Source organism: Musca domestica, unplaced genomic scaffold (assembly GCF_030504385.1).
Source record: "Musca domestica strain aabys unplaced genomic scaffold, Musca_domestica.polishedcontigs.V.1.1 13, whole genome shotgun sequence".
In the NCBI taxonomy this organism is placed as follows: Eukaryota; Metazoa; Arthropoda; class Insecta; order Diptera; family Muscidae; genus Musca; species Musca domestica.
This window is the reverse complement of record NW_026712172.1, coordinates 8,220,509-8,471,335: the sequence shown is the minus strand read 5'-3', so window position 1 is coordinate 8,471,335 and position 250,827 is coordinate 8,220,509. Positions and strand designations below refer to the sequence as shown.

Below are 250,827 nucleotides of genomic sequence, written 5' to 3'. Positions count from 1 at the left end.
ATCTTCTATTTTCCAAGAAAACTTACAAAAAAAAAAAAAAAATAAATGAAAGCAATTTCACGTACATTTACTAAATGGAGGTCAAGTTCTTGACTCCATGAACGCCAGACAAATAAAAATTTATTAGAATATTATTATTTGGCGTTAAATTCCTCACGTTTATTTTCTCAAATATGTACACGTTCATTAAGGGAGGGATGTTCAGAAGAGTTCGTAGCTGTCATTTGTGTTATCGTAGGGATGTTTGTCAAAACATGTTTTTTTTTTAGAAGAAAACCAACAATTTAACACGTACCGAAAATCAAAACAATCTTTAAAACGGGAGAAGAGATACGAGAAAACTTCAAACAAAGATGTTTGAAAATGCGTATACTTAGCACTGTTTTTAAAGTGGGTCTATGTGACGTCTCAGTAGCCGACGTCGACAGTTTTTCTTGAGTGCAAAGTAGAGCAATGTGTACAGTGAGGGGAGTATCGTAATCACCGTACATTGTATTGTCCTCCGCTGCTGCGAATCATTGCTGATAATTTATGTACATTTCATGACTTTGCGTGTGCGTGTGTGTGTTAAAACTTCAAGAAACACAAGGATTTCCATTGTACACATACAATTTAGATGTATTAGTAAGATGTATATTCAAAGAATTAAATAACAGTAGTTAGTGAAAAACTAAAAGGATTTTTTTTTTGACATAAGGCTGACGATCGACTTTTTCGAAAAATTAAAACTTCCAAAATCAGATTTAAAGTAAACGTTTATTTATATTTTTTTTAGCCACTCATTACTTTTTTGTTCTGTGATTTCAATTCCAATAATGCATTTTGACATTGAAATTGCCATTGGCTATCTTTGAAGGGGGGGTCTTATAATTTAGCCTTGGTAAATCCACTAAGTATATATATACAAATCATAGATGGCGGCCTATTGAAAACTAAAAAATCTGACCGGGTAATTTTGCCGTCCGAACCTTTAATACCCTTCACCATTTGGATGGAACGTGCAAAATCTAAAGAGTCCGTTGAGAACACCACTAACATTTTTAAAATTGCGAATAACATGTGTTACAGTTCTATTGGGCTTTAAGATAACATGCACCTCAATTTGCCAGCGGGGGCGGTGCCTATTACAAACTCCAAATACCAAGTTTGAGAAAATTATGTTGAACATGTAAAAAAGAAACATTAAGTTCGGTCGGGCCGATTTTTTAATACCATTCACCTTAGGGTTAGAGTATCATTAGAACCCATAATGATCCACAAATACCAATTTTTGGAAAAAAAAAATCGTGGGAAAATGTGGCAAAAATCATAAAAATACCGAATATCGGGAGGTACCGTTATTTAGGAGCTAAACCAAATCCTGGACCTATACATACAATGTTTCGCCACCGGAGTCATTATGACCAACAAATACAATTTTTTAGGCAATTCCGTGAAAAAATGTGTCAAAATCATCAAAATACCGAATAGCGGTAGGTACCGTTAATGGGAGCTATACCAAAATGTGGACCAATATATCTCATTTTCAAAACCAACCATACTAGGCACAATACAAATTGTTCTGCTAAGTTTTTATGCTCTACGTCAAATAATGTGGGCTGCATCGTGATTTCAATAGACAAAGAGACGGACATACAGACGGACATCTTTATATCGACTTAGAATTTTATGCTGATTATTAATATATATACTTTATGGGGTCTACGACAAATATTTAGGGATGTTACAAACAGAATGACACTTTTCCAAGTTGGAGGGCAAAAGTAACCAGACCAAAGTTAAATGATTTTTGTACCCTCAGCCTTATGGCTATAGAGGGTATATATCATTTGATACGGCCAAAACGTGCCTAGTCGAAATAACGGTTTTAGACCAAATCCGTTTCAGGACATTTGGTATCTATCTAGCGATGTCCGTTCGTCTGTCTGTCTGGCTGGTGCGCACGATAACTTTCGAAGGGAGTATCTGATTTGGTCCAAGTTTGGTACATCGTAGTATTTTTTTCCGAACTCGATCTAAGTTCGGAGATGGGCAACATCGGTCGAAATTTCCAAAAAATATATTTTCTGCACAGAAAGAGAAATGATAATCCGATTATGCTCCAACTTTGCAAATCCTAATATTTGCGTCAGTCAGGTGCGAAATTGGGCAATATAGGTTCACTCCATCAAGTACCTCCCCCACAAAGGGTCGAAATGTTGAATAAATACAACTCTTATAAAATGTGATGTAAGTGTCCGATTGTCTTTAAATTTCACACATCAAAATATTTTTATTGCCCCCAGGCTGGTGTAAAGATGAAATATATTTGTCCACTCCTTCTGGTACCTCCCCCACAAAAGGTCAAAATTTCCAAAAATATATTTTCTGCTCAGAAAGAGAAACAATAATTCGAATTTGCTTCAAGTTTGCAAATCCTAATATTTGCGCCAGTGCTAGGTCAGATGCGAAAATGGACAATATCGGTCCACTCCATCAAGTACCTCTCCCACAAAGGGTCAACATTTTGAGTAATTACAACTCTTATAAAAAGTGATGTAAGAGTCCGATTGCCTTCGAATTTCACACAACCCATTATTTCAATTAACACAAGATCTCTTGTGAAGATGGGGTATATTGATACCTCCCCCACAGAGGCTCAAAATTTTGAATATCCATGAAACTTATAAAACGCGAAATTATCGTTTGATTCCATTTCAGTTTTAGTACATTTCAATATTTCCATCAACACAAGATCTGTTATAAAGATGGGAGAGATCGGACCATTTCTTTTGCTACTTGTCCCACATAGGGTTCAATATTTTGAAAAACAAAACGCTTAAAGAAGGCGTAATAAGCATCCACCTCTCTTCAAATTTCTTACACAAACATTTTTGTGTAAGATCTGTTGTGAAGATGATATACATCTGCGAACGCCTTCTGGTAGTTCACCCAAAAAGGGTCAACATTTTCAATTCCTTTATCTACCAAAACTTGCGAAACAAGACAGCGATTTCTTATAACTTGCCGTATATAAATATTTCTCTCAACCAGAAACCTGAGATGGATATGGAATTTATGATTTCGCATAAAATTGGATATAAATGTTCGAATATTTTTATCTGTATTAGATGAAGTATGCAAATGGATACTTCAGTCGACTCTATCTTCTAACTCACACACATTTTAACTTTTTTAGAAATGTTCATATACCTCATATAAGGTGAAGGAAGTAACCAATATAGTCCAAAACTGGCACGTCGCAATATTTATATCAAATTTATTTAGATCCGATACGAAATGGTCAATATTGGGCTATTCCTTTGGAACCTACGCCATAGAGGGTCAACAATTTGAATGATCAAAATAGAAGTCAAAATATATTTAAATAATCGAACATTGGACTGAGGGTATACATCGGTCGACAAAATCGACTGTCACTATTTAACTTGTTTTACTTCGTCTTTTTCCCATAAAACTTACTGAATATAAGCCACTGTACTGAAAACACACACACACACATAAAATATATTCTGGTTTGTCAGCATGTTTTGTATTGACGACTGTGTAGAAGTTTATGACAACAACAGCAACAATGCCGCGGCAACAGCTAAAGATGAAATCCTTTGTGAAAGCAACAGTTGGCCTTAACAGGTCATAAAAAATCAATTGAAAAGGGAAATGACTTTCTTATTTGATTGTGGAAATGTATAAACAAAAAAAAAACTGCGGCAGAGGAGAGGGATAGAAATAAAATATGTGTATATGAAGTCAATCAAGAAAAGGGAAAATGTAAAGAACTGTAAAGAACTTAAAATTAAGTATTTAATTTATAAAATGAAAATTCTAGGACATCGCGGAAGAATTCATCCATTTTTTTCAAACATAAATGAATTGAACAAAAGATTCCTTTCATGGTAGAAATATCAGGTAGCAACATAGGCGAAAATTACAACAAAGCAACTTTTTTGGAAACTTGATATGTCAAAGTTGTAGTCAGGGCGAATTGATTTGAAGTACAAAATTTGGGGCAAATTGTTTTTCCAATCAAAATATTGAATTACATATGTTCAAAATTGATGTTTTTTCTACTACAAAAGCCAATAATCAAAAATATTCAAAACTTCCAACATCGATTGAAAGTATTGCTGAAGCAGCTGCATCTTGGTTTGATTATAGCACGTTCAATACAACATTTTTTAAAATCACAGACTGGAAATGGAGTGATCGCCCATAATGCGTAGTCTCCAGCGCGCCAACGAAAGACATTTGCGATAATAGATGTCCAATCGTTATTATCTCTTCATCATCCTTACACAGCATGCAGTCTTGGTAACGTTGGCAACGTTGATTTCATATTCAACAGCGATAATGTTCATTACAAGAAAATATCCGGACAATTAGTTTTGATGCTTTAAAATTTGGTTTTGTGTACCTAAAAGGTACTTTAGGATATATTTACTCCTCAGGCTTACTTAAGATTTGGATCAATGATTGAAGAAGATACAGCTTTCAATAAAAATCTGACAATAAATTCAAAATTATAAAAACTCATAAAAAAGTTTTGAATTGAAAATTATAAAAATTGTTTCCCCTTCTAATTACTTTAGGGAAAAATCTATATTTCTCATCTCAACTGTGGACATCCATGGTCCCCTTTATATCGCTTTAACTTAATTTGATTTTTCATCATTTAACCCCAACACCTCGCCTCCCTTCCGCTGATGGGTGATGTTTTGTTGACTTCTTTACAATAGTAATATCCTTCGTAGTACTACAAACCAATACTAAGACAACAATTGCCACACAATTCTATAACACAAAAACCAACACTTCAACATATCACGAACACATGTGTATAGCCGTGCACACTTTTGCCCCACCCCCCCTCCAACACAAATATTCGTCTGCTATCCGCAGTGACTGACATTCAGTCATCAATTTAGCCTCTTAGGAATTTTCTTACTCACAAATCTAACCCAGTTATAGATAACCGCATAAATTTCCTTCGGCCAAATAATGGGCATGCCCACAAAGGCTATAAAATTTGTGCGGTATTGCCAGATCTTTGGTGATATTGTGGGGGAAAAGGAGTATATATATTTATCTACTAGCTTTGTAATTATTTTTATCGATATTATACATTGCATTACAGATATTTCCCTTATCTGTTATAATAGTAAAAAGTTGTACATTCTTCCAGTTTTGGAACAAAGCACCATCTTCTCGGTTCAGATCGAAGAATAAAAAGACGTTACCAAATACAGTGCAACATTTTCTTCTCCTTCAGCATTAAGATGTAAGAACGACTTAAAGTAAAAAAATTTTTTAAAGCAGTCAGTCTGACCATAGCTAATTTGGTCTTATATACAAATGTGGAGGTACCATTATATGGAGACTACACCATAACAATTTTCAATATCAATTGATGGTGGGGGGGGGGGGGTATAAGGGGGCATAAGAATACCATACAAATCACATGTTAATATTTATACCCTCAACTTTGGAAAGGAGTGTATATTAATATTCGTCGTAGACTCTATATTTTTAGATTCTATATTTTCATGATCAGCATAAAATTCTAAGCCGCTTTAACGATATCCGTCTGTTTATCCGTCTGTCTGTATGTCGAAATCACGATACAGCCCACATTATCTGACGTAGACTTTCAACATTTGGCAGAACAATTTGTAATGTGCCTAGGATGGTTGGTATGAGAATGAGATATATCGGTCCACGTTTTGGTATAGCCGCCATATAACAGTATCTCCTGATATTCGGTATTTTCATGATTTTCGCCACATATTTCCACGGATTTGTTTAAAAATTGATATTTGTAGGTCATAATGGGTTCTAGTTTCGGTGGCGAAACATTGTATGTATAGGTCCACGTTTTTGTATAGCCCCACTTTTTTGTATAGCCCCATATAACGGTATCTCCCAATATTCGGTATTTTAATGATTTTTGCCATATTTATACCCTACAACACTATGTGTTGGGGGTATTAAAAGTTTGATTGGGTCAGAATTTATGTAACACCTCGAAATATTGGTTTCCCATATAGGAAAGTATATATGGATCTTCCTAGCTCGCCGAGCTGAGTCGATCTAGCTATGTATGTCCGTCCGTCCGTCTGTCCGTCTGTCCATGTTAATTTGTAATTACTCTACAGGTTGGTCCGATCTTCACGAAATTTAGAATGGAGGTGGGGATAGGGTCAGAATAGAACCCTATTTCTTTTAGAGATGATCGCCAAATGTTTAGGGGTTGAAATGGACCAAATACTGAAAAAATGTCGGATTTTGCAGTAGCTATACAGGTCGCAATTATAGATCAATCGACGCGGAATTTCGCATGTAGCTGGCGGGGAAGAAGCCTAGCAATTTGGGTGGTCATCGGATAATATTTAGCGGGTAAAATAGACCATATCTTTTGTGTTGAAAAAATTCAACATTTTTCATTAAACCGCGAATAGTTTAAATCCTGGCGAAATCACGAAGCCATGTCAAGGTTACTTCTGATCTTTACATTGATGTTAACATCCAACAAATCGGATATATAGCAAAATATGTGCGATATATATGTCTATCAAAGAAGATATGCTTGAAAGATCTCTTATATGTCGAGAACGGCTGAACTGATTTCGACAGTTCTCATTAATTCAGAGTGGCCTCTTGGCAGGAAAGAAAAAAACGTCTAAAAAATCGCATAAAAATATCTCTCTAAAGATGAAAATATTGATTTTGTATAATTTTCTCATATTTTTTCAATTTTGTCATATTTTAGGCATATTTACATTTTGAATTAAACATTTTGTAATATTTCTACAGCTAACAAAACTAAGTAGTTAGGATATCAGGATATCATATACAGATCGCATTTATGGCCCGATCCTTACGAAATTTTGCATGGGGATAAGATGAGGATCAGAATAGAAGCCTACTCTTTTTGGAGATGATCGCCATATATTTAGGGTTTGAAATGGACCAAAAAACTGCAAAATTGTCAGCAGGTCGTAATTATCGCCCGATGTCCATTCCAGTGACTTTTTGGAGAATTCACAAATACAGGAAAGATGCACTTCTGACTACTTCGTTAACGCTGATTTCGTTGAAGAATATAGTCAAATGTCTGTATCTCATATAGATGCGTTTCAGTCAAAAACCAATAATAAATGTTAATCTTTTGCCACTTCTGAGAGATTATAGGTCTTTGGGAAATATTGGTTCCAGATCTAGGAAGACCATTTACGTGCAACATCTACCAATAAATTGGAAATGAGCAAATTAGTTTAAGTTGCTATTATTCGAAAATTAGAGAACGAAACCTGGTGGTTTTCTTTTATTATTTGTCACAATATCTTGTGGAATTCTTTCGAGTATCTTGCCTATATAAACTGTATCGTTTATTATAGTGTTGTAGGGTATTCAACGGTCGGCCCCGCTCGACTGTAGCCTTTGCTTACTTGTTTTTTTTGAAATTGCCAAATTTGTGCCAAATGATGGAGGGTGTTCGGCCGGGCCGAACTTACAGCTTTTTTACTTGTTTTACGTGAATTTGTCTAAAAATTAATATTTGTAGTTCGTAATGGGTTTTAGACTCCGGTGGCGAAAAATAGTATACAGGTTGAGATGAAAAAACTGCAACCAATTTCAGACAGAAGCATTTTGTCGAGAATTTTCCAGAAAAAAGTTTTTTTGTGATGGAATTCACGTGTAATAGTGTGATTTCTTTATATTTAGCTGGAAAACCACAAGTGGCTATCGTTAGGGCACTCCAGCATTTAAATGTGAATAAATATTTTGTGTCTCGTATCATCGCTCGTTACCGTGATACTGGTAGCGTAGCCCGACGTCAAGGAAGTGGACCGCAGAAATGGTACGAAAAGTAAAGAAGCGACAGACAAGCAACAGAAAGAAAATAGACTCAAAAGAGCTAAAGAGTTGCTTCGCTTGGCCGAAAGTGGTTAACTGCCGAATTTGGTTTTCTCCGATGAGAAAACATTCATTGTCTAGCAGTTTGTAAACATACAAAATGATCGAGTTTTCTTGCTAAAGAGGTCAGCTGAAAATGTGCACCTTCGGTTGGCCATCGGAACTCAAGCGCCGGCCATGGTGATGGTGTGGGTCGCCATAACAGCCGATGGTTGCTCTCCGCTCGTATTCATCGACCGTGGCATCAGAATAAATGCCGAATATTATCGCGAAAATATTTTGGAGGGTGTATTAAAGCCTTGGGCACGCAAACATTTTGGCCGCAGACCTTGGACATTCCAACAGGACAGGACAGCACCATCGCTCTCAGCATGCGCCACCCAAGAATGGATACAAAATGAGGTTCTCGCTTCATTCCCAGCTCACAATGGCCACCAACATCTCCGGATACCAATCCATTGGACTATTGTGTCTGGAGTATTTTGGAAAGCAAGTTTGGCACTAAAAAATACAAAAGTGTGGATCACCTCAAGCAAGCGCTTCGCCGGGTACCTGCCCCACAAAAAAAAAATATTTGCATAAACTTGTAAGTAAATGTTCTGTAAGTTTTTCTTATCCCAATATTTTTATCCGTATGTACGAACATTTCTACATCTTCCAAAAATTATTACATATGTCATGTAAATTTGAATGAAGTCTTCGATATAGTTCAAATCTGGCAAATTAAAATCGGACTTAGGTCTAATATTAATGGACAACATTGAGCCACACCTTTGGGACCTCCACCATAAAGGATCAACAGTTTGAATAATCATAACACAAACCAAAATATATTTAAATAGACGAACAGTGGTTGAGGGTACACATTAGTCGAAAACCCCAACTGATACATTTTAACTTGTTTTATTAGTCACAGGACACAAGTTTTGCATACATTTCGAAGGAAGAAATTTTTCTTTTTAACTTTTGAAAGTTGGACGTTTTTGGTAAACAAATCTGTTAGCATGAATTACCTTGCATAATTTTGGCAAATGTTTTAGGCTAAAAAATACATTTTTATATATACTCTGCCATGCTAGACAATCTATGGTCCACGTGGAAAAAACAACATCTGGCACCTATCTTCGTTGTAAATATGAGCCCCAGGAACATGTGTGCGTGTGAATGTGCTTGAGAATCAGTGATGATAAACTTTCATTTTCAATATCCCTTTTCTGTTGTATGGTGATAAAAGCACGGGTATATTCAATCACCACAACCACTCGATATAGTGGCGTATACTTTTTAAATAAATGATAATTATGTATACGCCCATCTATGCACCGATTACATTTGATGAAATTGTATGCTTTTGTGGGATCAATTAAAGGGAGGGTATAATAAATTTGTTGTCCCGTATGTAATATCTTGAAATACTCATAAGGGACTCCATAATATGCGTATATTAATGATCAGCGTTAAATTTTATGTCGATTTAGCCATATCCGACGGTCCGTTCGAGTATTGAAATCAGGCATACATGTTTGTTGAAGGATTTGTTTCAATTTCTCAACAAAATCAGCTGTAATTTAGTTCCCAATGGGTAGTAACTCATTGCAAAAAAATATTCAATGTATGTCCACTTCGTGCCATTTGTTCTGCACTAAAGGGTATCTGCAGATTTTCTCTATTTTGAAAATTTGGCCCAAAAATCGAAATATAGTTGACAATATTTCGTTAAAAGTATCGAAAAATATGCAGCTTATGTCAATATGTGGCCCGATAGAGAAAGACTTTCTTATGGCTAAGGACTTAAAATGCCAAACTAAAAACAATTAAATTGGCTGTTGGTCATTTGTTTTAAGAAACTTTTCGACGAATATTAATGTAATAATGTCCAGGAAAAATGGAAGTTTCGTAATTCAGAGCAGTGATTTCTTGGCATTCTTTATGCACTCACCAAATTATTACGTAATCGAGTAGACGATCGTTTGAGTAATCGACTGAGAACATGCGGACAAAAACATGAAGGATTAATAAAAGAGCGTCATTAAATATTAAAAAATAAAATTAATGTTGTAATATTTTTTAGGAAAAAAATGAACAAACAAGAAAAAAGCAGTAAGTTCGGCCGGGCGGAACTTTGAATACCCTCCTCCATTTGGAAAGAGTTAGGCAATTAAAAGAAATTCTGTTAAAATCTTCAAAATACCGAATGTAGCTGTTATAATAGGATCTATACGACGACATGGACCTGCATACGTAACTTTTCTTCTAAGCCATTACAATATTCAAATGCGAAATTTAAAAAAAAATCCGGTAAATAATGTAGTTAAAATCATCAAAATACCGAATATCGGGAGGAACAGTTATATGGAGTCTATATGAAAACTTGGGCTTATAAACGGAATGACAACGTTAATATACCCTCTATAGTATGGTGGAGGGTATAAAAACTGCAACCAACTTCAGACTGCTGTCATTTCTAAGCCAATCGTCCGACAGCTGTTAAAATTATTCCAGTGACAGCTCATTATATTTTTTACAAGCGTACAAAAGCATTTTTGGTGAGAATTTTCCAGAAAAAAAAGTTATTGGTGATGGAATTCAAGCGCGATAGTGTGATTTCTTTATAATTGGGTGGAAAACCACAAATAGCTTTCGTTGGAACACTCCAGTATTTAAATGTGAATAAATCTATTTTGTCTCGTACCGTTAAATGGTTCGTGAGCTGAATATATCGCAACATTCCATTCGGCAAATATTGAAAAATGAGCTCAGGGTAAAGCCAATGTAATTCCAAAAAGTGCAAGTACTTACACCGCAAGGGAAAGAAAATAGACTCAAATAGCTTCGCTTGACCGAAAATGGTGAAATGCCGAATTTGGTTTTCTCCCATGAGAAAACATTCGTTGTCCATCAGTTTGTAAACAAACAAAATGATCGTTTTTATTTGCCAAAGAGGTCAGCTGAAAATGTGCCCCTTCGGTTTGCCACTAGAACTTAAGCGCCGGCCATGGTGATGGTGTGGGCCGCCATAACAGCCGTATTAATGGACCGTGGCATCAGAAAAAATGCCGAATATTATCGCGAAAATATTTTGGAGGGCGTATTAATGCCTTGGGCACGCAAACATTTTGGCCGCAGAACTTGGACATTCCAACAGGACTCAGCCCCATCGCAATCAGCACACAAGAATGGTTACAAAATGAGGTTCCTCGCTTCATTTCCAGCGCACAATGCCCATCAAAATCTCCGGATACCAATCCGTTGGACTATTGTGTCTGGAGTATTTTGGAAAGCAAGGTTGGCACTAAAAAATAATAAAGTGTCGATCACATCAAGCAAGCGCTTCGCCGGGAATGGGCCAAAATACCGCAGAGCAACATTCGGGCAGCGTGTGACGGTTTCATTACCTGTTTGAAGGCCATACATCGAGGCAAAGGTGACCAATTGGAACAAATTTTTTGCGTTTATTCAATAAAATTAAAAAAAAACTGTAAAATTGTGGTGTTTGACTTTGTTGCAGTTTCTTTTATCTCACCCTTTATATTTGATGAAATGTACTTTTGCTCATAATCACGCTTTTCTCTCAGCAAATAACAACCAGGCGCGAAGAAATATGAACTGCGGAATATATATCCAGCATTTTTATTTTTAAATTATTTTACGTGCTGACACATTTGTTTTTGTTTTTAGATGCTTCTGTTAATTTTGTTATTTAATAACAACAAAATATTGTGACACTTTTTCGATCAACGTTTTTGTTGGCTTATTTCCAATTGCTTTCAAGAGCCATTTCTAGAGGGGATTTTTAAAATATATTTTGATATATGTACATACATAAACATGACGGGACTTTACGTAGATAAATTATTATTATAATCAACAATGAAAATAGTTTATTAACAACCAACATCAAATAAATATCATAGGAGATTAATAAAATTACTTACGTCTGAAGGAAAGTATTTTTGAGCGCTGAGATAAGAACATTTAACCCAAAATTCTGGAGCAAAGTGGACAATAAAATTCGTTCCCCTCTTGTAACTTCACCCCAAAGGCTTAATATTTTAATTTATAAGAGCTTTGCTTTTCAAAATACGCTATTATTTCAAGGCTGTCGGCAAAACGTTTACACAGCAAAAATTTCCATTACGAAATAATGGGTTTGCTAACCGAATTTAGGCAATCGTAAGTACTTAAAAATCAACGTACTCACCCATCTAAATTTGAAGTCGAATTGAAATTCCAAATCGAATTGATTTTTTTAACTCAAATCGAACTCCTCAAAATCAAAAACACCTCTCGCCTTAGAACATTTTCCTCGCAATAGTACTTTTCATCTCTGATGAAAATATTACAGGCATAGTTTGGGTACATCTATGTGTGTGTGTGTGTGTGTACAACGAGCACACCCCCAAATACCAACACAGACACATCTGTTCAGTCCTCTTCGCAATTACAGCATCACTTTTACCCGACATCAGCTATTGGTGTTGATGGGGAGAATTTTCTCTAGGTTTTGTGACATTTGCTGTTTTAACTTTTAGTGTCGTAGCAAAAATCGCACAGAACGGTTCGTTGCACAAAGATAGCGGAATAAAATAAATAATTTTTAGAAAAAGTATTCTCACACAAAATTTAAACATAATTTGTGAAAATAAAATGTAAGAAATTTTTAAATTTAAATAAAAGATTATACAAATAAAAATATATTTCAATTTCTGTTGAGAAATAAGCTGATGCGTTTCTTATATCACGCTATTAACACTTGTTGTTTAGTGAACAAAAAAGACATGAGAGTATCTGAATTGTGTGCGTGTATGCGTTTATGCTAATTCATATGCAAAACGTATGGACATTTTTTATGTACCTATTTCGCGGTTGATGACATTTTCTAATTGTCCTTTGAAGTTTTTGTTGTCGCTGTTGTCGTTTTGCAGTAATTTATTTGAGTGCAATTGAATATGCTCTGGACCATAAACTTTAAAAGTCATTTTAGTTAATGGTTTTATATTTTGAAGTGGTCATTATAATGACATTTCATAAAGAAGAGTACAACTAAAATTGGAGCAGAAGAAAGCAGAAGCACCATCACAACTAAATATTATCACTTAAGACATCCTTTGGATAACGAGAGTAGTAAGACAGTTGTTGCAACAACAATACACTTGTTGAAGAGCAAAACTGTATTATTTATAGTATTGCTCATACCCATACACACACACACACACCTATAAAAGTCATCACGTATTAAATATTTGTATGAGTATGTATTGGTATGCAATAACCCTAAGAAATGAATGCCGACGATGCCAAGACATGGCGACAGGTGGTTGTTTTATCTTTTATGTGTCTTATTCTTGTTTGAGTGTGAGTGTTCGAGTTGTATGTCGTCGTCGTTCACCAGCTCTTTGAAGGATCCCAAAGAGGCTGTTGATTGCTAATTGTTTTGAGAAGTGTGCTTAAGAACTTGTAATTGAACGATTACGGCAATGTAATATACATATATATGTTCATAAATTAATGTATTTTGAATGGGTTGGTATGTGTATATGTACATAGATAAGGAAATTATAATTTGATAAGACCTTTTTAACTGCTATTGCATATTTCAAAATTAACTTTTGAGGGATTTTCATTTTATGAACAAAAATTATAATATAAATTCAATAATAGGTTTTTATATATATAGAGGGGTACATCATTTGATACGCCAAAATTCGACTTATCGAAATAGCGGTTATTGACCTTAGGATACTTATAGTCAATCTAGCTATGTCCATCTGTTTATATAGTCGGCCTGGTATTTACTATTTTGTCGAAGGGAGTATACTTGATTAATCGTAATACTTTTACCAAACTTAGGTCAAGTTTGCAGATGGACAGCAACAGACCACTCCTTCTGGTACTTCCTTTCTACAAAAAATATGTTCACACTGTGAACACTTATGGTCAATTATTTTCGGTGAATAATGTAGCTTGAATCACCAATATACCGTAAATAGGCAGGTACCATTATATGGGGGCTATACCAAAACGTGGGTCTACATGACCCATTTTCAATACCAAAAGTCCTGCAGATATAATAGATATTTGAGTAAAATTTTATCAACATACTTTACTTCTACGGCCAATGAAACCGTCACCCGCTGCCCGAATGTTGGTCTGCGACATTTTGGCCCATTCCCGGCGAAGCGCTTGCTTGAGGTGACACTTTGGTATTTTTTAGTGCCAACCTTGCTTTCCAAAATACTCCAGGCACAATAGTTCAACGGATTGGTATCCGGAGATTTTGGTGGTCATTGTGCGCTGGAAATGAAGCGAGGAACCTCTTTTTGTAACCATTCTTGGGTGGCGCCTGCTGAGTGCGATGGTGCTGAGTCCAGTTGTAATGTCCAAGGTCTGCGGCCAAAATGTTTGCGTGCCCAAGACTTTAATACACCCTCCAGAATAATATGCGGCATTTATTCTGATGCCACGGTCGATTAATTCGAGCGGAGAGTGACCATATGGCGACCCACGCCATCACCATGGCCGGCGCTTGAGTTCTGGTGGCCAACCGAAGGTGCACATCTTCAGCTAACCTCTTTGGCAAGTAAACACGATCATTTTGTTTGTTTATAAACTGCTGGACAACGAATGTTTTCTCGTCGGAGAAAACCAAATTCGGCAGTTCACCACTTACGGCCAAACGAAGCAACTCTTTAGATCTTTTGAGTCTATTTTCTCTCTGCTGCGGTGTAAGTTCTTGTACTTTTTTGAAATTTCAATGGCTTTACCCCGAGCTTATTATTCAATATTTGCAGAATGGAATATTGCGATATGTTCAGCTCACGAGTCATTTTTCGGCCACTGCGACGCGGGCTTTGATCAAGTCGCTCCTTTACATTTCGAACTATTTCTGCTGATGTTGCTGTCTTCTTGTGTCCACTTCCTTGACGTCGAGCTATGCTACCAGTATCACGGTAAGGAGCGATGGTACGAGACACAAAATATTTATTCACATTTAAATGCTGGAGTGCTCTCACGATTGTGGGTTTCCAGCCAAATATAAGGAAATCACACTATCACGCTTGAATTTCTTCACGAATAAGTTTTTTTCTGGGAAATTCTCACTAAAATGCTTTTGTTAACAATATAATGAGCTGTCACTGGAACATGACAGCAGTCTGAAGTTGCTTGCAGTTTTTTCATCTTACGCTCAACTTTCCTAATGATGAAGGGTATTTAAAATTCAGCTCGGTCGAATAAAACATTTTTTTATTTTTTTTTTTATAATCATCTCTGTATAAAATATAGAAAAATTAATATTTTAACTTAATTGTTAGTTCAACAAAAATATACAAAATTAACAAAAACGATGTATTGATGCTATTATTAATTTAATCAATATAATGTCAACAACGACTGAAAAAGCATAACCGCGCGCCATTTTCAAATCACGTGCGAGTGCCATAAACCTGTCTTTTTTCGTTCACATTTAGATGATCGTTGCAATATCACATTGTTTTTTAAGCCATACCAAGTTTAATTAGAACTTTAACAATATCTCTTGCCTCAATTGATTTCTTATAAATCTTTTCTAAGCCTGAGGAATGTCTGTGACAAATGAAAAGATTTCCTAAAAAGACGAATTTTTAAGACGGCCCTCGGAAATTAATTGTATATCATCGCCAGTTTTATCGGACATCTCTAATTGTATACTTTAAGTTAAAATTGACAACGATGAGAAAAATCTCCCCAAACAACAAAAGAAACAGCCGAATATGTAAATCAGATTAATTTCAAAAAAGTATGTAATTCTGGCCATGTTCATAACTATGTTTATGGAGTCATTGTCTGTCTGGAAAATTGATTTAATTGCCAAATCCCTCTACACTATGCCATACTTCTAAAGAGCTTTTGCCAAATGCTCAAACGTCGACGGCAACAACAACAGCAACACTGTATCATCATTATTATTATCATTATTATTGTTATTAATTGACTAATTTATTAGGCAATTCTATTTCATTTTCTGTGTTGTTTGCTTTCCAAATCGCTTGTTTACAAACACAAACCATTATTAATTGGTTTCTAACATTCGGGCAATAATTCTTATACAATTTACAATAAATGTCGGACATTATGGAGGATAGAGTGAGATATGGATGTATGGCCTGCAATGTGGAATAAGAGGCATATGATGCTGTGCCGTCTTCGGCTGCTGACCAACGGCCTAAAATGTAACGATAATTGATTTAAACGACATTTTTCTATTTGTCCACATGTCGGCCACCATCCTTTCATATGTTAATTGAGGTGAGGTGGAAGTGATGCGGTGGCCGAGTGTTAATTGTATTTTTATTACATGACATAAATTAAATTCGTCGCATGGGAAATTGTTTTTTTTTTTTCAAGAAATGGAACAGTTTATATATTTGTGGAAAGTGGAAAAGCATTTCAATAAGCGGAGGTGAAAATTCACTTGATTTAGATTAAAATTGTCATATCCATTACTTATACTTCAAATAAATCCTCTTAAAGTAAGTTAACCCTACAATAAGCTCTAACATAAACATGACATTAGATATAAGGGTGTAGGATTAGACATTGTTTGCTTTTATACCGACCAACAAGTAAAAAGCATTGAGTTCGCCGGGCCGAACTTCAAATACCCTCCACCATGTGGTAAAGAAAACATTTTTATACAAAAGTATCTGGATTTAAATGTTGTCCACTTTAAACTAAAAACTCCAGTAAGATCGGTAGGAAAATGGTTGGAGCCGTTATATGGGGCTATTCTAGAACGGGAGTCTATATATATAATTTTATACTACAACGATTGTAATCTATTGCGAGTCTTAAATACCAAATTTTACATAATTTCGTGGATAAATGTGACCAGTACCAATATGGACGTTTGGACGCCGTTTGTAGAACCCATTACGAAATACCAAATTACACACAAATCTATTAGAAAATATGGCTTAAATCGTCAAAATGCCGAATATTCAATGGAACCGTTATATGTGCGCTATAGGAAAACGTAGACCTAGATATTCAATTTTCTGCCACCGGATCTAGAACCCAAATCCAAACCCAATCCGTAGAAAAATGTGGCTAAAACCATCAAAATACCGAATATTGGGAGGTATCGTTAAACGGGGGCTGTACGAAAACGTGCACCTATATGTACAATGTTCCTCCATGGGAGCTAGAACCCATTACGAACTACAAATAGCAAAATTGAAACAATTCCGGTGAATAATGTCGCTAAAAACATCAAAATACCGAATATCGGGAGGTGCCGTTATATGGGGGTTATAACATGGCCCGTTTTCAATACCAAAAGTCCTGCAGATATAATATAGATTTGAGTAAAATTGTATCAACCTACATCATTTCGTTCGGAAGCTAGAGTGATTCCCATAGACGGACAGACCGACGGACATCGCTAAATCGACATAGAATGGGTGATATTAGCCATTTGGTGCACAATAAACCTTATATCGGATAAAGATATTGTGGGAGCTGTATCCTAATCTGAACCTGTCTCCATAAAATTAGGTTGAGGTATTTCCAAGTAGTATCTGATGTCCGGTACCAAATATCATTCTTGCGGAGTGCATGTTACGCATATGAGGGACTTAAACCCCCAAATCGGATGAAACATATATATGGGAGCTATAGCATAAATGAACCGATTTTCTCCAAATTTAATGGACTTGCTTCCAGACTTAATTCGGTGGCCATTTGGACTTATATTGATCATTTGATGCACAACTAACCCGATATCGATTTAAGATATATGAAAGCTATATCTAAATCTGATCCGATTTTCACTGATTTTATTAGGGTTCATCCTTGGGCCAAATTTTGTTTGGAAAATTTCATCTCAATCGCATAATAAATGCGACGTGCATTTTCTTCACAATAATTTACCACTAGGTGGTGTAGGGTATAAAAAGTGAGTGGAGAATAGAATCCTTTTGTAAGGTTTTTTTTTTTCCAAAACTTAAAAATGTATTCCATACAAAAGAATTTGAAAATTTTTCAAAATTATGCTTCGTAAAACTACAGAAGTTGAGAATACATAAAATGTAGGGAGAGCGTATTACCAAAATCTAACTAAGTCAACCTAAAACTCCTTTGTTCATCTACGAAGAAGCCAGCTGATGACTTAAGCCAGTCAAAAAGGCGTTTTATATATTCTCACCTTGAGGATATATACGCTTTCTGAAGCTGAGAATACATAAAAGGCATTTTTAGTTGGTTAAAGTCATCGACTGGCTTTTCCGCAAAGGAACAAAGGAGTTTTAGGTTTACTTAGCTCAATTTCGACCCAATGTTTATTCTTGTGCTACCTTCGCTCCTTTGTTCTTTTACGAAGAAGCTAGCCGATGACTTAAGCCAGTCAAAAAAGCGCTTTAGGGTGGGAATACATATAGCGCTTATTTGGCTGGCTTTAATCATCGGCTGGCTTATAAGTAGAGGAACAAAGGTCTTTTAAGTTGGCTTAGTTCGATTTTGGCCCTAGGCTCTTTTGTTCATTTCCAAAAAAAGCCCGCTGATGACTTAAGCCAGCCAAATAAGCGCTTTATGTATTCCCAACTTTATATATTCTAACCTTGAGAATTATTCAAAATTATGTACAACAAGTTGTTTTCATTTATTTGATATTTCTTTTTATTTAAAAATAAATGAAATATCTGGATTTTGTTTCAAAAATATGATCAAATCCAAATGATTTATTTTTTGCGCTTTTTATTCAAATTGTTGCATCTGATTTTGAATAATTTTGATAGAAAACGGGCATAGCATTAGGGAGGTATTTTGATAGATTTACGAAGCTATTCTACCTTCTTATTGAAACATGATTGAGACATGAACTTAAAGCCATACAAAAAGTTAAACCAAATCATTTTCATAAAATAGTTTTGTTCACTTGACAACACTGCTGCTATACAATGCAATCACAATTTCCCTACCGATTCCCGCTCTATCGTATACGTAATAGGTTATTGTGCACACATATTACGTATACGTGAACAATAAGCGCTAAATCTGGACACGCCAAAATGTCGTAAAACTAAATACAAATTTAAACACCTATTTACAAATATTAGAAATAATTAAAAATTTGTTGTGGCTGTTTGCTTCTCGGTGACAATGAACTTCAGAACTTTTTATGGTCTGAGTATTTGTAGTTTAACAAAAATTAAAAATTTGTTTAGGAAAACAACGGGGAAATCCTTACCACTAAAATGCATCCAAGTAGGAATGTTGGAAAGTTCTCATTTTTTAAAAGTTGTTTTTATTGTTAACTGTAGGCCTCTTCTGTAACTATTAATTAAATTTACTCATTGTTTATTTTACAAAAAAATCATTTGCTTTGTTGTTTTTTACATAATATAAGGAATTATAAGAACTTTTTAATTGATAAAAGTTAGAGAATAGGCCTACTGTTAAATTATATTAATTCTTAATAACTTAATTTCAGATTAAGGTCAATTAAAAAATCAGTGCTTTAATTTATAATTTATTTGTTTTTACTTTCAAAATTTTCGAATGTCAGAATTTTATAAAGGAATACAGGTAGATACATCAAAGCTTTTGAAACTTCCAACAACCGTAGACTTCCAACAACTCAAAAACATTTTGCTTTTCTCAGTATCCGACATCTGTATGCACCCATTCGCTTTGAAAACAAATAAAAAATCTATAAGTTTGGGCCGAACTTTGAATACCCTCCACCATGTGGAATCTTAAAACTACCGAATATACCCGTTATATTAAAGTCTATACGATGACGTGGACCTGCATAGGCAACTTTTGTCATAAGCCATTACAATATTGTTGTTATAGCTATACAAAAACAGGGACCTGCACAGACAATTTTCTGTCATAGGCTGTACGAACTTTAATTACCAAATTGGAAACAATTCCGGTGAATAATATCGCTAAAATCATCAAAATACCGAATATCAGGAGGTACCGTTATATGGGGGTTATACCAAAACGGACCTACATGTCCATTTTCAATACCAAAAATCCTGCAGACATAATATACATTTGAGTAAAATTCTATCAACCTACTTGATTTCGTTCGGAAGAGATTTCCACAGACGGATAGACGGACACACGGACGGACATCGCTAAATCGACATAGAATTTTATGCTGATCAAGAATATAAATACTTTGTTGGGTCTAAAATGTATATTTCCAAGGGTTACAAACGGAAACTTAATATACCCTCCATACTATGGTGGAGGGTATAAAAAGTAGGAGTTTATAGAGAATCAAGGTTTATTTTCATAAAATTGAGAGAATAAGAGGGATTTATATCAGGGAGACAGAGAGAGAAAGTGATTAAGTAAGAAAGATATTTACAATAAAATTAAGAAAAAAAATGTATACATGTAAGTGTGAATGCCATAAAAAGAGGCCACGCTACCCTCCGTTTATTGCAGTGAAAAACGTCGCTGTCTAGACAAACCAGGGTATTTTTAGTCAAATTACCTCCAGAGTATTTTTAGGTCAATTGACTAATTACGTACATATTGGGCTCGAGTTACCGATGCTCTGTCAAACCTACCCAATTAACTCCAGAAAATCTTTGTCCACAACCTATCAAATTTGATGAATTTTCAAACCTGCAGATAAAAGCAGAAGACGATTAGAAGATCATTGAATTTCAAATATATATAGATGCCACAACAAACAAATATAAATCATATTTAAGCCTTGCCGAAGCCGTAATATGTACTCTATAAAAATTATATTCGTTAGTAGTAGCAAGCAAAAGTATATCAGTAGCAAGCATATGATATACTTTTCACAAAGTCCCAACACAAACTTGCTGGAATCCTTGCACCTTATTATACCCTACAACACTATGTGTTGGGGTATTATAAGTTTGATTGGGCCAAAAATTATGTAACACCTCGAAATATTTGTTTCCCACATAGGAAAGTATATATTGATCTTCCTATTTCGCCGAGCTGAGTCGATCTAACTATGTATGTCCGTCCGTCCGTCTGTCCGTCTGACATGTTAATTTGTAATCACTCTACAGGTCGCAATTATTGTCCGATCTTCACGAAATTCAGAATGAAGGTGGGAATAGAGTCAGAATATAACCCCATTTCTTTTGGAGATGATCGCATAATATTTAAAGGGTTGAAATGGACCAAAAACTGAAAAAATTCCTGATTTTGCAGTTGCTCTACAGGTCGCAATTATAGACCAATAGACGCGGAAGTTAGCATGGGGCTAGAGCTTAGGTCTGGGCAGAAGTCTTCCAATTTTGATCGTCATCGTGTAATATTTAGTGGATGAAAAAGCCTGCGACATTTGAGTTAAATAAAATCAAATTTTCCATTAAACCGCGAATATTTTTAATCCCGGTGAAATCACAAATAGACAAACAGGTCAATCCTGACTGTTATGTAGATGCCAATAGTAAATATTTCGGGTACATATAGCGAAATATACACAATGTGTGTATACAAAGGAAGGGGATGTTAGTTAGAATGTTTATATCTCAAGAATGGCTGGACAGTTTTTTACAAATTTTGTCAATCCAGAATGCCCTCATGGCATAAAAGGATAAAATCTAAAAAAACGCATAAAAAGACTCCTGTAATGTAGTTAATATAGATTTTTTAGTATTTTGTGACATATTTTTATTTTTTCATATTTTTTATCGCATGCGATTTTCAATTTGACTTATAATATTAAAGTGTATATCTTGTAATATTTTTTCACCTTACAACACAGGTTGGGGATATTGTATATATATATTGTAATTATCAGATCCTCACGAAAAGGGTAGGGTTAGGCTCAGAATGGCTAGGCCTATTGTTTTCAAAGATGTCCGCAGAATATTTTTAGGAGTTGAAATTGACCAACAAAACATGTTCCTGATTTTGCAGCCGTTATAATACAAATAGTAACCAAACGATACAAAATCTCGCATGAAGTTAAAGTTAAGGACTCTGGGTAGAATGGACCACTACTTTGTGTAAATAATACCAGCATTACTTACAGGCGATATCTGACGATAGCCAAATATCGTAGACAAGAAAATCATATAGATGAGTCCAAATTTGGAGATCCAGAGGGGCCTCTTGCTTTTGGAGATGGTTCAAATGACCCAAAAACAGAAAAAAATCCTGATACACAATTGAAGCCATTCGACATGCCTGGGAAGAGCGATAAGGACAACTAACAACACGACATAATTCGTAAATATTGGGCAAACGTCCTGTTCAAAATGATAAGGGTAATATCTGCGTGACATAGTTTCAAAACCGAAATCTTCCAAAATGGATTAGGACATAAGAGGGCTTCTAACATGTTGTAGTGTTGTAGGGTATCACATGGTCGGCCTCGCACGACTATAGCCTTTGCTTACTTGTTTTTATTATTTTTGATACTTTTTCAAATTCATGGTAGAATCAAGGGGGTAAAGTCATGAAAACATATGTTTACAACATATTATTTGACGTAGAGCGTCAAAATGTAGCAAAACAATTTGTATTGTGTCTAGGATGGTTGGTATTGCAAATGAGATATATTGGTTTACGTTTTGGTATAGTACCCATATAACGGTACCTTCCGTTATTCGGTATTTTTATGACTTTTGCCACATTTCTTCGCGGATTTGTCTAAAAATTGGTATTTGTTGGTCAAAATGGGTTCTAGCTCCGGTGGCGAAACATTGCATGTATAGGTCCACACTTTGGTATAGCTCCCATATAACGGTACCCCCCAATATTCGGTATTTTGATGGCACATTTCCCACAAATATGTCTAAAAATTGGTATTTGTGGGTCATAATGGGCTCTAATGTTTCCTTTATCCTAAGGTGGAAGATATTAAAAGTTTGACTCGGCCGAAATTAATGTTTTTTACTTGTTTATGTAGAGAATTGTGACAAGGTAAATTACAGACCAGTAAAGAAAGTCTTAAAGTCGAACGGGGCCGACTTTATGATACCCTACACCACTTTGCTAATTTAGTAGAACTGCGCATAACAATTAAAAGTTTTTATGGGAGAATTTAATCATATACGCTATGATTATAATTATAATTTAAAGTTGAGAGGACTAAATATGCCGAAGCATTTGTATCTTTTAAATTCGGACTTGTATTGCCCATTTGGTGCACAATTAATTGGAAATCGGATAAAAATATATATGGGAGCTATATCCGAATCGGAACCGATCTCGATAAAATTTGGCAAAGATATTTCTGAGCTGTATTTGATATATTTCCCTGCATATCGTTTTTACGGAGCGCATATTACGGCTGTGGGTAACAAATATGACAAATCGGATGAAGAGTATATATGAGAGCTATAGCTATATCTGAACCGATCTTCAACAAATTTGACATACTAGCTTCTATACTCAATTCGGTCGAAAGTGCCAAATTTCATCCAATTTGGGCAAATATTAGACGTTTGGTGCACAATCAAAGTTAAATCGGACGAAGTTATATATAGGAACTATATCCAAATCTGAACTGATTTCGATAAACTTAAGCAAATGTATTTCTGAGCTGTATTTGATATATTTCCCCAAATATTGTTGTTACAGAGTGCATATTACGGCTGCGGAGGACAAAAATAACAAATCGGATGAACTATATATATGGGAGCTATAGCTATATCTGAACCGATTTCGATCAAATTTAGCATACATATTTTCAGATCCAATCTGATCGTACGTGCAAAATTCCATACTATTCGAACTGATATTACACATTTGGTGCACAATAAAAGGCAAATCGGACGAAGATATATATGGGAGCTATATCTAAATTTTGACCGATTATCTTCAATTTCAATAGGATTCGTCCTTGAGCCAAACAAATGATTTGTGCAAAATATCATCTGGTTAGGGCAATAAATGCGAACTGTACTTTGTTTACAAAAATACATGGACAGACGGACAGACGGACGGACGGACGGACGGACGGACGGACATGCATAAATCGACTCAGAATGTGATTCTATGTAGATCATCAAAAGGAACTATTGGTCTATCTCGTTTCCTTTTGCCTGTTATAAACAAATGCACAAAGACATAATACCCTGACCACCTTGTGGTGTAGAGTATAAAAATGCAGAGATGCTTTTTTGAAATAACCTTACCTCCTTAATTTTACCATGTTTAACTTTCCAAAACAATTTATTTGTTTTTGAGCCATAATTCCCATCCATTTTTTATACTCTCCACCCATGGTACAATAAAAAGGTAAGGTAGAGCTACCAGCTGATTACCATTTTTTTCTAAGTGTGCCCGACTTCTGCCTATTTTGTGTATGTATATATTGTTTTGAAAAATAGAAATAGAATATTTTCAAAATCAATGATTAGAAGACGCGTAAATTGCGAGACGCGCACTAGCTATTCGCTAGTGTTGCTTTGGAATTGAAGATAGAACTGTTTAGATCATGTTTTTCATAGAAAATCCAGGCATTTCATTCACTTTTCCTGCTCTTTAACTGATTTTAAAAATGAAGAAAAATATTTAATAAATGGAAATAACTTGCTGCATGCAAATTTGACAGAAAGCGGGCATAGCCTCAGGGCTGTATTTCTGTTATTTTACGAAGCTGTTCTACCTCCTTATTGTACCATGCTCTCCACCATTCTATGGAGGGTATATTAACTTTGTCATTCCGTTTGTAACTCCTCGAAATACTCATAAGTATATATACTGGATCAGCGTAAAAATTCTAAGACGATCTAGCGATGTCCGTCTGTCTGTTGCAATCACGCTCTCTTTCGAACGAATTGAGATAGAAGGCTAAAATTTAGCATACATGCATAGTTTACCAGTAGACAGGTTAAGTTCGTAAATGGGCCATGTCGGTCCACGATTTCGTATAGCCCCATATAACGTAACGACATTAGCGACATTATTTACCGGAATTATTTCAAAATTCGTATTGGAAGATCTTAATGTGTAATACAAGCTATGGCAATTGCGTATGCAGGTTCACGATACTACAGCCTATGACAAAAACTTTCGTAATCAGATCCACGTCTTCGTATAGTTTCCTTATAAAGGTTTTCATTTAAGTGGAAGTTTTCGAAATTTTTTAAAATTTTTCAAGATCCTTTCAAATGGTGGAGGGTATTTAAATTTTGGCCTGGCCGAACTTAGCTCTTTTCTTTAGCTTGTTAATCATTGTCCTGCGTTTACAAAAGACTAGTCAATAGAGATGATATATTAATAGTCAAAATACAATTGGAAATCGTGAATGAAAAGTATTTTTTTTTTTTTATTTTGCATCTTTCTGCTTCTTTCATTTTTGCGCTCCAAAATGCAATTATTGAAATGCTCAATTGTGTTATTCTTTCTCTTTTAGAAACATAAATAACGTTTTAAACTATCCATTCGTAATTTGGGAACAACGTTTAAAATGGAATACAAACTAATAACGGAAGACCGTTATGATGACGTAATACGACATTTGAGGGATAACTTTTTTGCCGATGAGCCATTGAACAAAGCAGCTGGCCTTTGTCGACGTGGTTATGGTCATCGCGACTTGGAACATCACAGTTTGGAAACGCTGGAAGATAATTTAAGTCTGATGGCTGTTACAGAAAGCAATGAGGTAATAACTATCTCAGCTTTGATTTAAACTATTACCACTTTGACTTACAAAGTAGTTTTTATAGATTGCAGGTGTCATTTTGAATGGTATTTTACATCCTGGTGATATAGAGACTTCCCAAAAGAAATTGGAACTTAACGATGATGAGAAATTTAAGAAAATATTTCGACTTTTATACACAATAAACTTAAAGGATGACATTTTTCAAAAATTCCATGTGGACAAGGCATTTGATGTACGTATACTATCAGTGGATAGCCAGTATCGGGGCCAGGGTATAGCCAAACATTTGGTAAGGCACAGTCAAGATATAGCCAAGGAATGTGGATTTAAAGTAAGCTGTTTTTTGTTTGCAATTCTTCAAGAGTATAATTATATTTGTTTAATTTTTTTTCCAAATAGGTCATGAAAGCAGATGCCACCGGAATATTTTCTCAGAAAATTCTTAAATCAAATGGATTTGAAGTTCTACTGGAACAGTATTACAATAAATATGTTGATGAGTTTGGTCAACCGATATTGAATGTGGAGTCGCCTCACATCAAACTGCAGTTACTTTATAAAGTGTTGGAGTAAACGATGTTTTTTTGAATTTGAACCAAATAAAACGCATTTTAGTTTGTATGTATGTTTCCTATGTGAAGACAAATCCCAAATGGCCAAAAAACGCTACTATTTTATACTTTAAAGAAAATTCGAGCAAAAAAAATATATATTTATATACACAAATCGTATATAATAAGACCAATATTAAAACTTAAAAAATAACCAACGTCCATAACCACAACAAAAAAAACGTGTTTTTTAGTTTTAAGACAATAATTCGTATAGAAACAAGAATAACAATCAAATATTAACAAAATACAATAAATGTGTACTTATTTAAGAAAACAAAAACGAAAAGTTTAAGATCAAAAATAAAATTATACCAAAGAAATATTATAACTATTATACATTTAATATATAAATTATATGAAATACACATAAACAAAGTAAAAGTAAAAAAGGAATTTACTTAAATATAAATGTGAGTTAATACGTTATTGAACTATGCTATAAGAATATTTTGTATGTATGTACGTGTTTTAGAAAAAATATATATTCAAATGATGAAATTTATTCAAATAAAATTTAATCGAAAATAAAACATGTAAAGTAGTATCAGTCGGGTTTGCCGGCCGTTCAAACTGTTGACCCTTTTTGGTGGAAGGTTCCGAAGCAGTTGGCCAATACAGACCAATTCGTATCTGACTTAAGACTGATATAAATATTACATCGTGGCAGATTTGGACTATATCGAGTACTTCCTATACTTCATATGAGATATATGCAAATTATTGGAAAATGTGGATATATGCGTGAGGTAACAGATATAGCGGACCAAAGTACTCCATTTTTATACTTCATCTAATACAGACAAAAATAATGGTATGTAAAAAATTTGAAGTAAATCGAACATCGAATAATCGGGTGAAATAAAAAAATGCAACAAAGTCAAACGCCTAATTTTTACATTTTTTAAAATTTATTAAATGAAAGCAAACAAGTAAAAAAACTATAAGTTTAGGAACGAATTTGGCAATTCTCAAAAAAAAAAAATTAAAAATACCAAATGTAGCTGTTATAGTACGGTCTATACGACCACATGGACCTGCATAGGTGACTTTTGTCAAAAGCCATCACAATATTCAAATGCAAAACTTTAAAAAAATCGGTGATTAATGTAGCTAAAATCATCAAAAACCCGAATATACGAAGACGTGGACCTGCACAGACAATTTTCTGTCTTAGGCTTAGTATCCATTACGAACTTCAAATACCAAATTTGAAACAATTCCGGTGAATAATGTCACTAAAATCATCAAAATACCGAATATCTGGAAGTACCGTTATATGGGCACTATACGAAGATGTGGACCTGCACAAACAATCTTCTGTCATAGGCTGTAGCATCCATTTCGAACATCAAATACCAAATTTGAAACAATTCCGATCAATAGTGTCACTAAAATCATCAAAATACCGAATATCGGGAGGTACCGTTATATGGGAGCTATACAAAAACGTGGACATACATGGCCCATTTTCAATACCAAAAGTCCTACAGACATATTATACATTTGAGTAAAATTTTATCAATCTACTTCAATTCGTTCGGAAGCTAGAGTGATTTCCTCAGACGGATAGACGGACGGATGCTGATCAAGAATATATATACTTTGTGGGGCTTAAATTGTATATTTCGAGGAATGACAAACTTAGTATACCCTTAATATACTATGGTGGAGGGTATAAAAATGGCGGAAATAGCAACAAATTTTAGAATAAATTTAGATTTGTTCGAATTGATCGGAAATAGCACTAAATTGTAGAATAACTTTAGATTTGTTCGAATTGGTCACCTTTGGCACGAATTATGGCCTTCAAACGGCCAATGAACCATCACACGCTGCCCGAGTGTTGTTCTGAGGTATTTTGGCCTATTCCTGGCGAAGCGCTTGCTTGAGGTGATCGATACTTTGGTATTTTTTTAATGCCAACCTAGCTTTCCAAAATACTCCGGACACAATAGTCCAACGGATTGGTATCCGGAGATTTTTGTTGAAATTGTGCGCTGGAAATGAAGCGATGAACCTGTTAGAATGTTCAAGGTCTGCGGCCAAAAATTTTTAATACACCCTCCAGAACATTTTCGCGATAATATTCGGCAATTATTCTGATGCCACGTTTGATTAATACGAGCGGAGAGCGACCTTCGGTTGTTATGGCGGCCCACACAATCACCATGGCCGGCGCTTGAGTTCTGCTGGCCAATCGAAGGTGCACATTTTTAGCTGACCTCTTTGGCAAGTAAACACGATCATTTTGTTTATTTACAAACTGCTGGACAACGAATGTTTTCTCGTCGGAGAAAACCAAATTTGGCAGTTAACCACTTTCGGCCAAGCGAAGCAACTCTTTAGCTCTTTTGGGTCTATTTTCTTTCTGTTGCGGTGTAAGTTCTTGCACTTTTTTGAATTTCAATATCTTTACCCCGAGCTCATTTTTCAATATTTGCCGAATGGAATATTGCGATATGTTCAGCGCACAAGCCATTTTTCGGCCACTGCGACGCGGGTTTCGATCAAGTCGCTTCTTTACTTTTCGAGCCATTTCTGCAGATGTTGCTGTTTTCTTCCGTCCACTTCCTTGACGTCCGTCCACGCTACCATTATCACGGTAATGAGCGATGGTACGAGACACAAAAGATTTATTCACATTTAAATGTTGAAGTGCTCTAACGACAGCCACTTGTGATTTTCCAGCAAAAAATAAAGAAATCACACTATCACGCTTGAATTCCATTACGAATAATTTTAACAGCTATCGGACGAGTGGCTTAGAGAAGACAGCAGTCTGAAGTTGGTTGCAGTTTTTTTCTCACCCTCTATATATCATATGTTTCCAATCGTATATAACTAAATGGGAGTTTGCTTAACATAAATAATAATTTAATAATAACCTTAAAATTTTATGTGCACATTGTATACACATTTCAATATAATTTTCTACACATACACTCCGTTTACAAATTGCACAGGCAGCTTTTGTTAGTCTATAATTTTAATGGGACAAAAATTACAAATGCTTTCGTTACTATTTGAACTACTCATAGTCGTTGATATCGGAAGTACGTCACATTTAAGTTTACCTAGAATGGTTGTATTGCATGATTCTGATAGCATTGGATGTAATATGGTGATTAATTCTCTTGATGTTGTGGGTCCTACGTTATGCTTGTTAAGCCACTTCAGTATGTTGTTCATCATCAGGATCATTATCGTCAATATCTAACGAGATTTCTTGATCAGAAATTAAGTCTTTGGAATATAAACTTTGATCATTTAACTCGCAATGCTGATTTTCCTCTATTTCAGAATTCTCTTGATCAATGAATATTTCCTCATTCACATAAGACAAAGCGATGTCCTCCACAGAAATCCACGGCAGCGGGTTCTACGATACCGGATTGACCCGAAACAACAAGATCCCAGTTTCGGCCAGCGGCTGCCAACCCAGTATGTACATGTTTGTGTTTGTTTATTTTTCTGCATTGGGAGCAGCATATCCCGGAATGCTTGCTCCGGATTTTATTGGTCCGTGCCGGGATTGAGGAAAACCCCGGACCTTGGTTCTGCTCGGTTTGTCAGAACGTCATCCACCACAGATCTGTTTCGGTGCGATGTAATGGATGCAGAGAATGGGTGCACTTCAAGAACTGTTCCGGACTAAGGCGTTTGCGAGACTACAGCGAAAGGGATTATGTTGCGACTTGCTGCAGTAACGTAGTCCCCAGCGAGTCCACTTCTTCGTCGTCCTCATCTGAGACGTCGTCGGAGTATGGCACTCCACCGCAGTCTCCAGACAGCAACCAACTCCGCAGCACCTAACGCCACATGTCGCTGTTCCAACTCCGGATTGTGCAGCATTCTTGCAATTCAATTGCAACGGACTTCGAGGCAAAATAGATGAGATAGTGGAATTTATGAGTCGGAGGAATATTAAGATCGCAGCGGTGCAGGAAACCAAGCTGAATGAAAATTGCAGCCTACAACGTTGTTATGGTTACAACGTACTAAGGAAGGATCGCACCAGAAGTGGAGGTGGGGGATTAGCGTTCCTGTTACACCATTCTGTTCAGTACAGACCTATCTTGCTTGAGCTAGTCTCTAGTGACCCATACATGGAATGTATGGGGGTAGCAGTCAAGTGTGAAACTGCCGAGGTAGAGGTGCTTAATGTGTATATCCCGCCGATTAATAGCTGTGAACCGCGTTATTTGCCTGATATTAGCCCATTATTGGTAGGCAATAACCGCCTGGTACTAGGGGATTTTAATGCCCACCATGAGTTGTGGCATTCCGTCCTAGGTAATGACCAGAGGGGATCAGCGCTGGCAGAGCAGATTGACTGCTCCACATTCTGCACGGTTAACGAGGATGCCCCCACCCGAATAAGAGGAGAGTGTCACAGTTCGCCAGACTTAACCATAGTGTCACCCGGTCTGATAAATGACGTGACTTGGCAACCCGTCATTTCTCATGGCTCAGACCATCTCCCGATAATCGTCTCCATAAGCAGGTCGCCCGATTTCATAACCTCTGAACGCCGCACTTTCCTTAACCATGGGAAAGCTCACTGGCCAGAGTTCTGAGAATTCACCAACCGCCGCTTCAGAGAACTGCCCAACCCTTCTGATGTTCGGGTAGCAGAAAGGATTTTCCGAAACATCATCAGAGCTGCAGCCGCTCGCTATATACCTGCTGGTCGAATACCCGAGATAAGACCAAACTTCCCAGCAGAGGCAGCGGGATTAGCAAACGAGCGTGATGATCTCCGTCGTACCAACCCTACTGATCCTAGAATCAGTGATTTGACAGTGGAAGTCAACCGGTTGGTACAGGAGCATAAGAGGAAAAAGTGGCTAGACCATCTGAAGTGCTGCAACATTGGAACCGATATGAGTAAGCTGTGGGTAACGGTTAAGTCGCTCTCGAACCCTGGAAAAAGGATGATAGGACCTCAGTCACTTTTAACGACGTAACGGTGACTGATCCGAAGAGGTGCGCGGAATATTTTAATCGACAATTTGTTGAGCACCCCGAGACCAATAGGGCGAAGCGAAGAGTACTACGTCGTATCAGATCTCTTCCCGCCGAGGAGGAACCACCACAGTTTACGATGGGTGATGTTGCAAATGTCATCCGAAACGCTAAGTCATCCAAAGCGTTGGGCCCAGACGGAATCTCAATGGTAATGTTGAAGCAGCTGGATACGCCGGGAGTTGAGTACTTAACTAAAGTTCTTAATTTGTCGCTAGCCAACCACATAGTGCCCGAAACCTGGAAAATGGGCCGGGTGGTCCCGCTACTGAAGCCAGGCAAGGATGCCAGTAAAGGCGAATCGTACAGGCCGATTTCGCTTTTGTCGCCAGTAGCAAAGACTCTTGAGGCTTTACTCCTCTCCAGCATTAGAGAAAGCTATACAGTTGCCAACCACCAGCACGGATTCCGTCCACAACATAGTACCACAACAGCATTACACGCCATTTCCACACATATTAGTAGAGGACTGAACCAGAACAGGCCGTGTGACAGAACAGTGTTGGTAGCCCTTGACCTATCAAAGGCATTTGATACGGTCAATCATGCCACACTGTTCGAGGACGTGCAGAGAACTACCCTCCGGCCAAGTTTGATACGTTGGATAATTAACTATATGTGTGGACGCCAGTCGTACATGGAATTCCGGAACAAGAAGTCCAAAGCCCGTAGAGTGAAACAGGGAGTTCCCCAAGGTGGGGTGATATCTCCGGAACTGTTTAACCTCTACCTTTCCGGAATTCCTCGCCCTCCAGACGGCATTGAGATCGTAACGTATGCGGATGATTGTACGATCATGGCGTCGGGTCCAGTGGTCTATGACATATGCGAAAGGTTGAACCCTTATCTCACGGAGCTTGCCGCACACTTCCACGCGAGGAATATGAAGATATCCGCCACGAAATCAACGGCCACACTCTTCACCACATGGTCTGCGGAGATGAGAACACAGCTGAATGCTCACCACATGGTCTGCGGAGATGAGAACACAGCTGAATGTTCAGGTCGAGGGGAATCTAATACCGACCACGAACTACCCCAAGATTCTTGGGGTCACGTTCGACAGCATGTTCAAGTCGACAGCATGCGCAAGCCACAGCTATCTGCGACAAGATGAAAAGTAGGAACAAGGTCCTCAAGGCGCTAGCCGGCAGCTCTTGGGGTGCGGACAAAGAAACCTTGTTGACCTCTTATAACGCGGTAGGTCGGTCTGTGGTCAGCTATGCGGCTCCAGTGTGGTCTGCGAATACTAGTGCTACGCAGTGGAAGCATATCCAGACCTGCCAGAACACTGCCCTGAGAACTGCGACAGGGTGCCTCCTCATGACACCAGTGGACCATCTACATGAGGAGGCGAAAGTCCTTCCCTTACGTCAGCATAATCATATGCTTTCGTTGCAGTACCTGCTTGGGTGTTACCGTGAGAGTCATCCCAACCATCATATGGTGGATAAATCTCCCCCACCCAGGCGTGTCAGGAAGGACATACATGATCTAGAGAGGGAGGTCCAGCGCTATAAGAGAGAACCTCAAGATCAAGAAGCCTATCAGGCAGGTCTGAGTGGCATTCACACCGATGCAGTCGCGGATGCTATTAGCAGTTTTAAAGTGAATGCCATCCTCGGAGTACACCCCCCATCCATTGCAGCTGAAGAACGTCAGCTGCCTAGACAAACCAGGGTAGTTTTGGCGCAATTACGTTCAGGATGGTGTAGTCGTCTCAATTCGTATTGGGCACGAATTGATGAAGATGTGCTTGACGCCTACCCGGCGTGCGATACAGGACGCACAATACGCTACACCTCTTTAATTGCACAGCCAAACCTACCCAACTCACTCCAGAAGATCTCTGGCTACAGCCCGTTAAAGTAGCCGAATTTCTAAACCTGGAGCTGGAACCAGATTAGCAGAACGCAAACGCATATATGTACTACTGCTACAACAACAACAACAACTGAAATGTTAGTACATTGGCTCAGTTTGGAAATTGACAATAAATTTGCACACTACGTACATGTTTCAATTTGATGTCCACCACATATATGTCGAATACAATTAATTCGTCGTTTTGAACTTGGACAAAGTTTGCAATGACTTATTTCAGCAAGTGCAATGTATTTTTCAAATGCCTTGGACGATCGTATATTTTTCATCATTATGCCAACTTCTGGAATTCGAGAATGCAGTATTGACATTAATTCTAGGCATGCCTCAGTACGAATTTTACATATTTTTCGTTTCTATGTTAATTTTATTCTTGTTTTGTTAAAAGTCTTCCACGTCCTCCGTTTCTATTTCGGATATTTCAAAATTTCGATCACCAATAGAGAAGGTGTACTGTCTGTTACGAAGCTGTCAAATTTATCTTTTTGTTCTTCGTCATCAACACAATAGTATATATTTATTTTATAATCCATATTTTCATAGCTATTAATTATGTCTTCATTATCACTACCACTGCCTACTCTGCTATCACCGACATTATTTGGCACTGTGTCGAACTTTGTGATTTTGATCACACCCCAGGTTCACACCCGGATTGTACACCTCCCCAACCATCCTCTAGAAGCCTTAAATTTGATCTTAAGCTTATTGGCTATCTTTTTAGCTTTATTTGTGACTTGAGTACAATTTAATGTCTCTCTAATGCATAGATGCCCAATGTAATAGTATTGGTGAGAGCGACAAAATAACACTGGAAGAAAAGATTTTTCTATTCATTTTATTTAGTCGTCAACGAGATAGCGACGAAAGCATATGTGTGGCGGGTGTCGTCATTTTTTTTATTTTTCTATGAAATGTAAAATTAATGAATATACATGTTTTAGTAATACTCTTGATAAATGCATTTATTTAAGTAGTTTCAAAATGTTTTTTTAAATTATATTTCTTATTTTTTTTAATGTCTTATAACATATAAAACATTGCATATCATCAAAAGCATTTTGTATCATAAAATGCTTTTCAAATGACATCATTGACATATCGCAATAATTTTCAGTTTATGTGTTCGCTAACAGCAGTCTCGATTACGATTAAATGTAAATATTACACAGAACTTCTGCCTGTGTAGCTTGTCTCTCCCACTCATATTTCTGCTTTCCTATTGGTTGATTGGCGATCAAACAAAAGAGCGTAAGAATACGTGTGAGTTGAAATTGCTGAAATCAGCCACTACTGGGCATCTATGCTCTAATGTCTCTCCCTTGTCTATTTTTTGCATAACCAATGCATTTAGTTCTGCTTCTCCTTTTTTAAAAGCACCATATTTTACGCGCTTTTTGTTCAGATTGTCATCAACTGAATATAGTTTAATTATCCTTTTTTCATCAACTATGATTTGAGACATTGCGGCCTGAGATAAATAATATTCTGTAACAAAAGGCTTTCCTGCTCTCTATGCTCTTAAAGCGCTGTAATATTTCTAGCTTTTGCTGTATGGTAAAGGCCTTTAAAACTTAGCGAGACTTTGGTTTTGTTAGGAGTTGGTTCGTCATTATTAAAAAACAAAACGTCTGTTCCAATTGAGTACAAGTCATTAGAATGTCCTATCGCCAATGGATCGTTTTCGTCTTCATTTGTCACCCATTTGCAGTAGCTTTGAAATCAAGACCCAAAATCTCCAAACTCTAAGTTGAAGTCATTTCAAATAAGCATATCCATCTTTGCACTTTCTGTTATTTACCTTGTCAAATTTCACTGCATAGCAAATAAGTTCCCATCTATGATTTCTGTATATACAATGGATACGTACGAAAAAATTAATTAATTCTATCGCGTTAGAAAGGTTTCATTTCAGCTATAAAAGAATTCATTTAATTTGGAAAGCTACAAGTGTTTGTCTACAATATGTTATGTATTTCAAAAAATTAAATCCTTAAAAAATTCTGTTAAAATTTTAAAAATACCGAATATAGCCGTTATATTGGGGTCTATACGACGTGAACCTACATAGGCATTGTTTGTCATAAGCCATTACCATATTCAAATTCAAAAAATTGAAATAAACGGTGAATAATGTAGCTAAAATCATCAAAATATCGTATATAGGGAGGTACCCTTATATCGGTGCTGTGCGAAGACCTGGACCAGCATAGACAATTTTCTATTGTAGCATCCATTACGAACTTCAAATACAAAATCTCAAACTATTTTGTGGGGTATTGTACCTAAACTCTTCAAAATACCGAATATAGAAAGGTACTGATTTATGGGGTCTATACGAAGACCTGCACCTGCATAGACCATTTTCTGTCACAAACTGTAGTTCCCATTACGAATTCTAATTACGTAATTTAATAATGTTGCTAAAATCATCAAAATACCGAATATTGGGAGGTACCGTTAAATGGGGACAATACTAAGACGTGGACATAAACAGACAATTTTCTGTCACAGGCTGTAGCATGGTGTAATGATATCAAGGATACCATATGATTTTAATTTTTTTTTATTTTTTTGGCTTAATATGTCATCTTTATTTGTTTATGTATGTGTTTTCTTTTCAATAACAAAAAAAAATTGTCAGAAAATATTCAAATTCGCGTGTTTTCAAAATGTTTATTTCAACGTATGCATCGACAAAATCTAGAGTTTTTGTAGCGAAATAATCCTTTAGAGATATATAGTACATGATTTTGAAAAGAAGTGCTGACCTTTCATTCAGTTATCGCGGTTTTCAATTACTTATTCAAAATAAATGCAACAAGTTTTTTGATTTTTTATTGTTTTGATACTAATTCTGACATTACAAGCCAAACAGCAATTTTTTCAAAGTTGGCCTACCTTCTCTTCATTGTACAATGGGCTGTAGTATCCATTACGAACTTCAAATGCCAAATTTGAAACTATTCCGTTTAATAATGTTGCTAAAATCATTAAAATACCGAATATTGGGAGGTACCATTATATGGGGGCTATACGAAAACGTGAACCTACATGGCCCATTTACAAACTTAACCTGTCTACTGGAAAAATAAACATGTGTGCAAAATTTTAGCTTTCTATCTCAATTCGTTCGAAAGATAGCGTGATTACAACAGACAGACGAACATCGCTAAATGACTTAGATTTTTATGCTGGTCAAGAATATATATACTTTGTTGGGTCTGATATGAGTATTTCGAGGAGTTAGAAATGGTGAAGGGTATAAATAGTCACTACCTATACAATGTCTTTTTACTTTCAATGATGGCCCCATTGTATAAGGTAACAGTAAGTGCTGCCGTACAGGCGTCACCTGAAAAATAAACTAGGAATTTAAACAAATTTCTATAACTTGCTACCGTTACTTCCAGTTACTACAATATTTGTTTCTTTTATGAATAAAATGAATTCAGAAAAAGGATTCGTTGTTCTTAATTTGCATGAATTTTATTATAAATTCAATATTGTTCATAATAAAATTTACACCTCTATTACCTTCAACATTACTTCATCACCCAGTAATTTGTTTTTATTTTCCAGTTTCAAATTATTTGCAGTTACTTTTAATTTCAGATAACAATACGAAATGACATGCGCTAACCAAAGGCAACCGATTATAGTTTTCTATAGAAATGATATGCATTGTAATTGTAAAATATGTCTGTGCAGAGAAAAAGACACATTCGTATAGAGAAATGATTCATTCCCCTACCTGTTATGTGACATCTTAATTAAAAACGTATGGCAAGCGATTTGCAAAATATATTCCATTTTCTAACTATTTACCGGTTTTTTAGTACACAATTTCGTGATGTTTTCATTTTAATTAGTCTCGAGCTGTATAAAAATCATCATTTTTTTTTATTAAAATTCACATTTTGTACCTTTCATAATTTACGCCAATACGAGTGATTACATTCGATGCAACCATGCCATGAGTTATCAATTCGAAGTGAATTGCTTTTCATTAGAAAAGACCTTCATTCATTCATTTTGTTTACAGAATAATTTTCGCTTATATAGAAAAATAGTATATTTTCCAGTATTTTATTTTCATAGGATGAAAAGACGACAAAATACAGGTTGGGCGTCTTTTGGACTAAAAATATATTCGCTATAATACTATATTTCAATTACAGCCACTATTGGAAGCAATAAGCAAAACGTCCAGTGAAAGCAGCCTACTCATTCCAGGAATTATTTGGTACATAAAGTGATTTAAAATAAACCGTGAATTTTCGTGCAGTGAACTTAAAATTCGGATTGTTTATTTTATAAATATAGAGCAATATCACACAAATATGGAACCGGTGAACTACAAACAAATTGACGAAGCCATGAGTAAATGGGCCCAGGAAATGAGACAAAGTAATGTTATTATAACAGCTACAATGGCGCAGGAGAAAGCTCAGGAAATTGCAAGGGCATTAGGACAAGACTTCACTCCCTCAGCTGATTGGCTGTTCAAGTGGAAGGAACGAGAAAATCCTCAATTTGGGAGGCGACCGATGGCTTCGGAACAAATGGAAACTTCGTATGGGAATGATGATATTTTAAAAGGGTTGCTTGTAAGAACTGATATGCAACAGGAAAACAGTCAAATGCCAACAAATAAGTCCGATTCCGAATTACAAAATCCAATTGATTTACCAAGATACAATACTGAAGGCCACGGACACTACTCAATGGACTATAGCAGCAGAGACCTTAGTAAATGTGAAATGCAACAATCAACGACATTCCCCGACGCTTCACCTCCTTCTTCGGCTAAAAAAGTTCCATATAGCTATGAACCAGTGTATGTCCTTACCAGAACTGGAAGATATCGTAAGGAAAAGACATTTCTTACATTACTGCAGAAGCTGGAAATCCTACAGCGCATAAAAAATGGTGAAAAGAGGAACGACTTAATTAACGAATACCGGCTTTCACAATCAGCGATGTCACAAATTGTAGCTGATGAGAAGAAGATACTCAAATTGGCTGCTATTGGCCAAAACCTGCAAATGAAACGTATACGGGGCGGCATTTTCAAGGGTGGGGAAGCTGAACTCAACACTTGGGTTTTAAAAAAAATTGATGATGGCGAAACCCTTACCCGTTCCCAAATAAAAAATAAGGCTAGAGAGATTGCAGAGCGTTTGAACATCGATTTTAAAGCATCTACCGGTTGGTTGGAAAAGTGGAAAGTTCGCATGAACATGGACTTTAATGAAAATCATGTATTGCAACGCAAGGTACCATTGTATATACCAAACCAAGAGGAGGAGGAACCATATATGACAAATGAGGCTCACATTCCAGAGACATGTTATGGCACTGATGACGATGAACAAATGGATGACGAGTACGATCAAAGCAAACAAGACAGCAATCTTTCATATGATCAAAATGATCACTCTTTGGACATAAAACCTTTGATTAGTGGTCAAGGTCACATGTTGGATGCAACCGAAGTAGAACCTGAAGATATAAAACCTATTATAAATTCTACACTGCATCATAAGACAGTTCCTGAACGACAACCACAGAGTTCTACGCCACCACCCGCCGCCCCAACACAAACACTGCACCAGAAAGTACTAAATTGGCTCAGCAAGCATAACATTGGTCCAACAGCATCAATAGAACTACTGACTATTTTGCATCCCATTATCACAGAGGCATGCAACTCCGGCAAATAAGATTAGTCCGAAAATTTGTTCTCAAAATACATGTAGAATCATCGACGACCACTTAATTTAGTTAATTTTACTGTACTTTATATTAAAGTAATCATAAATTATATTATTGTTTATAGATTAAGAAACAACCAAAAAATAAATTATCTTTAATATTTCAACTCCTTTGCTGTATCCTGTTGATCACTCCGAGTTGATGCTCCCTCTTCCAGTAGTTGCTTTTGTCTCTCTGGCCGGACAACGGTATAGTATCGCCAGCCTCTCATGCCAAGTAAAAAGGTCCCGTATAGTGTAACACCGATACATGCATAGACGGCACCACGGTGGAGTTTGTCGAGCAAACCACGTCCACCAATACGTTTCTTTTGCATCTTGGAAATGTACTTTTGGGGTAAATCCTTATTTCTTCTGCAAGAATGATTTCAACAGTTCCTACTGTTTTGTAACCTACAATTTGCGCACGACAATCGGAACATATGATTCAAAACTTATCGATAAGTAGCTGTTTGAGCACAATAATAAGGTAGCGTTTATAAGCCGAAACGGGGAAAAGGTAATATTCTGGAAATTAATTGAATTTTTAACGCTCTCATATCCTTCCTCTCAATGGCTCTGTTGAGTACCAGCAAGAATCTACTAGTTTTGCAATTTTCTTCGATATCACAAAGGGAAAATATAAAAAAAAATATTACAAATAAAGATTACTACTTACTAAACCTGCAAAATTTATTTTAATTTTGAAAACAAAGCTACCAATTCGTTAAAAGTTAATGTTCATTTTTATATACAAATAGCACACTCATGGTAGATTACTAGGTAACCCTTTCAGGCCAGCTTGTATCAATTTGATATGTCAAAAAATTGTTGTAATTTGAATTCGCCTTCATTTACACATAAGAAAATTGTTGCATGATTTCAAACTTTAACAATGCTATTGATAGAAAATCGAGATTTTACGTTTTTATAGAGTATGAGGGAAAAAGTGTATATTCAACATATGGTAGGCATAGGTAATATGGAGATCTAAAATTCGTGGATATTTGAAATAAGTGAAACAGGGAATCAATTTCATATAGGAGATAAACCGATACATGGAATTTCATCATCTTATTTGTACGGATTTTAAACAATGTTATACAATATAGGGCTTCAACAGTGAAAGGTGAATGATTCCAAAGCATATTGGATTGGTTTGGGGAACAAAACATTGGCAATTTTTGGGGTGTGATTAAATATTGAGATAATTTTTTTATTTCAAATTGTTCGAATGTATTAAAGTTATCTATACATAAAAGACTTCCTGTCTGCTATACATTTCATAGCTGAGCAAATAATACGCGTGGACTCCATTTCCAGTCTCTGTGATTTTCAAAAATGTTGTATTGAACGTGCTATAATCAAACCAAGATGCAGCGGCTTCAGCATTACTTTCAGTCGATGTTGGAAGTTTTGAATATTTGCTTTTGTAATAGAAAAAACAACAATTTTGAAAATTTTTAATTCAATATTTTGATTGGAAAAACAATTTGCCCCAAATTTTGTACTTCAAATCAATTCGCCCTGACTACAACTTTGACACATCAAGTTTCCAAAAAAGTAGCTTTGTTGTAATTTTCGCCTATGTTGTTATGTACTGATAGCCGAAAATTAACGAGTTTAAAAACTAGAAGTTCTGTCTAAGTAATCTTATTTATTAAAATGGATAATCAAAGCATTCCTCGACTGCCAGGACCAGCTATAAATCCCATAGTAGAAAATTCAGATGAGCCACAGCCAAGTCTATCGGATTTACATGATTTTGAACCCAAATTAGAATTTGATGATTCGGAATTATTGGCTGTACCATTTACACACACAACACATGATGTGATGGACGAAGATTTTGTTATTGCAGAAGATCCGAATGATGAATCAACTGAAATTGTGAATCCACTAGAAGATGATTTTGAAGATCAACTGAGAGAGGAAAATGAAAATTTCAGTATTTCACCAAAACGAAAAAACTGTGATTTTTTGGGTACCGACAAACAAGGACGCCACATATTTGGTATATACGCCTCCAGATTCCCGGAAAAATCACAAATGGAAAGTTTTATTCGGGACATTATTAAAGAAATCGAACCCTATGTTGAAAATGACTATATCCTGGTATATTTTCATCAAGGTCTAAAAGAGGATAACAAACCATCAGCCCAATTTCTATGGAACTCGTATAAGGAACTGGATCGCAATTTCCGCAAGAATCTGAAAAATCTTTATGTTGTCCATCCTACCTGGTTTATACGTGTCATATGGAATTTCTTTAGTCCATTCATTAGTGAAAAATTTCGTAAAAAGCTTGTCTACATCTCAAATTTAGATGAACTTCGGCAGGCATTGGGTCTATCGAAATTAAAATTACCCGATAATATATATAATTTTGATGATAGCCTAAATCATTCACGTCGGCATGTTTCTATAAACTCGAACATTGACGATAGGTCAACGCACAAACAAATGGCTAAAACTGCACAATTTGGTGTAACGTTGAAATTCATCGTTACAAATAGTCCTTGCTTAAATTCAATACCGCCCATCGTACGTAAATGTGTCGACTCATTGTCGATAACTGGCATGATTGATACCGAAGGCATATTCCGTCGTTCGGGAAATCATTCAGAGATTATAGCTTTGAAGGAGCGTGTTAATCGTGGTGAAGATGTCGATTTAAAAGATGTTATAGCCGGTCTATTGAAAAGCTTCCTTAGAGATCTACCCGAACCACTATTAACATTTGAATTGTACGAAGAAATAACAAGTTTTCTTGAATGGCCTAAAGAAGATAGATCCCGCAATGTAACGCAATTGATACGCGAGAGACTGCCTGAAGAAAACTATGAATTATTTAAATATTTAGTGGAATTTTTAGTAAGGGTTATGGAGTGTGAAGATCTAAACAAAATGACATCTTCGAATTTAGCCATTGTCTTCGGTCCCAACTTTCTGTGGTCGGATAGAAAAACAACATCCCTAGATGAAATAGCTCCCATAAATGCATTCGTTGACTTTGTATTGCAAAATCAAAAGGACATTTATTTAGTTGACATCAATCAAGGACCTACGCCTATTGGCTGAAAAATCAACTAAAATATTCTTTGGATATAATTATGGCGGCAATATTTATGTAATGTGTATCGTTAAATAATAATTCTGAAAACAAGAAAAGGGATCCCAAACTAATTCTTAAAAAAAATATAATTAAAACTAATTAAGCTAACCAGAATTAACACAATGGCAATTATCAGAAAAAGAACAGCGGAAGAAATTATGGTGTTGAAACATCACATATATACAACTAGATTTTAATGTTAAGTGTATATTATAAAATAAAAAAATATTAATTAAGGTGCAAGCATGGAATAACTACTGTTTTGGTATTTTAATATAACTATTTCTTTATTTGTGAGAGTTCGGGAACCAGCACAAATTGGACATAAAGAAACATTCCTGCTACCACATGATGCATATTCATATGCTTGCAAAGAACAGGTTATTTAAATGCGGCGTATGATAGTTTAAAAAATAAACAAAATTCATTTGGTTCAAACATAATCTGTAATCATATAAAAATAACATTTTTTAAATTTTAACCCAACAATATATTTATTTTTGTTATAATTCTAACTATATACTCTATTTACCAAAGAATGTGTTTTATTGGAAATCTTAAAGAATGTCGTGTGTTTTTTTTTACAAATTTCTTCTATTTTCTATTACTAATGTCACAATTCCAATAACGGTGCGGTATTGAATACCACCCATAAAATTGATGAATTTACACTTTTACAATTAGTATATTTTGTTTTTTCCCCCAAAAGTCGTATGCTTTCAATAAAATTATTTGGAAAAAAAAATTGGTTATCGTAGTAAAAACTTTTACATTCTTTCCGTTATGGAACTGTTTAGTTCTAGAATCTTGCACCCATGGTACAATAAAAAGGTAAGGTAGAGCTTACAGCTGATTACAATTTTTTCTAAGTGTGTCCGACTTCTGCCAATTTGTGTATGTATTTATTGTTCAGAAAAACAAACTATTTTCAAAATTAATGATGGGGGGACGCACATTAAAGCTATTCGCAAGTTTTGCCATGGAATTGAAATATCGAACAGTTTAGATCACATTTACCTAAATTTAATCATTAGGAAATATATGTAATAAATGGAAACAGCTTGTTGAATGTAAATTCGACAGGAAGCGGACATAGCCTTAGGGGTGTATTTCTATAGTTTTACGAAGCTGTCCTAGCTTCTTATTGTACCATACTTGCACCACTACAACAATCCCTCGGAATTCGTGGAAAAAGCAACATGCCTTTCAAATTTAGAAAACATAAAATATACGACTATTACTATGTTCCAGAACTGCAAGAATCATAGTAGAAGCATATAGGTAGACGCATCAAGGCTTGAAAACATTGTCAAAATTTTTAAAATGTTTTATGAAAAATAAGTGGATTTTTAAATGTTTATTTTATACGACGCAAATCAGAGGTTGTTATAATATGAATTTTTCAACAATATTTACAAACTTTAATCATTTTTCATTCAACATTTTCAATTCCAAAATCGGTTTTACAGTTCATTGTCCACGCAGCTGTGTCGATGTGACTACCTGTATTCTTCTACCATGGCAAGAATGCAAAAATTTTTACTACGATAACCGATTTTTCCTTTATGATATGGTAAACAAGCATGCGTTTTCCCTTTTTCTTTTCTTTCGCTAAAAAGACTCCGCTCCGTTTGTGCAGTAAAATAACTTTTTTATATATTATCAGGGAAAAATCGCCACATTGCACAGATTTGAAATTTTATTTTAAAAAAGTGGATGCCTGTAAAAAGAAGTTAAGGTTGACAACATTGGTAGGAGTTATTTTTAAAAGAACAAAAAACAAGGGAACGGTTGAGGATTGGTGACTCTTCCCTGCCTTCCCCCCTGGTAAACATTACCAACGTTCTCCATTAATAAACAAAAATTGCTTTTATAAAAACAACAATAATAGGATTAAGCCCGACCCCTTTTCAATAACAAAATTGGCCTATTCCAGAACAGCAAGAATGTAAAATTTCTTAATACTGTTCTGTTATGCTAAGTTTACATGACACGCGATTCGCTCCCTATTCCTTGTTCGACCATTAATTAAGATATATCTACTTAATTTCCCACTCAAAATTTGCTGAGCGAACAATGATTTTTGTTCCTTTGTTCCATTCAAATCACTCTCAAAATTAAGATGAAATGAGTGCCATCGCTAAAAAATGAGAGCACTTGTCAAAAAAATAAATTATGACGTTTAAAAATTCAAAATAGTAAAATTTAATGAAATTTTGTAAAATTTTGGGAAGACTGAAAATTATCAATGAAAACTACAATGTTGAATGGCGAATGTACATTCAAACGAAAGTAAATTTTGTTTTCTCTCTCATCCGAAGTGGCCATTTTGTCCACGAGTTGAAATTTCCACAGAACGCTGAAAATAAAAGGGGCAATATTTTCAAAATGTTTATATCGTCAGAAAAAATGATTGACAATTGTCTCTCCAGCAGAATTTAAAATAGAAAAATACAAAAATATGTTCAAAATGTGAACATTTACACAAAAATGTGAACATTTACAAAAAATTTAAAAAAAAGGACTTATTTTACTATGAATTACGAGAGCGAACAACATGATTGAAAGTGCAATGAGAGCATAGCATTACTGAACTTTAATTTTTGTTGCTTTTGGTACTGGAAAAAAGTCTATACATTTTTTTTAAATAATCGATTACATTTCGATTAATCGATTTGGAGAAAGTATGTTTATAAATCCCTACATTCTGCTTCTTCTTCCTCTTTCTTTGCAATTTGATCAATACTAGATTTGCAACGCCACGCAATGTCGGGACTTAATTTAACTGTAAAAGTGCATCCTGTGGTGCTGTTCCAGGTTGTAGATGCCTACGAAAGGCGTAATGCAGATTCCCATCGTGTCATCGGTACCTTATTGGGTAAGTTAAACTGGAAGAGTGCCAATCAAAGTTGGGTGTAAACACGCTGTCATTCTTTGCAGGCTCTGTTGATAAAGGCGTTGTTGAAGTGACAAATTGCTTCTGTGTTCCCCACAAGGAACACGATGATCAAGTTGAAGCTGAATTGAGTTATGCTTTAGATTTATATGACTTAAATCGTAAAGTAAATCCCAATGAAAATGTTGTGGGTAAGTAAACATAACCTCAATTTTGTTGTATACGGACGAACATTAACGTCATTACCATTTTCGTTTTTAGGCTGGTGGGCAACTGGTAACGAAGTAACCAATCACAGTTCTGTAATCCATGAATACTACGCCCGTGAATGCAACAACCCAGTCCATTTGACTGTTGATACCTCTTTGCAAGGTGGTCGTATGGGTCTGTGTGCCTACGTCTGCATTCCATTGGGCGTTCCTGGTGGTAAAACCGGTTGCATGTTCACTCCCATCCCCGTGGAAATGACCTGCTATGAACCTGAAACTGTGGGTATAAAGTTGTTGCAAAAGACCATTGGAAATTCAGCTCCACACCGCACTAAGACGGTATCGCCCATGTTGGACTTGGCACAAATATCAGAAGCCGCTACCAAGTTGCAAAGCTTGTTGGAGCTTATTTTGAAGTATGTTGAAGATGTTATTGCTCACAAACAACCCCCAGACAATGCGGTAGGACGTCAGCTTTTGGATCTTATCCACTCGGTGCCACACATGTCCCATGAACAATTCACCCAAATGTTCAATGCCAATGTTCGTGATTTATTGATGGTCATCACTCTATCCAATCTTATTAAGACACAACTACAACTGAATGAAAAATTGACTTATTTGCCAACAAATTAAACGGGTGGCGTTTGGAGAACACATTAAAAATAGTTGTACTTTTTTAACCAAAACACAGTAAAGGACGTTTCGGAGGGAGGAAGTTGACATAAGTGTTTTATACGTTTTAAGTGGAATTTTGTGTAAAAAGAGAGAGATAAGGGAATGTATTATCTTATGTATAAACGAAATAAATTTTTATGCACTTTTGTCTACTTCACAATTACGGTTGTCACAACTTTTTTAAATTCTAATCTTCGAGTTTTATAAAAAATGTATATTTCTAAAGGAAATCTGTGGTGGTAAACTTATGGTAATTGTTAGTTATTGTAATTTTTTAATCCGGATTGGAGCCTTCAAAAAAAAACAAAAACTGAAGAAATGTTGGGAAAACCGTAAATTGGCCATAGTGACTAGAAAAGTATGGTGGGGGACTGGACCCCTTGATAACAGTCAACGTTTACACAATTTTTTTTTCAATTTTCATGGAATTTTATTTTTCGGTCGTATTAAAAATTCACTAAAGATCTTATTTCGCTCCTCAAGAAATTGATATTTTAGACAATGAAATGTTTCTTGTGAAAAATAAACAATATATATTTTCATATTTTCAATCTCCTCTTACTTATTGACCATTGAAAAAATTTCAAAGTTTGTTTTTTTTTCTATTTATTTTGTTTTGCGTCTACTGATATAATACTTAATAATAGAAAAGTACCTCTAAAAGAACACCGTAGATTTTTACTTATTGGTTATGTTACCGATAACAGCTTTCGCTGTAGCCTCTAAGGCTTGATTTACAGGTTGCTTGATAGTTTCCACGGTGGAATGTACGGCAGCTGCTGTGTTAGCAGGAACATGGAAGAAATACAACATAAACCCGGCAGCCAACAGAAAGTGGGCGCCAAGTATACCAATAATTAGGAAAAGGGAATATTTGGAATTTCTCAATGCAGGCGTGAGAACAGCAATTAAAACTGAACCGGACAATAGTGCAGCAGTTATTACCAAAAGCCACTGCAGTATGGAAAGCTATAAGGAATAAGATAATATTGGTATAAAGAAAAGATTTCATTTAAATACTGATACATACCTGTATGACCCAAAGAATGGAAACAGGAATGTAGATGGCCAAAGAGTACCCGTAAACGCACATAAGACTTAGCAGGGAAGGTGTATAATCAGCCTGAAAAATATTGTGAAGCGAATAATTAGAGGGGTTATTATTTCGCAAAATGATTATCGCTTACATTTTCTGTTTCAAGTCCTTCCTGTAGTGGTTTTAGGCTATACTTAAACAAAGCCCACAGGGCACCAGGCAAGAAATTAACATATATAAATATACAAGTGGCTGCATATGAGACCAAATGAAAATTATAACGCCACTGATAGTTGTCGCTTTGGTGTTGAAGATAGTTGGCTATATTACCACTGATGGCAATACAGAAAATCTAAAAATGGGTTTAGTTAAATTCGCTGACAGTTTGCTGTGGCAGTTAACTCACCAGGGTTGTGGTAATCCAAAATGGTCCATACAAGTCTGGGTTAAGTCCAATGTGTGATTTAAGATAATTGCTTGGTGCTCTTTTCGGTATCATGGAATTAGCTATGCGTTCCAACACCATATAAGTATCAACATCAAAAAACTTTTGATAGTATTCAATTGTTAGGAAAGATGTTTTGCTTGGTGTTGCTGTAGCAGGTTCAGGCAGGCCGGTGTCTTTTCCACCACCCCCTCCACCACCAGATGACATTCCCCCGGAAAGAATATTAGCCGAATTACTCATGTCGTAAATCAAATCAGACATGGGATCTCCACGTTGACGTCCACTCTGCCCAGAGCCCGTTGAATGCGATGGAGAATTGACATTTATTTGTGCTGGTGGACTACTAGTGCTGGGTGTATTACTGTAGTCCTTAAATTGTAATAAGTCATCAGACATTTTGGTGTTTTACCTGTGCAATAGAAAAGTTAAAGGTTTATTACTGATGATACGAATAAGTCTCTTGTAATATGACTTATGAATAGATTTGATGCCAGGCATCTGCCGGTAACTTCAAGAACAATTCTTTTGGTTAAAGTATAGTATGTATATATAAATTATTATTCTAATGTGTCTTTTTATCGCCCAAATATTAACCAAAAGGTGGGAATTCCAATATTTTTTTCTCGTTAAGGACATGTTTCATCCGCCCAAAAAAGTACAACGCCACCCCACTGCTATGGGCTTTGTTGTCAAGCTTATCGCTAGCAATTGCCCACGATGATTCATTTTCATCAAAATATTTGTAAAATCCCCACATTATTACCTCCCTTTGGAGACGTAAATCTGTATTCTTAAGCACGAAAATGAAGAAATTTAACAATAATACACTTTTTTCCTCCTGAACACGTCAAAACGTCAGTTATTGTTGACATTTGGGTTTGTCATGCATTTTGTTGTTGCATGTCGTAACGGTAGTACTTTTAGGGAAGCGTATGCCATGCGTCTTACTCTTTGACACATCAGCTGATAATAAAGATGTGTTGCACAGGGTTCACACAAGGCAGATAAGGTTATTATAAATTATATTATTATTATAAAATTAAATTATCTTTGAAACGCAACACTACATTGACATTTTAGTACTTTACCTTTATAAAGGGTTCCAATATAAACAAGTATGTAAAATATGGGTTTGCCAATACATGTTATTTGATACTCGCCAATACATGTAATTTGATACTCGTTCTCATTTACTGACATTTTGAGTTATCGAACAACATTTTGTACAAAACAATACAAAATATTGGGTTATTGAAGTCTTCGCAGGACATACTTTATGATATATCAGAAAGGGATGTTAGAGCCGCACTCGAATCTTGCCGTCGTTTTTCCTTATAATTTGACATTAATATGCCTAGCGATGATGGGACGCTAATTAAGTACCCTCACTTTAAGTCATGATTGCATACATAATGTTGTGTATGATATTAAAAAAATACAAAATATTAAAATGTGTTGTTCGATAACCCAAAATTCCAGTAAATGAGTACGGCCTTGGCAGTTGAGTTAAAAGAAATAACTGTTTTGTGGCCAATATAAAAGTGTTATAAATTATAGGCAATAATTTACTTATTTGGATTATTAGTCCGATAATTTGTGTTCAACCATGTTACAATGAAATCAAGGTAACTTCATTCACAGTTCTGCATTTCAGTAAATTATCTTGTCAAATTAAATTCCATAGAAAATAAGTTCCCATCTCTGACTTGTGAATTTACAATGGACATGTAAATAAACATTTGTGGAATGTTAAAGACCTGCAAGAATTTAAAAGTTTTTAAAACGATAACCGATTTTCCCTTCATGATATCAGAAAAAAATGGCAAAACTAGTAGTATCTTGCAGAACCTGCAATAGAGCATTAGTCTTTTCCAGAACTGCAAGAATTTAAAAAGAAAAAATTTGATTACATGACTTTACCTTCTTATTATCACCCTGCGTTCAACGTTGTATTATACCATTTAATAACAAATTTTCACCATAAAAATTGCACTGATTTCTTCTTCTCAACAAGTTAAAAGTGAAATGAATTCATTGTTCAAAATTGCTGACTTTTCAAATTCGATATGACGTTTTGTGATTTCATTTTTCATTTATTTATATAAAAATTTACTGCAGGGCAATCATGGTATAATTATTAGAAGGCAAACTAATTCGACTGTTATGTAATATTGGTATCAATTTACATATGTGTTGTAGTATCATATTTTGATATAATGTGGAGAATTCCCCCTGATAACAGAAATAAAAAGTCATTTTACTTCACAAAACGCCGAAGATGAAAAAAATTTTTAGCAGTAAAGAAAAAATGAAACCGTATTTGTTAATATATTCGTATTTTTTCTGTTTTCTAAATCTGCAAAATGTAGTTTACCTTATAAATATATATATTTAGATGCATCAAAGCTTGGGAACATTGATATGTCAAAAATTTAAAATGTTTTTTTTTTTTCAAATATAAGTAGATTTTTATATGTTTCCTTATACGACGTCATTCGGAGGTTTTTATAATACGCGTTTTTCAAAAATTTTTACAAATTTAAATAATTTTTCATTCAAAAATTTAAATTTCAAAATTGGTTTGACAGTTTATTGTCCCAGTAGCTGTATCGATGCGTCTACCTGTATTCTTCTACCATGACATATTGCTTTTCACGATTTCTCGAATTGTTTCCATATAGTTGTAGATAAAGCCAACAATGAAAATCAAGCATTTTCATAATCCAAATTCCAAAAATGAAATTTTTGAGATTAAAATAATTTACATGGTAAAATTAAGAAGGTAAAGTCATTTCAAATATGCATTCCCATCTTTGCATTATCTCAAAATTACCTTGTCAAATTTCACTGCATAGAAAGCAGGTTCCCATCTTTGATTTGTGTGTCTACAATGGATTTAAAAATATATATTTTGACAATGAGTTGCTGCCAAATCAATAATATTGAAAAAATTGCAAATATATGATTGCATGACTATAATAAAGTTTTGTTTATATTTTTGAACTTATAACTCTGAGATAACCAATAAAAAATTTCTATGTTCTTGTTGTTGACTTGTATTTTTTTGTAATTTTGCTTCTACCTTCTAATAATTATACCATGAATTGAATAATGGAGGTTTACCTGGAAAATTGCTCTAATGTAATCTTTGATGAAATACGTTTGGAAAATATGGGAAGAGTTCGGTCAAGCTAAAAGTACGTTTACATACAAAGTATCTCCCGGATCTACCCTTATATTTGATCAATAACAATAAATCTGACTGTAAAACTTATCCTAAACGTATTGCGATTTGACATTTATCAGGGTTTATCATGGTAGAGATTTTGTATGTAAACGTACTTTAAACTAATCATAAATGTCTAAAGTATAAACCATGGCAGAAAAATACGCTTGCGAGCATTGATATATCAAAAACTTTTAAATTTCTTTTCAAATATAAGTAGATTTTTATATGTTTTCTTATACGACACAAATCGTGGGTTGTTCAGATATGCATTTTTTTAACAATTTTTAAAAATTTAAATAATTTTTCATTCAACATTTTCAATTCTAAAATTGATTTGACAGTTCATTGTCCCAGCAGTTGCATCAATGAAAATGTTGAATAAAAAAATATTAAAATTATTAAAAATTATTGAAAACGCGAAATATAATAACCTCCGAATGACGTCGTAAAAGAAAACATATAAAAAACTACTTATATTTGAAAAAAAAAAAAAAAAACATTTAAATTTTTTTGACATATCAGTTGTCCCAAGCGTTGATGCATCTACCTGTATTTAATATCTTTAATACCATGGCCAAACAATAGAGGTTAACTCATTTTCTAACTCAAATATGGCAACGCTTTTCTCGACCTTGTCATTTTTATACCCTCCACCTTGGAACGGAGGGTATATAAACTTTGTTATTCCGTTTGTAACATCCCTAAATATTCATCGTAGAACCCATGGTACAATGATATCAAGGTAGGGCTATGATACCATATGATTTCAATTTTTTATTTTCTAGGCTTAATATGTCATCTTTATTTGTTTATGTATGTGTTTTCTTTTCAATAACAAAAAAATGTTCAGAAAACACTAATTTTGACATTACAAGCCAAACAGGTAGACCCCTATACTTGAAATTTTTTCAAAGTTGACCTACCTTCTCTTCATTGTACCATGGTAGAACCCATAAAATATATACATATATTTATAATCAGCATAAAATTCTAAGTCGATTTGACGATGTCCGTCTGTTGAAATCACGATACAGTCCACATTATTTGACGAAGGCCTTCAAAATTTGGCAGAACAATTTGAATTGTGTCTAGGATGGTTGGTATTGAAAATGATATATCGGTCCACATTTTGATATAGCCGCCATATAACGGTACCTCCCGATATTTGGTATTTTCATGATTTTCCCCACATTTTTTCACGGATTTGTCTAAAAATTGGTATTTGTAGGGTTTAATGGGTTCTAGCCCGTGTGGCGAAACACTGTATGTATAGGTCTACGTTTTGGTATAGACCCCATAAAAGGATACCTACATTCGGTATTTTGATGATTTTTGCACATTTTTTCGCGGATTTGTCTAAAAATTGCTATTTGTGGTGGCGAAACATTGTATGTATCCACGTTGTTGTATAGCCCCATATAACGGTACCTCCCAATATTCGGTATTTTGATGATTGCCACATTTTCCACGAATTCTTTTCAAATAATGTGGACTGTATCGTGATTTCAACAGACGGACATCGTCAAATCGACTTAGAATTTTATGCTGATTATAAATATATGTATATATTTTATGGGTTCTACCATGGTACAATGAAGAGAAGGTAGGTCAACTTTGAAAAAATTTCAAGTATAGGGGTCTACCTGTTTGGCTTGTAATGTCAAAATTAGTGTTTTCTGAACATTTTTTTGTTATTGAAAAGAAAACACATACATAAACAAATAAAGATGACATATTAAGCCAAGAAAATAAAAAAATTGAAATCATATGGTATCATAGCCCTACCTTGATATCATTGTACCATGGGCAGTTCCATGGCACAATGATATCAAGGTAGGGCAGAACTACCATATGATTTCAATTTTTTTATTTTCTTGGCCTAATACGTCATCATTTTTTGTTTATGTATGTGTTTTCTTTTCAATAACAAAAAAATTGTTCATAAAACATTCAAATTCGGGTGTTTTCAAAATGTTCATTTCAACGCATGCATCGACAAAATCTAGAGTTTTTGTAGCGAAATAATCCTTTAGAGACATATAGTACATGATTTTGAAAAGAAGTGTTGACCTTTCATTCAGTTATCGCGGTTTTCAATTATTTATTCAAAATAAATGCAACAAGTTGTTTGATTTTTTATTGTTTTGATACTAATTCTGACATTACAAGCCAAACAGGTAGACCTCTATACTTGCAATTTTTTCAAAGTTGACCTACCTTCTCTTCATTGTACCATGGGCAGTTCTATCTTTTAATACCATGGTAAAACTGGCGAATAGCTTTAATGTGCGTCTCGCAATTTACGCGTCTTCCAATCATTGATTTTGAAAATATTTTGTTTTTATTTTTTAAAACAATTAATACATACACAAAATTGGTAGAAGTCAGGCACACTTAGAAAAAAATTGTAATCAGCTGGTAGCTCTACCTTACCTTTTTATTGTACCATGGTTTTGGTATGGCCCATGGTAGATGAAAATAGGTAGACGCATCGACGCAGCTGCTGGGACAATGAACTGTCAAACCAATTTTGGAATTAAAAATGTTAAATGAAAAAATATTTAAATTTGTAAAAATTGTTAGAAATCGCGTATTATAATAACCTCCGAACGACGTCGTATAAGAAAACAAATAAAAATCTACTTATATTTGAAAAGAATTTAAAAATTTTTGACATATAAATGTTCCCAATCGTTGATGCATCTAACTGTAATTTTCCACCATGGTATGGCCCCATATAACGGCCACACTCACTTTATGGGGTTTTGATAAGTTTAACTTAACTGCATTATGCAAACGGTTTTACTGTCAAAGTGAATTAACTTGTCAAATTGTTGTCAAAAGTAGTCTTCTTGGCCGACCTTGGACATACTATTGTTAACATCTTTGTTTTTGAAATTCCCCGCTACCTGAAAGAAAGGTTAAGTGTGCAACGCAAAAAAAAAACATTAAAATAACACAAGAGAATAGCCATAAGATTTACAGAAAACATATGTTTCCAGTTAGCTGACATTTGCTTTTAAATTTTAATTTTTTTTACCAAAGTTATGAAAGATTTGGTTCGATTGAATTTAACTTTGATTTTCCAGACTACTATTTTACCTGCATACATTAGTCATTTTTTTTTTTTTTTTTGTAAAATTCTTATTTTTTAAGTACAAACTTCGATGTATACACATATCTTCATCACCTTGCCTTAAATATGATGTTAATACCAGTCTTTGATTTCAAAGTCATCTGAGACATTAGTATCAGCTTTTCATTGGGATGTGTTAGCGTCAACTCAAAAGTTTCCAATATTCGAACACACATAATTTTCATTATCATCAAAGCGTACTTTCGACCAATGCAAACATGTGGACCACCGGAAAATGGTATGTACGCAAATTTAGGTAAACGTTGATATTCCAAACGGTTAAAACGTGTGGGTTTAAATTTGAATGGTTCCTCATACAGCTGACTATCGTGACACAGGCCATACATGTTAATCCACAATGTTACGCCAGGTGGATAGGTCCTTCCACCAATTTTTGTGGTTTTTGTAGTTTGACGTCCGGTCATGGGAACTATTGTGTATAGCCGCAAACATTCTCTAATAAACATATCCAGATATTCCAATTTGTTGAGATCCGAGGTGTTGGGAAAACTGTCTGAGGATTCTCTTCGTATGCTATAAATTTCGTCGAGGACTTTTTGTTGTTCTTGGGGATATTTTCCAAGGCAATAGAGAACAAAACACATGGCCGCTGTGGTGGTATCTACTCCCTAAAATAAAGTTCGATTTCAGAAGCTATTGGTTTCAAAGCGACCTAAACTTACAGCAAAAACAAAGGTATTGACTTCATCACGAATCTCCTTGAGACTTAGGGGTTTTTGTTCAATGGTAGCTGTTAGTAATGTGTCCAAGAGACATCTTTGCTTTCTTACTGCCAACTCGGTGTGCTTTCCCTCTTGCTCCAGAAATTCTTGACGTTCCTTTATGACAGAGTCCATAAGATCGTGAATTATATTTATATATTTGGCTAAGTCTTTAGATCTTTGTGTGTTGTTGTAAACTAAATCAGGAAAGAGTAATGGGTTTACCATACGCTCAAATAGTAATTCCCTTGTTCTGGAAAACGAGAATTTGTGTGGAAAATAGTTAGTCATTTTGTGATTATTAAAGTCATTACAGTTGAGTATTTGGACAGTAATGCTGAAGCAAACCCCTTCTGATCACAATAAGTTTAAAAACTACTAAGTTTATTGTCAAACTGTTCTCAAAAGTAGTCTTATTCGCAGACCTTGTATAGGCCTTGATTTATAGCACAAAAAGCTTTGCATCAATTTGTCCCTACTCTAATAATTACCTATGAAACGCATGGGTGTAGGAATGATTTAAGTTATTTTGAGTCTCCAAGTTTTTCCCCATTGATGTATCTGAAAAGAAAAAAACGAAAAAATTTAAAAGTCTACATTTATTTCCATACAAATGTCCATTGTCGACTTACCAATAATGGTATCCATTAGACAAGGAAACAAATATTCCGATACTTCTATTGACTTTGAGTCTAAATCTCTTAATCTATCTACAAGTATGTTGACATGTTGAATTATGGTGTGAGTAAATCCATTTAAAATATTTGGATGAAATGCAGGTCCCAGTGCCTTTCTGTGTAGTTCCCAATCTTTGCCTTCACTAATCAGCAATCCATTTCCTATGAACACGTTTAACATTTGAAATGAATCTGCCCGTTTTAGGGTGGCGTCATTCAGTGCATCTCGTGTCTCCTGTGGACTATGTAGAAATACCCATAGTTGTGGCCCTAGCCATAATCGAAACGATTGACCATATTTCTCGTGACAACTGTGTATTGCATATAAAAGTTCTGAAATTTACAATTAAAGAGATTAGGTTAGGTTAGGTTAAAGGATGTGTGGCTGGGTAAAAACAACAACCACTCCACTCGGAGACCTACTGGCCCATTGTGATCATCCTAGTCTAGAAAAAAGGGGAAGTGAGGTAAGAAAGATAGTTAGTGTAGAATATAAGATTTAGAAGAATTAGAAGAGCTAGTGGGTTTGCGTCCACGGTGTAATCAGCGTAAAGAGATCAAATAATGTATTCGATTTTTTCATTAACACTTTATTGGTACAATGATTAAAGCGCCCTTGGTAAAATTTAGTTTTTACAATCATGTGACATTATCTCTAAATCTATATTCAACTCTTATATATACAAAAATTGATTTGGGTACTTAATCCTCCCAATTTTACGATGATTTCCCATACAAATTTAAATCAACTTAAGACTAAACAAGTTGGATTTGCAAATCGATTTAATTTAATAAATTGGTGAAAAGTTAAATTTGAAAAGATAAGTTATATCGGGCTTATGCCATGTTTACGTAAGAACTTTTTGTAGGGTTAACCTACTTTGAGAGGATTTATTTGAAGTAAAAGTAATGGATATGACAATTTAAATCCAAATCCAGTGGGTTAACCCTCATATATATAAACGTACTGTTAGATACCAAATTTTATCAGAATTTATTGATTAATCTGGATTTATTCAATCAGATTTACCATACAAAATAGATATTTTCCCGGCCGGTTTCAATTTAAAACCGAGGCGAGGTTTTACACTTGTGGTGTCATTTTTATAACTCATGTTTATATTCGTGTGTATGTCATTGTATGTCATATAACATAATTCTTTCTATCACACACTTGCATATGTTTTTTTATTTACTTGGTTACATTGAGACAAAATTGGGGTTTCTAAAAACTTAAAATACTTTTGATTAAATTATTTGATACTTTTGATTAAATTATATTTTGCCAATGAATATTCGCTGTGATCGAAAAGGAAGATATGTATTTTACTCGTGCATTTCACAACTGAAATGTCCTCCATGTATCACAGGATGGGTGCTTCATATGAAAATTTGCCACTACATATTTAAAAACATATCGTCTAATAGAGCCTCAAACAAACATCAGCTGAGCGTAATTTATATTCTCTTAAGGGTGTATCTAAACACACAAGATTAACCCACTGGGTTTATAAGATCCATAATATTGGTAGTATAAATGCGCAATTACAGGAAAAGCAGAGCTGGATGTTATTATATGAAATAACATCCATTGTATTATTGATTTTATTGTATCATGAAAGCGAAGTTCAAAAACAAGAATAATTTGTGAAGTTTGCAAGTTTTTTATTTATAAAAATGAAAAAAAAATGTTAATCGATATCGGAAATAACCGAATACATCACCGAAAAACTATTGCCTTTATAAAATTTTTCATTTTGTAATTTTTTGCTTTATAAGTTTTTATTTCGCAATTGAGATCATGGTAAAATTAGAAAGGTAAGGTCAATTGCATGGTAGAAGAATATAGGTAGACGCATCGACACAGCTACTGAGACAATGAACTGTCAAACCAATTTTGGAATTGAAAATGTTGAATGAAAAATTATTTAAATTTGTAAAAATTGTTGAAAAATGCGTATCTTTACAACCCACGATTTTTGTCGTATAAGAAAACATATAAAAATCTACTTATATTTGAAAAGAAATTTAAAAATTGTTGACATATCAATGCTCCCAAGCGTTGATGCATCTACCTGTATTTTTCTACCATGGTCAGTTGACAATATCTTATTGTCAATGTGTCTATTTAAATTCTTAGAGAAGGTAGAACAAATCTTCTTCCTAGATAATTTTTTTCTCCTGGCGACCCTATTATGTCAAGAATATACGCAGTTTGTACGTGTGTGTTTATACAATTAAGAGGTAGAACAGCTTCGTAAAAGTGCAGAAATACACCACCAAAGCTATGTCCGACCAACAGGTGGTTCTAATTAATTTAATATTTTTCAGCAATCTTTCAACTCCATGAAAAAATGCTTATTACCTTTAATGTGCACCCCGCAATGTACGTTTTTTTTACAATTATTAATTTTGAAAATATTTGATTGTTGTTCTTCAAAACCTGGAAAAATTTGCAATCAGCTGCTAGCTTTACCTTACCATTTTATTGTACCATGGTTGTCTCTCTATCTCGTATTCAATTTCTTTGAAAAAAAAAACTAATATTCCATTCATGTTTTGTGGATTTTCCTCAATATAAAATAAACCTGTTCAAAAGTCTATTTGACACAATAAGGCTCCAGTACAAAGTTGCATTTTGTCAGTTTCTATGAAGTTGAACAATCTTCCTTTTTGAGCCATGTGTATATCGTTGGGGATCACGTTGTTTCCTGAATTATGGATTTTCGTCAATGCAATGTCATGACGAATATGTCATCTCTTTACCCAACAAAATCGATTTTGAAAATTTTCAAATAATAATTGCTCTGTTCCAGAACTTCATGAATTCCAAACTTTTTACTACGATAACCGATTTTCCCTTTATGATATCGAAGAAAATTGCAATAGTAGTAGATTGTTGCAGGTAAAGTAATTTCAAAAGAGCACATCCATCTCTGCAAATTTCACTTCAAAGGAAACATGTTCCCATATCTGATGTGTGTGTATACAATGGATTTGTAAATAAAAATTTTGACAATTAGATGTTACCAAATTAATAATTTTGAAAAAAAAAATGTAAACATATGATTGTATGACTATACATTCTTAATTTTACCATGGTTATACAGTTACATGCTCCATTTCTTAGAGATATGATTTTTTTCTTGGGCATAAATATAAAAAATTGAGATAATATATCCTTTGAGATAATATATATTTTATCTCATAGTAAATTAATCTCAGTGTTGCAAGTTGCTGGCTAGTCCTCAAATGGTGTTTACTCAGCTGAAAAAATTTGGCAAAATCTTCACAATTCTTTCTATACCGGTTTCCGAAGTTCTCGACCTTTTCATTTTTAAAATGAAACTATTTTTTATCTAAATATTTACTTATGACTGCTGGCATATTTAAAAAAAATAATAAACAATCTTTTATTTTCAACATTCCTAGGCACGTAAAAACAGTTATATGTTCCATATCATAAAAAGACGAATTGTATTTATCATGTCTTAAGCTTAAACATGTGATTTTAAATTATTCATCTTAAGGAAACATTATCGGGGCGGGTAGTTCTTGTGTAGTCCTCGAATAACGTATTATTTTAAACCAGTTTGATCCCCAGAATAACCGGCAAAATCTTCACAATACCTGCTATATGAATTCAAGCAATGAAATTAAGGCCCATTCGACTTAAAATTCGGGAAGACAATATAATAGCAAAACAAGCCGCGATATTGTTGTTCTTCTTCACACTTGGCCTAGCTGCCGCAAAAAAAAATATTTGGTTGGAAATAAATCTAAATTTATTGTCAGATTTACGCTAATATGTAAGGAAGTAATACAGAAGTTAAATTTGAAAATTTATGGAAATAAAAAAATTGTGATCGAAGGATTGAATGAGATTACCCATGGTATAATTTTTACAGGTAGCAGCAAACCCCAGCTGATTTGACTCAATAGTAATACTAGTGTCAAATTCGATATGACGTTTTGTGATTAAAATCAACTTCTGGATATATAATAGGAACATATTTTTTTTGGCTAATAATGGAAAAATTCGCTTTAATACCTAACAAAACGTCAACGGCGATATCCGTTACATACAGTAGACTACACAAAAAAAAAAAAAAAAAAAAAAAAAAAACAAAATAATTAAAAATAAGTAAAAAAGTAGTAAGTTCGGCCGGGCCGAACTTTGAATACCCTCCACCATTTAGAACGAATTTTAAAATTTTCGAAAAAGATAACATTCGCTAAAAATTCTGTTAACATTTTAAAAATACCGAATATAGCCGTTATATTAGGGCCTGTACTACGTGCATCTACATAGGCATTGTTTGTCACAAGCCATTACCATATTCAAATTCGAAACATGAAATAAACGGTGAATAATGTAGCTAAAATCATCAAAATATCGTACTTAGGGAGGTACCGTTATATAGGAGCCAAGCGAAGACCTGGGCCTGCATAGACAATTTTCTGTCACAGGCTGTAGCTTCCATTACGAACTTCAATTACGAAATCTTATACAATTTCGGTGAGTATTGTACCTAAATTCGTCAAAATACCGAATATAAGGAGGACCTGCATAGACAATTTTCTGTCACAGACTGTAGTTCCCATTACGAACTCTTAATACGTAATTTGAAACTACGGTGAATAATGACGCTAAAATCATCAAAATACCTTTATATGGGGGCTATACGAAGACGTGGACTTGCACAGACAATTTTCTGTCTCAGGTTGTAGTTTCCATTTCGAACTTCAAATGCCAAATTTGAGGTACCGTTATATGGGGGCTATATGAGAACGTGGACCTACATGACCCATATACGAACTTAACCTGCCTACTGGCAAAATAAACATGTGTGCAAAATTTTAGCCTTCTATCTCGATTCGTTCGAAAGAACAGACAGATAGACAGACGGACAGACACACAAACAGACAGACGGACATAGCCTTCTATCTCGATTCGTTCGAAAGATAGAGTGATTACAACAGACAGACACACAAACAGACAGACGGACATGGCTAAATCGTCTTAGAATTTTACGCTGACCAAGAATATGTATACGTTGTTGGGTCTAAGGTCATTATTTCGATGGGTTACAAATGGAATGACAAAATGAATATACCCACCATAGTATGGTGGAGGGTATAAAAACCAGCGTTCGAAAATAAACAGTACACAAACATAGTGTACTGTACCGGTACAGTATCACTAAAAAAAATTTAGCGGTAGTGTACCGGTACACTATTTTTTATTCTTTCTACCTATTCTCATATTTTTCGATTATCTTCAAAAAGTAAAAAAGTCATCTTTCATTTTTATAATATTGAATTGTATTTGTAATTGTTTGCATTATCAAAAACATCAAGCATCTAATCTCACAAACCGTAAACAACAGACATGTGGTACACTACCTGTACATTATTTTTTTAATGTTCCGCCGACATACACTACGATTTTGTAGTGCTCCGGCTGCGGAACACTAAGATTTAGTAGTACAGTACGATTCTCGTTCTGCTCCGGTACAGTATCACTAAAATATTTTTAAGGGTAGTGATCCGGTACGGTTCATTATCTTAGTGTGTCACTCCACCTAGGAACGGTACAGAACACTACGGTACAGTACAATACTGTTTATTTTCGAACGCTTATAAAAACCCATAACATTGGGCGCCAAAATATTACGGAATATCTCATTACATAGTAATATACTGATCTGGTTGGTTATTGTTGTTGTAATAGTTTACATAGTTTAATTATATAACAAGAAAAGTAAACAAACCACTGTATAACTACATATTAGGAAAATACGTTACATTTTTGGCGCCCAATATAAAGAGATATGATATTTTTAACAAATAAGACTCAGTCCGCCATTTCGCTTGCAGTTTCCCCGTTATTCAACAAAAATGTCAAAACTCGTATATTGTTTGCAGATTCTGGAAGAGAGTAATATTCTAAACGACTACTGCAGACATGGATGAGCAATCAATATTAATTATGTAGCTAAAAATATATTTTATTTTCATGGTTATATTAAAAATTAACCAAATTGACTCCTTGTTTTGCAACCGAATTTGAATATTCCAATTTAGTAAATTGCCCACAGGGGTTTGAGACGTTTATGAGTTTCCAGCTGAGTAAATTTGTTTCAAATTTAAAATAATTAACAAAAAGCTTGGCGTTTCTTAAGTTTTTAAATAAAGGTACATAACGGTTGCACATCTATCGTTTTCTTGAACGTTTGAAATAACAAAACCCGTTTATTTGCACAATATTAATTTGTAGAACATATTTAGAAGAATTCAGTATTTTTAGTTTGTTTTCAAGTTCAATTTAGTACATGTATTATCTCTATTTGTATTTGTGACTCACTCACTTTCTGGTTTTAATTTTGCTATAAATTGCACATTGCCCAGACATGGTACAGACCAGGGACCAGGTAATCTAATTCCGCACAAAAATATTTTGTACCAATGTATAAGAAAATATGCCGCAGCAGAAACAATAAAAAATACCAAAACTACCGACATAATCGAAGAGATTTTTTAATGATTTTAAATCCGATTAAAAATAATCAATTCCAATTTTTATTGTTGTTAGCCAGTTAACGCGGCATTTGATAAATTGTTAATTTGCCGAATAATGAAACAATTCATTTGAACGTAGTCCGATGGGTTGGCGAGTTTGTTTGCAACTGATGTTGACGCCTGCATATAACGTTTGCATGTGAGGTCTAATGCCGCTCTCTTTCTCTCTGTCTTACTCTCTTCTCTTCTTTTCAGTTTGACCACTAATGCTATTTACTGTTGTTGATTATCACAACAATTTCGTGTCGCTGAACTTTGTGTTGGAGGGGTATACTTCATGTATATTTGTACGTCGCTATGTAAAATGTCAATTTTCTTAGGTTTATTTTAGTTGTTGTTGGTGGATTATGATTATATCAAATTTCGTGTGTATTTCCATTCATGCTTGATAAGCAAGTTCACGTAGAATTGAATGAACCTCACATATAGAAACTTTTATTGGAAAGTGTTTGTTAAGAATTTGCAATATTATTTTTCTCGAATGGAAAACCATCCATTAATTTGCAGGTATATCGAAGGTTTTTTTACTAGCTTAAGTCATCGGACTTGACTGTGAAATGGATTCGAAAATTCAAAGTGTGTCGACTGTTTAAAACACAGTCGAATGGAGATGGTTGCCATTTCGTTGGAATTTTATACAATATCTTGGATTGGGATTAGCGAAACTTCCATGTATAGATGAGAAGCTAAAAATATGAGTGTATAGGAAGTTAATCAGTTAAATATTGAAATGCGACTTGTAAACGTCAGTTAGTGAAGAGGTAAAGTGAAATTTTTTGTTAAATAATAGAGCTATCTTCTGAGTAAAGAGTGAAATGTGTAAAGTAAAGCTCTTTGGATCAAATTTACTCCAGTATTCGATCTGGCGATGTCCTTCCGCCTGTCTGTCTGCCTAACTGGTACGCATGAAAACTCTCAAAGGGAGTATACGATTTGGTCCAAACTTGGTACATGGTAATATTATTATCAAACTTAGATCGAGTTCGAAGATGGGCAGTATTGGTCCACTCTTTCTGCTACAGTCCACTCAAAAGGTCAAAAATTAAAAAAAAAAAAAACAAAATATTTTACTGCACCTAAAGGACGTTTTGCTTTAACTTTGTAAATCCTAATATTTGTATCAGGGCTAGGTCAGGTGGTCAATTAACAATATCGGCCCAATTCATCAAGTACCTTCCGCACAAAGGGACAAAATTTTGAATAAATACAGGCTGAGATGAAAAAACTGCAACCAACTTCAGACAGCTGTAATTTCTAAGCCACTCGTCCGACAGCTGTTAAAATTATTCCAGTGACAGCTTATTATATTGTTTACAAGCTTACAAAAGCATTTTGGTGAGAATTTTCCAGAAAAAATGTTATTCGTGATGGAATTCAAGCGTGATAGTGTGATTTCTTTATATTTGGCTGGAAAACCACTAGTGGCTATCGTTAGATCACACCAGCATTTAAATGTGAATAAATCTTTTGTGTCTTGTACCATCGCTCGTTACCGCGATACTGGTAGCGTAACCCGACGTCAGCAACATCAGCGTCGCAGTGGCCGAAAAATGGCTCGTGAGCTGAACTTATCCAAATATACCATTCGGCAAAGATTGACAAATGAGCTCTGGGTAAAGCCATTGAAATTCCAAAAAGTGGTAGAACTTACACCGCAACAGAAAGAAAATAAACTCAAAAGACCTAAAGAGATGATTCGCTTGGTCGAAAGTGGTGAACTGCCGAATTTGGTTTTCTCCAATGAGGAAACGTACGTTGTCCAGCAGTTTGTAAATAAACAAAACAAACAAAATGATCGTGACCGCTCCGCTCGTATTAATGGACCGTGGCATCAGAATAAATACCGAATATTATCGCGAAAGGTGTAGGTGGAGGGTGTATTAAAGCCTTGGATACGCAAACATTTTGGCCGCAGACCTTGGACAATCCAACAGGACTCAGCACCATCGCACTAAGCACGCGCCACCCATGGTACAAAAAGAGGTCAGGTAGAGCTACCAGCTGATTTTTTTCCAAGTTTGCCCGACTTCTGCCAATTTTGTGTATGTATTTATTAGTTTGGAAAATGAAAACAAAATATTTTCAAAACCAATGATTGGAGGACACGTACATTGCGGCTGGCGCTTTAAATCTATTAACCAGTTTAGCCATGAAATTTAAAGATCGAACAGTTTGGATCGTATAAAAGAAATGAAAACAACTGTTGTATATAATTTTAAATGAGTCTGACAGGAAGCGGGCATAGTCTCAGGGCTGTATTTCTGTAGTTTTACATTCTAGATGTTCTATCTCATTATTGTACTATGGCGCCATCCAAGAATGGTTACAAAGTGAGGTTCCTCGCTTCATTTCCAGCACACAATGGCCACCAAAATCTCCGGATGCCAATCCGTTGGACGATTGTGTCTGGAGTAATTTGGAAAGCAAGGTTGGCCTAAAAAATACCAAAGAGTCGATCACCTCAAACAAGCGCTTCGCCGGGAATTGGCTAAAATACCGCAGAGCAACATTCGGGCACGTGCGACGCTTTCATTGGCCGTTTGAAGGCCATAATTCGTGCCAAATGTGACCAATTCGAACAAATCTACACGTATTCTAAAATTTTTCACGTATTTTAAAATTAAAAAAAAAAGTATAAAAACTATGGCGTTTGACTTTGTTGCCGTGTTTTATATCACCCTTTAGTATAATAATATAAATAAGATTATTTAATATTATAAATTCTGAAAAGCGTTCAAAAGTATGCTGTAAAAATGGTAAAGACAACTGTGGAAAAGATCACTTTGCATATGATTCTAACATCAAGTGTAATCTACTCTTTATAAAGCTTAAGAAAAATCAACGTTTGTCCCGTTTTTCAATGTTTTGCGTTGACACCGAAATTTAAAATTAATTGGAAGGTCAAGATTTAATTATGTAAGAAGTAAATACGACCTCTTTCCTACAAAAAATAGACAGACATTCATCAATCCACAAAGAAACGGATTATATGACGAGTATTTGAAGCGACTTTGGCTCTACTTCGTTTCCTTCTTTATGTAACAACAAATGTACAAAAACATAATACCTGTATGTAAGTTACATATATTCATTCAGAATGAATTTTGGTTCGAAAATGTTACTTACCATTGACATCTGCACATATGGTGTTCCAAGCTTTTAAAAAAATTCAATATAGCTTCTTAGTCTTTCCATAGGCATTTTCCAACTTTACTTCCTTTCTAAATTCTTGCATTTTAGGTTTAGTAAAATAATCTTCCCGTTTTACCCTCACTAACTTCTCCTTACTTGGTAACTTAAGTTGCTTTGCTAATAGGCTTAGCGACCTCTCCAATCCATATGTAGTTGAAGGGCATCTATTTCAGTCTCTTTTCCACTAGTTCCTCTTTGACTGTCGTTACAAAAACAACAACAATTAATACAAACATGACTGTATTACATCAAGTAATTTAAAATGTATGACGAAGACTTTAAAGTATTCAATTGGCTTAATGAATGACTGCAAGTGAGCGATTTTTTATCTGGTCTAATTCTAGTAGTTTTATTGATGTTATGTAAAACGGTATTCTCTATGGCTGATCACTTTTTAATTTATTGGAGATTCTCGTGACTATCTTATTTGATGGAACGCACGATTTGAAATAGATATCTAGTTTTGATGTTTTTTAAAATTTTGAAGTCAATATTGAATTAAGGACATGCGATAGATTAGATTATATTCCTGACAAGAACTACATTAATTAGGATCAAATTCGCAATTAAGAGCAGCAAGCAGTTTTGTAAAGGAACTGACAATAAATATTGGAAAATTTTTGTTTTTGTTCATGTTTGCTAGCAAAACTTTCCTTTATATCAAAAACAAAACTTGTTGCCGCATTTGGCAGGAAAAAAAACCTGTCAATGTATTTGACATTTGATTGACAAGGCTAATTAGGTAGAAAACAAGTAAAAAAGCAGTAAGTTCTGCCGGGCCGAACTTTTAATACCCTCCACCATTTGGTACAAATTTGGCAATTTTCAAAAAAAAAAAAAAAAAAAAAAATAAATAAATAAATAAATAAAATCCGTTAAAAATTCTGTTAAAATCTTAAAAATACCGAATGTTTATGCGACGACGTGGACCTGCATAGGCAACTTTTAAATAAGTTATTACAATATTTAAATGCGAAACTTGAAGAAAAATCTGTTTATAATGTTGCTAAAATCATCAAAATACCGAATGTGGGGGGTACCGTTATATGGGGGCTATACGAAGACGTGGACCTGCACAGACAATTTCCTGGCATGGGCTGAAGTATCCATTACGAACTTCACATGCGAAATTTGAAACAATCGCGGTAAATAATGTCGCTAAAATCATCAAAATACCGAATATCGGGGGATACCATTATATGGGGGCTATATGAAGACGTGGACCTACATGGCCCATTTTCTGTTTTATACTGCAGTATCTATTACGAACTTAAAAAACCAAATTTGGAACGATTCCGTTAAATAATGTCGCTAAAATCATCAAAATACCGAATATCGGGGGGTACCGTTATATGGGGGCTATATAAAGACGTGTACCTACATGGCTCATTTTTTGACTTAGGATGTAGTATCCATTACGAACTTCAAATACCAAATTTGAAACGATTCCGGTAAACAATGTCGCTAAAATCATCAAAATACCGAATATCGGGGGGTACCGTTATATGGGGGATACACGAAGACGTCAACCTGCACAGATAATTTTCTGTCTTAGGCTGTAGTATCCACCACGAACTTCAAATGCCAAATTGGAAACAATTCCGGTGAATAATGTCGCTAAAATCATCAAAATACCGAATATCGGGAGGTACCGTTATATGGGGGCTATATGATAACTTGGACCTACATGGCCCATTTACGAACTTCACCTGCCTACTGACAAAATATACATGTGTGCAAAATTTTAGCCTTCTATCTCAATTTGTTCGAAAGATAGCGTGATTACAACAGACAGACAGACACACAGACAGACAGACAGACAGACAGACATGGCTAAATCGTCTTAGAATTTTACGCTGATCAAGAATATATATACTTTGTTGGGTCTGACATGAGTATTTCGAGGAGTTACAAACGGAATGACAAAATTAATATACCCTCCATAGTATGGTGGAGGGTATAAAAAGTGCCGACTACTGGGACATGCCGAACTTAGGCACACTTACCCTATCTAGTTTCGATGTTTTTTTTTAAATTATTAGATTATATTCCTGACAGAGTTAAAAGAACTACATTAAGTAGGATCAAATTCGCAATTAAGAGCAACAAGCAGATTTGTAAAAGAACTGACAATAAATATTGGAATATTTTTGTTTTTGTACATGTTTGTATCAAAAACAAAACTTGTTGCCACATTTGGCAGGAAAAAAAACCTGTCAATGACAAGGCTAATTAGGTAGAAAACAAGTAAAATAGTATCAGTCGGTTTTATCGATATATGAATACTCCCGGTCTTGAGTTATGAATATTCGCATGGTTGACCCTATATGGGGGAGGTTCCGAATTAGTTTGCCAATATTGACCAATTCGTATTTGACCTGAGACTAATGTAAATATTATAACATGTCAGATTTGGACTATGTCGACTACTTCCTATACTTTGCATTACATATATGCAAATTTTTCCGAAAATGTGGAAATCTGCGTGATGTAGCCGATAAAGCGGACCCAAGCATTCCATTTTCATACTTCATCTAATACAGACAAAAATATTGGTATGTGCCAAATTTGAAGGAAATTGAACATTTATATCCAATTTTATACGAAATCATAAATTCCGACAAATTACATATTAATATCAGATTTCTGGTTAAGAGAAATATTTAGATATACTAAGTTATAAAGTATCGTTGACATGTTTCGCAAATTATAACAGATATGAGTATTGGAAATTGTGACCCTTTGTGGGTGAGGTACCAGAAGGGGTTGGCGAATGTATATCATCTTGACTACAAGCTTGCGATATCAAAAATATTTGGATGTTTGAAGAGAGTTTGATGCTTACTTCGCTTTCTTTGAGCGTTTTGTTATTCAAAATCTTGAACCCTATGTGGGGAATCGGACGTTTTTTTCGCGTTTTATGAGCTCCATGGATACTCAAAATTTTAACCCTTTGTGGGGGAGGTGCCAGAAGGAATGAATCGATATACCCATATTCACACCAGACTTTGAGTTAATAAAAACATTGTGATGTGTGTAATTTGAAGAGAACAGGATGCTTATCCGGATTTTATGATCGTTTTGGTTATTCAAAATGTTGACCCCTTGTGGGGGTGGTACCTGAAGGAATAGTCCGATCTCTACTATCTTTATAACAGCTTTTGTGTTTATGCAAATATTGAGATGTACTAGGTCTGAATTGAATCGGAAGTTATTTTTGCTTTTTATGACCTTCTTGAATATTCAAAATGTTGACCCTTTGTGGGGGAGGTACCAGAAGCTGTGGTGTGATATATTCCATCTTCACACCAAATCTTGGATTAACAAAAATATTGTAATGTGTGTATTTTGAAGACAATCGAAGACTCATATATCACATTATATTAGCGTTATAATTATTGAAAATTTTTCCAAGGTGGGGGGGAGGGGGGGTACTTGAAGGAGTGAACCGATATTCTCCATTTTCACACCTGACCTAGCACTAATGGCTATATATAGACACCAAAATTTTAGCTTCGTATCATTACTTGTTTTGACTCTAGCGTGATTACAACAGACGAACGGAGTTACAAACGGAATGACGAACTTAATATACCCTCCATACTATGTATGGATATAAATGTTCGATTTCCTTAAAGTTGGAACAAAATTGGATTATCGTTTCTCTTTCTGTGCAGTAAATTATTTTCTTGAAAATGTTGGCACTTTGTGGGGGAGGTACCAGAAGGAGTGGACCGATATTGCCCATCTTTGAACTCGATCTAAATTTGACAATAATATTACGATGAACCAAATCGGATGCTCCCTTCAAGAGAGACCTAGGGTCTAACGCCGTTATTTTGATGAGGCACGTTTTGGCCGTATCAACTGATATATACCCTACGGTGATAGTGATATCCTATCGTAGATTTAAGTAAAACTTGACACTTTTATGGATGTTTTACATATGTCCCTGAAGATGCAATGTAATCCATTGCTAAAAATCGGATATTAATAAAGAAAAACTTATTTATTTAAATTAGAATGGACAAGGTCGACAAAAAACAAACAAAAATAAAAAATATTATCCAAATATGCAAGATCCATATCTGAAAGGCAACATAAACAAGTTAAAAAGCAGTAAGTTCGGCAGGGCCGAACTTTGAATAACCTCCACCATTTGGAACGAATTTGGAAATAAAATCCTTAGAAACCGAATATAGCCGTTATATTGGTGTCTATACGACGTGGACCTACATAGGCATTGTTTGTCATAAGTCATTGACATATTCAAATTCGAAACTTGAAATAAACAGTGAATAATGCAGCTGAAATCATCATAGTACCGTAGGCATTGTTTCTCATAATAAACCGTGAATAATGTTGCGAAAATCATCAAAATATCATATATAGGGAGGTACCGTTATATCGGAGCTGTGCGAAGACCTGGACCAGCATAGACAATTTTCTGTCATAGGCTGTAGTATCCATTACGAACTTCAAATACGACATCCCAAACAATTTCGCTGGGTATTGTACCTCAACTCGTCAAAATACCGAATATAGAGAGGTACTGATATATGGGGCCTATACGAAGACCTGGACCTGCATAGACAATTTTCTGTCGCAGACTGTAGATCCCATTACGAATTCTAAATACGTAATTTGAAACAATTCCGGTGAATAATGTCGCTAAAATCATCAAAATACCGAATATCGGGAGGTACCGTTATATGGGGCTTTATATGAAGACGTGGACCTGCACGGACAATTTTCTGTCTTAGGCTGTAGTATCTCTTTCGAACTTCAAATACCAAATTTGAAACAATTGGAGATCTGGAGATTTTGGTGGCCATTGTGCGCTGGAAATGAAGCGAGGAACCTCATTTTGTAACCATTCTTGGGTGGCGCGTGCTGAGTGCGATGGGGCTGAGTCCTGTTGGAATGTTGAAGGTTTGCGGCCAAAATGTTTGTGTGCCCAAACAGAATATTTTCGCGATAATATTCGGTATTTATTCCCATGCCACGGATGATTTATACGAGCGGAGAGCGACCGAGCCGATGTTATGGCGGCCAACACCATCACCATGGCATCTGGTGGCCAATCGAAGTTGCTCTCTTTGGCAAGGAAACACGATCATTTTGTTTGTTTACAAACTGCTGGAGAACGAATGTTTTCTCATCAGAGAAAACCAAATTCGGCAGTTCATCACTTTCGGCCAAGCGAAGCAACTCTTTACCTCTTTTGGGTCTATTTTCTTTCCGTTGCGGTGTAAGTTCTTGCAATTTTTGCAATTTCAATGGCTTTACCCCGAGCTCATTTTTTAATATTTGCCGAATGGAATATTGCGATATGTTCAGCATACGAGCCAATTTTCGGTCACAGCGACGCGGGTTTCGATCAAATCGCTTCTTTATTTTTCGAACCATTTCTGCTGATATTGCTGTTATCTTCCGTACACTTCCTTGACTTCACACATTCAAATTTAAATGCTGAAGTGCTCTAAACAATATAATGAGCTGCCACTGGAATAATTTTACCAGCTGTCGAATGAGTGGTGTAGAAATGACTGCAATCTGAAGTTGGTTGCAGTATTTTTTTCTCACCCTGTATATCCCCATAGGTTTATATATTTTGTCGTTTTTGACGTTGCAATATGCATTTTGAAAACGCCCGCATTTTAATATTTTCTGAACAATTTTTTATTATTGAAAAGAATACACAAACATATAAAAAGTTTTCAAAAAAAAAAAAAAAAAAAAAATAATAATAAATAAAAAATAAAAAAAATAAAATCTTATGTTATCAAAGCCCTACATTGATTTTATTTTACCATGGGTGTAAATATGTCGCCAACAGCGTTTGAAATTTTACCCTACATTTTTTAACAAACCTGGTACTTACATTTACAGGATGACCGGTTGTCTAAGAAAGCAAATTTAATCAAACATTTTAATTTATATTTAACTTTATATATTTCGTTCATTCAGTTAACAATTTCCATACATAGTTTCCCATATTTTGTTGAAATAAATTTATTGTTGATTTTTTTTCCCAATTTTAATGTTAATAACTGATGGTGTTCATTTTCACATTATTTTTGTTTTTCGAAATCGTGTATTTAGTTTCAAAGAAATATGAAAAGTTATTAAAAATACCAATCATGTCATCAATCACCATCATATCATAATTGGTGTATACGTGTTAAAATAATAGGATAAGTTGGAATTTAAACACAAATACGGCTCTAAAGGCTGTTTTAACACATCACGTTGGAGTTATGTGTAAAGTACCTTTTAAACATTAATGTTTTGCATTTTTGTATTATACTTTTAGGCACTCTCCACAATTTTAAAGTAATAAGAAAAGTTTGGCGAAAATTAATTAATTAAATTAATTTATCTATAGTAGAACTATATTTTATACATAATTGTTCCATATTATATGTGGTTTTTATAGCATAGAGTTTTCTTTTAATTTAAAAAATATTGGAAGTGATTTAAAGCATACTATACAAATGCTAAATATAAATGTGAAAAAGGCCCCCTAAGTTGAGAATACCTAAAACGCTTTTCTGACAGGCTTAAGTCATCGGCTGGCTTCTTCGGAAAAGAACAAAGGAAACTAGGTCCGAAATATGAAGAAGCCAGCCGATGGCTTAAGTCAGTGTCAAAAAAAGCTTATTATGTACTTTCACCTTTAGTATGCCTCTAACATGACTTGGAAACAGATACATTGACATCGTTTCACAATATTATAAAATTATGAAATCAACAAGAAATTTAGTTAAATATTGTTGCAAATTAAAATTTTTGATAGGAAATAAACCTTGTATAACTGTACCATGGTTACATATATATTCATTTACATATTTTAAATCGAAATTTATAAATTAATTTTTTATTTTTAAATTGTACATCTTGTCGATAATTTAAATATGAGAATTCAGCTGTTAATAACTAAGAGATCCTATTGGGGTGATGATACATAAGCGGCTTGATATCGAAGCATGGCATATTAATTTCACATTACAAAGGGAAACGACGGCAGGATTTGACATTCCTTTATAAAACAAACAACTAAAAAAACCATTAGTTAGAACCCATTAGGACCCACAGATACCAATTTTTAGACAAATCTGCGAAGAAATGTGGCAAAAATCATCAAAATACCGAATAACGCGAGGTACCGATATATAGGGGCTATATCGAAGCGTGGACCTATACTTTCAATGTTTCGCCACACGAACAAAAACCAATTTTCAGACAAATCCGTAAAAAAATGTGGCATAAATTATCAAAATAACGAATTTCGGGAGGTACCGGTATATAGGGGCTATACCAAAGCGTGGATATATACATACAATGTTTCGCCACATGGCATATTAATATCACATTACAAAGGGGAACGACGGCAGGATTTGAGTCCGGCTTTGACATTCCTTTATAAAAATCAAGTAAAAAACATTAGCTAGAACTCATTAGGACCAACAGATACCAATTTTAAACAAATCTGCGAAGAAATGTGGCAAAAATCATCAAAATGTCGAACGAGGTACCGATATATAGCGGATATAGCAAAGCGTGGACTTATACATACAATGTTTCGCCACACGAACAAATACCAATTGTCAGACGAATCCGTGAAAAAATGTGGCAAAAATCATCAAAATACCAAAAAATCGGAGGTACCGTTATATGGGGACTATACCAAAACGTGGACAGATATATCTCATTTTCAATACCAACCATCGTAGACACAATACAAATTGTTTTGCTAAATGTTGACGCTCTACGTCAAATAATGTGAGCTGTATCGTAATTTCAACAGACAGACGGACACTTTATGCTGATTAAGAATATATGTACTTTATGGGGTCTACGACGAATATTTAGGTATGTTACAAACGGAATGTCAAAGTTTATATACCATCCTTTCCAAGGTGGCTGTGTCATGCCATGATGCCAAGCTGGTTATGTATCATTAACTTTAGACGGTTATGAGTTTAAAAATGCAATCAACACTAAACTTGAGCGTAGATGGTTTCCATTGGGTCGTCTCCATTCTCGGTGTTTGACATGTTGTTTTGAAATACGGGCTGCTATCGACTGCTGGGTACATACTGGACATGTATAACGGCTATAACGGTTTTTTCCATTATCTATGGATATCTTATTTTTATTGTATATGTGAGTAAAATATGTATATTTATGTAATATATAATTTTTACATTTTTCAATATTAACAATTAAAGCATTAACTTTTGTGGCTCCGTAATTGAGATATATATTTTTTTTAAACCAACTTTTACGTTTTTAGCTTTTAACACATACTTTATTCTATTGTGATTTCTTATTCGTCGTTTTGGTTTTGATTTGTATTTATTTTATATGTTTCATATTTTGATTAATGAACGTGGAATAAAAAGATGTGTTAAGATTAACTTTAAAATAAGAAAGAAAAACAACATAAACTATAATTGTAAAAAACAATTGAATATTGAAATTCATTTCATTGTAGATTGGTTGCAGTTATTTTAATGGGACAATTAATAATACACAAATGACGTACATAAAAAATGTTTTAATTTACGTACATAAAAATGTTTTATAAACTGGTCAAATTAAAAAAAATATTACAACACTATTTAATAAATTCAAGAACATTCAAAATTATTCCAAAATTGGTTATGTTTCACTGAACTTTCAAGAGGCCACATCCAGCAAAATTGTTGAAAAAAACACCGAGTTTACAGACACCAGTATTATTGCAATTTATTATACATACCTTTTGGTTCACCCTTACTGCAAAGATCGTCAATGGACTGGGATGAGGTGTTTAAGAAGAAGGATTACAATGTAATGTTCATGCAACCTGCTTAAAACAACACATTTACTACGGCTGGACCGAATGTTAATACCTTTCCCACCATATGTGGCTGATATACAGGGTGAGATGAAAAAAAACTGCAACCAAATTCAGACTGCTGTCATTTCTAAGCCACTAGTCCGACAGGTGTTAAAATTATTCCAGTGGCAGCTCATTATATTGTTTACAAGTGTACAAAACAATTTTTATTAAATTTTTATAAAAGTTATTCGTAATGGAATTCAAGCGTAATAGTGTGATTTCCTTATATTTGGCTGTAAAACCACAAGTGCCTATCGTTTGCGCACTTCAGCATTTAAATGTGAAAAAATCTTTTATGTCCCGTACCATCGCTCGTTATCGTGATACTGGTAGCGCAGTTCGTTTTCAGGGAAGTGGACGGAAGAAAACAGCAAAAATAGTTCAGCAGAAATGGTTCGAAAAGTAAAGAAGCGACTTGATCGAAACCCGCGTCGCAGTGGCCGAAAAATGGCTCGTGAGCTGAATATATCGCAATATTCCATTCGGCAAATATAGAAAAATGAGCTCGGGGTAAAGCCATTGAAATAAATAAGTGCAAGAACTAACATCGCAAACAGAAAGAAAATGGTCACAAAAGATCTATAGATGTTTCGCTTGGCCGAAAGTGGTGAACTGCCGAATTTGGTTTTCTCCGATGAGAAAACATTGGTTGTCCAACAGCTTATAAACAAACAAAGTGATCGTGGTTACTTGCCAAGGTAAACAAGGTCAGCTGAAAATGTGCACCTTAGGTTGGCCACCAGAACTGAAGCGCCGGCCATGGTGATGGTGTGGACCGTCATAACAGCCAATGGACGCTCTCCGCTCGTATTAATCGGCCGTGGCATCAGAATAAGTGCCGAATATTGTCCCGAAAATATTCTGGAGGGTGTATTAAAGCCTTGGGCACACAAACCTTTTGGCCGCAGACCTCGGACATTCCAACAGGACTCAGCACCATCGCACTCAGCATCCCCACCCAAGAATGGTAACAAAATGAAGTTCCTCGCATTATTTCCAGCACACAATGGCCCCCAAAATCCACGGATACCAATTGTGTCTGGAGTATTTTGGAAAGCAAGGTTGGCACTAAAAAATACCAAAGTGTCAATCACCTCAAGCAAGCGCTTCGCCGGAAATGGGCCAAAATACCGCAGAGCGACATTCGGGCAGCGTGTGACGGTTTCATTGGCCGTTTGAAGGCCATAATTTGTGCCAAATGTGACTAATTCGAACAAATCTAAACTTATTCTAAAATTTGATGCGCACTATCCTTATTAAATATGCATTTTCTTGAACACAAGCCGAATATATATTTATGAGAAAGACATTTTAAGCCCATTGGACTTTTAAGTTGTTTTAATTGGTCTACGTTTTTAACTTGTCATCTGCATGACCTTAGCCTCATTTATATTTGCAAGCGGTAAGTATTATGTTGAGAAAATAGCATGGCCTTGGATGTTAGATACCAATGTCCTATTTTCACACATTGTAATCAACCCATTTTGTTGTTACTTTTAAACTGTTGCAACTGTGTGTTCCCTCCTGTCGCAGGACACACCACAAAACTGTGTAGGAAAAAATCAAAAAAGAACTGTTTATTTTGTAATATTATGCGTTTTTTTTTTTTCACTTTATTAATATTTAATTTTAATAATTATTTTTATATTATAAATTAAAGCAAATTTGTTAAAATTAAGAAAAAATTACAATATTTTCCAAGAAATTATTGTCTAACTCGCATAAAAAATGTTAAATGTACTTATTGTTGTTGGTGTTGTTTAAATTAAATACAAATACGTAATACAATGTAAAAGTTGCAAAATAACAAAAAAATATATACGTGTGTAATTATCCTTATTTAACATTAAAACAAAAAGACAAAAAATATGGGATGCTATTAAAATTATAGCAACAACATCTTGATCTCACATTACAAGAAATATCTATAGAAATTTCATAAATTTCTTAACAACATTTATAAATTAAGAAGAAATAAAATATGAGAGCATATTCCGAGAAAGGGAAATTAGAAATGCATTTATGAAATAAAATAAAATACAACAAGAAATTGTGAAAGCTCTGTTTCAGTTTCGTTTTCTAAGTTATACAAAATTTTCGTTTCAATATCACAATGAAGCAATGCAGAAAAACAACATTAATACAATGCACAAATGAAAACTTAAACAACAATTTTAAATTTCCGTTACTTTTCGAAAATATACTACAAGACATGTTTGTTTAAAGAAAAGGCAAAGTTACGAGGAAACATAATCAAAATACACTACTACTGTTTTACTCTACAACAGCAACTGAGAAAGTAGCCAAATAATTAAACAATAACACATAACAATGAATTATGAAAAAGGGATTTATTTTTTTTTCCAAAACAATTTTATGTCTATGAGGTGTTTTCGGAAGAGGTCGTGGTATCTATATTGCGGGATAGTTAGTAGTAATGGTACTTTTGTGGAAGCGGGTTGGATGGGGAACAAAAATTACAAACGAAAATCAATGAATGATTCAAAACTTTAATTGTCATGTTTTACGTGGCGGTGTTGGAGGAGGCGCCGCATAATGATGCCTCATCATGTCTTTGGGAATGTTTTCGTAGGCTGAAAAATGACGGGAGTAAACAATTTGAACAAACCGGGCCGTGACGAGACCTGCTTACCTGTTCCCGCCGCATGTCCACTTGATGAGGTGGTGGTGGAGGATGATGAGGACGTTTGATGATGTTGTAACTGTTGTTGTGGTGCATGAGGATGATGGGTTGAATGATGATGAGATTGTTGTTGTTGTTGTTGTTCGTTGTGTTTTGGTGTTGTTGCTTGAAATACATCGTTGCTGTAGATTTGCTGTGGTTGTTGTTGTTGTGTGGCTGCTGTGGCCTGTGTTGTAAATTTATGACGGCTGCTTGGTGTTGTTGGCGATGCCAATGGCATTTTATTAAAAGCTGATTTCGATGCTTGTATATTGTCAGCATTAGAGCTACTGTTGCTGGACGCGCTAATCTGTTGTTGTTTACTTGCTAAATTTAAATTAGGTGGTAAGGGAGATCTTTGTGTGTCGTTACCAATTTCGCCGGTGTATCTGCAAAGAAAAAAAATATATATTATTACAAAATTAAATAGATTTTGAAGATTGTTCAACTCACTTTATATTCGTGTATTCACGACCAACTTGTATGCTTTGCTCTTCGGCCCGTTTGCGCTGTATTAATGTTTGTATGTAATGCTGTACAGCATAATAGACGAACTTGTATTGTGCCTCGGTTTGTACTAGACCAGAACGTTGGGATCGTACCATTTGTATTGTGCGTTGTATATCAATTTCGGTATCTAAACCTAAAAGTGACAAAGAAAAAAATATATGTTAGATAAAATGGTTTCATATAAAGGATTAGTTAAAAATTTGAATGCAATCAGTTTTCCAGAGAGCTTTTAAAGAAAAAAATTCAAATTACAATCAATATCATCACATCACATATTCAAATGCGAAACTTAAAAAAAAATCGGTGAATAATGTAGGGAGGTAATATTAAATGGGGGCTATACCAAAATGTGGACCAGCACAGAAAATTTTCTGCCTTAGTTTACAATATCCATTACGAACTTCAAATACCAAATTTCAAACAATTCCGATGAATAAAGTCGCTAAAATCATCAAAATACTAAATATAGGGAGGTACCGTTATATGGGGGCTATAATAAGACGTAGACCTGCACAGACAATTTTCCGTCATACGCTGTAGTATTCATTGCGAACTTCAAATACCAAATTTGAAACAATTCCGGTGAATAATGTCGCTAAAATCATCAAAATACCGAACATAGGGAGGTACCGTTTTATGGGGGCTATACCAAAACATGGACCCACATGGCCCATTTTCAATACCAAAAGTCCTGCAGACGTAATATATATTTGAGTAAAACTTTATCAATCTACTTCATTTCGTTCGGAAGTTAGAATGATTTCCACAGACGGAGGACATCGCTAAATCGACATAGAATTGTGTGCTAATTAAGAATATATATATACTTTGTGGGTGACAAACTTAGTATACCCTCCACACTATGGTATAAAATACAAATATTTACTAACAACATATCTCTTGTCTGCATGATTTTAAATTAATATCGTCCTAAGATAGATAATGCTGTAAAGAGAAGGCTTTTACTTTCAGGTCTCCAAGCGAAATCATAGATCTTATGAGCATATACATACCTTCTAAAGAACACAGATACAAAGAAATTTTTTACTTGTTATACAAGGAAGTATCCTGTTAATTTATACATATAATACCTTTCGCATTATCTGCATGGAACTCTTTAAAGTTTAAGAAGTAGGTATATAGGCCTACTTCTTAAACTTCTAAAGAGTTCCATACAGATAATGCGAAAGGTATTATATGTATAAATTCACAGAATACTTCCTTGTATAATAACTATTCAAAATAACTTTTATAGAATTTATACGATTTATACGAGTTTTTTTAAAAACATAAACGGGATACGAAGTCTATTATAAAACAAACATTGCGGCAAATCAACCATAATTAAGTTTTAATACCACCGCGCCTAGAAGTATGCCTACTAAAAAGTCTGTGGAAAGTTGTTAGTTTCCTATCGATAAAACTTTAGTTGGAATTTTTACAAGTATTGACTTGTTTACTTACCATTTCTATCGATCTGATCCAAAATCATGTCTATCACTATAAATGTACCCGTGCGACCAATACCTGCCGAACAATGCACACAAATTGGGCCCTGGAGAAGACAACAATGAGTTAGGTGAGTAATTAAAAAATATATGACATTTTTCAACTTACCGGCTTATCACCAGCCTGGGTCAATTGTCCCTGTTTTGAGTTGACATCTTGCAAGAAATTCAACACACAACCAGGATCAGCAGGTACACCGTGATCGGGCCATACCTGAAAGTGATAATGGAATATACGCCTCTCTGGCTGATCACGCCATGAAAATAAGAACTCCCTCAACGTGTAGTCATTGGTCGAGTTCTCTGAGATGCATTGAATTTTGGCGGGTCCAAATTGTTTGGTTTGCCCCTCATCTGGCCAATATTTGGCACATTTATTTTTGCCACGTTCAAATTCTTTGGTTGTCATCACTATGACACGTGTATTCTCCTGCCAAATCATGTTCCAGAAATCGGTAATGGTATTGGCCAAACAGCCCTGGGTAGCAATGTAGGTTTTGAACATTTCACGTTCGGTCAAATCATTGCTATTCTTTTTATTGAGGGGTCGTGCAATACCACTGCCATTGGAACCGGAAGCCCCTGACCGTTGCTGCTGCTGGGGTTGACTCAAACCATTACAGTTGCCCATCAATGCATTATTGGTAAGCGATTCACTGCGCTTGTGCTTATTCAAATTATCCGTTTTCTTGTTGCATGTAACACAGTTGCTGTAGGGCAGTGTAGCCGTTTTCACAGCACACTGAACGCAGGTTTTATTTAACAACTGGCAGTTGGGGCAATTCTTCTGAATTTGTGCAGCCGTACAGGCTGGACACGAGGAGACCATGGCATTTAAACTTTCCTGCGAAGCATTCATGTTATTCTGTTCACCATCGGTGGGTAAGCGTATGTAGTTGGCATTGATATACTCAGCGCCGGATATGCTATGATCGACATCGTTTAGCTTGACACGGGTGTGATCATCTGCCAAAATGAGAGAGGTGAAGGGAGGGGATTATTAAAAATGTGCAAAAGAATTATATTAATATATATGACCAAACAAGGCATGGAACCGTTATTATTCCAGTGTTGTTCAGCCATAACTTTATCTGGCTGTTTTCATATGCATTTGTTTACTTACATGGTAAAATATTTCTGTAACGATTTTTGTTGCGATTCTCCAGTTTATAGCCTTCATTACGTGAGAAAATGTCACGACTATCCTGCTGTAAAGCTTCAAATTCCTCCCAGAAGCCTCCCTAGAAATGAAAAAAGTAACAAATTAAAATTATTATTCATGTGAATACAAAACGAGTTTAAAGGTTTTTGTGCGGCAATAAGATATAAGTAAGTCTGTTTTAATTTCGAATGTTAATCGACTGAATATATTTTCGTTTCAGGTAAATATTTTCGGCGTAGGTGAGTTCATTTGTTTTTTTTTTGCTTTACTAACATTTGATGAATATAGGTGCCTATAATTATAGAAAACAAACGGAACTTGTAATGTCATTTACCGAGAGACACCTGTGCTCATTGAGGCTAGTTCACATATCCTTACTATAGTGCAGGGTGAGATAAAAAACTTCAACAAAGTCAAACGCCATAATTTTCCCATTTTTTTGAATGAAAGCAAAAATGTCGGAAATAGCATCAAATTTTAGAATATGTTTAGATTTGTTCGAATTGGTCACCTTTGGCACGAAACGGTGCCAATGAAACCGACACACGCTGCCCGCTTTGCTCTGTGGTACTTTAGCCCATTACCGGCGAAGCGCTTGCTTGAGGTGATCGACACTTTGGTATTTTTTAGTGCCAACCTTGCTTTACAAAATACTCCAGCGAGGAGTATCAGTCTTGGGTGGCGCCCAAGGCTTTATTATATTTTCACGATAATATTCGGCATTTATTCTGATGCCACCACGGTTGATTAATACGAGCGGAGATCGACCATCGGCTGTTATGGCGACCACACCATCACCATGGCCGGAACTTGAGTTCTGCTGGCCAAGCGAAGTTGCACATTTTCAGCTGACCTCTTTGGCAAGTAAACACGATTATTTTGTTTGTTTACAAACTGCTGGACAACGAATTTTTGGCTTTTCACCACTTTTGGCCAAGTGAAGCAACTCTTTAGCTCTGTTACGGTGTAAGTCCTTGCACTTTTTGGAATTTCAATGTCTTTACCCTGAGTTCATTTACAACAATTGCCGAATGGGACATTGCGATATGTTCAGCTCACGAGCCATTTTTCGGCCCCTGCGACGCGGGTTTCGATAAAGTCGATTTTTTACCTTTCGAACCATTTCTGCTGATGTTGCTGTGCTGTTTTCTTTTGTCCAGTATCACGATAACGAGCGGTTATACGAGACGAAAATGTATTCACATTTAAATGCTGAAGTGCTCTAACGATAGCCACTTGTGCTTTGCCAGCCAAATATAAAGAAACCACTATCACGCTTGAATTCCATCACAAATAACTTTTATTCTGGAAAATTCTTCACAAAATTCTTTTTTTACGCTTGTAAACAATATAACGAGCAGTCACTGGAATAATTTTAACAGCCTTCGGACGAGTGGCTTAGAAATGATAGCAGTCTGAAGTTGGTTGCAGTTTTTTCATCTCTCTCCGTATATAGTATATATGTAGTATGCGAAAAAAAAACATAAAATAAATTATGCCTCATTAATACTTCTACTTCTATAACTATATTCATCTGCTAAGTTTAAAAATTGTGCGCGCCTAAAAGTATGCTCTAAAATCTAAAGAGACATTTCTATCATGACTTGCATTATGCCTGAACTTCACATTCATCAAAATCTCATGGAGTCTCAAAGAATTTGTGAAGCAAATAATGAATGGCCATTTCGCTACTTTAAGGCAAGGGAGGATACCCGCAAATCAATTTGCTGGGTCACTAAGAAAAATTAGGAAAATTCATAGAAAACAATTCTACGCCATGCCCTCTGTATTTTCCAATGATACTCTATGTTTACAAAAATTAAATTATCAAATGTTCAAAGTTTCTATCACAGATTTGGCCCCTTTTTGTTTTAATGGCGACTTTTGTCAATATAATATTTCTGTTAATTATATACTTGAATTATGTGCCTAAAAGGTGCACACAATGCAATTCAGGTAATTGCAAAATTAATGTGTCGTTTTTGTTTTTGTTTTCAAGACTACAAAACCATAAACAATCAACTTGACGACATACAAAACATGTCGATATGTATGACAGACTGAGGCTGTTGCCGTAAAAGGTTAAGACTACTCTACAACAATCAAGCTGGGTTAGCGTTGCCATAATATGACACTAACAGCAATTGAAAATGTTACAAAAAACAAACGACGTAGCAGAACAAAAAAGTGGACTCAAATGGACGACAAAGCCAACGATCTGTCAAAGTAAGCAAAATGTTTTTTTTTTTTTTAAATAATAAAAAAGCAAACAATCAAACATTATTAATAGATTAAATCAACAATGCACATCTGATATGTATCTTGCTCCTCTCAATTCAACTTTTTCTCATCGAGTGAGAGCAAGAGCCGTAACCTTACAAATTAATACAATAATGTCATTGCTTTTATTTCTCTTCCTCTCTCATTTATATCTACTTCTACATTTACAAATTGAAAAAATCATTAAAAGCCCATGGGAACTGTCACTTTTGCGGAACTGTTTTTGTTTGAGTGACCACGTTATTTTTTTTTATCCGTTCTCCTCATATTATCATGTTTTGACAGTCAGTGTTGTGACAACTTCACTGCACTCCACTTACCTTAACCAATTGTTCGACACGAGCATTGATGCCAGCTGCAGTGATGCGTGTAGCATTAAATGGCTGCCGCAAATGGACAACCGTACCGCACGTCTCCACCATTGGATTGCGTTTGTAGTGTTCAATTAATTCCGATAATGTATTGAATGGTTCACCACCGCCAACATCGTATTTGTTGTCCTGGAAAAAAAGGTCAAAGAAAACAAATGAAAACGACAGTCAATGTGAAAAAGTGTTCTTATTAATTAATTAATTGAAATCATGAATGTGAGATATGTAATAAAATTGAATGATGAATTGATAAATATCCGTTTAGGGACATTTGAGAAATGGATAATCAAAATGGAAACACAAGATTGAAAATTTTCATTTAAAATGTGAAAAAAATGACTATTTTGATCATTGATATCTTGAATATGTCAATGATTTAAGAGCTTGAACTACGCACTGGTTGTAATTCCTTTGCGGAATTAGTACTAAAGAACTTTCAAAAATATGTTAATTTGACAGTTTTGAAAATTGAGGTACGTATGAGTATTACTCAGGTTTTCACACTCATACGCCACTTTTTTTTTTTTCAAAATATTCATCGTGGAAATTATTACAATGACAATCCCTAAATAACATACGTAAATTCAGTTCTATTACTTTTGGGTAAATAAATTAAATAGTTTTGGGTATCTCAAAACGTATGCTTGTTGTTTGACAATTATACGCCACCATGCAACACGTTCATAATAGTCCATTTGAAGTTGAATTGATTTTTTCGGAATTTTCTTAAAAACGTTCGGCTGTATATGTAAACGTCTGACGTCATTTTTTTTGATTGCTTTATCCCTATTGAATTTCTAAAAAAATCCCACTTAGCTTATTGTGATAAACATTAATACTGTCACAGATCTCAGAATCAAATTAGTATGAATCGAGAGCATAAGGATTTTTCAAAAATTGTTCAACCATAAGCTTTAATAATCTTTGGCAATTATACGCACAATAGTACATTTGAACAAATAATGGGAATGAAATTCGAATTCAAGATTTTATTTTCCGTCTGTACAGGGTGAGATGAACAACTGCAACCAATTTCAAACTGCTGTCATTTCTAAGCCACACGTCTGATAGCTGTTAAAATTACTTTAGTGACAGCTCATTCTATTGTTTACAGGCGTACAAAAGCATTTTGATGAGAATTTTCCAGAAAAAAAATTTCGTGATGGAATTCAAGCGTTTATTTGGCTGGAAAACCACAAGTGGCTATCGTTAGAGCACTCCTGCATTTAAATGTGAATAAATCTTTTGTGTCTCGTACCATCACTCGTTACCGTGATACTGGTGCCGACGTCAAGGAAGTGGACGGAAGAAAACAGCAACATCAGCAGAAATGGTTTGAAAAGTAAAGGAGCGACTTGATCGAAACCCGCGTCGCAGTGGCCGAAAAATGGCTTGTGAGCTGAATATATCACAATATTCCATTCGGCAAATATTAAAAAATGAGCTCGGAGTAAAGCAATTGAAATTTCAAAAAGTGCAAAAACTTACACCGCAACAGATAGAAAATAGACTAAGAGGAGATAAAGAGTTGCTATGCTTGGCCGAAAGTGGTGAACTGCCGAATTTGGCTTTCTCCGATGAGAAAACATTCGTTGTCCAGCAGTTTGTAAACAAACAAAATGATCGTGTTTACTTGCCAAAGAGGTCAGCTGAAAATGTGCACCTTCGGTTCGCCAACAGAACTCAAACGCCGGCCATGGTGATGGTGTGGGCCGCCATTACAACCGATGATCGCTCTCCGCTCGTATTAATCGACCGTGGCATCAGAATGGTTACAAAATGAGGTTTCTCGCTTCATTTCCAGCGCACAATGGCCACCAAAATCTCCGGATACCAATCCGTTGGACTATTGTGTCTGGAGTATTTTGAAAAGCGAGGTTGGCACTAAAAAATACCAAAGTGTCGATCACCGATCAAGCAAGCGCTTCGCCGGGAATGGGCCAAAATATCGCAGAGCAACATTCGGGCAGCGTGTGACGGTTTCATTGGCCGTTTGAAGGCCATAGTTCGCTCCAAAGGTGACCAATTCGAACAAATCTAAACTTATTCTAAAATTTGAGGCTATTTCCGAAATTTTTTGTTTTTATTCAATAAAATTAAAAAAAAAATGTAAAAATTATGGCGTTTGACTTTGTTGCAGGTTTTTTGTCTCACCCTGTATATCATCTTCACAACAGATCTTTTATTAGCAAAAATGTTTGTACGTGTGAAATTTGAGGAGAGTTGGATGCTTATTTAGCTTTCTTTGAGCGTTTTGTTTTTCATAATCTTGAACCCTGTGTGGGAGATTTACCAGAAGAAATGGTCCGATCTCTACCATCTTTATAACAGATTTTGTGTTGATGGAAATATTGAGATTTACCAAGTCTGAATGGAACCCGATGTTAATTTCGCGTTTTATGAGCTTCATGGATCTCAAAAATTTGACTCTTTGTCGGGGAGGTACCACAAGGAGTGGACTGATATATCCCATCTTCACAACAGATCTTGTGTTAGTAGACATAATGGTATGTGTGAAATATAAAGAGAACCTGATGCTTAAATCGCATTTTATTCGTTTTGGTTATTCAAAACTTTAACCCTTTGTGTAGAAGGTACCAGAAGAAATGGTCCGATCTCTACCATCTTTATAACAGATCTTGTGTTGATGGAAATATTGAGAAGTCTGAATGGATCAGGATGTTAATTTCCTGTCTTATGAGCTTCATGAGTATTCAAAATTTTGACCCTTTGTGGGGGAGGTACGTGACCGATATTGTCCATTTTCGCACCTAACCTAGCACTGATACACATATTAGGATTTGCAAAGTTGGATCACCATCGGATTATCCTTATTCGTTCTGTGCAGTAAATTATTTTCTTTGAAAATGTTGACATTTTGTAAGGGGAAGGTATCAGAAGGAGTAGACCGATATTGTCCATCTCCGAACTCGATCTAAGTTTGACAATAATATTACGATGTACCAAGTTTAGATCGAATCGGATACTCCATTCGAGAGTTATCGTGCGGCGCACAAGCCAGTCAGACAGACAGACGGATGGACGGACATTGCTAGATCAACTCTGGCTGAGGGTATAAAAAAATGAGACCTCATGTCGTACTAATTGGTGTTAAAAAATCATTTTGCGCCACAGACAATTCATTTTACCACTCTTTTCTATTGATTTATATATTGAAAATAATATATTATTTGCGGATACATTTCCAAAAAATTCAAAAACACTTTTTCTCCAATATTATAATTAAAAAAATGGTCGTAATTGTTGAATCGAATCCCGGAATATGTGTTTTATCTATTATTACATTTTCCCATTTTCAGTTTCTGTTCCTCTCCTTAAATTAGCTTCCTATTTATAAGGCGTTGCGGTTCAAAAGAAAATTGCGTGCCCATCCTTCAAGAAAATTGTTGAAATGAAATCATTATTATACTATAAACCTTCTATCCACTGACCTTAATTTCGTCGAAATTGATTTTTCTTAGAACATTTTCTTTCTATTATACATCATTGTCAGGTTAAAATATTTAATAACATTCCCAAGAGCCTTGCCAGAAAAAAAAACTTTTCTAATTTATGGACATCTTTTATGGATTTGTTTTCAGCAAAAATTTACACACAATCAGCAGAAATACAAAAAAATTAGACATTAAAGCTCAGTTCTAGCTTAAACAGAATTAATAAATTTCTTTTTTGTCTGTGTCTGTGTTTGTCCCATTCCAATAGCAATAACAACAAAAAAATTAATTACTCTCACCCAAACTAAGCTGTTGTCATTTTAAGTATGGCTGGCTGGCGGGCTAGCTGGAAAAAAAATTGGAATTGAAATTGAACTCGAAAATTGTTTGTGTCTACAAAAAGGTAGATAGCTTGGTAGGTGTGTGTGGCGCAAATTGAAAATTAGCTGGATGCAATCATGTACATACATACATACACCCCATATCGATATAGTTTTTGCCCGTCTGTGTGTATTTGTAGTTTTGCCTGTTGTTGGATTTGTGTTGTTGTTGCTGTTTTTTTTTTCGTTCAAGGTCATAAATAATAAGGAAAAACTTTACAATGTTTAGTTGAACTTGAAATTTTGCTAGGTTGAAATTGCTGTTGTTATGGAGGTATTTTTACACAACAACTTCCATGAAAAAATCTATAAAATCGCGATTTTTGTTTAAAACATTTTTTTACTTTGTTGTTAAATGCCAATTAGTTTATTTTTTCGTTTGACGATTAAGCCATTTTGTGAGGAATGGAAAAAAATATTTCAAAAACATACCTGCCAACGTATCATGACATGTGTAACTTTATCGTCTGTCCTTACAGATAAGACAAAATCGCCTGGTTTCGATTGCGATTCACGGACCAGAAATGAACCATTCTTTCCACGCTCCAATAACAATTTTTCACCTTCTTTACCAGAAAGATTGCCATGAAACCATCTGAAAATATATGAAAAAAAGGGCAAAATATTAAAAATCAATCAATACCAAAATTTTAAATATTTATAGGAATACACAAAGGAACACAACCTTCTAGCAACACTTCTTCAGCAGTCCTGCTCTTTACACTTTTATTCAAAACTTTACTTAATTTTGGATATTGTAATTCCCACTCAAGTCCTTTGCTTTGGCTTAACAATTGCGTACTAATTGTTTGTTTTCAAAACACTGACATTCCCCCGTAAATATGACACAATTTGCAAAAGCTCTTTTCTTTGAAATTTGTTTTAGGCTATGGCTTTCAAACTGTAGCCATCGGATTGTTTGTTCTCATGTCGACTACTCTCAACTAACTCTTAGTGTTATTCTCAGAGCCAACAGCCGTTAAGTTAAGAACATCTGTTGAAATTGAACGAAAGCTCTGCTTTGGTTTATATGCATGAGATGTATGGGATGAGAGTTGTTTTGTTCCCTCTCTCATCGCTCTCTGCTGTGTTTTCCAATATTCACAATATGGATTTTTGTATCACCTGTTGCTCAGCAAGCACGTGTATTTGAAACTTTGGCCATTTGTTCTCTACGACGATAAACAGTTGACTGTATCGTTGTGTTGGTAAACAAAATATGCAAATATAAGTAATAGGTTATTTCACGTTTAGACGATAGGATTTTCCATAACAAGTTATGGCCAGAGATGGGGAAATGATATTGAAAAAGGTGTATTTATTTTGAAATCCAATTATAATCCAGCCATGCCATTCTATGGAAAGTTAACTAAACGAAAGGAGTAATTAAAATTAAATTTGTAATCTATAAACGGTTTAAAATGCAATAATAAAGAGTTTTCCAATAAGAGGTGTTATTTTGGCATTTTAACGAAAAATTTCAATTTTTTGAGATAAATTATCGGAAGTTTATTTCACAATAAGGAGGAAGGTATGCCGTTAACAATGAAAAATAATATAAGCCGAATTCCCACAAAGAAAACGTTTACAAGACCATATATATTTGTGTGTCCAATTTTCTTGGACATTTTTGACAGAAACATTAAAAATATCTAAAACGCAGGAGGTACCTTTCTAAAGATAAATCAAAATGTGGATCAATATATACTAACAAAAAAAAAAAAAAAAAGCCCTATAGCGATATAAGATTTCAGGATATGACGGTTTCTTATGGAGGCTATATTGAGTTTGTCATTCCGTTTCTAACGCCTTGAAATGTGCCTTTTAGATCCAAGAAAGTATATATATTCTTGATCAGCGAAAAATTCTATGTCGATTTAGCCAAGCCCTTCTGTTCGTCTGTTCTAATCACGCTAATTGCATAGCGTGATCTATTAACTGCAGCTAGGTCAAATTCGAAAATGAGCTATATCGGTCAACGTTTTCATATAGCCTCATATAATTGTACCTCCACATGTTCGGTTGGATTATATTTTACTTCAATTTCTAGAGAAACGGCTTAAAGTTCGGTATTTGAAGTTTATATTGGGTTTTACCTCCTATAGTCCCTATATAATTGTACCTTCCCATAATAGGTATTTTCATGATTTTAGCCTCAGAATAGCTTAAATCTAGGTATTTGGAGTACTTTATGAGTTATATATACTGTGGTAGAATATTATACATATAAGTCCAAGTTTTCGTTTAGCCAACCCTTATAATTGTAACTCCCGTTATTTGATATTTTGACGATTTTAGACACAGTTTCTGGTGTAATAGCCTAAAACTTGGTATTTGTAGTTCATAATAGAATAACGGCCCATTCCCATATTCGGTATTTTGATCATTTTAGCCTCAGTTTCTAACGTAATGGTATTAAATTATGAGATCTACCTACTGCGGCAGAACTTGTCCATATATGTTTATGTTATCCTATACCTCCCATATAACGTTAATTCTCGATATTCGGTATTCCCAGACTATTTTTACATGATTTACTTTCCAAATGGTGAAGAGTATTAAAAGGTTCGGCCCGGTCGAAACTTAACTACTATTTTACTTTTATTTGTATTTGTATATTTATTCCTATTCCTTGTTTAATATTTTGAGAATTTTGGAATAAAATATTTTCAATTTTTTTTGCCCACATTTATACACCTCCTGTTTTAAAAAAGGATTGAAAAAATCTCAAATTTCATCCCATTCCCCAGACAATTATTTAAAATTCCCCTTATAAAAGTAATTCTCTAAAATATTATATTTGCACATTTCTCTCAGGTGTAAATGTGTTTGTGTGTATGTGTGTGCCTGAGTGCTTATCATGATTTTAATGGAATTTTTTGTTATTATTAAACGAGAATTCTTGACGATCATTTAAATGAAATGTGTATTTAACAAATATTTCTTGTATCTATCTCCACCAGAGATCAAATATTTAATAACATCATAAAAATAAAGATAAAATAACCTCTGTTCGTACAATCCCCCTATATTTACCAGGATGGAATAATTTTAGAACAAGGCTTTTCAGGGGTGAGAGATTGAGTAAAATTAAAAGAAAAATGTTTCATATTATCATTGAAAAAAAAAAAAAAAAAATAAAATAAATAAATAAAAAATGCAACATAAAAGCAAAAATATAAGGCCAAGTACGGCTGGGCCGAACTTTTATTTCCCTCCACAAATTTTTTAATGAAATTGCGAAATGTAAAAAATTTGGATAAAAATCATCACAATAAGAAGTGGACCTTCATAGGTATTTTTCTGTCATTACGAACCCCAAATACCAAATTTGAAACAATTAAATGATATAAATCATCAAAATACCAAACATCGTTAGGCACATTTGTATGAAGGCTATACGAAAATCTGGAACCTATTCCTAATACCAAATATGAACTTTAAAAAAATTTCGTTGAGCAATGTGGCTGAAATAATCTAAATACCGAATATAGGGGCTACCATTATATGGGGGGTATTACAAAGACCTTGTTCAGTACAGGCAATTTTCTGTGATAGGAAATTGTACTCACGCCACAATTTTTTATTTATTTTTTTTTTTTTCAAATTTTATTGAATGAAAGCAAAAAGCGATGGTTGCTCTCCGCTCGTATTAATCGACCATGGCATCAGAATAAATGCCGAACATCATCTCGAAAATTTTCTGGCCGCAGACCTTGGACATTCCAACAGGACTCAGCCTTATCGCACGCAGCACGCGCCACACAAGAATGGGTACAAAATGATGTTCCTCGCTTCATTTCCAGCGCACAATGGCCACTAAAATCTCCGGATACCAATCCGTTGGACTATTGTGTCTGGAGTATTTTGGAGAGCAAGGTTGGCACTAAAAAAATACCAAAGTGTCGATCACCTCAAGCAACATTCGGGTAGCGTGTCAAGGTTTCATTGGCCGTTTGAAGGCCACAATTCGTGCCAAATGTGACAAATTCGAACAAATCTAAACTTATTCTAAAATGTGATGCTATTTCCCACATTTGTTGCTTTCATTCAAAAATATTTTAAGAGAAATGTAACAAATTATGGCGTTTGACTTTGTTGCAGTTTTTAAAATTTAAATTGACTTTTCCACAATAACCTGTATCTTTTTACATCCTACGTTGAGGCACTCCCAGGAAATTTTTATCAAAAAAGAAACGTTTCATAGTTTAGTATAAATCAATATAGTTATACTACAAGTAAAAACTACATAAAATACAACTAGGTATTTCTAGTAAAATGTAGTATATAGTCTATATGGTGTATCGTTACATTTAAGTTTTCAAAATTTTTGGGAGCTCCTTAAAGTATGCCATAGAAATTTTAAATATAAAATACGAAATAATCACTTTACATATCACTTTGACATTAAGTGTAATTCAGCCTTTACGTAGAGTGCGAACTGAAGAATGTATCACAGCTATATCGACCAGTCTTATTGAAGACCCTCAATTATTGAAAATTTATTTCGCTTTCACGACTGGATTGGGGTAAGTTGGCCGCCTAGATCGAGCGATTTTTTCACTTTAGTACTATTATTTGTGGGGCTATTTTAAGACTCCTGTCTACACCGAGACGACCCCTTTTCAATTGACACATTGGTAGAGAACACTGAAACATTTATTATGCGATGTCGACCGAAATGTTGGAAAGAGTATGCCAAAGTTGGATTAAGTGGAGGGCCATTTGAGGCATTATTTAAATTATATGGACTCTACATCAAATCCAATAAAAATTTCATTAATTTTTCTGATTTTTTTGGAATTTTTAAGAAATATTTTTTTTAAATTCTCTCATATTTTACATACATTTGTTTTTCCCGCAGTGAAATAATTAGAACTACCACTTCCTTGCATAAGCTCATGTTTTTCATGTTGTAAGACAGAACAAGTTCCCTTTTTAGTTCCGCATCTCACAAAAACAAAAGCAACAACAATAAAATTGCTTCGATCAATTGTTTCCCCCCCCCGCAAAGTTTTTTATTACAATTTAATTTGGCTTTCTATTTTAAACCAGTTACATTTGATTAAATTCAAAAGGGGGATTTACTACAACTGTTGTTGTTGCTGCTGTTTTAATATCTCAAAGTTTGTATTAAAAATTTCCGGCAAAAGGGCAAATAAATCAACAAACACCATCGCCAGCCAGCCACTGCCAGCAAACAACGGTATTGACCAACAGCTAGAATCGTTGTTATTTATAGATTTCGATTGTAAACAAATTTAAAAACAGGTATTGGTTTTTTTTTTGAATTATCTAGATTAATTCCTTTAAATTAAAATCAAAAGTAGTTTAAATTATTTCCACATCAAAAAAAAAAAAAAAAAAAAAAACAATGTTATAAAAAATGTTTTAAAATACCAAGAAAGTTGTAAAACTTGTTTGTTTCGTAGATGTGGTGTGCGATAGTTGTAAGCTTCTTAGTGAAGATTAAATGTGCAAACAGGCAGGCATCCGATTCATTATTTAAAGTTGCAAAGTGTAATAATTGTTTTTTATGGATTATTTATGCACACACACACACCTCTAGGCATTTTATGTGGCATTTCAAAATATGATTTAATTCCGTTCTGAATAAATTCAAGATAAATTTGAAAAAAGAAATCAATTCGAGAGAGGAAATATTGGGAGAAATTCGTAAATATTTATTTATTATCATATAATAATATAAGAGTTGTGAAATAATTGACTGACTGATCTACAATCAACGTCAAGACGAAACGGCTGATCCTAGAATCTTGAAATGTTGCATGAGGGCCAGTCTTGGTGCGCAGGCCTATATAAGGGCTGGTTTTTTAGAAATTCGTACCAAGGACGCGGAAAGTATAAAGATCTACCTAAAATTTGGAATTAGAGTCACTGTTGGAAATTCCAACTTTAAGTTTAAAGTTCTTTAAGTTCTAAAATGGTACTAAATTTCTAAAATGGTACAATTAGGTATTATGTGAACGGAGAGAAAAATAAAATGTGGTATTATAATCAAGGTTGGAAAGCAAGCTTGAAATACATTGGTTATTTTGAAAACATGTACTAAGTGTGCAAACTGTACTAAATGGAACAAAATTTGAAACATTTTGGTTTAGGGTGAATGGATGATGCTGGAATTCGGAAATTTGGTTTTGGCGTCCCGGTTGGTGGTTGGTTTGCGATAAAGAGGTGGTTTTGGAAATTGGACCTACAAGTGCATGAAAGGTACTAAATAGTACTATATTTGGTACAATTCAGTATTGCGTGAGGGTCGCTAGGTTCGCCTGGACATATGGAGGACGATTCGGAAATGAGTACCATAATTTTACGAAAAGAATTAAATAGTACTAAATTTAGTATTGGTTGAAGGGATGGGGCTGGAATCTTTAAATTTGATATTATAGCATCTGCTGGTATCTGGAATTGCGATACTATAGTTGGTATTGGGTGAAAGGATAGAGATAAATTTTCCGATATTGAGATTACTGATGGTATCTGTTTTGAGTTATAACGGTTTGGAAATGCGTCAGATATTTCTACGAAAAGAATTGAATGGTACTAAATTTAATATTGGGTGAAGGGGATGAGATTTAGAGGTGGGTTTGGAAATGCGCCCTATATTTGTACGAAAAGTATAAAGGGATAGGCCTAGAATCCACAAATTTAATATTGAGGTCTAGGTGGTGTCTGTGGTTAAGATAACCTCATATCTATCATATCTCGGGAAATGTGTACTATAACTGTATTAGATTTGGTATTTGTTGAAGGAATGGAGATAAAATTCTGAAATGGTTTGGGTGAAGGGCTAAAGCCGAAATCCTAAAATTTGACATAGTTTAAATTTGGTTATGGATGAAATTACAGAGTTGATATCCTGAAATTGTATATGGATGTCACTGTTGGTATCTGAGGCTGAGATTGTTTTGCACTTTAACTGTACGAAAAGTACTAAGTGCTACTAAATTTGATACTGCATTTAGGGATAAAAAAATCCTTGGTAACACAGTGCAACACAAAAAATAATTACAGGGAAAATCCAGCGGATTAGTTTGAGTCGGATGCTGTAAATATCTTCTGCGAAATCAATGGCGCCTCTTTATAGAAACCTTGCACATATTTTTAACAGAAAATCAATGGATTTCCTTATATTAGATGCGCAAACATTATTTATAGAGGACCAATAGGTCTTCTTTATATAGGACAATCAGGTCCTATTTCGAGGTTACCTAGAGGCCTTCTTTAGAGAAAAATATTACATTACATTACAGAGAGTAACAGACATTTCTAATAGGTAACCAAAAGATTTTTTAATAGAAGAAATATTTATCCTAAAAACGAAGATCAATGTGTTTTGGGACATAAGACTCTTAACAGATGATCAATAGGCTCTCGATACAGGACAACGATATTTTTTATTATATTTATTTTTTTTTTTTTTTTGATGGAGACCAAAATAGCAATTCTTGATGAGCAAATAATATAATCAATTTTCACAAACAATCCAAGTCACTCCATTCTATATAAACGCATTCCACACCAAACATCCATATTCTCAGGTTTTTTAACCTTTCTACAAAAAAGGTAAACTAACCTTGCACATTTTTTTTTTTATCAAAAACAGAAATTTCTACAAAATACAATTTTTTGATAAAAATAAACAGGTTCACTGCCAACAAAAATAATAACAAAAATATTCTTCTCTTTTTCAAATATGGGTTACTGCCTAAATATAATCAAACAAGTTGTTATACGGCGCGACAAGGTCGATGTCATTGTTTTTGATATTCTCAGGTGGAGGAAAAGAAAAAAATTCGAATAATTAACGCAAATACAATAAATATTTGTAATTTGAAATACAAAATCGTGCAGCAAAGCGTATTTGATTTCGGCTCCTACTACCCTCTCTCTAACCCAACTCAATAATGACATGAATAATTAATTTTTTGCAATTTTTTTCTATTATTTTAATAATTTCAATAGAGGTTTGTTTAACCAATGAGTTGAGAATTCTTGAGTTAAATATAGTTTATAGGAAGAATGATAAAGCATGTTTGTGTAATGATATGCAAAAATTGTCACTTTTAATAAAATTGCAAGGAGATTTTAGTTTATTTGCTAAGAGCCAAGTATTACAATACAGATACTAGAAAACGCCATCTACCAGTGAAAACAATAATTGTAAAGTAGAAGCCCATGTTGCAGAAAAGTTAATGGGAAATTTCTCGAATGCTGGCTAACCAAAGCGAAACCTGCTGAAGAAATGACATGGAAATGGAAACGAATTTTAGTTAATCTAAGGAACATAATATTTATGTCAGATAGCGCCATCTACCTGAGAAAATTATAACCATATCAAACCTTAAACCCATTGGAAATATGTAACTCAACGACACGTACCAGTTTCGATTTCCGAATACTCATTCCGGAGGGGTGAAAGACTTTGAAAAAATATTGAATCATCATATATATTTTATTATGATGTGCGCCATCTAACCTTTCGATTCCAGAAGACTTATTCTGTAAGGAGCGCCATCTTCACTTCAATTTGCGTGTATGGTTTTTTAGGTGAGAAGATGGAAGAAGAAAAAAACAATTCCTGAACTCAGCTCTAGGTTAGAAAACCTCGAAAAACGACGAAATTTTGTAAATATATTTGCAAAATTAAAAATATTAAATTATTTGCAAGATTAAAAAAATATATTAGTCAGCAGAAAATGGCGCCATCTTCCCTTCAATAATAATTGCTAAAGCTATTGAAAGAATGCTGTAAATGGTTATGAAAAACAGTTAAAGACTTTCGACTATAGATTCGATTCTTAAATGGTGAGACACATTGAAAAAGAAATAACATTTTGGTGTACATTAATATATAACGAGCGCTATCTACAATTCAATTTATTCTATTTAAATAAAAATATGTAAGAATATGAAAAAAAGAAAACCTGGGAAAGGCGACGGAATTTTGTAAACATATCGGTCATATAGGTATATTTTTTAAAAGGAAAAACGCGCCATTTACACTTTTATAATGATTGTTTATACTGTTGTAAATGATTAAAATTATGCAAATGAAAATTGAGGAACTCATTGTAAAAGGGTGAGAACATTGAAAATATATTATTTTTATAACGAGCACCGCCTACACTTCGATTTGCTCGATGTTTTTTCTATCAATTTTTATATTTTTATTTTTTTATTCAATTATAACAGTTAACGTTATTAGAAAGAGTACCGTAAAATATTATAAAAATATTAAAAATAGAACTATTGAAAGTAGGGACTATATATTTAATTGATTTTTCTCAAATTCATAGACTTCCGATTACAGCTTTTTTTGATTTTGAAAGTGTTAGGGAATATTGTAAAATATATTGCAACTTCATACATATTTTTAAAACAAGCGTCATCTACACTTCAATTTTGCATGTACATTTATTTTTGGCTGGGAATATGTAAGAAAAACGCAATTCCCGAAATCGGAAAAGAGGCTTAATTTTTAAATATATTTGTCATAGCAAGCGCCATCTATCCTTCAAGTATATGTAATATATAAATAATACTATAAAAATAGCGCCATCTACACTTCAATGAGTGGGAATATGTAAGAAAACCGAATTTTTAAATATATTTGTTATAACAAACGGCATCTATCCTTTAGTAATTTTTAATATTAGGGTACAAAAGTATGATGCCTTGACCAAATGAGACATAAACAATGGAGCAGTTATTGCAAGTCGCCCACAAAATCGTCAAAAAAACGAATGAATTTATATTCGGGAAATGTAATAAAAACTTTCCTTGATAAAATGCAATATCGAATGCCATCTACACTCTAATTATAACATTGTTTATTTGTAGTGTTCTTTTGGGTACATTGCATACTTTTAGGCGCTAAAAGACTATGATACCTTAATTTAAGGAAAATCTATATTTTGATTCTAATCTAGTTCTCTAGCTCACGTTTTCATTTTTTTTTTGGTTACATGGGCTGCTTGTGATCAGAAAAAAAAGAACGCGGCAGAATAGTTTTATTCGGAAATATTGCTACAGATTGACTTATCAGCAGCACTCAGGACTAACGACTGGAACCAGGGGAACGCCATCTATTTTTCGATGTTATTACTATCTACAACCCATTGCTATGCATTGAAGTATAGATGGCGCTCAATATAATATTTTGTCAATGTTTTTATTCAATAGGCAATCTCGTTCGTTCCCCTCCTTCGTCCAGAATTAGTATGGCTTATAAAAATATAACACACATTATTGTTGTTTTTTTTTTTTTTAAATTATAGCTTATTGTTATTAACCAATTGTGATTAACCCACATTTGTTTGTTTTGTTGTTTTTTTTTAATTGTTCTTTTTTTATTGTCAACAAAAGAAATGACAAAATGTGGGTTAGGATTATTAAAGAAAACAAAAGAGCAATAGCATTGACAATAAAAGAATTACAGAGCAATTAGTTTATCTTTCTTTCCAGTTAGCCTTTTACTAATGGAAATTTGTAAATAATATTATCTAATTTATTTGAACACATTTTGTAAAATACAAAATCTAACAAAAAAAAGGTAGTTGTTTGCCATAATTGTTGACAAAAGTTTATAGAAAATCAACAACAGGTCGCCAGAAGGAGGAAAACAAAATTAGAAAAACAAAACAAAAAAAAAAAAAGTAAAATGTAGTTGATCTTGTTAATGGATTGTGAAGTGTTTTTGTTGCCGTTATTATTGTTACTAATAGTACAACAGGAAGAGAAAAACATGGCTTGTTGTTTAGACAGTATTATAAACCGGCCAACAGCAGAACAGAACACTTGAATTGACCTCATTGTCCCCAGTGAATTGTGTTTGTTTTTTCTTCCCTCCAAGATATACTGGCTATTGGGGTTTTGGAGGGGATTTGCTTAATTACAAAACAGTTATTTAATAAATTTATTTATTTTTCACTTAATCTGTCTTAAGGACAAACATTTATATTGTAATTATTTAGAAGAAAAAAAATATCCACGTGTCGTTTCAAAAAATGTCAATCACATAAATACACTGTGAACACAGGCAAAGGGGCGCCCCCTGCTTTCTATTATTTTCTTTATAGAAATTTCTATAGTTCTGACATAAATTTTGTTTATTAATGAATGTGAGATTTTCATTAAATATTTTAAATGACAGTTTAAATGATTTTATTGCATTTGAATTAATGAAATGATAATGTTAATCTCGTGAGAAGGTTTTATTTACGATGAGATGGAAGGAATATTTAAATTCAATGTCGTATGGCGCCTCCTAGTAGCCAGTTTTCATCTACTTAAACGTTTCGTATATAGATAAAAAAGGCCAATGAAATAAAATCGAATTTAGTGGAGAATAAAACGATAAAGAATATAAAAGACTTTCGATAAGTAGAAGAACTTTAACAACAGATGGCGCTGAGTACAACATACCGCTACCAAAGACCTAAAATGGTAAAGACTGGACAAAATGCATTATGGAAAAATAGTTAATTTGAAAAATAGGTAGAGGCGCTGCTCACAACGGGGACATGTTAGCATAATTACAGAGCAGTTTTTCAAATAACATTTTCTGTAAACCAAAATTTGCCCTAAAAATTGTATTCAATTGACGTTTCCCATTAATTGAAAATTGCATTTTCTGTTAAAACAACTTAACATTGGTAACTATGTTGTTACGATATCATAACAACAGAGGTATTTACACCTGGTGACAATATTTTGACTCTGCCTTGTCCCATCTTTATACTTCTATGTCTTTGCCGTTACGACTCTTTTATATATTTTATAAATAGCTATGACGCGCTTCTAAGAATTCTCGCCTTTTTAGGTAGATTTGCACAATATCAATCCTAATATAAAATGTCAATATTCTTTTTGGTAAATTCTCCCATGTTTATAACCTATTCTGGACAAGGTCAGTTGTAACACTTTTCTGTCATATTACTTACCGATAATTATGTGAACCGAGACGGGTTTTCAGCTTTTTTGATAAAATGTTAAAATTGAACTCCATATACACATTAATTATAATAATTTTCATTTTTAGCGTTACCTTCAATATATTGTATATTTTTAGGAGCGAAATGAAAATATAACTAATTATTATCCTAATGACTTAAAATCATGTTTCAGAGTTCCTAGGAATATGCATTAGATTTTGGTTTCAATATATTTGTCTGCAGCGTAGACAAAGTTTTTGGCGGTTAGTCGCCCCTGTACGCAGAGAAAAAATAAAAGCACGGGGCTATAATTTGTTTTTCGTTCCTCTTGGCAGCATTGATATTCAGAATTACTATCAGAACGCGACAGCATAGCTTTATCGATATTAACACGATTTGGTATTCAAATTTGGGAATATTGCTACTTACTGACTTATTAGCAGAATTAAGGGCTAATGTCTAGAATTAGGGACACGCCATCTATATTTCGATGATGATATCACATACAACACAACACTATTTATCGGTGTATAGTTTAAGCCAGGTATATTAACTATTCTGGTCTATTATTTTCCAAAGTATACTCTATTATTTGGCTATTTTATAGTCTTTTAGTCGCTAAACGTTGAACTATAGACGTCGTTCGATGTAAAATGTTTACCTCTTTATTTTGCAAACTTATTTTAAACTTCGTTGTCACGCCAAAAAGAATCCCTGGCAATTTAAAGTGTAGATGGCGCCCGGTAAAACAAATATATGTGAAGATCTTACATCCTCTTCGAAAATTCTTGCCTTCTAACATGAGCTTTCTTTATTTCTCCTTTCTTCGGACATCGAGTACCCTTTTTTCTGGCGAAAATCAAAGGAATTCTGAGAAATTCGGCACATAGTTATTTTTGAAGTATAGATGTAGCTTATAATAAAAAAGCTCCATCTGTTCTTCAATTATAATATTTAACGTTATTAAAAAGAGTACCCTTAAATACTATAAAAATATTGCAAATAGTGAGTGTACACTTAATTGATTCTTATCAAATTCATAGACATTCGATTACAAAAAACTGATTTTGAAAGGGTGAAAGGAAATTTGGAAAATATATTGTAACTTAAAAAATATTTTATAACAAGAACTATTTATACTTTTATTTGGATGTACATTTTGTTGACTGGGAATATGTAAGCAAAACGTAATTCCTGAAATCGGTTCTAGGTTAGAAAAATTCCGAAAAGAGGCTGCACTTCTAAAATGTATTTGTCATAACAAGCGCCACCTATCTTTCAATAATAAATGTTAAAAAAAGTGGCGCCATATACACTTCAATCGGTGGAAATTTCTAAGAGAAATTTAATTCCCGAAATCTGATCTAGATTAGAAAACCCAGGAATAGAGTCTGCATTTTTAAATACAGTTGTCCGAACAGAGCCATCTACCCTTTTGCAATTTGTAATATTAGGGTACAAAAGTATGATTTTCGATTTGAGGCAAAAGAAAAAATGCTTTTGTTGTGCATTTTTTCTTTAGCATAAAAATCAAAGGAATTTTGAGAAATTCTGAACATAGTTATATAGATATTTATATGTCGTTTGGTAATTTTACATCATTTACATTTACAATTAATTTACATCCATCTAAAGTGTAGGTGGCGCTCGGTAAATAAGAATATGTGATGATCCTACAGATTTTTCGAAATGTCCAACCCTTCTAAAGTGAATTTTGTTGCATTGAAAGTTTCAAACTCTTGATAACATTACTGGCGGACATCAATTTAACTTTCTTCTGACATTTAGTACCCTTTTCTTGCGGAAATCAAAAGAAATATAAGAAATTCCAGTTAAAGTAATATTTGAAGATAAGATGTCGCTGTTTTCGAAATCTTAAGTCTATGGTGAATTGCATGAACAAGATTTTTCTCGAATATTCTCATTGAATATGTTTCTAATTTAAATTGAAGTGTAGATAACGTTCCTCACAGCGGATATTTAAAATAATTGAGATTTTAAAACATTAGTTTTCACATCTCTTCGATGTCAATTAACTTTACATGACTTTTCGTACCGTTTTGGATAATCTTGAGAAATACTTTTAATAGTTATATCTGAAGAGAAGTTGTCATTTTCCATGCAAATTCAATTGAAGATGTCGCACAATTTTTCAATTTTCACATCATCCATATTCATTAGAAGTTTTTTACCATTTCTACCATGATAAAATAAAATCAAAGGAAATCTTGAGAAATACTTCAATAGTTGTTTTTGAAGAGAAGATGTCACTTGCCTTGCGCAAACTGAAGTGTAGATGGCGCAGTAAAATTTATAAAGATATAGCAGCTTTTTTTTTCCAATTTTTATATAGATCATCTATTTTTTAGAAACCTTTTACCATTTTTGTTAAAAAGAAGTCTATGGAAGTCTTGAGAAATACTTTTAATTGTTATATCTGAAAAGAAGATTTAACTTTTCTCATGCAAATTGAAGTGTAGATGTCGCACATATTGTATGAAGATCCGGCAGCATTATCCAATTTTAATAACATTCTAGGATGGAATTCACTCCTGGTCAATGTCAATTAACCTTACTTTAGACATTTTGTACCATTTTTGATAAAAAAAATAAAATTTATGAGGATCTATCAGCTGTTTCCAATTTTCATATCGATGTAGGTTGTATTTCACATTTCTTAAAAATTTGTACCATTTTTGATTAAAAAAAAATCAATGGAAATTTTGAGAAATACTTTTAAAAGTTATATCTGAAGAGAAGATGTCACTTTCCTAATGCAAATTGAAGTGTAAATGTCGCACACATTGTATGAAGATCCAGCAGCATTTTTCAAAAATCATAACATTCTTGTTTGGAAAAATTTGCACTATTTTTTGATAAAGAAATGTGAATAAATATGTAATTTGCTTAATGCGAATTTAAATATAGATGGCGCAAAAATTGTATGAAGATCCAGCTGCATATCATTCTAGATTGAATTGAAAGCAGTCGAAAGTTTTAGGATGCTTAACATTTTAATGATAATTCAATTCGCAGAATTTTCTCTCAAATGAAATAGAATTTCAAGATTTCTATGGACCGAATGCTTTGGAGAGGGTTTCTATGAACAAAAAACTATATATAGGAAACCTTACGGAGGATTTCTATAGATGGAGAACATTTCTTCTAAAGGCAGTTGGTCTATTTAACGTATTCTACGAAAGAAGACTTTTAGAAGGTCCAAAACGAAAAAAAATGTCTTATAGTGAATAACCTTTTAAAATGTCTTCCATTGAGGGAGGATCTTTAAAAGGTCTTCTATGAAGAAAGACTTTGGACGTTTTTTACGAAAGTAGAACTTTAAAAAATGGTATATAAAAAAGTCCTATAGAAAGGTCCTAAGAAAGTTTTGTATAGGTAGTAGACCTTTAGAATGTAGAAAACGATCTTTCCATGGGCAGATCCTTTCCTTTCTTTGATTTATAGAGGTATAGTTCATATGGGTCCATTTATTTTAAAACAAGAAGGTCTTTAAAGATTCTTTTGTAGAAGGAAAAAGCTTTTGAAGCTTCTTCTTTAAAAAGAAGCCACTTAGAAGATTTTGAACAGTAAGGTTCTTAGAAAGTCTTCTATAGCCTGGAGACCTATATAATGTATTCTTTAGCCAGATGACATTTCTAAGATCTTCCATGGACAGATCTATTCTAATCTTTGATCTAAAGAGGTATGGTTCACATGGGCCCACTAATCGATTGTGAATGTCTGAAAATATTTTGTTCTCATTTTAGACATTTATGACCTTAAACCAAATTCTAAATAGGCATGTGATGGCATTGTTTTAGATTTTTTTGTTTTTATTACTGATTCTAAGACATATTTTGTGCTTATTTGAATTTAATTTCAATATTTGTTTAGTTTCTAAGTGCTTACACAATGAAGGTGATATTTGGCTGTTGCTGGCTGGCTGGTTGTCTGCCGTTTTTTAACAGTCTTGTGGTTCAAGTTTTTTTGTGTCGTTGTTTTTTAATTGAAATTCATTTTTCTAGTTTGGTTTTGGAACCAAAATTGATTTTAATTTACAAATATTTGTAAATAAACACAAATCGATTAGCAATGACAACAACTGCATAAAAGTCGATGACATTGACCATAATATTGTTTTGAGAATTTATGTGGTGGCACATATTTGTCGGAATGACACTTTTTTTTCTTGATTTTTGTTTTAAATGTAAATTGAATCCTTGTCCGATTTCTTTGCAGCAAAAGGAAACAATTAAAGAGAAAATTAAAAAAAATGTAATTATCATTGGATAATTGTGGCCCTTCCTTTTGTTTTGGGGTCATTGTCTTGATACCGGTTATGTGAAATTAATGTCAGCAGCAGCGGCTAAAATTCATTCCACAACGCCACAATTATTGACAGTCATGACGACCGACGTTTTTGCAAATTAATCGATAAATTTAAGTAACACCAAAAAATATTGGCGAAAAACGCCAGTAATAATAACAATAACAAATAATAATCATTGAAATAATAAAAACCATTGTTTGCCATTGTTCCCATTTGGTTAGCTTCATGATGTCTGATCAGGTTTAAATATAAAATCGCCACTTCTTTTCATTCAATACTTGTATTTGTTGTGATTTCAGATGTATGGATGGCTGTTAATTGACAATACACACACACGCACACACAACTCATGACGTCTGTGAGGTACTAATTATTATTGATATGATGTGTGAAATTTTGGGTGGATATTTGTGGGATAGGAAAAAAAAGAGGGAGATATGGTGTTGGTATGACGAGACGTTTTAGACATTTTCCATCAATTTAAGGTATACAACTTTTGGTACATTTATACAATCTCTTGGGTTGTTTCTGGTTGCTCTGTTAAAGAAAATTCCTATCACTGATATGAAATCCAAGGAGAAGGACATCCTAAAGTGTTAAAAAGACAATATTTGCACAACATTTACGATTTTTAAACAAAGGAAAAATAAAATAACCTTCCCTGAGCCAATTATTAGGAGACCTATAAAAAGACTAAAAAAGATCTTCTAATTCTAAACCAGTAAGTAAAAGTCAAAAGTCTGGCGGAGCCGGCCTAAATGGTATAGACTAGATAAAATGCACTTTGGGCCAATGGTTTGTGTCTATAATACATAGAGTAATTGCTCATGGCAGAGACATGTTAATATAAAAACCATAGTTACAGAAACGAATAACAAATAAAAAAATTGAAAAATCCAAAATTTTGGTTTCGAAATATTTAAAAATATACAGGCTGAGATGTAAAAAGTGCAAACAACTTCAGTTCAGTTCAATTTAAGCGTGAATGTGTGATTTCTTTATTTTTGGCTGGAAAATCACAAGTGGATATCGTTAGAGCACTCCAGCATTTAAATGTGAATAAATCTTTTGTATCTCGTACCATCGCTCGTTACCGTGATACTGGTAGCGTAGCCCAACGTCAGGGAAGTGGAGCAACATCAACAGAAATGGTTCGAAAAGTAAAAAAGCGACTTGATTGAAACTCGCGTCACAGTGGCCGAAAATGGCTCGTGAGCTGAACATATCGCAATATTCCATTCGGCAAATATTGAAAAATGAGCTCGGGGTAAAGCCATTGAAATTTCAAAAAGTGCAAGAACTTCACCGCAACAGAAAGAAAATAGACTCAAAAGAGCTAAAGAGTTGCTTCGCTTGACCGAAAGTGGTGAACTGCCGAATTTGGGTTTCTCCGATGAGAAAACATTTGTTGTCTAGCAGTTTGTAAACAAACAAAATGATCGTGTTTACTTGCCAAAGAGGTCAGCTGAAAATGTGCACCTTCGCAGCAGACCTTGGACATTCCAACAGGACTCAGCACCATCGCACTTAGCACGCGCCACCCAAGAATGCTTACAAAATAAGGTTCCTTGCTTCATTTTCAGCGCACAATGGCCAAAATAACGCAGAGCAACATTTGGGCAGCGTGTGACGGTTTCATTTGCCGTTTGCAAGGTGACCAATTCGAACAAATCTAAACTTATTCTAAAATTTAATGCTATTTCCGACCTTTTTTTGATATCATTCAATAAAATTTAAAAAAAAAAAAATAAAAATTGTGGCGTTTGACTTTGTTGTACTTCTTTATCTCATGGGATCAATAGCTATATCTGAACCGATTTTCACCAAATTTGTTGTACTTACTTCTAGACTAAACTCGGTAGGATGTACAGAAATTCAGGCCATTTGGACTGATATTAGCCATTTGATGAACAATTAACACGAAATCGGTTAAAGATATATATGGGAGCTATATCTAAACCGATTCTCAATAAGGTTCGTCCATGGGCCAAACAAATATTGTTTGGAAAATCTCACCTCAATCGGATAACAAATGTGACCTGCATTTTGTTCACAGGAACATATCGGCAGACGGACGGACTGACATGCATAAATCAACTCAGAAAGTAATTCTATGAAGATCCTCAAAATGAGATAACTATGCGTGTTTATGAGCTCCCCATAGGATTTATGGTGATGTGGTACATAGGAATGTGTTCTCTTTCTCTTTATGCTTCTCTTTTATACCTAATGCTAATTTAGGTTAAGTCAGATTATCATAAGTAGTTTTTAAGGAATATTTTTATAACAAATATTTAGGACATTTTAACCACTCAACAATGAAAGACGGGTTGTCTTTTCCCCACGGGGGCTTTTTTAAGGGGACGCTTTATTAATAGGTTTTATTCTCACGTTTTTTATGTACTATCCATCACTGTTATATTTTTTCGTAGATTCTTAGGATTTTTGGTTTGATAAAAAGCCCTTCTCCAGCCATTTCTCCCTCCATGAATATTTGTATCTCTTTTCTCTCGCTCTCTTTAGCACCAAAAATCACATGTCGTACAAACATGTTTGCAATAACGTTTATAATCATTTGTTTATGAACTGTTACATCGATGATGCTTTCGATTATTTTTAACACATAACGGTAGTTTAAGTTTGCCGATTTCCAAATAAACATCAGCACATGAGACTGACTGACACATTTTTCTTAAACCAGTGTAATTCAGTGTAATGACACACAATTATCATTATTGACGCAGTAATTTGTGAATTATGATGCTAAAGTTTTAAATAAAGACAATACAGCGGACAATTTCACCAGATTTGTTAATTTTTTGAGGGAGAAATAAATGATGTGAACAAAAATGTAATTGTATGATAAATAAGTTATAAATTTAAAGAAATGATTTACATTTTCAAGGAAGGGAAGGAGCAAAGAGTTTCTTGGCAAAGAAATAATGAAATTATTGGGTTTTTTTTTGTAAATTTTGAGAAGCTGTTTCCAAGCAAGAGCAAAATGTTATTATTTTTTTAATTTTTATTAAAGTAAATATAGTAGAGTATCGTGTTGTCTTATTTGTTTATTTATGTTCTACAATACTAAGGAAATGCCTAAGAAATTCCATTCACAAAAAAAAAAAAAAAAAAAAAAAAATTGAATATATTTTTATTTAACACTAGCTGGCCCGGTCCGCCTTGCCGGCCCGTACTTTTTGTCTATTATGCATATTTGTCAAAGCATAATTATTCAAAGATATGAATGATATAAGTGTTCGCGTACTGGTCGATTAAAAGGCTTTTTAAATACCTGTACCCATATTTAAGCCGTGGGCTTCAATATTTAAACCGGGGACTTCAAAGGTGTGGATGTGCTATACAAATCTATTAAAATGTATATATCAATCTTATCCCCATGTAAGGGATCAAATTAATTTTTAGTATGGTAAAAATCGTAGTATAATTTTCCATTCAAATGAGCAGTAATTTGGAATTTACTGTATTTTGTACACCTCTTAATTGAGAGTTGAATGAATTAAGAATAGCCAAAGTAAATTACTTTTTTAAAGCCATTAGCACCTCAGATTGTCCATTAGAGTTCTTATAAGTCCCTCTAACCTTGTCGGTCTGTTTGTCCGCCAAAAAGTGGACTTGAGGGGGTACTATTATAGGGAAAAAATTCTAAAATTTGCAGGTATGTTCAAATTTTTGTGTAAGATTTTCACCCCCAAATACACATTTTTAGCCAAATCCTTTGAAATATGGTAAAATCAGGAGGTACTTTTATATGGGCATTACTCCGAGACATCGACCTATATTGAAAACATTCTTCTAGCCCTTATAATCCAATATGACAAATAGAGACCAAATCAAAAATATAGCAGAACAACAACAACTGAAAAAAATTTCGCGTGATTTAAATGAGTAAAAATAGTTTTATCCACCATATTTTTCATCATAGTATAATTCAATGACGATTCAACAAATATTCGGTCCCGTGCTAATTTCATATATTTGTAATTTGTTCGTGTTTCCACAATTTATTTCATATAGATGTATATCCCAAATATACGTTTCCAACCAATATTGTCTTGGGGGTTACAAATCCAATAGAATACAAAATTTTATTTTCTGACCACACATTATATGTGAAAGTGGACTTGGGTATACTCCAATGTGGGGACTTTACTTAAAAAAATTCCCATGTGGCAATTATCTGTATGATGGTTCCCTAACCCCTTAGAGACAATGATGCCAAATATGGGCCAAGCAATGAAAAAAGTGGCCAAGACCCCAAAAATAGCTTAAATCATATGATGGTTATATAAATATGAAATCGGGATGTACCCTTATCGTGAGTTATGATCGATATCATGACCTGCAAAAGTCGTTTAAGGTATCTTGAATGTTTGTGAAGAATTTCTGGAAAGATAGAAATCCTTTTCTTACTAAGAGTCTCATTCGCTCTACTATTTTCCACCCTTTATATTTGGTATTTTACTGATTGCACTCCCAAAAAATTTTGCATTGGACGGATTATTGTTACATGAAAGAAGTAGGTCCACGATTTGAAATGAGTTCCATTTGGCTTTTTCTGTAATTTTTGGTTGTTTAAATGTGTTCGCATCTTCCATCTGAACCACGATGTCGGCCCTGTAATCGAAAATTAGATGTCAGTTAACATCGTATTTCGCACTTATTTCATTTTTTTTTTTTTTTTTTTGTGAAAAATTGTATATAGTGAAAAATTTTTCTTTATTTTGTTCACAAAAAATCCACTGAATTCAATATGATAATACAAATTGAAAAAAATGACAAAAGACGAATAACAAATTGAAAAAATCTTCAACCTGTTCGCTGATTTATTACAGCAAATGTTCAAAGACCATTACTATCATTTTAAAATTCGATTCCACTGAAAATTTTTTCGATTTTTTCCCGATTTGAGAATTTTTGCAATGAGATCTCTTTTCCGTGATTTTTTTTAGCTATTTTGACAAAGTAATTATTTTTTAATTAATAATTATCTTTCTTTTGGTGTGACCGCGTTAAATTATTTCGATATCATCTATTCCGTTTCGCCACCACATAATTCGGTACTACACTTCCATGTAACCCGTCATCAATTTCAGTTCTCAAGAAATCAAGTCAATTAAATAAATTGATATTAATATTCGAATTCAAAAAGTCAAAGTCAAAGTCAAAATGGAAAAAAATCATACAAAATAAAACATTACTATTGTACATTTGAAAAGTCAAAATGAAAATGTTAATATATCACATTTTTACGCGATTTTTCTGGATATTATCCTTTTCGGAGAGGAGACAACTCCGAATTTGTGTGAATCGTTAAAATCAGTCCAGCTGTTCTTAAGTTATAAGCGTAGTAACTAACACAACTTACATTTATATATATAGATTTCAATATTGATTCAAAAAAAAATGTAAATATTTCCACAACAATGGTGAGCATTGTTTTAAAATTCTTAAAATTTTGCCTTAATATTATCAAAAGAGAGAGAGAAAAAAAAAAAAAAAAAACAAAAATAAAATAACAACCACAAAATTGTGTTAATTGAAATGTTTAACAGAGTGTTGAACAGAAAAAAAAATGTGAACGATATACAAGACAAGACCTGAAAGTCAAAACACCACCCACCATAATATAATATTGGAATATATACAAAAAGAACAACAAAAATGAAACTAAAGTAGTCGAGGTAAAACATCAATCAATCAGTCAAACTCAGTTCCCCTGAAAAGTCATTTTGTTAATGAAGGCAACAAAGAAATTTTTAAATACCACCAATTATAGATATCAAATATTTGAGAATCTTTTGTTATTGAGGAAAAAAAAAAGAGAAAAAATATTTAGGGAACTCGGTCATCATTGTCGTTGTCCAGACCAGATGAGAAAGTAGTACTCTAAAATACTAAGCAAAAAAATCCTGTCAAAAGTACATTTTTTTTTAAATTTTAGTTGAAAGATTTTTTTTTAACTTTTATTGTCTCGAGATTATGCTCTAATAGGTTCCAATTATGGTTTCGCACAGATTTGCCTAAAAGTATGCACATTGCACTAAAATTCTGCCAAAGAGTCCAACTAAAGCTAAAGTACAGATGACGCTCTATATTTTAGAGATACAGGGTTCCCCATATTCGACGGACCTTTGGGCCCATTCCAATCGGCGAGGCTTGTCCGCAGGCAACATTCTTTGCGTCAATTGAATTTTGTACGGGAACAAATGCAAATCAATGCGAATAATCCGTTGTAATTGGACCGAGCCACGCCCAACTGAACACCTTAAAGTATACGCTATAAATTTTATGGTATAAAGTATACGCTATAAATGGCGTTCGCGGCATTGACTGACGTATAGATGGCGCTAAGTACAACACAGATTCTTGTTTGAGTTTCCCCATTTATTCAGTTACCGGCAAAAATCGGCAAAATTAAAATGCTTACAATTTCGCTAATTAAGGAAATTTTTCGGTAAGTTTGCCACGAAATCAAAGTAGTCGCTAAGACCTACCGATATATACCAATGTTGTCAACCTTAACACATTTTTTATATCAAAATTTTGGGTCTCAAAGTTAACGATTTTTGTCGGTAACTCAAACAAGTAAAACAGCTGTAAGTTCGGCCGGCCCGAACTTTTAATACCCTCCACCATTTGGAACGAATTTGGCAATTTTTTAAGAAAATAAAATCTGTTAAAAACTCAGTTAAAATCTTAAAAATATTAGGGTCTATACGACGACGTGGACCTGCATAGGCAATTTTTGTCATAAGTCATTATAATATTCAAATGCGAAACTTAAAAAAAATCGGTGAATGATGTAGCTAAAATCATCAAAATACCGAATATCGAGAGGTACCGTTATATGGGGGCTATACGAAGACGTGGACCTGCACAGATGATTTTCTGTCATAGACTGTATTAAATAACGATTCAAATGCCGAATTTCAAACATTTCCAGTAAATATTGTAGCTTAAATCCCCAAAATACCGAAAAAAGGGAGGTACCATTATATGGGGCTATACCAAAACGTGGACCTAAACGGTCCATTTTTAATACAAAAAGTTCTGCGGACATAATATACATTTGAGTAAAATTTTATCAACCTGCCTTATTTCGTTCGGAAGCTAGAGTGACATAGAATTTTATGCTGATCAAGAATATATTTATATACTTCGTGGGGTCTGAAATGTATATTTCGAGGTGTTACAAACGGAATGACAAACTTAATATACTCTCCATACTATGGTGGAGGGTATAAAAATGAGTTAGAAAATTAGATACTGGTTAAGAAACTTAAACAGAGATTGATGAAAACGAATTTCATATAGATCGTTTTTTCTAATATAATTGCCGGGATGCAAATTAAGATATAGATGGCGCTCGTTGTAACACAGATATCTAGAGTACGAGTATCATTCTGCCATAGGAATTTTCTGCAAACGACCTTTTAAAAATGCTGATCAAAATTATGACTTCACTATATTTCAGTACAGATCTGCCCAAAAGTATGCACTGTGCAAAAAAATGTCACTAAAGAAGCTGAAGTATAGACGGCGCCCGCTAGTCTACATACAGCTCTAGACTTATCTGTATAAAGCGAAATTTTAAGAAATTTTAAATGTCTCTCACTCTGACAAATGATTTATCAAGACTTTTTAGTCTATTTCAAACGGCTAAATAGTGTTTTTGAATAAATATAGTCTTTTGCAAACTGTATGTTTTATAAAATAATAAATTTCAAGGACAATTTTTAGTCTCCTCTGACCTGCCAAATTACTTATTTATTGTTAGAATTCTCCATTCTGTAAAGCTATGAGGCATAAAAAATAGTCTCCTCCAGATCAGTTCATTTCAGGGTTTTTAAGAATTTGGCTTTTATCCACCAATTCGGCCTATTCGTAAATGTTTAGCCTCCACCAAGCTGTGAAATCATGGAATTGTTCTCACCATCAACCAATCACATTTTTTTATAATTTTTATTAAATCAGCCTCACACAAGAGCGGACAATTTCAACTTTTCTCCAGTGTGTCAACATTTTAAATCTTGTATTGATTATTTAATAGCAGACCACCGAAATACTCGCTAGAATTCTAATAAGGAGAGCGACTCGCTTGAAGTCAGGCGGGAGCACTCCTTAGAGTAGAAAAACAAAAACAAGAAAAGGAGCTAAATTCCATTTAGCGCTTTCGATCGAATAAGAGCGAGCATCCCTTGCTCCATGTTGAGTGGGATAAAAATTCGTTCGAAAACGAGCAAATTCTACTCCTGTCGAACACCCTCTTAGTTTTTGTCATACCATTGTTATAAAAAAAAATTAAACGCGTTAAAAAGCGTTGTCGATATTCTGATCCAATAAAGGATACAAAACAAAAACTCTCCGAGCAATCCCTCTCTCGAGCAAGTTTCACTTCCGAGTGAAAACGAACAGACCTGTGCTCTTTTTTTTAAGACAAATGTCATTGAAGATGTCAGAGCTCAAATGGGTTATTGTTTATAAAAGCAACCACAAAATACGCCATTTTTTAAGTGTACACAATTAACTACAGAAGTAAGATATTTGACAATTTTTTTTTGGTATTCGCAAAAGTCACATGTTTGTTTGCATTTTTATTTTTATTCAAAAGAGATTGTCTCCCATTCAAATTTGTGGTTTTGTTATTTGTTTGCAGTGGCTAAAATGTGCAAATTTCTTAAGAAAATAATCATAGATTGCCACCCAAAAAAACTGAATAAATACAAATCTGAAATTCTTGGACTTTCTAATTGAAGAACCTTGGGAGGTTGGCAAAGCAGAATCGTTAAGACGTAAATCCTTCCCATATACAATAGAGGGTGAGATGAAAAAACTGGAACCAACTTCAGGCTGCTGTCATTTTTAAGCCACTCGTCCGACAGCTGTTAAAATTATTCCAGTGACAGTTCATTATATTGTTTATAAACGTACAAAAGCATTTTGGTGAGAATTTTCCAGGAAAAAAACTTATTCGTGATGGAATTCAAGCGTGTTAGTGTGATCTCTTTATATTTGGCTGGAAAACCAGATGTGGCCGTCGTTAGAGTACTCCAGCATTTAAATTTGAATAAATCCTTTGTGTCTCGTACCATCGCTCGTTACCGTGATGTTGGTAGCGTAGCCCGACGACATGAAAGTGGACGGAAGAAAACAGCACAGCAACATCAGCAGAAATGCTTCGAAAAGTAAAGAAGCGACTTGATCGAAACCCCCGTCACAGCGGCCAAAAATGGCTCGTGAGCTGAATATATCGCAATATTCCATTCGGCAAATATTGAAAAATGAGTTCGGGGTAAAGCCATTGAAATTCCAAAAAGTGCAAGAACTTACACCGCATCTGAATGAAAATGGACTGAAAATAATTAAAATGTTGCTTCGCTTGGCCGAAAGCGGTCAACTGCCGCAACAGAAAGAAAATAGACTCAAAAGAGCGAAAGAGCTGCTTCGCTTGGCCGAAAGTGGTGAACTGCCGAATTTGGTTTTCTCCGATGAGAAAACGTTGGTTGTCCGGCAGCTTGTAAACAAACAAAATAATCGTGTTTACTTGCCAAAGAGGTCATTTGAAAATGGCACCTTGGGTTGGCCACCAAAACTCAAGTGCCGGGCATAGTGATGGCGTGGGCCGCCATAACAGCCGATTGTCGCTCTGGGCTCGTATTAATCGACCGTGGTCGCAGAATATATGCCGAATATTTCGCAAAAATATTCTGGAGGGTGCATTAAAACCTTGGGCACGCAAACATTTTGCTCGTAGGCCTTGGAAATTCCAACAGGGCTCAGCATGCGCCCCCCAAGAATGTTTACAAAATGAGGTTCCTCGCTTCATTTCCAGCGCACAATGGCCACCAAAATCTCTGGATACCAATCCGTTGGACTATTGTGTCTGGAGTATTTTGGAAAGCAAGGTTGGCACTAAAAAATACCAAAGTGTCGATCACCTTAAGCAAACGCTTCGTCTAGAATGGGCCAAAATACAGCAGAGCAACATTCGGGCAATGTGTGACGGTGGTTTCATTGGCCGTTTGAAGGCCATAATTTGTGCCAAAGGAGGCCAATTCGAAGAAATTTAAACTTGTTCTAATATTTAATGCTATTTCCGACATTTTTTGCTTTCTTTCAATAAAATTTACCTTACCCCCTGGTAAACATTACCATCGTTCTCCACTAATAAAAAAACATTATTTTTATAAAAACAACAATAAAGGAATAAAGCCTGACCATTTTGCAACAACAAAATACTACGGTATCCCGAACAAACAAGCCACACTGTTCAATTTAAAAAAATGTAAAAATTATGGCTTTTGACTTTGTTGCAATTTTTTCATCTCCCCCTGTATATTCCTAAAAATATGCTCAACACAAAGCTGGAACAATGTTTTGATTTCATAAAACTCCAATTGAGTTTACAATCTGAATTATTGGCATAAAAAGGAAGCCCTTATTAATTATCACCTTTCCGACTGAGGCAATTTTCGGTAGAGCTCATTTTTACAACTATACAACGTTCATTGCATTATGAACATAAAGTAAACATTTTTAATGGTTTACATACATAGTACAACAAAAAAATGGAATTTTAATTGTGTCCGGAGTTCAGTTAAAAATCTCAAGAATAGTTAATGAACTAGTAAAAAAAAGTTGTAAAAAAAATCTCACCTTCAACTACCCCATATAACAAAAAAAAAGATCAGCTTTAATGGCGAACCTATGAACTCTCTTTGTAGGCCCAACAACTCTCAGACAAAAGAAATGAAAGAAAATTAGCACTTTTTTATTAAGTGAAAAAAAAACAACAATAACAACAACAAGACAGCAATTAATGAAAATGGCCAACAAAAAATAAAATAATGAAAAAATAAAACACTGAGATTCGGAATAGTAAATTCAGTATGAATAAATGTGTTTTTGTTGTTGCTGTTTTTTTTGTTTTCTGAAGTAGATAGGAAGTCACGTATTTTTTTATATTTCTGTACATTTGTCACTCACAGCATATCTACAGACATACATATTTAAATGTATTTAAGTATATTTTTCTGTATATCTAAAGTGGAAATATTGAAATAACTGAAAACGCTGCTTAATGGTTGGTTATTGACGTGGATGGAAGCGAGGGAGAGGAGAAAGGAAGTCTAACCCAGAAAATTGAAATATTTTCAAAACTTTTTTGGTTTATATATTTTTTAAATAATATGAAAGAACCTTTCAAACTTCCAACTACGTTTGAAAGGGTTTCTGAACACCCACACAAAATGTCTAACCCACGCCAATGTTTGTGACGATTTAATTGTGTTTTTTTACAATTAAATCAATTGATTTTATAAACAAAACATTTCTGCCATGAAACACTGAGCGGAAACGGGGGTGAGCAATGACAAAGAATTTCCGTTAAAACAAGGAACTATTTGGTGTTCTGGAAAAAAATTAAGGGCAAAGGAAGGAAATGCTATTCAAATTGTAAATACGAAGAATAAATTGTTTTTGTAAATAATAATAGAAAACCAACAACAACAAAAGTGAAAAAAAAATGAAAACAAACGACACTAAATGCGAAGGGGCTTTCTACGCAACAGAAAATCTTGCAACCTTTGAAAAATAGAACAATTTTCAGTGGAAAAAAATTATTCGGGATCTGAAATGAAACAAATCTAGCGATTGAAATCCTAAACTTAAAATACTTTTTTATTTAGAAATATACTAACACGTGGACCCTTATTTTAGTCCCAATAATATATATACAGGGTGAGGTGAGAAAATTGCAACCAACTTCAGACTGCTGTCATTTCAAAGCCAACCGTCCGACAGCTGTTAAAATTATTTCAGTGACAGCTCATTATATTGTTTAGAAGCGTACAAAAGCATTTTAGTGAGAATTTTCCAGAAAAAAAGTAATTCGTGATGGAATTCAAGCGTGATAGTGTGATTTCTTTATATTTGGCTGGAAAACCACAAGTGGCTATCGTTAGAGCACTCCAGCATTTAAATGTGAATAAAACTTTTGTGTCTCGCACCATCGCTCGCTACCGTGATACTGGTAGCGCAACCCGACGTCAAGGAAGTGGACGGAAGAAACCAGCAACCTCAGCAGAAATGGTTCGAAAAGTAAAGAAGCGACTTGATCAAAACCCGCGTCGCAGTGACCGAAAAATGGCTCGTGAGCTGAACATATTGCAATATTTTATTTGGCAAATATTGAAAATGAGTTCGGGTTGTAAAGCCATTGAGATTCCAAAAAGTGCCAAAACTTACACCGCAACAGAAGGAAAATAGACTCAAAAGAGCTAAAGAGTTGCTTCGCTTGGCCGAATGTGGTGAACTGCCGAATTTGGTTCTCTCCGATGAGAAAACCTTCGTTGTCCAGCAGTTTGTTAACAAAAAAGAAACAATGATCGTGTTTACTTGCCAAAGAGGTCAGCTGGAAATGTGCACCTTCGGTTGGCCACCAGAACTCAAGCGCCGGCCATGGTGATGGTATGGGCCGCCATAACAGCCGATGGTCGATTTACGCTCGTATTAATCGACCGTGCCATCAGAATAAATGCCGAATGATATCGCGAAAATATTCTGGAGGGTGTATTAAAGCCTTGGGCAAACATTTTGAGCGCAGACCTTGGACATTCCAACAGGACTCAGAACCATAGCACTCAGCACGCGCAACCCAAGAATGATAACAAAATGAGGTTCCTCGGTTCATTTCCAGCGCCTACAATGGCCACCAAAATTTCCGGATAGTAATCCTTTGGACTTTTGTGTCTGGAGTATTTTGGAAAGCAAGGTTGGCACTAAATAATAACAAAGTGTCGATCACCCGCATAGCAACATTCGGACAGCGTTTGACGGTTTCATTTTCCGTTTGAAGGTCATAATTCCTGTAAAAGGTGACCAATTCGAACAAATCTAAACTTATTCAAAAAGTTAATGCTATTTCCGACATTTTTCGCTTTCATTCAAAAAAATTAAAAAAAAAAAAAAAATGAAAAAATTATGGCGTTTAACTTTGTTGCATTATTTTTATATCACCCTGTGGTTCTTGAAATCTAAAATCTCTTCAGGTGTAGCCATGACAGGTGGTTTTGGATATGTTTTTTTTTAATTGTACCAAAAATACCGAATGGTACTTTATTTGGTATTGGGCGAAGGAATGATATAAAATTCTGAAATGTTATGTATAGATAGCTGTTGGTATGTGAGACCGAGATTTGGCGGTGGATTGAAAATCTGTCCCATATTTGTACCAAAAATACTAAATGGTACTAAATTTGGTATTGGGTGAAGGGATAGAGCCGGAATTTCGAAATTTGGTATTGGAACTGTTGGTATCTGGTGTTGGTGTTGGTTATAATTTTTCGAAAAGTACTAAATGGTACTAATTTTGTATCACTGTTGGTGTCTAGAATGGAGAGAGGTAGATTGCTTTGGATATGTGTACTAAATTTGTTATTTGGTATTGGAATATAGCGGAAATTTTAAAATTTCATATTGAAGTCACTGTTAGTTTCTAGGGTTCTCATATGGGGACGTTGAATATATATATATATATATATATATATATATATATATATATATATATATATATATATATATATATATATATATATATATATATATATATATATATATATATATATATATATATATATATATATATATTCGATCGAGCAAACTAGTTCCTAGGTCTACTTGCGTGGACTCCGATCGTGTGAAATGCGTATGAGTGATATGAAATGTGTGCAATTTATAAAATCACTCATACGTTTAGAAACTTATGTACTGAACCATGAGCTACATAGACACAACTCTGATTAAAAGGCCTGACACGAACTGTTGGAACGAATATAAAATTGGACTTTTCGCTGGCAAAGAAGATGAAGTACTTGCTAAAAATTCCTCCTGTTTAATTTTTTTTTTGACGGAATTTTTGTAGGTGGCCGACTGTCGGCTTCTGTTGTAACATTTCAACATCAAAAAATTATTTCTGAAACACTTCAAAAAAATTAGTTTTTAAATTTCCAAGATAGCGCCAAATTGCTATTTCAGTCCAGTCAAAACTACTCGGCTTACACTTAACAATTTATTATTAAGGTCTTTGTTCTGAAACCAACCGCTAAAATCCAAAGTTTCCCAGAAGTATTTAAAATATATATTAAAGTTATACTAAAAACATATTGAAATTAGAAAAAAATACCCACGGAAATATCCACATTCTAATCCTCAGCATGGCCAATTCATGCGGCAAATGCAGTCTGCTGGCGGATACAGGCCACACCAAATTACCCGACGATGGCAATGAAGTGGGTGTTGAGACATTCGATGAATAGGGCGTTTCACTGGCTGCCGATGAATTGAGAGATTCCGTCGAGGCTGATGAAGAAGCTCCCGACGAGGAGGAGGAGGCTGATGAATGGACTTTCAATGAGGTCGAGTTGGCCGAGCCATATGACGACGAAACATTCGAATAAATACCCGATGATGTTGGCGATGTCGAGAGATGTAAAGTCAGGGAACTTTTTGTCTCCCTCAGGGGTCCGGCTGGGGGCGGGGTGCATGAGTAAATGTTGTGGGATTCCTTGAGTGTGTGACGTTTGTTGTGGTTGTTGTTGCTGTTGTGATGTGACTCTCCCTTAATTATAATGGCCAATTCATTTGTGGTAAGGCAAGTTTTGGTATTATTCGTACTGTGTACATTAATTTTTGGTTTCTTCTTTTTGGGTGTGGATCCCGCAGCCGACGAGGACATGGCAGCATATGAAGCGGCAATGGCCCGTTCATATTCCAAATTGCGGGCATTTTGTTTGTGCGTCTCATCGTAGCTGTTGCTGCTGGTCAGCGTTTGATGATGATGATTGTGATGCTTAAGGTTTTCTTTGTTTTTATGCTGGACAGCATTGGAAATTTTTGTTAAATATTTGTTGAGCATGTTTGTGTTGTTGTTTTAATTTTTAAGAAAATGGCTTTGAATACAAATTCGTTGTATTGGATTCTTTGACTAGTTTTTTTTTGTTGAGTTATGCGCAAAAAATTGTTATGAATATTAATCAATAATATTTTTATTTGTTTTAAAATTGTATATAAATTTTACAAAAAAAAAAAAAAAAAAAACACTTTTTATGGTTTTATGTTTTTGTTGTTTTGATTTTTTTCAATGATTTTTAAAAAATGTATTTTGTTTTGACTTTTTAACTTCAATTCTTTTTCAACTTTATATAAAAACAATGTTTTGTATATTTTTCTAATATTTTCTTTTTACAAATTTTAGCTTTGTTATTTGAGTTTTTAGTTTTTTTAATTTTAATAAAAAAATACAATGTTTTATATTTTTATTAATTTTTATTTTTCAGTCGTAACTTCGTTGTTTGGATTTTCATGAAATTACTTTTTAAAAATTAAGTTTTTATTTGAGTTTTTAGCAAAAATATTTTCTCAACTATTTTTCAATATTAGTTTAAAAAAAAAAATAAAATTTTTAAATATATTTTATTTTTTTTTAATATATCTGTTTTATTTTGAGTTTTCAACAAAAAATAATTTATTTTTCAATATCAGTTTTAAAAAAAGTTAAAAACATCTATTTTAAATATAATTATTTATCATTTACGATTTTTTCAATTATTTCTCAATTTTAGTTTTTGAAAACAATTTTTAATTTTTCACTTAGGTTTTGTAAAATTTCGTTGTTTCTAAAACTTCGTTGCTTGTGTTTAGGATTTTCAAGTTGTTGTAGTTTTCACCCACTTTTTTTCACTTTTGCTTCTATTAAATACAAATAATTATGTTTATTTTTCCACTTAATTATTTTGTTGTTTTTTTTTAATATAAATATCTTAACTTTCAATATTTGTATTTATTTCTATTTAACAATAATTTTCTTATTCGCTTTATTGTATTTCTCTTGCAGAGATTTTAACAAATTTTTATGGCAACTTTTCAAGGAATCGAAATTCTTTGGGACTTTGTTTAGCGGAATTTTGGGTTTTTGTGACGCTTGTTGTTGTTGTTCTTGATTGATTTGGGCACACATCAAATGCTCATGGATATACAATGAATGCATTATGACCACATAAAATTCCCCCTCATTTAAAGAGTTGAGGATTCGTTGTAGGGATGGAGGGTGGAGCTTTCCAAGTTTTACGCATACGACGAAGTGCAGTTGTATATATATATATATATATATATATGTCTTTTCTCAAACTGACTGACTGACTGACTAGTTTTTGCTGCTGCTGTTGTTTTTGTAGATTTTGGTTACAAAATTGTTAAACTCGATTTCGTTTCGGTGTTTGGAATTTTCTTTGCAAGGAAACTTGTTTAACTTCAATTGAACAAATCATCCATTTAACGATCAATCACTTGGCAAAAAAATGCAACACGATTTGAACACACTCACACACAGATGTTTTTGTTTTTTGAGTTTTCAAGACAAAATGTTTAACCAAAAATCGGGTGTTTCTGTTTTCTTTAGCAAACTTTAATTCAGTTCAATTCAATTTGATGGCATTTTTATTCGTTTTTTTTTTTGTTTTTCTCAAGATTTTCGAAAATCTTTTTTTTTTTAGTTCAAGTGGTGCGCGCGCGCCTTTTTTTCTTTCTAGGTGATTTGATGATAATGCGAATACGCGTTTCATACGCGGCAACACTTCTCAGAACACTTCTCAACACTTCGACTGTATGAACGTAAATGAATCGAGTTTGAAAACTTACATTTGTTTTTAAACAACCATTCAAATAAAGGTAAACAAACAAAACAAGCAAGTGTGTGGAGGTGTGTGTGTGTGTATACGAGAAACGATATTTTTTGCAAGGCACTCTTCTCTGTCTCTCTCTCACGAAAAGTTACTCTCTATATAACTCATTCATTGGATCCCCAATGGTAACAACAACAATTCACACACAACTTGGCCTGAGAAATATGACTAAGACCCCCTGCCCCAACACAAACACAGTCCCTCTCAACAAAAACAGACTGCCCAACTGAGCGAGCGCATTATGCCTCTGGCAGTGTACGTAATTCAATGAAATTTACCGGCAATTTCAGTGGTTTTTTTGTTATGATTTGAAAATGAAATAAAGACAAAAAAATTGCCGATAATACGGTAATTTATACCATAAGATGTTATACATAATTTTATAACAAGGAAAGGTATTGTGATAGCTGATCGATCTGCAGCTCTGCAAGTACCAGAGTAAGCTGGACGGAATGACGGAATGATTCACCAACGCCCAAACATAGTTGTCAAAGCTAGGATACTGAAACTTTGCACAAGTGACACTCATGTGTGTGGGAGTGTGAAAAAAGGCAGGACATTTAGATGATAACATACATGGCGCCATCTATGGAAATAAGCTGAACGTAAGACTTCGTGAGAAGTTAAATTGAATATTATAAGTAAGCAAATGTTTTGAAAATAGATTCAAAAGCAGAAAGTACTAAAATAACAATTGGTTTAGCCGACAAATGTATATCCGTAGCCAATAATCGTTTATTTAAACATTTTTTGACTTGCACTATTTTTCACACTGTTGCCCCCTATGGCGGGAGGTTCCGAAGAAGCCGGTCAATATTGTCCATTTCGTATCTCACAAATATCTCATATAAATATTACAACGTATCCGATTTCCTTCTTCACTTTACATAAGTCTTAATATTAAAATTTAAGATTCGTTCCAGCAGTTCGTGTTAGTACTCAAAATTCATAATTTGCTTAGTTTGACAAAAATTCAAAATCAAAATCAAAACTTCATATATCGTACTAGATTTTCAGAAAGTCAAGTTTTTATATTTTATTCAGGTCTTTCTTTTTCTCACATCAAAAAAATTCTTAAAATCTTTCATTTTGAAGTGTACCGTCGAGGATATAAGTAAATCCATTGCCAATGGACCCACTTGCAATTTTCCGCCCAAACCTATTTCAACGTCTCCCTATGTAAACCTCAGAAACCAACAATGAACTCTATATGAAATCTAAGAAAATCAGCTCTATACCTTCACCCAATACCAAATTCAGTACTATTTAGTATTTTTCGAACAATTATAGTAAACATTTCCAAAACGACGTTCATATCTCAATTACAGATCGCAACAGAAACCTCAATATCAAATTTCAGGGTTCCAGCTCTATGCCTTCACGCAATACCAAATTTAGTTCCATTTTAGCACTTTTCGTACAAGTATAGGACGCATTTCCAAATCACCTCCAAATCTTAATCCCAGATACCAACAGAAACCTCAATGTCACATTTCGGGATTCCAGCTCTATCCCTTTACCCAATAAACATTTTTGTACCACTTAGAACTTTTCGTACCGCAGACACCTACAGTGACATCTATATCAAATTTCATGATTTCAACTCTATTCGTTCATCCAATACCAATATTAGGACTAGGTAATACTTTTTGTTAATCCCAGAGACCAACAGAAACCTCAATATCAGATTTCGGATATCCAGCTCTATCCCTTCACCTACCATCCAATTTAGTACTTTTCGCACAATTATGATACACTTCGAAAACCACCTTCATATCTTAACCACAGACACCTACAGTGGCATCTACATCAAATTTCATGATTTCATCTTTATTCCTCTACCCAATACCAAATTTAGAACCATTCAGTACTTTTCGCACAATTATAGTACACATTTCCAAAACCACCTTCATATCTCAATTCCTCCTTCTATCCTCGATCTACATGCCATATAAGGTCTCCGACCCCACCATTAACAAATTTAATGGTGACATTTTAAACTTTTAAACCAATTAACATTACTGTAGAGTGCATGATATCACTTCGAGAAGGCGAGTTCCACAAAATGGAAACGTACGTCCCGAAATTCACTCCATTTTGGCTGATATTAGCACATGAAACCTGAAATCGAATTAAGAATACATATGGGAGCTATATTTAAATCATAGCCGATCTCGATTAAATTTGGCAAAGATATTTCCGAGCTCTATAAGATTTCTGGTACCAAATTGTTATTTGGACTGATATTAACCATTTGGTGCACAATTCACCCGAAATTTGGTAAACATATATATTGGAGTTACATCTAAAACTCAACCGATCTTGATAAAATTTGGCAAAGGTATTTCCGAGCTCTATCTGGTACCAAATACCAGTTTCACAGATTGCCAGACTTAACCATAGTGCCACCCGGTCTGATAAATGACGTGACTTGGCAACCCTGGATCTGACCATCTGTCGATAATCTTCTCCATAAGCAGATTTCCCGATTTCATAAATTTGAACGCCGCACTTTATTAACAGTTCGCCAACCTTCGCTTCAATGTATTGCCCAATCCTTCTGATGTTCGGTTAGTTGAAACGCAGCCGCTCGCTATAAAGCTGCTAGTCGAATACGCGAAGTAAGACCAAATTTTCCAGAAGAGGCAGCGGGACTAGTAATGATTTCCAGAATCAGTAATTTAACAGTGAAAGTCAACCGGTTGGTACGGGAGCATAAGAGGAATGAAGTGGAAGGACCATTTGTCCTGTGTTGCAACATTGGAACTGTTATGAGTACGCTGTGGATAACGGTTATGTCGTTCCCGATGATAGGACCTCAGTCATTTTCAACGAAGTTACAGTTACTGATCCGTAGAGGTATGCGGATATTGTAACCGACAATTTGACGAGCACCCTGAGAACAATAGGGCGAAGCAAAGAGTACTTCGTCGTATTAGATCACTTTTCGCAAAGGAGGCATCACCAAAGTTTACGATGGTGATGTTGGTGTTGAAATGTCATTCAAAACGCTAAGCCATAAGAAGCATTGATTACAGATGCCATCTCACTATAAATGTTGAAAGAACTGGATTCGGTGGGAGTTGAGTACCTGACAAAAGTTCTCAAGGTGTCGCTAGCCACCCATATCGTTCGAGAAACCTGAAAAATGGGAAAAGGCGAGTCATACAGGTCGTTTTCACTTTTCGCGCTTGTAGCGAAAACTGATATTTTCCTGTCCAACATTAGATAAAGCTATCCAGTTGCCGATTAAGTCCATCTACAGCATAGTACAACAATATTGCATGACATATTCACACATCTCAGTCGGGGATTAAGCCAGAACAAGCCGTGTCATAGAGCAGTGCTTGTAGCACTTAACCTATCAAAGGCGTTTGATACAGTCTCCTCCGGCCAAGTTTGAAACGTTGGATAATTAACTATATGTGGGAACGCCAGTCCTACGTGGAAATCCGGAACAAGAAGTTCAAACTCCTCCGTTAAGTAAAACAGGAAGTTCTCAAAGGAAATGTTTAATCTGTACCTTTCCGGAATTCCTTGCCCTCCAGACGACTCAAAGAACGTAAGGTATGCGGATGATTGTATAATTATGACGTCGGGCCATGTTGTTGAAGATATATGTGTCAAGGTGAAATTTCGCGGAGTTTTGCGCCTACTTCCACGCGAGGAATTTAAAAATATCCACCACTAAATCAATGGCCAGGTAGAGGGAAACTTAATTTTTACCACTTCCCCACGATCCTAGAGGTCACATTTGTCAACATATTCAAGTCGTACGAAGAAGCCACAACTATATTCGACAAAATGAAAAGTAGGAATTCGGTTCTCAAGGTTCTAACTGGCAGCACTTGGGCTGCGGTCGAGGAGTCCTTGTGGAGCTCTTTTAACGTCATATTTTGTCTGTGGCCAAATATACGTCTCCTGTGTGGCCTCTGAATGCAAGTACTACGCAGTGGAAGAATATCTAGAATTCTTACATGAGAACTGTGATGAGGTGCCTACATACTTCACCTGTGGATAGCATAAGGAGGCGAAGGTCCTTCCCGAACGCCAGCATAACCATATGCCTTTGTTGCTGTACCCTTGCTGGTGCTGTGGTGGGAGACATTCGAACTACCCCCCCAAAGAGTCGTGTCAGGAAGGACACACGCTATCTAGAGAGGGAGGTCTAACGTCGTGAGAGAGAGAGAGAGAGAGCCTCTAGAATCAATCAGTTCTGATTGACATTCATACTCTGATGCAGACCCAGTTTACCCCCTTTAAATTTTAGCTGAAAACGTCGGTAGGATTTTTATTGCCGTTGCAGTGGTTACACGTGGGAAAATAACATTATACGGGGCTTCGGAAGAACCAGTACTAAAGTTGTTGTTTTTGTTAATTATGCGAACATTTACTGTTCTTCTAGAAGAAGTTCGGTAGAAATTCTACAAGGAATCATTTTTTATGTTACCAAAATCTTAACCTACTCTTAGTTAAAACTTGATAACATTAATTTACTGAAAGAAGCCACGATTTAGGGTTAGGTCCCCACTGTTTTAATAACAATAGAAACAACAAAACTACAATACAAAAAAATTATTTAAATGTCATCTGCAAAAAGAGAACAAGTTGCTGATACGTGCGTAAGTTACACAATTCAATTCAAAAAACCATTGACGTATTGACTTGATGATCCATCAGTCGCCACCACAGAGACAGTTGATGTTTAATGGCTCACAGTTTAGTAGGCAGTCAGTAAGTCAGCCAGTCAATCTGTGGTCACACGGTAACAATTTTCAAAACAATACAAAAAAAAAAAAAAAAAAACAAACAAAATACGACGTAGTGTGCGGTAAAGAAATCTACGCTCTATGAACAATTTGCTGGTGTTGTTGTGGTTGCTGTTTTACTCACGCAGAGCTCAATTCTATGAATTGGCCAACGACAAAAACAAAAACAAAACAATCATAATAAAATTAAAAATGAATAAACAAATTATGAATTTGTTGTTGTATGCATTTAAGTGTGAGAGATCTAGCGGGGGGTGTGCCTCTGCTGCTGTGCCAGCAGTAATAATAACAGAATTATGAGAGAGTGTCTCATCTGTAATTTTCCTTTGAAGAAGTCATGCAACAGGTTTGTGTCTTAAGTCTTTTGTTTTGTTTTTTTGCTGTCTTCCAATTAGACCAGCTGACTAAAACAAGACACTTTGTGATTCAATTTTATTTCGATTAATGAATGAATTAAACACACACACTTTGGTGAAAACAAAATCGCCTACTCTTTCGTTTTAAAAATTCGGCATACCTATTTAGGCAAAATCTGTATCCGCCGTAAACAAAAACCAACCAGAAGACATATTTTAAATAATTTTACGATTTAAGGTAGGTTTTTTTAATGAGAGGAAGATACCACCACTCAAACCATTCCGGCCAAACAAAATTTCTTTAAATTAATATCTTTGTTGTTATTGATCAGTGAGGAGTAGAAGTTGTGAAAATAAAAACAACCTGTGTAGGAAGGCAGGCAAAAAGGTAAAATATGGAAACAAATAATCATTTGTAAAGGAAATATTTGGTCTTTTTTTTGATCATCTGGAGATTGAAACGGAAAAATACTCAAAAAGGAATATAAGGACCAGATATAAATACTCAAACTAGGCAAAGGTATACCAAATAGTCTACAAAACGACCTACCGGTAGTCTCCGATTTACCTGGTCGTTGATTAAGAAGCAAAGGGCCATACGGAAATGTATGATGGTTTGCATGAAATTTAAAAAATCTTCGAGTTTTACTCTTCTGACCTATATACCAACAACTCCACATAGAGCTTGCAGTACCGTTATGTTGAGGCTGATATACAGAGACATCTATATACAGGGTGAGATGATTTGAGATTTCAGACTGTTGTCATTTCTAAGCCACTCGTCCGACAGCTGTTAAAATTATTCCAGTGACAGGTCATTATATTGTTTACAAGCATACAAAAGAATTTTGGTGAGAATTTTCCAGAAAAAAAGTTATTCGTAATGGAATTCAAGCGTGACAGTGTGATTTCTTTACATTTGGCTGGAAAACCAAAAGTGACTATCGTTAGAACACTCCAGCATTTAAATGCGAATAAATCTTTTGTGTCTCGTACCATCGCTCGTTACCGCAATATTCCATTCGGCAAATATTGAAAAATGAGTTCGGAGTAAAGCCATTGAAATTCCAAAAAGTGCAAGAACTTACACCGCAACAGAAAGAAAATAGACTCAAAAGAGCTAAAAAGTTGCTTCGCATGGTCGAAAGTGGTGAACTGTCGAATTTGATTTTCTCCGATGAGAAAACATTCGTTGTCCAGCAGTTTGTAAACAAACAAAATGATCGTGCGTACTTGCCAAAGAGGTCAGCTGAAAATGTGCACCTTTGGTTGGCCACCAGAACTCAAGCGCCCGCCATGGTGATAGTGTGGGCCGCCATAACAGCCGATGGTCGCTCTCCGCTCGTATTAACCGACCGTGGCATCTGAATAAATGCCGAATATTATTGCGAAAATATTATGGAGGGTGTATAAAAGCCTTGGACACGCAAACATTTTGGCCGCAGCAAACATTTTGGACATTCTAACAGGACTAAGCATCATCGCACTCAGCACGCGCCACCCAAGAATGGTTGCAAAATAAGGTTCCTCGCTTCATTTCCAGCACACAATGATCATCAAAATCTCCGGATACCTACGGGTTGGACTATTGTGTCTGGAGTATTTTAGAAAAAATACCAAAGTGTCGATTACCTCAAGCAAGCGCTTCGCCGGGAATGGGCTACAATACCGCATAGCAAAATTCGGGCAGTGTGACGATTTCATTGGCCGTTTGAAGGCCATAATTCGTGCCAAAGGTGACCAATTCGAACAAATCTAAACTTATTCTAAAATTTGATGCTATTTCCGAAATTTTTTGTTTTTATTCAATTAAATTTAAAAAAAAAAATGAAAAATTATGGCGTTTGATTTTGTTGCAGTTTTTTATCTTACCCTGTGCAAAGTGAGGATCCAAATCAAAAAATTTTTTTTTGTAAGGCAGTTAGGCACCCATGGGAAACTTCAAATACTAATCTTTAGACAATTCTGTTGAAAAAAATGGGAAAGCTCTTCAGAATACCGAGTTATATGGGAGATACAGGGTTGTCCATATTCGACGGACCCATCTGGCAACGCCATAACTTTTGACAGAGATGTCATATCGCTTAATGACATACCGCGTTTGAAGCGTCAGTCCAAGCAGATTTTTACCATGAACCAATACACGCCACGCGAGCGCTCTGAAATTTACATTCAACAGAAGTCAATTGTGAAAACTCAACGTGCTTTTAAAACATTAAAAATGTGAGAAGTGAGCCTTCTAAGAACACCATTAAGCGTTTATACGAAAAATTTTCGACTGGCAAGGCTCTTTCTAATCCGAAGAGGCCATATAAAAGTCGACCAAGGCGATCGGCCGAGAATATCGCTGCCGTACGAGCCAGTGTTGGGAGGTCCCCAAAAACATCCCAAAAACGCCGTTCTCAGCAGTGCGGATTGGCTCGGTCTACTTTACAACGGATTATTCGCATTGATTTGCATTTGTTCCCGTACAAAATTCAATTGACGCAAAGAATGTTGCCTGCGGACAAGCCTCGTCGATTGGAATGGGCCCAAAGAGTCATCGAAATGGCCGAAGATGACGAGCAATTTTGGAACAAAATTATCATGTCCGATGAAGCCCATTTCACATTGAATGGGACCGTAAATGAGCAAAATTGCCGTTTTTACGCCACTGAAAATCCTCAGGAGATTCAAGAAGTGCCTCTTCATGACGAAAAAGTCACAGTTTGGTGCGGCGTTAGTGCGAAAACGGTCATTGGGCCGTTTTTCTTCCAAAATGAAAATGGCCATGCTGTTACCATCAATCAGGAGCGTTATCGCGACATGATGACCAATTTTGTGATGCCAATTATTCGTCGAAAGCGTATGAGGCAGTTCTGGTTTCAACAAGACGGCGCTCCACCGCACACAAGTCGCATAACAATCGATTTTCTGAAGAATTTGTTTCCGGGCCGTTTGATGTCGAAAAGTGGTGATTTGGATTGGCCACCGTGTTCGCCCGATTTGACGCCGCCTGACTTCTTCTTGTGGGGATATTTGAAGTCAAAGGTTTGCGTTAACAAGCCAAGGACCGTAGAAGAGCTCAAGGACAGCATTCATGAAGAAATAGCCGCTATTCCGGCCGAAATGTTGGCAAAAACGATGGAAAATGCAGCAAAAAGGGCACAATACGTCATCAACGCCAGAGGCGGCCATTTGAGAGATATCATATTCAAAAATTCAAACCTACTTGGAACAAATTAAATGATTAACATTGCCAACTGCCAAATTTTTATTTTTTTCTTTGATTTTTAAAAAAAAAAAAAAAAAAAACATGAGTCCGTCGAATATGGGCAACCCTGTATGTAAACTTTTTTGGCAAGGTGGTTAGAAACCCATCGAAATGTTCAAATTTTTTGTTACCTTGTGTAGCATATATTTTCATAAAAATGTCAATAATTGTGTGGTATATAGTTTTTTACATTACGTTGTTGTTATGTAATTTTTTGTTGTAGAAAAAAACAACAATTACGTAGCAGACACTCATTTTCATGTTTGTGTCTTAAATCTTTCGTTTTTTCATAAACTTTATTTAATCGTATATGGGAGTCGACTAGACTGACCATAAAAAGTCAGCCATTTGGTGTCGCTGTTACTCACTTTAAATAAAATGCGTTTTTGGAGAAAAATATTTTTCGACGGGTATCGTTTTAAAATAAAACTGCCCACATTCTTATTCCAAGAAAAATAATGCATTTTTATTTAGGCATTGCCTGGATGGGTGATGGCGACGACAACGATAAAAAAATTAAAAAAAAAAAATATTTCAAAATACAACAACTCAACCGTTTTTTTCTTTTTTTGTTGAGGTAAACAAAATATTTACCGGTTTCCGGTTTTCAACTGACCGGTAGAATTTTGTTGTTATTGTAGTTTCGATGTTTGCTTTCATTCTGCTGGTATGCAGAAAACTAGCTCCGACGACATTGGTCAAATGGCGTCCCACATGTTGGCAATGTTTGTTGTGACATGAGTCTAGGGGCTAATTTTAAAGTGCTGCGTAATGGCCGGGTTGTAATGAAAACAAGACGACAAATAATTGTTTGGTTGCTCTCTGGTGTTGAGAAGGGGGGTGGAGGGAGTCTTAATTGCCACTTCTAAAGAAATCCACTCATTGCTAATCTCTCGTCGTCACTCGAGACCAACACCCACTGCCAATTATTTGTTTTTAATGTTGCAATAATTATGAAATCACAAGCCAGGTTTGGAAGCCACATTGCTCGAATAAAATGTCATAACAAAGGTGGCGGGTTTACGTTGATTTTATTTTTGTTTTTGTTTGACATCACGGGTTGTGAGTGTAGAATGACAGGTAGAACTTTTGTAAGAAATTCAATGACTAATACGATTTGAGAATGAAAGTTGTTTTTGGTTGAATGACTGTCAGCCGATAGACTGATGAGTAATTCTACGACAGAACTTAGTTTCCAAGAAGGATAGCATTCGATGGAAGGATCATTTTTTCTGAAGCATCATAATCAATGTCAATTCCTCAAGGAATCTCAAAAACATAGATTATTGCAAGGTATTTTTTAGATTCTTAAATATTGAAAGCAATGCTTACCCACTTCCTTCATATAAGTGCACTTATTTGGTCTTACCTGCAAAAAAAAAATAAATAATGACTTTTTTAAAAACAAGTTATAACAAGTAAAAAAGCAGCTATGTTCGGCCGAGCCGAACTTTTAATACCGTCCACCATTTGGAAGTAACTTGAAAGATTTCCAAAAAAAATAATCCGAAAACTACCACTTAATTGAAAACCGTTATATGAGGGCTATACGTGGACCGGCATAGGCGACTTTTGTGAAAAGCGATTACAATATTCCAATACGAAACTTGAAAAAAAAAAAATCGGTGAATAGTGTAGTTAAAATCATCAAAATACCGAATATAGGGAGGTACCATTATATGGGGTCTATACCAAAACGTGGACCTGCCCAGACAATTTTCTGTCATAGGCTGTACTATGGATTACAAACTTCAAATACCAAATTTAAAACAATTCCGGTGAATAATGTCGCTAAAATCATCAATATACCGAATATAGGGAGGTACCCTTATATGGGGTCTGTACGAAGACGTGTACCTGCACAGTCAATTTTCTGTCTTAGGCTGTAGTACCCATTACAAACTTCAAATACGAAATTTGTTACAATTCCGGTGAATAATGTTGCTGAAATTATCAAAACACCGACTATTAGGAGATACCGTTATATGGGAGCTATACGAAGATGTGGACCTCCATACGAAAATTTTTGTCATAGGTTGTAAATTTCCAAATCTTTTCCACAGTTTGGAACGGCCGAGCTTACTGTTTACAAGCGTACAAAAGCATTTTTGTGAGAATGTTCAGAAAAAAAGTTATTCGTGATGGAATTCAAGGGTGATAGTGTGATTTCTTTATATTCGACTGGAAAACCACAAGTGGCTATCGTTAGAGCACTCCAGCATTTAAGTGTGAATAAATCTTTTGTGTCTCATACCATCGCTCGTTACCGTGATGCTGGTAGCGTAGCCCGACGTCAAGGAAGTGGACGGAAGAAAACAGCAACATCAGCAGAAATGGTTCGAAAAGTAAAGAAGCGATTTGCTCGTGAGCTGAACGTATCGCAATATTTCATTCGAATGGTTTCAAAATGAGGTTCCTCGCTTCATTTCCAGTGCACAATGGCCACCAAAATCTCCGGATACCAATCCGTTGGACTGTTGTGTCTGGAGTTTTTTTGGCACTAAAAAATGCCAAAGTGTCGATCGCCTCAAGCAAGCGCTTCGCCGGGAATGGGCAAATACCGCAGAGCAGCATTCGGGCACTTGAAGGCCGTTTGAAGACCATAATTCGTGCCAAAGGTGACCAATTCGAACAAATCTAAAGTTATTCTAAAATTTGATGCTATTTCCGACATTTTTTGCTTCAATAAAATTTAAAAAAAAGATTAAAAATTATGGTGTTTGACTTTGTTGCATTTTTTTATCTCACCTTGTATTTAAATTTGAGGTAGAATAATTTTGTCTTTGACTTCATCCTTCTAAAATTACGTCTTGTTGGAGATTTTTGCATAAAGTCACATAAAGTACGGCTTTAACCCCAAAATGTGATTTTACATGAATTCCTGGCGTTTAAGTTAGATTTTGACTTTTGATGTCTTTTGGAACCCATAGTAGAATCTTATGACAAATAAATTTGTAGAATATTTTGACTTGCTACTATCCCGTTTAAAGTATTAAAAAAAGGACCAAAAAGACCCTTTTGTTGACCTGCTTGAGGGTTAAAAGTTCTTTAAATTCTTAAAAATAATCTTCCTTTTGTTATCTGTAATATGTCTAAAATAAATGGATTCCAAGGAATCTGAGAATCTCGGAAGAAAGGGGAGAAGAACTTGTTCCCCATATTTCTGGTTACTTTGCGAGGATAACTTTAAACGTGTTTTCTATTTTTAAACTTGTTAAATTTCCAATTTTCTTCACTGCAATTAGAAGACATTCTACTATGAATTTGCAATGAATTTGATTTTTCCAGAAGTCACAGTTTGTCCGCCTGAAAAAAAACCTCATTACAAATGCCTAGACAAAGTAGTACTTGGAAAATTCTTAGCACAATGATTGATTACTTTCTCGGCAGACAGTCATAAAGTAATGAGGGATGCTGTACGGACATAAATCACATGTTCTAGGCCACGAAGGCAGTTAGTTGGGCACTTGAAAAAACAGAAACAACTAAAACTGAAACGAAATGATATGAAAAAGATGCTTACACGTGTCGTAATTGTTGATTGCATTCGAATTTATTACATCGACATTCTTGCCAATATATCATCTTTCCAGACTTATAATTTCAAATAGAAGGAACTTCATTAATCTTAAATCACACATAATCGTGATTTAATCAGAAAATTATAGTTTCAATTTGCAATGTAATTTATAATAATTTTAAAGTGAGGAAAAGTTAAACTATGCACTTGGAGAAATTTAATACAAAAAATTTTCGCTTCCCTACATTTAGAGGAACCTTAAATTGGTGGGCACCTGAGAGGGTCATACGAAACCCAGGCTTCAAACCACTTCAGTTTGGTCTACAGCATTGTGCCACAAAATGAAATTTTTTTCAATAACTGCGAGGAACAGCCTGCAGTTTATGAAAGTCTTAAAGTCGGACGGGCCGATTTTATGATACCCTACACCCCATTATATATTTAGTAGAGCTTCACATAACGCAAAAAGTTTTTATGGGGAATTTGTGAGAACTAAATCATGCCAATTTTGATTATACAGGGTTGCCCATATTCGACGGACCCATCTGGCAACGCCATAACTTTTGACAGAGGTGTCACATCGCTCAATGACATACAGCGTTTGAAGCGTCAGTCCAAGCAGAGTTTTACCATGAACCAATACACGTCACGCGAGCGCTCTGAAATTTACATTCAACAGAAGAAGTCAATTGTGAAAACTCAACGTGCTTTTAAAACATTAAAAAATGTGAGAAGTGCGCCTTCTAAGAACACCATAAGGCGTTTATACGAAAAATTTTCGACTGGTAAGGATCTTTCTAATCCGAAGAGGCCATATAAAAGTCGACCAAGGCGATCGGCCGAGAATACCGCTGCCGTACGAGCCAGTGTTGAGAGGTCCCCAAGAACATCCCTAAAACGCCGTTCTCAGCAGTTGGGCATGGCTCGGTCACTTTACAACGGATTACTCGCATTGATTTGCATTTGTTCCCGTACAAAATTCAATTGAGGCAAAGAATGTTGCCTGCGGACAAGCCTTGTCGATTGGAATGGGGCCCAAAGAGTCATCGAAATGGCCGAAGATGACGAGCAATTTTGGAACAAAATTATCATGTCCGATGAAGCCCATTTCACATTGAATGGGACCGTAAATAAGCAAAATTGCCGTTTTTACGCCACTGAAAATCCTCAGGAGGTTCAAGAAGTGCCTCTTCATGACGAAAAAGTCACAGCGGCTTTAGTGCGAAAACGGTCATTGGGCCGTTTTTCTTCCAAAATAAAAATGGCCATGCTGTTACCATCAATCAGGAGCGTTATCGCGATATGATGACCAATTTTGTGATGCCCATTATTCGTCGAAAACGTATGAGGCAGTTCTGGTTTCAACAAGGCGGCGCTCCACCGCACACAAGTCGCATAACAATCGATTTTCTGAAGAATTTGTTTCCGGGCCGTTTGATGTCGAAAAGTGGTGATTTGGTCTGGCCACCGCGTTCGCCCGATTTGACACCGCCTGACTCCTTCTTGTGGGGATATTTCAAGTCAAAGGTTTACGTTAACAAGCCAAGGACCGTAGAAGAGCTCAAGGACAACATTCGTGAAGAAAAAGCCGCTATTCCGGCCGAAATGTTGGCAAAAACGATGGAAAATGCAGCAAAAAGGGTACGTCAGGGTACGGGTATACGTCATCAACGTCAGAGGCGGCCATTTGAGAGATATCATATTCAAAAATATATGCTAGGAATATTCTCCTCTGAATGGATTTCTACTAATTTTGCCGGGGCAGTTGTGCATCTAATTTTGGTGCACAATTAACTTGAAATCGGATAAAGATATATATGGGAGCTATATACAAAACTGAACCCATCTCGATAAATTTTGGCAAAGGTATTTCTGAGCTGTATTTCATATATTTCTCCGAATATCGTTGTTACGGAGTGCATATTACGGCTGTGGAGAACAAATATAACAAATCGGATGAACATTATATACGGGATCTACAGCTATATCTGAACCGATTTTCTCAAAATTTGACGTACTTGTTTCTTGGTTCAATTTGGTCGTAAGTGTAAAATTCCATACCATTTGGACAAATATTAGACGTTTAGTGCACAATAAAAGGAAAATCGAACGAATATTCAGGGTGAGATAAGAAAACTCAAACGCCATAATTTTTACATTTTTTTTTAAACTTTATTGAATGAAAGCAAAATGTGTCGGAAATATCAAATTTTAGAAAATGTTTAGATTTGTTCGAATTGGTCGCCTTTGGCACGAATTATGGCCTTCAAACGGCAAATGAAACCGTCGCACGCTGCCCGAAAGTTGCTCTGCGGTATTTTGGCCCATTCCAGGCGAAACGTTTGCTTGAGGCGATCGACACTTTGGTATTTTTTAGTGCCAACCTTGCTTTCCAAAATACTCCAGACCAATAGTCCAACGGATTGGTATCGGGAGATTTTGGTGGCCATTGTGCGCAGGAAATGAAGCGAGGAACCTTATTTTGTAACCATTCTTGGGTGTCGCGTGCTGCGTGCGATGGTACTGAGTCCTGTTGGAATGTCCATGGTCCCTCCAGAATATTTTCGCGATTAATACGTACGGAGAGCGACCATCGGCTGTCATGGCGGTCCACACAGTCACCATGGCCGGCGCTTGAATTCTGGTGGTCAACCGAAGGTGCACATTTTCTGCTGACCTCTTTGACAAGTAAACACGATCATTTTGTTTGTTTACAAACTGCTGGACAACGAATGTTTTCTCATCGGAGAAAACCAAATTCGGCAGTTCACCACTTTCGGCCAAGCGAAGCAACTCTTTATCTCTTATGAGTCTATTTTCTTTCTGTTGCGGTGTAAGTTCTTGCACTTTTTGGAATTTCAATCGCTTTGCCCAGAGATAAAGAAACTTGAATTTCGTCACGAATAACTTTTTTTCTAGAAAATTCTCACTAAAAGGCTTTTGTAAGCTTGTGAATAATATAATGAGCTGTCACTGGAATAATTTTAATAGCTGTCGGACGAGTGAGAAATAAGAGCAGTCTGAAGTTGGTTGCAATTTTTTCATCTCACCCTGTATATACTTTATAAGGGGTCTATGGCGAATATTTAGGGATGATACAAACAGAATAACAAAGTTAATATACCCTCCTTTCCAAGGTGGAGGGTATAAAAAATAGCTAAATTAGATGGAAAGTAAGGATATACCTGACCGGATTTGCTTTGATTCCTTGCATCAGCACACTGTGACTTTCTGTTAAAATGGCAAAAAAGCCGTTTTAAAATGTCGACGACTTCAACGACTGTTGACTACGAACCTCGTTCTTGCCAATTTATCGCCTTGCCAATTAGCTTTGTTTTTTAATATAGAATTTGAATTTCATCTCGAAACAGAATGAGAAAATATGAAATAAAGCAATAAAATTCATTGAATCCTCTTGTCAAATAGCTTGACAAACAAATAACTCACTCTGTCAACATAAACTTCAATTAATATTTTCGATAAGAGAAAAATATTGGTCATTAGTAATACTCATCCAAATTCTAGAAGAAAAAACTCGTTTCATAAAAACTTGAGCTAGAAGTGTTATGCAAATATTTTCAAATAAAAAAATATACTTTTTCAAACCTTCCAAAAAATATAATTTATTATCTTGAGATAATATTAAGGAAATAACGGCGAAGACAAACAGCGTGAATGTCAGCAAAATAGCAGACATTGTGTCTCCGGATCACGTGACTCTGATACAATGGCGCATATTTTGTCACTAGATATTACCAGTTCTGCATAATTTTGCGACGAAATCTTTAAAGAAAAAAAAAAAAAACTAGATAAACAGCTAAAGACATATTTGTTTACGTTTTTATAAAAAAAAAATCAAATATTCAAAGAAGAAAACAACTGAAAAACGTGTCTCTAAAACGGAGACAGAAGTATTTTTTTATTCGTTGGGGTGGACCAGCTTCTCAAATACCCCCCGTGGACCATAAAAAGTTAGTAGGTATTCATGTAAGACTAAAAATCAAGGGATTTCAAAAAATCATAAATTATTGTGATTTAATAGTTACCTCAACCCTCGGAAAAATATAGAAAATACACAAATCTTTTTAGAGATTCTTTTTTTTGCCTCGCAATTAAGGGACATTTTTATACCCTACACCACAAGGTGGTCAGGGTATTATGTCTTTGTGCATTTGTTTGTAACAGGCAAAAGGAAACGAGATAGACCCATAGTTACTTTTGATGATCTGCATAGAATAACATTCGGAGTCGATTTATGCATGTCCGTCCGTCTGTCCATGTATTTTTGGAAACAAAGAACAGTTCGCATTTATTGCCCTATTCAGATGAAATTTGGCACAAATCATTTGTTTGGCCCAAGGACGAACCCTATTGAAATTGGAGATAGTCGGTCAAAATTTAGATATAGCTCCCATATATATCTTCGTCCGATTTGCTTTTTATTGTGCACCAAACGTGTAATATCAGTCCGAATAGTATGAAATTTTGCACGTACGATCAGATTGGACCTGAAAATAAGTATGCCAAATTTGATCGAAATCGGTTCAGATATAGCTATAACTCCCATATATATGGTTTATCCGATTTGTTATTTTAGTCCTCCACAGTCGTAATATGCACTCCGTAACAACAATATTTGGGGAAATATATCAAATACAGCTCAGAAACACCTTTGCTAAATTTTATCGAGATCGGTTCAGATTTGTATATAGCTCCCACATATAACTTCGTTCGATTTACCCTTTATTGTGCACCAAACGTCTAATATTTGCCCAAATGGGATGGAATTTGGCACATACGACCGAATTGAGTTTAGAAAGTAGTATGCCAATTTCGGTGAAGATCGGTTCAGATATAGCTATAGCTCCCATATATATTGTTCATCCGATTTGTTATATTTGTTACCCACAGCCGTATATGCACTCCGTAACAACGATATTCAGGGAAATATATCAAATACAGCTCAGAAATATCTTTGCCAAATTTTATCGAGATCGGTTCAGATTTGTATTTAGCTCCCATATATATCTTTATGATTTCAAATTAATTTTGCACCAAATGGGCAATACAAATCCGAATTTAAAAGATACAAATGCTTCGGCATATTTAGTCCTTTGAATTTTAAATTATAATTATAATCATAACGTGTATGATTGAATTCTCCCATAACAATTTTTAATTATTATGCGCAGCTCTGGTAAATAAGCAAAGTGGTGAAGGGTATCATAAAGTCGGCCCGCCCGACTTTAAGACTTTCTTTACTGGTTTAAGTTTTTCATTGTTGAAATTATGTCATTGGGTTAATGATGACAATAACAAAAAAAAAAATCCCCTTCTTAACAAAACAAAAAAAATATCAAGGAAATATGTTTTAAGCCGCCTCAAGCAATCCATATTCAATCAGTCAAAATTAATTTTAAAATTTAATTGTCGTTTCTTGAATTAAACAGACAACTACAAAAACACCAGCTGTCGTTAATTTTAAATATGTCAAGTGGTGGATTTAATGGCCTAGTAACGGATGCTTCGTAAAGAACAACAGAAAATTAAAACAACGACCGCAAATGTAATTCCGGTATAACACTGTGCAACGCAAAAATAAAACCAGTAAGAAAAATCAAGAGTCGGGCGGCGTCAACTATATGATTCCCTACACCACTATGCGTATTTAGTAGAGCTCCCGTAACAAAAGAATTTATTTCAAGTAGATCATACCACCTATCAACATTTGGCTTTAGAACAGTTATATTATGCTAAAGAGTGAATGATATTACTTGGATAAAGATTATATTAAAAAAATAAACATCAGGGCCGAGTTCCACAAAATAGAAACGTACGTCCCGAAATTCACTCCATTTGGGCTGACATTAGCCATTTTTTGTACAATAAACCTGAAATGGGATAAAGGATATATATGGGAGCTATAACCTAATCTTAGCTGTTCTCGATAAAATTTGGCAAAGGTATTTCCGAGCACTAGAAGATATCTGGTACCGTATATCATTGTTGTTAAATCTATATTACGAATGTGAGGGACTTAAAACCCCAAACCGGAAGAAACATGTATATGGGAGCTATAGCTATATCTGAACCGATTTTCTCCAAATTTGATTTACTTGATTCTAGACTGAATTCGGTGGGATGTACCACAATTCAGGACTTTTGGACAGATATTGGTCATTCGGTGCACAATTAATCCGAAATCGATTGAAGATATACATGGGACCTATATCCAAATCTGAACCGATCTTGATAAAATTTGGCAGAGGTATTTCCGAGCTTTATAAGATATCTGGTACCAAATATCATTGCTGTGGATGAGATGAAAAAACTGCAATCCAACTCCGACAGCTGTTTAAATTATTCCAGTGAGAGCTCATTATATTGTTTACAAGCGTACAAAAGGATTTCGGTGAGTATTTTCCAGAAAAAAGTCATTCGTGATGGAATTCAAGCGTGATAGTGTGACTTCTTTATATTTGGCTGGAAAACCACAAGTGGTTATCGTTAGAGCACTCCAGCGTTTAAATGTGTATGTCTCGTACCATCACTCGTTACCGTGATACTGGTAGCGTAGCCCGACGTCAAGGAAGTGGACGGAAGAAAACAGCAACATCAGCAGAAATGGTTCGGAAAGTAAAGAAGCGACTTGATCGAAACCCGCGTCGCAGTGGCCGAAAAATGGCTCGTGAGCTGAACATATCGCAATATTCCATTCGGCAAATATTGAAAAATGAGCTCGGGGTAAATCCATTGAAATTCCAAAGAGTGCAAGAACTTACACCGCAACAGAAAGAAAATAGACTCAAAAGAGCTAAAGAGTTGCTTCGCTTGGCCGAAAATGGTGGACTGCCGAATTTGATTTTCTCCGATGAGAAAACATTCGTTGTCCAGCAGTTTGTAAACAAACAAAATGATCGTGTTTACTTGCCAAAGAAGTCAGTCAGCTGACCACCAGAACTCAAGCGCAGGCCATGATGATGGCGTGGGCCGTCATAACAGCCGATGGTCGCTCTTCGCTCATATTAATCGACGGTGGCATCAGAATAAATGCCGAATTTTATCGCGAAAAAATTCTGGGGGGAGTATAAAAGCCTTGGGCACGCAAACATATTGGCCGCAGACCTTGGACATTCCAACAGGACTGAGGTTCCTCGCTTCATTTCCAGCACACAATGGCCACTAAAAACCTCTGGATTCCAATCATTTGGACTATTGTGTCTGGGGTATTTTGGAAAGCGAGTTTGGCACTAAAAAATAACAAAGTGTCGATCACCTCAAGCAAGCGCTTCGCCGGGAATGGGCCAGAATAGCGCAGAGCAACATTCGGGAGCGTGTGACGGTTTCATTGGCCGTTTAAAGGCCATAATTCGTGCCAAAGGTGACCAATTCGAACAAATCTAAACTTATTCTAAAATTTGATCTATTTCCGACAGTTTTTGCTTTTATTCAATTAAATTTAGAAAAAAATGTAAAAATTATGGCGTTTGATTTTGTTGCAGTTTTTTTTTTATCTCACCATGTATAGTACTATTTAGAACTGGTCGAGCACTTGTAGCACACATTTCCAAAACCGTCTATCACAAACCTACAACAAGCAGGGATGCCAATACCAGAACTATTCAAAATTGTATCCAACAAGTTGTTTTCATTTATTTGATATTTTATTTGTTGATTTCTAAAATGAGTCAAATAGCGCCAAAGATGAATGAAATGTCTGGATGTTCTCTCAAAAATATGATCCTAAGTGTTCAATCTTTCAATTCAATGGCAAATCTGGTTAATATTATTAATGCGCGCCCCGCAATTTAAGTTTCTTTCAATCATTGATTTTGAAAGTATTTTGTTTTTATTTTCCAAAACAACAAATACATACGCACACTTACTTTTATATTGTACCATGCTCATACCGAATGTAAAATTTTTAGCTCATACCAAATCTAAGTTTTGGTTTTTTACTCCATCCAAATGGTAACAAGTTTAGTACCATTTTAGAAACTTTTCGTAACCTTAAAATTTGAATATCCAAATACATAAATCCTGCATTCCATCAGTGACAATTTTTCCAAATTCTAGCTTATTCCTTTTGTCCAATACGATAAATTTAATTGTTAGTACATTTTAGTACAAATTTCCGAAACCCCAGCCTTATCACACGCCTACGCACCAAGACTGACCCTCGTGTAAAATTTCAAGATTCTAGCTTAGGTCGTTTCGTCTAGACGTTGAATCTTGATCAATCAGTTATTTCACCACTCTTTTATATACACATATTAATGGAAATATTCAGGAGAATATTTCCTTGACCTTGTTCGGAAAAGTTCATTAAACTCATTTTTCGGATTTAATTTTTTTTATAACATCTGTTTTTTTTTTTACTTTAACCTCAAAATGTGGGAATGGAGTTCTCCTGCCAAATGTCAAATAACTTGGTTTCACAATCAGAACCAGCCATCGTAAATATCCTCATGAAGAGAATATCTCTCACATGTAAAATTATGTAATTTTACAGTTTTGTCTTGAAAACAAGGAGAATAAACACAAACAACAAAAGAACCAGACGAAGCGGTTCAATAAACTCTAATATCTTCCAAAGGACTCTTAAAGTCGTTATTAATAAATTTTAATTTGTTTCACATTCGATTTTTTGGTTTTGTTTCAAGTTTTATTGCGGAACAGAGGATTGAAGATTCCTGAGAGCCAAGAGGGAGAAAACAAAAAACCTGGGAAGATTTTATTGTCAATCACATTCTTTGTTTACCTTTCTTTTACACCGAGTATCTGACCTATGGGATGAGGCACAAGATTCAAATGACTTGATCCAACAAGACAAACTGTGGATGGGCATCAAGTTTTGGATCGAGTCGCTTTTTATAGGATCAGTAGGGGCTGGCAAGGGAATAAAATCACTAATGGATCAAAATAAGAGAAATGGAAATTATTTGGAAATATGCTTGGTCAGTAGGCCTTCCCACATGTGCTTATTAATGTTAATTAATTTTTAAGCGGCAGAACCCACCCCTTCGAAAAAGGTGTTTAATTGCCGCAACGAGAAAAAGGTGAGAATTGCCTAAAAGCCAGTAACACCGCACGCTCATGTTACTCGCTCATCCATGGTAGAATGACAAAAACATTGGGCATTTGAAAGCAAAAAAAAAAAAAAAAAAAACACAACAAAAGCGGCAAATCTAAAAACGAATGCATGAGTTTTGTTCTACCGATGCACTCACCCCCCCCCCTCTCCCTCTCTTAGCCAAATGTCTTACCACATTTAACATTTGATTAAAGGCCTTTGTTTTATTATTCGTTCGTTCGTTGTTTTTGCTTCTTTCCTTCTTTTGTGAGTCAGTCAGTCTGTCACTCGCATTCAGTTCGAAAGCGGGAAAACTTTCTTTTGAATAATTATCGACATTAAATGTGATTTTTTTTTTGTTTTCAATATTTTATTTGAAATTGCCGTGTTAATCAAAGGAAATGCCTGCTGTCAGAGCGTGTTCTTCTTCTTCTTGAGTTCAGTTTTAATTTTGAAATTTTAAAGGAAAGTGATGACACTTTGTCCATTGTTCGTGACAGTGACAATGCGGAAGTGCAATTGATTAATTAATTGATTGCGCCACAGTTGGATTGTTGTTGTTGTCGTTGTAACAATGGAAAAATTGTGTCAGTATAACATTTACGTGTTAATCTAATTGGGTAATGGTAAGATAACGTCTTGGAAGGAGGGGGAGATATTACCGAAGGGATCCAAAGTATAAATGGATTTTGCACAAGTGGATATCTCAGCGAAAAAAAAAAATGATAAGCACATTTGTAAAATTTAATAATACTACCGTGGTAGACTCAAGAGGTTAGCTTTGTGCAACTATCAATTATACCAAATTATGTACTTATAAATCAATATATTCAGACTAGCAAGTTTCTGCTACTTCATCAGCGAAAAGTCCACCTTAAAATTTTACATTCTTTCCAACAGTTCGTGTTAGGGGTTTTTTCTACAACAAATTGATAATTCTATTTAGTTCGAAAAAATTCTTTAATCAATAACTTAATAAATCATACTATATTTTCAGACATTTAAGGTTTTATATATTCAGGGCTGTCATAGAAACCAATTTTGTCACTATTGGTTTTAAAAACGACAAGAAAAAATGATTTGGTGTTATGAAAATCAATGTTATCGGTTTTATTTTCGAATTAGAATTTTATCGGTTTTGGTTGTCATAGAAGCCAATGTTATTGGTTTTGTTATTGGAAATAAACCAAGATGCTTAGAGCTGTCACTTTTCATTTGCTTTAGATTTTTTAAACAATTTTTAAAGGATATTTAAAGGACTATAGACGTGGATTTTTTAAAGAATTTTTAAAGGACTATAGACGTGGATTTTTTAAAGAATTTTTAAAGGACTATAGACGTGGATTTTTTAAAGAATTTTTAAAGGACTATAGACGTGGATTTTTTAAAGAATTTTTAAAGGACTATAGACGTGGATTTTTTAAAGAATTTTTAAAGGACTATAGACGTGGATTTTTTAAAGAATTTTTAAAGGACTATAGACGTGGATTTTTTAAAGAATTTTTAAAGGACTATAGACGTGGATTTTTTAAAGAATTTTTAAAGGACTATAGACGTGGATTTTTTAAAGAATTTTTAAAGGACTATAGACGTGGCTTTTTAAAGAATTTTTAAAGGACTATAGACGTGGATTTTTTAAAGAATTTTTAAAGGACTATAGACGTGGATTTTTTAAAGAATTTTTAAAGGACTATAGACGTGGATTTTTTAAAGAATTTTTAAAGGACTATAGACGTGGATTTTTTAAAGATTTTTAAAGGACTATAGACGTGGATTTTTTAAATAATTTTTAAAGAACTATAGACGTGGATTTTTTAAAGAATTTTTAAAGGACTATAGACGTGGATTTTTTAAAGAATTTTTAAAGGACTATAGACGTGGATTTTTTAAAGAATTTTTAAAGGACTATAGACGTGGATTTTTTAAAGAATTTTTAAAGGACTATAGACGTGGATTTTTTAAAGAATTTTAAAGGACTATAGACGTGGATTTTTTAAAGAATTTTTAAAGGACTATAGACGTGGATTTTTTAAAGAATTTTTAAAGGACTATAGACGTGGATTTTTTAAAGAATTTTTAAAGGACTATAGACGTGGATTTTTTAAAGAATTTTTAAAGGACTATAGACGTGGATTTTTTAAAGAATTTTTAAAGGACTATAGACGTGGATTTTTTAAAGAATTTTTAAAGGACTATAGACGTGGATTTTTTAAAGAATTTTTAAAGGACTATAGACGTGGATTTTTTAAAGAATTTTTAAAGGACTATAGACGTGGATTTTTTAAAGAATTTTTAAAGGACTATAGACGTGGATTTTTTAAAGAATTTTTAAAGGACTATAGACGTGGATTTTTTAAAGAATTTTTAAAGGACTATAGACGTGGATTTTTTAAAGAATTTTTAAAGGACTATAGACGTGGATTTTTTAAAGAATTTTTAAAGGACTATAGACGTGGATTTTTTAAAGGATTTTTAAAGGACTATAGACGTGGATTTTTTAAAGAATTTTTAAAGGACTATAGACGTGGATTTTTTAAAGGATTTTTAAAGGACTATAGACGTGGATTTTAAAGAATTTTTAAAGGACTATCGACGTGGATTTAATTTTAAAGGACTATAGACGTGGATTTTTTAAAGAATTTTTAAAGGACTATAGACGTGGATTTTTTAAAGAATTTTTAAAGGACTATAGACGTGGATTTTTTAAAGAATTTTTAAAGGACTATAGACGTGGATTTTTTAAAGAATTTTTAAAGGACTATAGACGTGGATTTTTTAAGGAATTTTTAAAGGACTATAGACGTGGATTTTTTAAAGAATTTTTAAAGGACTATAGACGTGGATTTTTTAAAGAATTTTTAAAGGACTATAGACGTGGATTTTTTAAAGAATTTTTAAAGGACTATAGACGTGGATTTTTTAAAGAATTTTTAAAGGACTATAGACGTGGATTTTTTAAAGAATTTTTAAAGGACTATAGACGTGGATTTTTTAAAGAATTTTTAAAGGACTATAGACGTGGATTTTTTAAAGAATTTTTAAAGGACTATAGACGTGGATTTTTTAAAGAATTTTTAAAGGACTATAGACGTGGATTTTTTAAAGAATTTTTAAAGGACTATAGACGTGGATTTTTTAAAGAATTTTTAAAGGACTATAGACGTGGATTTTTTAAAGAATTTTTAAAGGACTATAGACGTGGATTTTTTAAAGAATTTTTAAAGGACTATAGACGTGGATTTTTTAAAGAATTTTTAAAGGACTATAGACGTGGATTTTTTAAAGAATTTTTAAAGGACTATAGACGTGGATTTTTAAAGAATTTTTAAAGGACTATAGACGAGGATTTTTTAAAGAATTTTTAAAGGACTATAGACGTGGATTTTTTAAAGAATTTTTAAAGGACTATAGACGTGGATTTTTTAAAGAATTTTTAAAGGACTATAGACGTGGATTTTTTAAAGAATTTTTAAAGGACTATAGACGTGGATTTTTTAAAGAATTTTTAAAGGACTATAGACGTGGATTTTTTAAAGAATTTTTAAAGGACTATAGACGTGGATTTTTTAAAGAATTTTTAAAGGACTATAGACGTGGATTTTTTAAAGAATTTTTAAAGGACTATAGACGTGGATTTTTTTAAGAATTTTTAAAGGACTATAGACGTGGATTTTTTAAAGAATTTTTAAAGGACTATAGACGTGGATTTTTTAAAGAATTTTTAAAGGACTATAGACGTGGATTTTTTAAAGAATTTTTAAAGGACTATAGACGTGGATTTTTTAAAGAATTTTTAAAGGACTATAGACGTGGATTTTTTAAAGAATTTTTAAAGGACTATAGACGTGGATTTTTTAAAGAATTTTTAAAGGACTATAGACGTGGATTTTTTAAAGAATTTTTTAAGGACTATAGACGTGGATTTTTTATAGAATTTTTTAAGGACTATAGACGTGGATTTTTTAAAGAATTTTTAAAGGACTATAGACGTGGATTTTTTAAAGAATTTTTAAAGGACTATAGACGTGGATTTTTTAAAGAATTTTTAAAGGACTATAGACGTGGATTTTTTATAGAATTTTTAAAGGACTATAGACGTGGATTTTTTAAAGAATTTTTAAAGGACTATAGACGTGACGTGACTTATATTTAAAGGATTTAAAGAATTTTTCAGTGACAAATAAACAAACAACACATGTAAGCAACAACAGCTGTTTCGAACATTGGTTTTATTTACATTCGAAATTGACAAAACCAACTTGGTTTCATGACACCAAATGAAACCAACATTGGTTTACAAAAACGACAATAAGCAAAATCGACATGGTTTCTGTGACAGCCCTGATTATTCAAGTTTGTCCTCGTTCGAAAAGAATAATGGCGAAATGTTCACCGAAAAGTCTTCAAAATCTGTCATTTTGAAGTTTACCGTCGAGGGTATTAGTGAAACCATTGCACAATGAACCCACCTCCAGTTTTTCTCTCCAAACTATTTCAATGTCTCCACATGTAAACATTGGCCTCAATGTGAAATTTCAGCTCTATATTTCCACCCAATACCAAATTTAGTACCATATCCAAATCTATCTCCATATCTCCATCCTAGACACCAACAGTGATCAAAAATTAGTACTATTTAGTAATTTTCGACATAGGGTAAGTGTGCCTAAGTTCGGCATGTCCCAGTAGTCGGCACTTTTTATTTTTAAGCCCAAATAAATGAAACTATTATAACTAAATGTATTTTGTTTACTTCAAATATATTGTCAGCTATCTTTGTGCACAATTTTGCTAAGAAAAGATGAATTATTCTAATAAAAATTAAATTTTTGTCTGTGAAGGTCCTCAACAATTCATATTCTTAAGAAAAGTACAATAAAGACGCCGAATCAGTTTAACTAAACAAAAATATTATATTTTAATGAATTAATTTATTATTATTATTAATTATTCTTACAAAAAAATTGGTATGCCGACTGTTGGAACATGCCATACCGACAATTAGCAAGTGGTGCCGACTACTGGCAAAAAAGCACTGTTTTAATAAAACTACAAATTTATGAAATTGAATAAAAAGTTATTAAAACTTTATTTATTATTGCAAAAACTATACAAAATTTCGAATCTGAATAAATTAACTTTGTAGTAATTGAAAAGTTCTACTCAGAATGGTGAGCGATTAAAAACGCGAAAATCCTAAAAGTGCCGACTACTGGTACACTTACCCTATATAGAATGCATTTGCAAAACTATATACTGGGCGAGATGAAAAAACTGCAACCAACTTCAGATTGCTGTCAATTCTAAGCCACTCGATCGACAGCTGTTATAATTATTCTAGTGACAGCTCATTATATTGTTTACAAGCGTACAAAAGCATTTTGGTGAGAATTTTCTAGAAAAAAATTTATTCGTGGTGGAATTCAAGAGTGATAGTGTGATTTTTTAATATTTGAATGGAAAACCACAAGCGGCTATCGTTAGAGCACTCCAGCATTTAAATAGGAATAAATCTTTTGTGTCTCGTAACATCGCTCGTTACCGACGTCAAGGAAGTGGACGGAAGAAAATAGCACAGCAACATCAGCAGAAATGGTTCGAAAAGTAAAGAAGCGACTAGATCGGAAGCGTGTCGCAGTGGCCGAAAAATGGCTCGTGAGCTTAAAATATCGCAATATTCCATTCGGCAAACATTGAAAAATGAGCTCGGGGTAAAGCCATTGAAATTCCAAAAGTGCAAGAACTTACACCGCAACAGAAAAAAAGCAGACTCAAAAGAGCTAAAGAGTTGCTTCGCTTGGCCGAAAGTGGTGAACTGCCGAATTTGGTTTTCTCCGATGAGAAAACATTCGTTGTCCAGGAGTTTGTAAACAAACAAAATGATCGTGTTTACTTGCCAAAGAGGTCAGCTGAAAATGTGCACCTTCGGTTGGCCACCAGAACTCAAGCGCCGACCATGGTGATGGTTTGGGCCGCCATAACAGCCGATGGTCGCTCTCCGCTCGTATTAATCGACCGTGTCATCAGAATAAATGTCGAATATTATCGCGAAAATATTCTGGAGGGTGCATTAAAGCCTTGAGCACGCGAACATTTTGGTCGCAGACCTTGGACATTCCAACAGGACTCAGCAGCATCGCACTCAGCACGCGCCACCCAAGAATGGTCTCAAAAGGAGGTTCCTCGCTTCATTTCCAGAGCACAATGGCCACCAATATCTCCGGATACCAATCCGTTGGACTATTGTGTCTGGAGTATTTTGGAAAGCAAGGTTAGCACTAAAAAATACCGAAGTGTCGATCACCTCAAGCAAGCGCTTCGCCGGAAATGGTCCAAAATACCGCAGAGCAACATTCGGGCAGCGTGTGACGATTTCATTGGTCACAATTCGTATCAAAGGTGACCAATTCGAACACATCGAAACTTATTCTAAAATTTAATTCTATTTCTGACATTTTTTGCTTTCATTCAATAAAATTTAAAAAAAATGAAAAAATTATGACGTTTGACCTTGTTGCAGTACTTCTGTCGCTGTACTTCTGCGTGAACTAAATAGGAAAGAGCTGAGAAATCCGACATAATTAAGATACTTATTTCAAACAGGTATAAATGGAACGGAGCCAACCTACCTCTAATCTCTCTGTCGATGTATACAGGCGGATCAAATATGAAAGAAGGTGCGAGTGAAGGAGTCTTCTGTGAGCAAGTAGGAATGGCCGTTACCTACATGATGGATGGAAAGTACTGCGTTTTTCAGGCAGAGATCTTTGATGTCATAAAAGCGGCAGAAACTATGGAGAATGAAATAACTGTACCGATGACTATTTACGTGGATAGTCAAGCGGCTCTTAAAGCTATCACATCCTCTAAAATTAATTCCGATACAGTCTTGATGTGTATATCAGCTCTGGAAAATCTGCAAACTAAACTCCGGCTTTGCTGGGTATCTGGTCATTGTAATATTGAAGGAAATGAGATGAGAGGAAATGAGCCGATTAATTGGCATTAGAACATTTCCCCGGGAGAAAGCCAAAGTGTGCTGGTACAACCAACCACGGTACGAGGTATCAAAACAAATCTGGCGGGATATCTCCTTCTCTCGTAAAAATGAGGCTCTACTTAACATGAATATATCAACTTTTAATTTAACAGGCTACTGCAACATACGATAAAGATCCTCCAAATGGGATAACTCTAATGTCGAATACTGCAGCCTGTGTGAGGATATTGAAGAAAATGAAACGATAGGACACCTTTTATGCCACTGTCCTGTTTTACTAAGGGAAAGACAACGAGATATGGGAAACATTCAAATTATGATCTCAGTGTGTATTCGACACGGATCCCTTTGTCATCTAACTGATACTTTTCTCCTTTTTTTGCGCAGGATGACCACAATGGACCGATAGGACTCTAAGGTAATGACATTTCAATTCTAACATCACATCCTCTAACCTTACCTAACATAACCTAACCATGTCCATTAGATTTTATTTCGAAGACACTTGGAAGATGGTACATCATGTTACTGCGCTGGGTAATTGGTACAACAAATTAACTTATTTTGCATCACATATTGGCAACGGGTCATATTTCATCAAATGACGACACTTGAAATACTGTTCATATTTCCTGGTATCCATCACAGAAATATTCAATACTTATTCGTAAAATAATAGTTTGTAATAAAAATTTCAAGAATTGGATTTTCCCATGCAAATCGATTGCTTCATTTCATTGAAAGTTATTTAAAAGGCAATTAATTTTCTTCATCATAATTCCATGGTTAGAAAGAATTGAGGTGTAGACGATGAACATAAAAAAAACAAATTATTCTCAGCCAATCCCATAATTTTCAAATGGAAACCTAAACAATTAATATTTTACAATTTTGTTTTGAAATGAAGCAAAAAATCCCAGGTGAGTTTATTCACTTCAATTCATGGAGTTTCCATAAAAGTTAATGCCTGGTTTTTAATTGGCGTATTAATTATATAATAGTTTGTTTTTTTTTTCTAATATAATAATAAATAAAAAAAAAACATTTTGAGAAATTGCAAACCGGCAAATTTCTATGCATTTTGATTAGCTTTGGAATGAAATGCCGGTAAATAATCGATAGATTTGCTGGATGATTGCCTGAATGGTCAAGGTAAATGGAAAGTTCATTCCATCAACTTTTTCTTTGTCATTTTTTTTGCTTTCTTGACTTTCGACATTTTAATTGTGAAAGTTCTCGATTTCAATTCTGTTCTTTACATACGAAAGAATAGAACTAAAAATCTCAGTTCTCACATTCACATAAATTTTGAAATATAATATTTAGTTACGGCGCTGCTGTTCGGTGACGTTAAGTGTCACGCCTTCCAAACATGTGCTAGCCAGCAGAGCCGCAGACCAGCTCATTGTGAGTTTTCTGAAAACTCGTATACTAACGTCTACTATGTCATATGTTGTTATGTAAAATCCTGATGAGTGGGTCACCAATTAAGCAGATGTTCATTTTTCATTGTAAGGTTTAGTTGGAAATAACTATTGGGTCATGCAATCGTATTGTAGGAAAGGTTTTATACCTTCGAGGAAACATTCAGGGTAACCCCAATAACAATGTGCGACAAAATTTTATTTTTCCAAAAATTACAGAAATACCCAGTCTATATCTATAAAAGAGGAAAATGTTTGTATGTTTGTTTGTAATTTATGGACTCGAAAACCGTTGAACAGATTTTCCTGAAAATTTCCATGTATACTGCAACATCGCCTGAAAGTAACATAGGCTTTATACATTTTTGAAATTCCACTTGAAACTGAAGATATAGCATCAGAATCGGAGGTACCTCCCAACAATTTAGATTTTATATGCGCATATCTATTGATCTATTACAGATACAGTCTCTAAATTTGGAATGCGTAACTGAATTTGGAACAAAAATAAATTTGCCAATTATATTGAAATCGGTTCAGATGTGGATATAGCTCCCATATATATTTTCGAACGATTTCGTTCATTTGATGCCTCAAACACGATATGAATGTTCAATTCCAATGAAATTTGGAATATGTGACGGGATTTGATCCGAAATTAATATTTTTAAATTATATTGAAATCAATTCAGATTTGGATATAGCTCCCATATCTATTTTCGGCCGGTTTAAAGCATTTGATGCACCAAACGCGCTATATATGATGGATTTTATCTAAAAAAAAATTATTTCCCAAATTATATTGAAATCGGTACAGATTTGGATATAGCACCCATATACATATTCGGCCGATTTCATGTATTTGGTGCACCAAACACGGTATGTATGTCCAATTTTAATGAAATTTAAAATAAGTAACGGAATTGGGAGCCAAAATGAATTTGTCAAATTAAATTGAAATCGGTTTAGATTTGGATATAGCTCCCATATATATTTTCGACCGATTTCATATATTTGATGCACCAAACACGATATGTATCTCTCATTTCAATAAAGTTTGGAATGTGTAGCGGAAATTAAATCGAATATATACATTTGTCAAATTATATTGAAATCGGTTCAGATTTGGATATAGCTCCCATATATATTTTCCGCCGATTTCACATATTTGATGCACAAAACAGATTCCAATGAAATTCGGCACGAGTGACTAAATTTGGTACAAAAATAAATTTAACAAATTATATTTAAATTCGCTCAGATTTGATAATCGCGCCCATATATATTCTAGGCCGATTTCACATGTTTGATGCACCCAAAGCGAAAGAGACGAAGTCTGGCAACAGAAAAAAATTGCCAAATTATATTGAAATCAGTTGAGGTTTGGGAATAGCTAACATATATATTTTGTCCGATTTCATGCACCAAACACGATATATATGACCGATTCCAATGAAATTCAGAATGTGTGGCGGAATTTGGTTACAATAATAAATGTGACAAATTAATTGGAAATTAGTTAAGATTTGGATATAGCTCCCATATATATTCTCAGCCGATTTCACATATTTGGCGCCACCCGTTTGAATGCCACTCAACTTCAAAAGATTGCAGTTTCCTGCACGCTTGGTATTTGCTATGCTTTCTAATAGTTTTGTTTATTTACGCATTAAAGTAGTGCAATGTTTTATTATTTTTTTAGCTAACATATATTTGTAAATAAAATTTTGAATGCATATAAAATCAAAAGGGGTAGCGAAGCGCACCGGGTTCAGCTAGTAAACTATGAAAATAAAGCTAACAAAAAAAAAAAAACATTAAGTTCGGCCGGGCCGAACTTTTAATACCTCCTACCTTAGGGTAAGGACACATTTGACTCACAAATACCAATTTTTAGACATATTCTTGAGAAATTGTGGCAAAAATCATCAAAATTCCGAATATCGGAAGATATATGGGGCTATACGAGAACGTGGACCTACACATACAATGTTTCGCCAACGGACCTATAACCCATTAGGACCCACAAATACCAACTTTTAGACAAATGCACGAAGAAATATGAAAAAAATCATCAAAATACCGAATATGGGGAGGTACCGTTATATGGGTGCTATACCAAAACGTGGACCTACACATACAATGTTCCGCTAACGGAGCTATAACCCATTAGGACCCACAAATACCAACTTTTAGACAAATGCGCGAAGAAATATGGCAAAAATCATCAAAATACCGAATATCGGGAGGTATCGTTATATGGGAGCTATACCAAAACGTGGTCCTATACATACAATGTTTCGCCACCGGAGCTAGAACTCATTATGACTAACAAATTCCAATTTTTAGAAAAATCCGTGAAAAGAAGAGACAAAACCCATCAAAATACCGAATATCGGGAGGTACCGTTATATGGTGGCTATACCAAAACGTTGACCTATACATACAATGTTTCGCCACACGAACTAGGACCCATTACGACCTACAAATACCAATTTTCAGGCAAATCCGTGAAAAAATGTGGCAAAAATCATCAAAATACCGAATATCGGGAGGTACCGTTATATGGGGACTATACCAAAACCTGGACCGATATATCTCATTTTTAAATACCAACCGTCCTAGACACAATAAAAATCGTTCTGCTAAATTTTGATGCTCTACGTCAAATAACGTGGGTTGTAACGTGATTTTAACAGACAGACGGAAAGACAGACAGGCAGACGGTCATCGTTAAATCGACTTAGAATTTAATGCTGATTATGAATATTTACACTTTATGGGGTCTACGACGAATATTTAGTGATGTTACAAACGGAATGACAAAGTTAATATACCCTCCTTTCTAAGGTGGGGGGTATAAAAATGTGTATCGGCGTTTTGTAAGTGAACAACGCAAAGTAACCTAAATAGAGGGGGCAAGATCCTCCATCTCTTTACTATTTCTTAAATTTTAGGACTTCTGTTCCTTGGAATCTATGCATTTTAGATGTTGTTGTTTCTTGGACAATATGACTAATAATAGCAGATGGATTATTTGGGTAGAACTTTGTAACCCAAAGGGGTCCTTTTGGTCCTGTTTTCAATGCATGGTTTAAAAGTTAAAACGTATCGTTCGGTTTTGCCTACAGATGTACAAGGTGAGATAAAAAACTGCAACAAAGGCAAACGACATAATTTTTACATTTTTTTTTTAATTTTATTGAACGAAAGCAAAAATGTCGGAAATAGCATCAAATTTTAGAATAAGTCTAGATTTGTTCGAACTGGTTACCTTTGGCACGAATTATGGCCTTCAAACGGCCAAAGAAACCGTCACACGCCGCCCGAATGTTGCTCTGAGGTATTTTGGCCCATTCTCGGTGAAGCCAAACTTGCTTTCCAGTCCAACGGATGGTATCATGAGATTTCGGCCGTTATTGTGCGCTGGAAATGAAGCGAGGAACCTCAATTTGTAACCATTCTTGGGTGGCGCGTGCTGAGGTCTGCGGCCAAAATGTTTGCGTGCCCAAGGCTTTAATACACCCTCCAGAATATTTTCGCGATAATATTCGGCATTTATTCTGATGCCACGGTCGATTAATACGAGCGAATGTTATGGCGGCCCACACTATCACCACCACCGGTGCTTGAGTTCTGGTGGCCAACCGAAGGTGCACATTTTAAGCTGACCTCTTTGGCAAGTAAACACGATCATTTTGTTTGTTTCCAAACTGCTGAATAACGAATGTTTTCTCATCGGAGAAAACCAAATTCAGCAGTTCACCACTTTCGGCCAAGCGAAGCAACTCTTTAGCTCTTTTGAGTCTGTTTTTTCTGTTGCGGTGTAAGTTCTTGCACTTTTTGGAATTTCAATGACTTTACCCCGAGCTCAGTTTTCAATATTTGAAGAATGAAATATTGCGATATGTTCAGCTCACGAGCCATTTTTCGGCCACTGCGACGCGGGTTTCAATCAAGTCGCTTCTTTAGTTTTCGAAGCATTTCTGCTGATGTAGTTGTTTTCTTCCGTTCACTTCCTTGACGTCGGGCTACACTAGCAGTATCACTCGTGGTTTTCAAGACAAATATGAAGAAATCACACTACCACGCTTGAGTTTCATCACGAAAAAGTTTTTATTCTGGAGAATTCTCAACAAAATGCTTTTGTTCGCTTGTAAACAATGTAATGAGTTTTCACTGGAATAATTTTAACAGCTGTCGGACGAGTGGCTTAGAAATGGCAGCAGTCTGAAGTTGATTGCAGTTTTTTCATCTCACCCTATATACCTTATGTGGTATATTTAGGGATGTTACAAACGGAATGACAACATTAATATACCCTCCTTCCCACGGCGCAGGGTATAAACACATTTTGTGGTTAAAGCTGTACTTTATATGCGTTTATGCGAAAAACTCCTACAAGGCATCATTTTAACAGGATAACGTCGAAGAGATAAATTATTCTACATCAAATTTCGCCATCAGATACCAAAGAAAATAAATCTCTACACCCATTATATATCAAAAAATAACTGCATCAAAGTTGCCACAAAAATCGAAATTATCCTTAGCCTGCACTCTTTCTTTTAGGCTAAATATGGTCTTATGTGCCAAAAACCATACAAATCAGGATCGGTGTGGGAGTAATATCTAAATATTGACCGATTTTCTCCGATTTCAATAGAGTTCGTCCTTGTGCAAAGCAAATGGGTAGTGCAAAATTTCATTTTTTTCAAACTCTTACATGAGAATCCTAATATGTTTGTAAGCATTGACTTCTTTGAATTATATGAGAATAAATTTTTTTTTCGAATTACAGGGTTGCCCATATTCGACGGACCCATCTGGCAACGCCATAACTTTTGACAGAGATGTCACATCGCTTAATGACATACCGCGTTTGAAGGGTCAGTCCAAGCATATTTTTACCATGAACCAATAAACGCCACGTGGGCGCTCTGAAATAGTTGAAATTTACCTTCAACAGAAAAAGTCAATTGTGAAAACTCAACGTGCTTTTAAAACATTAAAAAATGTGAGAAGTGCGCCTTCTAAGAACACCATTCAGCGTTTATACGAAAAATTTTTGACTGGTAAGGCTCTTTCTAATCCGAAGAGGCCATATAAAAGTAGACCAAGGCGATCGACCGAGAATATCGCTGCCGTACGAGCCAGTGTTGAGAGGTCCCCAAAAACATCCCAAAAACGCCGTTCTCAGCAGTTGGGCATGGTTCGGTCCACTTTACAACGGATTATTCCCATTGAATTCAATTGACGCAAAGAATGTTGGCTGCGGACAAGCCTCGTCGATTGGAATGGGCCCAAAGAGTCATCGAAATGGCCTAAGATGACGAGCAATTTTGGAACAAAATTATCATGTCCGATGAAGCCCATTTCACATTGAATGGGACCGTAATTAAGCAAAATTGCCGTTTTTACGCCACTGAAAATCCACAGGAGATTCAAGAAGTGCCTCTTCATGACGAAAATGTCACAGTTTGGTGCGGCGTTAGTGCGAAAACGGCCATCGGGCCGTTTTTCTTCCAAAATGAAAATGGCCATGCTGTTACCATCAATCAGGAGCGTTATCGCGACATGATGACCAATTTTGTGATGCCAATTATTCGTCGAAAGCGTATGAGGCAGTTCTGGTTTCAACAAGATGGCGCTCCACCGCACACAAGTCGCATAACAATCGATTTTCTGAAGAATTTGTTTCCGGGCCGTTTGATGTCGAAAAGTGGTGATTTGGACTGGCCACCGCGTTCGCCCGATTTGACGCCGCCTGACTTCTTCTTATGGGGATATTTCAAGTCAAAGGTTTACGTTAACAAGCCAAGAGCTCAAGGACAACATTCGTGAAGAAATATCCGCTATTCCGGCCGAAATGTTGGCAAAAACGATGGAAAATGCAGCAAAAGGGCACAATACGTCATCAACGCCAGAGGCGGCCTTTTGAGAGATATCATATTCAAAAAGTGATGTAAACAAGTCTACTTGGAACAAATTAAATGATTAACATTGCCAACCGCAAAATTTTTATTTTTTTCTTTGATTTAAAAAAAAAAAAAACATGGGTCCGTCGAATATGGGCAACATTGTAAATAAGTTTGAAAGTATCAGCCGAGTTTCCTCAGCCTTGGAACATGTCTGGAAAGGACATTTTTCGCTTTTTTTAAGAATTGGTACATATATGGAATCTATATTGAATTTTCATGCCTTTAAGTTAGAATTACCCGCATTGGCCCTTTTTATACCCTCAGCCATATGGCTACAGAGGGTATATATCATTAGATACGGTCAAAACGTGCCTAGTCGAAATAACGGTTTTAGACCCTAGGTCTCTTTGGACCAAATCCGTTTCAGAACATTTGGAGTCGATCTAGCGATGTCCGTCCGTCCGTCCGTCTGTCTGTCTGTCTGGCTGGTGCGCACGATAACTCTCGAAGGAAGTACCCGATTTGGTCCAAACTTTGTACATCGTAGTATTTTTGTCAAACTTAGATGGAGTTCGGAGATGGGCAATATCGGTCCACTCCTTCTGGTACCTCCCCCACAAAAGTTCGAAATTATCAAAAAATATATTTTCTGCACAGAAAGAGAATTGATGATCCGGGTTTGCTCCAACTTTGCAAATCCTAATATTTTTGTCAGTGCTAGGTCAAGAGCGAAAATGGACAATATTGGTTCACTCTATCAAGTACCTCCCCCACAAGGGTCAAAATTTTGAATAATAACAACTCTTATAAAATGTGAAGTAAGAGCCCGATTGTCTTCAAATTTCACACATCCCAATAATTTTATTAGCGTAATATCTGGTGTGAAGATGGAATACATCGGCCCACTCCTTCTGGTACCTCCCCCACAAAAGGTCGAAATTTTCAAAAAATATATATATATATATATATATTTTCTGCACAGAAAGAGAAAGGATGATCCGATTTTGCCCCATCTTTGCAAATCCTAATATTTGTAACAGCGCAAGGTCAGGTGCAAATATGGACAATATCGGATAACTCCATCAAGTACCTCCCCCACAAAAGGCCGAAATTTGCAAAAAATTTATTTTCTGCACAGAAAGAGAAAGGATGATCCGATTTTGCTCGAACTTTGCGAATCCTAATATGTGCGTAAGTGCTAGGTCAGGTGCGAAAATGGACTATATCGGTCCACTCCATCAAGTACCTCCACCACAAAGGGTCAAAATTTTGAATAATTATAACTCATATAAAATGTGATGTAAGGAACCAAACGTCTTAAAATTTCACTCACCCCAATATTTCTACAAACCTAAGATCTGGTGTTAAAATGGAATATATCGGTCCACTCCTTCTGGTACCTCACCCACAAAGTGTCGACATTTTGAATACCCATGTGGCTCATAAAACATCCGATTCCATTTAGACTTGGCACATCTGAATATTTCTATCAACACAAGATCTGTTATAAAGATGGTATAGATCGAACCATTTCTTCTGGTACCTCCCCCATACATAGGGTTCAAGATTTTGAAAAAAAAAAACGCTCAAATAAAGCGAAATAAGCATCTCTGCAAATTTCAAACATACAAAATTTTTGCTAACACAAGATTTGTATATATCTTCGAAGCCCTTCTGGCACCTCGCCAATATAGTGTCACAATTTTCAATAATTTTATCTGTGTTTATGATTTGGCATAAAATACGAAATGGACAATATTTCTTCGGAACCTGCTGCATAGAGGGTCAAACGTTTGAATAATCGTAATACTAGCCAAAATATATAATCTAACGTAGGCTGAGGGTATATATCTGTCGGCAATACCGACTGATACTTTTTAACTTGTTTAAATACAAATTACCAACATAGTTTCGGTAACACTTTGTTACATCACAATACAAAGTTTTAGAATCGATTACAAAATCCCTGCTAGACACGTATCGATATCGTGGTGGAAGAAATGAAACGTGATGTGCAAAGAAAACTATAACATTGGCGTTTGAAGATGTAGATGGATAAGGGTGTTCATTAGGGGAAAACCATATCAGGGGGAAGAACACAAATCGACGAGCACCTTCTTTTCTCCCACTGGCAAAAGGTGGTTGTTAAACTTTGGCCAAACACAGCTTTATGCGTACTTCTTGAGGCAATGATTTAAAGACTGTGTGTGTCTGACGACGATGATGATCGCAACTGTCGCTCTTTGCGACAAGGCGTATGTGACTTCAGGCACGATTTTTTAATCGAAAAAATAAATAAAATAAATTAAATTGAATAACTTTTTTTCGTATAAACATTTCTAACAGTTGTGCTGCTGATGGGGGTTTTCGTTGCGGTTTTAAAAAAAAAATGTTGTGAGAAACGATTTCTGTGTTCTTTTTTGCAAAAAAAAAAAAAAAAACACACACACAAATGACAACGGTAGCGAGTACCAGTCGTCATGATCACAAAATTCAGACGTGCATTGATTACAAAATGTTCTTAAATTTGGGCATCAAGAAGCTACGCCCCTACCGCCCCTCCCTCTGCAAACCAACACGAATATTGGATATTTGCTCTGTTTGCGAAATGAGAAAAGAAATTCATAGTAAAAAAAATCCCCCGCAAGAGAATTTCTAATAAGTAGTTTTGTTTCTATTCCATTTTGCAATACAACAATAATAATAATTATTATTTTTTTCTTATGTTATATAATTAAAATTCTCCAATAATATTTATGGCCTGCGTTTTGTTTTCTTGCCCACAATTTTCGTTATGATACTATTAACGCCCCCTCTCTCACTCTCTCTATTCATTGATGTGGCTAAGGTGCTTAGGCTGGTCCGCTATGCCTGTCGCTGAATTATCAGTTCATTAATCTTTCATATGGCAGCGGGCACTCCTCTATTTGGGAGAAATATGGCTGCTCCAACCACATTCATTATCACTTAAATGTTGGCAAAAATTAAACTATAACAACTGGTGGCTGACGTCCGTAAATGCCTTTAGAAAATTACCTCAATTATCATCGCGTCATCGTGAAATATTTGTAATTCAAAGGATGATTTCGTAAGATGAATGTTTAGCTTAGCTCGATTGGCAATAATAATTGACTATAGCTATGGATATTGCGCAGGTGAAAATAGAGAAAAATATTGAAGAGAATTTTTGAAATTGAAGATTATAGCCTTGCCGTTTTGGCATGTGTTTCTTATCTTTCAAAATAAAAAATCTCATAATTGAGTATCATTTGTCTGGAGTAATTGCTTCATAAAAATATTTAGACGTGCCAAGTCTAAATGGAATCGGATGTTTATTTCGCGTTTTATGAGATTAATGGATATTCAAAATTTCACCACCAGATCTTGTTTCTTGTTTAACACCAGATCTTGGTTTATAAAAATAGGGGAATGTGTGAAATTTTAAGACAATTGGATTTTTACATCACATTTTATAAGAGTTACTAGCTGTCCCGGTCCGCGTTGCCGGTCCTTATTTTTAGTCTTTAATGCTTATTATATCCGGAATTCTTTCAAACTCGTTATTTGAAGTTCGTAATAGATACTACAGCCTAAGACAGGAAATGCGTCATGTAGATCCACGTCTTCGTATAGCCCCCATATATCGGTACCTCCCAATATTCGGTATTGTGATGATTTAAGCGACATTATTTTACGGAATTGTTTCAAATTTCGCATTTGAAGTTCGTAATGGATACTACATCCTATGACAGAAAATTTTCTGTGTAGGTCCACGTTTTATAACTCCCATGGTACCTACCTCTATTCGGAATTTTGATGATTTTAGCTACATTATAAACAGATTTTTTTTCAAGTTTCGCTTTTGAATATTGTAATAGCTAATGATAAAAGTTGCCTATGCAGGTCCACGTCCTCGTATAGACCCTAATATACGGCTACATTCAGTATTTTTAAGATTTTAACAAAATTTGTAACGGATTCAATTCAAAACAATAAAAAATGTACACTTATATAGAGATTAAAAATTTAAAAAATTTTCACGCCAAAAGGATTTTTTCTTTTATATTTTTATTGGCATATTTTACGCATTTTTTTTTTTTTTGCTAAGATTCTATTCCGGTCAATGTCAATATTTTTTTCTTTAAAAACCTAATTCGGGGTATGACGAACGTTTGTATAAAAAATATGCAAATCAGTCCAACCGTTATTAACTGATTCCATTACCAACGAACAACAATTGATTTATATATATATAGATAATTATTCAAAATGTTTACCCTTTTGTGGGGGAGGCACTGGATGGAGTGGACCGATATTATATATTTTTGGACCTGACCTAGAACTGACGCAAATATTAAGATTTGCTAAGTTGGAGCAAAATCGGATTGGCGCTTCTCTTTCTGTGCAGAAAATATTTTTTTTATGGAGGGTGGTACCAGAAGGATTTCACCGATTTATTCGATATAGGCATCATACCTTAGGTTAATATAAATATTGAGAATTCTTAATACAGATTTTATGTCTTGTACCATCGCTCGTTACCGTGATATCGATAGCGTAGCCCGATGTCAAGGAAGTGGACGGAAGAAAACAGCAACATCAGCAGAAATTGTTCGAGAAGTAAAGTAGCGACCCGCGACAAAGTGGCCGAAAAATGGATCGTGAGCTGAACATATCGCAATATTCCATTCCGCAAATATTGAAAAATAAACCCGGAGTAAAGCCATTGAAATTCCAAAAAGTACAAGAACTTACACCGCAACAGAAAGAAAATAGACCCAAAAGAGCTAAAGAGTTGTTTCGCTTGGCCGAAAGTGGTGAACTGCCGAATTTGGTTCTCTCCGATGAGAAAACGTTCGATATCCAGCAGTTTGTAAGCAAACAAAATAATCGTGTTTACTTGCCAAAGAGGTCAGCTGAAAATGTGCACCTTCGGTTGGCCACCAGAACTCAAGCGCCGGTCATGGTGATGGTGTGGGCTGCCATAACAGCCGATGGTCGCTCTCCGCTCGTATTAATCGTCCGTGGTACCAGAATAAATGCCGAATATTATTGCGAAAATATTCTGGAGGGTGTATTAAAGCCTTGGGGTTCGCAAACATTTTGGCCGCAATCCTTGGACAATCCAACAGGACTCAGCGCCATCGTACCACCACGAGCGACCCAAGAATGGTTACAAAATGAGGTTCCTCGCTTCATTTCCAGCGCACAATGGCCACCAAAACCTCCGGATACCAATCCGTTGGACTTTTGTGTCTGGAGTATTTTGGTAAGCAAGGTTGGCACTAATAAAAACCAAAGTGTCGCTCACCTCAACAAGCGCTTCGCCGGGAATGGGCCAAAATACCGCAGAGCAACATTCGGGCAACGTGTGACGGTATCATTGGCCGTTTGAAGTCCATAATTCGTGCCAAAGGTGGTCAATTCTAACAAATGTAAACTTATTCTAAAATTTGACGCTATTTTCGACTTTTTCTGGTTTCCCACAAAAAAATTGAAAAAAAAAATGGAAAAATTATGGCTTTTGACTTTGTTGCAGCTTTTTTTATCTCACCCTATAGTCTGGGACTCATATTTGGTACAAATGATTTTACAAATAACCGATAGACCTGTATTAAATTAAAACCTTCACAATATCTGAGGCCTTCTGTGTATGATTTAGGATATATATATATAATGGACCTTAAAAAAAAGTAGAGACTGGGAACCCAAAACCCTTTGGGAATTTTCATCTACTAATTAATTCATACATTAATTTCTTTTTAATTACTTATTTATATTTAATATAATTTTTAATAATAATTTTTTTATGATTATTTATTTATCTATTTATTTCTTTATTTTTTTGCAAGAAAATACAACAAATACCCAGGGTTTTTGCAGACAAGGGCTTTTCCCACATTGAGGAAGCAGACTTCTAGATACTATAAAAAGCGATGCCCTTGACCGACCAGATAAAAAGTACACGTGCCGATTATCACAGCAAATGTCATCGTAACTGGGACCTTAAACTTTATTACAAGAATACGTGAGCAGCAAACGAAATGTCAAAGTGAAAAAGATATTCAACTCTCTTTTTTCTTTTATTCAGGGAAATGCAGAATAATGCGATTTTTGTACGATGTGTAGGGAAAGAGGAAAGGGGAAAAAATGTGGATATTCCGAGTATAGTTTATCTGGATTTTGAATGCAAACAGCAAGCTGTGCCATGTCTAGAAGTGGAATTGGTAATCTCAAGGTTTGAAGGACTAATCACAAGGGCAAAGAAGACGGTACATTTGAACCACTTCACTTTTGTGATTCCACCAACTTAACTGTAACCTCTCAGATCAAATAACATTGCATAAAGGATCTCCTCATCGCTTATTCCAACTTCGTGAACGACAACCGACAAGGGTTAATCCAAAAATGTGGCATTTTTTGTAACATTTTAAAAATAAATTTTATTCCAAATGAAATATGCGGTTTTTTAGGAGGAGGAGGCCATAAATTTGAAAACGAAACTGCATACCTCGTGATTTTTCGCCTTAAAAATAACAAAAAAAAAAAAAAAAAAACTTTAAAATGCATTTTATAACGTAAAAATAACGACATGATCCTTACGTGACACAGCAACACAAATTTTAACCGTTTATTTGTGGTTTTACCTAATTTGGGGCCAACGCTTTTTTGTTTTTAATTTTTGTGGGTTATCCAACCAAAAAGAGGCTCTAAAATACATGTCTGAATCATTTGTGTTTTATCAGGATAGCATGGTGACCTGGCAACAAAATTTTCGTTTGCCAGTTTTTTTTTTATCAAAGTAAGCTACTCACCGATCGCATTTTGAATTAAGCTTGGCTAATAATTGACTCCGACTCTTCACCAAATGAGACTTAAGAGCAGTAGGACTTTTAAATTGGATAAAATATAAGAGGGCAATATCTTAGTTTGAATTCATTTCCAAGTAGTATCTTTTCAGCTGAGCCAGTTCCAGTTCCATATACTAGAAACCAACAAATTTCCGAATTCAAGCTCTATCCATTTATTCAACGGCTAATGTAGTACCATTTATAATTTTTTGGCCAAATATTGGAGTGTAGTAATGGAATGTAGTAGGCATTTCAGAAACCAGTTCCTTCTCTCAATCACAGGAACCAACAGTGGCATTCATATAAAAAAATAAAAATAGTACAACTTAGTACTTTTCAATTCGAGGTACCAACAGAGACCTCAATCTTAAATTTCGGCATTCCGGCTCCATACATTCAGTAAATACCAAATATGGTACCATTTAGTACTTTTCGTGCAATTATAGTACACATTTCTGAAACCAAATCCATATTTCAATCCCAGATACCAACAGAGACCTCAATCTCAAATTTCGGGAATCCAGCTCCATACATCCACTAAATACCAAATGTATTATCATTTGGTACTTTTCGAACTATTATAGTGTACACATTTTTAAAACAATTTCAATATCTCAACTTCAGATACCAACAGTGGCCTTAATATCACATTTCAGAATTTCGGTTTTTCAATTTCCCCCATTACCAAATTTAGTACCGTATTGTACAATTACAGTAGGCATATTCAAGAGATCCAGAGACCTCAATATCAAATTTGAAGATTCACCCCATACTAAATTTAATACTATTTAGTACTTTTCGTACAATTATAGTGCACATATCCAACACCACCTCCATATCTCAATTCCAGATACCAACATAGACCTCAAAGTCAAATTTGAGGCATACAGCCCTATCCCTTCACCCAATACCCAATTAAGTATCATTTAGTACTTTTAGTACAAATATGGGAAGCATTTCCAAACCACCGCAAAAATCTCAGATACAGATAGCATAAGTAATCTCAATATAAATATATATAGTATCATTCAGTACTTTTCGTACAATTATAGTACACATTTCCGAAACCACCTCCATACGTCCAAGCTACACATAAATACCCAAAAAACCGAAATTCAGATTTCAAGCACTATCTGTTCACCCAATACCGAAATGTACCAAGTATAGTACTATTTGGTACTTTTCGTACACTTGTAGTATCAATATCGAAAACCACCTTTTTATCACAAGCCTACCACCAACATGGAATCTATTTTATAATTTTAAAATTCCAGCTTCGTCTGTTAACCCTAAAACAAACTGTAACAAATTTAGTACCCTTTACTACAGTTCGCCCACTTAGTACACATTTCCAAATAAAACCCTTCAGGCTTTCTTTCCAATCTGGTTTCTCATACCAAATTTCAAGTTTATAGCTCTATCCGTTCACATTAACACCAAATGGTACCATTTTGGAAGTTTGGTACCATTTTTGAAATTTTCGCAACATTAAAGTTCAAGTTTCCAAAAACCCTTTGGTACATCTATCCTGCACCCCACCAAAGACTCAAATTCCAAGTTTAAGAATTTTAGCTCATTCAGTTTGCCTAATACAAAGTATACAATTCGTAGTACTTTTCGTTGGCTTTTAGTACGAATTTCCAAAAACCGAGCCTTATCACAAGCCTTTGCACCAAGACTGGCCATCGTGCAAAAGTTTCAAGATTTTAGCTTCAGCCGTTTCGTCCGTTTCATTACATTGCACCGAAACAGATATGTGGTGGATGACGTTCTGACAAACCCAGCAAATCTAAGGTCCGGTTCCTCGATCCCGGTAGGGACCAAAAAAAATTCGGAGCATTCACCAGGATATGCTGTTCCCAAAGCTGAAGAATAAACCAACATGTATACACTGAGGTGGCGGCCCCTGACCGAAACTTAGATGTTGTTGTTTCGGATCGTTGAACCTGCTCTTGCAAAATCTGCGTACAATTCAAATCCGATTTAGCCACGTCCGTCCGTCTGTTTTAATAACGCTATCTTCCGAAGGAATAAACAAAGCGTGCTGAAATTTGGCACATATTGTGGTATATCTCCAATATAACGGTATCCCTCAATAAGCATTTCGACGATTTTCGTCACATTTTTCAGCGGAATTGTCGAGAATTTGGTATTGTTAGGAATTCCTAACCTTTAAAAAAACAGTTAATATATACCGGGTGAGATGTAAAAACTGCAACCAACTTCAGACTACTATCATTTCTAAGCCACTCGTCTGACAGCTCTTAAAATTATTCCAATAACAGCTCATTTTATTGTTTACAAGCGTACAAAAGTATTTTGGTGAGAATTTCCCAGAAAAAAAGTTATTCGTGATAGAATTCAAGCGTGATAGTGTGATTTCTTTATATTTGGCTGGAAAAGCACAAGTGGCTATCGTTAGAGCACTTCAGCATTTAAATCTGAATAAATTTTTTGTGTCTCGTACCATCGCTCGTTACCGTGATAATGGTAGCGCAGCCCGACGTCAAGAAGTGGACGGAAGAAAACAGCAACATCAGCAGAGATGGTTTGAAAAGTAAGGAAGCGACTTGATCGAAACCAACGTAGCAGTGGCCGAAAAATGGCTTGTGAGCTGAACATATCGCAACATTCCATATTGAAAAATGAGCTCGGGGTAAAGCCATTGAAATTCCACAAAGTGCAAGAACTTACACTGCAACAGAAAGAAAATAGACTCAAAAGAGATAAAGAGTTGCTTTGCTTGGTCGAAAGTGAAGTGCCGAATTTGGGTTTTTCCGATGAGAAAACATTCGTTGTCCAGCAGTTTCTAACTTATTCTAAAATTGTACGCTATTTCCGACATTTTTTGCTTTTATTCAATAAAATTTAAAAAAATGTAAAAATTATGGCGTTTGACATTTTCAACGGAATTGTCTGATAATCCATACTAGGAGTTCTTTGTGAGTACTTTACTCCCTGAAAGAGAGTTGTCCATATAGGTCCACGATATCGTATATACCCTATATAACGGTATCCTCCGATATTCGGTATTTTGATGATTTTAGCTACATTTTTTAATGGAATTGTCTGAAATTCCACACAAGGGGTTCTTTGTGAGCACTTTGACCCCTGACATAGGTTAACCCCATACATAGGTTAACGATATCGTATAGCCCCTATATAACGGTACCCCCAATATTCGCTATTTTGATGATATATTTTCCAATGGTATTGCCGTTTCGCATACCTTCGTCAATTCGTGCCCAATACGAATTGAGATGACTGCGCTATCCTGTCTAGGCAGCCGACATTCTTCAGCTGCAATGGCCTCATCCATTGAATTCACAGGACAGCATTCATACTGTAATTGAAATCTATGACCACATCAGTATGAATGCCACTCAGATCTGCTTGAGAGGTTTCTTGATCTAGAAGTCTATTTTTTAAACGTTGGACCTCCCTCTCTAGATCATATATGTCCTTACTTCCTGGGGGTGTTTCATCCACCATATGAAGTTGGCGAAGTTTGAAGTTTGTCATTCCGTTTGTAACTCCTCGAAATATTCATAATAGACCCTACAAAGTATATATATTCTGGATCAGCGTAAAATTCTAAGACGATCTATCGATGTCCGTCCGTCTGTTGTAATCACGCTATCTTTCGAACGAATTGAAATAGAAGGTTAAAATTTTGCATACATGCAAAGTTTACCAGTAGGTTGGGTCATGTCGGTCCACGTTTTCGTATAACCCCCACATAACGGTACCTCCCGATATTATTCACCTGAATCGTTTCAAATTTCGTACTGGAAGATCCTAATGGGTACTACAACCTATGGCAAAAAATTTTGTATGCAGGTGCAGATCTTGTTGTTTATTTGAAGTCATTAGGCTGGGCAAAACGGCTGTGTCCAAAGCTCATTTAAAATCCATTTTGGAAATCTTTTTTATTGTTCAAAAAGATTTGATTTATTGTTTCAGAAGCTATTAATTTTAATTCCAATTTTGATAATTTTTTTTCCTTAAAGATGAATAGATGTCCATTTAGAAAAATGAACAATTGAAACAACAATACATCATTGAAATTTGATTACTCGGTGGAATGTTTCCAATTTGTGTTATTTTTTTTATTCGAGTATATTAAAGTGGGTTGCGGAATTTTTCAATATAATTTTCTTTTATTTAAAGGAAAAGACAAAAGATGTGGGACAATATTGCAAACCGGATTAGAGACATTATATACAGACCGAATCTTCAATGCTTCACTTTGGTGGCACAAAATGACTGCAAATCTTTGTAGGCTTTTGGAAAAAAACTCGATTAATTGTAATTCTACAGTTAAATTATTTAAAATTAATTTATTAATTGGCAATTACAATTAACATAATTATCACATTTTCCACATTTACTTTAAAACATTCATGAAAATCATTTTAACGTAAATTTAAAGAAAAAAAATTGTTGGAAAAAGTTTTAAAAATTCCTCAAATGTCTTGGTTGGTGCCTAAAACAGTTTCCTCTACCGCCAAAATTTTTAGTTCAACCAAATTCGGCAAAACTTAAAGAAAAAAATGATAATTTTTTATTAACTCCTACGCCTGCATAAAGAACCGTAGAAGGGGCCCAGTAGACTTTGAGTTCTATGGCGAAAGGCAAAAACAAAACGGCATAATCATTTTGTTTTATTTGGCTTTTCAATTTGCATATTTGAACAAAAGCAGAAGAATTAATAAAAATTCTGATTCTGGGCTTGACTCGACTTTGGTTCAACTTGGCCTGGACTGGCCTGGGCCGGCTGCTGCTTTGCGGTGAATATAATTATGAAATGACAATTCAGTTGACGAAAAAAGGCAAACAAGACATAAACTGATGATAATTTTAATTATAAATCTGCTGCACGTGACTGGAATTTGAAAACCGCAAAGCAAAAGGCCGGGAGCGAAAGAGATAGAGAGAGAGTGAGAGGGAGGCAGCATAAAACCCGCCAGAATGCCAATAATCATTCCCATCTCATAATAAGCATTTATGATTGAAATCAGCACTATGGAGACCAAGGTGAACTGGCAACAACAACAACAGCAGCAACAACACTAAGAATGGCAAACGAATTATGCGACACAAACACAGATTTGTTTGCTTTGTGGTTTCAATTCAATTGAAGTAAAGAAATTTTTGTGTGCTACGTCGATTTCTAATCAAGGTCACAACATCACATTTAATTGTCTTAAAATTATATTTTGATTTATAATCATTTTTTGTTTTTGCAATAAAATGTAAAATTTAATGGAAATGATAAATGATCTAGTTTGTCATGTGAACGCAGCAAACACACTCGACAAATAAAAACAAAAGACTTAGGCGACAAGCGTGAAATTTAATTATCAACCCACCAAACGGGCTCTGTCAGCTGTTTGGCATCTGAGGGTCAATGCGATAAGTGTGAAATATGGCAATTGAAAGTGTTAAAACGAAGGGAAAGTGAAAAGAGGGGGGCAGAAACGGGGTTGGTGAAAAGGTGGTGAAGTGCAATTTAGAATTTTCAAAAAACATAAAAAATGACAATGAACTTCAGGAAACAAAAAACGCAAACAAATATCAACTTGTTTCGCAGAAAAGATTGTTTTGGCCTACCCTCTAGGAAGGCAATGATCGTGACTGGAGCACTTTAACGCCAGCCAGCAGAGATACTCATTACAAATGTGATTACCAACCCATTATTTTAACAAGGTTTAATATGAGTTTTTCTGCCTTGGCAACAAGTAAGTCGACATGTAAGTAGTCGTTTTTATACCCTCCACCATAGCATAGAGGGTATATTAAGTTTGTCATTCCGTTTGTAACACCTCGAAATATACATTTTAGACCGCACAAAATATATATATATTCTTGATCAGCATAAAATTCTATTTAGCAATGTCCGTCCGTCTATCCGTCTGGCTAGCTTTCGAACGAAATGAAGTATATTGATCAAATTTTACTCAAATGTATATTATGTCTGCAGGACTTTTGATGTTGAAATGGGCCATGTTGGTCCATGTCTTCGTATTTTAGCGACATTATTCACCGGAATTGTTTCAAATTTGATATTTGAAGTTCGTAATACTTTCGTTCGATACTACAGTCTAAGATAGAAATTTTTCTGTGAAGGTCCATGTCTTCGTATATACCCCATATAACGGTACCTCCCGATATTCGGTATTTTGATGATTTTAGCGACATTATTCACCGGAATTGTTTCAAATTTGGTATTTGAAGTTCGTAATGGATACTACAGCCTAAAACGGAAAATTGTCGATGCAGGTCTTCCAAGTATTCGTATAGCCCCCATATAATGGTACGGCCTGATATTCGGTATTTTGATGATTTTAGCGATATTATTCACCGGAATTGTTTCAAATTTGATACTTGAAGTTCGTAATGGATGCTACAGTCAAAGACAGAAAATTGTCTGTGCAGGTCCATGTCTTCGTATATACCCCATATAACGGTACCTCCCAATATTCGGTATTTTGATGATTTTAGCGACATTATTCTCCGGAATTGCTTTAAATTTAGTATTTGAAGTTCGTAATGAATATCACAGCCTATGGCAGAAAATTGTCTGGACAAATTCGTTCCAAATGGTGGAGGGTATTCCAAGCTAAAAGCATGTTCCAACGCATCAGCCTGATTTATAGCCTCAGCCAATTGCAGTTTTTATACCCTCCACCTTGGGCAAGTGGGTGTATTAACTTTGTCATTCCCTTTGTAATATCCCAACATATTCACCGTAGACCCCATAAAGTATATATTCATAATCAGCATACAATTTTAAGTCGATTTAACGATGTCCGTCCGTCTGTTCGCCTGTCTGACTGTCTGTTGAAATCACGATACAGCCCACATTATTTGACGTAGAGCGTCAAAATTTAGCAGAACCATTTTTCATTGTGTCTTGGATGGTTGGTATTGAAAATGAGTTATATCGGTCCACGTTTTAGTATAGTCCCCATATAAAGGTATTTTGATGATTTTTGCCACATTTTTTCACGGATTTGTCTAAAAATTGGTATTTATAGGTCATAATGTGTTCTAGCTCATGTGGCGAAACATTGTGTGAATAGGTTCACGTTTTGGTATAGCCCACATACAACGGTACCTCCCGATATTCGGTATTTTGATGATTTTTGCCCCATTTTCACACGAATATGTCTAAAAATTGGTATTTGTGGGTCATAATGGGTTCTAATTTTTCCTTTACCCTTAATTGGAGGGTATTAAAAATTTGTTCCGGACGAACGTAATGTTATTTTTTTACCTGTTTAAATATGTTTTGATTTGTGTTATGGTAATTCCAAGGAAATCGAATATATATTCCCAATGTTATGGGAATATAGGGCGAGCCACTCACTATATTGTTTACAAGCGTACAAAAGCTTTTTGGTGAGAATTTTCCAGAAAAAACGTTATTCGTGATGGAATTGAAGCGTGATAGTGTGATTTCTTTATATTTGGCTGGAAAACCACAAATGGTTATCGTTGGAGCACTTCAGCATTTAAATGTGAAAACATCTTTTATGTCTCGCACCATCGCCGTGATACTAGTAGATTAGCCCGAAGTCAAGGAAGTGGACAGAAGAAAACAGCAACATCAGCAGAAATGATTCGAAAATTAAAGAAGCGATCGAAACCCGCGTCGCAGTGGCCGAAAAATGGCTCATGAGCTGAACATATCGCAATATTCCATTCGGCAAATATTAAAAAATGAGCTCGAGGTAAAGCCATTGAAATTCCGTGCAAGTGCAAGAAATTACACCGCAACAGAAAGAAACTAGACTCAAAAGAGCTAAAGAGTTGCTTCGCTTGGTCGAAAGTGGTGAACTGCCGAATTTGGTTTTCTCCGATGAATAAACATTCGTTGTCCAACAGTTTATAAACAAACAAAGTGATCGTGGTTACTTCCCAACGAGGTCAGCTGAAAATTTGCACCTTCGATTGGCCACCAGAACTCAAGCTCCGGCCATGGTGATGGTGTGCGACGCCATAACAGCCTTGGTCGCTCTCTGCTCGTATTAATCGAACGTGGAATCAAAATACATGCCGAATATTATCGCGAAAATATTCTGGAGGGTGTATTAAAGCCTTGGGCACGCAAATATTTTGGCTGCAGACCTTGGACATTCCAACAGGACCCAGCGCTATCGCACTCAGCACGCGGTACCGAAGATTGGTTACAAAATGAGGTTCCTCGCTACATTTCCAGCGCACAATGGCCGCCAAAATCTCTGAATACCAATCCGTTGGACTATTGTGTCTGGAGTATTTTGGAAAGCAAGATTGGCACTAAAAAATACCAATGTGTCGATCACCTCAAGCAAGTGCTTCGCCGGGAATGGGCCAAAATACCGCAGAGCAACATTCGGGCAGCATGTGACGGTTTCATTGGCCGTTTGAAAGCCATAATTCGTGCCAAAGGTGACTGATTCGAACAAATCTAAACTTATTCTAAAATTTGATGTTATTTCCGACATTTTTTGCTTTCATTCAATAAAAGTAAAAAAATGTACAGGGTTGCCCATATTCGACGGACCCATGACTCTTTGGGCCCATTCCAATCGACGAGGCTTGTCCGCAGGCAACATTCTTTGCGTCAATTGAATTTTGTACGGGAACAAATGCAAATCAATGCGAATAATCCGTTGTAAAGTGGACCGAGCCATGCTCAACTGCTGAGAACGGCGTTTTTGGGATGTTCTTGGGGACCTTTCAACACTGGCACGTACGGCAGCGATATTCTCGGCCGATCGCCTTGGTCGACTTTTATAAGGCCTCTTCGGATTAGAAAGAGCCTTACCAGTCGAAAATTTTTCGTATAAACGCTTAATGGTGTTCTTAGAAGGCGCACTTCTCACATTTTTTAATGTTTTAAAAGCACGTTGAGTTTTCACAATTGACTTCTTCTGTTGAATGTAAATTTCAACTATTTCAGAGCGCTCGCGTGGCGTGTATTGGTTCATGGTAAAAATCTGTTTGGACTGACGCTTCAAACGCGGTATGTCATTAAGCGATGTGACATCTCTGTCAAAAGTTATGGCGTTGCCAGATGGGTCCGTCGAATATGGACAACCCTTTACCTATATCTGGTACCTCCCGCACATTTTAACATTTTCTAAAAATCATCACATATCTCATATTTATATCAGGTTTATTTTGATCCGATACGAAATGGACAATATTGGCCCATTCCTCCTGGAGGGTCAACCATGTAAATAATCGTAGCAAAAGTCAAAATATATTAAAATAATCAGACATTGGCTGAGGATATAAATCTCTCGGCAAAACCGGTAGATACTTCTTAACTTGATAGGGTTAATGTTGAGTTTAGGAGCAATATCCGGATTGGCTTGAATTTTTTATTTAAAAATAGGTTTTTTAACCTGATTAGGACAAAGTGTTTTTTGTGTATTCTATTTTTTCTTTTAGTCGTCCCAAAAGTTCGAATACCTAATCCGGTCTATATGGAACAGTTTCGTTTTTTACTTAATGAAAATTAAAAATTCACCACATACAGGGTTGCCCATATTCGACGGACCCATCTGGCAACGCTATAACTTTTGACAGAGATGTCACATTGCTTAATGACATACCGCGTTTGAAGCGTCAGTCCAAGCAGATTTTTACCATGAACCAATACACGCCACGCGAGCGCTCTGAAATAGTTGAAATTTACATTTAACAGAAGAAGTCAATTGTGAAAACTCAACGTGGTTTTTAAACATTAAAAAATGTGAGAAGTGCGCCTTCTAAGAACACCATTAAGCGTTTATACGAAAAATTTTCGAATATCGCTGCCGTACGTGCCAGTGTTGAGAGGTCCCCAAAAACATCCCAAAAACGCCGTTCTCAGCAGTTGGGCATGGCTCGGTCCACTTTACAACGGATATTCGCATTGATTTGCATTTGTTCCCGTACAAAATTCAATTGACGCAAAGAATGTTGCCTAGTCGATTGGAATGGGCCCAAAGAGTCATCGAAATGGCCGTCCGTCCGTCGAATATGGGAACCCTGTATACTTCCTTTCATAATAGACAGCACTTGAATAAACTACTTACTTGGCCCATGGATATAGCCGATTTTTTACAATAATTTTTGGCTTACCTGCAAAATATAATAAATAATAAATAATTAGACATATTAAAATATATTGAAATTTAAGACTTCTACAACTTTAAATATAAATTATAGTTCAATTTCAATCTTTTCGATTTTTTTCCCAACAAAAAAGTCCAAATTTTGATCTTTTAAAATTTACTTATAAGACCGATCAAATCAAAACTAAGATGCATGTTATTTCGTCCGTATGAAATTGATGGGACGTCAAAAATCTATAAAATTAAAATCGATTACATGAATGTCGACATCGTCATTTAGAGACCCAATTTGAAAGGTCTACTATTCGAAATTCAACTTACTTATCCCTAGTTTTTTTATTTGCCTCCAACATGTATCCAAATACCCATTATTGATAGCAAACTTATATTTATATCGAACAGCTAGCTATCTTAGGGAAAATATTTAAGCCATAGATTGATTCACATAAAAAAAGTGATTCACTCAAATTTAAAAGCTCGGTTTTAAGAAGCCGTCCGTCACCAACAATCTGTTCACTCCCCCCCACCCCCTCTTCTTAATTAAATATTTATAATCTCGGTGATATTTTTTGAAGGTCTGAGGATATTTGTCATGCCCATCATTTAAAATATGGCAATGCGACATTCAAATGAATGAAAAGCTAAATAGCCAGCCAGCGAACAGTAACCGATTGCTCATACCGGAAATTCGATAAACAAAAGTTCCCTCTCCATTTTTGGTGAATGTTTAAGGAAAATATTAAATCAAGTTAAGCTTTTGTGAGTACACAGACATACACACACACACACACGAGAACTATTAATGCCTATGCCAAGTATGGCCACGGGAGACACATGGAGAACAAAACCCACATTCTTGGAACATCAACGGGTCATACATATGGATGGATGGATGGCACCACAACAATGACGACAACAACAACATAGACCAGACAACACAAAACTAGTATTCTAAACAGTTTTCAAAATCAACTACAAGCCAAGATTTCCAAAACTCACTCTCATGCTAGTAGTACGAAACGAAAGTGACAGGAATTTTAATTAAACGACACGACAGCGAATAAGAAGTCAAGAAAAAAAAAAGAACAGCAAAAAAATAATTAACAAATCATCAGTCATGAGTGGTTGTCGTAGTACTACGATAGAGACCAGTAATTTTAAGTGGCTTCATTCATGTGGTGCTGCTGCTGAAGTGGTGTTGATAGCTGAGCGTTTTAGCCAAAAATCCAGTTTTGATTGTAGCGCTAATGAGCAAAGCTACCAACTTCAAATAAAACGTTTATCTAGATGCAGTTTACACTTTATGAGAATTTAATGAGGAAATTAAGAGAAACGGAGAGCGATGAGAGATGGTGACAATCATAGAACCCAGAAACTATGGTAAAATTCAATAGACAGATTAAGGACCATAGTGGTCTGAGGGTAAAGACCATCGTTACAGGCGATGCAGAAACCAGTTTCTACCAAAAAATTTGAAATGAGAACTTAATTCAGAGCAACGAAAGAGGTGGCTAGGATTAACGGAGAGATTGAGAGTAACGGAGAAGACGGTGAGAGTCTTGGGACCTAAAACTATGGTGAAATATACAGCTTGTGGACCTTGTTGGCCTGAGAATAAAAACCATTACAACAGGTGATCGAAATCTCATTAAAAAATCAAAGCCTATATTAGCTCGTTTTTACTCCCGAGTGATACTAGTAAGTTTGGGGGGAGCTTGAAGAGTATGAGCTTTACACGAAGTTTATTCTCCACTTTTTTCATTTATGCGGGAGCGCTCGTGATTTACTTCTGCTTGACAAAAAAAGAGTGAGAATCGAATGTTGCAACTAAAACTAAAGGAGTAGATTTTGACCGAGACTGTGCGAAATTTTACTCCCACTCGAAAACGAACAGAGCATATTAGCACTAATTCGGGTGGTATGCTCAATTTTTCTTTTATACTCACAGGGAGTACTTTCAACTCGAATCCGAGCAAGGATTTCGGATTGCTGGTTAAAATCCTAAATCAGAATATTTAGAGTCGAAGATGGATGCGGGAAAATTGCTTTGAAATACCCAATAACCCAATGAAGTACCGAATAACATCAACATCCGTCGAGAATGGTAACCCCAAAGATAACAAAAAAACCGACCAGTACCATTGGGTAGTAACGATATCCAAAATGTTTATCCATTAGAGTTTTCCATTAAGAAACTTAATACCCCCTGTGTTTTTATTGTCGAATCTTTTAACAGGAAGTTTCTATAATGGTTATGTATTTTATACCACTTCACTGGAATTCGAAGAGGGGTACCCCATTGAGTAAAAATAAAAGAAAACGAGTATACTCTATTTTTATGAAACTCGAATGAGAGCGAGTTTACTTTGCTCGTTTTCAAGTAAGAGTAAAGTTCTTTCGAAATCGGATAAAAAAGAAAACGAGCATACTCTATTTTTCTCTGAAACTCGAATGAGAGTGACTTTGCTTTGTTTGTTTTCAAGTAGAAATACAACTCTTTCGAAATCGAGCAGATTCCAAAACCATAAACGACACTCGGCAAGAGTAAAATCTGCTCGATTTTGTACGAATTTTTAATTTCATTTTTATCATAAAATTCAATGTCGATTTAGTGATGTCAGTCCGTCTGTCTGCATGTCCGTCAGTGGAAATAAGTATTTCTGCTTCCCCCTCTAAATTTCACTCCATCATCAAAACCGGTTTGCTGTTGCACAGACGCACACATAAATCACCAAAAAAAAATTTTTCTACTCATTTTCAGTCTTAGAGCAAACTCTTGATCTATTTTGTGATTCTGTGAGTAATTCTGATCCCACTCTAATTTTTCTAAACAGAAGTGAGTCAGGAGTGCTCCCACAAAAAACAAAAGAGTGAAAAGTATACTCCGTAAAAAACTCCAACCCTTTGAACAATCTTGCTCGCGAGCAAATTTCGCTTCCGAGTGAAAATGAGCAAATCTAAAACCAAGTCACAGTTTCGACGCAATTTGCCGCAAATTGGCAATTTGTTGTATTCCTACTATGTAGGAAACATCCCTGCATATAACTTTCTATATAGACCCAAGTTTCGGTATAAACCCATATAACTGTACTATCGGTATTTTGGTGACTTGTGTCCCAGTTTTCATCGGAATTGTTTCCAATTTTGTGTTTGGAGTTCGTGACAGGCACTACCTCATCTAATAGAAGATTTCCTGTAAAGATTGATACCTTCGTATAGCCCCCATATAGCGGTGCCTCTTAATATTCGGTTTTTTTGATAATTTTATCTAAATTTCGCAAAAGAATTATCTCAAACTTGGTATTTAGAGTTCGTATGGCCCCCATATTCTTATATGACGGAAAATTGTCTGTACAGATCCACGTCTTCGTATAGCTCTCATATAACTGTACCTCCTACCTCGATATTTTGATGATTTTAGCTAGATTTTTTAAGATATATATCTCAAACTTCAAAGTATGGCAAAATAGCTTGTATTACGTCTAGGATTGTTGGTAGTGAAAATGAGATATGTCGGTCCACGTTCTGGTATAGTCCCCATATAACAGTACCTTCCGATATTAGGTATTTGGATGATTTTTGCAACATTTTTCCACGGATTTGCCTAAAAATTGGTATTTGTATGTCATAAGGAATTCTAGCTCCGGAGGCGAAACATTGTATGTAAAGGTCCAAGTTTTGGTATAGCCCCATATAACGGTACCTCCCGATATTCGGTATTTTGACGATTTTTGCAACATTATTTTTACGGATTTGTCTAAAAATTAGTATTTGTAGGTCATAATGAGTTCTAGCTCCGAAGCGAAACATCGCCACGTTTTCGTATAGCCCCTATAAAAATGTACCTTCCGATATTCGAAATGTGGATGACTTTCAACACATTTTTTCACGGATTTGTCTGAAATTTGGGATCTGTAGACCGTAATTGGTTCTAGCTCCGGTGGCAGAACATAGTATATATATGTTCAAGTTTAGGTATAACCCCATGGTAGCTCCGGATATTCGGTGTTTTGATAATGTTTGCCACATTTTTCCATGGATTTGTCTTAAAATTGATATTAGTAGTTCATAATGCCTTCTAGCTTTCGTGGCAGAACATTGAATATTTAGCTCCACGTTTTCCCATAACGAAAAAATAACGATAGCAGCCGATATTCGGTATTTTGATAATCCTAATCACATTTGCCAACGAAATTGTTTCAAATTTGGTTTTTCAGAAGATTTGGTAGACGACAATCCTTGAAGTATAAAATTGTCTATAGAGGTTCCCGTTTTGATATGACCCCCATATAACGGCCTCACCCACTTTATGTATTTTTTTTTTTTTTTTGATTTCAGATATTTTATATAAAAATGGTTCCTTTGGGTAAAGCTGGAGGCTCGGCCAAACTGAATGTTGTTTTACTTGTTAAAATTTCAGAGGCTTTTTTCAAGTTTCTGCCAAATGGAGGAGGCCCGGTCAAACTTTTATTACTTGCTTTCACTCACAGGAGTACCGGTTTTTATACCCTACACCACATAGTGGTAAGGGTATTATGTCATTGTGCACTTGTTTGTAACAGGCAAAAGGAGACGAGATAGAACCATAGTTACTTTTGAGGATCTCCATAGAATCACTTTCTAAGTTGATTTATGCATGTCAGTCCGTCTGTCCATATATTCTTGTGAACAAAATGCAGGTCGCATTTATTATCCGATTGAGATGAAATTTTGCACATATCATTTGGAACCCTATTGAAATTGATGAAAATCGGTCAATATTTAGATATAGCTCCCATATATATATATATATATATATATATATATATATATATATATATATATATATATATATATATATATATATATATATATATATATATATATATATATATATATATATATATGTTCGTCCGATTTGCCTTTTATTGTGCACCAAACGTGTAATATCAGCCCGAATAGTATGGAATTTTGCACATACAACCAAATTAGTCCTAAAAATAAGTATGCCAAATTTCGTCGAAATCGGTTCAGATATAGCTACAGCTCCCATATATATTGATCATCCGATTTGTTATTTTTGTCCTCCGCAGCCGTAATATGCACTCTGTAACAACAATATTTAGGCAAAAATATCAAATGCAGCTCAGAAATACATTAGCTAAATTTTATCGAAATCGGTTCAGATTTGGATATATCTCCCATATATAAGTTCGTCCGATTTACCTTTTATTGTGCACCAAACGTCTAATATTAGTCCAAATGGGATGAAATTTGGAACTTACGACCGAATTGAGTCTAGAAGATAGTATGTCAAATTATTGTTCATCCGATTTGTTGTATTTGTTACCCACAGCCATATTACGGCTGTGGGTAACAAATACAACAAAGCACTCCGTAACAACGATATTCAGGGAAATATATCAAATACAGCTCAGAAATATCTTTCCCAAATTTTATCGAGATCGGTTCAGATTTGTATATAGATCCCATATATATTTTTATCCGATTTCAAATTAATTGTGCACCAAATGGGCAATACAATTCCGAATTTAAAAGTTACAAATGCTTCGGCAAATTTAGTCCTTTGAACTTTAAATTATACTTATAATCATAGCGTGTATGATTGAATTCTCCCATAAAAACTTTTAATTGTTATGTGGAGCTCTACTTAATTAGCAAAGTGGTGTAGGGTATCATAAAGTCGGCCCCGCCCGACTTTCAGACTTTCTTTACTGGTTATTACTTGTTTTCGCTTGCAGGAGTACTCCCGCTCGAATTCGAGTGAGTTTAATATCTTATTCGAATTTGGGACCTCCGTATTTTAGGAACAAAAACTCACCGGAGCTAAAAAGCGGACTCTACCCCAGGTAATGTTTCTAAGAACAATCCAACCCTTTTATTTATCTTCATTGTTTATATCTGCATTTTTACTTTTGATGATATTTTCTTTAGGCAAAGTTTATTTTCCTATTTTAGTGTACATTTTGTCGCTGCAGAATTTGGTTAAAGCTGCACAAGAAGTCTTTGGCAGAAATAAGAAAATTCATCCTTACCATATATGCATAGACATCTAATATTAAAGATATCTGCATTGGTGTGCAGATAGGCGATTTTACGCTCCATTATTTTTTTTTTCATAACTGCAGTAAATTTCGGGAATTTTTTAAATGACGAGGAAAGTAAAAGGTGCTTACTTTTATTTTCTAGGATTTCAAAAAGGTTGCCATTGGTTGGGACCGGGACTAATAAGCTTTTTTTAACTAAAGAAACCGCTATCACACCCTTAACAAATCCACTTCAACTGTTCTATGCTCGAAACAAGTTAAAAAGCAGTAAGTTTGGCCGGGCCGAACTTTGAATACCCTCCACCATTTGGAATGATTTTTTTCCAAAAATAAAGTCCTTAAAAAATTCTGTTAAAATTTTAAAAGTACCGAATATAGCCGTTATATTGGGGTCTATACGACGTGGACCTACATAGGCATTGTTTGTCATTAGCCATTGCCATATTCAAACTCGAAACTTGAAATAAACGGAGAATAATGTAGCTAAAATCATCAAAATATCGTATATACGGATTTACCGTTATATCGGAGCTGTGTGAAGACCTGGGCCAGTATAGACAATTTTCTGTCACAGGCTATAGCATCCATTACTAACGTCAAATACGAAATCTCAAACAATTTCAGTTGGTTTTGTACCTAAACTCGTCAAAATACCGAATATAGGGAGGTACTGATGTATGGGGCCTATGCGAAGACCTGGGCCTGCATAGGCAATTTTCTGTCGCAGAAAGTAGTTTCCATTACGAACTCTAAATACTTAATTTGAAACAATTCCGGTGAACAATGACGCTTAAATTATCAAAATACCGAATTTTGGGAGGTACCGTTATATAGGGTCTATACGAAGACGTGGACCTACATGGCCCATTTTCTGTTTTATGCTGCAGCATCTATTACGAACTTCAAATGCCAACTTTGAAACGATTCCGGTAAATAATGTCGCTAAAATCATCAAAATACTGAATATCGGGGGGTATGGTATATGGGGGCTATGCGAAGACGTGGACCTACACAGATTATTTTCTGTTTTAGGCTGTAGTATCCATTACGAACTTCAAATACCAGAGTTGAAACAATTCCGGTGAATAATGTCGCTAATATCATAAAAATAACGAATATCGGGAGGTACCGTTATATGGGTGCTATATGAAAACGTGGACCTACATGGCCCATTTACGAACTTAACCTGCCTACGGGAAAAATAAACACGCGTGCAAAATTTTAGCCTTCTATCTCAATTCGTTCGAAAGATAGCGTGATTACAACAGACAGACGGACAGACAGACAGACAGACGGACAAGAATATAGTATATACTTTGTTGGGTCTGACATGAGTAGTCGAGGAGTTACAAACGGAATGACAAAGTTAATATACCCTCCATAGTATGGTGGAGGGTATAAAAATAGACCTGAGTATGGATTTCGTAACCTAGAAATCAAAATATTAAATCTTCTTTATTTCTGAGTTATATGCTCCTTGGCGATAGCTTTAAAATAAGTTATATTCCCACAAAAAATTAGCCAACCACATTTCACTTGGTTCTGTCTAGATTTTGTGTGAAACCCAAAAACACTCCAACAAAACCCCAACTACAAATTGACTATGACAACTGAATTTCAAATTATTGTTGTTTTTATTTCCCAGTGAAACAAATTAAAATTAAGCGACAGCTAGATTTTGTTGATGCTTGTCAATTGCTATTAAATTTGTAGCAAAAAGTCACGAAACTCCCATCGGCAATATTAAGCGATTGATGGCTAGATTGGCGGGGGGGCTGTTTCAATCAACGCTTTAAATGCTGCTGGTGGTGGAGCTGTTTCGACTGCTACTACAGGTGGTGGTGGACAATGACCTGTTACTTAGACGCCGCCAAGATGTGTTTTTATATAATTTTTATGATTTACTTCGGATTCGGATTATTATTTTTTGTTTTCTTTGTGTGATCGGTTAGCTAAAACCGTTGAACTGTTCTAATAGCCTGCTGAGCGTTAAACGGAACCATGATTGAGCGTTTATTCTAGTTTATTGCTTTTGTTAAGTGAAACTTTTGCAGCGTTCTAATGTCCCCCCATAACAGTTCAGTAGCGAGCAGAATATCACAAGAATATTTGCCAAAAATAACAATAAGCAATAACAAATTATGAATGGAAGTAATCGCCTTTAATTGTGAAGAATAGAATGAATCCTAAGGCCAGTAACAACAAATATAAGCTAAGAATTAATAAGTTATCTGAATAACTGGAATGAGAGATTATAGTTTGGAGTTTCATTTTCATTTTTGTCAGGTTAATTCAAGTGCTACTTGGCTCCTAAAAGGGTTGCAGCAAAAACCTCAAATAATAGGTTCACTAAGCTCTTTGCGTCTTTGGGAACTACTTACAATTGTTTTAACGAAGGTTGTTTTTTTTTTTTTGTCTTTTCAGCGACAATTTAGGAACCTACTATAAAGGACTTCCGAATCAGAAATTTGCAATACTTATAAAAAGACAAGTAAAAAAGTATCGGTCGGTTTTGCCGACAGATGTATACCCTCAATCCTCTTCACCCTCTATGGAGTGGGTTTTCTGGTGTTAGCAAAAATGCTTGTATGTGTGAAATTTGAAGAGAGTTGGATCTTAATTTCGCTTTCTTTGAGCGTTATGTTTTTCAAAATTAGATTATTGCTTCCCTTTCTGTGCAGAAAATATATATTTTTAAAATTTCGACCATTTGTGGCGGAGGACCGATATAACCCATCTTTACACCAGACCTTGGACTAATAAAATGATTGGGATGTGTGAAATTTGAAGACAATCGGACTCTTACATCACATTTTATGAGAGTTGTAACTCTTCAAAATTTTGACCATTTGTGGGGGAGGTACTTGAAGGAGTGAACCGATATTGTCCATTTTTAGACCTAACGTAGAACTGATGTAAATATTAGGATTTGCAAAGTTGGAGCAAAATCGGATTATCCTTTCTCTTTCTGTGCAAAGAATATTTTTTTTGCAAATTTCGGCCTTTTGTGGTGGAGGTACCAGAAGGAGTGGACCGATATTGCTCATCTTAACACCAGACCTTGGGTTAATATACATATTGGGATGTGTGAAATTTGAATACAATCGGACTCGTACATCACATTTTATGAGAGTTGTAATTATTCAAAATTTTGACCATTTGTGGGGGAGGTACTTGATGGAGTGGACCGATATTGTCAATTTTCACACCTGACCGAGTACTGACGCAAATATTAGGATTTGCAAAGTTGGAGCAAAATCGGATTATCCTTTCTCTTTCTGTGCAAAGATTATTTTTTTTGCAAATTCCAACTTTTTGTGGGGGAGGTACCAGAAGGAGTGGACCGATATTGCCTATCTCCGAACTCGATCTAAGTTTGACAAAGATATTACGATGTACCAAGTTTGGACCAAATCGGAGTTATCGTGCGCACCAGCCAGCCAGACAGACAGACGGTCGGACGGACATCGCTAGATCGACTCCAAATGTTCTGAAACGGATTTGGTCCAAAGAGACCTAGGGTCTAAAACGGTTATTTCGACTAGGCACGTTTTGACCGTATCAAATGACCCTCTGTGGCCATATGGCTGAGGGTATAAAAAATTACAGTCGTAATTAGGCAGCATTTGGTTAATTTTATAAATAAGCCAGTAAGGAAAGGTCAAAAGTCAGTCGGGGCCGACTATATGATACCCTACACAACTACGGGTACATAGTAGAGCTCCCGTAACAAAAAAAGCTTATATTGATAATATATGTGAAGTAGATCATACCAACTATGAACCTTATTTGAATACGTATCATGGCTTTAGAGTAGTCACAATTTGGGAACTATATCCATCTCTGAGGCTTTTGCACCTTTACTACCGAATATCATTGCTGTATAGGGCTTGATTATATGAAAAAAAAATATTTATTGGAGCAAGAAATATGCCGGACCAAATTTTACCAAATAGAAAAATTCGGTTAAATATAAAATCGAATCAAGATGTATATCAAAAGTACACAAAAATCTGAACCGATCTCGATAAAACTTGGCTGAGTTAGTATCTGATTTCCGGTATCAAATATCTTTGTTGTGGAGTGCATATTACGCATGTGAGGGACTTTAATACCAAATCGGATGAAACATATATTTTTGGGGCTATAGTTATATCTGAACCGATTTCAGGCAGACTACAGCCATATCTGAACCGACTAGACTGAATTCGGTCGGATGTGCCAAAAATCAGGGCATTTGAACTGTTATTGGCCATTTGGTGCACAATTAACCCGAAATCGGTTGAAGGTATATTGGAGCTATGTCTACATTTGAACCGATTCTCACTAATTCCAATAGGGTTCGTCCTTAAGTCAAACAAATCTTGTTTGACGGACGAAGAGACGGACTGACATCCAAAAATAGGCTCAGAGGGTGATTCTATGAAGATCCTCAAAAGTAACTATGGGTTCTGGTAATGCAGAGGGTATTTAGTATTCATTACTAGTAGTGCTAAAGGCGCTTCTCTCCAGAAAAAATGTTCATTGTCGCCAGAAAATAACTACCTATTTACTTCGTTATTTGGTACTGAGTATTTTTGACAGGTTAGTATGCTGCTTTGTAAGTATCTGCTGGTAATGAGATTTTTCCTTGCTAAAGATCTTCAACAAAAATAATTCCTTCAGAAATATTTTATTGATTGAAAATCCTTAAATTGAAGAGGTATACAGAGAGAGATGAAAAAACTGCAACCAACTTCAGACTGCTCTCATTTCTAAGTCACTCGTCCGACAGCTGTTGAAATTATTCCAATGACAGCTCGTTATATCGTTTACAAGCGTACAAAAGCATTTTGGTGAGAATTTTCCAGAAAAAAAGTTATTCGTGATGCACTTTAAGCGTGATAGTGTGATTTCTTTATATTTCGCTGGAAAACCACAAGTGTCTATCATTAGAGCACTCCCGCATTTAAATGTGAATAAATCTTTTGTGTCTCGTACCATCGCTCGTTACCGTGATGCTGATAGCGTAGCCCGACGTCACGGAAGTGGACGGAAGAAAACAACAACATCAGCAGAAATGGTTCGAAAAGCTAAGAAGCGACTTGATCGAAGCGACAGTGACCGAAAAATGGCCCGTGAGCTGAACATATCGCAATATTCCATTCGGCAAATATCGAAAAATGAGCTCGGAGTATAGCCATTGAAATTCCAAAAAGTGCAAGAACTTACACCGCAACAGAAAGAAAATAGACTCAAAAGAGCTAAAGAGTTGCTTCGCTTGGCCGAAAGTGGTGAACTGCCGAATTTGGGTTTCTCCGATGAGAAAACATTCGTTGTCCAGCAGTTTGTAAACAAACAAAATTACCGTGTTTACTTGCCAAAGAGGTCAGCTGAAAATGTGTACCTTCAGTTGGCCACCAAAACTCAAGCGCCGGTCATGATGATGTTGTGGGCCGCCATTACGGCTATGTTGATGATGTGGGTCGCTCTCCGCTCGTATTAATTGACAGTGGCATCAGAATAAATGCCGAATATTATCGCGAAAATATTCTGGAGGGTATATTAAAGCCTTGGGCACGCAAACATTTTGACCGCTGACCTTGGGCACTCCAAAAGGACTCAGCACCATCGCTCTCAGCACGCGCCACCCAAGAACGGTTACAAAATGAGGTTCCTCGCTTCATTTTCAGTGCACAATGGTAACCAAAATCTCCGGATACCAATCCGTTGGACTATTGTGTTTGGAATATTTTGGAAAGCAAGGTTAGCACTAAAAAATACCAAAGTGTCGATCACCTCAAGCAAGCGCTTCGCCGGGACTAGGCCAAAATACCGCAGAGCAACGTTTGGGCAGCGTGTGACGGTTTCATTGGCCGTTTGAAGGCCATAATTCGTGACCAATTCGAACAAATCGAAATTTTTTGCCCGAAATTTTTTGCTTTCATTCAATCAAATTTAAAAAAAAATTTAAAAATTTTGGCGTTTGACTTTGTTGCAGTTTTTCATCTCACCCTGTACTATAAGAGTGAAATTAATATTTGGTTTCCTGATTAGTGTGTTCGTGTAATTTGATGTTACTGTGGGCTGGGTGGAAGATCATGTACAAAAGCCAAGAACAGCTGAAGCATGGTGCCGGTGGATTTTGTGTATAAAAACAACAAAAGCAACTACATCATCAGATGCTTAGTTGGTTGGCGACAGTGCTCTTCAACCTGGTTTGGGGTTTGTTTACATATAAAACCACAGTACAGGGTTGCCCATATTCGACGGACCCATCTGGCAACGCCACAACTTTTGACAGAGATGTCTCATCGCATAATGACATACCGCGTTTGAAGCGTCAGTCCAAGCAGATTTTTACCTTGAAACAATACACGCCACGCGAGCGCTCTGAAATAGTTGAAATTTACCTTCAATTGTGAAAACTCAACGTGCTTTTAAAACATTAAAAAATGTGAGAAGTGCGCCTTCTAAGAACACCATTAAGCGTTTATACGAAAAATTTTCGACTGGTAAGGCTCTTTCTAATCCGAAGAGGCCATATAAAAGTCGACCAGGGCGATCGCCGAGAATATCGCTGCCGTACGAGCCAGTGTTGAGAGGTCCCCAAGAACATCCCAAAAACGCCGTTCTCAGCAGTTGGGCATGGCTCGGTCCACTTTACAACGGATTATTCGCATTGATTTGCATTTGTTCCCGTACAAAATTCAATTGACGCAAAGAATGTTGCCTGCGGACAAGCCTCGTCGATTGGAATGGGCTCAAAAAAAACATGGGTCCATCGAATATGGGCAACCCTGTAGGACAAAAACTAATTGTCGCTCGAATTCGAACAAATTTTACTCTAACTCAAAAGCCTGCTTAAAAGCCTGAGGAAAACCTACTCTCTCTTATTCGAGTCGCATAAAAACATGGAGTATACACGCAGAAGTTCTCACACTCAAAGTGAAACCCTCTCTCTCTCTCTCTCTCTCTTTCCCTTTGCTCTACTTTTTAGGTTATTTTTCCTTTCGAACTATTATTTTTTAATCCGCTGGTTATGAAAAAGATAATTTGTTTTTTTTTAACATGTAATAATATGAGTTGTTGCACAAATTATTGTAGGGATAGAAAGTTATTGAAGACTGATTCCAGTCTGCAAAGTCTTCAAGTGGAAGATTTGTTTGTTAAGGAAAATAATGGTCAAACTACTGGACGATACTACTACAAGGTTTAGCTCCAAAAAAACTATAAGGCGCTTAATTGATGACTTCTTGGAGGTTTTCTAGACTTCTAGGATCTTATTGAAGGACTAACACACCATCTTTAAAAGAAAAATAGAAAACTATTCTTCGGAAAACTTCAGAAAGTCTTCTACTTTAGGGCCGAAGTCTACATTACGTACATTTCATTCAAGAAAATATATAGCAGAATCAAAATTAAGTTTAAATGACACATGATCTTATTTATGCATCTAATATTTAATTTACCAACTTACTGTGTTTTTTTAAGACAATTATTTCCTAGAAGTGTCTATTCATCACGTTGTTGATGAACACGACTCAGACAGGAGCCCATTCAGAATTAAATTTGTATTATAACTTTCTTGATGAATGCTTTCGATCTATTTCAAAATGTAATTAAATCCAGGCATGAAATCACACATTTTTAATTTCAGAATGCAAAATATAGTGCAGGTGGGTGTGAGGGGCGGTGTCGGGTAGTCATCGGACATTAGCATTGTTTTGTGTAGTTTTTACATAAATTTAAAACATTGCATTTTTTAAGATTCTGGGCCTCTCCTTAAGTTGTTAATGAGCGGGAGCAAATTTATTGCAAACGGGCACAGAGCGGGCACAAAAGATGTGGGATAGTGGTCAGCTGACTGGCAGACCAATGGCCAGTGTGTAAGTGGTGTTAACAACCCGTCCGGTTGCTCTTCTCTTACTCATCACGTTTGGGCAATTTACACTGTCATGTGTTGCGTGTTGTTGTTTTTATTGCTATTTTTTCCATTTATTTTGCTCATTTGGTTTCTTTGATTGCTATCGTGTGATTTTTATGGTTTCCTAAATCACTCATCATCATCATCATGCAATGATTTGCATTGGTTTATTTGCGCTGCTGAAATTCTTAGCTATGGACTTCAATTGACGCCTAGATACCCCCCTCCTCTCTTCTTCCGGCCCTTTTGACGTGTGACCACAAGTTAAAAGATGTCAGTTGTTTTATTCGCAATCTAAATTTTTAATTGGATCTAATAGCTGAGGAAAATGAACAGTGGTTGGAAACCTTCAAAAACTTTTTAAATGGATTTTCATTGCTTGGAAAAATGCAATGCAATGTGCCTTTGCTGAACTAAGATAAGACGCCATAATTTATTTTTTTTTTTAAATTTTATTGAATAAAATTAAAAAATGTCGGAAATATCATCAAATTTCAGAAAAAGTTTAGATTTGTTCGAATTGGTCACCTTTGGCACGAATTGTGGCCTTCAAACGGCCAATGAAACCGTTACACGCTGTCCGAATTTTGCTTGCTTGCTTAGTGCCAACCTTGCTTTCCCAAATACTATAGACACAATAGTCCAACGGATTGGTATCCGGAGATTTTGGTGGCCATTGTGCGCTGGAAATGAAGCGAGGAACTTCGTTTTGTAATCATTCTTGGGGGGCGCATGCTGAGCCCTGTTCGAATTTCCAAGGTCTGCGACCAAAATGTTTCGGCAGTACAATACGGCCAAGCAAAACAACTCTTTAGCTCTTTTGGGTCTATTTTCTTTCTGTTGCGGTGTAAGTTCTTGCACTTTTTGGAATTTCATTTTTCAATAGTTGCCGAATGGAATATTGCGATATATTCAGCTCACGAGTCATTTTTCGGTCACTGCAATATAACAGTAGGACAAAAACATAACAGTAGGACAAAAACTAACTACTCGTCTCGAAGTCGAGCAGATTTTTTCCTCACTCAAAAACTAGAAAAGACTACTCGCTCTTATTCGAGTGGCATAGAAACAGAGAATATACTCATTTTCTCGCTCTCAAATTCGAGTAGAGAGTGAAACTCTCTCTCTCTCTCTCTCTCTTTGCTATGCTTTCTATTTTATTTGTCAGTGGCTAAATTTATGCGTAACTAGCCAGCTGTTTTTTTTTTTTTTTTTTTTTTTTGAATTTTTGAAATGAGAATTGCAAACCTATTTTGCCTGGAAATCAAAACCTGCTGCCTTTGTACCTTTTGCCTTCTTTGAGACAAGACAAAAACAATACACATACACAGAAGGTAGGCGCCTAGGGCTCGACTCCCTCCGTAGAGGTTACTTTTTTCCATATATTTTACAAAGGAAAATTACACTTTACATTGAAAATGTTTTCGAAATGTGTTTCTGGGTGCGTCGCTGCTTCAGCTGTTTTGATTACAATTTCTAAATTTTAAATTTGCCAATATTTTTGCACCCTCCATCGTTCTATGGAGGGTATATTAACTTTCTCCCGTTCCCGTTTGTAACTCCTTAGCGTAAAATTCTAAGTCGATTTAGCCATATCCGTCTGTCTATTTGTTGTAATCACGCATTTTTTCGTACAAATTGAGATAGAAGGCTAAAATTTTGCTCATGCGTCTATTTTGCCAGAAGGCAAGTTAAGTTCGAAAATAGGTCCCGACGATCCACGTTTTCGTATAGCATCTATGTAACGATACTTCCCGATATTTGGTATTTTAAAGATTTTAGCGACATTATTCGCCGGAAGTGTTTCAAATTTCGCATTTTAAGTTGGAAAAAGTACTACAAACTATGACAGAAAATGGTGTGTACAGGTTCTCGTCTTTGAAAAGCTCCCATATAACGCATTTTTTTTAATATTTCAGTTTTATCCAAATGGTGAAGGGCATTAAAAATTGAAGACTCAAAACCAATGGGAAAATCTAATGCAACGTTCATCAGCTGTCGTTTATATAAGTTCAAAATATACAAATAAAAAAACATTACGTTCGGCCGGGCCGAACTTTTAATACCCTCCACCTTAGGGTAAAGGAAACATTAGAACCCATTATGACTCACAAATACCAATTTTTAGACATATTCGTGGTAAAATATTGCGAAAATCATCAAAATACCGAATATCGGAAGGAAGCGTTACGGGGCTATACCAAAACGTGGACCTAACATACAATATTTCGTCACCGAAGCTAGAATCCATTATGACAAACAAATACCAATTTTTAGACAAATCCGAGAAAAATGTGGCAAAAATCATCAAAATACCGAATATGGGGAGGTACCGTTATATGGGCACTATACCAAAACGTAGACCGATAGATTTTTCAATACCAACCATCCTAGACACATTACAAATTGTTCTGCTAAATGTTGACGCTCTACGTCAAATAATGTGAGCTGTGTCGTGGTTTCAACAGACAGACGGACATCGTTAAATCGAATTTTATGCTGATTATGAATATAAATACTTTATAGGGTCTACGACGAACATTTAGGGATGTTATAAACGGACTGACAAAGTTAATATATACTCCTTTTCAAGGTGGAGGGTAGAAAAATTACAAATTTCATCTATATACCTCCAAACACTGTGATCAGTTGTTTCCACAAAACGTTCTCAATTTTGTTAAATGCCTATAAAACCACAACGCATTATGTAAACAATAAAACAATAACAATATAATTAAATTTTAATTTGTTTTTGTTTTTTTTTTAAGTGAAATCAAAGTAGCCATAACAAAATCTCCACATTCTCTATGATAATTGTCGATCTGTCTTTCAACGTTCGGACACTTCGTGTTATTGTTTCGATATGGATCAAATTTAATTGGTAACTGAAATTGCCCAGTCTGTAATTAACTTGAAGTGTTCAGGTTATGTGTGGATCACATTCACTCAATTACTGGAATAGCTTGGGAAAATTCTTACGAAATTGAGTAGATTCGAAGATTAGGGGCGGGTATTTTATTCAAATGTGTTAGGCCCAGAATATAATATCCATTTATATACGTGACTTTTTTATTGAAAACAAATTTCCACCTGTGGTGGTTTTATTTATTCGAAATGAGAACTTTGGAATTATCAAGTTCCCAGGTGGGAGTCGGCGATCTACACAATTATATGTAGCATTTTTATAGCCTACTTCTAGATGCTTACCATAATTTTAAATCTAAAAAGATATATTTTTATGGCCTCCACAATACTATGGAGGGTATATTAACTTTGGCATTCCGTTTGTAACTCCTCAAAATACTCATGTCAGACCCAACAAAGCATGTATATTCTTGATCAGCGTAAGATTCTAAGTCGATTTAGCGATGTGCGTCTGTTTGTCTGTTGTAATCACGCTATCTTTTGAACGAATTGAGATAGAAGGCTAAAATTTTGCACACATGTTAATTTTCCCTGAAGGCAGGTTAAGTTCATAAATGGGCCATGTAGGTACACGTTTTCATATAGCCTCCATATGACGGTACCTCCCGATATTCGATATTTTGATGATTTTAGCGAAATTATTTAACGGAATTGTTTCAAATTTGGTATTTGAAGTTCGTAATGGATACTACAGCCTATGACAGAAAATTGTCTGTGCAGGTCCACGTCTCCCTATAGCTTTCATATAACGGTACCTCCCTATATTCGATATTTTGATGATTTTAGCGACATTATCAACCGGAATTGTTTCAAATTTGGTATTTAGAGTTCGTAATGGGAAACGCAGTCTGTGACAGAAAATTGTGTATGCAGTCCCAGGTCTTCGTATAGGCCCCTTATATCAGTACCTCCCTATATTCGGTATTTTGACGAGTTTATTAATAGTACCCACCGAAATTGTTTGAGATGTCGTATTTCAAGTTCGTAATGAATGCTACAGCCTGAGACAGAAAATTTTCTATGCTGGTCCAGGTCTTCGTACAGCTCCTATATAACGGTACCTCCCTATATACGATATTTTGATGGTTTTAGCTACATTATTCACCGTTTGTTTCAAGTTTTCAAATTTGAATATTGTAGTGGCTTATGACAAACAACGCCTATGTCGTATAAACCCCAACAAAATGCAGATCGCATTTATTATCCAATTGAGATGAAATTTTGCAAACAATATGATAATCAGATCAGATTTAGATATATCTCCCATATATCTTCAAACGATTTCGGGTTAAATGTGCACCAAATGGACAATATAAGTGCTAATGACCTGAATTTTGGCATATCCAACCGAATTCAGTCTAGAAGCAAGTACATCGAATTCGGAGAAAATCGGTTTAGATGTAGCTAAAGCACCCATTCATCCAATTTGGCGTTTAAGTCAGTCACATATATGGATTCGACAACAATGATATTTGGTACCAGGTGTCTTATAAAGCTCCGAAATTCCTTTGCCATATTTTATCGAGATCGGCTAAGATTTGGATATAACTCCCATATACATCCTTAATCTAATTTCAGGTTTATTGTGCAAATAATCAAATAGAGTAAATTTCGAGACGTACCTTCCCATTTTGTGCAAGTCGGTTCCGATATATATATTTTTAATATAATCCTGCAAGTGATATCACGTCTAGTGAAAATCGATTCAGAATTGGATATGCCTCCCATATATTAGTTTCCTATGAAAACAGTCTATAACTGATCCAAAGCCAACTGTTGATAGGTGGTATGATCTATTCAAATGATTTCTTTTGTTACGGTAGCTCTACTAAATATGCGTGTGTAGGGTATAATTTAGTCGGCCTCGCCCGGCTTTTGACCTTTCCTTACTGGTTTTATAAAAACAACATTTGTTTATTAGTGGGTAAAGATGAAAATGTTTACCAGGGGGTAAGGCAGAGAAGATCTTGGTTTCGGATGGTTCCCTTGGTTTTTGTCTGGGAATATTCCACCCCAGAAGTTATTTTTCTTTATTTCTTGCCTCGCTAGATCTAACAAAAATAAGTTTTGAATTGTCATCTGAAATATTGTCTGAGAAACTAGGTACCTAATATCAGCGGATTCCAAGGAATCTTTATCCGAAAATATCTGAAAATTTGGGAGAGGAGGTAAACTTGCCCCCTTTATTTTGGTTACTTTCAGATGTAAAATTTAAAAATGGTGTTACATGTGTTTCTATTTTCATAATCTGATGTATTTTTCCTGTAATTTTCATTTAATAGTTCCTGAAAATATCTGCCAAAAAAGAAGCTTTCCTTCCCATTTCATTTTTTATATAAAATTACAACATGTGCCAGTTTACAAATTCCAAAGCATAGCACCAAAAAAAATCGTAAAAACGTGCAACATGTCACGAAGGGCCGGACACTCCATGGGTCAATACACCCATCGTCAAATCAAGCCCATGAAGGTCAAAAATCATGGAAGAAGTTCCTACCCAACAAAACTATCAAGAGATCCAGTTACTCAACAATCTGCCGGGCTGTCCAAGACTTATTAAAATTCAACACCACACATCGGTCGTGAGGTATTATTACACGAATGTGTTGTAATACCAAAAGCCGGACTGTGATCATGTCTTAAAATAGAACCTCAGTTAAGTTCTTTCTAGATTCGATAAACGACCTTAAAACTGTCGATTGCCGGCACGTCTTCATCTAAATTACAGGCGAAATGTAATAACAACAAATCAGAATAGATAATTTATTGGGTAAGATTTATTTTAAAACGAAAAAATGGGGAGAGAAACACCCCCACCTACTTGAACCCACACATGACGTGTGTAGTTGATGCAGGGAGCTGTGGGTCGTAATGAAAAGGTAGTTTTGGCGCATGGGTATTAATAAAATATTACCCCTCTGATCCAGATGAACAATGTAAATGACGAATGAGCGGACGGGTGGGCAAAGGCTTAACATGCCACCACAACTACCATCGTCATCGTCGTCAGTGTTTTGTGGTCCGACACAAACGACGTAAGTTCAGTTTTTAAGACATTTTTGCATTAATTATTATCCAAGAGAAAAATTAAGAATATTATTGTCTCCCCCCAAATCCCCTCTCTCTCACGGGATACGAGTGGTATGACATGTGTGCGTAAGTAAGTAAACAAATCGTGCTTGTAATCCGTCTGAAACGTGTTGAGCATTTTAAAACATTACCACCACCAGTGGAATTATGATCGATCAATTAATCGATCGATGGGGGTAGTGGTACTCATTGACGTAGTTTTTGGGAGAGATTGGCAGAGCGGAACAGAGTGAGCGAGAGAGAGAGTGATCCAATGCTCAAGTTTAAATTCATTTAACAAAAGGAGAAATTATGCTAAAAATAACCAAGTGGCTGGCTGCAACTTTGAAATGTCATTACCACCGTTAAACGTCGATGGTAGAGCAAATTTAGAAGCAATTATCGTAAATTTGAGTTTTTGTTAAGTGTGCTTCGTTAATACTGGGCAACTTGCGACTATTTACAGCCATGCTTACTAATCTCTGGGTAAACACAGCATTTAAATTGGGTTTCTCAGAAGAAAATGAAATAAGTCAGATCACAGGCTGAAATATTGGCATGAGTGACTGACTTGGCCTCATCGAGGCCCAGAATCTTGAAATTTGGCATGCAGATAATTGTTGGCAAGTAGGTGGGCGGTGAGACAGATTTTTTGGAAATGCGAATAACACCAACAAATCGGGGTTTCTGGTATAATTTCCTCTTTTAGGGCTAGAATATTCAAATTTCGCATAAATGCCAACCCTTAATTGAGACATTAGATAATCTGGAGTTTCGGGACATAGTTCTGGAAAAGGTACTAAAAAACATTAAATATCTGGGCTGCGAAGCGATTTTCGCCGAATCGATATTTCTATATGTCTAATTTTCAATGTCTAATTTTTTTGAACAGAACTAAAAAATCATACTTCAATTTAAACAAGTAAAAAGCTATAAGTTCGACCGGCCCAAACTATTTGGAACGAATTTGGCAATTCTCAAAAACAATAAAATCCGTTAAAAATTCTGTTAAAATCTTAAAAATAACATCAAATGCCAAATATGAAAGAATTCCGATGAATTTTGTCGCTAAGATCATCAAAATACCGAATATCGGGAGGTACCATTATATGGGGGCTATACCAGAACGTGGACCTACATGGCCCATTTTCAATACCAAAAGACATAATATGCATTTGAGTAAACTTTTACCAATCTATTTCATTTCATTCGGAAGCTAGAGTGATTTCCACAGTCGGACGGACATCCCTAAACAGACATAGAATTTTATGCTGATCAAGAATGTATATACCTTGTGGGGTCTAAAATGTATATTTCGAGGTGTTACAAACGGAATGACAAACTTAATATACCCTCCATACTATGGTGGAGGGTATAAAAATATATATCTGAGCCGAGTTGCAAAAAAGGCAAAGGTACGTCCCCGTCCATTTGGACAGATATTAGCCATTATTTAGACAAAGAATCCGAAAGTGGTTGAAGATATATATGGAAGCGATCTTGATAAAATTTGACAGTCCCTCACGTTTGTGAGGAACTTTAAACCCCAAATCGGATAAAACATATGTATGGGTGCTATAGCAATATCTGAACCGATTTGCACCAAATTTGAAGTACTGGCTTATAGGCTGAATTCAGTCGTAATTGCCAAAGTCCATTTGGGCTGATATTAGCCATTTGGTGCACAATTAGCCCGAAATCGGTTGAGGATATATATGTAGGACCTACATCCAAATCTGAACCAATCTTGATAATATTTAGCAGAGGTATTTCCGAGCTCTACAAGACATCTGGTACAAAATATCATTGTTGTCGAATACATATTACGAATTTGGGGAACTTAAACACCAAATCGGACGAAACATATACATTGGAGCTATAGCTATATCTGAACCGATTTTCTCCGAATTCGATGAACTTGTTTCTAGACTGAATTCGGTCGGATATGCAAAAAATTAAGGTCATTTGGACTGATATTGGCTATTTGGTGCACAATTAACCTGAAATCGGTTAAGAATGTATATGGGAGCTATATCCAAATCTGAACCGTTCTTGAAACAATTTGATACACTTAATTCTGATATCTGATATCTGATATCTGATATCTGGTACCAAAGATCATTGTTGTGGAATGCATATTACGCTTGGTAGAGACTTTAAACCCCAAATTGGATGAAACATTTATATGGGAGCTATAGCTATATCTGAACCGATTTTCACCAAATTTGAAGCCATTTCGATAAAATTTGACCGAGGTATTTTCGAGCATTATCTGATGTCCGATACCAAATATCATTCTTCTGGAGTGCATGTTACGAATGTGAGGGACTTAAAGCACCAAATAGGATGAACATATGTATGGGAGCTATAGCTATATCTGAACCGAATTTGGCAGACATATTTGCAAGCATAATTTGGTTGTATGTGCAAAATTCCATACTATTCGGGCTGATTTTACATGTTTGGTGCACAATAAAAGGTAAATCGGACTTATATCGGCCATTTGGTGCACAATTAACCCGAAATCGGATGAAGATATATATGGGAGCTATATCCAAATCTGAACCGATTTCGATAAAATTACAAACAGCTATTTCTGGGCTGTATCTTATATCTGGTACCAAATATCAATCTTGTGGAGTGCATATTATGAATTTGAGAGGCTTAAACACCAAATCGGATGAAAGATATATATGGGAGCTATAGCTATATCTGAACCGATTTTCTCCAAATTTGATATACTTGCTTCTAGTCCGAACTCGGTTGGGTAATTTGGACTGATAGTGGATATTTGGTGCACATTTAACCCGAAATCGGATGAAGATATATATGGGAGCTATATCTAAATCTGATCCGATTATAACCAATTTCAATAGGGTTCGTCCTTGGGCCAAAAAAAATATTGTTTGCAAAATTTCATCTCATTCGGATAATAAATACGACCTGCATTTTGTTCACAATAATACATGTACGGACGGACGGACTAACATGCATAAATCGACTCAGAAAGTGTTTCTACGAAGACCCTCAAAGGTAATTATGGATCTTTCTCGCTTCCTTCTGCATGTTACAAACAAATGCACAAAGACATAATATCCTTACCACTATGTGGTGTAGGGTATAAAAATGGTTCGGATCGGTTCAACATGTTCCGATTACCTTTTAGTATTTGAAATCTAAAATCTTGACATTTGCTATACAAATTAAGTTTGGGAAGTACTGCTGATACAATTGGGTGTTTTTGGAAATGCGTACTTAGTGTAACAATTGCAGTAAATTTGGTACAATCCCGTTGTAGGTGAACGGGAAAAGCTGGTAATTTGAAATTTTGGTATTGGGGTCTCTGATAGTAGGTACGGTTAAGATTAAAAATTTTAGTTTGAAAATGCGCTCCGCAAGCTTACGAAAGGTACTAAATGATAGCAAATTTGGTATTGCGTGAACGGATACTCCTTGAAATCTTAAATTCGGAATAATTGCATAGGATTGAGATTTGAAGGTGGTTTTGGAAATACGTATTAAATTACTAAGTGGTACAAAATTTCGTATTTGGTAAGGAATTTAGTTGGAAGTCAAAGTGAAGTCTGTGGTTAAGATATGGAGTTGGTTTTGGAAATGCGTCTCACTAAATTGGTATTGGATGAAGAGATAGGGCTGGAAACCTAAAATTTGCTATTGGGCTTTTGAGGCCTCTGTTGGAATCTAGTATTGAGACATACAGGTGGTTTTGGAAATGTGTACTATAATTGTACGAAAAGTACTAAGTGGTACTAAAATCGGTATTAGGTGAAGGAGTAGAACTGAAAATCTTAAAATTGGATTGAGAGTCTTTGATGTCGTGTAGAATAGACAAAATAAAGGGTTTTTCGAAATTCTAACAAAACGTGTACAAAAGTACTAAAATGCACTAAATTTGGTATCATTTGGAATTATTTGAACGGATAGTGGTAACATCTGGAAATTTGGCATGACAATCAATTCATGGAAATGGGGTTGATATAAGAAGGTGGCTTTGGAAATGTGTACTATAAGTGCACGAAAAATAGATTACTGATGTGTTTGACATTTGGCGGTATTGAGTCTCAAATTATATGTGAAGGTCTCTGTTGGTGTCTCGAATTGAGATATAGAGGTGTGGTTTTAAAAATGTGTGCTACAATTTGAGGAAAAAGTACTGGGATAGAGCTGGAATCTTGAAGTTTGATATGGATGTCACTGCTGGTGTCTGTAGTTGAGAGAAGGCGGTGGCTCTGGAAATTATGGTACAAATTTTCAAAGCCACCTCCTTCTCTGAACTACAGACACCAACAGTGACATCTATATCGTACGAAAAGTGCATAATGCCACAAAATTTTCTGTTGGTTGTTTGGATAGAGGGGAAATTCTGAAATTTGGCATAGAGGTGACTGTTGGTGTCTAGCGAGAAGTAGGGCAATTGGGTCCTAGGATAGATCTGAAATTCTGAAAGTAGAGATGGAAGCCACTGTTGCTTTATATAGTTTGAAAGAAGGAGATGTTTTCGGAAATGTGTACTATAATTGTACGAAAAATAGTAAAATGTACTAAATTTGGTATTGGGTGAAGGGATAGAGATATTCTGAAGTACCCATTGTTGCCCATATTCGACGGACCCATCTGGCAACGCCATAACATTTGACAGAGATGTCACATCGCTTAATGACATACCGCGTTTGAAGCGTCAGTCCAAGCAGATTTTTACCATGAACAAATACACGCCACGCGAGCGCTCTGAAATTTACATTCAACAGAAGAAGACAATTGTGAAAACTCAACGTGCTTTTAAAACATTAAAAAATGTGAGAAGTGCGCCTTCTAAGAGCACCATTAAGCGTTTATACGAAAAATTTTCGACTGGAAAGGCTCTTTCTAATCCGAAGAGGCCATATAAAAGCCGACCAAGGCGAGAATATCGCTGCCGTACGAGCCAGTGTTGAGAGGTCCCCAAGAAAATCCCAAAAATGCCGTTCTCAGCAGTTGGACATGGCTCGGTCCACTTTACAACGGATTATTCGCATTGATTTGCATTTGTTCCCGTACAAAATTCAATTGACGGAAAGAATGTTGCCTGCGGACAAGCCTCGTCGATTGGAATGGGCCCAAAGGGCTGTATTGTCGTCAAATATTTATAAATTATCATTTTTGTTGGTTTCTAAGGTAGAGACGTTGAAATAGTTTTGGACTCTCTCTCTCCCCCTCTCTCTCTCCTATTAACGCTTTCTGAATCGGAGAAAGAATTACCTTGGTATGTGTAAATACATGCATACATACATACATACATGGTTCGGTTTAAAATATTTTTTTAGACAATGGTTTATTTTACGGTTCGGTTCACTTACAAAAATAGACATTGAGTTCATAACCGGTTCGGTTCGGAACAGGTTTGCAGCCCTGATATAAAAACTAATAATTTTGATGTCCTGAAGCAAGACACAAACCTAGCGAATTTTTTCTCTTTTTTTCTGTAAATATGAATCGAAAGAAAGAACTACTCAATTTCTTAAGACTAAAAGAAATCAATTCTGGATAGCAGATGATTTTCCGTTCTGTCAGCAAACAATTGATTGTACATATAATAAAGAGAAATTGTCTCAATGAAAAGAAATGTTCTCCCTCTATTTACCCATCCACAATTATAAATATTTTAATTATTTTTATCTAGACCGGTTAGTTTGGCTAATTAAAAATAAACTCATTTTTAAATTTACCTGCATACATAATTTACGTCAGTCAACTAACCACTCGCGTCAAGCCGAGTCGAGTCATGTGAAGAATATTTGTTTAATTTTAGAAAAGAAGGAATGTTCGCAAATGCCTCCTGTGCCATGGTGAAATGTAAGGGAGAAAGCAGCAAAGACAATGTGTCTTGGAAGACCAGTTTACTTTCTGTCAATGCAATCGAACCTGCCTCCCAGCGTATTTATTGACTTCATAACGCCGCAATGCATGTTATTTTTATTAACAAGCAAAGTTTTGAACAATATTAATAATTATATTTATTTTTGAATGTAACAGCAATACTTAATACCGTTACAGAACAATGACTCAAGAGATTTACCACATGAGGGATTATACACTCGAGGGAAAAAGACACTTTTTAATTAGAAATATGGATATCTAAAGATACAGATACATACAGATATGTCCTTGTGGTCGTCTATAGAGATGTCCTTGTGATCGTCTATAAAGGCGTCCATGTAGCCGTCTCAAAGAGACGTTTGTGGCCATCTATAGAGACGCCCTTCTGGCCACCTATAGAGACGCCCTACAGGGTAAGATGAAAAAACTGCGATCAACTTCCGACTATTGTCATTTCTAAGCCACTCGTCCGACAGCTGTTAAAACTATTCCAGTGACAGCTCATTATGTTGTTTACAAGCGTACAAAAGCATTTTGGTGAGAATTTTCCAGAAAAAAAGTTATTCGTGATGGAATTCAAGCGTGATAGTGTGATTTCTTTATATTTGGCTGGAAAACCAGAGGTAGCTATTGTTAGAGTACTCTAGCATTTAAATGTGAATAAATCGTTTGTGTCTCGTACCATCGCTCGGTTCCGTTATACTGGTAGCGTAGCTCGACGTCAAGGAAGTGGACGGAAGAAAACAACTACATCAGCAGAAATGCTTCGAAAAGTAAAGAAGTGACTTGATCGAAACCCGCGTCGCAGTGGCCGAAAAATGGCTCGTGAGCTAAACATATCGCAATATTTCATTCGGCGAATATTGAAAAATTAGCTCAGGGTAAAGCTATTGAAATTTCAAAAAGTGCAAGAACTTACACCGCGACAGAAAGAAAATAGACTCAAAAGAGCTAAAGAGTTGCTTCGTTTGGCCGAAAGTGGTGAACTGCCGAATTTGGTTTTCTCCGATGAGAAAACATTCGTTGTCCAGCAGATTGTAAACAAACAAAATGATCGTGTTTACTTGCCAAAGAGGTCAGCTGAAAATGTGCACCTTCGGTTGGCCACTAGAACTCAAGCGCCGGTGGTGGTGTGGGTCGCCATAACAGCCGATGGTCGCTCTCCGCTCGTATTAATCGACCGTGGCATCAGAAAAAATGCCGAATATTATCGCGAAAATATTCCGGAGGGTGTATTAGAGGCTTGGGCACGCACACATTTTGGCCGCAGACCTTGGACATTCCAACAGTAATCAGCAGCATCGCACTCCGCACGCGCCATTCAAGAATGGTTACAAAATGAAGTTCCTCGCTTCATTTCCAGCGCAAAATGGCAACCAAAATCTACGGATACCAATCCCTTGGACTGTTATGTCTAGAGTATTTTGGAAAGCAAGGTTGGTAGTAAAAAATACCAAAGTGTCGATCACCTCAAGCAAGCGCTACGCCGGGAATGGGCCAAAATACCGCAGAACAACATTCGGGCAGTGTGTGACGGTTTCATTGGCCGTTTGAAGGCAATAATTCGTGCCAAAGGTGACCAATTCGAACAAATCTAGACTTATTCTAAAATTTGATGCTATTTCCAACATTTTTTGCTTTCATTCAATAAAATTTAAAAAAAATGTAAAAATTATGGCATTTGACTTTGTAGCAGTTTTCTATCTCAACCTGTATAGAGATGCCATCTGGCCGTCTATAGAGACGTCCTTGTGGCCCTCTATAGAGACGTCCTTGTGGCCATCTACAGAGACGTCCTTGTGGCCCTCTATAGAGACGTCCTTGTGGCCATCTATAGAGACGCCCTTGTGGCCCTCTATAGAGACGTCCTTGTGGCCCTCTATAGAGACGACCTTCTAGCCGTCTATAGAGACGTCCTTGTGGCCATCCAAAGAGAAATGCTAGTGTCCGTCTATGGAAACGGCCTTGCGGCTACTTATATAGACGTCTTTGTGGCCACCTATAAAGACGCCCTGCTGGCCGTCTATAGAGACGTTATGGAGACGCCCTTTCGGCCACCAGTAGAGACTTCTTGTGGCCACCAATAGAGACGTCCTTGTGGCCACCAATAGAGACGTCCTTGTGCCCACCAATAGAGACGTCCTTGTGGCCATCTATAGAGACGTCCTTGTGGCCGTCTATAGAGACGTCCTTGTGGCCATCTATAGAGACGTCCTTGTGGACCTCTATAGAGACGTCCTTCTGGCCGTCTATAGAGACGCCCTTCTGGACGTCTATAGAGACGCTCTCCTGGAGCCCTACTGGCCGCCTATTGAGCCGCCTATAGAGACGCCCTGCTGGCCGCCTATAGAGACGCCCTACTGGCCGCCTATAGAGACGCCCTACTGGCCGCCTATAGAGATGCCCTACTGGCCGCCTATAGAGACGCCCTACTGGCCGTCTATAGAGACGTCCTTCTGGACGTCTATAGAGACGTCCTTCTGGCGGTCTATAGAGACGCCCTACTGGCCGTCTATAGAGACGCCCTTCTGGCCGTCTATAGAGACGTTGTGGAGACGCCCTTGCGGCTACCTATATAGACGTCTTTGTGGCCACCTATAAAGACGCCCTTCTGGTCGTCTATAGAGACGTCCTTGTGGCCCTCTATAGAGACGTCCTAAAGAGACATGCTAGTGTCCGTCTATGGAGACGCCCTTGCGGCTACCTATATAGACGTCTTTGTGGCCACCTATAAAGACGCAATTCTGGCCGTCTATAGAGACGCCCTACTGGCCGTCTATAGAGACGCTATGAAGACGCACTTGCGGCCACCAGTAGAGACTTCTTGTGGCCACCAATAGATACGTCCTTGTGGCCATCAATAGAGACGTCCTTGTATCCATCTATGGAGACGCCCTTGCGGCTACCTATAGATACGTCCTTGTGGCCGTCTATAGAAAAATCCTTGTGGCCGTCAATTGGGACATCCACTTAGTCTACCCTCCTTTAAGTCTGCCCTCTGGCGGCCTAAAGAGTAATCTGTAAAGACATTTTTCTGGTCTTCTATAGATAGGCCCTTCTGGCGGCTTGTAAAGACCCCTTACTCGCATAAATTATAAAAACATCCTTCTGGCCATCTATAAAGTCAGTCTATCAATAATGCCGACGATTTAAGCCACAATTTCAAAATAATGGTTTGTCGCATAAATGACCTTGTTTCTTTTGTTCATTCAGTTCAATAAACTTGTTTGCATAATTTATTTAATAAAAGATATTTGTTATGGCACTGTGCCATAAAGCCGGATTCTTTTGTCTAAATTAAGAATTTTTAAAATATTTAAATTGAGTCAAACAGGTGTCAAAAAAAAGTGGCAAGCTAGAATATGAATGTGTACATGTATTTTTGAAAACTAGACCCTCCCCCCAATTCGGAAATAAAGTTATTTCAAATATTTTTTAGCAACAACAAAACAAATAATTATATATTATCATTTTCTTTTTAGTTTAACGAAATCATAATCACCGACCGAGATTGATATGACAAAATTATCATAAATTATTTCAAATGGAATATAATTAACACTTCTTAGAGCTTGGTTGTTTAAAATTTTTGTTTTTGATTTATTTCTCTCTCCAGGGTTTTTTAACAAATCATTAATTATTATTTTAAATGGGTTTCAAATATGTTAAGTGTTTAACAACTTTGTTTACCAGCCAAAAAAAAAGTGGAAACAAAAAAACTTTCATATTTCCCATATGGAGAAATTTGTTTTAATTTCTTTGTTATTGAAATGAATTCTTTGGCCATTTTAACAAAATTATGTGGGCTTCAAAATGGTAAGAGGAGATGTCGATCGTTAACAAAACACCCGCACAAAATTGAAATTGTTTTCGTAGTCTTTAAAATTGCTTCAATTCGGGGTATTTGTATTATTTATGACTTTCCAAATGAAACTGCCAAGTGATCTGAATTGTCGGATCCAAACAGTGGGTGTTCTTTTTTGAAATCCGCAACAACAACAATAAAAACTTGCGTACGACCAAGATGGCTAAATATATTTAATGGCAAAACTTTAGACAAAAAACAGAAACAAAAGAACACAAGCTTAAGTCATTAACTTGCTATGGGAAATCAAGGTATGAGAATATCAACATATTTTGACAACAACAACAGTTGTCAAAGAAAGAAGCCAGATTTTTTTCAAATAAAAACACTTAGCTTAGTACGAAAAAAATCATATCAAATAATAAATATTTAAATTATTCATATAAGGTCTAAAAATATTTTTATGGAAAAACTTTAAATCATAAAACATCAAATAACCAGTAAAGAAAGTCCTAAAGTCGGGCGGGGCCGATTTTATGATACCCTACACCACTTTGCTAATTTAGTTGAGCTCCACATAACAATTAAAATTTTTTTATGGGAGAATTCAATCATACACCCTATGATTATAATTATAATTTAAAATTCAAAGGACTAAACATGCCGGAGCATTTGTATCTTTTAAATTCGGAATTGTATTGCCCATTTGGTGCAAAATTAATTTGAAATCAGATAAAGATATATATGGGAGATATATCCAAATCTGAACCGATCTCGATTAAAATTTGGCAAAGATATTTCTGAGCTGTATTTGATATATTTCCCTGAATATCGTTGTTACGGAGTGCATATTACGGCTGTGGGTAACAAATACAATAAATCGGATAAACAATATATATGGGAGCTATAGCTATATCTGAACCGATCTTCACCAAATTTGGCACACTAGCTTCTAGACTCAATTCGGTCGTAAGTGCCAAATTCCATCCCATTTGGACAAATATTAGACGTTTGGTGGACAATAAAAGGTAAATCGGACGAAGTTATATATGGGAGCTATATCCAAATCTGAACCGATCTCGATAAAATTTAGCAAAGGTATTTCTGAGCTGCATTTGATATATTCCCCCAAATATTGTTGTTACAGAGTGCATATTACGGCTGTGGAGGACAAAAATAACAAATCGGATGAACAATATATATGGGAGCTATAGCTATATCTGAACCGATTTCTATCAAATTTGGCATACTTATTTTCAGGCCTAATTTGGTTGTATGTGCAAAATTCCATACTATTTGGGCTGATATTACACGTTTGGTGCACAATAGAAGGCAAATCGGACGAAGATATATATGGGAGCTATATCTAAATTTATACCGATTATCTCCAATTTCTATAGGGTTCGTCCTTGGGTCAAACAAATGTTGTTTGGAAAATTTCATCTCAATCGGATAATAAATGCGACCTGCATTTTGTTCACAAGAATACATGGACAGACGGACGGACGGACAGACAGAGAATGCATAAATCAACTCAGAAAGTGATTCTATGCAGATCATCAAAAGAAACTATGGGTCTATCTCGTTTCCTTTTGCCTGTTACAAAGAAATGCACAAAGACAGGGTAATTTTTGGAAAATGACCAAATGAATGATCCGAAAGAAAGGCTGGAAAATGGACAAGTCGGTCCTAATACTGAAGCTAGGCAAGGACGCCAGCACAGGCGAATCATACAGGGCTATTTCCCTTTTGTCGCCGGTACCAAAGACTCTTGAGGCTATACTTCTTCCCAGTATCAGAGAAAGTTATCCAGTTGCACACCATAAACATGGTTTCCATCTACAACTCCATTACACGCCATATCCATACATATCATCAGTCGAGGACTCAAACAGTAGTGGTGGCTCTTGACTTATCAAAGGGCTTTGCCACGGTCAATCATGCCACGATGTTCGATGACGTTGAGAACACTACACTTCGGCCGAGTTTGAAATATTGGGTAGTTAAGGCGTACCTGGCCCTCCAGACGGCATTGAATTCATAGTCTTTGCGAATGACTGTTAGATCATGGCATCGAGTCCTATGGTTGATAACATATGTGCTAGGGTGAACATTTACCTCGCGAAGCTTTCTGTATAGAGAGGTCCTTCTGGCCGTCTATAGAGAGGTCCTTCTGGCCGTCTATAGAGAGGTCCTTCTGGCCGTCTATAGAGACGCCCTTCTGGCCGTCTATAGAGACGCCCTTCTGGCCGTCTATAGAGACGCCCTTCTGGCCGTCTATAGAGACGCCCTTCTGGCGGTCTATAGAGACGCCCTTCTGGCGGTCTATAGAGACGCCCTTCTGGCCCTCTATACAGACGCCCTTCTGGCCCTCTATACAGACGCCCTTCTGGCCCTCTATACAGACGCCCTTCTGGCCGTCTATAGAGACGCCCTTCTGGCCGTCTATAGAGACGCCCTTCTGGCCGTGTATAGAGACGCCCTTCTGGCCGTCTATAGAGACGTCCTTGTGGTCATCAAAAGAGACATGCTAGTGTCTGTCTATGTAGATGCCCTTGCGGCTACCTATATAGACGTCTTTATGGCCACCTATAAAGACGCCCTTCTGGCCGTTTATAGAGACGCCCTTCTGGCCGTCTATAGAGACGCCATTCTGGCCGTTTATAGAGACGCCCTACTGGCCGTCTATAGAGACGCCATTCTGGTCGTCTATAGAGACGCCCTACTGGCCGTCTATAGAGACTAAATGATCTTTGCGGATGACCGTTAAATCATGGCATCGGGTCCTATCGTTGATAACATATGTGTCAGGGTGAATACTTACCTCGCGTAGCTTTCCGAATTCCAATGCGAGGAATATGAAAATATCCGCCATCAAATCAACGACTATTTACCACATGAACTGCGGAGATAACCGCGATTCCGCATAATCCTTGGGGTCACATTCAACAGCATGTTCAAGTGGCCCGGGCAAGCCACAGCTATCTGCGACAAATTGAAAAATAGGAACAAAGTCCCCAAGGTGCTAGCCGGAAGCACCTGGGGGTCGTATAAAACGTGGTTAGCTATGCGGCTTTACTGTGGTCTGCGAATACGAGTGCACGCAAGGGAAATCTATTGAGATCTGCCGGAATTAACCCCCCCCCCCCTCTGAGAACTGCAAAACAAGATGCCTCCTCAAGACTTTAGTGGACCATTTACATGAGAAGACGAAGGTTCTCCCCTTACGTCATATGTTTTCCTTGCAGTACCTGCTTGTGTGTTACCGTGTGAGTCATCCTTACCATTATATGGTGGACAAAACTCCCCCGACCCGACGTGCCAGGAAGGACCTACCTGATCTAGAGAGAAAATGGTCCAACGATATAAGAGAGCCTCTCAGGCTGTCTGAATAGCATTCATACACCCGCTGATGTAGTTAACTATTACAGTATGGATACCATCCTCGGAGTCCAGCCCCATCCATTGCAGCCGAAGAGGGTCGGCGACCTGGACAAACCACGATAGTTTTGGCTCATATGCATTCAGAATAGTGTGGACGTCTCAATTCGCATTGGGTGGGACTTTGACGAAGGATTCCTAAACCTGGATATTTGGATATTGAAGTAGAAGCAATATATATATTACTTCTACAAAAACAACAGCAAGATCTGAAGGCTTCAGAAATTTTTTAAACGACGCGCAGTGGTTTAGAACTAAATTTCCTGGCCCAGAAATACCAATTTATATGTCATTCTTATTTCGGAAAATGTTTAATTTAATATTTTTAAAGTTCGAATTTCCAAAAACCCTTTGTTATATCTATCCTGCGCTCCGTCAGTGAACTTCATTCCAATTCAGAATTGTAGCTTATTCCGTTTGTCCAAAGTAATACGTTTTTTAGTTCTTTTCGTACCCTTTTATTAAGAATTTCCGCCTTATCACACAAATATAGTCACACATGTCCAATAGTTCAAATGCATCAATTCTTAATTTGACTTTCCTTATTGGACACATTAATTTTGATATAATTTCATTGCTGTGTATTTGTCGGGAATGTGGCAACACGATTCCCAATATCATACTTGCCCCCAACGAATGTGTCGGCATGCGTTCTATATCCCAAATAAAAGTTTGAAAACAAAAGCAAATAGCTAAGGAATATTCATTTGTGATGACTCTCTACTTGAATTGCCATCAACATTCCTGGATGTTTACAATTTCTATTGTTTATTGTTTTTAAATATTTTTTCGTAAATAAATAAGCACAACACTTGCCATATTTGGCCAAAGAATTATCTCCCACACATGGACTCGTTGTGAGGTAGGCAGTCATTGGTAGTTAATAATGGCTGTTAGATTATTTGTTGTTATTTAAAAATTGTTTTTGTTTTTGGTGATGAAATTCCTAAAAATCTCCAGGGAAGAGTCCAGTAAATAAGCTAAAAAGCTACCCAGTAGTTCGAAAGATTCTCCACCGTCTCCAGAGATGAAATGTAATGTCTACATACAGGGTGAGATTAAAAAACGCCAAACAAAGTCAAGTGCCATAATTTTTACATTTTTTTAGTTTTATTGAATGAAAACAAACAAGTAAAAAACATTAAGTTCGGCCGGGCCAAACTTTTAATACCCTCCACCTTAGGGTAAAGGAAACATTAGAAGAAATGTGGCAAAAACCATTAAAATGCCGAATATCGGGAGGTACCGTTATATGGGGGCTATACCAAATCGTGGACCCATACATGCAATGTTTCGCCACCGGAGCTGGAACCTATTATGACCTACAAATACCAAATTTCAGACAAATCCGTGAAAAAATGTGGCAAAAATTACCGAATATCGGGAGGTACCGTTATATGGGGTCTATACCAAAACGTGGACCTATAATTACAATGACTCGCCACACGAACTGGGACCCATTATGATCTACAACTACCAATTTTTAGACATATCCGTGAAGAAATGTGTCAAAAATCATCAAAATACCGAATATTGGGAGGTGCCGTTATATGGGCACCTATACCAAATCATGGAAAAAATGTGGTAAAAACCATCAACATACCGAATATCGGGAGGTACCGTTATATGGGGGCTATACCAAATCGTGGACCCATACATGCAATGTTTCGCCACCGGAGCTGGAACCCATTATGACCAACAAATACCAATTTTTAGACAAATCCGTTAAAAAATGTGGCAAAAATAATCAAAATACCGAATATCGGGAGGTACCGTTATATGGGGGCTATACCAAATCGTTAACCCATACATGCAATGTTTCGCCACCGCACCTGGAACCCATTATAACCAACAAATACCAATTTTTAGACAAATCCGTTAAAAAATGTGGCATAAATCACCAAAATTCCCAATATCGGGAGGTACCGTTATATGGGGACTATACCAGAACATGGACCGATATATCTCATTTTCAATACCAACCATCCAAGACACAATAAAAATTGCTCTGCTAAATTTTGGCGCTCTACGTCAAATAATGTGGGCTGTATCGTGATTTCAACAGGCAGACGGACATTGTTAAATCGACTTAGAATTTTATGCTGGTTATGAATATATATACTTTATGAGGTCTACGACGAATATTTAAGGATGTTACAAACGCAATGACAAAGTTAATATACCCTCCTTTCCAAGGTGAAGGATATAAAAATGTCGGAAATAGCATCAAATTTTAGAATAAGTTTAGATTTTGTCGAATTGGTCACCTTTGGCACAAATTATGACCTTAAAACCGCCAATGAAACCGTCACACGCTGCCCGAATGTTTCTCTGCGGTATTTTGGCCCATTCCCGGCAAAGCGCTTGCTTGAGGTGATCGACACTTTGGTATTTTTATTCCAATCTTGCTTTTCAAAATACTATAGACACAATAGTCCAACGGATTGGTATCCGGAGATTTTGGTGGCCATTATGCGCTGGAAATGAATCGAGGGACCTTGTTTTGTAGCGATGGTGGTGAGTCCTGTTAGAATGTCCAAGTTATGCGGCCGAAATGTTTGAGTGCCCAAGGCTTTAATCCAGAATATTTTCGCGATAATATTCGGCATTTACTCTGATGTCACAGTCGATTAATACAAGCAAATAGCGACCATCGGCTGTTATGCCGGCCCACACCATCACAATGAGTTCATGTGGCCAACCGAAGGTGCACATTTTCAGCTGTCCTCTTTGACCATCATTTTGTTTGCTTACAAACTGCTGGACAACGAATGTTCACCACTTTCGGCAAAGCGAAGCAACTCTTTAGCTCTTTTGAGTCTATTTTCTTTATGTTGCGGTGTAAGTTCTTGCACCTTTTGAAATTTCAATGGCTTTACCCCGAGCTCATTTTTCAATATTCGCCGAATGAAATATTGCGATATGTTAAGCTCACGAGCCATTTTCGGCCACCACAACGCGGTTTTCGATCAAGTCGTTTCTTTAGTTTTCGAAGCATTTCTGCTAATGTTGCTGTTTTCTTCCGTCCACTTCCTCAAAGTCGAGCTACGATAACAGTATCACGGAACCGAGCGATGGTACGAGACACAAACGATTTATTCACATTTAAATGCTAGAGTACTCTAACGATAGCCACTTGTGGTTTTCCAGTCAAATGTAAAGATTTCACACTATCACGCTTGAATTTCATTACGAATAACTTTTTTTCTAGAAAATTCTCACTAAAATGCTTTTGTAAGCTTGTAAACAATATAATGAGCTGTCACTAAAAGAATTTTAACAGCTGTCCGACGAGTGGCTTAGAAATGACAGCAGTCTGAATTTGTTTGCAGTTTTTTCATCTCACCCTGTATATTTGGAATCCTTAGATACAAAAAATTGAGACTGTATTTAGCTGATAACTACACTATGGCGCCCAAGTGAAACGGTCTCAATATTCGTTTTTTTGTTTTTGATGAAAAACAAAACCTCTCTGTTTCTATCCGCCTACAAAAATCATCAAAATGATAAAAATCATCAAAATACCGAATATCGGGGACTATACCAAAAACTTGAACCTATATGAACAGTTCTATGCAAGGATGCTTCCTACGTACTGGGGACACAAACTGCCGGTACAATTATATGTGACCTAAGACACATCTGAGTAAATTTTTATCACCTACTTCATTTCGTTCGGAAGCTACAGACGGACAGCTGCAATGAATGGAGTGTATTCCGAGGATGGCATTCATATTAATGGCTTACTGAATCGGCGACTGCATCTGTATGAATGATATTCGGACCTGACTGATAGGCTTCGTCATTTAGAGACTCTCTCTTATATTGTTGGACCTCTCTCTCTCACACTCTCTCTCTCTCTCTCTCTCTCTCTCTCTAGATCATAAAGGTTCTTTATAGGTTAATGAATATGTAGACGAAGGAATGCTCCCACCGCTTATCATCAAATAAAATCTGATTAGCAGATGTCGCCTATAAGTAAAAATATTAAAGTCAACCAAACCTAAAATGTTAAAAATATCAACAATTGTACAGTTAAAAATTATTCCATAATAAGATGTAGGTGTACATTACATGATGCCATCAAAAAATATGTCATCAATCAGGTGATATTATTAAAACAACGAAGAAATGACGATTTTCAATAAAATAGGATGCTCCCTTCAAGAGACTTGTCTACTCCAAATGACCTCAAATGTATTTCTTCCAAAGAGGCCTATTTTCTAAAACCATTATTACAATGAGACAAATTTTAACCACGTCCAATGATTGAACTTTCTGTATTTTTAAAACTTTGGGTATAACAACATTCGATTTTAGGCATTATTAGAATTTTCCTACAACCATGGCAGTATTTTTTTTTTTTTTTTTTTTTTTTTTTTTTTGATATTCATTCATCTTTCTTAAAATTATCAACGTAGGTCAATGCTTTTGCTAAAACCCTCATACAATTTAGCTTAGTGTACATACACTGGTGGCCAAAACTAAAGCAACTGAAATTACAAGGAGAATGAATGCCCTGTAACTTTTTCAAAAATTAAGAAAATGAGAAAGTTTTTCTTGTTTTAAATTAGGTACTTTGTTCACTTTTTAAAAATCTAAAACATAAAACCAAAATTCATTTTTATATAAAAAATAATGTTTGGTAAAGTCAATTAACCCGATTTTGGCTTGGACAAAACAAAAGCAACTCTGTTGTACATTCATATAACCGCTGCAATTTCAGTTGTATTTACTGTGATATTTATCGATTTTTGCTTCCTTCGACAATTTCGCTTGTCATAAATCCTTTTTGAGAAGTTTTTTACAACAGTATGTGTTTTTCTTTTCGTTTTCTAAGTACTGCCCAAAAAATTTAAAAAATGGCTAGAAGCAATTACAGTACCTGAATAAAACAGCAAATTATCAGTGACTATCAAAACAACATATCACAGAAAATGATTTCCGAGAAATATTTCATAAATATTTATGTGATTTTATAATTATTTCTGTATACTAAGTCGGTTTTTTGAAACTGGATCAGTCGTAACAGTCTATAACGGATGAAGGCCGTGAAAAACTTCAGCCCGTACTGATCCACAAATTGTGAGAGAAATAAAAAACAACTATTTAAGAGTTCAGCTGGATTGGTGAGAGAGCAATCATTGGACATAAGCTCGAGATCAGTGCGTAGACGAGTAGTGGCAGCTGGTCTGGATGCCCGTAAGACATCAAAAAACCATTTATATCTGAAAAAATCAAAAAGGCTTTCGGAAACGATAATATTAAGTGGAATCAAGCTCAATGGAAAAAAACATTATTTCTGGGACGAGTCTACGTTTAATATTAAAGGCTCAGACGTGAAAAATTTTACGGTGAGAAGACCAAAAAATGAAGGACTCAAGCCGCAGTGTTGCAAAGGTACAGTGAAGCATGAGGGAGGGTCAAAAATGGTGTGGCGCTGTTTTTCTTTCTATGGACTTGCACCTATCCATAAAATAAAGGAAGTTGGGGATCGGTTTGTTTACAAAGATGTGTTGGACATCACGTTGTTCCCTTACGCTGAGTAAAATATTCGGCTGATTTAGGTGTTTCAGCATGACAATGATCCCAAACTTGTATCAAAACTTGTCAAATATTGGTTGCGGGAGTCAAAAATTGATGTTTTGTTATGGTCGGCACAATCACCTGACCTAAACTCCATAGAAAACCTTTGGAGTATCGTAGATAGGAAGATCAAACGAGATTCGGAAATAAATAAGCACAACATTTTCTAAAGAATTCGGGGTGCCTGGGAAAGCACACCCAAGGATCAAATTGAGCGTGTTATAGATTCAATGCCTCGCAGGTGTGCAGCTGCTATCAAAAATAATGGTTATGCTATCGACTACTAGCCAAAATTTAATTATTTTAAAATGAAAAATCAAAAGTTGCTTTAGTTTTGACCAAGCAAAAATTGGGTAATTTTAGTTTTCCACTCCATTTTTTTCGTTCAAAATTATTTTTGTATTTTTATTTTTAGTTTCTTAAAAGTGAATTAAACCCCTCATTTAAAACTGGAAAAATAATTACGATTTGTTTATTTTTGTAAAAGTTACAGGACATTTATTGTCTTTGCGATTTAAGTTGCTTTAGTTTTGGCCACCAGTGTACGTGTAAAACAAATGGAGCTTGAACTTAAATGTAAAAAACGAATAAAACAGTTATAGCTTTACGATGCAGGTCGTGATTGCACAATACATACACAGACGGACATGCCAAAAAGATCACCAAAATCTCGCTTCCTTTTGCATTTTGCATTAAATTTTTGCATTCAGTCTTGTTTGACATTTCCATCCAAAGTACAGAAATGTAGAATTTGATTTCAGAAGAACAACGGCAAAGCACTACTTTCAATATTAGGTAATATTAAGAGAAACATAATTCAATAATGAGACACTAAAATAATATAGTGTACGTCGGATAGAAAAGTAAAAGATTGAAAAAAAATCCTGGAAGAATTCAATTTGTATATGCAATGGGGCAAAGTCACCTATTTATACCCTACACCACATAGTGGTAAGGGTATTATGTATTTGTGAATTTCTTTGTAACAGGATCTTCATAGAATCACTTTCGAAGTCGAGTTATGCATGTCAGTCCGCCGGTCCGTCTGTTCATGTATTCTTGTGAACAATATGCAGGACGTATTTATTATTCGATTGAGATGAAATTTTCCAAACAATATTAGTTTGGCCCAAGGACGAACCCTATAGAAATTTGTGATAATCGGATCAGATTTAGATAAAGCTGCCACATATCTTCAACCAATTTCGCGTTAATTGTGCTCCAAATGACCAATATAAGTCCAAATGATCTGAATTTTAGCACATCTAACCGAATTCAGTCAAGAAGCAAGTACATCAAATTTGGTGAAGATCGGTTTATATATTGCTATAGCTCCCATATAAATGTTTTGTACGATTTGGTGCTTAAATTCTTCACATTCGTAATATGCATTCGACAACAATTATATTTGCTTCCAGATATCAGATACAGCCCTGAAATATCTCTGCCAAATTTTATTAAGATTGATTCAGATTTGGATATAGCTCGCATATATATCATCAGCCGATTTCGGGTTAATTGTGCACCAAAAAGCCAATATCAATCCAAATGGCCTGAAATGACCCTCACATTCGTAAAATGCATTCGACAACAATGATATTTGGTATCAGATATCAGATACAGCCCAGAAATATCTCTGCCAAATTTTATTAAGATCGATTCAAATTTGGATATAGCTCCAATATATATTTTCAACCGATTTTGGGTTAATTGTGCACCAAATTTCCAATATCTGTCCAAAAGTCCTGAAGTTTGGTACATCCGACAGAGTTCAGTCCAGAACAAGTCCATTAAATTTGGAGAAAAACGGTTCAGATATAGCTATAACTCCCATGTATATATATCCGATTTTGTGTTTAAGTCCCTCACATTCGTAATAACTATGATATTTGGTATCAGATATTTTTTAGAGCTCGAAAATACCTTTGCCAAATTTTATCGAGATCGGCTAAGATTTGGATATAGCTCCCATACATATCATTTATCCGATTTCAGTTTTTTGTGCATATAATGGCTAATATCGGTCCAAATGAAGTGAATTTCGGGACGTACGTTTCCATTTTGTGGAACTCGTCTCCGATGTATATTTTTTAATATAATCCTTCTCGAAGTAATATGATGCAGTCTATAACAATGTAATTTGGTATAAAAGATAAAAATGTATCCGTCAAATCTAGTGAAAATCGATTCAGAATTAGATATGCCTCCCATATATTAGTTTCCCCTGAAACCAAACCATAATTGCTCTAATAAATTCTTTTGTTACGGAGCTCTACAAAATGTGCATAGTAGTGTAGGGTATCATATAGTCGGCCCGCCCGACTTTTGACTTACCTTACTGATTTTAGTTGTATTTTATCTTAAAATTTAAAATATGTATGATTTGCCTTGGCAGAAATGTGCTTCAAAGCTGGGTTTTCAAAACAAATGAATGACTACTTTCTACAAATTTTAGATTTTGGACCGACAGATAGCTAAGCATTGTCAACTAATGGATTCATAAAGGGCATGACAATGGGACCGGAAGTTCGTATTAAAATTTCACAAGTTAGGAGGGACCATCATGAGTAAATTCAACCACATTTGAGGCTTAAATCACATTCAATAAAGCTGCAATATAGTCGAAAAGAACCGAGCTGAATTAGGGAAACTTTGGAATGAAATCAAATTTTGTTGAGTGTTTAGTCACTGTCACATTACTGGAAATAGTATTGCCAATGAGCTGATGTTAAGTGGTCGTACGATCTGGAACCAAATCCTTGTATTCGATATTGGAAAAATCTCGGTCGAAATTAGGTCTCTAAGGTAAGGCATTATTATCGAGTTATTATTTTATTAACATCGAATGAGAGAATTTTTCCCTGAAAACTACCATCAAAGCCTCCTCATAAAATTCCCAATCAGATTGAATTTCAACTCTTTATCAACTTTTTTTATATTCTACTTCTAACAAAGGTCTCCAATGTTAGTGTCTTAACCCCAACTTTTAACCACATAGTACTTGCCTTGACATCATTTCAATGTTGACTTCGCAAGTTTTCTTTATATAGGAAAAAATTAGAAGTTGGGACGCACATTCATATGCCAGTTTATAAAAAAATCCTTTGTTCTTCTAAGATGTAATTAGTTTACGGTACTAAGTATTTTTTATATGCTTTTTAAAAATTACGCATTCACAATGCACATGACCATGGAGCAAAGTTCAAATAAAATGTACATGTACATATGTATCCTAAGCGATTATGGAATTAACAATAATTGCATCTGTAATTAACGGCGTAAGAATGCGTAATTCAATTACAAAATCAATTATGAGATATTAAAGCTATTTATAAGTTTGATTTAAATCAATAAAATACTTTCTAATTACAAAGAAAAGTTGTTATGGTGGAATTTTTTCTAATAGAATGCCTGCTTAAATTGTTAAAGCTCACACAGCTTGATGATAGACCTTGAAATTCTCGACATACTTTTTCTTCTCTGGATTTACGTATTTATGAGGATTGCAAATGTGTAACTATTTTTGTGTAATTCCCCTCTTAATTGCATGTTACACTCAATTGCATTTAAATGCATTTCAATTTCATTTTCACTTTCACATACTTTCCGTCTCATTTCAGATTATCATCCGATTAAAATGTAATTTTTAATTACAAGTTCCCACTCACCTTTCTGTTGTGGGTTCCGCACAAATGAGCGGCTGTTTTAATTCTATCACCTGACCATTTTTCTCTTTCAATTCACCATTTTCCATGTAATATTGTACCAGTTCAGGTAATGTTGCAAACTTTTCACCTGAAAATAAAGGAAATATTGTCATTAGTTTACATGGTTGGGAAATTAAATGTACAATTACTTACCTCCATAGAGATCGAAAAAATCACCATTATTTTGTATTTTTATGTGTGTCACTTCTTGACCCCTTCGTACAGATAATGTAAATGCACCGGGATTTGAAGAGGATAAACGGGCCAAAAATGAGCCATCGAAACCTTGTTCCAACAGTAGTTTTTCAGCTTCGATGCCCGATATTGTGGGATGAAACCATCTGCAATGATAAGGAAGTTTACTTATAAGGAGATCTGAAATAGCAAGGGATCAGGGGAAAAAACTTTGAGCAACGCCCACATTTTTCACTACTAATAATCCTCGGGGTTAGTCTAAAACATTTCAGAATAGCCTAAAAGTGGAAATCATCTATGTAAACGTCTCCATATAAGGATTACTCCATTTCGTAACCTCCGAACGCAGCATTTCCATAGCTACAGGAAATCTCTCGGTCTAGAGTTCAGAGAAAATTTGCTTCAGAGGACTATCTAAACCTTCGGATGTGTGGATAGCAAAAAGAATTTTGCGAAATATCATCAATGCTTATCCTCACGCTTTATACCTGTAGTTATACCATCTGTTGCTTCTTTTATACCACAGATTCTAGATGGGGTCATACTAAACTCTCCTCTGAAGCTAAATACCTCGGTACTGTCCTCGACCACCAACTAAGCTGGAAGAGGATCATCGAGGAGCGAGCAAAGAGAGGCTTGATTGCACTCTATTCTTGCAAGAACTCCATAGGTAAAAGATGGGGCCTCAAACCACACATCATTAAATGGGTGTATGGGTCAATTGTTCGCCCCATCCTAACCTATGGAGCTCTAGTCTGATGGCATTCCATGAGTCGCATTGGCAAAGTTCAACGAACCGATTCCTCCTAATAATGGATGCATTCAAGAGCACACCTCAAGCTGTACTGGACACCCTACTGTGTTTAAGCCCACTAAGCGTATACGTAGGGGAAAAGGCAAATAGGTGTGCACCAGAGGGCTGCAACGAGTATGCAAAAATTCAAGCATACTCGGTTTCTTACATGATTTTTGTTGATGCAGTCGTTTAGTTTGATCTGAATGAAATGACCGTTTTCGCTTCTGATCGAATCGAACGCTCAGTTTGAATCACTTCACTCACAATCAAACATGAGCGTTTGAGACGGTTTGATGTGTTCAGCAGCATGAGTTGATCGAACACATGAATGTAAATGAGCAATCACAACCGTGATTGTCTTCTTTGAATCGAGTTCGCTCAGCGTCATTGTTTATTCAACCATTTAATCAAGTTGGGACAGTTAATTTTGACTTTTTTTGATATTTGAAATGGAGGAATATTGTGATAGTGCGACCGAAATTGTTGCAAGTAGAAACTACACAGGTGTAGGTAAACGAAAAGGTAGAAGTTTGTGAAAAATCTTGACCAATATTGTAAAATAAAAAAAGTATTTAAGCATTTTTAGTTTTCTAAATACCAATAATGTGTTTCTTTGTTAAAAAATTTAAATTAGTTTTTTTTTTTTCAAATAAGTTACTGAAGTCTAGCATACCAAAAACCCAAATAAAATTATAAATTGTATGCTTATTAAATATAATTTGTACCAATTTCTTTAATGGGGACATCTTTTAGTTATGACATCTGTACAAAATACTTTGTACATCCTTTTGTGTGCGGTTGAGGCGCTGGGAAAATCCAAAAATTAAAAATAAATATTTAAACATTATCAGTTTCCCAGCGGTCATAAAATACCACATGTGTACAATTCAGTGATCTTGTGCGCTGTCGCATATGGTAATGTGTAAAATAATAAAGTCCATGACCCACACACACACAATTATCGATGCGCCAGTAGGTAGCCAAGACCACTTGAATGAAGGGACAAACAGCTATGCAATGGTTTATTGTAAATCTAAAAATAGATAAGGACAATTGTGTGGCTGCGAATAGGTTAAGTTAGATCAGTTTTTGTAGCAGTTAAGAACAATATTTTTGAAAATAAAATCAGATTTAAATCAGCAACCCAAACGAGCGGTTGTGTTTTATTTCTCAGGAGTGAGATTTGGAACTGATCTCAACACAGAGTGGTTGGTTTCTCTTCTCACTTGACCAACATCCTTAGTAAAATTACAATCATGATTTCGCTCAAATTCGAACATTTGTGTTTTAATCAAATCAAATCACTCACTTAACTAGGATAAATAAAACCGATCAGACTCATCATAGATGATCGACCCGTTATGAACAATTCAACATAAGTTCGTAAACAAATAACTCATGTGAGCTGTTTGATTGCGATCACAAAACTTCGATCAATACATGTTTGATCACAACTTTTTCGTTTGGCTTGAGTGACTCGAATGAACATGTTGCATCTGACCGACTGATTGAGTTTGATTGTATTTCCACTGTGTGTGATCAAGCCTACTCAATCATACTCATTGCAGCCCTCTGGTGTGCACTTACCCCCAAAGAACTAAACCAATGGCGCTGACAATCCTTTGGACATTCTGCGATCCTAGGGCGTGTAAGGAATGTGGGGGAGGAAATCAACTCTAGTGATTATATCTCACCACGGTTGTGCTTTGACCCACCTGACATCCACATACCTGATAGAGACACCTGGACCCGTAACAATCCACTTTCTGCGTCTATAACGACGGTTCAACGGATGGAATGCGGGACGGGAGCTGGTGTCATATATAACACTTTTAATGTTCCGAATCCTACAAGCTTAGAAACGAGTATAGCGTATTCCAGGCGGAAATTTTTGCGATCAAAAAAGCCATAGACCTTTTGGTAACGATATACGTCGATAGTCAAGCGGCACTGAAAGCCCTAAACTCCTCTACTATGAAATCTATGGTTGTTTTGGACTGCAGGAGATCCTAGGAAAACGCTCGGTTACCATCAAACTTTGCTGGGTTCCTGGTCATTATAATATTCCAGGCAACGAGACTAAAGACGAATTGTGTGGGTATCATCACATAAATATATTTTAAAACCTCTAACACCATACTTGTTTATTGGTATTCTTCTTTTTTCAATTTCATATTAGGATAAACACAATGGACCAGCAGGTCTCCTAGTGGAGCGGTTACCAAAAAGGCAAGCGCACGTCCTTTAACCTAACCTATACCATCTGTGCGTAATGGTTAAATAGCTCTCCAACTTTAGGCAAAAAAGGTGATAGGAACTCAGTCACTTTTTAAGACGTAATGATGACTGAATTGAGGAAGTGTGCTGGATATTCCAACTCCGAGAGTGATAGTGCATCAGGACCCACCACAGTTTTCGATGGATTTTTTTTTTTGCAAATGATATCTTAGTAGTAATGTTAAAGCTTCCGGATGCGACTGAGAGCCCAGTATCCTCAATCTGTCACTAGCCATCCACATCCATGTAGACCGATTTAACTTTCAACCAGAATATGCGGTCCCATAGAACACTATTATTGTATTAAAGGCATGTCAACATAGACGGCGGATATGATAAAACAGCTAAATGTGCAGTCTAGGGACACATAATTCCCCAAGATTAAAGGAGCGAACTTCAACAGGGCGTTTAAGTAGTCTGCGTAAGCTGTCTACAATAAAGTGAGAAGGAGGCAAAATGTATTCAAGTAGCACCACTCGGGGTGCAATCAAGAAGAACTTGCTGACTTTTTATAAAGCGATATGTCGAAATGTGGTGTGACTTCGTTATTCGGTTGCTATATTGTCGGGTTCGAATGGCATACATGTCGAATGAAAATCCTATATCATCAAGGAATATGAAAATATACGCCACATGAACTGCGGAGATAAGATTGCAGCTAGATGTATAGGTTGAGGGAGATATAACTCAGACCATTCACTTCAACATCTTCCTTCTTTCCTCAAAATCAAAATCATCTACCCTAGAATGAAAACCATGGGTTTTGCTTCTGCTAACTGGATAAAGCGGTTCCTTTCAGCGTATGAATCTATTAAAAATAGTACCCATTTTTAAATAAATACAATTGGAATGAGGTCTTCAGCTTCCATACCCTATCAATTACAGCTATAGAATGTCGAGTGGCTAGACATGATGAATTAGTTTTGGTCCAACTTCATTCAACAAGGCGAAGGTCCAAATTCGAATATCTGATAACGCCCCAAATGTCTACACAGCTTGCATAACAGACCTGTTCACTAAATTCAATCTTTAATCCTCTACCCTAGAATAAAAACCATGGGTTTTGCGTCTGCTAACTGAATAAAGCGGTTCCTTTCAGCGTATGCATCTATTAAAAATAGTACCCATTTTTAAATAAATACAACATGAATGAGGTCCTCAGCTTCCATATCCTATCCATTACAGCTATAGAATGTCGAGTGCTTAGACATAAATTAGTTTTGGTCCAACTTTATTCAACAAGGTGAAGGTCCAAATTCGACTATCTGATAACGCCCTGTCAAGTATACACTTGGAAACCTTGTTGACCTCTTACGATGCGATAGGTCGGTCTGTGGTCAACTTGCGGCTCCAGTGTGGACTGCAAATACAATGGAAACACGTCCAGACCTGCCAGAATACTGTCCTGAAAACTGCGATAGGGTGCCTCCTTATGACACCAGTGGACCATCTAGATGAGGAGGCGAAAGTCCTTCCCTTAGCCAGCATAGTCATATGCTTTCGTTGCAGTACCTGCTTGGGTGTTATCGTGGGAGTCATCCCAACCTTTAATTTGGGGATACAAGTCCATCACCCAGGCGTGTCAGCAAGGACATACATGATCTAGAGAGGGGGGGGGCGTCAACGCTATAAGGGAGGAAACAATAATTGAAGTGCTAGAATCAAAAGAACAATGGATAATGACCAAGATATAATGACGGAGAAAAATCTATACGAGAGAAGACAACAAGCGAACCCCTAATCATAGTATGAAAAATGTGGATGGGAGAGTAGATAAAATATGAAGGCATAGACCAGACAATGAACTGTACCCCGAAGTAATGTGAACACGGTACCGGGGTATTGGTTCCTGTATAGGACCACTATTATTAGCATGTTACCATTACGTCTAAAAAAACGCTATAAGAGAGAACCTCTATATCAAGAAGCCTATCAGGCAGGTCTCAGTGGCATTCATACTGATGCAGTCGCAGATGCTATCAGCAATTACTGGATGTCGTCCTCGTAGTCCGCCCCCCATTTTGGCGCAATTACATACAGGATGGTGCAGTCGTCTCAATTCGTATTGTGCACGAATTGACGAAGATGTGCGTGACGTCTGCCCGGCGCGTGTTACAGGCCCTTACAATACTGTGCACCTCTTTACTCCCGAAGATCTCTGGTTAAAGCCCATTATTACTAGTCGAATTTTTAAACCTGGAGCACGAACCAGATTAGCAGAATCCAAGAATCTGCATGTATTACTGCTACAACAAGAACAACAACTGTGAGCCATTCTTTGCTGTTTAAGCAGTCATTTAATTCCCTGCAAATTTTAATGTGGTAAAGCCTTACTAAGTCGCTTTTTTTGAAACGATTAATTTAAAGCCTTATCCAGTACTTTTATTCACCTTAAATGAATATTAAAGTTATCGAAATAAATTCTACTGCCGAATTTCTTATAACACAACAATGAGTTAATGTACCGATTCCAACAACTACAAAAATTATAAAAAAATAACATATCCATAAAGAAATCAAATTAAAAAATAATTTTTTAGGATCAAATAAAGTTTTGTTTAAAAACCAAACTCTTGTTGGACCGCTCTTTACATAAAAGCCAAAAATAGAAACTTCTTTTGGTTAATGAATAACGTCGCCGTGTAAATCATATTTTAAATAATGGTTCAACAACATAATAGAAAATAAATCAGCGATTTGGAAACCGTTTTATATTAAATACCTACAAAAAAAAATACATTTGTATGTGTGGATATAACAGAAATACGACGTTCTTTATTTTTTGACAAATAAAATTATTAATCGCTTTAGAAATCATTAGCGTTTTAAACGTTGCTATTGTTTTTCTTTTTTTTTGTGCTTTTGTATTATATTAGAAACGTTTTATGTTGACAATTTTGCAACGGCAATATGAGATGGCGACCTTTTTAGATTCTTAACCTTATTTCTCAAAAACCGCAACAAATACACAGTTGCCAAGAACTGACATGAACAATCGTTGCAATACATTGCAAATCATGAAAGTAATTACAATTGTTTTAAGTTGTTACTAGATAAGCCGAAGCTTCAAAGTATTAAAAACATAAACTTTCTGAACAAAGTTCTATAAATATTTTAATTTGTCGAAAAAGAGGAGAAATTTAAAATCTTAAAAATTCCGGAGGTAGCCGTTATATTAGGGTCTATACGACGACGTGGACCTGCATCATCAAAATACCAAATATCGGGAGATACCGTTGAATAATGTCGCTAAAATCATCAAAATACCGAATATAGGAAGGTGCCGCTATATGGGGGCTATACGAAGACGTGGACCTGCACAGGCTGTAGTATCCATTACGAACTTCAAATACCAAATTCGAAACAATTCCGGTGAATAATGTATCTAAAATCCTCAAAATACATAATATCGGGAGGTACCGTTATGTGGGGGCTATATGAAAACGTGGACCTGCACTGAATTTTCTGTCACAGGCTTTAGTATTCATTACGAACATCAAATACCAAATTTGAAAGAATTCCGGTGAATAATGGCGCTAAAATCATCAAAATAAACAATATCTGGAGGTACCGTTATATGGCGGCTATGCGAAGACGTGGACTTGCGCAGACAATTTGCTGTCATACGCTGTAGCATCCATTACGAACTTTAACAACTAATTTTGAAACAATTCCGGTGAAGAATATCGTTAAAATATCATACGAAGACGTGGACCTGGACAGACAATTTTGTGTCTTAGACTGTAATATCCATTACGAACTTCAAATACCAAATTCGAAACAATTCCGGTGAATAATGTCGCTAAAATCATCAAAATACTGAATATTGGGAGGTATCGTTAAATGGGGGTACCAAAACGTGGACCATTTTCAATACCAAAAATCCTGCAGACATAATATACATTTAAGTAAAATTTTATCAATCTACTTCAATTCGTTCGGAAGCTGGAGTGATTTTTACAGACGGACAGACGGATAGACGAACGGACATCGACATAGAATTTTATGCTGATCTAGAATATATATACTTTGTGGGGTCTACAATGTATATTTCGAGGTGTTACAAACGGAATGACAAACTTAATATACCTATGGTGGAGGGTATAAAAATGTGATGGGACATTGATATGAATTCTATTTAAAAACTTGAATGTTCACATTTATCTCCTTGCTATCAGAAGGTTGGAAAAACTTTGTTGGATGTGACTTATATATAAATCCAGTGGATATTGTGGTGACTTAAGTGAGATCCGTAACCACTTGTCATTGTTACACTCCATGTAATTGTATTGTGATACTTTCTGCTCGTGACGATGTGGCAACATATGGCACTTGTCACTACAGCATCTTTGTTTTGGTTTCATTCGTACATTTCAATCAAAGCAACCGGTCACCATTTTCAATTCGATCCTTTTTGCATTATCGTAGATTAAGTTATTTATAATAAAGTATCATTATCATTATAACGTAAAGATCGTGCATTATTTATTCATCAGTCTCAGCAAGACACAACAGTTTGGCGACGAGCGTAAAAAGTGGAATATTATTTTGGAAAACTAATATTCTGCATATTTTTTTTCTATTAAAGCAAGTGCAAGCTTTTAACAACAACACAAATATAACAAAATGGATGCATCTCAATTTGCCGCGTTTATGGATATGCAAAAGGCGTTGTTTAGCCAAATATCGAAGATGACTGTGGGTGCTCCTACTTCAAGTGCAGCGCAAGGCAGCAGCAACACCAGCATCAACACGACATTGGTACCAAACTTCGATCATTTTGATCCGGCAAAGGAAATGTATACCAATTATATAGAGAGGTTTAACAACTACATTGCAATGAAGGGCGTCAGTGCTAATAAGGAGTACTGTACAAAGTTGCTTCTTAACTCTATTGGTGCGAAGTACTTTAACATGGTGACGGCGTTGGCAGCGCCCAGAGCAGCGGCAGATCTGCAATACGATGAATTGCTAACCATTTTGCAAAATCATTTAGCACCGAAAAAGAATGTGTTGGTGGCACAACACAAATTTTTATCAAAATATCAGATGCAAGGGCAATCAGTGGCAGATTTTGTGGCTGCACTCCGTACTGATATTAATTCGTGCGAATTTGTTTCACCGTGCAAATGTGGAGCGTCCATAGCCGATGTGTTTTTGAGGGCACAATTTATTCGAGGCCTTTGTGACAATACTGTACGCGAACAACTTCTTCAATCCAGTACGGCGAAAATTGATGAAATTGTTGGGAAGGCATTGGCTCTAGAGGCTGCGAAGATGGACGCCAGAGAATTGTCCCAAGCAACGGCAAATTCTTCAAATTCGACGGATATAAATAAAATTTTTAATAAAAGCCCATCGAAAAATTTCAAATCTCGTCAGGGGCAACAGAAGCGTAAAGTCAATTACGAGCAATTAGGTATTGCCGGTCTATGTTTACGCTGCGGCAAAAACAATCATTTTGCGAAGGAGTGTCGCTCTAACAAAAATCTTAAATGTAACTTGTGTGCCAAGCAAGGGCATGTAGCAAAAGTCTGCATTGCTTCACTTTTGGCGGATGGTCCTAATGCCGGACGACGGGGTAAACCCAGTACGAGGGAGGCGTCCACGAATCAAGTACGTGATGATTCGTACGGTATTTATAAAATCGTGGATGTGTACCGTAACGATTACGCAAATGCCAATGCTGAGCGTTACTATGCGAATATCTTCATAGAAGGTAGAGTGGTATCTTTTGAAGTAGATTCTGGCTCTGGATACTCATTTTTGCCTAGGAGTGAATTTGGGAAATTAAAATTGTCTAACCAATTAACCGCCACAAACATCGTTTTCCGATCATACACCCAAGATAAATTCGTACCAGATGGGAAAGTCCGAGTAAATATAAAATACAAAAACGTTTCATTCATCGATGATCTCTACGTTGTCCCAGACGGGTGTTCGGCGTTAATTGGTCGTACATGGATACGTCGTCTAGGAATTAATCTAAACGAGCTAGACGAACATAAGTCGAACAACATGGTTACCAATTCCATCGGTGAGTCGAGCGACATTCAAGAATACATTTCCGAATTTTCAGCTGTATTTCAACAAAAGATTGGCTGCATCCCTAGCCATAAAGTTTCACTTCAATTGCGTGAAGATGCCACACCAACCTATACAAAAGAGCGTCAAATTCCATACGCCTTAACCGAGCGTGTTAACAAGGAGCTGGAAGAGTTGGAGAAGGCTGGCATAATCACCAAGGTTGCCAATAGTGACTGGGGGTCACCACTGGTGGTCATCCCTAAAGCTGACGGTGGAGTGCGCCTTTGCGTTGACTACAAGGTGGGAGTCAACCAGCGACTTGTGAATGCTCATTACCCCATTCGGAAAATAGATGCAATTTTCAATAGTCTCAGGGACTCTAAACATTTTTGTCGGCTTGATTTATACAAAGCCTATTTACATGTGCAAGTGGACCAAAAGTCAAGCGAAATTCAAACCATTTCGACCCACAAAGGGACTTTTCGAATGAATCGTCTGTCCTTCGGCATTAAAACTGCCCCGGCGGAATTTAATAGGATTATAGATCAAATTTTACGGGAAGTGCCCAAAACAGAATCCTATTTTGACGACATCGTGGTACATGGCGAGACTTTGAGTGAGTGCAAAGCAAACTTAAAATTATGTTTAGCCCAGTTGCAGAAGTACGATCTGCACCTTAATATGGCAAAATGCAAATTTTTTGACAATCAAATGGAGTTTTTGGGTCACGTAATACGGCACAACAAGGTCCAAAAGTCACCTTCAAAAGTACAAGCCATATTACAAATGCCCCAACCAGAAAGTGTAGAAGATGTTCGCCGTTTTTTGGGTATGGTAACATATTACGCAAGATTCATACCGAATTCGTCTACAATTACCACCCCGTTGCGCAATTTACTGCTCAAAAACGCTATTTTTAAATGGACATCGGAATGCCAAAAGTCTTTCGATGCTTTGAAAAGAGAAATTTCCAGCGATCGCGTATTGATGCCGTATAATCCCGATTTGCCGGTACAGCTTGCGTGCGACGCTAGTCCCACCGGGATAGCTGGTGTTTTGTCGCACATTATTGACGGCCAAGAAAGACCGATAGCGTTTGCCTCAAGGTCTCTTACTCCAGCAGAGCAAAATTATTCGCAATTAGATAGGGAAGCCCTAGCAATTGTGTATGCGGTTCAACATTTTCACGAGTACATATTTGGCCGAATTTTTAAGCTTATAACGGATAATAAGCCGTTATCAAGAATTTTTCACCAAAATTCGAAATTGCCCCTAATGACGTCATCTCGACTTCAACGATACGCCGCTTTCCTCACTGGATATAATTACGAAGTCAGTACGAAAAAGGGCGAGGAAAATGTCAATGCCGATTGTCTCTCCAGGGCCCCAATTAAATCAGGGATTGGCACTACAAATTTAATTGATCAAGAAGTACATTCAATTTGCGGGTCAACAATACATCAAATTACTTCAATAAAATTAAATTTCAAATCACTTCGAGACGCAACAAAGAATGACGCAATGCTTTCCAAAATTTTGTTCGATTTACGTAACTCAAATGTGGTCGGTTCGGAGTACACCATCGATGCCGGCATATTGTTCAAAGGGGAAAGGGTCATTGTACCAACTTCACTTCAAGAGGCAGTCTTAGAAGAGTTACACTATACTCATATAGGTATAACCAAGATGAAGCAATTGGCGAGACGTTATGTGTTTTGGTCATCAATTGATAAAGATATTGAACAATTTGTACGTTCCTGTTCTGCGTGTGCCTTGGTAAAGAAAAATCCTCCGAAAGCAGTTCTCCATCCTTGGGAGGAGCCGGATGGAAATTGGCAACGTATTCATATTGATTACGCGGGGCCATATCAGGGATATCAATTTCTTGTTGTCGTCGACGCAAAATCAAAGTGGGCAGAAGTGGGGGTGTGCTCCTCTGCGCCAACATCAACGTCAACAATCGAAATGTTAAACAACATTTTTGCACGCAATGGATACCCTGATGTTCTTGTCTCTGACAATGCAACGATTTTTAAAAGTGAAGAGTTTCAAAATTTCTGCACTAATTCCGGTATCTTCCAGAAATACATTGCACCTGGCCACCCTGCCACAAATGGTCTAGCTGAACGAAATGTTCAAACACTCAAGCAGCGTCTAGCAGCCATGGCAGAGGATCCTTCTCCGATATCTAAAAAAGTAAGAGAAATTTTATTTAAATATCGAGCTACACCTCTTCGAAATGGTAAATCCCCATCAGAAATGTACCTGGGTAGACAAATCCGAATCCGATTGGATGCCTTGAAGCCATCAAAATTAACTCAGTCATCTACGCCACAATGTCCAGTTAGGAAACTGAGTGAGGGAGACCGAGTTCAAGTCCGATACTATACGCCAAACAAACCTGTATGGAAATTCGGAATTATTTCTAAAAAGCTTGGTAACCTTCATTATCTGGTAAAACTCGACAATGGTTATGTCTTCAAGCGCCACATAGACCAACTCCGTTTCACAAATGTAAAACTGCCTTATTCTCTAGATACTGAGCAGACTGCGTCGGTCCCAGATTTTAGTTCAGGGAATGGCGAACAGTCTCATCAGCCTCTAATTATGGCACCCTACATTCCACTGAGTACACATGTTAATGATCCAGAAGTTCCCGGTACTTCCACAACACCAACTGCAGCCGGAACCGAAGCACCAGTTGGAACGCCATCAGCCTCTACCCAAAACGCTGATGCTGAGTCCACACCAAGTCGTCGTACCTCTGCAAGGCAACGGAGACAACCCCAGTATTTAAGCGATTATGTTCGCCATTAGCATTAATCGTAGTAATCATATATGTCCTTGTTTTAGTGGGGGAGAATTGTGGTGACTTAAGTGAGATCCGTAACCACTTGTCATTGTTACACTCCATGTAATTGTATTGTGATACTTTCTGCTCGTGACGATGTGGCAACATATGGCACTTGTCACTACAGCATCTTTGTTTTGGTTTCATTCGTACATTTCAATCAAAGCAACCGGTCACCATTTTCAATTCGATCCTTTTTGCATTATCGTAGATTAAGTTATTTATAATAAAGTATCATTATCATTATAACGTAAAGATCGTGCATTATTTATTCATCAGTCTCAGCAAGACACAACAGATATTATTTGACGTATACGATATGGAATTGACATTTGAGGTCCATTGGATTTCGTAAATCGAAAAGTGCCACACTTACAAAGGACAAATGCTTGTAAACCCCACCATTTAGGTGTTGGGGAACAACTCTTGTTTAGTAAAAACACTTCGATTTTTTCAAAATTTTTCTCAGAGGTAGGTATTTTTATCCTGATTCCGGGTAACCATTTTTTTCTTGGGGGACGGACCCGGGACCCCAGATTTTTGACTCGAAAATTCGGGTTCAAGACCCGGCCTGGACACGGACCCTATTACCCGATATATACAATATAGGTATCGTTGGATAGCTTATCCAACAAGTGGTCACATGATGGGGTAAGTGGTCAAGGTTCGGAAGTTATAATCAAATTATCGATTTTTTGGACCCGGATTTTTTATAAAAGCCATACTCGTATAATACCATATCACTGGAAATTTTTCGAAAAAAGTGAAGAGTTCTTACTAAACTAGAGTTAAGCCGGTGTTGGTGTAAGGCGGGCATTATATTAATTCAATCCAATTCTTGAAATCACAAAAAACGTAAAAATACATAGAAATTCGTCCACATTGACAGCACTGTTAAAGAATAAAATCAAAACAACAACAAAGTCTCTCACACAAATATTGTTCATTTAAAAAGGGGGAGGTGGGGGTGGATTGCAGCGTCATCAACAAGAAACGAAAAATACACACGACGATTTGTATACGAATTCCCAAAAACAACAAAACAATAATGACAAGAGCAGCGCAGCGGCGGCAGCACCGAAAAAACGACAACAACAAAAGACAATAGATAGCAAAGGACAAATTGGTTGGTTATGGCTGGTGCAAGATAAGGAATTTAGTTAGCAACATCCTTATAGTATTTCAAACAAAAAAGCAAGCAACATATGGATTGTGTTTCGCCTTCAGTTGGTCCATCCATCGTCTGTTCTAATCAGATATCTTCTTTGCAAAACGACAGCCACCAAAGAGAATCAAAACGCAAAACATAAGGGCGTGGGGAAAAACTTTCAAAGGTATTTTTCTTTAGAATTTTCCCAGATCTTTTCATTTCGGAAATGTTGATTTACATCAGCCTATCTTTAATTCCGTAACGGGGAGTATCTAATATTGCACACACATTATTTTTGCAAAGATTTTTTTCTTTGCAGTGTCGATCTTTTTTGCATTACAACAAATTTTATTTGGGGTCTGTAGCCAGCCCCAACATTTCATGGGAAACTCTCTCGGACAGTTTTCATTCTTCTTTTTTACACACACATAATAGCTTCTAACTTTCTCTTTAGACTTTTTATTACCTTCGCGATGACATTTTCTTCGTTGTATTAAATAAAAAAACAATCCGTTAAGCGTTATTTATTTTTAATAATTTATTAAACAAAAACGAAAATTCTCAACACTTGTCGCAGCAGAGTTCCGAGCCATACTATCGCTATCGGCATCGGGCGAACGACGTCAACACGTCATCGGCGTTATTAATGAGAGATGAATGAAGTGAAGATATCAATGCAAGGTGATTTACATATGAACCAATTTTAGAGAAAATTTGAATAACGGTCATTAAAGCGCCTGTCTTGAATTGGGGAAATAAATTAATACGAAACATCAAGGCATAAATGGAAATACATAATGCCAAATGTCAGTAGACAGGGTAAGATGAAATAAGTGCAACCAACTTCAAACCATGGTACAATAAATAGGTAAGGTAGAGCTACCACCTGATTGCAATTTTTCTCTGAGTGTGCCCGACTCTTCCAATTTTATGTATGTATTTATTGTTTTGAAAAATAAAAACAAAATATTTTTAAAATCAATGATTGGAAAAAACGTAGATTGTGGTGCGCGCTTTGAAGATATTTACCAGTTGAAATAAATCGTCCACAACTTCGAAGTGAACCAACACGTTTGAAATAATCGACACGAAAAAATTATTAAAACAACTACAGAGACACCTACATTTAATCACGACATTTACTGTATTTCTATTAAAACAAAGATGTCACTATGTAACTTATGAAAGTTATATGGTCACATATCCTTAAATTCATACAGTGACATCTATATTACATAATTATTATATACATAATTATCAACTATAGTTGGCGCTATAAAATAAATTTATAAAATAACCCTTAGCAAACAGGTGGCGTAAGTAGTCGTATTTTGTCGGTGTATAGGGATGTTGCGTATAAACGAATATATGTGAAGTACGAAAACATCTGATTACAAGGATATTGTCAAAGAATACACATTTTTTACATGCCTATGTATTGTGTAGAATCATGACGGAATTAATCGTGTAGTCTGATTTGCCAAATCGGTAATGGCAACCTTATTTCATATAGGAACTCATGCTACAATAAGGAGCATGGTAGAATCAAGAAGGTAAAGTCATGCAATCATATGTTTACAATTTTTTTTTTTTAAATTATTCATTCGACAACAACTCATTGTCAAAATTTGTATTTATAAATCCATTGTCCATACACAAATCAGAGAAGGGAACCTGTTTTTATGTAGTGAAATGTGACAAGGTGAATTACAGAAAATGCATAGATGGGAATGCATTTTTTAAATGACTTCACCTTCTTAATTTTACCATGATAAGTTGTTTTAATTTATTCAATATTTTTCCTCATTGATTTTAAACAGTTAAACAGTGCGAAAAATGACTAAAATGCCTGGATTTTCTTTCATAGATATGATCTAAACAGTTCTATCTTTCAATTCTTTGGCAAAACTGGCGAATAGCTTTAATGCGCGTCTTCCAATTTACGCGTCTTCCAATCAATGATTTTGGAAATATTCTGTTTTTATTTTTCAAAACAATAAATACATACAAATAATTGGCAGAAGTCGGGCACACTTAGAAAAAAAATGTAATCAGCTGGTAGCTCTACCTTACCTTTTTATTGTACCATGATTGGAACTTATAATAATTTGTAAATGTATTCCTTTGCTACTTACACAAGACGAGTGTAAACTTGAAAAAAAACCGTCCTACATTTTATCAAAATCAAATAATACAGATAGGAGCATCACAGCTGCTGGCAAAATTAACTGTTAGACCATTTTTGGAATCCACAATTTTGAATGAAAAACTTTTTAAATTTGTTTATATTTTTGTAAAAGACGTATCATAACAATGACGTGATAGTATAAAAAACATTTAAAAATAAGGTTGTTTATGCGGATTTTTTTAATTTTTTTGACGTTTCAATGTTCACAATTGTTTATGCATATATCTGTATTCTTCTACCATGGATTGAATCATGGTACAACTATCAAGGTAATAATACAATATTGCAATTTTCTTATGCGATGTCCATTAATAGTCAAATTTAAATTTGGTAGTTCTTCCTGTAATATGAGCGTGCTGCTGGCAAAAAAATAGAAATAACCAAATATTTGGTAATTTTTACTCCTTTTAGAGGATATAAAAGTCAAGGAAAAATATTAGCCTCATGAGTCATGTAAGATTGGGTTATGGAATGGTTGAATTTTGCTTCAATGTAAAATTTTACGGCAGCTAGGACAAGTATAAAGATCGACAATATAGTGGCTTATATTGCGAAAATGTTGGTAGAAGACTATCAACACGAATTTCAGTCGAATTGGACTTCATTTCATTGCATTAAATTATCAGCGCGAAATTTCGTTTTATTTCAGAATTCAGTTATTGTGTAGATTTTGCCAACATTTTTCAACTGGTTATTCGGTTATTTGGTTCGAGAACTACAACTAAAGGTGAGAATTCATAAAACGCTTTTTTGACTGGCTTTAGTCATCGTTTCAATTAGTTTCCATGAATTTCAAATCATAAACAAATTGGTAATGGCAGAAAAATACAGGTAGATGTATCAACGCTTGGGAGCATTGATATATCAACAAAATTTAAATTTCTTTCCAAATATAAGTACATTTTTATATGTTTTCTTATACGACGTCATTCGGAGGTTGTTAGAATATGCCTTTTTAAACATTTTTACCAATTTAAATAATTTTTCATTTAACATTTTCAATTCCAGAATTGGTTTGACAGTTCATTGTCCCAGCAGCTGCGTCGATGCGTCTGCCTATATTCTTCTACCATGGTATACAGGATGAGATGAAAAAACTGCTACCAATTTCAGACTGCTATCACTCGTCCGACAGCTGTTAAAATTATTCCAGTGACAGCTCATAATATTGTTTACAAGCGTACAAAAGCATTTTGGTGAGAATTCTCAGGAAAAAAAGTTATTCGTGATGGAATTCAAGCGAGATAGTGTGATTTATTTTTGGCTGGAAAACCACAAGTGGCTATCGTTAGAGCACTCCAGCATTGTGAATAAATCTTTTGTGTCTCGTACCATCACTCCGTAACCGTAACCGTTACCGTAATACTGCTAGCGTCAAGGAAGTGCACGGAAGAAAACATCAACATCAGCAGAAATGGTTCGAAAAGTAAAGGAGCGACTTGATCGAAACTCGCGTCGCAGTGGCTGAAAAATGGCTCGTGAGCCGAACATATCGCAACATTCCATTCGGCAAATATTAAAAAATGAGCTCGGGGTAAAGCCATTGAAATTCCAAAAAGTGCAAGAACTTACACCGCAACAGAAAGAAAATAGACTAAAAAGACCTAAAGAGTTGCTTCGCTTGTCCAAAAGTGGTGAATTGTCAAATTTGGTTTTCTCCGATGAGAAACCATTCGCTGTCCAGCAGTTTGGAAACAAAATGATCGTGTTTACTTGCCAAAGAGGTCAGCTGAATATGTGCACCTTCGAATGGCCACCAGAACTCAAGCACAGACGATGCTCGCTCTCCGCTCGTATTAATCAACCGTGGCATCATAATAAATGCCGAATATTATCGCGATATTCTGGAGGGTGTATTAAAGCCTTGGGCACGCACACATTTTGGCCGCAGACCTTGGACATTCCAACAGGACTCAGCTCCATCACACTCAGCACGCGCCACCCAAGAATGGTTACAAAATAAGGTTCCTCGCAAGGTTGGCACTAAAAAATACCAAAGTGTCGATCATCTCAAGCGGGAATGGACCAAAATAATGCAGATCAACATTCGGGCAGCGTGTGACGGTGTCATTGGTTGTTTAAAGGTCATAATTCATACCAAAGGTAACCAATTCGAACAGGTCTAAACTTATTCTAAAATTTTATGCTATTTTCCACATTTTTTGCTTTCATTCAACAAAATAAAAAAAAAAATGTAAAATGTCAAAGGTTATGGCGTTTGGCTGAGGGAAAAAACGGAGAGAAAAAAAACAAAATCCCTCAGACTAATTGCTTAGAATTCGGAACTACGGCGGTCGACAAGTAGTAAAAAATAAATTCATATTTTCTGTATTAATGGGCAACAACCTTTGTAATTTTGGGATAAAACAATATTATCCTTCTATCTTGGATTCAATTTCGTGGAATTATCCCAAATTTTCATTCATGTTTCGTGGAACAGAGCAACAATACGGCACTAGTATAGAGTTGCTTATTCCCAGTTCCTTTGAAGTTAAACTACATTTCCCTTTGTTCCATTAGCATAACCTAATTTCAAATGGGGATATCCGTCTTTAATTTGACTAGACAAATTCCGATACATAGAAAACACGATTTCTTCTCTGGTTTATGATTATGTGATTTATTTATGTTGCCAAAGTTTAATTAAAAACAAGAATGGAAACATATGATTAAACAAGGCTACCTTCATAATTCTACATTGTCACAGCATTTCGTTTTTATTTTTTTTTTTGAAATCTTTTTTATTTTGTATTTACAAATATGATAATATACTTTTTTCGTAATGGAACGAAGCTAATATATTTGGTAATTTGACAAACGATTTCCGTTGATATTAAAGGAATACCTTGCATCTATTTCCATTTTCTGCTTTGTTTAAAGTTTTATTTTGTATTGCTTTCTTCCTTTATTCGTAACATGATTGCGAGTTGCTCCATTTCCTACATTCATAACAAACAACACATGTATTTTTATTTGCGGTTTGACGACGGTGAAGGAACAACGGCTTCACGTGTAAGGCAATTTCGTAATTTTTAGAGGAGGTTGTGTGGGCCATTTTCAAGAAAAAAGTATTTACGAATGTTGCTCACCGCTTTACGAAACGCAATACGTGGCAAAAGCAAAGAGCATCTCAAGGAATTACTCATAAACTCAAAGGGAGGAGGTGCTACAGCCGGCAAAGCAATGAGTGCGACAGAAAATCAGCAGCAGCAGCAACTGGTAAAGAACAAAACACAGAAGGGTGATAAGCCCATAGTTTTGCGGAAAGAGCGTCAACAACAGGCAGCCAAAAAGAAAGCTGTTCCATATATACCAGGCACAGTGACACTGCAAATTTTGGGAGGCGGCTCCAATGGTTCGCCGGCTTCAGTTTATTTGTTTACCGATCAATCGCGTTATCTGTTCAACTGTGGTGAGGGCACCCAGCGTTTGGCCCATGAGCACAAGACTAAATTAGCTCGTCTGGAACAGATTTTTGTTACACGCAACACATGGCCCACGATTGGGGGTATACCTGGCTTGGCCTTGACTGTTCAGGATGCGGGGGTGAAGGAACTGTCTTTACATGGTCCACCATACATTGATAGCATTTTGATGTCTATGAAGAAGTTTGTGGTACTCAAGAGTTTACAGGTGAGTGAGTGAGTGTAGAACACATATCTTGAAAGATTAATTATTTTGTTTCCTCTTCAGTTGAAGACTGTCGACTGCACGTTGTCGCAAGATTTCGAGGATTCTGTAATGAATGTAAAATGTTTGCCACTGTATAGCACAAAGGCAAATGACACCAATAGCCAAGAATCGGTGGTAATTTCCTATGTATGCACATTGAAGCCACGTCCTGGTCCACTTAATCTGGAAAAATGTGTAGAACATGGTGTGCCACCTGGACCCCTGTTGGGTCTTTTGAAAAATGGCATTGATGTAACATTGGAAAATGGCACCGTGGTCAAATCTGCCGATGTCAGCGAACCAAATGAAAATCCATTGTCATTTATCTTCCTCGATATACCGTCAGTGGAGTTTTTGGATAATTTGGAAAAACATCACGAATTGCTTGTCAATACCCGCATCAATCCAGACAAAACACCAGAATTGGCCTTAATGGTGCATTTTGCCCCAGCAGAGGTGCTGAGCAATAATGTCTACAAAACATTTTTGGAAAAATTTGCACCATCAACCCAACATATTTTCTTGAATGCCGCACAAAATACTTTTTCGGGATATATCGCTGCTCATCGCATACAATATCAGCTGAATCAATTGAATCCCAAAGTTTTTCCAATTTTGGCAGAGGCAACAAATCTTTTGGGCGGTTTGAGCAGCAAAATGAAAAAAACCAAATTGGATGATGAGGATGCAGTCAATGAAATGGAACCCGTTTCTAGACACTCAGAATCATCGGGATTTGAACAAAGACTAAATGATTTGAGCACAATGAGTGTTTATCATTTGAGGCCAAGAAAGGGTGAGTGTGATATTTGATGCTGCAAGTGGAGAGAGTGGTAGTCATAATCTTGATATGATTTAAGGTCTAGTTAGGGCTTTTGCAGAAATGTATCCAAGAAGAATTCTCATAATCTAGAATATATTCTATATCGAACAGATTCCATTGATAGTTAGGCATTAAGTTTAAAATTTTTGCTCGGAATGTTCTCCATCGTTATGGTCTAGTTATTGGAAATGGAAACTTACTTTTAAGACCTCTTTATCTAATTAAATGTCTACATTGTTCGATTGTCCCTTCACACAATCTACATTACCTTTGACATTGAGTTTGTCATTGTCCTCTACAGATCAATCATGTACTACTGGATGGTTGCAAAGACAACTTATGAACGCGAAGCTTCGTTACAGTATGTTTGAGTTCCCAGAGTTCTAGAGGACGATGGGGCATATTCATGAGGCATATTATAGGTGTCCACTTTTTAAAATATTTATGGATGAAGTCATAATCGATTTTCTTTCGCCAGAGAAGTCAACATATATATAATTTGGACATAGCCAGCGTAGTTATGGTTAGGCTCAGCAGGTTTCTTCAGATCGGCTCTTTGGGTAGCAATCTGTAGCTATTTTGAGTGCAGTATTTAAAATTGTTGATAGCTTCACACATGATTTTATACCTAGAGGAAGAATGACTTCGTTTTTTTTTCCATGCACTGTTGCTGTTAACGACATGTGATGACGATTCTGGCACAACTGAGAATGACATCTGATGACTGTTGAAATAAAACTAAAATAGTAAGATAGAGAGTTCTTCCCTTTGGGATACTATTCGTTCTTCTTGTTGGGGAGATCTATTTAAACATACCTCGAGCCATGCAGTTAGTCCATCAGGAATCTAAACATCCACTAGGGAGTGAAAATTTTACTTTACAGTCCTTCAGTGATTTTGACGTTTTTTTTTTTGTAAAAATCTCATATATACAGGGTGAGACGAAAAAAACTGCAAACAACTTCAGACTGATGTCATTTCTAAGCCACTCGTCCAACAGCTGTTAAAATTATTCCAGTGACAGGTCATTATATTGTTTACAAGCGTACAAAAGCATTTGTGTCTCTTCTGTGTCTCGAACCATCGCTCGTTACCCTGATACTGGTAGCGTAGGAAGTGGACTGAAGAAAACAGCAATATCAGCAGAAATGGTTCGAAAAGTAAAGAAGCGACTTGATCGAAAACCTCGTCGCAGTTGCAGAAATGGGGCTCGTGAACTGAACATATCGCAACATTCCATTCGGCAAATATTGAAAAATGAGCTCCGGGTAAAGCAATTGAAATTCCAAAAAGTGCAAGAACTTACACCGCAAAAGAAAGAAAATAGACTCAAATGTGCCAAAGAATTGCTTCGCTTGGCCGAAAGTGGTGATCCAGCAGCGCCGGCCATGGTTGTTGTTGTTGTAGCAGCTCATACATCCGTATTCGTTCGGTTTCCATTTTCTGACTCAGTTCAATCAGGTTCTGACTCTAAGTCCAGTCTCAAAAAGGATGCAACCTGTATGGGTTGTGTCCATAACGAGACTGGAGTTAGGTGAGTAGGCTTGGCTGGGCAGCGAAATAGGTGCAGCGTGTCATGTGGGCCTGTGCCACATGCTGGGCAGATGTTCTGCACGTCGCCGTTAATCCGGGCCCAGTAGGAATTTAGGCGGCTACACCATCCGGATCGTAATTGAGCCAAGACTACTCGGGTTTGTCGGGGCAGGTCTCGTTCTTCAGCTGCGACGCCCAGTATTCACTCTATATCCTTCAATGGCTTCTGAAACCGCATTAGAGTGAATACTATTCAGTCCCGCTTGATAGGCCTGTAGATCTAGAGGCTCTCTGTTATACCTCTGTACCTCTCTCTCTAGATCATGAAGGTCTTTCCTAACGTGCCTGGGTTTAGGTTGCCTATCCACAAGATAATGATTTGGATGGCTTTGTCAATAACACGCAAGCAGGTATTGCATTGACAGCATTTTGTTATACTGTCGCACCGGTAAGACCTTCGCCTCCTCATGTAGGTGATGATGTGTGCCGCCATAACAGCCGATGGTCGCTCTCCGTTCGGATTAATCGACCGTGGCATCAGAATAAATGCCGAATATTAACGAAAATATTCTGAAGGGTGTATTAAAGCCTTGGGCACCCAAACATTTTGACCGCAGACCTTGAACATTCCAACAGGACTCAGAACCATCGCACTCAGCACGCGTCACACAAGAATGGTTACAAAATGAGGTTCCTCGCTTCATTTCCAGCGCACAATGGCCACCAAAATCTCCGGATACTAATCCGTTGGAGTATTTTGGCAAGGTTGGGACTAAAAAATGACAAAGTGTCGATCACGTCAAGCAAGCGCTTCGCAGGGAATGTTCCAAAATACCGCAGAGCAACATTTGTGCAGTGTGTGACAGTTTCATTGGTCGTTTGAAGGCCATAATTCGTGCCAAATGTGACCAATTCGAACAAATCTAAACTTATTCTAAAATTTGATGTTATTTCGATACGTTTTGCTTTCATTCAATAGAATTAAAAAAAACAAGTAAAAAAAACATTAAGTTCGGCCGGGCCAAACTTTTAATACCCTCCACCTTAGGGTAAAATAAACATTAGAAGAAATGTGGCAAAAACCATTAAAATGCCGATTATGGGGAGGTACCGTAATATGGGGGCTACACCAAAACGTGGACCTATAATTACAATGTTTCGCCACACGAACTAGGACCCATTATGGCCCACAAATACCAATTTTTAGACAAATCAGTGAAAAAATGTGGCAAAAACCATCAAAATACCGAATATCGGGAGGTACCTTTATATGGGGGCTATATCAAATAATGGACCCATCCATGCAATGTTTTGCTACCGAAGCTGGAACCAATTATGACCAACAAATACCAAATTTCAGACAAATCCGTGAAAAAAATGTGGCAAAAATCATCAAATTACCGAATATCGGGAGGTCCCGTTATATAGGGGCTATACCAAAACGTGGACCTATAATTACAATGTTTCGCCACACGAACTAGGACCCATTATGACCCACAAATACCAATTTTTAGGCAAATCAGTGAAAAAATGTGGCAAAAACCATCAAAATACCGAATATCTTGAGGTACCGTTATATGAGGGCTATACCAAATCATGGACCCATACATGCAATGTTTCGCCACCGGAGCTGGAACCCATTATGACCAACAAATACCGATTTTCAGACAAATCCGTGAAAAAATGTTGCAAAAATCATCAAATTACCGAATATCTGGAGGTACCGTTATATGGGGGCTATACCAAATTTTGGACCCATACATGCAATGTTTTGCCACACGCTCAGGGACCTGCTATGACCTACAAATACCAATTTTAAGACAAATCCGTGAAAAAACGTGGCATAAATCATCAAAATACCGAATATCGGGAGGTACCGTTATATGGGGACTATACCAGAACGTGGACCGATATATCTCATTTTCAATACCAACCATCCTAGACACAATGCAAATAGCTCTGCTAAATTTTGGAGCTCTACGTCAAATAATGTGGGCTGTATCGTGATTTCAACAGACAGACAGACAGACAGACGGACAGACAGACGGACAGACAGACAGACAGACGGACATCGTTAAATCGACTTAGAATTTTATGCTGATTATGAATATATATACTTTATGGGGTCTAAGACGAATATTTAAGGATGTTACAAACGGAATGACAAAGTTAATATACCCTCCTTTCCAAGGTGGAGGGTATAAAAATTAGAAATTATGGCGTTTGTCTTTGTTGCAGTTTTTTATCTCATCCTGTATTTCTGGTTCGTCTTGGATGCTTCAGAGTTTACGTTTGATGTTTCTCTTCTAGTTTTTTTTTAATCCCACCTTTTTTACTAATATATACCTCTCTTCTTTCAGGTTTGGATCGCACATCTGAAGCCAAGTTGCAGCCTAGCGAGTATATAAATGAAACTCAAATTTTACCCGATTTCCCAAGTATGTTGGAAAAACTCAAAGCTGATTTAAACACCACTTCCCCCTCTGCAATCCCAAGTGCTAAATATCCCATTATAACATTCCTTGGAACTGGTTCTTGTATACCCAATAAGACACGGAATGTTAGTTCAATACTGGTACAATCCCAAGAAAATGGCTATGTTTTGTTGGACTGTGGTGAAGGTACTCTCGGCCAAATAGAGCGTATGTTTGGCATGACCAAGGCCAAGGATGTGATTAGAAATTTAAAAATTATCTATGTCTCACATTTACATGCCGATCATCACATTGGCCTAATTGGTTTGCTCACGGAGAGAATCAAGTTGTCAGCTGAGGCGAAAGTAGATTTAAAGAAAGTCTTGGTTATGGCACCAAAACAAATTGAACCCTGGTTAAATTTCTATCAAAATTGCATTCACAATATAAAAGATTCGTATGAATTGATTGGTAATGCCGATATGCTAGACGAACCTATAAATCTGAAAGAAAGTCATCAAGATTTGGGCATTGATGCCATACAAACCTGTATGGTAAAACATTGTCCACATTCATTTGGTGTTAAGCTAAGTATTAGTCCAGTTGAGGGTGGGCAAGAAGAACCCATAACTGTGACCTATAGCGGTGACTCAATGCCTTGCAAGGATCTTGTGGATTTGGGCCTTAATTCTACGATACTTATACACGAAGCCACCATGGAAGATGATTTGGCTGATGAGGCAAAATTGAAAATGCATAGCACAATCTCGCAGGCCATACAACAGGGCCAGGCCATGAATGCAAAGCATATTATTCTTACACATTTCTCTCAACGTTATGCCAAACTACCACGTCTCTCCATGAATGAAGATAATACCTGTTCAATGTCGAATGTTTCCATAGCCTTTGATAATATGCAAATCTCTTTGGACGACTTGCACAATTTCCATTTAATGTATCCTGTAATGCGTTCATTGTTTGCCGAACACGCCGAAGAGTTGGAACAGAAAGCCTTGAAGCGAGAACTGAAATTGGAAAGAAAACGTAAATTAATGAGTACATAATAAGATTGTTAAAAAGGGTTTTTGTCCCGGAATGCTTGTTAGCTTAATTCATTTTTTTTTTGTACGGAATTGTTATAGATTCGCCGCATTATGTTTTACTTGATTGACTATAAGACTATGTGAAAAACCAATCATGCAAGTATGGTATATTTTTTAATAAAGGAAACTTTGCGAAAAAAGTTTAAAACGAATTGAGTATTAGTTTCCATTTTTATATTCGATAAAAATTAAAAAATATGAGATTATGAGTAGACCACAAGTAAAATATGATGATTATTTGTAACCAGGCTATTACTGAACATACATATATTTTGGAATTAAGCTGTCTAACCAATTCCATGGACACAAAAAAATCAAATAAATCTAACCAGACTAGTTGTACCTTTCCTTAGCTCTCATAAAATATTAAATTCACAATTTATTATCTCTTCCAATCCATCGTAATAGTTTCGTACATAATTAATAACAATATTTCATAACTTTGATATTGAATTTATCAAAGAAACCAAAAAACACGATTTTAATTAAAGCCATATAAAATGCTACACTTAAAAATAGAACAATGTTAACAAAAAGATCTATAAACAATTTATCTGCATGTAATATAAATTAATATGTAAAACTAAAAGTGCAAAAAATCATAGAAAAAAGTTCACAGCCAGGTCGGCGCATAAAGCATAAAATTATTAAACAATTAAAGTAATGTTTAAAACGTGATTGCCTCAAAGCGTTTATGCATCCACAGTACAATGAGAAAATCCACTGCAGCAGATATTGATATGGAAATCTGAAAAATAAACACTATTAACAGCTGTACGATTGCTAGCACAACGAACGACCCGTAGCACTCCATTGGAAACTGCTGCAACACAATAAACATAATAACAGCAACAACAACACAAGTAGCTGCTATGACACTCTGACAAATAACTAGCTAATAACTAATAATGCCAATAAAAAAAATAGTAGCTATTCATAACCATAGCTACCAGCCTCAGTTCGAATGCAAGGCAAGACTCAAAGACGTCAGTGAATTAACTTTTTTTCGCAGCTGCTTTAACAGCTCAAAACAAGATGTTGGCGAAGGGTGTAACTTTTTGGAATGTCATTATTGTGGCCATGAGAATATAGAAGCTACATGAAGCGAATAATACATTTAAAGGTAATGCAAACAAACTACCCCCTGCATAAACAGTAGGTCATTACTAAAAAAATACAAAGCAATAGAACATACTTTTCCTATTACCAAATAATGAGCATCCGTCTTACAAAACTTGAGATTGGCGGTTCGAGACTCCGCGTCGCAGACAAACCTAATGACTTGAGTGACTGACGGATTCATCAACGCCAAGGCGAAACAGCTGAAGCTACAATCTTGAAATTTTGCATGTGGGTCAATGTTTGTGGCTTGGTGTGAGATAAGTCTGGAATTTTGGAAATTCGGACTAAAAGTTACTAAAAGTACTGAAAAGAACTAAATTTCTTTTTTTTCCATACCTTTTGCTATTTCGTGAAAGAATACAGCTAAAATTCTGACAATTGGTATAGAAATTAGTGTCGTTGGGAAGTAGTGTTGATGTAAGTAGGTGTTTTCGGAAATGGTATTGAATGGTACTAAATTTAGTACAATTAGATTTTTTTTCGAACGGATTCATCTGGAAATTTAAAGTGTTGTTATTGGAGTCTCTGCTGGTGGGTGGGGTTAAGGTAAGCAGTTGAGTTTGGAAATGAGTGCAGTAAGTATACGAAAGGCATTAAATGATTCTAAAATTAGCATTGCGTGAACGGATACAACTTGAAATCCGAAATTTGGCATTAGGATAATTATTATAGTGTAGGCTTGAGGTTTGGGGTTTCTTAATGGAACTACATCTGGTATTTGGGCAAGTGATTGAGTTGCAAGCCAAAAATTTGTTATTAGGATAACCTTTTGTGCGGTTTGGTTGATACATGGCGGGGTATTTCGAAGTACGTACTAGAAAGTACGAAAAATACTAAATAGTAATAACTTTGCTATTTGGGGATGGAATTGAGCCTGAAACATGAAATTTGAAATGAGAGTCTTAAATGTTGTGTAGGATAGACAAACTAAAGGGGTTTTCGAAATCCTAACAATACGCGTAACAAAAATGCTAAAATGCACTAAATTTGGTACAATTTGGAATTAAATCTTGAAATTTGATATAGTAATAAATTTTTGAAAATGGGGTTGATGTAAGAAATTGGTTTTTGGGACTATACTAAATGGTAATAAATTTGACACCATTCCACTTTGGGTGAACGGAAGAACCTGGTAATTTGAAATGTTGGTATTGGGGTCTCTACTGGTGAGTGGGGTTAAGATAAAAGTTTGGGTTTGGAAATTCGTTCGGCAAGCGTACGAAAGTACCTAAAAGGTAATGATTTTGCTTGAACTCTGAAATTTGACATTGGGATCACTGTTAGTGTATAGGATTGAGGTTTGCATGTCGTTTTGGAGATGCGTACTACAAGTGCATGAAAAGTACTAAATAGTACTATATTTTCTACATTTAATATTGGGTGAATTAATAGTGCTTGGATGAATGGATAGAGCTGAAATCACGAAATTTGACATTGAGGTCCCTGTTGATATCTATGTTCGAGATGTGGGCACCGGTTTGGAAATGCGTATATTTGAAGGAAAAGTACCAATTGGTACTAATTTCGAATCACAGTTGGTGTCTATGATGGAGAGATATATATTGTTTTGGATATACGTACTAAATTTGGTTTCGTTTGAAGGGATAGAGCTGAAATTCTGAAAATTGATATTAAGGCTACTCTTGGTTTCTAGGGTTCACAAATGGAGACGTTGAAATCGTTTTGGACAGAAATATTGGATGTGGGTCTATTGTGCAATGGATTTAATAGCATCCTCCTCGGTAAACTTCAAAATAAAAGATTTTTAAGACTGTTTGCTGTAAAAGGTAAACATTTTCCTATTATTTGTTCCGAAAAAGGAAACATTTAAATAATATCTAAAACGTTGAAAATTGAAAATTATGTATGAAGTGAAATTGAGAATTTTGAGAACTAAAACGACCTTACACGAACTGTTGCAACGAATCTAAAATTTTATGGTAGACTTTTCGCTGTCGAATTAACAGGCACTGGCTAGTGTTTTAGTCACAATTTTAACCCGAATTTGCTTGCGTAGAACTTTCAATGTAGGTCTACATTTTGATATAGTCCCCATATAACTACAAGGTGAGATGGAAAAAACTGTCATTTCTAAGCCACTCGTCTGACAGCTGTTTAAGTTATTCCAGTAACAGCCCATTATATTGTTTACAAGCGAACAAAAGCATTTTAGTTAGAATTTTTCAGAAAATAAGCTATTCTTGATGGAATTCAAGCGTGATAATGTGAAGGTGCAAGTACATAAAAAGCTTGAAATCATGGCTAGGCATAGTAGTGTTTAATTATAAAGGAAAACGACGGCAGGATTTTAGTGTGGCTCTGTAATCCCTTTATGAAATGTCACAAAATATGCCTAGCCATGACTTCAAGCTTCTTATGTACTTGCACCCTCATTTCTTTATATTTGGCTGGAAAACCACAAGTGGAATAAATCGTTTGCGTCTCGTATCATCACTCCGTGATACTGGTAGTGTAGCTCGACGTCAAGGAAGTGGACGGAAGAAAACAGCAACATCAGCAGAAATGGCTCGAAAAGTAAAGAGGTTAACTGAAAATGTGCACCTTCGGTTGGCCACCAGAACTCAAGCGCCGGCCATGGTGATGGTGTGCGACGCCATAACAGCCGATGGTCGCTCTCCGCTTGTATTAATCTACCGTGGCATCAGAATAAATGCCAAATATTATCGTGAAAATATTCTGGACGATGTATTAAAGCTTTGGGCACGCAAACATTTTGGCCGCAGACCTTGAACCTTCAAACAGGACTCAGCACCGTCGCGCCACCTAAGAATGGTTACAAAATGATGTTCCTCGCTTCATTTCCAGCGCACAATGGCCACCAAAATCTCCAGATACTAATCCGTTGGACTATTGTGTCTGGAGTATTTTGGAAAGCATGGTTGGCACTAAAAAATACCAAAGTGTCGGTCACCTCAAGCAAGCGCTTCGCCGGGAATGAACCAAAAAACCGCAGATCAACATTCGGGCAGCGTGTGACGGTTTCATTGGCCGTTTGAAGGCCATAATTCGTGCTAAAGGTTACCAATTCGAACATATCTAAACTTATTCTAAAAATTGATTTCATTTTTTGCTTTTATTCAATAAAACTAAAAAAAATAAAGTAAAAAACATTAAGTTCGGCCGGGCCAAACTTTTAATACCCTCCACCTTAGGGCAAAGGAAACATTAGAAGAAATGTGGCAAAAACCATCAAAATACCGAATATTGGGAGGTACCGTTATATGGGGGCTATACCAAATCATGGACTCATACATGCAATGTTTCGCCACCGGAGCTGGAACCCAACAAAGCTGACCAACAAATACCAATTTTTAGACAAATCCGTGAAAAAATGTGGCAAAAGAATTAAAATACCGAATATCGGGAGGCACCTTTATATGGGGGCTATACCAAAACGTGGACCCATACATGCAATGTTTTGCCACACGCACAGGGACCCATTATGATCTACAGGTACCAATTTTCAGACAAATCCGTGAAAAAATGTGGCATAAATAATCAAAATACCGAATATCGGGAGGTACCGTTATATGGGGACTATACCAGAACGTAGACCGATACATCTCATTTTCAATATCAACCATCCTAGACACAATATAAATAGCACTGCTAAATTTTGGCGCTCTGCGTCAAATAATGTGGGCTGTATCGTGATTTCAACAGACAGACAGACGGACGGACATCGTTAAATCGACTTAGAATTTTATGCTGATTATGTATATATATACTTTATGGAGTCTACGACGAATATTAAAGGATGTTACAAACGGAATGACAAAGTTAATATACCCAAGGTGGAGGGTTTCCAAGGTGGAGGGTATAAAAAATGTAAAAATTATGGCGTTTGGCTTGGTTCCAGTTTTTTTTTATCACAACCCGCATAGCTCCAGATATTCGGTATTCTGATGTTTTGTGTCACTCTTTTCACAGGAAATGTTTCAAATTTGAAATTTCTAATGGGTACTACATCGCATGACAGAACTTGCTCATACAGGTCCAGGTATTCGTATAGCCATATAACGGTAGCTCCCTATATTCGATATTTTGTTGTTTTAGCGTCATTATACACGGGAATTGTATAAAATTTCATATTTGAAAGTCCTAATGGGCACTACAGTCTATGACAAAAAGTTGCATATTCAGATCTAGGTCTTCGTATAGCCTCCAATTTTGATGATTTTAGCGACATTATTCACCGGAATTGTTTCAAGATTCGTATTTAAATATCGTAATAGCGTATGACACAAATTGCATGTACAGGTCCCCGTTTTCGTAACTTCCTATATTCGGCATTTTTAATGAATTTAAAAGTGTTTTTCAATGGATTTTTTTTTCAAAATTTGGAAATTCACTCTTTTGGAGAGAGTTACGATTTATGAATTTAGCAGTGTTTTTTCAATAGGATTTTTTCAAAATTTGTAAATTCCTCCCAGTTGGTGAGAGTTATGATTTTTCAAGAGTTTAAACATTTGTGGGTGTTCCTTAACAAAATAGGAATAAATACCTATTTTTGGCTCGAAAATTTTCAATTTTTATGGGCTAGGCACAAGATGAGTTGGACAGAAAAAAATACCATCTTCGCTCTCGACCTATGGTTGGTAAAATATTATAATGAACTTGATCGACTTTAAATGACCTATAAAGATATAAAGAAGACAGGGATAAATTTGTTATACATTTTTGGGTAAAAACATTTTATCATAAATTTAATTGATAAATAGAATATTTATCACCCCAAATAGAGTATACTGCTCTAAAACGCTCCACATGTAAGTACATACATGCATGTGTATGTATGTTCGACAACATTTAGCACAATTATCACAGTTCAAATTTGATTACAACAATAATAATAAAAAAAAATAAAAACAAATGCCACAACTGCTACCGTCCAACAAGAAATGCGAAGTAACTCATACTAGACTTAGTTAAACCTTTTCGGTTATTTTTTACCAGCGACGAACAAATGTCTGGCAAAACAAGACATTCGTTTGTCAAGCGAAAAGCTAACGGCACTGCATGCCCTTTGTCTGAAACTTGACAGACAGACAATGGAAATACTTGGCTTCGATTCACAGGGCCAGCTTAGTAGTGGGTGGTAGGGTGTGGAGTGAGATGATGGTTAATAAATGGCGGGTAAAGACTTCTGGGAAATATGGAAACAAAATATTGTAACATCGAAAAGAAGGGCCCACAATTCTAGCATGCTAAGACATTTTTAAATATTAAGGCAATACTGAATGGTAGTATTTCTATTGTTTTATTTTTTGTTATTACTAAGGAATTATTGTTTATTGCAATTATTAGGAAAAAAAACAATAACAACCGGCAACATGGTTTTTGTATATTTGTATTCTTGGTAGTAACATTTTTTTCTGTGCGATGCCATGCAATGATGATGTCAAGTTTGCAAAACAATAGCCAGCCAATGATGTTGTGGATGATGTTGATGTTGATTGCATCGTCAATCGTTCGTTTCGTTTCTCCTCTTTTGTTTGCTTTTCATTTCCATTTTGGAGGCATACCACAATCCGGAATAAAATTGCACTATTACTCAGGAGGATGGTCGAGGGGTTGGCGTTGTTGATAATAAAACTATTATAATGATCTTGCAATATCTTAAGTCTATAGGCAACTCCCACTTTTTGGTCAAGGTCAGTTTTGTTCTGTCGAATTGAATGAACGAGCAGAACCAGAAATCACGGTTGAATGAACACATTGTCCATTACTTAATTGTAAACATAATTGCTTAGGATTAGTTTCTGGTACAAAATAATAAATTAATGTACCCTATAGTAGTAATATTTTAAAATAGGTACTAAGTTCCGGTGGAGGCATATAATAAAAATAAATAAAAAACAAGTAAGCAAAGGCTACAGTCGAGCGGGGCCGACCGTTGAATACCCTACAACACTATAATAAACGATACAGTTTATATAGGCGAGATACTCGAAAGAATTCTACAAGATATTGTGACAAATAATAAAAGAAAACCATCAGGCTTCGTTCTCTAATTTTCGAATAATAGCAATTTGAACTAATTTGCTTTCCAATTTATTGGTAGATGTTGCACTTAAATGGTCTTCCTAGAACTGGAACCAATATTCAACAAATATTCAACGAAATCAGCGTTAACGAAATAGTCAGAAGTGCGTCTTTCCTGCATTTGTGAATTCTCCAAAAAGTCACTGGAATGGACCTTTTTGTATTTTGTCTACAAAAGTTGGCAAACTACTTCAGACATTGAATATTGATGGCCATCCAAAACTGCTTGGCTTTTTGCAATGCCCGTAACCCTCATTCAAATGTGCGTGAGGATCGGGCAAAAATTACGACCTGCAGACAATTTTGCAGTTTTTTGGTCCATTTCAACCCCTAAATATATGGCCATCATCTCCAAAAAGAGTAGGCTTCTATTCTGACCCTCATCTGATCCCCATGCAAAATTTCGTTAGGATCGGGCCATAAATGCGATCTGTATATGATATCCTGATATCCTAACTTTTTATTTTTTTTAGCTGTAGAAATATTACCAAATATTTAATTCAAAATGAAAATATGCCAAAAATATGACAAAATTGAAAAAATATGAGAAAATTTTACAAAATCAATATTTTCATCTTTAGAGAGATATTTTTATGCCATTTTTTTAGACGTTTTCTCTTCCCTGCCAAGAGGCCATTCTGAATTAATGAGAACTGTCGAAATCAGTTCAGCCGTTCTCGACATATAAGAGATCTTTCAAGCATATCTTCTTTGATAGACATATATATCGCACATATTTTGCTATATATCCGATTAGTTGGATGTTAACATCAATGTAAAGATCAGAAGTAACCTTGTCATGGCTTTGTGATTTCGCCGGGATTTAAAATATTCGCGGTTTAATGAAAAAATTTGAATTTTTTCAACACAAAAGATATGGTCTATTTTACCCGCTAAATATTATCCGATGACCACCCGAATTGGTAGGCTTCTTCCCTGCCCTAAACTCTTTTTCAGTTTTTGGTCCATTTCAACCATTAAATATTATGCGATCATCACCAAAAGAAATAGGGTTCAATTCTGACCTTAACCCCACCTCCATTCTAAATTTCGTGAAGATCGGGCCATAATTGCGACCTGTAGTGTGATTACAAATTAACATGGACAGATGGACAGACGGACGGACGGACATACATAGCTAGATCGACTCAGCTCGGCGAGCTAGGAAGATCCATATATACTTTCCTATATGGGAAACCAATATTTCGTGGTGTTACATAATTTTTGGCCCAATCAAACTTATAATACCCCCAACACAAAGTGTTGTAGGGTATAAAAATGCCATTTCGAAGAGTATTATGGTTTCTTCTGGAGTCCCACAAGGAAGTCATCTAGGACCAATCCTATTTTCTTTATTTATAAATGATCTACCTTCATCTATAAAATTTTCAAATATTTTGATGTATGCCGACGATGTGAAAATATTTCTTAGCATTTCGGAGATGTGTAAGAATCAGTTGCTTCAAAATGATTTGAATTCGTTTGTTAACTGGTGCAACATTAATCTTATGGAAATTAATTATTCGAAATGCAAACTTATGAGATTCACAAGAAAAAAAGTATTGGATACTTGTTACACCCTCGGTGACTATTCTCTGGAAAAAGTTGATAAATTCGTTGATCTTGGAGTTGTATTGGATTGTAAACTTAACTTTAAATCTCATATTTCTGTTTCTATAAACAAAGCAAAATCCGTTCTTGGTTTTGTGAAACGTTGTAGTAAAGAGTTTAAGGATCCTTATATTTCAAAAAATTTATACATGTCAATTGTTCGCCCAATTTTGGAATACACTTCGGTCATATGAGATCCAATTTATAAAACACACAACGACCGCATCGAGTCTGTTCAAAAACAATTCCTACTTTTCTGTCTACGAAGTTTGAACTTTTCATATGATAATCTTCCACCATACACTGATAGACTCTCACTGGTCAAGCCAACTCTGGAAAGCCGTAGAAAAATGCTAAATGTCTCATTTCTTTATAATGTGATTATGGGTGATATTTCTGCTGGTTTTCTTGTTAACAACATAAATTTCAATGTTCCTCAACGTACTACCCGCCACTATGCACCACTAGCAATTCAATTCTCCAGGATGAGCTATGCAAATGCTGATCCTTTAACAAGAATTTCAAAAGATTTTAACGCGTTTTATAATTTTATCGATTTTACAATGGATATTAATACTATAAAAAGTAAAATAATAATTTTTTTAAATTCTTAATTTTAATTATACAATTATTAGTTATGTACATATATAGTCTATAAGGAATTATCCATAGACTAATAGATTAAATAAATAAATAAATAAATATTTCAACCACAATCACCAACAGTGAAATCCATATCAAATTTAAGGATTCCTGTCCTATCTCTTTGGTGCTTTTCGTACAAATATAAGACACATTTCCAAGCCACCAAATTTAAATATCCAAATATCAAAATTTCATTTTTATACCTTCCACCTTGGAAAGGAGGGTATATTAACTTTGTCATTCCGTTTGTAACATCCTTAAATATTCGTCGTAGACCCCATAAATTATATATATTCATAATCAGCATAAAATTCTAAGTCGATTTAACGATGTCCGTCTGTTTATCTTCCGTCTGTCTGTCTGTTGAAATCACGATACAGCCCACATTATTTGACGTAGAGCGCCAAAATTTAGCAGAGCAATTTGTATTGTGTGGAGGATGGTTGGTATAGTCCCCATATAACGGTACCTCCCGATATTCGGTATTTTGATGATTTATGCCACTTTTTTCGGATTTGTCTGAAAATTGGTATTTGTATGTCATAACGGGTCGCTGTACGTGTGGCAAAACATTGCATGTATAGGTCCACGTTTTGGTATAGCCCCCATAAAAAGGTACCTCCCGATATTCGGTATTTTGATTATTTTTGCCATATTTTTCACGGATTTGTCTAAAAATTGGTATTTGTTGGTCATAATGGGTTCCAGCTCCGGTAGCGAAACATTGCATGTATAGTCCCCATATAACGATACCTCCCGATATTCGGCATTTTAATGGTTCTTGCCACATTTCTTCTAATGTTTCCTTTACCCTAATGGTACCATTTTAGAAGTTTGGTGTCATTTGGAACTTTTTGTAACCTTAAAGTTGGTATTTTAAAATGTTGACCCTTTATAGAAGAGACAGCATAGAGGTCTGATATTGTCTATTTTAGGATGTTACCCAAGTTAAATACAAACACAAGTTAGAAAGCGTCAGTCGGTTTTTCAGACAAATGTATACCCTCAACCAATGTCTGTTTATTTATATGTTTTGACTTGCGTTATGATTATTCAAACCGTTGACCCTATCCAGCACTCCAGCTTTAACTTTTGTGTCTCGTACCATCGCTCGTTACCGTGATACTGGTAGCGAAGCTCGACGTCAAGGAAGTAGACGGAAGAAATCATATTCCGCATTTACTTGCCAAGGAGGTCAGCTAAAAAGTGTGTACCTTCGGTTGGCCACCGGCCATGGTGATGGTGTGGACCGCCATAAAAGCCGATGGCCGCTCTCCGCTATTAATCGACCGTGGCATCAAAATAAATGCGGAATATTATCGCGAAAATATTCTGGAGGGTGTATTAAAGCCTTGGACACGCAAACATTTTGGCCGCAGACCTTGGGCATTCCAAAAGGACTCAGCACCATCGCACTCAGCACGCGCCACCCAAGAATGGTTACAACATGAGGTTTCTCACTTCATTTTCAGCGAACAATGGCCACCAAAATTTCCGGATACCAATCCGTTGGACTATTGTGTCTGGAGTATTTTGGAAAGCAAAGTTGGCACTAAAAAATACCAAAGTGTCGATCACCTCAAGCAAGTGCTTCGCCAGGAACGGGCCAAAATACCGCAGAGCAACATTCGGGCAGTGTGTGATAGTTTCATTGGCTGTTTGAAGGCCATAATTCGTGCCAAAGTTGACCAATTCGAACAAATCTAAACTTATTCTAAAAATTGATGCTATTTCAGACATTTTTTGATTTCATTAAATAAAATTTACAAAAACACAAAAAAAAAAATATAAAAAGCAGTAAGTTCGACCGGGCCAAACCATATTTTTTACATTTTTTTAATTTATTGAATAAAAGCAAACAATGTCGGAAATAGCATCAAATTTTAGAATAAGCTTAGATTTGTTCAAATTGGTCACATTTTGTACGAATTATGGCCTTCAAACAGCCAATGAAACCATCACACGCTGCCCGAATATTGCTCTGCGGTATTTTGGCCCCTTCGTGGCGAAGCGCTTGCTTGAGGTGATCGACACTTTGGTGTTTTTTAGTGACAACCTTGCTTTCCACAATATTCCAGACACAATAGTCCAACGGATTGGGATCCGGAGATTTTGGTGGCCATTTTGCGCTGGAAATGAAGCGAGGAACCTCATTTTGTAACCATTCTTGGGTGGCGCGTACTGAGTGAGACAGAACTGAGTCCTGTTGGAATGTTCAAGGTCTGCGGCCAAAATGTTTGCATGCCCAAGGCTTTAATACCCCCTCCAGAATATTTTCGCGATAATATTCGGCATTTATTCTGCAGCCACGGTCAATTAATACGAGCGGAAAGCGACCATCGGCTGTTATGGCGGTCCACACCATCACCATGGCCGGCGCTTGCGCTTGAGTTCTTGTGACCTCTTTGGCAAGTAAACACGATAATTTTGTTTGTTTACAAACTGCTGGACAACGAATGTTTTCTCATTGGAGAAAACCAAATTCGGCAGTTCACCACTTTCGGCCAAGCGAAACAACTCTTTAGCTCTTTTGAGTCTATTTTCTTTCTGTTGCGGTGTAAGTTCTTGCACTTTTTGCAATTTCAATGGCTTTACGCCGAGCTCATTTTTCAATATTTGCCGAATGGAATATTGCGATATGTTCAGTTCTCGGGCCATTTTTCGGCCACTGCGATGGGGGTTTCGATCAAGTCACTTCTTTACTTTTC

The 250,827-nt window shown here is 35.8% G+C and overlaps 9 protein-coding genes across 13 annotated transcripts; 5 read left to right on the top strand and 4 right to left on the bottom strand.

Moving 5' to 3' along the window:
- Positions 1-12,450: 12,450 nt before the first annotated feature.
- Positions 12,451-26,597, top strand: LOC101901185 (arylalkylamine N-acetyltransferase 1). The gene is made up of 4 exons (XM_005180418.4): positions 12,451-12,563; positions 25,265-25,516; positions 25,581-25,850; positions 25,919-26,597. Exons 2-4 carry the CDS (start codon positions 25,319-25,321, stop codon positions 26,090-26,092), a joined length of 642 nt encoding a protein of 213 aa, XP_005180475.1. The 5' UTR covers positions 12,451-12,563; positions 25,265-25,318; the 3' UTR covers positions 26,093-26,597.
- A 10,425-nt stretch (positions 26,598-37,022) lies between these two features.
- LOC101901356 (uncharacterized) lies at positions 37,023-38,926 on the top strand. 2 transcript variants are annotated; one of them, XM_011292935.3, is made up of 3 exons: positions 37,023-37,166; positions 37,224-37,288; positions 37,369-38,926. In XM_011292935.3, the coding sequence occupies exon 3, from the start codon at positions 37,386-37,388 to the stop codon at positions 38,766-38,768; it is 1,383 nt and encodes a 460-aa protein (XP_011291237.1). In that variant the 5' UTR covers positions 37,023-37,166; positions 37,224-37,288; positions 37,369-37,385; the 3' UTR covers positions 38,769-38,926. The 2 variants fall into 2 exon arrangements, with proteins under 2 accessions (XP_011291237.1, XP_005180476.1); XM_005180419.4 differs by having other exon boundaries at positions 37,224-38,926.
- On the bottom strand, positions 38,825-39,251 carry LOC101901520 (uncharacterized). The gene has a single exon (XM_005180420.4). The coding sequence runs from the start codon at positions 39,134-39,136 to the stop codon at positions 38,915-38,917; it is 222 nt and encodes a 73-aa protein (XP_005180477.1). The 5' UTR covers positions 39,137-39,251; the 3' UTR covers positions 38,825-38,914.
- Positions 39,252-40,373: 1,122 nt separating this feature from the next.
- On the top strand, positions 40,374-42,402 carry LOC131800835 (rho GTPase-activating protein 68F-like). Its single transcript, XM_059118605.1, has one exon. It carries the CDS (start codon positions 40,464-40,466, stop codon positions 41,877-41,879), a length of 1,416 nt encoding a protein of 471 aa, XP_058974588.1. The 5' UTR covers positions 40,374-40,463; the 3' UTR covers positions 41,880-42,402.
- Positions 42,403-44,628: 2,226 nt separating this feature from the next.
- On the top strand, positions 44,629-45,856 carry LOC101901685 (eukaryotic translation initiation factor 3 subunit F-1). Its single transcript, XM_005180421.3, has 3 exons — positions 44,629-44,791; positions 44,854-45,000; positions 45,071-45,856. The coding sequence occupies exons 1-3, from the start codon at positions 44,680-44,682 to the stop codon at positions 45,652-45,654; spliced, it is 843 nt and encodes a 280-aa protein (XP_005180478.1). The 5' UTR covers positions 44,629-44,679; the 3' UTR covers positions 45,655-45,856.
- A 429-nt stretch (positions 45,857-46,285) lies between these two features.
- On the bottom strand, positions 46,286-48,099 carry LOC101887222 (protein YIPF1). Of its 2 annotated transcripts, none has more exons than XM_005180422.4 (5): positions 47,944-48,099; positions 47,139-47,589; positions 46,884-47,084; positions 46,727-46,819; positions 46,286-46,665 (listed from the first exon to the last, which is right to left on the bottom strand). In XM_005180422.4, the coding sequence occupies exons 2-5, from the start codon at positions 47,574-47,576 to the stop codon at positions 46,375-46,377; spliced, it is 1,023 nt and encodes a 340-aa protein (XP_005180479.1). In that variant the 5' UTR covers positions 47,577-47,589; positions 47,944-48,099; the 3' UTR covers positions 46,286-46,374. The 2 variants fall into 2 exon arrangements, with proteins under 2 accessions (XP_005180479.1, XP_058974587.1); XM_059118604.1 differs by lacking the exon at positions 47,944-48,099 and adding an exon at positions 47,775-47,885.
- A 5,348-nt stretch (positions 48,100-53,447) lies between these two features.
- Positions 53,448-61,653, bottom strand: LOC101887394 (probable cytochrome P450 311a1). Its single transcript, XM_005180423.4, has 5 exons — positions 61,316-61,653; positions 54,900-55,277; positions 54,759-54,828; positions 54,229-54,520; positions 53,448-54,174 (listed from the first exon to the last, which is right to left on the bottom strand). Exons 1-5 carry the CDS (start codon positions 61,467-61,469, stop codon positions 53,596-53,598), a joined length of 1,473 nt encoding a protein of 490 aa, XP_005180480.1. The 5' UTR covers positions 61,470-61,653; the 3' UTR covers positions 53,448-53,595.
- Positions 61,654-75,318: 13,665 nt separating this feature from the next.
- LOC101887567 (tyrosine-protein phosphatase corkscrew) lies at positions 75,319-227,549 on the bottom strand. 3 transcript variants are annotated; one of them, XM_005180426.4, is made up of 10 exons: positions 227,409-227,549; positions 213,800-213,987; positions 213,608-213,734; positions 86,390-86,552; positions 82,072-82,251; positions 79,433-79,550; positions 78,419-79,275; positions 78,266-78,356; positions 76,745-76,934; positions 75,319-76,680 (listed from the first exon to the last, which is right to left on the bottom strand). In XM_005180426.4, exons 1-10 carry the CDS (start codon positions 227,420-227,422, stop codon positions 76,176-76,178), a joined length of 2,433 nt encoding a protein of 810 aa, XP_005180483.1. In that variant the 5' UTR covers positions 227,423-227,549; the 3' UTR covers positions 75,319-76,175. The 3 variants fall into 3 exon arrangements, with proteins under 3 accessions (XP_005180483.1, XP_005180481.1, XP_005180482.1); XM_005180425.4 differs by lacking the exons at positions 213,608-213,734; positions 213,800-213,987; positions 227,409-227,549 and adding an exon at positions 116,452-117,260 and having other exon boundaries at positions 75,322-76,202; positions 76,262-76,680; XM_005180424.4 differs by lacking the exons at positions 213,608-213,734; positions 213,800-213,987; positions 227,409-227,549 and adding an exon at positions 116,452-117,261.
- A 4,465-nt stretch (positions 227,550-232,014) lies between these two features.
- LOC101887951 (ribonuclease Z, mitochondrial) lies at positions 232,015-238,823 on the top strand. Its single transcript, XM_005180427.4, has 3 exons — positions 232,015-232,763; positions 232,824-233,598; positions 237,519-238,823. Exons 1-3 carry the CDS (start codon positions 232,209-232,211, stop codon positions 238,634-238,636), a joined length of 2,448 nt encoding a protein of 815 aa, XP_005180484.1. The 5' UTR covers positions 232,015-232,208; the 3' UTR covers positions 238,637-238,823.
- The last annotated feature ends 12,004 nt before the right edge of the window (positions 238,824-250,827 follow it).

Bases quoted from the DNA above. Each gene is read 5' to 3' on its own strand.
- LOC101901685 (XM_005180421.3), top strand. From the start codon at position 44,680: ATGTCGGGACTTAATTTAACTGTAAAAGTGCATCCTGTGGTGCTGTTC. The intron at 44,792-44,853 runs GTAAGTTAAACT...CATTCTTTGCAG, and splicing joins TGTCATCGGTACCTTATTGG to GCTCTGTTGATAAAGGCGTT. The intron at 45,001-45,070 runs GTAAGTAAACAT...TTTCGTTTTTAG, and splicing joins TCCCAATGAAAATGTTGTGG to GCTGGTGGGCAACTGGTAAC.
- LOC101887222 (XM_005180422.4), bottom strand. From the start codon at position 47,576: ATGTCTGATGACTTATTACAATTTAAGGACTACAGTAATACACCCAGC. The intron at 47,085-47,138 runs GTGAGTTAACTG...ACCCATTTTTAG, and splicing joins TTTGGATTACCACAACCCTG to ATTTTCTGTATTGCCATCAG. The intron at 46,820-46,883 runs GTAAGCGATAAT...AATATTTTTCAG, and splicing joins AAGGACTTGAAACAGAAAAT to GCTGATTATACACCTTCCCT.
- LOC131800835 (XM_059118605.1), top strand. From the start codon at position 40,464: ATGGATAATCAAAGCATTCCTCGACTGCCAGGACCAGCTATAAATCCC.
- LOC101887394 (XM_005180423.4), bottom strand. From the start codon at position 61,469: ATGTCGGTAGTTTTGGTATTTTTTATTGTTTCTGCTGCGGCATATTTT. The intron at 54,521-54,758 runs GTAATTATTAGA...CTCGTTTTCCAG, and splicing joins TACACCCATGCGTTTCATAG to AACAAGGGAATTACTATTTG. The intron at 54,175-54,228 runs GTAAGTTTAGGT...ACTTTATTTTAG, and splicing joins TCAATACCTTTGTTTTTGCT to GGAGTAGATACCACCACAGC.
- LOC101901185 (XM_005180418.4), top strand. From the start codon at position 25,319: ATGGAATACAAACTAATAACGGAAGACCGTTATGATGACGTAATACGA. The intron at 25,517-25,580 runs GTAATAACTATC...TAGTTTTTATAG, and splicing joins CTGTTACAGAAAGCAATGAG to ATTGCAGGTGTCATTTTGAA. The intron at 25,851-25,918 runs GTAAGCTGTTTT...TTTTCCAAATAG, and splicing joins CCAAGGAATGTGGATTTAAA to GTCATGAAAGCAGATGCCAC.
- LOC101887951 (XM_005180427.4), top strand. From the start codon at position 232,209: ATGTTGCTCACCGCTTTACGAAACGCAATACGTGGCAAAAGCAAAGAG. The intron at 232,764-232,823 runs GTGAGTGAGTGA...TTTCCTCTTCAG, and splicing joins TGGTACTCAAGAGTTTACAG to TTGAAGACTGTCGACTGCAC. The intron at 233,599-237,518 runs GTGAGTGTGATA...CTCTTCTTTCAG, and splicing joins TCATTTGAGGCCAAGAAAGG to GTTTGGATCGCACATCTGAA.
- LOC101887567 (XM_005180424.4), bottom strand. From the start codon at position 117,179: ATGCTCAACAAATATTTAACAAAAATTTCCAATGCTGTCCAGCATAAA. The intron at 78,357-78,418 runs GTAAGTTGAAAA...TGTCTTCTCCAG, and splicing joins CCCAGGCTGGTGATAAGCCG to GGCCCAATTTGTGTGCATTG. The intron at 76,681-76,744 runs GTGAGTTGAACA...TTTTCTTTGCAG, and splicing joins CGTGAATACACGAATATAAA to ATACACCGGCGAAATTGGTA.
- LOC101901520 (XM_005180420.4), bottom strand. From the start codon at position 39,136: ATGCAAAAGAAACGTATTGGTGGACGTGGTTTGCTCGACAAACTCCAC.
- LOC101901356 (XM_011292935.3), top strand. From the start codon at position 37,386: ATGGAACCGGTGAACTACAAACAAATTGACGAAGCCATGAGTAAATGG.